Genomic DNA, 288358 nt, shown 5'->3' with positions numbered 1-288358 from the left:
AGAGAAATATACTGAACATACTTAATTCATTTAACAAAGTGAATAATATACTAACTAAATAAACTAAATAATAACCTAAATAAATTCAATAAATAAAATGAACATTTCTAATCTATTTAATATAACATTGATACAAAAATCTTACTATAGGGGTGCCTGGGTGGCTCAGTCAAGTAAGTGTCTGCCTTCAGCTCAGGGCTCAGGTTATGATCCCAAGGTCCTGGGATTAAGCCCAGGTCAGGTTGTCTCTGCTCAGTGGGGGGCCTGCTTCTCCCTCTCCCTCTGCCTGCTGCTCCCCCTGCTTGTGCTCTCTCTGTCAAATAAATAAATAAAATCTTTAAAAAAAATCTTACCTATAACGCATGTAATAAAACTATAAAAATTCTGTTTTCAATTTATGAAAGTGAATATGAAAAATTCAAAATAAAACACTGATAAGTAGATAACAAACCAACTAAACCAAAAATAAAGTTAAACACTATGATTTAAAAAAATCATTTGACATAGAGGACTATATTCCCGAATGTAAGAATCCAAGTTTATTAAAATTCTGTGCCTCTCAGTAAGTCAAAACAAGAAAGGTCATATGATCATATCAATCACATCTGATAAAATTTAGTATCCAGTGTTGAAAAAGAAAATCATAGTGAAGTAGGACAAACAGTATTCTTTCTTAGAATGAGAAAGAGTCTATATCTTAAATCAGTGACCAGTATCAAAAATACTAAAATTGGCAGGAGGTGAGGAGGAAGATGCTTACAGATATAAGAAGTAAAACTATTTGAAAGAAAGAAACTAAATACTTTATTGTCTATTTAAAATCTCTAGACAATGACTGGAAAAATAATAGAATAAGTTAGTGATGAAGCAGATGGAAGGTTACAAAGTATATATATGGTAATCAATTACTTTTCTGCTATATTTAGAAAATGTAATGGGTAAAAAAAAACCCACTTAAAGCATAGCAAGAATATAAATATAAATAAATATAATAAAATATACAAGAAGCCTATATTAAAAAACAGAAAAATATAAATCAATGAAAACATATTAAAAATTAAACACAAACTGACAAAGTACATAAATATGTTATTTTTCAAAGTATAAATCAAATGCTTAATGAATATAAGGAAAAAAGTTTCATTTTATCAGAAGTCAAAGAAAAGAAAATGAAAATATGAAATAACATTTCATACCTATCAGCAAGCATTTTGAAAATAATAATACTTAATTTTGAAAAGAGTGTTGAGAAATGAGTCTTGTGAAATCATTTGTTAAAATGGAACCAGGCACTAACTTTCTAGAAAGTGCTTTGACAATAGTTACCAGGAATCACAGAGAAGTTTCTACCCTTGGTCCTGGTAATTTCACTTGCAAGAAGACATCCTCATAAAATGATGAGGAATGTCTGAACAGATTATAAGGTGATTCATCATCAGTGTAATTATAATAGCGAAATATTAGAAGCAATGAAAATGTCCAATAATAAGGAGGAGTCTGGAATAATTATGGTATGTCCACATGAGTAACATTTTAAGACCATTACAAATCATGTTTGCATAAAGTAGTTAATGACGTGAGAGAGTACTCAGGATCTCTATCATCTATTTATCATCTATCATCCATCTATCTATCTATCTATCATCCATCTACCCCTGTAAGAGAGAGAAAGAGACCAAAACTGGGAGGAAACACACCAAAATATTAACAGTTATAAATCTTTTTGTTATGGGATTATAGATTATTTTGAAATTATTTTTACATCTTTTCAAGAACCCCAGTCAGACAAAAAGCATTTCTGATTATATTTCCTTTTTGCAGGACTGAATGTGACCCTGTCACAGCACCTATGTGATGGCTAGCATAGCCGTACTGCCTTTTATTATTTTCCTCTATGATTTTCATTTCCTATTTTATAATTTAAAATTTATGGTTTTTCTGCTGCCCCATTCCAGGATCTGTTTCAATACTTTGTGGAATGAAAAACAAGGGGCATGGGAAGAAATGTGAATTGTATGTCTCAATGCTTTCCCTACTCAGTTCTCTTTGGTTTGTGTCCAGATGATATCCAGAACCTAGCCCTGGAGCCTTCTCTTCTGAAGTTGGACTTGTTCTTATGTGTCTGATCAAACAGCTCAGCAAAGTGTGCTCAGGAGCTAGTGACTGGTCAAGCTCAGAGCTCCTGGGAGCTGCAGCCCTTTTTATGCATATGTCAGTGCTGGGTAAAGAGCAGTGACATTTGAGAGGAGAGTCATGGGCAAATCCTACTACATCTTCATTTTCCACTTACTATGTCTAAAACTGTGCTTGGAATCTTGAACATGCTCAATGTTTAATGGACTAAATAAGAGGGCCTTTCTTATTCCCTGAAATTCTTTTAGCTATGAAGCCAGATTTAGACAGGTTCTTTCTCTATAAAGATTACTGTTTTTGTTGTAATCTTTTTAACTTTTGACATTGAAACTACATTTCAGTTATGAAAGTTTAAAAGGAAGATCCACAAAACCACCTTAAATTTCCCCTTTCATCATAAGAAAAAAAAAAGGTCATTCTATGAAATATTTGACATAATGCTACTCTGATAATTCTGAAGAAGTGTGAGTCACTACAGAACCACTCTCTCAACTCAGAACAAAAAACTTCATGGAATTACTATGCTTTTAATCCAAAGAGTTGGGTGTTTGACATTCCACAGAGCCTTGTGGTGTCACACTAACCAGGGGAGCCACTCATGAAAACAACATATTGTTGAATTGTGGGTCTAAGCTCTATTGGGTTGATAAATAGCAGACAATTTTTATTAAGATCCTTCTTAATTAGAGAAAGGATTAGTGGATTAAGGTGTGTCTGGGAATGTTTTAAATATTAATTTAAACTGCATTTAGTCCTAGGGATTAATGAGAAGCTGGGTGTTGTAGAAAGTTGGGTGTTTTGTTTTTGTTTTTGTTTGTTTATTAGTTTATTTGTGTGTCAGACAGAAGTTAGCAGTGTAACAATCTTTGGAATTAATGCTGAAGGAGAATTATAACCTGCTGCCTCTAAGTGCTTGTGTGGGACTATGTATCTACGTACGAGTGAGATTCATTTGTTGTTGGAGGAGCAATAGTTGAGCAAGCAGGAAGCAAACAACAGTGCTTTTCGTTAACAGGTGGGGTCACATTCTAGCAGAGTTGACTCGTTAGAGTCACGGATTGAACACTAAGTGTTGCTTTGTTTCCTACTCCAGTCTCAGCACTACATCTGCCCTCTTCCCTCCCTCTCTCTTTTTTCCCTCTATCCTCCCCTCTCTTCATAATATACTGTTTTGTCACATGGTTCTGTGTAGCAATAAAAAGCGCAAAAGCAATGTTAAAGCTGGGTGTGTAACTAGTTGGTTTAATTCTAACAGATTTTGTATTTATTTCACTTTCTGCTTGACAGGGCCACCTGACTTTTCTCCGACCTACTTTCACAAAGAAGGTTTTTCATTATATGGTCCTATATTTTTCATTTTTTTTCTCTTAAAAAAGAAGAATTTTTAATTGCATGAGCAAAGCATAGTAGCAGTATATGGGTTCATGAAGATCTAATCCAAAATTCTCTCTCTTTTTTTCTTTTTTACCTCAAACAAGAAACTTGAATCTCAAAGCAAATGAAGATTCTGTTCTCTTTTTTAGACATTCATTATAGGAGAAAAACATCCTAAAACTGTTAGGAATCTTGAAATACCACCTTCCAGTTCCTTTAGTGGAGCACATGGTATTATATTATTGTTGTTAATACTTGCTGCTGTAACAGACAAACCCAGGATTACATACAGACTCAAACATGGAAGAAGTTAACTTTTCTCTCAGATAAAAGATGAAATGGGTGATCCCAATTGATGCACTCTTCCAAATGATGACTCCAAGACCCAGATTTTTTCCATCATCAACATTTGGCTTCCAAGACTGTCATCATGAATCTGTGTCAAGCTAAGGGAAGAGGAAAGAACATGATGAATGGTATAGGAGAGATTTTTTTCTTTTAGGGCCAGGTCTTAAAGTGAAGCCTATATCTTATATTCAAATTCCACTAGCTAGAACTGACATATGGCCACGCCCAGTGGAAAAAGTAGGTGGGACATATAATCTTGCTCTGTGACAAGGAAAAATAGGATATGGGTTTAGGGAACAGCTAGTCATTTTGTTTTCTTAGCTAAAAAATTCTACTTGCTTAGAGCTCTTCCACCGATGTTTGGCTTTATGAGCAAATGTACTGGAGCATGGTAGAGAGATAAGATTCAGCTACTTACAAACAAAAAATTCAGCTACTGTGCAACTCAAGAGTGTCTCAATAAGTAGAAATTTTTCTTTGCATTTGTTTCAAATAAAAAAAAATCCAGAGTGTGTTCTAATGAATGGACATCGGGAGATACCTGTTTGAAAACCAAGACTCTGAAGCAGAAGCGAGGAAGAGGATGTAAGGAGTAGGCAGGGAAGCATCATCCTGGTCAGAAGTTACAACCTTCAGGAACACTAGAAATCTGGGATATTGTCCCAGCTGTTATTTTAGCTAAGATCTCGGCTGTTGACAACCATTTTAGTAATGATGGCAGCCCTGGGGTTAAAAATTGAAAGCCCGGGCAAAGTTGCATTTGTCTGTTCCAAAACCTGTATTATTTCTGTCTATCATTTTGCTCTAGTCAGGCAAACTGATTTATAAGTTATAGCCTCCGAGCCTCAATTAATTTCACTTAGGGCATTTTCACACTTGTACAATAAATGTTTGAATTAAGACATTTCTTTTCTTCTGAAATTGAATTGCATGTTAACTGGTTATTGGCTGTCGCTGGTGGTCTACACAATTACAGATAAGAGCATTGATCTGGCAAGAAAACAAATTGGTTCCTAAAAGAGGGCAGTTTGGATTTGACAGCTGCAGATGATTACGTGTCTGTCTAATGGATACTGTGTATTACCATCGGAGGTGTGAAAGATCTGCAAACCCCTTCTCTTGGTTGGCCATTTCTACCAAACCTACTTAAATCTACCTGCCCCCTTCAGTGCATGACAGCTGAATTCACTGATAGGGAACAGTGCCCTAAATGATCTGAATGGCTGATGAGTTACTGATACTCAGATCATACCTTGAGACAGGTGTAAGTTTCTAAAAGAAGCCTTCTTGAGTCAAGCATGTAGCATTAGAAGTGAGGTTGGTCTCAACTACAAATGCTTGACAGGCAACAGGCATGAACAACCTCAGCCAAGCATGAAAAAATACTTCCCTGGGATGCTAGACTATTAGGGTATTACCCAGAGATTTCACTATATGGGAAGAGCCCAGATTTTGGTCACTCTCGCTAAAGGATAGTTAGATGGTCTGCTCAGCAGTTGGTGTGCTGGCTTTTAGGGACTTGATCTGAGTTCAAACATTTGGGGGAGAATAGTTTAGGTTCTGATCCCTAGCCAATGACCTCAATATAGAGACAGGACCCCCTGCTTCCTTGTCATGAACATCAGCAACTTGACCTCTGCACTCTTTCTCTATTCTACCCAAGGTAGGAGGACTTTGGTGAATAGCTCAGTGCTGCCAATCAAATATCCCAACTGCCCCCAATAGAAGCCATTTTGGGATAGGTTCCTTTGATTTTTAAGAGTCATCTATACAACTCCTCCAGTGTAAGATGATCTCATTGTAAAAATCTCTCTGTCCCCAGGGGAGTGATAAGCAATATTCTCTTTAAGAGCTTCAGGTCAAAGTCCAGATTCCCAGCTTTATTCCAGCTCTGGGTACATCTAAAGGAGGATATTATGTTCCAGGGGTCAAGCTTTCAGATCTTACCCCATCGAGAAGATAATAAAAAAGCACTTGTAGTTGGATTTTATTCATCATTTATATAATCACTGAAATTACAGATGAAATAGGCCATTATGTCATCCAGCCTCTCTTCCTAGCCAGTGTGTGTATATTTTTCTTTTATAACATCCCATAAAAGCATCCTACACAGGGTTAGATCATAATAATCTCTTGGCCATTTGTGGCAAGGGCAAACTATTCCAAATTAACTGGATTTTTGCCTGATTCTCATCTGGAAGACTCTTGAAATGGCTCAGTCTGAGCAACCATGCATTTTGCTTCATCCCCCACACTTCTGTGATGCCAGCATAGTAAGCTCCGCTTGGACAGTGGTATGGAACCCACATCATTATGGGCTCTGATAAAAGAAACTAGGGTGTTTCCCTGGTTGTATTTTTCAAGCTCAAATGTGTAGATCGTTGGTGGGGGACTGGAGGCATATTCTTAGAAAGTCAAAGTTCTTTATGAGAAATTTTTTCAAGGTTATATTTTTATTTTGATGATCTTAAAAACACATGTGAACATACTGTGGAGCATCTGGATGGCTTTCTTTTTAACTAATACTGCCATATAATTCTGGTGCCCCGATTGTATTTGCATTAGGGCCAAGTAGTCTCATCAGCGAGAAAAGCTGTGAGGTAAAATTCACTTGCACCATAGTGGAGACCAGATAACATCAAAACATGCTAAGGAAATGGCTCAGAATTTGCATAAAGAGCTGTGCTAGTGGATGGAGTCACTGCATAGCACCTGACAGCAGAAGCAGACCAAACTCAAAAGCAGGTGCCCCACAGCATTTGGAACCATACTCACATCATGAGCAACAATTCATTTTTATCAAACTGTTATATATCATATGGAATTAATGGTGATATTTCCATTATTGATTTTTAACTTTCCTTTGTATTTAATTTGCAAATTGATTTTGCACAGCCCCACACAAATAAATAAAACATTAAGTAAAAGACTAAAATAAAAAGAGTTGAAGTCAACATGTATCTCCATGAGAGTTGTTTTTCTCTAAAGGGACGTCTATACATATACATTATTCAAGTTGAAGAAATACTGCTTTATAGGGTTACTTTGTGTCTTTCTAGAGGCCACTATACTCAGTCTATTTACATCTCCATGGGATGTTTAGGGAAAGCAACTTTCCCTATATTCAGTGAATTGTGAAGCCATAGTTGGACTACACTGATTGTATTTAAGGAGGAGGGAACATGATTTTCTTTTATTTTCCTTGTGGGATGTTCTGGCCACATCACTAGAGCAAGACCTCCCATGGACCTTTCTGAGCAATTGCCCACAAACACTGTGGACTAGCAAAAATAGATTAGTTGTATATGCCCTTCCTAGTTACAGCTTGCTGACCTCTGATGAGAGCCAGTTGCACAGCAGCATAGCTTTTGATAATGACTTGTCTCACAGAAAGTGCTCAATAAGCTAAAAGAAAGAATAAACCCAGGTTAATAGCAAGAAGCCATAAAGACATGAAATAGACATTAGCAATTGGTTAGTTGATCAAAGAGTAACCCGGTAAGATGGACAACATCCTCCAAAGCAGTCTTTGGAAAATTCCCTGATGCACAGTCTCTTGAATGGGGTCCCAGGGCCCTGGTGTATTTTAAGCTCCTTCCTTCATGTTATAACAACAGGAGAAATCTAGTCCACTAGTCCCTTGGCAGATGCTTGATTGTTCTCTGGTAGAAATCCTCTACCATTGTCAGAGTCGGTGGATTTGGAGGGCATGAACTATGTGGAAATTTATCTAGGTACACAGGATAAAGTAATGAGCAGAAAGGTGCTCCAGGGAGCTGTCAGGAAGGAAGTATGGCTATCACACAGAGAGTATGAGAGGAAGGAGGAAGATAGGGAGGCAAGAGGCTGTGAAAGGTCACATTAATGTCCCTATTATGTGTTCTTTTTTTCTTAGATCCTTCTTGATGATAAAATATGAAGAATTTGACTGAGGTGGAGATGCCAGGGACAGTCACCCTCACGCTGGTTTCTCCCTGCTTTCAAAAGTGGCACAGTGGATTTTATTTTGTTTAAATTCCAACATACAGTATAACATCCAGTGCTCATCTTATCGTGTGCCCTCCTTAATGTTCATCACCCAGGTACCCTATCCCCCCACCCACCTCCCCTTCTGCACCCCTTTGTCTGTTTCCCAGAGTTAGGAGTCGCTCATGATTTGTCTCCCTCTCTAATTTTTCTCCACTCAGTTTCCCTCCTTTCCCTTAAAAGAGAAAAAAGTGGTATGGTGTAAAGGATGACTTCTCTCTCTCTCTCTCTCTCTCTCTCTCTCTTTTGGATGACTTCTCTTGAAGAAATCTCTTCTCTTCTCTTCCACTGGGCACCCAGCTCTGGTTGGGAGAGGACATCACCAAGTGAGTCACAACAGGTGAGAGGGACCAAGTGGCCCTGAATGATGAGGCCACACAGGAGCTGGACCCCTGTCTGCCAGGGAGCAGATGGAGATTTATCTCCAGCCTGAGAAATATCTTTGGACCATTCACTTTTTCTTTTTATGCCTCAATTTTCTCACCTATAAAATAAGGACGGTGGTGCTCTTTTACTTTTGGGGTTACTATTGGGATATATCTGTCCTTAAATTACTTTGAGCTTTATGGAAGAAAAAGTCCCTATGCTATTCTTTCTTCACGATCCCGTTTATGGATTATTTTCATCCTATGTTCTTTGGTTGCCCCCTCCTCATCATCTACCATCGTGAATATTACTAACTTGGGTTTTCCTATGATTTCTTATACTCAGGAATTTTGTCATTAAAAAACAAACAACCAGACTCGGTATCTGAAGAAGTGGGGAGTTAATTTCTCTTTTTTTTCTACTTACCAAAGGACTTCTTATGTGTGACTTCATCTCATTGAGCTTCTTTTTTCTCATCTATAAGTTGGGGCAATGTAAAGATGATTTGGGGTTTTTGAGAGAGATAAATGTGAATGAAGCTTGTAAAGGGCCACTCAAATGCCGGGTACCAACAACTGGCAGTTAACTAACCACAATTATCATTCAGACCAAGAAGTCCTTTTTTAATTGACTTTATGAAATCATTTCTGCTGTCCTTTTGATTTTGTGCTTTCTGACTCTCCCTAATTCAGACATGGATTGAGGTGCAAGCTTGAGTGCCCTGGTAATCCTCGATAATGTCATCCGTTCTGATGGAATCTCTACACCTGTATAGTGTCAACTTCCCTGTACATTCAGTAGTAAGGCTTAACATGAAGGCAAAACTGAGACTCTATGGGCAGAGTTAATAATTTTTCTCCTTTGCCTTGATAACTAACATCTTAAGCCTGCCTCTGTTATGACATTTATGACACTGACTTATAATTGTTTACCTGTTCATTTCTTCCATTGAACAGTGAACTCTTCTAGGGGCATATAGACGATTCCCTTGTAACATCCAGAACTTAGCAGTGTCCAGTGCAGAGTAGATGTCCATTGCTAAATGAAACATTACTACTAGAATTTTCTCTCTTCCTCTCTTACTCATTACCTACAAACAACTGGTCCAGACAGGCAATTTGGCCATGTCTTTTATTCTGAGTTCAAACCCCAGCTGCTCCAATAAATCTAATTATATTCCAAACCTTGATCAACCTCTTACCTAGAACTGCTCCAGATCCCACATGGAGTACAAACTCTTTTTTTTCTTCTATTTAAATCCAATTAAGTTAATATATAGTGTATTATTAGCTTCAGGGGTAGAATTTAGTGTTTCATCAATTGCATATAACATTCAGTGCTCATTATGTTAAGTGCCCTCTTTAATACCCATCACCCAGTTATCCCCATCTCCCCACCCACATCCCCTCCATAAACCCTCAGTTTGTTTCCTATAGTTAAGAGTCTCTTATGATATGCCTCCCTCTTTGTTTTTATCTTAGTTTATTTTTCCTTTCCTTCCATATGTTCATCTGTTTTGTTTCTTAAGTTCCACATATGAGTGAAATCATATGGTGTTTGTCTTTCTTTAATTTTGCTTAGCATCATACCTTCTAGTTTCATCCATGTCATTGCAAATAGCAAGATTTCATTCTTTTGCTGGCTGAGTAATATTCCATTGTGTGTGTGTGTATGTGTGTGTATGTATATATATATATCATATCTTTCTTATCAATTCATCTATAGATGGACATCTGACTCTTTCCATATTTTGGCTAATGTGAACCTTGCTGCTATAAACTTTGGCTGCATATGCCCCTTTGAATCACTACTTTCTTATCCTTTGTATAAATGCCTAGTAGTGCAATTGCTGGGTCATAGGGTAGCTCTATTTTTAACTTTTTGAGGAACGTCTACACTGTTCCAGAGTGGCTGCACCAGTTTGCATTCCCACCAACAGTGTACAAAGGTTCTCCTTTCTTTGCATCCTCACCAACATCTAGTGGACTATATACTCTCTCTTTTTTTTTTTTTTTAAAGATTTTATTTATTTGACAGAGAGAGAGAGGGGGCCGGAGAGTGAACATGAGCAAGGGGAACTACAGAGGGAGAGGCAGAAGCAGGTTCCTTGCTAAGTGGGGATCGATCCCAGGACCCTGAGATCATGACCTGACCCAAAGGCAGATGCTTAACCAAGTCACCCAGGTGCCCTTGAAGTATATACTCTTGATGGTGAGTTCCATTTGCCTGCATGTTCTGCTATTTGGGCATTTTTGAGGAAACTGGTAGAAGCATTACATGTGTGAAAAAAGGAGGGAAGGAAACAAATAAAATTAAAAAAAAAAAAAGAAATTAGAAAAGTTAGGCCCAGACAACAGTGGGAGAGTTTTAGAGAGAAAGTTTGTGCATTTGCTTAGCAATAAGTAGGTTAAATGAAAAGTACAAAAACAAAAACTCTATTGGTAGACTTTAGCTCAGCATATAGACTAGTGCTTCCCAAAGTACACTGCACATTAACTAGCTCTATTGATACTAATAGGTATCAACTTTAAAAAAGTGTTCCAAATTGGGATGCCTGGGATGGCTCAATCAGTTAAACATCTGCTTTTGGCTCAGGTCATTATCCCAGGGTCCTGTATTGGCCTCCTTGCTCAGCAGAGAGCCTGTTTCTCCCTCTGCTTGTGCTCTTTCTCTCACAAATAAATAAATAAAATCTTTTTTTTTAAGTGTCCCAAGTTTAAATAAGTTGTGAGGTGGTGTGTTAAACAAAGTTAAGTGTCTATACCCTAAAACAACTAGTAGCCTTTTATATGACAATGTAGGTTAGATATCTTAAGGAGGAATAATCATACTACTTTGAAACGCTTTTCAATCACCGTCGATTAGAGAATTCCATACAAACAAGTGTTCCTTGGGACACATTTTGGGGAATTCTGCCTTAGAGATATGTATTTGAATTTTATCAAGGCATTTGACAACTGGTTTCATCATAATATGGAGTAACATGGACGTAATGACAATGTAATTAGGTGGGTTCTTGCCTAACTAAACCGCTGTCTTCAAAGGGGTTGATTCATAGAAGACTGGCAAGATGGGCATATTGTTTCTATTCATTGGCCTCCAGGCTGTTCATGTCCCTATCCTGGTCAACCCATTCATAAACACATTTTACACTTTGCTTCAAAAATCAAATGCTAAAAATAGAGGCTCATATGTCAAATAATAGTCTGTAATGTTCAAGGATTTTATTTGTCCCCCAAATCATTATGAATTAATGCGCAAAATGGTGGCCAGAATACATACCTAACCAAAAACTACCTTGATAGTTATTTAGTGTTATCAGATCAAAGGAGGTAACAATCCAATTGCCATTTCCCTTACCAGACCCCACATTGTAGTGGAGACATTAATAAACTTAAATGATTAGCAAATATGGTGACGGGTCTGGATGCCACATAATAGAATAAAATGCCAAAGATATTGAGAATGTGTGCCTTGGAGAAGAAAGTGTTAGGATGTAAAATATATTTTCAAATATTTGAAGAGTTGCATGAGGAAAAGACAGTGTTATGGGCTGAACTGTGTCCTCCCTGCCCAACTTATGTGTGGAAGTCCTAACTCCCAGTACTTAACAATGTGACTGTATTTGGAAATAGGGTCTTTTTTTAAAAAAAAAAAAAGATTTATTTATTTATGATAGACGGAGAGATTGAGAGAGGCAGAGACACAGGAAGAGGGAGAAGCAGGCTCCCTGCCAGGAGCCCGACGCAGGACTCGATCCCGGGACTCCAGGATTGCGCCCTGGGTCAAAGGCAAGCGCTAAACTGCTGAGCCACCCAGGGATCCCCTGGAAAAAGGGTCTTGAAAGGAGTAATTCTGTTAAAATAATGTCATTATGGTGGACCCTAATCCAAGATGACCGATGTCCTTCTAGGAAGAGGAGACTAAGACAGGTGTACACAGAGGGAAGAAAGACACATAGAGAAGAGAGTATCTACACGGAAGCCAACAAGAGACGCCTCAGATGAAACAACCCTGATGACACCACAAACTTGGGCTCCTGATTTCCAGAATCGCAAGGAAAGATGTATTTGTTGTTTAAACCCCCAAACCTGTGAAGAGTGTACCAAATCCACAGGCACAAAATGAGCCCAACTGAAGATTTGTTGAATAAATGAATGGATGTGGATGGTCTTTACCTCAACCCTATGATATGATAGGTATGAAGGTTTTTATTTTACCAATAAGTTTGTTAAAAGTAAGTGGCTTGCCCCATATTCACAGGTTGGGTATTCAAAATGTCTTCTGATTTCAAATGTTTGGCTCTTTCCCCTCTGGGGCACGGCCATTTCTACTGGTAAGACATGCCTGTGCTCTCCGGGACATTAATAATCTTGATGTGGGCCCTCTGGCTATGATTGTCCCCTTTGTAACTGGGGATGGAGATGGATCTAAAGAATAGGGAGGGATATTTCTAGACAGTACAAAGAGAGAGGATATTATCATCTGGCCTGTGCACACCGCCAAATTCATCATCCAGGACATGCTATAAGGCAGGGTGGGATGTTTTTCTGAGAGTCCTCAACACAAGCCTACTTGCAGTCAAGACTGCTGCCAAGTTTGTTCAGTGAGACCAGAGGTATGTGTGGTGTGGGCACTGCCATCCTAGGGGATTTAGATCTGCTGTCTGCCCAGATGCTACTTTCTACCTATCATACCAATTAGAAATTAGACCTTGGAAGTTAAGGATATATGTGCAGGTGTGGGGATTCAGGAATGAGGAAGAGAGTGGGGGAAGAGAAGAGATAAGGTGGCACAAATCATGGGCAAAGGAGTATGACAATCTGCCTAGGCCATGTGGCTGACAACCCGCCTGACGCTTGTTTTGACTTTTCTCTAACTGCACAACCGGTGCATGCAGATGACTTTACATCTCATCGCAAAATGTGCGACAGCAACGTGCTAAGCAAATGCAAACAAAAATATGCTTCCCCCACTCCAAACAAATCTCTCACACATCGCGATGATGCCATGGCATGGCGAGAGACGGGAGACAGAGACCACCAGGAACCAAATTTGCTCATTGTTTAAACTACTCCCCAGGATCAATATATATGCTCTGGGACACCAGCTTCAGCTGCACTGGATTACTTGCTGTTTGTGGACATAGCATGCAGTCTGATTTTGCCCATTCGTGGAAACATGGAAGCATCACCCATCCAATTCTTTCCACATTCATTGTGCACCAAAGGTGACCCAGGAGTGGTCAGGCAATAAAGAAGGGGCCATGAAAGATGCGGAGAAAAGCCACATGCATACCCTGCCTTTTAGGAGCTCCTAGTTTCTCTGCTTTTACTCATGCATGTCCCTCAGCCTGGGCTGGAAATCCTTCCCGTTCCTTAAGGGCCAGCCTAGGAGCATTTCCTTTCTCATCTTTAGCTTTCCTCCCCACAGGGAGAATTAATCATTCTTTTTCCAGTGCTCCAACAGCACGATGCTTCTCCTCTGAAGTTGCATGGTACGCATGTGATAAAAGCGCCTGCTGAGGCCCTATTTCTCCTGCCTTTATTTTTCCCATCTCCCCACAGCATGTAGGATGCCATCTTCCCTAGTTCTGGGAAAATTCTAACAGGAGGAAGCATATTAGTGGCCTAAACCTCATAAAAGGGAGTCTTATAATTAAGTTTGTATTTTTTTGCATTGAAAATCTCTTTTGGTTCAAATATAGCTGCAGGGCTCCCATGTGCCTTTTTCAAAACTTTTTACTGAATTAGAATTATGAGAAGGAATCATGCTACATTCTCCTCCAGAGTGACAGAGTATGGTGACTAAGAATAGGGAATTTGAAGTCCAGGTTTGGCTGGTTTCAAATCCTGCCTCTGCCATTTATTCAATGTCTTACTCAGTGGGAAGATATTTAATATATTTGTGCCTGGGTTTTTTCATCTTTCAAATGGATGTAATAGCAGAATATATTTTACAAGGTTGGTGTGAGGATGAAATGTGTTAATACATGTAGTTACTTGGAATATTGTATGGCACTCAATACATGCTCAAGAGATGCTGCTTAATAGTTGTTATTCTCCACATAAAATAATTCCTACCTGGAGCTTACTGGTATTGTACTCTGCTGGTACTTTCATATCAGGTTTATCTGAATTCTTTGAGGCTCAATTTTACAAATACCTGCTGCTGGAAACAGATACTTTGAATCCTCCTAGTATTTAAGTCATTTGAAGTTAGAACTCAGAATTTGAGTTTCAATATTATTGCCACTGTGGGGTATCTTACCTAGAAGAAGTCACTCAACTTCCCTAATTTTCTATCACCTCAACTTAAAGAGGAGAGGTGATCATACACCCTCAGGGGTTGCTGTGATGCTTACATGAGTGTGGTGAGATTTGAGTTAAGTAAATAACATAGAATTGTCTAACATCCTGTGTGATAGTCTAAACCGTAAAATCGGTTTACTCTTTTCTTCTTTCTTTTCTTTTCTTTTCTTTTCTTTTCTTTTTTTCTTTTCTTTTCTTTTCTTTTCTTTTCTTTTTTCTTTTCTTTTCTTCTTTTCTTTTCTTTTCTTTTTTTCTTTTCTTTTCTTTTCTTTCTTTTTTCTTTTCTTTTCTTTTCTTTTCTTTTCTTTTCTTTTCTTTCTTTTCTTTTCTTTTTTCTTTTCTTTTTAAAAAAGGGCTTCATGGCCACTGAATCTGATCCACCTTTGATGAGCTCTAAGCACTTTGATAGTTGCCAAGATGGTGACAGTAACTTTGATGGTGGCTTTCAGTGTGCCAGGTATGATCTCCCACCACATACACACACACACACACACACACACACACACACACACACACACAGATCTAGACCTAGACATAGAATCATTTAATCCTCACTATACCTCTGGTGTAGTACTATTATGATCTTTTTTTCTAAAAGAAGGAAGCTTCTTAGGGTAGGACCACTGCTTTGGGTCTGCTCCTTAATCTTTGCACATACAGATTCCAGTAGCAACTTCACTTTCCCTGAAGACTGAGTTGTGTCCCCAAAGCCCAGCTGGAGGCAGGCCTCCATCACAACAGCATTTTCTCTTGGGTGGACCCTGCGTGTTGGGCTTTTGTGTTGAATGAGCTGATCTTAGGACCCCATTCTTTGCCCTCCCCTCCTTCCAAACGCCCATAGGGCTGGGGCTCTGGTGCTAAGAATTGCTTAAACCATGCTCTTTGACTATAATGTCTTTGGTGGTCTGACGATCTTCTGTAGAGTCTGCCTCTACTATCAAATTAATCTCCCTCCTGTGTTTTCTGGCCTAAAAAACATGTCTTTTTCCAGACCTGGTTCCTCCTAGCCTTTGAGGCTCATGTTGCTTGCTGAGTTCACAGCACGTTACAGGCCATGGGGGTTGGCTGACTAAATGTCTGCATTATCTCGTCCAGGTGCTGGGGTTCTATTTTGTGCATTAGTGAACCAGAAGTGACCAAAGTCATTTTCAGGTCCTTAATTCATGAATAAAATTATTCAGAAGATATACATGTAAAAAAGGGTGCATTATGTTTAGGAAACAAGTGACCATGGAAATAGTGAGTGTAGGAAATAACTGAGTTTTGCATCTGGGTCCTCCAGGAGGCTTTGGAATTGGATCACCCTGAAGGTGGGAAATATGGAAGCATCGTGCTATGACACCACCTCTTAACTAATGAACATGGATTGTCAGGCCTCAGAGGGAACCCTGATCAACCAACACTGACTCTTGGCACAGAACCACTATGGAAACCATCCAGAAGGGACAGCTAGTGTGCCTTCTGGCAAAGATTTTTCCCATTGCCTTTGGAGAATGAAATCCACACCTCATTCTTAGAGTGGTCAATCTGAGTAAAGATCAACTCGAGGGAGAGATGGGGTTACTTTCTAAATGGGATGAGAGGTGAGCCAAGGGTAAGGAACTTGGACAAAATGGCGGTGGGTATAAAGTAACAAGTGGTTGCTCTCTCCAGCATCCAGCTAAGCAGTCATTTGCCAAGATCCTCACCTCTGACCTATATAGAGGCCTTCTCACTGGGTCAGAGCATAGAGCGGCCTCCTGACCATTCATTCCATGTCTCTTGGCTGACCAAGGGAGGCCAATTAGGTGCGATTGTGATGGAAGTGGGAGGGAAAGTTTCCTCTATTCTGCTGACCCTTGGGGTGACTCCATCTGTCTTAGAGGCCATAGGGGTGGCAGGTAGGGGGCCAGCCTCCACCCCCTCTGTCCACAGGCAGCCCTGTGTGCCGTGATTGGTTCTGTCCCTTCGCCTCACATCCTCAGGTCTTTAGATCTAAGGGGCTGACAATGCCCTCATGTCTCTCCCAAATAGAGAAAATTACTGTTTGTCATTTCAGAAGCTGAAAGTTTGGGGGTGGGAGGAAGAAAGATAACATATAAACACTGGTTACTGGTTCAATGTCTGTTTTGTTTTGGAAGTAGCACTTACATTGGTAAAGGGTGGCAAATGCCAGTCCTACTGCCCACTACCCACTTCCCACTGTCGGCCTTTTTCTCACTGTGACACACAATGAATTAATTCATCAGAGGCATTTCAGATAAATGCTGAAAACTAATTTATCAGAGTTCTCCAGGACTTCCAACTAGTTTACAATATAACAAGCTTGCTAAATATTAGGGCTCCCAAAGTACCCTAAAACATAGTCATCAACTAACAGAGATTAAAATCAATGTGCTTTACACACACACACAAACACACACACACACAATGCCAGCTGCCTTTGCAAACAGGGCATTGGGAAACGAATATAATCGCATCCTTTCCCTCTATGTCCAGGAACTTCAACTGCTACTGTGCTACATCAGGTATGTAATGAAAGACAAATGACAAGGAATCTAAACAGAAGAAGGGAGCTTGAGTAACTGTAGTTTTTATGTTAGGGAGAGCCTGAGAGAGAAAAGAAGCATTGTACCTCGGATTAACAGAACTGCAGGATTTCATTAATGACAACCCAGCTTTTTAGCAAAAGGAAGATAGTTAGGGCAGTAAAAGAGAACATGACTAGAATGTGCTCTGCTAATTGGAAATGTATATTATCTTGGGGCGATGTGTGTGTGGGGGGGAGGGGGTTGGGAGGAGGAGGAGAAACACAGAGGGAGAGGCTGGCAGGGGAGAACTGGGCCTAGGGCACCCCAGGTTGGGCTGAACCAATGGGGCAGTTAAAGGGCCCTTTCTTGTAGACAGGAACGCTGGTACCCAGAGCCCTCCCTCCCCCATTCCCTTTTAATTCAGTGGCTACGTAGGGGCTTCTTTGATGGCGGCTTTGAAGTTGGTGGCTTTGAGATTACTCTTCCTCTGTGACCTTGACCACCAGCCATGAGGTTAGGGGGGAAGGGGAGGGGAGGAGGAAGGCGCTGGAGTTGGAATAAGGAAAGGAAGGAGAGGGGAGGGGAAGGCAAGGCCGCCCTGAGACATTTCTGCAGCATTCCATGACTTTTCTGATCACTCTGCAAAGTTGAAATATGATTGCAGCCTTTGCACCGGGAAGGAAAGAAACCATTTAAATGAAAAATTAGCTGCCTTAGCAGGTCAAGCACATAGTTACATTAATGTCGTGTAGAACAATAAATCAACTTCGATCTCCAATTGAAAAAATGCTAATTTAGCTCAGCGATTCACTGATTGTACTTTCCTCTGATAGAAATCTTTTCTTTTATTTAATGCGAAGCCGTGATTTGACAGCCTCCTCTAATGGTGCTTGCAGACTCTCAGCATTTCAGTGGAATTCTGATCATGGTTTTAATATTCCGTGCAGCTCTGCCCCCTCTGATTTCACGCTCACACATTAACGAGAGCTGACACTGGAGATTAGACGCAGACAGCTGGAATGCCAGGTCTTTGTTGCAGCATGGACAGGAGCCAACGTCGTTCAACCACAGCCAAGAGGGACCTGGGAAAGTCTTCTTAAGAAGGAGGGGAAGGCGGGGTAGGGGGCTTGAGGGAGGGAGGGAGCGGGGGATGGGGGCAGAAAGAAAGCCAAGGTAGTTTCTGAAGGGCACAGCGAAAAGAGATATTTGCAGAGAGCCCTTTTGTCTCTGAAACCCACATTCGAATCAATTCTGATTTATTTAGAGGAAGTGGATCATTACAGGGAAATCCCAAATCGGTTGCAGTATTTTGCTGTAAACTCTGAAAATACAAGTGTGATGCCCGGAAATAGAAATGACTCCCTGAGTCGGCTGTTCCCTAGCTTGTCTGAGAAACAATGGTGATTAGGAGCTAGAGGAAGAGTGCTTACAGAAGGAAATGTGTTCTCCTCTCTGCCTTAAAAAAAAAAAAAAAAATCACTTAGTTCCAGGTGAATAGATGGGGAAATAAAACTAGATTTATGAGCTAGGGCTGCCTGTTCAACTAGTGACTACCCAGGCAAGAAAGGAAGTCTTGTAGCCTAACTGCCTTGATCCTAATAAATTGTTTCCTGATACCAGAAATCAAATAAAGATCCATAGTCTCATCTAAACCACGAAGCAACTTGTGCTCAGATCGTGCCCGACTGGCAAGGGGAAAGGCAGGGTGCCGCCTGAAACACAGTGGTACAACTTTCTCAAAAAGCAAATGACAGATGATCAAGGTTGCAAAGCCGGCACATTAATACGATGTCAAGGAAAAAAAAAACGAGACTGTTCCTGCTCCCGGGGGAAACCAATTGAGTAGAAATAACAAATGTCCTTCTTGCTAACTGTATCATTAATAATAATCGTACTTTGCATTTTTATGGGATACCAGGATTCTAGAGCCCTTTACAAATATTCATAGGGGAAGGCTGGAGAAGAGAGGTGAACGTACCCATTCCCAGATGCGTAGATGGAGTGACTGAGGCCCAAGGCCCTGCAGCAGCCTCCTTGAGCAAAATAGCAAGCAAATGGCAAAACCTGCCCGCTTCAGCTTGTGGGAAGGCTCTTTGGGCATTTTCTGTGACAACAGCTCTGTCCTGCGAGCATGGCTTTAGTTTGGGGATTAGATGAGCTGAACCGTCTTGTATCACTTTGGCCTATTGTTTTATTTGTCCTTGTTTGTGTTCTTGGTTGGACCACTGTCACTGACATGGGTTTAGAAACTCAACAAGTATTTATTGAGCCTGAACCAAGCGATGTTTTGATTAAAAAGAAGTATGAGTTAGGATGGGTATATATCTATACACTCACACAGACACTGATGTATGATATTTATTACATATATCACTAATATTTTCATAAAAATGCAGAGATCATATCTTAGTGTGTAAGAGCACAGCTTATAGCATCTAGCAGAGTGATTGAGAACAAGTCAGACAGGGGCACCTGGGTGGCTCAGTAGGCTAAGCATCTGCCTTTGGCTCAGGTCATGATCCTAGGACCCCTGGATCAAGCCCCACATGGAGCCTGCTCCTCCTTGTCCCTCTGCCTGCTGTTCCCTCTGCTTATGCTTTCTGTCTCTGTGTCAAATAAATAAATAAAATCTTAAAAAAAAAAAAAGAACAAGTCAGATGAATTTGCACATGAATCTGTTCTTTGACTGGCTCTGTGACCTTTAACAAGGGACCTTACTTCTCTCTATCTCTCAGTTTCCTTATCTGTAGAATGGGAATTAAAATGAAATAACCCTTAGCTCTGTGCCTGACCCACAGTAAGCACTGAATAAAAGCTAATCGTTTTTGTTATTCTCAGATAGCTGTGGGGAGAATTCAATGAGAATAACATACGTACACACATATGAGCACACACACACACACACAAACTGCTTGGTCACAGTAAACAGTAAGTCCTGGTTACTGTTCTGTAGCACATGAGAATATATCATCCTAAAACAGTCCTATTGACTTTAAAGTAATTTATTTGATAGATTTATGCTTATTTCCAAGATAACACAAAAGTGCTCAAAGCATTTATGGAACTCTTCTTTAGAATTACTTGTGGACTCTGTTGGCACTGTCTCTTAAATATCTTCAAACATGGCACGTCTTCATCTTCAGAGGGTGGATTTGTTGTTGGAAGCTACTAAAAGTTGCCCCGAAGTTATGTCCAATGACGATGGTAGGCAATCAAGCCGAGGAAACATTGTTTTGGAAATAATGTGCCCATAAAGAAATTAGACTGGTTTTCTTGTATGGCATATAAACTGAATCTGACCACAATTCCAAAAGAGGCCCGTTGAACAAATGCAGCTGTTTCCGACCATACACATAGCCTCCCAAGGACAGCACTTAGAAGGAATCACGGCTTCTGATTCATTTGTGGGAAGAAAATGAAACTCCTCATTTCATGGTCACATCGCAAACTGGCCTTCTCTGCAATGGTTTCTAGGGCCATCTAGAAGAGAAGGAGGGCATGCTCCTAAGAACTTCAGCTGATGCAAAAACTGAGGTTCACTTCTCTTTGCCCTCTTGGCCTACGGGAGGCTATAGTACCGTGTGCTCATTTATTTAGAATCGCTTAAGCACCCATTGGGCTTCTGATAGGTGCTAAAGATGAAAGTTTACCAAGTTATGATCCTTGCCTTCAGGGGTCTTACAGTCTAACAGGGAAGGCCAACAAAGAGACACAATGCAGAGAAGTGAGTGCTATGGCAGAGGGGCATGTTAGATGTCAGCAGATTCTGGAAGGTCTTAGAGATATAGCATGCTCTAGTGTGAGCACATTACCTTAGAGGTGACAGGGAGCCACTGATTGTTAAAGCTAAGAAGTAATATGCTCCGATCTGCTTTTCCCTTTTGTTCTTTCTACCCCTATGATTGACCTCCATGTCTTAAGAACTAACCAAACCTTAGGCTCCCTGCCTCAGCCCTGAACATGGCTGAGACCCAGTTGTCCTTTTTATTGATCTCTCTTCCTTATTAGGAAGCAATTTGGCAGAGAGAGAGAGAGAGAGAGAGAGAGCAAACCTTTGCAGTGTCCTCCCTCCAGGAAGATATAGGAGGTGTGATTTATTATAATTTCAATTATAAAAGGGTTGGGTTTGGCTTAAAATGTTGTTTTTTGGTTGTGTGTGGTGTGTGTGTTTTTAAACTTATAATGTCTGAGTCTGTTCCAAGGGCTATAAACCATGGCAGATTTCCAGTGGCCCCAGGTAGCATCCCCCATAGTCACATTACTTATAATTGGTAATAAATGGCTTTGACCAAAGGGGAGAGTAGATTAGCTGAATAGAATACTTAAGTGCCTAAAGATGTGGGAGACTGCTTCTAGTGGTTAGAGAGCATTGATCATATCAATAGCAGTATTGCACATATAGAATATGCTAGAAAACAAGAAGCCTGGGGTAGTCTGATTTATACCTCATTGCTTTGCCTCTATGACATGGAGGCAGGAGTACCATTTGTGCCAACACACTGTCATTGAAATAGATCCATTTGTTCAGTGTGCACAGAAAATTATCCAGACTGTACATTTACTCAGGGTCACAGCACCTAGAAGCATATAAATAAGATGTAGGAGGCTGCAATTGTCTACTTGGATCTGAATTGCTTGGTGGCTTTGGAGTATTTTAACCATTCCAAATGGTCACGATAATAACATCTTAGAAGACCGATTGTCAACCTCAGTATCATACTGCCCAAAAGTTTCAGGTGGTTTGCAAGAGCAGTATTTGTTGATAAGTTGCTAAAGTTTGCAGAAAATTTAATTGGAAAAAAAATTAGGGAGGTTATCCCTATAGCGTCACTCTCATCATCTCCTTTCCAAAATGTTTTCTTGAATGGGAATGAAAGGAGTGGTTACAGGGAATTAAAGAATCTCTGAAGAGCCCAGAAAGAGAGAGCGGGTCATATATGCTAATTTATGTTAATATCATCTGTGTCCCAACGAAAAAGAGGTTGAGAACTAGTGTGCTGGAAAATGACATTCAGTGTAAACACAGCCGTATCATGTATGCAATTCAGATGGAGTTTCGTTATTGTGAGATGAGAAAAGATTACATAATGATGTAGTCTCTCAGTAACTGAGTTTCAAGATATGGTCCTTGAGGCTGGTTCCAAAAGAACAGGGTAGATGCAAAGCAGTCTATTTATTTGTCCCATTATTAATTTTTAAAAATATTTATTTATTTATTTATTTATTTATTTATTTATTTATTTATTTATTTATTTTAGAGACAGAGTGTGCACAGGAGGGGAGATGCAGAGAGAGTCTCAAGCAGACTCCACACTGGGCACAGAGCTCAGCAGAGGGCTCAATCTCGTGACCCTGAGATTAGAACCTGAGCCAAAACCAAGAGTTGGATGCTCAACCAACTGAACCTCCCAGGTGCCCCTGTCCCATTATTGTTTAATCTTCATTACCTGCATCAGGCCTACAGATTTTCCAATTGCCTCAGTTTGTCTCTGAATGATTCCTGGGATTGTTAAGGACTATAGTAGAACTCATGGAAGTCATGAGTATAGGGAATCAAAATTTGTTGAACCTACTCCATGTTGGTTATATATATATATACACATACAAAAAAAATACATGTATTATATATTATGCTTATATATAATACACATGCTTATATAGAATAAATATTATGCTACATATTTTATATATTTAATCCTCACAATAATTCTACAAAGTTTTATCCCGATTTTGCAAACAAAAAAAATTTAAAACACAGAAAACCTAAATAATTGGCCCCAGAAAATCAAACCTTAGAAATAAAGAAGTAATTTGAATTCAGATCCTTCTGAATCCCCAAACCCTTGCTTCTTTCCTGACTGTGTGCCTTTCATAGGGTTGTTGGACATGATAAAGTAGGGTGCATAAATTCTCAGTGGTACCCTAGTAGGCTATAAGGGCAGGATTGGGCTCAGTCTAACTTTTAAATTGGGGACCAATTTAAATAACCAGGACCACGTGGCACTCATCCATGACAGCATCTAAAGGTATGCAGAGGTCAAACTAAGTAAAATCACCAATATTTGATAATTTTTCATCTATAAAAATGGAAACTTTATGTGGTTCAACCTAATAAAAGTAGGATAATCAGTGCTTAGCACACTTCATGTTTTTCTCATACACGAGTTTAAAATAAAAAATCGGGGGGTCCCTTGTGGCTTAGTTGGTTAAACTTTAGACTCTTGATTTTAGCTCAGGTCATGATATCTGTGTTGTGAGATGAAGTCCCATGGCAGGCTCTGAGCCCAGCAGGGAATCCGTTTCTGCCCCTCTCCCTCTTCTCCCTCTTCATCCCCCTGCATGTACATGCTCTCTCTCTCAAAAAAAAAAAAAAAAAAAAAAAAGCCTTAAAAAATCTGACTATTGAAATAGAAAGAGTCACCAAGCTTGATCCCCAAAAGCTGTACACTATGGCTTTAGGACATTCTGAATGGGACAGCCCAGCTTGAGACTTTTGGCATCTACAGAGACAAGCCTTGTATGATGACAAAGAAGAGAAGTGACCTCTAGCCCTCTAATGCCCCACAGGCTTTGGGATACGAAGCACAGTCCTTCTGCAACAACTAAAACCTAAAATCACCTGCCTGGCTCTCTGGCCCTGCATCACTCTAAGCCCCAAGGAAGGTACAGTGGGTACACTGTTATGGGTTGAATTGTGTTCCCCCAAAATACATATGTTGCCATCCTAACTCTGGATACTTCAGAATGTGACTTTATTTGGAAGGAAAGTTGCTGCAGATGTAATTAGTTGAGTTCACACTGGAGTAGAGTGGGCCCTTATTTAACATGACTATGTTGTTCTTCCAAAGAGAAGAGATACATGGGGAAGAGAATGACATGTGACCAGGGAGGCAGAGGCTGGAGTGAGGCACCTGCAAGCCAAAGAATGGCTATAATTGCAGACAAACACAGGGAGCTAGGAGAAGCAAGGAAGGAGTCTCTGACAAGTTTCAGAGGGAGTATTGTCCTGCTGACACCTTGATTTCAGATTTCTAGCATCCAGAATTAGGAGACAATAAACCTCTGTTGTTCTAAGCTTCCAGTGTATGGGACTTTGTTAGGAGAACTCTAGGCAACCTTGACACTCGTCTTTTAGGCTCTTCATCTATGCTCTCAGTGTCACTATGATTAAAAAAATAAAATTGTTGTATAAAAAGGTAAATTCTAGATTTCAGAGAACATGGCTCATGAGACTGACTCATTTCTGGAGTGTTTTGAAGCGTTTCATTTATTTTTTTCTGAACCTTAAGTTTAGAGGCTATGTGTATGCAGACCAGTTTCTTCTTAGAAGTTTTTATTCAATTTATCACAGTCAACCTACATGTTAGATTTACACTGAGCCTAAGTCACAGTGTAATGAATTTTGGACAAATGGGCTGCCTTCCTGGTGAACAGCAAGGTAAGGGATGTTGATGATGGCAGCTGTGATGGCCCCTCGCACCATCAGCAATTAATTTGAGTTATGTTAAATTGTCAGTGGTATTGGGGAGGCACAATATTTTATGCTATTATCATCATTGGTAACTAATCCAGGATTCGTTTATCAGGTTAGTCAATCATTAGCAGGACCCAGACACAAGCTGGCCACAAATAGATTCACCCAGTATTTATTGAATATCTGCCATATATATCAGACACTGATCCAAAGACTTTGATTGGATGATTTCATTGACTCTGCACCACAATTCCAACACATAGTTATGTCTGTCAAAAAAATGACAAAAGTGAGACCGGGAAAAGTGAAATGAACTGCTAAGGGTCAGTCACTAAGATCAGAGATGAGGATGGAAGAGGGAACAGGTCCCATGAAGTGCCACACTTGGAGGGTTTGGGAAAATTAAGGACCACTGAGAATACTAGGGAGCGTGAATTTGTACTCAAAAACTGTGGGGACTAGAGATAACAAGTGTTGGCGAGGATGTGAAAAAAAAAAGGAACTGTTGGTGGGAATGGATATTGATGCAGCCGTTATGGAAAACAGTATGGAGTTTTCTCAAAAAAGATAAAAATAGCGCTACTTTATTGCCCGGTCATTGCAGTACTGGGTATTTACCCAAAGAAAACAAGAGCACTAACTGAAAAGATACATGCACCTCTACGTTTATTGAAGCATTATTTTTCAACAGCCAGATTATAGAAGCAGCCCAAGTGTCCATCCAATAGATGAGTGATACACACACATTGGAATATTATTCACCCATAAAAAAGAATGGGATTTTACCCTTTGTGACAACATGGATGGACCTAGAGGATGTTACGCTAAGTAAAATAAGTCAGACAGAGAGAGACAAATATCATATGATTTCACTTACATGTGGAATCTAACAAACAAAGCAAATGAACAAACTAACAAACCAGAAACAGACCCATAAATATAGAGAACAAACTGATGGCGGCCAGAGGGGAGGGGATGGAGGTTGGGCAAAATGGGTGAAGGGGAGAGGAGTTACAAGCTTCCAGTTATGGAATGAATAAGTCACAGGGATGTAAGGCTTCACACAGAGAATACAGTCAATGGTATTGTAATAGGGTTGCTTGGTGACAGATGGGAGCTCCTCTTGTGGTGAGTACAGGGTAAGTATAGACTTGTGGAATCACTGTGTTGCACATCTGAAACTAATGTAACACTGTGTGTCAACTAGACTTCAATTAAAAGAAAAAGAAAGCTGTTGCCATGAAGGAAGAGATAAAGAGTAGATCTCCCCATGCTGTGGTTGTCAGAGTTCTGAACTTGGACTCAGAGATCTGTTGCTCAGTGTTACCATCTACTGGTTTGTGTCCATGGACTAGACAATGACTCTCCCAGAGCCCCAATGTCCTGGGGCGACATCATTGGAATAACTACACCTTCCTCCTTGAGCTATTCTGACTTGCTCAAGATGATGCAGGTACACAGCTATAGTTGACATTAGGTCATCCGGAAAATTTAGCTCCGTGTGCCCAATTAATCAAATCTTGGGCTGGCCCAGAGCTGACGTTGCATCTTTCTGGCAAACTCCACCATGCCATGTGCTATCACAAATGTAATTTTTCAAAAATAGCCACCTTCTTTTATTTTTTTAAATGATAGTTTCAAAAGAATCGCAGTGATTTATTCATTCATTCATCAGATATTGTTTAGATCCTACACATACGGAGCATGGTCAGACTAGACTTGAATTGCGAGACACTGCTTGCCCTTGAGAAACACTCATCTCTATCCCCTTATTGAAACATTATAAGAGTTTATATTTTTCATTTGTCTTTTCTGATATATAGCTCTGTATACATAATCATAGGGAATATATAATTTTGTGTTTCAACTGCTTCATTGTCGTTACTTTCTGCATGTTTTTCCTTCATCTGTGTAGTAAAAATCATGTTTTAGCCTCAGGGCCTTTGCCTTATCATTTCGCTCATCATGTATTTCTAGGGCTTTCTCCTTAACTTTCCTCAAGTCTCTACTCATATGCCACTTCATCAGAGAGGCTTTCCTGATCTCTTATCTAAAATAACCTCTACCCTCATACTACTGCTTGTCTTTGTCTTCCCTTCAGGTAAATTGACTCTTAGATGGTTCATTACATAACATTATCTCGTAGGTTTGCTTTCTTATTTGTGTATCATCTGTTTTCTCTGTGTTCACCCACTTGCCCTGGTTGCTAGAATATAATCAACATGAGGATCAAGACTTTATTTTGTTCTCTGATGCATCCCTAAGACCTGGAACTGTGCCTGCCCAATTGGATGTACTCAACAAAGGTTCTGTATTTAACATTTCTGGTGACTATGTAATACATTACATAATTTTTCTTGTGTTTCCAGCGCCACAAGACATTTGCTGATGAACCTCGCCCAGCTTTGTTCACTCTACACTTCCCTCGTCATACAGCCAAATGCTATTCTTACATATTTTGGTAAGGATTGCCCTGTCTTCCCTCTCCTTCCTCATAGGTCCCCTCCCTCTGTGCCCTCTATCCCTGAGAGCAGGAGCATCCATTCCATGGCATCTCCTTGAGGATAGACATTGTTTCTCTCCACCTAAATCTCCATTTCCAAGCTACCTACACAAAGTATCTAGTTTTGCCAACTAGCTTGTGCTTGCGATGCTCCCAGAATCCTCGCTAATAGCTATAAATGTGCAAAGGAAGGAAAAGTGAAAAGTTCAACGTGCAATGAATCAAAATTGACCTGGTCTCCACTGGTGTCCTTTCCCGACCCCCCACTGGAGACCTACCCACCTTGCTATCATCATTATCCCTCATTAGAAATGACTCAGGAAGCACAAGGTAAGCAGTTCTAGGATGCCAATCAGATCTGTGGGGCTGTTTTAATAACAAGCCCCATTTCTCTCCCCCACAACCCCTCGACTGGCTGTGTAGCAGGACCTTTCTGGGGAAATGTTTAGAGGTTAGCAAGAAAGTAATTAGGGCCAGGATTGCACATCAGCAATATTCCTCTCTTTTCTGATGGCAAGCACTGTGGACTCTGAAATGCATACCTTGGTACTAAATTAAGTCAGAATTTTTAGGTTTTTTAGAGTTTGTTTTTATTTATTTTTGTTTGTTTGCTTACATAATTCGAGCTTCTCCTACTACCGTATGGGAGTGACAGGCAGCAGTCATGTTTATTGGTTCCATACTTCTCCCTTAGGAATTTTCTGTGTATAAGGAAGCAAAAATGTACACTATTCTTTCCCTTTGTAAACGGTAGCATATACACCATTCTACACCATCCCCTCTTTGCTCTACAATTCATCTTGAGGCTCTTTTTTTCCCTCCGCATATACACATAGAGGCAACCCCACTTTAAAACCACTACCTAGAATTCAACTCAATGCATGCATTTTATTTATTTATTTATTTATTTATTTATAAATTTATTTTTATTGGTGTTCAATTAGCCAACATACAAAATAACACCCAGTGCTCATCCTGTCAAGTGCCCCCCTCAGTGCCCGTCACCCATTCACCCCCACCCCTCGCCCTCCTCCCCTTTCACCACCCCTAGTTCGTTTCCCAGAGTTAGGAGTCTTCATGTTCTGTGTCCCTTTCTGATATTTCCTACCCATTTCTTCTCCTTTCCCTTCTATTCCCTTTCACTATTATTTTACCCATTTTATTTTACAAAGCCCCTGTCAAGGGATATTTAATTCGCTCTCTCCACCCCCCCGCTTTTTTTTTTTTGCAATTACAAACAATATAATAAATCATTTCCCATATGTGCAGGTATATCACCAGGAAAAATTCATGGAGGTGGAATTTCTAGGTCAAAGGATGTGGGCTCTTTACAATTTGATAGATCATCACAGATGCCCCTCTGTAAACAATCTGACAACACACACTCCCATACGATTCTAGCAACAACACGAGAGGGACTCTTTCAGATCCTCACCAACCTTTTCATCTTTGACAACCTAATTGGCAAACATAGTAATTCATGATTTCCACTTGCATTTCTCACATATTTAAACACTATTTATAATTCTGCAGATTGTCAGTTGATGACTTTAGTCTATTACTGTTCTAGGTTATTGGTCATATGACTTTTAACAAGGAACTGTCCCTATATTAAAGACATTAGCCTTTGGGAATATAAGACTCTTTTCCTCAGCTTTATTCTCCTTTATGTTTCATTTATATTTCATTTACCATGCCAAAAGATGTAGTTAAATGTATCACTTCTTCATTCTGAGATTATTTTAAATTCTTAGTTATTTCAGCTTCTTCCCTTGTATTTTATTTTTTAAGATTTATTTATTTATTTTAGGAGGGGGAGGAACAAGGGGCGAGGGTGACAAACAGACTCCCCACTAAACCGAAATCAAGAGTCAGATGCTTAACCGACTGAGCCACCCGGGCGCCCCATCTTCCCTTGTATTTTAAATGGGATGTTTCCTTCTATTACATTTTCTTTGAACTTTTTTAAATTATGAAACCATATTTTAAAAGTCATAAATAATATTGACCATGTGTCCACCACTTAGTTTAATAAATGAAACATTGCTAAACAAGTTGCAGCCCTATACATGTCTCCTTACCACATTCTTCTCATTCCCCTCCAGAAGTAACCATTAACTGCATTTGGTGTGCATCATTCCTATGCATTCTTGACTTTTCTACATAGGTATGTATTCTTAAACAACACATGGAATTGTTTTGTATGTTTTTAAACTTTACATAAATGTATTCTTCTGCAGCTTGCTTTTGTCGCTCAATATATTTGTGAGAATTCATCCATATTGATATGTATAATTCTAGTTCATTCATTATGTTGAGTGAGTGGTTCACAATTTATTTACCCATCCTTCTGGAAGTGTACATTTAGGGTGTCCTTTTTCTTTTTTTTTTTTTTTTCTTTTTTTCCTACTTGAAACAGTGAGCTAAGGGACATTCTTACTCAGATCTCTTTGTACACAAGGGAATTTCTCTGGGAGTGGAAATAAAGGGTTTTTAGATAATTTACCATCAAACTTACCCGATAGTGTCAAGTGGTTTTGAAGGTGATATACTTCCACTAGCTATGTGTAAGAGTTTCCGATGTCCCATATCCTAGCTTTCACTTGATATTGTGGAACTTCAACATTTTTCCAATCTGAAAGCGTATAAAAGAGTATCACATTTAATTTGAATTTCCCTAATTATTAGAAAATTTAAGCATTTAAGCATATGTTTATTAACTATCAAGATTTTCTTTTATTAATGAATTGAGGACGCTTTGGGTGGCTCACTGGTTAAGCGCCTGCCTTCAGCTCAGAGCGTGATCCTGGAGTCCTGGGATCAAGTCCCACATCAGGCTTCCTGTATGGCGCCTGCTTCTCCCTCTGCTTATGTCTCTGCTTCTCTCTGTGTGTGTCTCTCATGAATAAACAAATAAAATATTTTTAAAAAATGAATTGATTGCTCATATTTTTGATATATCTTCCAATTCCTTTTTCTTTTAAAACGCATTATATTTTTTAAGTATTTTGTTAGGAAAGTTGTGTTGATTTATGTATATGAATTATGAATCACACACCATGGTGGCATGGTGGTATTATATTCTTCAATATTTTTTCTTCCAGGAGGTGGAGCTTTGTTTCCCTACCCTTGAGTGTCTAGACTTGGTGTCTCATCTTTAATGTAGAGGTGGTGGTGTGCCACTTTATAAACTAGGTCATAAAGACACTGCGGTTTCCTGCTTGCTGTACTTCATCTAGCAACCAGCTGCTGTGATGGCATTCAGGCAACTTCATAGAGAGGCCCATGTAGCCAACAGTGAGAAACTGAGGCCTTTTGCCAACAGCTATGTGAATCTTCTTAGATGTGACTCCTCCAGCTTCTGTCAAGCCTTCAGATGCTTGTGGCCCTTTGACTCTTCAATTAATTACAATCTTTACTTCTATCTTATCCATAGCCTTATTGATCTCTCCCCAAAGAGAAAAAATTGGAGACCAGCAAAGCATTAATGTCCCTCTCCAAAATAGCAAAAATTCCAGCAATGATAGTAATCATGGCTAGCATTCACTGAGCACTTAGTATGTGTGGTTTCTACATACTTTACATAAGTTGCCTCAGTTAATCGTCACTGCAATCTTATCAGGCTTTATAATGGATTCTGGATCATAATCAGTATGGAAGCAAAATGTATTGGTGTTTTTCCCAGAGTGCATTCCAAGAATCAGACTAACACTAACAATTTGTCAGTCATAGGGCCCAGCAGATGTTTTAAATAACGCTTTCACAAGTTTGTTCTTGAATTTCTTTAAATTCCCTTCGATGAATATAATCATATTGATTCATGTTCAGTAAATCTTGTAGACTTAACCTTATTTCATCTACTAACTTTGAACCACTTAAAAGACAGTAAATTAGAATAAATTAGGCTAGATGCTATAACAAACAGCCTTCTAAGCTTTCCCAGTGGATTTTAAAAAATAAAATAAAAGCTTATCTTTGCTCACGTTGATTCAAATGTCCAAGTGCTCTTTTGAGGTCCTTTCTGTTATGGCTCCGGCCTGAGTCATTTCCAGTTAGTATCTCCACTCAATAGAGAAAAAAGAGGATGTGCAGGAATTTTTATGGAGCAGGTCTAGAAAGGGTAGGCCCATCTTTCACTGGCCAGAATTCAGTCTCACAGTCCCAGATACCTTTAAGGAGATTGAGAAATGTAGCTTCTAGCTCTGTGCCCAGAGAGAAAAGAAAATGTGTTTTGTGTGTTCTAGGCTCATCTAGACAGTTTGAGATCTCGCCAATTTCTTATTCGGAATAGATAAGAGTCCCTTCTGATTTTATTGTCTCCTGTCCATTCAAGATCTTTCATAGCATGATCACCAAGAAGCTCACTGGTTTTTTAAATTGAATTCTTCCAGGAAGCACGGGTGGCTCAGTGGTTTAGTGCTGCCTTCAGCCCAGGGTGTGATCCTGGAGACCCGGGATCGAGTCCCACCTCAGGCTCCCTGCATGGAGCCTGCTTCTCCCTCTGCCTGTGTCTCTGCCTCTCTCTCTCTCTCTGTGTGTGTCTCTCATGAATAAATAAATAAAATCTTTAAAAAATAATAAATTGAATTCTTCCTTTCAATGCATGTGATGGTTTTAAAGATATGTCTATACCTTCTTTGGTAAACCTTCTTCTTTCTATACTTTCCCTCAAGATGTAGAGCTTAATTCCCCTCCCCGCTGAGTGTAGACTAAACTTAATGACTCACTTCTGGTGAGTAGAATAGGGTAGAAAACATGAAATGTCACTTCCAATATTAGTTTATAAAAAGACTATGGTTCCTGTCTCAAAAGCATTTCCCATCTTCACCCCTAACCCCTTTGGATTCACTCGCTCTGAAACGAGATAGTTGCCATGTCCTGAGCAGCCCTAAGGAGATGGAAGGGAGTTGCTAAGGTCTCAGGACACTCAGGCAGCCTACAGAAAACTGTGAGCCCTGGCAGCATGTTTGTGATCTTAGAAGTAGACCCTTCCCCAGTCTAGCTTAGAGCTAACTGCAGCCCAGCCAACACCTTGACTTCAACTCATGAGGGACTTCAAAGCAGTTGTACCCAGCTAACCTACTCCTGGATTTCTGAACCACATAAGCTGTGAAATACTGTTTATTGTTGTTTTGAGCCTCAGAGTTTGGCATCATTTGTTACACAGCAATAGATTTCTGATATAGTTCATTTAAAAAACTTGTTCTATTTTAGCTCCTTCTCTGCCATCATGTGGGTCTCTCTGGGCATTCTTCCAGAGACAGTATAATGGTTTTTAAGCTTTAACATCATTTCTCTGCGAATCTCTCAGAGCTGATGCTCACTATTGGCTGTTGGCTCCAGGATTATGTAATCTGTCCCTGGAACCATGTGTTAGTGCAGCTGCCAGCTATATGTGGAGAATGTTTTACTCCTTTCTGTGAGTAAGGCCTGCTTTCCCTCTTAGAGAGGTGTGCCACATGGGAATAGAGTGGTGATGATTTTTCCCTTTGAGTAGATAATGCTCTGGGATTAGAGAACACTATTCTCTTCTTCTTGGTTATACTTGAGTCTCTCATGACTCCATAGATCCCAGTTCATTCATCCTTTTAGATTAAGGAGAATCATAAAGATGACAAAAACCATTCTGATTCTGGTCTTTGGGTAATGGAGGGAATTGCCATGTTTTCTATCACATTCTATTAACAAGTGTTTTGTATCAACACACACATTTCAGCTTCATATTAGTCATGCAAGGTCCATATTTATTGCACCTGTGAGGTGGGGTAGGCATAATTTTACCACAAGCCCATGACTCCAAATTTCAGGCACTACCATGAAATGTAGAGATTGATGGGCATACATCTCCCTTTTCTTCTAGAGATAGAAACTGTTATATGCTGTATACCAAAAAAGAGTCATTTCAGTCAAGATTCAAATAGTCACATCTATAGGTCAGAGCATAAACTTCTCTAAACCCATTGCTGGAAGCCAGGGGGGGGCGGCGGGCGGGGGCTGAACAATTTGAACTTTGTATTTTTTTTTAACTCCTGGTAATTACCTTCTAAATTTTTACTTAAGAGTCTCTTAGAACTTTTGCCTTGAAAGAGATCTCAAAGTTTATGAGATATATCCTCTTTAGTTTTTAGATACATTTATTTCTTAGCCTAACTTCTGTAATTAAAAAGTCATGTCTTTCCTCTTCAGATCAAATGGATGTGAGCTGTTCTCCTGAAAGGTGAGCTGAGGGCCAGACATGGACTGTAAGGAGAGCCAAATGCAGCTGCTTGTAGAAGTGCATGCTATATTTCATCAAAAGCCCTCCTGCTTTCAAAATGACAGAGTCTAAATACTTCTCTTGTTTCTAGAGTACCATAGTTTGTGCTCACTGCACATCCTCAATTTCCACTGACATTTGGAGGGCATGTGACTACCTGGTCAGCAGGAGAGTATTCCAACAGGAGGTGTGCCGAGAGCCATATGAAGTCATCTTAGTACACCTCATTTACTCTTGAAGCTGAGCTTGGGTACATACCATGTGCTTGGAGACAGAGCCTTGATGCAGTCTGACTCTAAACTTGCTCATCAGCTCTAAATACTCGTTTGCATGGAGAATACATTTAGAATGATTTTAAGCTGAGAATAAAAAGAACCAATACATATTTAATAAAGTTCGATAGCACTAAATATATTATTAGTATTGATCTTCAAAGAAAACACCTATTGACTCAGAGTTCCAATCCCTTGAATTGTATTATCTGCCAACTCCAGCAAGTTTTCTTGCCCTACATCAAGACCAGTTCCAAAATATTCAGCTTAAATTCTTAAATGAGCATCCCAGTGAAGTCAGAGTACAGTAGAAGAGGCTGAAGGAGGGACAGGGATAAAGACAGTCTTCCTGAGTGGAGCCACCACACCTGGGAAGCGACAGATTTTAGCCTCTGTACTAGACCATGGACCATACTTGCATGGTGTCTCCTGTGTCCAGGGCATTGTGTTGGAATTCCACAAGCAGCATTTGTAAGAACTGAAAGGAGAAGGTGTGGTGTGAAAGCCCTGGAGGACCACAGGGAACTGGAACAATAATTTCTTCTCTTTCTTGGGTATGGTGGGGTGAACTGGAGACAATCCCTAAGGCATCAGAAACTCTGCCCTGCTCCTAAGCTAGCTGGGCCCATGCACAAACCCACTAGTCAGAGGGGTGAGTTGTGAATATATATCCCCTGAGGTCTTCAGAAATTGTCTTTATCACTTTAGTATTTTTTTAAGTGGGCTCCACACTAACCTTGAACTCACTACCCCAAGATCAAGACCTGAGCCAAGATCAAGAGTTGGATGCTTAGCTGACCTGAGCCACCCAGGTGCCCCATAATTTTAGTATTATTATAACAATATTCCCAATTCACTTCACTTGTTTCTAACTTCCTCTGATTTTGATGCATTTCGGCTCAACTCAGAATGCCTTCTCTGACAGAAGTTGGCTTTTGTGGACACCATAGAGATAAATCACTCAGACCTACCTTCAAGAGAACTGCCGTGAAGAGCACATCTGCTGACCTCCAGCAGCTGCACCTTTGGGTCCTCCATAGCATTGGTGTCAAGGTCACAGTCCCTAACTAGAACTGGGCTATTCCTGCCCAGGGTAGTTCTTTCCTAACAAACTTGTGCTCAGGGCTCCCCATCAACTTGGCTGACATCTTCTCCCTAACCCTGTCTGTTCTTTTTCCTTTAAAAGCACCAGACAAACATAGCACTCTGAAGACTGCCCCCATTTCCTTGTGCTCCCCAACTCTTACTCTATATGGATGTTTACTCCAATAAATCTCTTACACATTTACTTTTGTCTTCGTGTCTGCCTCTTGGAGAACCTGCATTGTACAAGGCCTTTTTCTGACCCCTGTGCTCAGAGTCCTTGCTTTCTCAGACATTTGAGCCTCACCTCTCTCCAACCCACCTCAGTTTAACCATCCCTGTGGCTAGCTTTTTGCAAGGTTTTCACTTCAGGTCCAGGCCTTTGAAACTCCACATTGACTGGCAGGCTAATAAACCCCCAGAAGGTACAAAAAACAAATACTTGAGAAGTCAGGCATAACAGAAATACTAGTAGCCTTCACTAATGCTAGTACCATCAGTGTGGTAGCGTGGACCCACAGTCATTTGCCAATACCCTCATGGACGGTTGTGTTTCAGAATACAGAATATTTTGAACTTTAGAAAGATACTATGATATATAAACTGAATATTATAAGACACCCGGGGATTCTGTGGCTGCAAAGCAATAATATTTCTGTAGCAAAATACATGAATATTCACATTAAGTTGGGTAAATCAGAGTCAAAGACACTTTTTTAAAGATAAGAGCTGCAAAAGTAATTTCAGATCCATTTAGGTTGGGTTTTACAATGAAATAAGTTATTTAAAAATTTTTGATTTTCAGAGATTTTTATATTTCTAAATCGAAGTTCAATGGTGACTTTCTTGTGATACAATCCCATTTATTAAGCACCTACTTTATATCAAGCACTGTACTGAGCCTGAGTACAGCATGATTTTTTAAAATTTTACTTAAGTATCATGAACAGACATTTAAGCTCTATTATTTTATTTTATTTTAAAGATTTATTTCTTTTTAGGGAGAGTGCACACAAGCAGGAGGGACAGAGGAAGAAAGAGAGAGAATCTCAAGCAGACTCCACACTGAGTGTGGAGCCTGACACAGAACTCGATCTCATGACCCTGGATCACAGCCTGAGCTGAAACCAAGAATCAGACACTTAACTGACTGAGCCACTCACATGCCCCTTCATTCCATTTTATAGGTGAGAAAATGGAGTCTCAATTGACTTGTCCAAGGCCAAACAAATAGCAAGAACCAAAGCTAAAATTTGGACCCCAAGGTTCAAATTTTGCTGTCTGCAAAATTTTTCATTTGAAACACTGCGCCACACTGCCTGTCCATGTAATTGTCATCAAGTCCTGACCACACAGCCTGAAGTGATGTAACAAGCCTTGCCTAAAAGTCAGGAGGCCTAGAGCTAGCACCAGCTCCATTCTCTGTAGCTTTTCCTCTTTGAGGCTCTCTTTCTTTTTTTAAATACGTATTTATTTATTCATGAGAGACACAGAGAGGCAGAGACATAGGCAGAGGGAGAAGTAGGCTTCCTGTGGGAAGCCTTGTGTGGGACTCAATCCCAGGATCCTGGGATCATGACCTGACCTGAAGGCAGATGCTCAACCACTGAGCCACCCAGGCATCCCTGAGCCTCTATTTCTTTATGTAAAATTGAGGTCAGCAATACCAAATTCATGGGATGGTTCTAATAAGGATCAGTGTATAAATTAGGTGTGGAAACATTTTGTGATCACATGGTGAAGTGCTAAATAAGACGATACCATGACTGTGGTGATGATGATTTAAGTCATTATTATTGCTTATGCTTCAGAAAACTCTTAAGGCTATAAATAATTATTCCCTTGGCAAAGAGGTGGGCCAATACTTCATCTTCCTTGCGCAGCTTTGCACTTGAGCACCAAGAAAAAGTTGGGACATGGAGATGATGTAGGAAATAGGGCCAATTTGCAATAGCTGCACCACACCATTTGAATTTAGGAAAGAAGAGCTGTCTGTTCTGCATGGTAATTGCTTCTCTAAAGATTCCATTTCCATGTTCAAGTAAATAATTACACACATACACACAGCAGGGAAGGCAGACTTTGGAGCCTTCCAATTTGAGTGGCTATGATCCCTGCAAGTGAAGTCATTGCCTCTGGTACAAAATTGTTGACAGTTCTTTATCACTGTGGCTTTTCTTCAGAATGTCTGATTTCTGATTAACATTGCCACATTGCCCATTTCATTAGTCTCTTTGTCTGGGCCTTAGGAAAGTGGAGTCTGTTGAATAAGGCAGGGAGATAGGAAGCGGTTCCATGGTGGGGTACAGTGGGTCGCACAGAATACAAGACAGAGTCATTGCTAGAGAGTGTAGAAAGCCCTTGCTGAGCTTTGTGTAGAAAGAGAGGCTATGTATTTCCATAAATTCAGAGTGTGAGGCTGCAGTCAACATATTTAATTTCAGGTCAAACTGGAAAGATACACAGCAGGCAGAGAATATTGATGAAGAAGTTAATAGATTGAAGCCAGTGCTGAGAGGAACCAACTCATATACAAAGATAGAGGTAGAGTCTTAATCTACAGGCAGTGGGTGAACAGGTGTCCTGGGTGGGGACTTAACATACAAAAAAAGAAGAAGAAGACGGAATACAGGTGTCTTGATGGGAAACAGTAGCCTTGAGCCTTGAATAGCAAGGAAGGTTCATGTAACCCTGTATACTGACTCACTGATTCTAAGCAAAGCATGGAAGCTAGTCAGTCCCACCTAGGTTCAAAATTCAGCTCTGTGACATGAAGAAGTTACCCAATTATCACAATTTCAGTGTATTCTTCTCAAAAATGGGGATGATAATTCCTATGCTGGAGGGTTATTGTGAAATATACAAAACAGTTGAAGATGTGCCCAGAACATGCCACATGCTTCATAAACATTGATGATGATAATGAATTGTTATCATAATTTTCAATTTTGAGGAAAGGGATGGTCTGCCTCTGGACCTAGTTGGCAAGTCCCCTGAGAGTAGGCTCTGAAGATAGGCACGTGGCCTCTGGAAATCTCTTGCATTGGCAGGGTTACACCAAATCCAGAACTGATTGATTATTTTGTTTTACATCTGAATATGATTCGTGTGGTTCAATTATTGGAAATAAGCAAAGCAAAAGCCTAAATGATGCATGAGGAATCCTCTTAAAACTACACGAGAAAAGGATGCTGTTGTCTTTTTACTACTTTCCTCTCCCCCTAAAGCCCTTAATCCAAAGGAATGACAAGAAGTAAAACACATCTGAATCTCATCTTTTATTTTTGCTGTGGGCCACATACAAGTGACTACATGTCAGCTCAACACCTCTCCCACTTCATCCTTCACCAGAGAATGCTCTGTTTGAGAGAATTACAAGAATCTTAGCTCTCAGGAAATGCTTTGAGGTGAGAAGGGTTATTCTCTCATCCCAGTAAAGTGCTTTGTTGGGCAAAGGAGCTAGAAAGAAGAGGAGACAGTTGGCAGCCTGGGTGTGTCCAGCAAGTATTTAGTGTGAGCTACAATGAGCTAGGCACCTTTGTATGAATGGTTCTGGTTACCAAGCATGACTGAAAAACACCTTGAACCTGCTTAATACTAGCTGATAGGGACTGTTTGCTCTTTCACTCACTTGCTGTATCATCTTGGAGGAGCTCCTTTACTTCCATTTGAGTTTTAGTCTCCTTATCTATAAAATGCAACATTGATAAATATTTCATTGATTTTATTTACTTATTGGGACGAAATGAAACATTATCAATAAAGCAACCAGCATGGTGCCTGGCACAAGGTATGTATTTAATATACAATAGCTGCCAAACGGCTGCTGGGGGTGGGGGCAGTAGGAGTGGTAATGGTAGAAGAAATAGTATCAGTGGTCAGAGTGGTTTAAACAGTGGAAACAAATTTGGAAATCAAGTAAATCTCAGCTCTTTCTTACAGAATGGTAGACTCATACATCTTAGGAAACTAGACTATTGTTTTACAGATGACATTTCCCCAACGATTTCCCTTTAGCATTTAGTAAAGCTCTATTTAAAAAGTGGAAATGCTTCCAGCTTTTGAGTTGGGAGGAGGAGAGGTAAGGAAAGGAGGCTGTGTTCTCACATGGGTCAGAGATGAAAGCCAGTAAATACTAGAACTGGGCAGGGTGGTGGTAGCAGGAGCCCAAGGAGAAGATAAAACTGTACCTCCTCAATTGGCAACTGGCCATTCCAAGCTGTTCAGTGACTCCCTAAGGACTTCAGGCTAAAATCAAACTCTTACTCACGGTAAGTATAAGCATCTCCACCATTTGGCCTTACTTACTTTTTTGGTTCCAAATGTTAGTATCTTCCACCTTCTGCTTCTTCAGGACACAGGCTATTTCAGACCTCAGTGTTTGTTCATGCAGCATCTTGGACCTATGCACGTGAGGAGCACCAACTCATCTTTTAAGATGTGTCTTGTGCCACTTGTTTTTTGAAGATTTCTTGAACTTCTTTCTCCTCAGGGATACTGACCATACCTTGCTTGGTGTTCCAAATTTTGAGTATTTCTGTTATTATCTGAAACATTTAATGCAATTCTTGTCTTTTCCTACAAAATTCCCAAAGTCAGAGACTATGAGTCTTACTCATATTTGTATTCTTTTTTTTAAAGATTTAATTTATTTATTCATGATCTTTAAAGATTTTATTTATTTATTCATGAGAGACACACAGAGAGAGGCAAAGACATAGTCAGAGGAAGAAGCAGGCTCCCTCTGGGGAGCCTGATGCGAGACTTGATCCCAGGACCCCAGGATCACAACCTGAGCCAGAGGCAGATATTCAACCACTGAACCACCCTGGTGCCCCTCATATTTGTATTCTTGACAAAATAAGGTCATAGTGAATGCTTTTTGACTGAATGAGGAAAGAAAGGGAGGGATAGATGGATGGATGGATGAATAAAGGAATTAGTGAATGAATAGTGAGTGAAGATACAAATAAAAAGATGTTCCTAAAAATGCCCTATAAAGGGACTGGCACAGATTCATCAATATTGTTCCCCTCCCCCACTCCAGCTCTTCACTGCTCAGAACTTGGAAGTTTCTGAATTTTATCTCTGTGTGTGTGTCTTATTCCTCTTTATTGGGAAGTTAGAAAATGAGATGCAGGTGGGAAGAAATAGGTGATGACTGATGCTGAACTGCTAAGAAGAAATCCATGTGGAAGTATTGAGAAGGCAAATAAGAATGTGGGGCAAGTGCTCAGATGAGAGGCCAAATAGAGAGTATAGATTTGGAAGTCATGTGAAGCAATAATAATTAAAGCCAGAAGAAAGGAGGGTGAGTGCAAAGGGAAGGAGGCAGAAGAGTAAGATAAAGGCCAGTTGGGGAGAATTCTGGAAAACATAGAGAAGAAAAGTGAGTCAATGAAAGAATAGAAGGAGCCCTTTACCTAGAAGCCAGAGATGAGATACTCAAGAAGAAGGCAATGAATAATGATGCCCTATGCCAGGAGATGGCAGGTAGAACAAGGGCTGCTAGAAGCCAGAAGATTTGGCAAGTTAACCTGAATGATTGTAGAGGAAGGTAAGTTACGTGGTGTCAACAAATAAGTACATGGGTGATGGAAGAGTGAAGAAGCAAATATAGACTCCTTTTTAAACAATCTTTTTTATGAAAGAAAGGAAGGGAAATAAGACTTTTCCATGGACCGGAAAGGGAGATTCCTGAGTCAAGAAAGAGTGAAGGGGATCATCACTGTTGGAGATATTAACAGAACAGGGCTCTGTAGGTTATGGATGGGAACCAGTGGCGCAAACGAGAGGGACAAGGACATGGTCTCTGCAGAGAAACAAGGAGAAGGAATAAAGACACGGAGAAGCTCCCCCATGGATCATCAGTCCCATTGTCCCTCAAGTATTTTAAATTCACTAATTCCTAGTAGGGTTCAGATACAGTCTTTAGAAGTGGGGAGTTTCCTTGCACAGTCTCAAATTCCAGTCAATTCTCACGGAAGGGAAAGAGTTACAAAACTATTGAAACTATTGTTCAAAAATATCAAACCAGCATTTTTGTTCATCAATTCAGATTTAAAATTTAATTTCATGGTACAATGAACCCATACACAGTTATAATCTATTAAGGTCACCAACTCCCAGTTCATCAGCTTACTCTGAGCATTGATGACTGTAAAACTCTTCAGGAGATAAGAATCACTGCTTCATCCTTCTCAGTGCTCCCAGTTTTAATGTGAGTCAAGATTTTCAGACTCTGAAATACCCAATGAAGTTTATCCCCCTTAGTTCTCCCCCACTGCTCCTCAGTTCATAGTTTTAAGAAAACAAGCAAAAAAAAAAAAAAAAAGTGAGATTCTCAAAGGTGTGAGTTAAAGAGAGGTAGGAAGGGAGTTTCTGACTGATTGTTTCATTGCTTCAAAAGAAGACAGATATATTTTGTTTCAATTATTTGTTTAGTTTTTCATTAAAAAAATTATCCGTTTCTTCTCTCTGCTACTCAAAACACTAAGGCCCAGGATCCAACCAGTTTTGATTGTGCTTCTTACTATTGTAGTAGTGGATGCTTCATTCATCAATTTTTTGGTCCTCCACACAAAATTAATCTAGAATTTTCCTTTAAGGCAACATGGTAATTAGGCAATTTGTTTTTTTTTTTTTTTTTTTTTTCCTTTTTCAAGGACAGCTTTATTTCTTTCTTTTTTTTTTTTTTTAACGTTTCAACTTTTTTTTTTTTTTTTTTACATATTGGTGTTCAATTTACTAACATACAGAATAACACCCAGTGCCCGTCACCCATTCACTCCCACCCCCCGCCCTCCTCCCCTTCTACCACCCCTAGTTCGTTTCCCAGAGTTAGCAGTCTTTACGTTCTGTCTCCCTTTCTGATATTTCCCACCCATTTCTTCTCCCTTCCCTTATTTTCCCTTTCACTATTTGGATTTAAATTGGGCTGAAAATATATTCACATCTGAGGTTAAATGAACATGGACACAAACACACAAATACACATACAATATTACTTCTCTCTATATAAGTAGATATATACACACATAATATATATACATTTTTATGAATAGCCACATATATGCAATATATAGCATATTTGTGTATGCATGGATGGATATACATGTGAGACATATTTTATATATGTATATATATACATCTTCCCCAGAAACTGTGCCTCCAGTTTAATTGTTGAAAATTCAGCACTTTCAGACATTTAAACTGGGTTAGCAACAAGGCTTAGGGAAGGAGTGGGGGAACAACCTCAGAAAAGTTCTAAAGCATAATTATGTGGAACATTGCAGACCTAGAGGCAGTTGAGAACTGACTCCCCACCCTATCCAGATTATGTGACACTGTCTGAATTCCCTGGATAATTGGCTTGCTCTTTTCCTCTCTTTCTCCCTTTCAAATCTCTAGGAGTATTCTCTCTCTCCCTCTCTCTCTCTCTTTCTCCCTCTCTCTCTCTCCTTTTTCTATATTAACTTGAAAAAATGCTAAATTCTAATTTGTTTTATTGTAGGTGAAACTTTGAACCTCACTTCCCCAATCTAGAATATATCTATGTTTTTCTCACTACAATGAAGACCTAGTAATGACTATTAAGTGTCATTTAGCCAAACAAGAATTTAACCATTTATTCAACCAGTGAATGGGGGTTGAGGCATCTTATTCTGGCAATGAGATGGTGACAAGGACAAGTAAGTCCTGTTTCCTGCCCTCAAATAGGACAAAATCTATTGGAGGAGATGATTCTGTGTATAAATAATTATAACACCATGAGATAAATGTTAATGGAAGTATGCGTATGGGCATGTGGGAGCACTAGAGATGAAGCACGTAATTGCATGGAGATCACAGGGGAAGAAACCTTTTAGCAGAATCTGGAAGGAAGAGTATGAAGGCACCTGGTGGTCTAGGGGGATAACGGCATCCCAGCTAGGAAGAACAGCATTTGCAAAGGAGAAAAAACAGGTCATGTTTGGGGGAATTACAAGTGGTTTGGTATTGAGTAAGAGAGATCCAAATAATAATTCACTGTAAAGGATAAAGGGCTAGTTATGCTATGCAAAATATGTTTTTATATTTTCCTAAATACTAAAAAAGCAAGATTCTCAAATTGCTCTTCTTATCAGTTAGAAATAAGATATAAAATATTGAAGTCGACCCGGTTGCAAGGAAAAGAATGAAGTGTCAGTGCAAAGAGTAGGTGCCTGGGGAAATGTTGGACACTTGGGTTTTGAATCTTTCATTTTCTTGAAAGAAATATGTCTCATTCCAACAGCTGGACATTGTGGTTTAATTTGGCAGACTGCAATGCAGTGATGATAAGATGCCACATTTGGAGGACTTTTCATTGTGGCCCAGGGGGAGGGTCAGTCTCAGCTGGGGACCTCACCACACCCCAAAAGGATGAACATATTTTCTTCTTTTGAGGTACAGACCACAGGAAAGGCAGCTTCCCAGTTTGGGAAGGAAAATATGATTTCAAGAGCTGAAACCATCAAGCGATTCTTTCAAACTGTATTTTGATGAGGTAAGTGTAAATGAATGAGAAACACATGGATTCTATTTTCCTGAAGATCCGTACAGATTTAAAATTAAGGAACAAGGAGCTTGCGGCAAAACATGCTTTAGACTTAATCCAAACATAAATGTTTGAGAAATCATTTGGAATTTTCATGAATCTGCATAGAAATTCAGTTATGCATCCTTCCATTATGTGCTCTGTGAATTTCAGTCAGCATCCAGGCCTTCTGTGAATACAGTGTCATTTGTAGGGGAATGGCCTAACCAGGCTTGGGAAAACCTAGTGATCATATCGGGTACACAGCGACCTCAGACCAGTCAATAAAAACGTCGGCTCCGATGACAAGCTCTCACAGACCGTCTCAAAAACCTCCTTCTATCCCTCACCCCAACACAGAAACATACCCTTTGTACAAATCAGATTTCACTACGTTGTGCTGCAATCACAAGCAGTGCCCAAATCCTAGTGGCTTCTCCTAAAAATGCACAAGGGATTTTTTTCTCATTCTTGTCTTACTCACATTGGCTGTGGGAATGCTGAGGTTCCCCTCTATGTGCTGTCTTCATTTAGGGAAGGAAAGACAATTCCTATCTGGGACACTCAATTTTTTTAGAGATTTTATTTATTTATTTGAGAGAGAGAGAAAAAAATCACAAGGAGTGGGGAGGGGCCGAAGGAGAGGGAGAAGCAGACTTCCTGCTGAGCAGGAAGCTCGATGCAGACTCAATCCCAGGACTCTGAGATCATGACCTGAGCCCAGGGCCAACACTTAACGGACTGAGCCACTCAGGTACGTCTGGGACATTCAATTCTTGAGACAGAGAGGAGGAAAAATCAATGGCAAAACCACACAATGGTTCTTTAAAATTTTGCTTAGATGCTGCATAGATCACTTCCACTCATGGTTCATTGGTCAGAGCACATCATACACCCAAGCTTGATCTCAGTGAAGTGAGAATGCACTTAGTACAGGGTCAGGGGGTGGGGTGCTCAGGGAGATGTCCCATAAGGAATGGCACAAGAGAGGCAGCCAACGATTTGAACAAATAATACAGTCTACAATATTCAATGTCCTTTAGTATTATTAGAATTTGAAAGTATGTTTACTCACTTACTTGCTTATTATCTGCCCCCCTCAGATTTGCAGGGTGCACAAACACAAAGATCATATCTTATGTTCATCGTGTAGTAGGTATTGGTAGTTAATAGGTGCTCCATAGATACTTGCTGGATAAATAAATAAACTTTCTGCTTTTCCTTTTAAAAACTGGGTGTATTGATTATCTCTTTTTTATAGGAATGCTAAGGAAATCAAATGAGATAATGACTCTTCTTTCCATGTTCTCAGGGCATGAGATTGCAGAGATGTTTTAGGACAAATAATGTGAAAGCTTTCCAGACTGGTGAGGAAAAAAATCACACTCCAGTATTCTTGCCTACAATTCTCAGACTTCCTCCCAGTTTCCAGCCTTCTCCCCCCCACACCCCATCTACAGCATCAGTGAGTTCATTGTCAGCAGAGTTTGGTCCGTTCCTGTATTTTGTCTGTAGGTGAACTCCAGGATATCTAGTCACATAGATACAGGGTGCCTTATCAAGGCTCTGGGCTTCTCTATTAACGGGATAAGGGTAGTCTTTGCTTGCAGGCTTTAGATATCTGGGTGCCAGACAATAACTCATCTGTGCTACTTAAAAATACCTCTATGAGAGCCTCCTCCAGGTCAGATGGACAGAAGTGGCTTGAGAGCCCAGTGAGAACATCTGATCTGTTGCTGGGGACTTAAGAGTTTTTAAAGAAATGTTTTCAGATAGGACATCCAAGAGCAACCCATATTGTGTTCTCAAATTTCCCAGGGAAACAGCTAATGTTCACATATATATTGTAGGCTAGCCTTGAAAATGGGAAGCTGACAAGATCCATCGTGCCATAATCATACTACTTTTTCCATATTCGAGAGCTTTAAAACCATGCTCATTATTAATCATAATTCAGCTCCTTCAACACAAGAAATAATTTGGAAGCTTCAATGTGTCATACTTCTGGGTGCTACTATTATAGCTACACATTTCTTTCACTCTGTCTCTTTTTGTGTGGATGCTCACACATACTCGTTTTTCTAGTTTCCAAGTACAGACTGGAGTTTATCCTTTACTAACCAGGCTATTTGGGGGTCCTCATTGTCTTGGAAGCTCTTTGGGGACCTGAGTATTTACCAGTTCCAACCCACTCCTACCAGTTCCAATTACTCTTCAGTGATTCCTGGGGAGCCTCTGTATTAGGAGCACAGATTGTTTTTCTCAGAATGCCACTTAATGACCCATGTTTTATCCCCACATTAAGGATAGTTAAATCTATTCAGGGACTGTGGATGTGCCTAGATGCCCCTCAGTTTCCTCCTTCAACCGATATCCTGAACAACTTGGAGGAGAATGTGTCCTCTCAGGCCTTAGTAGCAGAGGCCATGACTCTGAGCTTTCTTGATCCTTTTTTTGTCAACAGTAGCATGGAGGGATACCCAACTGCTCCCTGCCTGGGCAGATTACACTACAGGAAGCCAGCTAACATTCAGGGGAGAGAGGATATGCATAGGTACTACTTCCCCATGCCTTGTACTCTCCAAGTTGGAAGGATGCTTTTCAAAATTACTCAGTTTTGTTCCCGTCCCTTAAGTGTTGATTTTTTTGAGCCCCTTCTCATCTCTGTGATCTCTGGGTAGCCTCAGGATTTGATTTGCCTCCATATCTGATAATCCCAAAAGTTTAATCCATGTTTCTCTTCTCTCCCCAAGCTTTTATATCTGACACATAATGGACATCTTCATGTGGAGGTGCTGTAATTACTTCAAATATAACATGTCCAAAATGACATTGCTTCTTGTTCTTTTCAAATCTGCTTTTCTTCCTATGTGTCCCCTGCCAGAGAATTGAATCCTACCTATTCACTTATCCTGGACTAGCTTCCTCATGGGAATGGCTCTGCTGTTGTACTCTGTTCTTGTCTGTTTCTCTTTTTTAAGATTTATTTATTTATTTGTTTGAGAGAGAGTGAGCATGAGTGGGGAGGAGGGGCAGAGGGAGAGGTAGAGAGAAAGAATCTCAGGCAGACTCCCTGCTACGGGCAGAAACTGATGTTTCTCTACTCCAGGACCCTGAGATCACAACCTGAGCCAAAATCAAGAGCCAGACGCTTAACTGACTGAGCCACCCAGGTGCCCCATGTTCTTGCCTGTTTCTTCTGCTAGATCATCAGCTCTTTGAAAGTAAGGTTTTATTATTCATCTCCATAAACCTCAATGATGGAGCCCAAAAAGGTAATGGCCAGTGTTTGTATAAAAATGACTGAATAAAGTGAGTATCATCATAACTCATGATGTAATCAAACATGGCCTTGTTGGTTTCAGCAGCTCAGAAAAGCCCTGCAGGGGTCTGAGTGAGGGCCTAGACTAATTCATTCTTTGAGAGATCAAGATAAAGTTTAGTCCAGCAGCCACAGCACAAAATCTGGAAAGTTTGGTCTTGTTTCAAAAAGGAGAGACCCAGGCCCACAGATGGCATCAGGAATACATACAGGCAAGTGGCAGAGCTCGGCAGAGCCCTTGGGAGCCAGAGAAAGGGCAGACAAAAATCAAGGTCAAGAGAATAAGTTGTTCCTACGCTGAAAAGTAACCATATAGTTCTTGACTCGGTTATGCTGATGGGCACATCCTCCTGGGAAATGAGGTAGATGCCTAATGTGATTTGTTCAGATCTGGAACCAAAGGGTTGGCTGAGCTGTCCATAAAGGAAACATAAGGCTGAAGGCCAGAACGTGTGGCTGGATCTGCTTTAATTCCTCTTATGCTGGTCAGGCTTCACTTAGAACCTGAGGTAGGGATTGAGGGAAGCACTGGGTGGACTGCTAGCACTGAGGAGCAGAGACGCTGCTAATTAGGCAGATCTAAAGAATCCTAAAAGTTTGTTTTGGTCGTATTTAAAGTGTTAGTCTAAACCCAGCTAGGTATTAAAATTGATCTTCTAGAAACGGAATGAAGGGCATATGGGAACTGTGTATTTGCAACTTTTCAATAAAACTAAAATTATTCCAAAAAAAAAAAAAAAAAAAAAAACTAAAATTATTCCAAAATGAAGTGTTTATTGAAAAAAAATTATTGAAAGTAATCAATTTCCTATTTGTAACCTAACTAGGTTTGGAATCCTGAATTAAAATTAAGCATCTGAGCATCCACCATAGAACCAAGTCAGATTGAGGTAGATTTTTTTTTCTTACTGGTATCAAAGACTCCCAATCTAGCTAGGTTTGTGGTAGAGGATAGAAAGACATTTACTGAGAAGACAGCTTTCTGAAATGAGAGTGCTTCTTATTATATTTCTTACAATCTGACCCTACTACCAAGATTGGGATGAGAGACGGGCATGAGCTCCGGAGGGAAGAGAAGTGCAGAAGGAGAGGGGGCTGGGGTCATGGTGCTTCAGTGCTACAGAATCCAAGTCAACCCTCTTTGCTTCTTCTTCCACTTTCAAACTCATCAACCCCTGCCTGTCCTCAGATGACCCAGGGAGCCTTGTTTCTCAGAGCTGCCAGTTAACAAGCAAGGTTGCCAACGGAAGCCAGTTGCTCTCTTCTGATGCTGGAACTTACAACCTGTCATCTTTTGTTGTCTGCAGAACAGAGAACACAGCCAAGCCAGCAGGCAGGGAGAGTCTGTTGTATGAGTCCAGATCTCATTGGAATGATGCAATTTATTCACACATATCAAGGAAGAGCAATAAATCCTTGCCACTGTTACCCTTTCTCTGTCTCCAAGTGGTCAGGAAAAATTATGATGAGTGTGGGCTGGAAAGAAGCTAAGATGGTGATAATTTTTCCCTTGATGTAAACATAGTACAAAGAACGGGCACAATGGTCATAATGCAGGCATATTTACTAGCCTGAATATTTAACAGCATCCTCCATGTGACACCCTGACCTGTCTGAGAGCCAAAGCTCCCAAATATATTGGCAAGGAGAAATGGGGGGTTCATTGATTGAGGAGATTTCAAACAACTGAGGGAAAGAGAGAGAGCAGAGAGCACAAAAACTAGGGAGGGAAGGCATGAAAGAGGAGACCCAGCAAAACCAGGTACAAAGAAAAAAATCCCTCTTGAGAGTTATTTTATCAGTGCAGATGTGAATGATGGACAAATAATCAGTGAGCTCAGCAAGAAAATCTGAATTATTTCTACCCAGGGATGGCTTGCTGTTGGAAAGCAAAAACGTGCATTTTTCCAGGAATTTTCACATGCATTTGTTTAAGCAGCTCCCAAATTACTTCCTTCTCACCCTGCTTCTATTGGCTTACCTTGGATTGGGCACTGACCAGATATTCCAGGCGGGGAGGCCCTTCAGGTAGAATCAGCTGAAGAGAGGGTTTGGAGACCCGCCAGGGCCAAACGATAGGATACATCGTTGTCATGGTAGCCCTGGGGAGTTTACAGACTCAAGAGGAAGGTCTTATTTATAGAGAACTGGTATTAGATGGGCCTAGGTGACCAAGTCACTGAAGAGGGACCAACGAGAAGATTCTGGGCAGGGAGGATCAAATATTAGGGCAGAATTGAAGCCTCAAAGAAACTATCTAATTCCCAAAGCAAGTATAGAATAGTAGGAAGTACCCTAACTCAAAAAAAATGACCTGGGATTAAATTTAAAAATTCCTGTGTGTATAGCCTATGATCCTGGGTAAACCACAGTCAGCTTCCTCATATTAAAAGGGAATCCACCCTGGCTATCTTATATGAGTGTTATGAGAAGCAATTGCAAGGACAGGTAAAAGTCTTTTAAGCAAATGCAAATTGCGATTGTAATTGTAGATCTAGATCGGATAAGACACCTCTGACCTTGACCAAGACCAATTTTATCTCTTTCCCTCCATACTTGCCTCATCATTTGTGAGGCTAATTGCGGGTTTTATTTTATTTTTATTACTTATATGCAAAGATCTTCCTTTCCCCTTTTTAATTCACACACATTACAGAGAGGCAGTATTTTTGATGACTAGTTAGGCTGTTAGGATATTGTATTTACAGTGAAATCCCTACTGATATTTCTCTATTGATTTCTTTTCCCACATCCATCACAATTGCTTTAAAGTACCTCCAAATTGACCCAAACTCCCTGCTCAACAGTTTTCCTTACCCATAATTCATTTCTTTCAGTATCTTGAAATAATCAATGAAGGATTATCTATGTATCTACATATCCTTGTGTGTTCACATATACACAAACAGCACCTGCCTCCATGTAACACTGAGCCTGCTAGAGGGACTGCATAACTCTCTTGGCTTCGTTTCAGACAAGGAATAGGTATTTCCCCCATTTTGTGGATGGCAAAGAGAGGCCCAGCCACTCATGGGATGAATATTATAACTGATAAGATCCTACAACTCTGGAAGCCCAGTCCTTTTATAGCCTATGCCATTGTCTTCCTCAGTCATCCACAGATGAAGGAATTAATCGTGACTTTTTAAAATCTTTATTTCACATTCTGTGGAAAGCCTCAATCTCTCTTTGCGCCTGGACAGTTTACACTGGGGTCAGGGAGATGGAAGGAGACAAGACAAGGATCTTAATCCACTACAGGTTGACCCAAAACATCCCTGGTAACACCTTCCAAGTTTGTCTGTGTGTCTGGAAAACGGATGCTGTGCTGGCTGGGTCAGGTCTTGAGTGGTCCCTCCCCACCACCCAATTTGAGCCTGCAATAACTCCACCAGTTGCTTAGAAAGTATGAAGTACTTGGCTATTCTCTCATATACCTTCAAGGCACAGCATATGAATCTTAAGGTGCAAGGCCAGAAGAATAGATTTGAAGAGCTCAGGGGAAGAGAAGCATGCCTGCAACCTGCTTTCAGCCCAAGAGTCAGAGGTAGATGATTGGATGTCATTACAAGAGAATTCCTAAGCCTGGGGACATAATTAACAGAACTGTGGCCACCTGCTGTCAGGTGCCAGCATTGGGGGTAATTAGTAAACCGAGTACCTGAAGATGGCAAGGTCTAAGACAGAAAAGAAGCAGAAAAAGAACATTTAAAGAAGCAGAATGAAATCCCAGAAAAGACCTTGCGAATTCAAAATAGCAGTCTGAAGAAAAAAAAAAAAATCAATTGCCTCCTTTATGAGTGCCTGATGCAACAAGCCTGGTCTAGCATCACTGGACCTATGTGCCCCGGGTCAGAGGCTGACCTAACCATGTCCAAAGCCAGCGTCATTGTGCTGCAGGGTTCATCCTTAGCATCCCACAAATAAAGAAAAGGGTAGCAATCGATACGGGACATGACGAAAGCCCAGGAGAGCCAAAAGGAGTTGGCAGGTCATGGCAGAGAGAGGCAAGAGAAACAAAAAAGCCCCAGAGATGTCAGCCTCAGATTTCTCAAACAACACAAAGGATGTTGGATTTCAATGCACACTGCTTAGCTCTGTTCAGAGTATAAAAGGGAACAAGGTGGTCAGTGTTAAAGGAAAGAGGGAAAAATGGCTGACGACAGCCTTGGAGCTGAATTAAAAAACACCAAATTAAAGGCATGTGTATTGAACAGAGGAGCTGAGTGGGAGTGCTCTTGCAAAAACTCTGCAATTACCAGATTTGGTACCTAGGCTCCCAGGCAGCACTTCCACCACTTAGGGAGCCCAGGAATGCCCCCAGTCACCCTCTGCCCAGAGCATTTCCCTCATTCAAAAGTTAAGTCCTTTGGTTTATCATTTTGAGTTCCATTAACATGCATACTGTTCTGGAGAGACCTAACCTTAGTGTGAATTTCAGTATTTTTCCCCAAAGCATGTTTCGTAGGAGACATCACAAGGAAAGATTTGCTTCCCATCCTTCATTTTAACCTTTTAAAGACACTGACCTCTTCTCTAGTGTTTCTGACCTGCTCTTCACAGTAGATAATAAGAATGATGCTCTCTGGAGTTGTGTAAAAAGGTGACCCTGTACCCACAGGCCCAAAGCTGGTTTCTCCTTGACACTGGTATCTACTTCAAGGTCAAGCACTCCTAGAGTTTTGGATTTGCTGTGCTATCTGCTTGATTCCTGGTTTTTCCAGCCTAGGACCAAATACAGACTCAGTGGGTGTCTCATTCCTGGATCCCTAGTTTTCTCCTAACTTCCAACTCCTAGGACTCCTCCGGGTCTTCCCTGTCTTGTCCTTAATTTGATGTCTCCAGGCTTGTTTTATCTCCTTCAATATTGGCTTACAACCGCCCTATAGCATCATCCCCTGCTCATGGTTGTGATGTAAAGCTGAATACCTGAGAAAGATCGCAAAGGGGATCAGGAAAGAAGAAAAGACAGATGAAGGGAGGTGGAACACCAATGCATAAACTACTCTCAACAGGATCTTCACCATTAGAAAGCATTCTTTTAGCAGCTACCAATGAGATAGTTTGTCAGGTAATTTTTAAAGCATTGTATACTCTGATCCTTGCTTTCTAGGATTTCAAAACCAAAGCAATTGGAGCTATTCTTAAACAGCCCTCTCAAAGAAGAAAATGTACACGTTGGGAGGAGATAGGCATTCCCGTTGATTATCCTAATATTTGAATTCTCAATAATTGAGACACTCTACCTTGAATGGACCTATGTTCTAGTCCTAGTTGTTTTATTAATAAAATTGCACAGATTTATCCAATTCAAATCTATTTCCTCGTATCTACATAAAAGAAAGCTATCTTTGATAATTTATAGAGATAAAATTTTAAAGCATGAAATTTATCAGAGATAAATAGAAAAGAGGTCTATAGGTACCAGTGTAAGATCCAAAGACTAGAAGGTGGGCTCGACAAGTGCCATGGTTCTGCAACTCAACAGTGGAATCTAGATCAAATCACTTGAACTTCAATTTAATACAAAATTAACTCTAGTATCTCTTCCAGCACTAAAATTCTAAAATTCTGTGAATCTAAGAGACTGGAAATAAAAGAATATTACTTGAAGTTTTGCTTTAGCTCAGATTAATTTAGTTTTAATTTTTCAAAATAATATAGGCCTTTCTAGCTAAAGACAATATATTTTGGAAATGGATATTTCTCAGTTAGGTGATGGGAATCTAAAATGCCTGCCTTCTACATTGAGAATATTATAATAGAAGTCCTAACTTTATTACATGGAGAATTTACTTTATAAGTTTGTTTAGGAAGTCTACTGTATTCTGTTTTAATTGTGACTTTTAAAAATTCAAGTTTGAGCCTGTTGTATTAACATGGCTACACAACTCAGCATCTTTCCCCTTCCTGTCCTAGAATTCATACAAAACAATAAGGAAAAATTCTGAGAACTTCATTCTAAATGAAAGTATACTAAAGATATAATACACATATAGGAAAAAAACATGTAAGTGTTGTCAGCAGTGGCTAATGGTGGGGTGAAGTCATGAAGACAAGTATAGAAAGAGAAACCCAGGAGTGGCAAACCTCAGAGAATGATAGCAAAAGTGTATTTATTTATGGGGACAGACCCAACCCACTCCATTCTGTACTAAAATGAGGGTTAGAAATGAGGGTGGATAGCATTAGTGATTGAAGCCAATATAACTAAAAAAACAGAAAAGTCCAAATTATGTAAAGAATAAAACAATGGAGCACCTAGGTGGCTCAGTCAGTTGAGCATCCAACTGTTAATTTTGGCTCAAGTCACGATCTCAGAGTCAGGAGATTGAGTCCCAAATCAGGCTCTGAGCTCAATGCAGAGTGTGCTTATCCCTCTCTCTCTCACCCTCTCCCTGCATGTATGTACTATCTCTCTCTCTCTAATATAAATAAGTAAATAAAATTTTTAAAAAGAATGAAAGAAGTGACCATATTTGCAGGAAGCAATCTGTCTCTGTATCAGTTATAAAGCTACTCTATTATTTCTCCCTCTATAGGAATCCCCTGCAAACAACATGTTTAGGAAAAGTCCAACTTATTAAATAATGAATAATAATAGAAAAATTAGAAAGCTATTTTTAGAATGTAGCTATAATAAAAATCTGTGGGGAATATATCAAAACTTAAGAACAAAAACCATAAACCAATTATAAAAAACACAAATCTACATAAATGGAGAGATAGTCCATGTTTATAGATTGGAAAACTCAAATTTGTTGGTCTCCTCACATGGATCTATTAGTGGAACACAATTTTAATAAAAACTCCAGCAGTATTTTTTGGAAAAATCAACAAGCTGATTCTAAAATTAGTATGCAATTCAGAAGATAAAGAATAACCAAACCAACATCAAAAAAGAAGAAAATGGCTGAAGAATTATATTATTTGATTTAAGGCTTACTGTCAAGCTAGAGTAATCAAGACAGTGTGGTATTCATAAGAATGAACATAGAAGACAATGTAACAGAATAAACACATCACACGCACATATATATTTGATTATTTTTGGCAACGGTGCTAAGGCAATTCAATGGGGTATGGAAAGTCTTTTCAACAAATGATATTGTTACAATTGGATAAATATACGCAAAAAATAAAAATGAACATGACACTAGGACTTTACCTTACACTATACACAAAAACAAATTTGAGATGGATTTTGCACAAAATCCAAATCCAGTTCAATTACTGACAACATTGAAATAAAACATCTCAGCACATGCATGTGACTTGACAGGAGAGACATGACTAGTTTTGGACATACATGCTACTTACCCCTGTATTTACTGTTCTTCTACACATAATGTCTGGCTTTCAGTAAAATATTAAGACAAACAAAAATCAAGGAGAAAAAAAGTGACCCATTGTCAAGAGATAGAGCAGTATACATAAAAAATTTGGTCTGGATGTTGGGACTAATGACACCCACTCACACCCATGCACCCACCCATTCACACATACACTAAAAGGGTAAGAGAAAGTTTATTACTCACATAATAAAGCTGTCTTGGGAGAACAGACAGAGCTTCCAAGCTGAATCTGAATTGGTTTGAGAGAATAGGAAAAGGAGCCTTGTCCAGTGATTATGGTATTTAGAGGAAGGGGCTAGAGCTGGGGTGGGAGTTCCTGTGTGTGGCCAAGGCTTGCATATTTAAAGTTCCTACTTAGTGCTGGAGAAGAGAGCAAGTGGGCTTTCTCATGAACATTCCCAGATATGGGGCAGAAAGAGAAGGGGTAAAATGGATTAATTAATTAATTCCTTGAAAGGTATAAACTATAAAAATCAAGTAAAATTAGACAAAATTATGTTCCTGTATAAATATATATTTAATGTATATATTAGACTGTATATATTGTATGTATAAGTAATGTATATATAATTTGATATACTAGAATAATGATATGTATATATATATATATATATTTCATATCTTTCAAATTTCCATCAAAGAAAACTTCAGGACAAGATAAGTTCAGTGGTGAATTTGACCAATCATTTATGGGCAAAATAAAGCTAACTCTACAGTAACACTTTCAGAAAATAGAAGAAAAAGGAAACATTTTCAAATCATTTTATGAAGAATTATCCTGATACCTAGCTAGATAGACATGACAAGACAAGCAAACTACAGAATAATCTTTCATAAGCATAAATACAAAATCCTTTACCAAAAATGTGACAGAAACGTATCAAAAGGATAATACATTATAACTATATGGAATTGATCCCAGGAATGTAAGTTTGGTCCAGCAATAGACAATCAATAAAGAAAGCAAAATCAACAAATTAAAACAAGAAAAAACATGCAGTCATCTAAAATAGATTCAGGAAAAAAATGACAAAATTTAGTATTCATTTACAGTAGATAATAAAATATCTCTCAGAAAACTACCTGACAAAGAGAATCTATAAAAAACCTTTAGCTAAATCATCTTTAATTAATTATTTTTTTTCCAAAAATTCAAGGACAAGACAAAGATGTTCATTCTACTATTGCTATTCCACACTATATTAAAGGTTCTAACCAGAATAAATAAACAAATAAATAAGTAACATCCAGACTGGAAAACAAGTAAAATTGTCTTTATTCTTAGGTGACATTATTATATATGTAGAAAATCCTATGGAATCTGCAAAAGAGATATAAGAACTAATGAAAATTTAGCAATGTTACAGGTCAAAATCAAAATGTACAAAATCAATGTACAAGAATCGATTGTATTTCTAAATATTAACAATGAATAATCAGAAATTCAAAGAAAACAAAACCAAAGTATGTAGAATAGCATCAAAAATATGAAATACTGAGTGAGAAATATTACAAAATATGCAAAAAGCCTTGTAAACTAAAAGCTACAAAACATTGCTGAGAGATTTAAAAAATACCTGAAAAAGTGGAGAAATAGATGTCTTCATAGATTAGGACAATCAATATTGTTAACAATTATCCCTAAATTGAACTATATGTATACCATGTGACCCAAATCAAAGGGCAGGTTGTTTTGTAGAAGCTGTCAAACTGATCCTGAAATTAGGATGATAATGTATATATGACTTAGAATAGTCACAACTTTGAAAAAGCATTACAAACTTGGAAGACTTAAACACTACCTGACTTCAAGATTTAATTAAATCTATAAGAATAGGGGCATCTGGCTGGCTCAGTTGGCAAAGCATGGGACTCTTGATCTTGGGATCATCCGTTGGAGCCCCATGTTGGGAATAGAGTTAATTCTTTAAAAAAGTTACAAGAAGAAAGACAATGTGGTATTGCCATAAACAGCCTAAAAATAGATAAGTGGAACAAAAGAGAGAGTCCTGAAATGTCTAAATATTTATGGTCAATTGATTTTTGACAAAAGTGCAAAGGCACTTCAGTGGAGAAATCAGTCTTTTCAATGAATGATTTGGAAAGAATCTGGTATCTTCAGGCAAATAAGTATGCCAGCAAAGAAACAACCTTTGGTCTATATCTATACAAAAATTACCTCAAATGGGATTATAACCTAAAATGAAAATCTAAAGTTATAAAAAATCTAGAAGAGTCTTAAACTATAAAAATTCTAGAAAACGAAATTTTACAACACTGGATTAAGCACAGATTTCTTACATATGAACCAAATGCATCATCTATATGATAAAAAATGGATGAAGTGGGCTTCATCAAAATTAAGACCTTATGCTTTTTATAGGACACTGTTAAGAGAATCAAAAGACAAGTTACATATTGGAAAATAATATTTACAAACCACATTTCTGATTAAGAACTTGTTCCCAGAGTATATGCAGAACTGCAAAGCTCAATAATAAAAACAAACAAACAAACAAACAAACAAACATGCAGGGCACCCGCATGGTTCAGTTGTTTAAGTGTCTGCCTTTGAGTCAGGTTATGATCCTGGAGTCCCAAGATCAAGCCCTGCACTGGACTCCCTGTTCAGTGGGTAGTCTGCTTCTCCCTCTTACTCCTCCGCTTGTTCTCATGCTCTCTCTCCATAAAAATAAATAAAATACTTTTTAAAATGTAAAACAATAAGCATGTAATGAAAGAGGATAAGGTATTGGAAAAGTCACTTCACCAAAGAATATATCCATATGGCAAATAAATATATGAAAAGACATTTAATAAATCATTCATTAGGAAAATATAAGAATAAAACCTCAAAGAGATAGCACTACACACCTATTAGAATATCTAAAACATAAAAGACTGACCACACCGAGTATTGGGGAAGATACAGAAACATTTCAACTCTCATCCACTGAGAGGATATAGAGATATATCTCATTCGCTGATGAGGATATAAAATGGTACTTGGCTACTGGAAAAAACAGTTTGGTGAGGTATATCAACAAAAATGGTAGAGTAAGTACCTAAAAAATGTTTCTTTTCCATAAAAACAACGAGAAAACTGGTAAATTTTGTCAAATTCAATTTTTCAAAACTCTAGAAGTTACCCAAAGGATTGCAACTATCCAAGGACCATTTTTGCAAAGAAAGGGGGATGCTGAACCCTGGTAAGAACAGTGAGTTTTACGGGACTTTATCTTGGCTTATTCCCATCTTTTGTTGTTCAAGCCTGTAGTAACTCTGCAAAATAACAGCCTGCATTCTCAAAGCAGCATGGAAGCCGCTGGAAGGAGTAGAATAAAGTCAAAGCTCTTGTAAACCTCATATACAAAGAATTGCATTGTTTGACTTTTCTGTTGGTTCCCTGGAAGAAAGCATGCATTTGATCTGACTCAGAACTTGCTCAGTATGAAAATCCTTTTTCCCAGGGTGCCTTTATCAAAAATAGTTACTGACAAGTGTTTTAACTTTGTGGCTGCATGAGATATGGGATAATGACTGGAGTAAATAGTAAATGAATAAAAGGAAAAATGGGGTCAGAAGTTTCACTTAAGCAGAAAGTGAAGGTTAAGACAGAGTTGTCAATTGTTTGGCTGAGTATTGAAGGTGTTCCCCAACACAGACATACACAAATGCACACACATATACAGCTACTTGGCAGAGACTAGATTTATTGATTCTTGGCTATGGTAGGCTGAATGAAGGTCACCAAAGATGTCCAAGTCCTAATCTCTAGGACCTGTGAATGTTACCTTACATGGCATAAGAGACATAAATATTTTCAGGATACTAGGATGGAGGCATTATTTTGGCTTACGTGGGCGAACCCTAATTTTATAGTCAAAGATGTCCTTATGTGAGAAAGGATGAGGGATATTTGACACAAAATAAAAATGCAAAGACTTTGCATCTTGCAAAGCAAGATGCTACACTATGGGCTTTGAAAATTGAAGAAAGGCCTATAAGCCAGGGAATTCAACTCTGGGAGTTGGAAATGGACAGAGAAACAAATTCTCCCCTTGATCTTCTGGAGGAATTGCAATCCTGCTAACACCTTTATTTTAGCCCAATAAAAATTATTTCAGACTTCTCACATGCAGACCTATAATAGAATAAATGTGTGTTGTTTTAAGCCACCAACTTTGTGGTATGTTTTTATAGAGCCACAGAATTTACAGAAATCTCTATCCAATCATTAGGTGACCACTAAGCTAGCCAAGTAGAGACTTCAGTGGCCACACATGAAAAATAATAAATACTTTATAGAATTAGTTCAGAAAAGTCAGTAAGCAAACAACCACTATAAGTAGAAACAACAACAAACCCTGGAGAAGAAGGAGAATCTGATTTCCAGAGTTTTCATATTTAATTATTTCAAATATTCAGTTTTCAGTAAAAATTTATGGAAAGAAACAAATAAGTACGGCTTATATCCATGGTAAAGAGCAGTCAATAGAAAGTGTCCCTAAGGCAGCCTAGACATTGGACTTTGCAGACACAAATTTTAAATCAACCATTTTTTAAATGTTCAAAGAACTAAAAGAAATCATTTCTAAAGAATTAAAGGTAAATATGAGAACTCATTTTCTCAATCAGAGAATATCAATAAAGAGATACGAATTGTGAAAAAGAAATAGAAATTCTAGAATTGAAAAACACAATAGCTGAAATAAAAAATTCAATAGAAGCACTCAGCAGAAGACTAGAGGAAGCAGAATTAGTAAATTTGAATATAAATCAATTGATATTATCCAATCTGAAGTAACAGGAGGGAAGAAAAGGAAAAACACAGAGAGCTTTAGAGATCTTTGGGACAACATAAGGATGCCATAAAAGGTACTATAAAGGCACTAGGAAACATAACTAATAACTAATAGGTAAATGTAAGATGATGGAAATGCATTTTTGCTTATAATTCCCTTTTCCCTCTCTTCTGATTGAAAAGACAACTGTATAAAGCAATAATTACAAATCTGTGTTTATAGGCACACAATATATAGACATCTAAATTGTGAAAACAACAGTATAAAGAGGAGGTGGCTACAGAACTGTATGGAAACAAAGTTTTTGTATATTAGTCTGCTTGGGTTGCAATAGCAGACCTCCACAGACTGGGTGCTTTAAATAACAGAAAATTACTTTCTCAGAGTTCTAGAGGCTAGAAGTCCAAGATCAAGATCAAGGTGCTATTAGAATTGGTTTCTGGTGAAGCCTCTTCCTGGCTTGTAGACAGCTACCATCTTACTGTGTCTTCACATGTCCTCTATTCTGTGTGTATGCAGAGGAAGAGGGGAGAAAGAGAGAGAGAGAGAGAGGGAGAGAGAGAAAGAGAGAGATTATCCTCCAGTATTTATTCCTCTGTTTATAAGGACACCAGTCCTATCAGAGTAGGGCCCCAGTTTTATGACCTCATTTAACCTTAATTACCTCCTTTAAAGTTCTTTCTCCAAATATAGTCAGATTGGGAGTTAGGGCTTCAATATATGGATTTTGGAGGGACACAATTCATTCAGTCCATAACGTATGCTATTAAAATTAAGTTGTTGGGATGCCTGGGTGGCTCAGCAGTTGAGCGACTGCCTTTGGCTCAGGGTGTGATCCTAGGATCCAGGATCCAGTCCTACTTCTCCCTCTGCCTGTGTCTCTGGCTCTGTCTGTGTCTCTCATGAATAAATAAATTAAAATCTTTAAAAAATTAATTAAAAAATTAAATTGTTATAAATATGAACAACACATAAATGAATATGTTAATCCTTAGAGCAACCACTAACAAAATAACTCAAAATAAATAGTAAAAAAAAAAAAAAGGACTTATTAGTACACTGTGAAATATGTTTTTGACATAAAAGATGACAATATGAAGGAATGGAGAAACAATAAAATTCATTAGACATATAGAAAACAAATAGCAAAATGCAAACATAAATTCTATCGTATCAGTACAGTAATACCATTAAATATAACTGGATTAAACTTCTCAATTAAAAAACATAGATTGGCTGAATGGATTAAAAAATATCAAATTATATGTTATACATAGGAGACATACTTTAGGTTCAGAAGTACAATCAGGTTGGAAATAAGAGTAGGAAAATATATACCATACTTATAGTAACCATGTGGCTATACTCATATCGGGGGGGGAAGACTGTAAGACAAGAGATGTTATAGAGACAAAGAAGGACATTTTATAATGATAAAAGTGTCAATCCATCGAAAATATAATGTTTATAAGTACATTTACATCTAACAGAGTCCCAAAATATAATAAGCAAAAACTGACATCATTTAGGGAGAAACAATTAATTAATAAAAATAGTTGACAAAAAAAAATAGTTGACAACTTTAATACCCTACTTTCAATTATAAATAAAACAATTAGGTAGAAGATCAGAAAAGTAATAGAAACTTGAACAAAAAACTAGACCTAACAAGCATGTATAGAACACTCCACCCAGCAGCAGAACATATATTCTTCTCAAAGCACATGAAACATTCTCCAGGATACCCAGATGTTAGACCATAAAACAAGTCTCAAAAAATTAAAAAGATTGATATAAGATATAGTATATTCACTGACCAAAATAGAAATTGACATCAATAACAAATGAATTTGGTCAATTTACATATGGAAATTAAACAAGATACACATAAGTAACCAATGCATCAAAGAAGAAACTACAAATAAAATTAGAAAAATTTTGAAGTAAATGAAAGTGAGAATGCAATCAGACCAAAACTTCTGGGATGCAGCTAAAGCAGTTATTACAGGAAAATTTATAGTTGCAAAAACCTATATTATAAAAGAAAAAAAGATTTCAGATAAATCAACTAAACATCTACCGTTAAAAAAAAACTAGTAAGAGTAGAAAAAATTAAATCCAAAGAAAGCAGAAAGAAGGAAATAAAAAATTATAGCAGAAGTTAATAAAATAGAGAATTGAAACACAGTAGAAAAAACAAATGAAAACCAAAGAGGTTCTTTGAAAATTAGATAGACTAACCAAGAAAAAAAGAGATTTAAATTCCTAAAACTGGAGAAGACATTACTACTAATCTTTTATATTTGTAATATATATTATAAATTATATTCTATAAATTATATATATTATTTATATGTAATATAAATTATATATTATAAAATTATATTATTTACACATTAGTATATATATATACAAGAAAATGAGAATAATATCTCATATCAACACAGATGAACCTAGATAGCCTATGTGATATGGAAAAATTCCTAGAAAGACACAAACTACTAATACGGGCTTAAGAAAAATTTTAAAAACCTGAATAGACCTATAACAATTAAAGAGATTGAATTAGTAATAAAAAATATTCCTCCAAAGAAAAGCCAAGGTCTAGATGTTCTCATCAGTGAGTCTACCAGACATTTAAAAAAGAACTAACATCAAATTTCCTTAAACTCTTCCAAAAATAATAGAGGGAAACACTTTTCATTTGAAGAATCCAATATTACTGTGATAGCAAAAGCAGAAAAAGACGTTATGAGAGGAAAAATACACTATATCTCTTGTAAATATAGAAACAAAAATTCCCCAGTAACATACTAGCAACCTGAATCTAGCAGCCTATAGAAAGAATTATGCACTTTAACCAAGTAGAAATTATCTCTGGTATGCAGGTTGATTCAACCTACAAAAGTCAATCAATGTCATCATATCAATAGGACAATGAGGGGAGCACATAATAATCTCAATAGATGCAGAAAAGATATTTGAAAAAATTGAACATCTTATCATGACAAAAACATTACATATGAGAATATTATGTTCTGAAAATATGAGAATATGCGAACTTTCTCAAACCGATAAAAGGCATCAATGAAAAACATATAGCTAACACATACTTGATGGTCAAAGACTGAAAGATTTTACCCTAAGATCAGAAGAAGGAAGGTAAGAATCTTGACTCTTGTCAGTTCTATTCAACATTTCTTGAAGATTCTAGCCAGGAAAATTAGATAATAAAATGAAATTAAAAATATTCGGATTGTAAAGGAAGAAGAAAATTATTTTTATTTGCAGATGTCATCTTGTATATAGAAAATCCTACAGAATCCACAAAAGACCTATTAGCCTTATTAAACAAATTCAGGATACAAGATCAAAATACAAAATTTAGTTGTATTCTTATACATTTGTAGTGAACAATCTGCAAATGAAATCAAGAAAATCATTTAATTTGCACTAGCATAAAAAGAATAAAATATGTAGGAATAAATTTAGCAAGAAGTTTAAGAATCATAAATTGATTCTGTAAAACATTGTTAAAAGAAAGCTCATATTTGTGGTTTGGAATATATAATATTGTTTACATTGCAATACTCTCCAAATTGATCTGCAGATTCAAGGTAATCACCACCAAAATTCAAAATGCCTGCTTGTCTCTTTCTTGCTTTTTTCTTTCTTTCTTTCTTTCTTTCTTTCTTTCTTTCTTTCTTTCTTTCTTTCTTTCGTTCTTTCTTTCTTCTTTCTTTCTTTCTTTCTTTCTTTTTTTCCTTCTTTCTTCTTTCTTTCTTTCTTTCTTTTCTTTTCTTCTTTCTCTTTCTTCTTTCTTTTCTTTTCTTTTTTTTTTTTTTCAAAAACTGACAAGCTGATACTAAGATTCATATTAAAATGCAAGGGAACCAGAATATCCAAAACAATTTGAAAAAGAAAAATAACATTGAAGGACTCACACTTCCTGATTTCAACAATTTACTACTCAGCTACAAGAATCAAGATGGTGTGGAACTAGCATGAAAATAGACATAGAGATCAACAGAATACAAATGAGAAGTAAACACATACACTCATGGTCAATTGATTTCCAACCAGGTGTCAAACGAATGAATGGGATAAAAAATATATTTTTCAACAAACAGTTCTGGAACAATTTGATATCCATATCCAAAGACCAGAATTAGATTCTTACCTCACACCATATAAAAAAAAAATAATCTAAATACATCACACCTACACATTGAGTTGAAACTATATAGCTATATAACATATGTATAAATTTTCTTGACTTTGGATTAAGCATTAGTTCATTAGATCGGTCACTGCAAGTACAACCAACCAAAAAAGATAGATGAAGTAGAATTCACAAAATTTAAAAATGTTTGTGCATCAAAGGATACTAGTCAGAAAGAGAGACGATAATTTAAAGAATGGGTAAAAATATTTGCAAATTTCATATCTGACAATGGTTAATAACCAGAATATATTAAGTTCTCTTAAAATTCAACAGTAAATAGACACATAGCCCGATTAAAAAAAGTAAGCAAAGTCTTTGCATATATATTTCTCCAAAGAAGATAGAGCAATGGCCAGTAAGCACATGAAAAGATGCTCAGTGTCATTAGTCATTAGGTAAATGCAAATCAAAACCACAGTGAGATACCACTTCATACTCAATAAAGTGGCTATGATAAGGAAGGAAGGAAGGAAGGAAGGAAGGAAATAACAAGTATTGGCAAGGATATGAAGAAATTGGAATCTCATGCATTGCTGGTGGGTCTGTCATATGGTGCATATGGCACAGTTTGACAGTTTTTCAAAAAGTTAAACATATGTTTACTATGACTCAGCAGTTTTGCATCTGGGTATACAAATGAAAATATATTCACACAAACATTTGTATATGAATTACAATGTGGAATCAGCTTAATGTCTATTGTATAAGAGACAAACAAATCTCGTATATCCAAAAAATGGAATATTATTTAGCCATAAAAAAGGAATGGAATACTGACACATGCTGCATTATGGATGAGCCTGCAAACATTATGCTAAGGGAAAGAAGCCAGACACAAAAGACTGTAAATATATGTATATATATATATATATATATATATATATATATATAACTGCATTTATATGAACAGACCAAAAAAAGCAAATCCATAGGGATAGAAAGTAGAATAGTAGTTGACAGGAGCTGAGTGGATGGAAGAATTGGGGTAACTGCTAGTGAATACAGGAGAGATAGAAATGTTCTAAAACTAGATATTGGTGATAGGTGCAACCTTGTGAGTTTATTAAAAACCATTGAATTGTACATTTTTTAAATGGTGAGTTTTATGGTATGTGAATTATATCTAATTAAAAAAAGAAGGATGGGCAGCCCTGGTGGCACAGCAGTTTAGTGCCGCTTGCAGCCCAGATCCTGGAGATACTGGATCGAGTCCCACGTCAGGCTCCCTGCATGGAGCCTGCTTCTCCCTCTACCTGTGCCTCTGCCTCTCTCCCTCTGTGTCTCTCATGAATGAATAAATAAAATTAAAAAAAAAAGAAAAAAGAATAAAGAAAAGCTTGGTGTTTCTTAAAATGTTCAATATACCCCTAGGACATGACCCACCAATGATACTTCCAGATAGTTTCCCAAGACAAATGGAAATACATGCCCACACAAAGACCTGTACACTTGTACACAAATATTCTCAGCTTCATTTATAATAGCCAAAAACTGGAAACAAACCAAATGTCCACCAATAGATGAACAGATAAACAAATTACACTGCATCCATACATGAAATACTACTCAGCAACAACAACAACAAAAAATGAACTCTTGATACTCAGAACAATACAGACTTATTTCAGAATAATTATGCCAGGGAAAAAAGCCACACTAAAACCAAAAAGTATATACTGTATGATGCCACCTACATAGTATTCTAGAAAAAATAACCTAATAGCTGTCAACAGAGATCATGTTATTTGTTACCTGGGGATGAGGGCAAGAGTCAGAAGGTATAGAAATGAGAGATGACGATGGGTCAAGAAGAAACTTTCAGGGATGATAAATTTATTCATTATCTTGATTTTGGTGATGCTTATACATCTGTCATAACTTATCAAGTTATATACTTTTAATATGTGCAGTTTACTGTTTGTTAATTACACTTCATTAAGTTGTTAAAAATAATTAGAAGAAGACAAAAGTCCCAATTAAGCGATGGGCAAAATATTTGAACAGATATTTTACCAAAGAATAGATACAGATGGCAAATAAGCACATGAAAAGATGCTCAACATCATTAATCATTAAGGAAATGCAAATTAAAGTCACAATGAGATATTACCATGCACCTACAAAATTATCAAAAAGGGAAAAAAAAGACAAGGCAAAGGGCTGGCAGGAATACAGAGCAACTTAAATTTTCATTCAATGTTGGTATAAATGCCAAATGGTATAGGCACTTGGGAAAACAGTTTGGCAATTTCTTATAAAGTTAAACATATATTTACCATACAACTCACATTTTTTTACTACTAAATATTTACCTCAAAGAAATGGAAGCATAAGAGCACACAGAGGTCAGTTGGTTGTTTATAGCAAACTGATTTCTGGAAACATCCCAAATGTCTGTCAACTGGTGAATGGATGAACACACTGTGCGTCCATACAATGCACTCCTCAACAATAAAAACAAAGTACTGATAAATACAACAATATGGGTGCATCTCAAAAGCATTATGTTAAAAGAAAGAAGCAAATACAAAAAAATCTATACACCACGTAATTCCATTTATGCTGGAAAATACAAAACCATGGGTAAAAAAATAATAATAATAATAGAATCAGTAGTTGCCATGGGTAGGGATGTTAAGGAAATTGACTATACAGTGGCACCAGGGGACTGTTTGTGGAGATGAAAATATCTTATATCTTGAATGTGTTGGTAATTAGAGATCTATAAACATTTCTCAAAATTCTCTGAGCATGACACCAAAAAAAAAAAAAATTTGAATTTTACTCTAGAAAATTATGTTTCAATAAACTTCGCTTTTTATTTACTTTATTTTAGAATCATTATTTTTAAGATTTTATTTATTTATTCATGAGAGACACACAGAGAGAGAAGCAGAGACAGAGGCAGAGGCAGAGAGAGAAGCAGGCTCCATGCAGGGATCCTGGGGTGGGACTCGAGCTCAGGACCGCCAGATCTCGCCCTAAGCTGAAGACAGATGCTCAACCACTGAGCCACCCAGGCATCCCTAAACCTGGCTTTTTAAAAATCCATCAGTTATTCTTGATTTTTAAAGCTTAATAAAATAGGGCTAGATTCTTGATATTGTTAAATATTTCTAACCCCCAAAATGAGCACCATTTTTTAAAATAGAAAAACCACAGTGGAATTCCAACTAGAAGCATAAAGAAGATGCTCCCAATCATTACTGTTCTTTAACGTTGTACTGAAGTAACTAGTGAACACAATCAGATTAGAACAAAAAGATACAGATACAAAATTGGAAACAAGGAATAAAACATAATACATTAAAACTTTTGATAGTAATCTGGAAAAGCCAAGAAAATATACTGAATGAAAGTAGAAATTCAAAAAACTAAGTCAATGGGTATATACAATTAATACAAATAAATCAATTATTTTCATGTATATAAAAATAACAATCTGGAAGACATGATAGAAGAAAGAAATCCCATTTATAATAGCAATACAGAAAGATAAAATACCTAAGAAGAAAATTCACATGAGAAGTCCAAACCACACTAAGAAAACTTTGTAAATTAACTAAAGATAGCAAAGTTTAGCAAATGGAAAGATATGCAGATTTTAGATTGGGAGACCCGACATCATTTTTATCTAACCTAATTTTAAAAATTGATGTAATCCCCATAAAATTACCAACATTTAAAAAAATATATATCATACCTCGAACAAGGATAAATTCCAAATGGATCAAGATTTAAATATAAAACATGAAACCATAAAAATACTGGAGGAAAACCATTATAGGCTTGGATAGGGAAAAGCTTCTCTAAATATAAATCAAAACTCCAAATTAAAAAAAATGGTTATATTTGACTACATAAAATTAAATGAAAATTTCGGCATGAAAACACACCATTGAAGAAAGGAAAATGAAAATGTTCAACTGCATTAAAATACTTGTACCAAGTATCAAGAAAAGGAGCTTCTCTCCCTAATATATAAAGAGCTCCTAAATTTTGATAAAATCCAGTGGGGAAATGGGCAAAGAATATAAAAGGAAATACAAAGTATTTTTAAAATATATATGAGACGACTCATAAGTAAAATGCAATTTAAAAGCCACACCGAGATACTATTTTTTCACCTATCAGATTGTCAAAAATCTAAAAGGGTGATACAATCTGTTGGTGAGGCTATAAGAAAAGATTTACTTTCATCCATTGCAGATGGGAATGTAAATTGTTACAACCCCTAGGGAGGGCAATTTAGTAATATCTATTAAAATTACAAATGCAGACACTCTTTGACCTAGCTATTCCACTTCTGGGAATGTATCCTAGAGTTATACTAGGTCACATGCAAAATGATATACATGAATATCTATTGCAGCATTGTTAGTAATAGCAAAAGGTTGGAAGAGACCCAAATCTTCCATCAATCTGAGACTGATTTTTCTTTTAGCTTGCTTTTACAGCTTCAAAGTGAAAGAAGAAGAAGAAGAAGAAAAAACCCTCCTTTTCCTAAGCCTGGAGCAGAGCTGGCCTTAGGTATTCCCATCCCTCTCTGGCCTGGACTGCCCCTCTGTTCTACTAGTCCTTCAGAGGTAATGGAGACTCCCAAGGGGAGATGGCCTTGGGCCCCTGGAGCAATCAGTGTCCCAAGAGGGACAGTGGGAAGAGGAAGCAATGCAGAACTCTATCCTCTATGAATGAGCATTAGAACTTTTCTTTGCTGGGGTAAATCAAAAGGAAGAAGAAAAGGTAGTGTGGGTGCACTTTCCCTAGATGTTGGATGTGCCACTAATACCTTTTTTTTTTTTTTAAGTCTTGCTTAACTTTTAATTAGGGCAAGATAGGATTAATACTGCTTAAGATTTACACTTGCCATTTTGATAAAGTGCTCCATTTTTCTAAAGATTGTACAACTGGGAGGAAATGCATGATGGCATTTTTTTTCTTTTGCCCAAATACTGTTTGTAGATGCTTCATGGAACCATGATCAGGGCAAAAATATTCACCTCTGACAGCTTTCCAACCTCAGACAAATATTGAGGACACTATAAATAGTGTCCTGAGTGACGTTGCAGTGAGACTGTAAAACGATGGAAAACACCAAAGTTAGATGTTCTTTGCATTTGCATTTACTTCCATGCCTTTTTGAGAAACCACATGATTTTGGTAAAATGTGTTGCTGCTGTTTGCTTTTTTTCCTGTTTGTTTGTCTCCTTTGGTTGTGTCTTTTGGTAAACACAAATTTCTCAACAGCCATTCAGAGAAAAGTTGTGGAACCTCATGGGAGGGTAGCCAGCAGGAACTCCGCTGGATGGTCCTGGTTTCAATAGAAACCACTTTGTGTCAAAAGGCTTACTTTTAAATGGGTCAATCTGTATTAGTTGCACCACTTGAAACACTGAAGACACACTTTTGTGTATCTAGTGTTTGGGGACTTTTTTGGGAACACACTATATTTATACTCTATTAAACTAGGTCAGCTCCTTTGTTGGGACAATCCCAGAGGGAGGTATACATTTCACCTAAAGATAGCAAGAAGAGTTCTGGTATTTTCCTGGTTTGTCTCTCCCAACTCATTCAGCTGAAGTCTAATCTAGTAAAGTCCTATGTCTCCGTAAATAAACAATGACTCATTCATTTAAAAATATTTCTTTAGTGTCTAGAGTGAATTCTTCATCGTGCTAGGTGTTATGGGAAACATGAATTGCAGCTGTCAACAAAACTGCTCTCTAAAAGGGTAAATAAGGCACATATATTCATACTTATATATATTTATATGTAAAACTGTGTGTGTATTTATATTTATATGTAAAACTATGTGTGCCCTCACTACAAGAAGGGCAGAAAGATGAGTTACATAAAGCTGTTGAGTCTAAGCTACAGATAAGTTTCTCAAGACACAGTGTCCTACAAATAAATCTTTTTTTAGAAAATGGGGGGGCACCTAGGTGTCTCAGTCGGTTAAGTGTTTGACTCTTGGTTTTGGCTCAGGTCATGATATCATAGGTTGTGGGATCAAGCCCCGAGTTCAGCTCCATGCTCAGTAGGGAATCTGCTTGAAGATTCTCTCCCTATCCCCTCCCCCAAAACGAGCTTTCTCTCTCTCAAATAAATAAATAAGTCTTAAAAAAAAAAAAAGATGAAATGTCCTACAGATAGCTAGAAACAAGACTTATACTGGAGACAGCTCAGGACATGATAGATAGGTAGATAGATAGATAGATAGATACTAATATATATTTATATATTATATATAAATATATATTTATATATATATATTTATATATTATATATAAATAAATATATATATTTATATAAAGTTTTTGGTGGTAGCAGACGAAAACTTGAAAGAGAAAAGAGAGATCTTGACTCACGTATAGTTTTCCCACTGAAAACAAAAAAGTGAACAAACAAGATGTGGTTTCTACTTGTCAGCACACTTCAAAAAATTTTTAGAATACTCATATAAGTAAAAACATGAGTTAATTACAAGAACAACATCAAAACTATAGAGATTAGCTGAACTTTGCATGCAATAGGTTGCAGATTTAGGGAGTCACAGTCCACTGTTTCTTGTAGCATCTAGTCCCACACATTTAGAGATTAATATTGAATTGTGATTTTGTATTGTTGTTAGGGTACTAATAACCAAATGTGTATTAAAAGTAGATGAAGTGTCTACAAGTCAAGTTATGTGAAGAATGCCAATTCAAATGAGTTGTTCACCCTTGAAAAGAGAAAGCTAAAGAATCAATGATACCTATCTTTGAATAATTGTGGTGGGTGGTGGGTCAGGAGTTTTTATTGTTATTCCAGAGACCAGAAATAGTAATTTTTACAGTTATTTCAGAGACAAGTGAAAGGTCCAAGGAGGCAATTTTTCACATAAGATGTGGAATGATTTGCTAACAATTACAACAGCTGTCCAAGAACAGTTCAGGGTTTTTTTGTGTATTTGTGAGCAACCCAAATAGCAGTTGAATGGCACTTGATTGGAGATGCTGCAGATGAAATGCTTCTCAAACTTGAAGGTGTATTTGAATCACCTGGAGTCTTGTGAAATGCTGCAGATCCGCAAATACACTTTGAGTATCAAGGACACAGAGAATTTTCTTTCAATGTATAGAGAGTTTGGGATTAGAGAAATTTTAAACTCATCCCATCTTGAAAAATCTTTTATTCTATCATTTATTTTAGTCCCAATGCAAGGTCTTCACTAGAAGCTATGGGACTAAATAAGATTCAGGGTTCCTGAGGTAATATGGTAAATTTTAGGAACAGGAAAATGCATAGTCCATGTGGAGTGTATTAACTTGATCACAAAAAAAGTGTTTCTGGAGAAGTGTTGTAGAATCAGGCTTAGAGGCAGGCCAGGTTTCTACTGTGAATATCAAGTTAAGAATTTGCTGCACCTTGGGGATAATGGTATATCAACTCAGATTTGTATTCACCTGAAAACAACATACCCTCAGGATAGTGGGTTAAACAGACATATGTTTATTTTTCCACATAAATAAGAAAGTACAGAATTAGGCAGCCCAGGGTCAGTTGATTTAATAGCTCTCTGAAGTCATTAGAGACTCAGTGTTATATCTTCGTGTTCAGCCATCTTCACAGCGATGTCTGCCCTCAAGAGTATCTTAAGATTCTAGACATTTGCTGGAGTTCCAGCAATATGGTCATATTCCAGCACTGAAAAGAAGGAAAAGGGTTGAAGAAATTACTCCTTTTGAAGCAAACACCTCAAAAAACCCCATGCAACTGCTACTTATATTCACTGGGCAGAATTTGATCACGTGACTGAATGTACCTGTAAGGTTTCCTGGGAAAGCTGGGTTTCTGAGCTGAGCACATTGTCTAGGACTTTATTTCTAAAGAATAACGAACAGACTAATGGACACTGGGAGTTATCTAGCAGTACCCCAACAAATGGTGTATCAAGAAATAGTTCTGAGTTGAAAAGGGACACCTGCAAAAGACTGCTTTTGAAAGATAAATATGGAAGTAATAAAAAGAATGAAATTGAATGTTGGGAGAGTCTGTAGTCAAGATGATTCATTTCTAGATGGAATATTGGAGATGTTGGACTAGACCAGAGTGGTAACAGATGAAGTAGAAAGGCAAGGGATTTTAGGATGGCCATAACAAACATGATTGATGGGGCTTGGTGAATTGACCTGCACAGAGAGAAAGAGAGAGGAGCCTAGACTACCCATGGGATTTAGAACCTAGGTGATTTGGAAGAATGAGGAAATCCACAGGAAAAGCAGAAATGGCAAAAATAAAGCCAACTTGTTGAAGGAAAGGATGTGTTTTGTTTCAGACATACTAGATTTACTGTGATGATGGAAAATCCAAGGGGAGATGTGGAAATATCTAAACCTTCTATGGGTAAGATTGTAGGACTGTAGCTCAGAAGATAATCTAATGTTGAAGGGATGGCTTTTGAGGTTTTTCATACACTTCCCAATTCCACTTGGATGTCTATTAGCCATCTCACATTTTATATTTCCAAAACAGAACTCTCAACCACCTGCACCCCCATCTAGGAGTTGAGGACCTCGAGAATGTTGGGCTGTTTTAATATTCATCTCAAAATACCAATGCACAGGTAAATATGCTGCAAATGAGTTAGATAAAACTCTAAAGCCAAATATAAGTTATTTGTATTATCTACTCTTTGAGAATAGTCCCCTCTGAATTTTGAGTTATTTCCTATATATAATCCACTCTTCAGATGCCTTCAAATTTAATTTAGCCATCTGCTTAAGGGGAAGGATAACCCATAAAAGCAAGGTGTCCCAATTTAGCCAACTTCCAGAATACTCTCCTCATAGACAAACTCAATTTTCCAAATACTAGCTCTGTATGCATCTGTTAATTGAGGTGTGGACAAGGTTTCTGCCTTTTCACTGGCTATGAATCTGATTTTCCCTTGACAGTATATTCCTAATGCCAGAGGTCAGGCTTGTGTTAACCCATTCTGAACCTGCCTTCAAGTGGTTAATGTAAGATCCCTAGAGCACAGCCTTGACCTTCACCTGAGCTGCATTTTCTCTAATTGGATTGGATTTTCCCCTTCATTCTTTTGTTCCTTTAGGCTCCAACCAGAGAAAAGAAGCCAATTGACTTCCTGGGATGTATTAATTACAACATGTTTTGGCAGACAACGTTTTGGTTTCCCATTATATTCATGTCATCTTCTTATTGTCTTATACCACAAACCATCACATAGACTAATTCTCTGGGAGTTTCCTCATTGCATTCAGTCAGGAGAGGACACCCTACCCCATGTGTGTGGAGAAACTCCTATGATGTCAAGTCAAGAAGCGGAGGACTCCCTTTCTACATTCCTAAAGGCCAGGAATACAGGTCATCCTACAGAAACTGAGTAAATGTTAGACCATTCTGTATGGGAGGTCTAGACTTTTTGGAAGAGATTGAAATTTCTTACTAAACCAGAAAGCTGGACACGTCAGAAAATGAATGAATTTTGCATGAAAATTTTCCAAAATCCAAGAGAGCCATCCTAGTAATAATGTCATACCGATGGACAGAGCTTTGTGGTTAACAACATGCTCTCACTTTATACTTCTCACCATCCTTTAGAATAGGCTTAGTGTATACTATATTCATTTTATGGGTAAGAATAGTATAGTAGGAGAGCTTAGTTACTTGCTCAAAGCTACCTGGCTAACTCTGTACCAGAGCTATGTCTTATACTCTTTCCACTCTGTCTTCTCCTATCCCTCTAGTGAAAACATGTGCCAATGTTTGCTTACCTGCCAAGTAGTACAGTACAGACTGCTCTAAGTCACAGATACGAAATATGCTGGATCCACTGAATTGAACTGCTGACCTGAATTAACTCTGCTCCTTTCCCCAATGCACAAAACAGCATTCCCTCCTCAGCTGCAAAACACCCCCAGTTGATGCTAAGATGTCACCAAACTACTCTCCATACCCCAAATCGTGCCATATATCTATATATACAACTCTGCACATAGTATTCTTGTGCTGGGTTCTTCCTCCCCCACCTTGTCTGCCTGCTCTGGAGCCTATTTTGCTTCTATTTCTCTGCTACAAAGTTTGTTATTCTTTCTTTATGACTCTCATAACAGAGGGTTTAATCATGTACTCATATTAATGAGATAACGGATCTAAAGAGCTAGCGCAGAGTGCAGGGCATCGTGTGTATTCGCTCAATGTGAACTATGATGATGACGATGATGGTATCTCTTCTATTAGCTTCTTAACTCAAACATAAAGGATATTTTCTCTGGATTTAGCACAATATATGCCACATGGTAAGAAATCCTTAGTAATTTTTAATTAATTTATAGGCTATCTATACAAGCATTATATAGCTAGTAATAAAGGTAACACTTATATTTATAATGGAGTGTGAGGAAGTGGGTATAACTAACTGTTGCCATGATAATTTTAAAGGAATCGAGCTGGATCACAGGCACAGAGTATTCATGAGCTTGAAAAGAGCTTAGCAAGTGTCTAGTTGGGTGGTTCTCAAAGTGTGGGGTCCCAACCAGCAGCAGCACCTAGGAAGTTTTTAGAAATGCAGATTTCCAGTTTCACCAAAGATTTCCTGAGATAGAAACTCTGTTTTCACAAGCCTTCTAGATGATCAGGAAACACAATAAAGTTCGAGAACTACTGTTCTAGTCCAATCATCTAACTTCACAGAGAGAACAAAGCCACAGAGAGGTTAGATGGCAGACCCGCAGTCACACAACTAGTTAATGTCAAAAATGTGGCTAGAACTGTAATCTCATGACCACTTGATTTTAATATTTCTCCCCAATGCTTTTTAATTCTTTTTTTTTAAATGTTCTTCTATCTCCAATTCATCATAAGATACTGTATTACAGTTTGGTGGCAGCTTGCAGTGCTTATCAGAGTAGCAGAAAGCCTTAATGCCAGGACACTGGAGTATGTTTTGGGGCTCACCCTATTACTCTCCACTTAGCTATTAGTGGCAATCCTGCAAGAGAAAACCTGCTATGACCCCCAATCAATCTCTTCTGCTCTCACTCCACCATGGCATCTGATTATGGCATGACCTGAAGTGACACGCTACTCTCCTTGAGCCTCAGTTTCCAGGTGAGTAAATGATGTTGCAAGAGTCCATTCCCTAATGCAGAATGGGGCAACAATGAATGGTTGCTATATTGTTACTAATAACAAGATTATCAACACCTCCAGGTTATTATGCTTATATGAAGACAATGACAGAGACATCTGTTGCTTGTGGAATATTCAGGTGATCATCCATATTTCCAGCCCAGGTGGGGTGATATATGACAAGTTCTGGCCAATGTGTTATGAGCAAAAGTGATGCTTTTCCTAGTTAGGCCAAAATACAAAAGAATACATGTTTTCTAAGGCTGGCTCAGCAAACTCCAAGGACATATGTTTGGTTAGGATAATGGAATCTTCATCAGCCTGTGATCTGTGAGCTAATGTGGAACCCAGCCCGAAGCAAACTTAAGTTAGATATGACATGACAAAAAATAAAGCTCTAGAGTGTTACACACTGAGATTTGGGGATTGATTTGTGACTACAACTTAAGCTATCTTATCCTGACTAAAACAACATGTTTTGCAAAATATATAGTGCTGTGAAAATGTAAGGCATTTTCATTTTAACTGCTAGCTTTCTAGCATTGTTCTTGGTTGTCCTGGGGAGAAAAATGTATTACCATAAACTAAAGATGAAAATTTAATTGCAAGGCAGAAGAAAAAGAAAAACTTGACTTAGGAATAAAATTCTCAAGCTCAAGATAGATAGGAAAAATCAGGTCATTTTCAGGGAAATCTTACTTGAATATTCTTACTTGAAAAAAAATCCTAGCCTTTTACTTGAAAAAAAAATGGAGTTGAGTATAAATTAGTCCTAGCCTTCCATGAGCTTTATAATCTAATTAGGCATTGGCAGGTAGTTTTTCCCAAGTGAGTTTTGTAGTGTGAGATCATCAGTTTTATTCAAATTCTTTATTATTTTTTTAATGCACTAAAATTGGAACAGGACATTTCTAAAGTGGTGCCAGTTTCTATGTAAGTTGACTTGCATACATTGGGGGTGGTTCAACTGAAGCTAGAGATCAGCTGGTTTTGACCTTTTCAATAGTTGGTATGTTGATTAGCTGGCAGTTCTGCTCTTCCAACCCTTAGAACATAACCAGCCTGCAGGAGGGGGTGGCAATGGCTGGTCAGTCAGAAAAGAGAATAATGAAAAGGTCAAAATGGGATAAGGACCAGATTTCACAGCCCCGATAACATTTAAAATTTCATCTCCTTCTTGCCATAGGACAAATGACAAGAAAAATTGGTACATGTGCTGCCTTCCCAGGGATAAGATTTCAACCAAAAATGTCTTGGAAAGAGCCAACGTCTTGGATTTGGAAACAGAGAAGTGAATACTTCTATATCTCTTTGAAGACAGAATCAAAACTTATAAAACCTGGAGCTTCTAAATGGCATGACCTAGAAAAGGCATTTATATGGAGAATACTGTTGAACTACTCTTGGGTGCTCCTAACTTAACACGAAAAAGTAATACAGAGTCCCTCACTCTGTGGTTATCCAAAAATGTAGGAATGGATTGCAGTTATTTGCATGGCCAAAGTGGAGAAGGAGTGAGTTTGAGGGCTCTAAAAGCAGAATCCACTCAATAAATGAACAGAGGTATGGGGACAGCTTTTATCCAGTGAAGTGGTAGTGGAATGAGGAATTACTTCATTTTACAATGAATAAAATTGTTGTTTTGAAGTTACAAAGTGTACTCAATCTAGTTTCCTTTTGAAGTAGTTCCACTGAAAATGTGTAGCATCTTTTCTGGGTACAGATTCCACAGAATCTTGTATCTTAGGAAACAGTTGCTGTCCCATCTTTCTTCCTTTGCCCCCCCTTCTCTCCCTTCCTTCCTCTTAACCCTTCCCTCCCTCCCTCCCTCCCTGCCTCCTTCCCTCCCTCCCTCCTTCCTTCCATCTCTCCTTCCTTCTTTCCTTCCTTCCTTCCTTCCTTCCTTCCTTCCTTCCTTCCTTCCTTCCTTCTTTCCTTCCTTCCTTCCTTCCTTCCTGTGGGATATATTAGTCTGTACAGCTGTCTGTGGATGTGTTTCTATCTTAAAGTCACTGGACAGTTTGGTCAATCTATAACATAAGAGAAGAAATGGCAGGAAGTTTTTCTGTGTTAGATACAGAACAAAAACAAAAATTAAAATGAACAAAAAGAAAACCTGCTGATTAGTCGTCGTTTTGTGGTTTTGTTTGTTTTACTTGATACTATTGACTCTTAGCCATAGAAGTTAGAGAATGTGTGCCTGACTCAGAATCCTTCCACTAATTTCCTGGGCCACTTGACCGCAAGTTCAGAGTGAACCGAAGTTTATTTGCACTTTCAATGTATGTGCCAGGCATTAATCTGGGAGCTTTTACATATCCCATCTCATTTCATTATTATAAAAGTTCGAAGAGGTTAGAATAACTATACTGTTGACTCTTGAACAACATGGGGGTGATGAGTGCCGACTCCTAAGTATTAAAAAATCCATGTACAAGTGTTGACTCTGCAAAAACTTTACTAATAGCCTATTTTTGAATAGAAGGCTTACTAATAAAGAGTCAACAACCCGTATTTTGTATGTTATTTGTATTCTATACTGTATTCTTTAATAAGAATAAGCTAGAAGATAATGTTATTAAGAAAATCATAAAGAAGAGAAAATACACTTACCATATTGTTCTTTATTCATTGAAAAATATCTGCATATAAGTTGACCCTGAAGTTCAAACCTGTGTTGTTCAGTCAATTGGAAATTCTGGTCTGTCTGGTATAATACAAGTGCTCATTTCCCAGTATCCCACCCAGTTAGAACTTCTTTCACTTTCAAAAGTGTCATAAATTGGAAAAGGAATGACACAGTCAGCCATCCTACCTAGGGTAGGTATTATGATAACATTCTATTTATAGACTTTTCTGGGTCATAATTCTTTACTGATAAAAATGGGATGCTTGAGCAAATTACATTAAGAGTCCCTCCTTGTTCTAATGGCTATGGTTGCTTATGTATTTATAGATAACTTAGCATCAAAATTTTCTGCTTTAAAAGGGCTCTACCGGGATCCCTGGGTGGCGCAGCAGTTTGGTGCCTGCCTTTGGCCCAGGGCATGATCCTGGAGACCCGGAATCGAATCCCACGTCGGGTTCCTCCCTCTGCCTATGTCTCTGCCTCTCTCTCTCTCTCTCTCTCTCTCTGTGACTATCATAAATAAATAAAAATTAAAAAATAAATAAATAAAAGGGCTCTACCTCAGCAATTTGTCAACACCGAAGAGGGGAAAGAAAATCCTCTACCCTAGTACAAGAAATGAGAAGTTTTAGGGCAATAAAAATGCCTATTGAATTTATATGCATTATGCCACAATATTGCCTGTGAACTCACCACAGTTTGTGTGAGATTATGCACTATATGCACAGCAGAGAGTACACCAGAGGGCATGGGTTGGAATGATATATACCTAAAATAAAAAAAATTTATATATCTAAAATGATTTTTACCTAACATGACTGAGTAATAATGTGGCAAGTTCTAATACATTTCAACCTAGGATCATTATAACAATTAAGAATTATAAACCACTTCAGTTTTAAGTTACTTTTCTTATATCCTGTTTTTTTTTAATATGTTTCTAATGCTATATCTGGAACATAATCCTCATTTTACCCATAAGCAACCCCCTGGGGGAGATAAGATGCTGGGAAGCATGATGTAGTGCAAAGAGCTTGGGCCTTGGAGTAAAATATTTGAGTTATAATTTTGGCTGCCAGTTATTAAAAATCATGCTACTTAATTTTTCTTTGAGACTCAGTTTCCCCATCCATAAAACAGAAAGAATAATCCAAGTTTAAAAGAATGTTCTGAAAATTCAGTGAGGTTGTGCTGGTACATGGCAGACACTGAGCAAATGCTCCTACTTCCCAACCTGCCCCCAAAAGATGTCTATATGTAATGCATCAAATATATGCTGTTGTGTGAGTTATGTTTTTCTGAGCCTAAATCCCTCAGGATTTGATGGCTGCTCAAACACCAGTAGGTGGGATCTTACCTGGTAATGGTTTTATGACTAGCAGCAAAGGTGGCTTGGTTTTCAGCTCCGCCTTACACTGCCTTAGTTTTTAAGGAAAGATTCTCTGCCTTCTACAAGGCCGTCTGTAAGTTTATTGATCTTTCAAGGCTGAACATAATGTTCTCTTTACATGGGATACTTAATAAAGGCAATCTGTCACCAGCTCATGTCCAATGTATCCCCTCAAATGGAATTTATGTGTCTTTCAAGCTAGGAGAAAGCTAGGATCAGATCTCACCTGTGGTATTGGGTTCTGTCCTAGAAGCCGCACTTTGAAAGCATCACACGCGTAGTCCTAGGATTAATGGGCCTGGAAAGATCAGAGAGTAAAATCTTGAACAGCTGTAGCCACGGAGAATGTTTAAAAGGGTTTGGTATAAATGTTACTCTAATGGGAGCACATTGTTTGGCCTGAAAATGACCAATTCTGGACTAAAATGAGCAGGATATGCTTTCCTTCTGGAAACACAATACAGATAGAACAGAGAAGCATCTGAGTGAGAGACAGACAAAGAAACAGAAGATAATTCAAAGAAAATGCAGAAGAACCTAGGGAGAACAAATCATCGTCAGAATAAAAAGTAACAAGTAGCGGACATTTCACAGTGCACATCAGTATTTCTCTACAACTACTAAGTCTTGCTATTTCAAGTAAGTGTTAAGCACTGGCATCACAGAGACTGATAGTTTTTTGCATATTTCTTCTTCTTCTTCTTCTTCTTCTTCTTCTTCTCTTCTTCTTCTTCTTCTTCTTCTTCTTCTTCTTCTTTGTTTTTGTTTGTGATCAGCGACAGTGTTACCCAATACAGAATCACTTAAGATGAAAATAGTAACATATGAGGAATCTGAGTAATGGAGTCTCCAATTGCTGTCTTGGTGGGAGAATGGCTTTTACCTTCCCAGAATCTCCGTCACCTTCCAAAGCTACCCTAAACAAAAATAATAATCTTTACTATGGACAATAGATTATTGCTTAATCTTAGGTGAAAGGTGAGTAAAATCATCTTTAGAGAAACTTATTACATTACCTGATTTGTCATACACAATGGAGGTAAAAATGTTATTTGTTAAGCAGTTAGAATTTTAAGACAAATCTTCTAGCTCCTCTTTCTAACATGATTGCCCCCTCCTCATTCAATCTCCACTAAAGACATTGTAAAACCATCATAGAATCTCCTAGACAATCTCCAAGCCTTCCATAGCATTCCCATGCCTTTGTACCAGTATTTAGTGGAAAGAAATTCAAAATAAATATCAAAATGTCTACTATTTATTTAATAAATATTTACTGAATACTGACTAAGTTCCAGGCACTGAGCTTGATACTGATTATCACTGCTTTATGACATCTAAAAATGTTCATTATCAACTTTATAGAAAATTGTATGAAGTTTTATCCTATTGTATGAATTAGTGGATTTAATTGAACCTCTTTCGTTTTTTTTTTTTTTTTTTTTTTTTTTTTTTTTTTTTTTTTTTATGATAGTCACAGAGAGAGAGAGACAGGCAGAGACACAGACAGAGGGAGAAGCAGGCTCCATGCACCAGGAGCCCGACGTGGGATTCGATCCCAGGTCTCCAGGATCGCACCCTGGGCCAAAGGCAGGCGCGAAACCGCTGCGCCACCCAGGGATCCCTCGTTTTTATTTCTTTTTAAGATTTTATTTATTTGTTCACGAGAGACAGAGAGAGAGAGAAGCAGAGACATAGGCAGAGAGAAAATCAGGCTCCTCATAGGGAGCCCGATGTGGGACTTGATCCCAGGACCAGGATCACACCCTGAGCCAAAGGCAGATGCTCAACCGTTGAGCCACCCAGGGGTCCCTTATTTCTCTCTTTTCTTTTCTTTTCTTTTCTTTTCTTTTCTTTTCTTTTCTTTTCTTTTCTTTTCTTTTCTTTTCTTTCTTTTCTTTTCTTTTCTTTCTTTTCTTTTCTTTTCTTTCTTTTCTTTTCTTTTTTTTCTTCTTTCTTTTCTTTTCCTTTCTTTTCTTTTCTTTTCTTTTCTTTTCTTTTCTTTTCTTTTCTTTTCTTTTCTTTTCTTTTTTTTACTTTCCTAAAGCCCCATTTAAATTTTAACAATGTTAAAAATAGTCATATCTTAATCATTGAAATTCTGATGCCAAAGTGGGAAAATTGCCTAACATTCCTTCTAAAATGTTGCTAGATATGTAACTCAAATACATAATGAGTCACCAACTAGATGGTAAGGAAATTCCCAATTATATTCTATGATGAATGATAGAAGGAACTAGGGATATTTAGAGAGAGAAGTAAATGCTCTCGATAACTATTTTAAATGTCCGAAGGGTCATGGAGTAAAAGAAAGATTTGGATTGTTCTAAATGACACTAAAACATAGAACTAGAGTAAGAGATAAAAACTACATTGAAAAAAATCTGTTCATCTGATCTATGTAATAGTAATAGCAAAGATAGAATGGACTATTGGAAGGCAATGAACTTAAGGATAGAGGAGGAATTTGGCAGAGAAGGTGTAGAACAGTTTCAAACATCAGATTGATGTGTGGGCCATAAATCCATTTCAATTCTGAAAGGCAATAATTCCAAGGAAACACAGTGAAGTTAAGGAACAAGGCATATAACAAGTTCATCTGAGTTACAGAAGATAGAAAAGTATAAAATTTAAAGAAGAAAATCCATACAGTTGTTAAAAGCTTTCTACTGGAGAAGTCCAAAATCAGACAGAGATGAGAAGACTGATGTCCCTCGAATAATACCTAATGCATTGGGATTGGGCAGCCAGGCTCTGGTACTATGCATAAGGCAAAGGTAATTGAATACTAAGAAAGAGACATACTGTGGTCCGAATAATATAAAATCTGAGCACATTAATATTTCTGTCAATTTAACCATGAATGTTATGGCATATGTGTCACTGGGAATGACAGAAGCTATTACTGAAATGAGATTAGAATCTTTTTGAAATATCAACAGAAGCATTATAGTTGGTAACATTCCCATCTAAAATAGATGACACTGATGCTACACAGTCAACATACGAGGGGGAATAGCATACAGAATTACAGACTACATTATTTTGTTCTATATTGATTTTTCCCTTAGGAGTTTTTGATTAGCTGTCAAATCAATTAGTTTTCCTCAATCCCCAGTACAATGTCAAATTTCTCTTGTTTTTTGGAGAGAAATGGGGGTATATCTGGTATCCTTTTTTTTATTTTGACCACCAGGGTATAAATCTATTGACCAAATAAATGGGTAAATGAGCTGTGTGTAATGTCTAGTGTTGGAGTGGAGGGCAGTTTCTGTCTCATCTTTGCGGTATTGGGTCAGGGCTATCTTAATTTTCAGTTGGGTCAGGGTAGTGTGAGATCTGTGTTCCAGGTTTTAGAAACACTTAAACGCAAAATGTAGTAGGAGGTTACTTTGAATCTCAAATCTGCTTACCTCATCTTCCCCATCCGCTAATGGCTGAAACAGCATCAAGAACTTGCATTATTATAATGCTGCCCTGATGATAGGGCTGATACCAAACAAGTTAAATTTTTTGCTCTGGACCTTTTATGTAAATTTGGGGAGAATTAAAGCAGGAAAGCAGTCTTGAAAGCCATTCCTTTTATTGTAAGAACCGAATATATGAAATAGAAAATTAATTGTTTGACGTTTTTGGCCTTAAATGTGGAAGAGACAAAGCCTACAAGATTCAAAGTATAATATAGCAAGAACAGGTAGGGAATGTAAGCAGAGTTGGAAACTCAAAGAAATAATCAAAGGGAAATGCTAGAAATTAAAAATACTGTAGCAGAAATGAAGAATACTTTTGACAGGTTCATCAGCATGGCCAAGGAAAGAATCAGTGAATTCGAAGATATGTCAGTACTGCAAAAACTAAAACATGAAGAGAAAAAAGAATGAAAAAAAATGGAACAGAAAATTCAGGAATTGTGGAACAATTGCAAAGGGTGTAATATTAAGTGTAATAAGAATACCAAAAGGAGAAGAAAGAAAGGAACAGAAGCAATACTGGCTAAAATTTTCTAAAATAAACAACAAATACCAAATCACAGATCTTGGCAAGTACAAAAGAAAATCTACAATCAAGCATATCATATTCAAACTGCAAAAAATCAAAGACAAAGAGAAAACTCTTAAAAGAAGTCAAAAGTGGAAGAAACACCTCCACTTAGAGGAACAAGAGTAAGAATTAAATCAGACTTCTCTCCAAAAATCATGCAAGCAAGAAGTGAAGAAATATTTAAAAGCAAAGCACCCACAAACTAGAATTCTGTATCCAATGAAACCATCCTTCAAAAGTAAAGGAGAAATACTTTTTCAGACAAACAAAAATTGAGGGAATTCATTGCAGGTGGATCTGCCTTGTCAGATAGGCTAAAATAAATTCTTCAGAGAGAAGGAAAATGATAGAGGTTAGAAATTTGGACCTATACACAGAAGAGAAGAGCATTAGGAAAAGAATAAATGAAGGTAAAATAAAATATTCTTCTTATTATTCTTAATTGACCTAACAGGTAATAGTTTGTCCAAAATAATAATAGAGACAAGGTGTTTGGAGATTATGGAGTATCTATAAGTGAAATAAATGGTAGTAATGCTATAAGGGACAGGATGGAAGAACTGGGAATACTCCTGTTATGAGGTACTTGAACTACCCCTGAAGGGGTATGGTATTATTTGAAAGTGAACTTCGATTAGTTATAAACACGTGTTGCAAACTCAAGGGCAACCACTAACAAATAAACAAACAAAGAAAACCCCACGATATAGATATCATACCACAGAGTAAGGAAGATTATGACAGCACTAAAATTCATGAAATGAGAACAGAGCTTGGCCAAAGACGGGAGAAAGGGTAGATTAACAGGGATGCTCTTCAGTCCCTGATAAATGGCCCAGGCCTCAGCTGTGGTTGGAGATAAAAGAGATTAAAGAACCCCTGATAGAAATACCAGAGAGGCTGCAAGGATTCCAAAATAGAATGTATCATTTTCTAATCTGCCCTATGAAGGCTGGAAGAGCGTAAGCCTCCTAGAGAAAAATTCCAGGTCTAATATGGCATTTGAGTGATCAAGTAGCAACTGTGGAAGGAAATCAACAGATGGTTCTAAGGGCAGCTTAGAGCCCTTCTAACCACGACATGGCATGAGGAAAGCGGCTGGGCATTCAGAGTCCCCCAAGAGGAGCCTCATATTTGAGATTTGGAAGACACAGGTGTGTGGAATTTTTAACTGAGGGCCTTTGAAAGATTTCAGTCACAAACAGCAAGTGTAGCCTCATGGCTTCCACTAAATTTTAGCTTGTTTCCTCACAACTCCTCACTCTAATTCACGATGTCTCTGTCTCTCCTTTCAGAATTCAGGTCTTACTGTTAATAGCCTAATCTTCTTCACAGTTCCCAAGACTAATTGCAGAGTTGAGAGGATCTTATTAGCTTAGCTTCTTCCTGAGTAGAGATTTAGAGATTTCACAGCCACTGGTTAACCTAAGGATTGATTACTCTCAGGTCAGTTCTTCACCCTGGCCTGACTTGGTGGAGCTGGATGCAGGACCTTTAGTTGAGACTATGGCTGCCCAAGGGATGTTCCTTTAATCCCTCAGGAATTGCTGTATGCAAAGTGGTTTCCCTAAAAAAAAAAAAAAAAAAAAAAAAAAAAAAAAAAAAAAAAAAATAGGTGGGTATGGTGAGTATAATAGTTAACCTTGACTTGGCTGGTGATAGATAGATAGATAATAGATAGATCAAAACTATTCTGTAATCAATAGCCTATGGTAAAACTATTCTGTAACGCTACTCTGTAATCAGTAATCTATGATAAAAGGAAGTCAAAGTTACAAGAATACAGTATACTAAGGGTCAGAAGTTATGACGTTAGTATATTTTTTTTATCCTTTTCATGCCATTCCTTATAAAAGTCATGTCAGTATTAGTAACAATAAGAGCTAACATTTGCTAAATGCTTACCATGTGTCCAGCATCCTGTTAGGTACTTTATATAGAATAATTAATTCAATTCCCACAATAGTCCTGAGAGGTGGGTACTGATATCTCATACCACTAATAAAACTGAGTCTGAGAAGTTTCGTAATTCATACACATAAATTTTCTGTTTATAGGAGGCAACATTTACACATTTTTCTCTTACAAAATACCTCTGCTTGTACTTGGAAACAAATTCATTTGTGAGAGCAAAAATAAAAGTAATTTAGAGATAAGAAGAGAGAAAGAAACTAAAATAAGCAGAAGAAAAAGCTTATTTTAGACATAGTACTTTTATAAAAACAATTAAACCTTAATTGGTTTCTGCAAAAAAGCTTAAGGAATCCTACAAAGCTTTAAATGAAACCTAGGACCCTATGAGATGTGAATTTTATAATCTTAGTCTGTAAGAGGAAGTTTTTTGGGAAATGGAAACGTTGGATTTTTGCTTGGTTCTGTAATTTACTGCAGACCCTTGACCAAACTCCATAACCTTTTCGGCATTATAGTTACCCCACCAATAAGCCCTCATCAAATTCTTTTATTAACATGGAATACTAGATAGAAAAGGACTCGATATTTTTGATGAGCAAACCTGAATCCTTATCCTGAAGACCAGAGAATAAGCATTATGCATATTATGTGACAAGGATGAGAAAGTGAGAAAGAGACAATCTTAGTGAGTCCTCAAGAAACCCTCTAATTAACATAATGAACACATAAGTACAATGTATGGCCTGCTATAGTAAGTCTTTGGTAAAAGTATACGAGAGCAGAGCATTATTTCTCTCCTCCCACCACCTTGGCCCATTGGTAAGGACGGATTGCATCTCCCATGCCAGCTCCCATCAGGTGTTAGCAGCCTGCAGTCCTATGTGGGAAGATCAGTGACTTTGGGCAGAGCAGGAGCAGATGTTGCAAATTACCAAGGATGTAGGAGAGAAAGGGCAGGGGTATGTGTGTTGAGGAAGAGCCCTTCAAACTCCAAGATGGCTTTGGAGTTACACTGAACTGGGTTGGAAGTCTTGCTGTGTCATTTAACCATGTGACCTTGGATAGCCTGAGTCTCTACATCTTTGTATATATAACAAAGTATCTAATTCCTACATTTTGTGTTGTGAGAGCTATGTTGTTCCATAAAGCACCTGCCCAGTTTCTGACAAATAGTAGTTGGTCAGTATGCGTTGGCTTCTTTGACCAGCAATCCAACCTTTTCAACTGATGACAAGGTAGCTGGGAGGTTCTCGGTGTGGTAATCATTATAAATGAGGATCCAATAATCATGCATCTGTAAGGACTCTAGACTCCTCTTCTGTGTGAAAACAACCCTCAATACTTACCCTAAATTTTTGCCTTTTCCCTTGCAACTTCGCACCTTACATTTATGTATTTTTTAAAGATATTTATTTATTTATTTATTTATTATTTATTACTTATTTATTTATGTATTTAGAGAGAAAGCACATGCACATGTGAGCAGGGGGTGGGGCCGAGGGAGAGACAGAGAGAGAGAAAGAGAGAGGAGGCAAATTTCGAGCAGACTCTGCCCTGAATACTGAACCCAAGTCAGGGCTCAATCTCAGATCATGACCTGAGCCAAAACCAAGAGTTGGACACTCAACCAACTGAGACACCCGGGCATCCCACATGTGTGTATTTTCTTATCATCTTCCTCCGTTTCTCCTTTCCACATTTGTCCTCTGCTTTGTGGATTTGCTAAACCAGTCAGTGGCACTAAAGTTTATTTAGGGACTCAATACAGAAAACCTGGGAAACAAGAGTGCCTTGGAAGGCTACCATTTTGATCACAGGAATCTGAAGTCTGAAGTTATGAAGGAAAGACTGTCACAAAGTTGCCTTTCCAGAGAGCTGATGGTTTCTCTGAAGAACCTTGATCTTCCTGAAGTTAGGCCCATCACAAGCTCCCAAATCACCATGGAAGTCTTGAGTAGCTATGTTGAAGGCCTTCAAATACCCACGTTACAGTTTAGATCCATTGTATGACTGAATAAATGGAACCAGCCAAATGTTTTTTTTTCCCCCTTTCCTTTGTATGTGGGTTCCCTTAGACCTCCTGGCCTCTCCATGCCCTTTGCTGCATGCATGAACAGAAACTGCCTCCCAGAACAGATCTGCAAAGGATTTTTCTGACGAAGGCAACCTGAGGTCAAGAAACCACACAGCTGTCAGCTCATAGTTACAGTCTGAGAGGAAAAGAAGCCTGAGGCTTGGGTTTTAGGCTCCCACACTGTTAGCCTCCTCCCCACCATTTCAGTTGAACAATAACCACGATTGATAGAAGAAAGAACAAAGCGACTTCCCAAATATTTCTTTCTTTTCTTTTCTTTTCCTTCCTTTTTTTTTTTTTTTTTTTTTTTTTTTTTTTTTTGCCCAGTATGCAATGCTTCCTGTTTCTCTAGTAATGAAAATGTGTTCATCTGTCAAACGGAAAGCTGCCCCACTGCTTAGGTGCAGAGAACTTCAATCACAGCAGCTGCTGCGAGCAGACCAAGAGCCAAGCTCCTCATTTGTTTTGGCTAACGCTGAAGAATCAGTTTAGGCATCCCCTAGAACAAAATGGTGCACGGGAACAGAGCCAAGCTATGGAAGAGAAGCAGCAAAGTTGCAACAGATTATTTGTCTGCTAAAACAGAAGGAGAAAGATATCAAAACCTGGATTCATTTGAGTCCAGCCTCCCTAACATATTCTCTATTTGCAACACAGATGATTTCCTCTAATATCATTCAACAGGTGCTAAACTGTAGCTTTTCTGGAGATTAATCGTTGCAGCCTTGGCAACAGAGAATCAGGAAGTGTCAAGGCGGCTCCCAGAATTCTTTGGCTATTTCTGCTGGGGACTCAGCATGGAACACAACGGTGTATTTTGTAGGTGCTTGTTAATGGTGGTCATGATGAGGAAGATATCCTCGCCCTCTGCATTCCCAAAGCACCACATTGATAGGAAATTATGTTTGCTTTTGTGACTCTTACTAAAGCTGTAAGCTTCTTTAGACAAGTCTATCTTTTACTTAACTCTTATTTTCAGGCACTAGCACATAGTAGGCACTCAGTAAATACAGGTTGAATGGTTTATTTGTTGAAGTAAATTTGCATGAATATATAGCGTGCCCATCTTTCAATTTTGTTAGGGAGGGTTTGAGTAAGTACGGTCATTTTGGGCAATTTGTCAGCACTGTTTATCTTAAAAGTTTCATGTACATTTCTATTTTCATCCATTTGAGACAATGACCAAGGCCACACAAATGTAAATTATTTAATTGGGTCATTAAGCCAAAGCCATTTTGGGACTCAGTTGGCTAGCTAGCTGAGAAAAAAGTAGAGCTGAGGAACATGACATGACTTTGCTTTTTTCCCCCAGATTTATCAGAAAATGGCTAACTCCAAAGTCCCATTTGAATATTGTAGATCTGATTAGAGAAGGGGAAAAATGAAGCCAAACTCCAAGCAGGACAAAAATGAAATTAAATGGAAATTTCAAAACACTTAAATAGCTCAAAAACTTTAATGGTGTATCTCCAATCTGGACAGCTTTCAAAGGACTGTTCTCAAATTGGTCAGCCTGTTCTGTATAGGCTCGTGGCCCAGGAAAGTTCTAAATTAGGTAACTCTTCAGGTCAAGATAGACCAACACCTAGCAGTAATAGCAGTGGGTGTTGTAGTGTCTGCCTGCATTTCCAAGTCTCAGGTTATGTGGTGATGTGGAGTGAAAGAGTGGATCATGCCTAAAACCTGGAGTGTGTCCAATGTGTGCTGAGGGACTGGCTAGAAAACTGAGGGAGGGTGGACCCTTAGCTCTGATATAAGCTGGTAGTTAGATCTTCCATCTTGCATGACTACCAAGACCGCATTGCTGGCTGGGATGAAGACCTAGCAGGAGTAGCCTCCTCCATAGAGTCAAAGATAAGAGGACTAGTGTTCTTGCTCTACCGCTGGACTCAGCCAGGGCTGTCTGGACCCTCCACGGAGGAGGAGGAGAGAATCTAATTTTCTTTGCCTTGTCCCATATATCTCGTGCTTGTTTCTCTGAGCCCCGGCCTCCTTCCACATTATTTCAATAGTTAAGATAGTCCATTTATTTTGTTTGGCACATTGTATTCCATACACAAACTTATCTGATAACATTTGGGTGAACTTATTAAATTTAGCAAAATATTGGAGTAAGGTTGTTTAGTTCTCTGATACTATATGGTTTGATCAAAATGATTCTCATTTCATGTTGCTTATTTCTGTTTTCCTACAATGGTATGGCATCTTGCAACAAATGAAAATAGTTAGACATCCAGGTAATTTAAGTCCGTCTTATCAAATATTAGATTTGGGAAGAAGAGGATAATAAAATAAAAGTTTATTATTTCCAGATGGGTATTTGGCATTGGGGAGTAACAGCCTATGTAGGGTAACATTTTAAGAATTAACATTATTGGAGCAGAAATAGAAGAATGATATGATTCTTCGGCATAAATGTGATATATATGTCAATAAGCATTAGATTGAAATAAACCAATTTAATTTCCAAAAGCCCATTGAACTTAACAGAAAATCCTGCATAATGCATGCAAGCCTGTGACATTGCCCTGTAAACCACTCTTTGAATTACTACTGAAATTTTCAATCCAGCCCAACCAAATGCATTATATATGCGTGTGTATATGTGTGTGAAAATACGAAGCCTCTGAGACCAAAGGTCTTAAACAATGTAGCAGGTGTCAACTTTGCACCAAGACAATGGTGGGAAACCTAAATCAGAATATTACATACTTAAACCAATTTGTTCCAGTGAAATACACTCAAGTATCAAATGTTTATTCAAAGAGACACCCCATATGCCTTTCCTATGGAAAACTGTCCTTTATTTTCCCTCTTTTAGGTATGTTCCAGTATCCCAAAGTATGTCCTTAAGACTGAAGCTTAGCTATCTATGGTATGGGGACAGGATTGGGAAGAACTTGACCTAGTTCCTTCAGGGATTAGTTCTTGAACTCCTGAAAAGCGTATTTGAAGTGCCTTACAAATGGGTGAGAATTCTTGCCTGATATTTGAGATTGAAAACCTGTGATGGGAATCCGTTTGGACTCTGGAACCACAACTTGAGACTATTAACACTGGATGCCTCTTCATAATCACCAGGAAAATCTGCTTGTGAATTTGATTCTGACATGATTGGCCACTTGGAATACAATTTAAGATATTGGACAACATCTATTTGCCTTGATTATCATGTGAAGGCTAGAGTCGAGCTAAGTGAAGCAGACAGTCCTCAACTGTTAATGTATTGCGACACCATGGGCCCCTCTCCCCATGTGGGGACTACATGACTCTTTGGGTATAATGCATTATAATGACCAGTATGCTTCATTATCAGAAAACTTTATTTAAGGGATCCCTGGGTGGCTCAGCAGTTGAGCATCTGCCTTCTACTCAGGGCATGATCCTGGAGTCCCAGGATTGAGTCCCACATTGGGCTCCCTGCATGGAGCCTGCTTCTCCCTCTGCCTGTGTTTCTGCCTCTCTCTGTCCGTGTCTCTCATGAATAAATAAATAAAATCTTAAAAAGGAAATAAAGAAAACTTTGGTTGAGACTTGACTTTACTTATACTTAAATCTTAAGCCAGGGACCTTTAGGAGGTCAACCACTCTGACGTTTTCTACACTACAACAGCAGTTCTCAAACCTTTCTGCCTCAGGATCCCTTTACATTCTCAAAATTATTGAGAGGCCCAAAGAATTTCTGTGTTTGTGGATTATATGTCTTGATATTTACTGTATTAGAAATGAAAATTAAACTTTAAAAAATATTGATTAATTTAAGAGTAACAGCAATAAACTAACTCATGATAGGCTAACATAAAAACATACTTTTAGGAAAAATAACTGTATTTTGCAAAAATAAAAAGAACTCTGTTTTACCTTTTTTCCCCAGATCTCTTTATTGTTTAGTAGAAGAGAGCTAGTGTCCTGAATGTACATCTGCAGTTGATCTGCAGTGATATTACAGTTTGTGTTGCCTCTGGTAAACTCCACAGTACTTTCAAGAGAGTGGGAGTGAAAAAAGCACAACATTTTAATATTGCTATGAAAGTAGTTTGGACCTCATGGACTGCCTGGAAAGGGGGCCACCCGGGGGCCCCCAAACAATGCTTTGAGAACTATCATCTTTACAAGTAAAATGGAGGGTAACAGCAATGATAGTAATTACAGCCAGTATTACTTAAATCCTTATTCAGTGCTTGTCTCTAGTTTCGGTGTTTTTCATACGTTATTCCATTTAACCCTTGCAACAACCCCAGGAGGGAGATATTACATAGCCTTTCTTCATTTTCTAGATGAGAAAAGCAAGGCAGAATGAAGTTAAGTGACTTCTCCAGGGTCATATAGCTCATAAATGGTGGAGCCAGGGTAGGCACACAGAGAAGGGATGGTGCTGTTACAAGACCAACAGTGATGGTGGCGGTGGTGGTAGTAGTGGCAGTAGTAGTTATGGTAATAATTTCACACTTATGAAGCACTGAGTATGTAAAATGCTAAGTGCCAGACACGGATTATCTTTTTGCACTCACAACAGATCTATGGTATGTGCAGTGCTATGATCACCATTTTATAGATAAGGAAATGGAGTCTTGATTAAGGTCATTTTTGGTACATAGGAAAATTATATAATTTCTCTAACTCTACAGTTTTGCTATTATGGTAATTAAATTGGAAATTAAGCTGAAATTAGGAGAGATGGGCTGAAGACCCATTTAACTGGCATCAGGGCAGAGTAAGACACAGTTATATCTGCAGAAGTGAATTTTCCCAAAGAGTTCATCTTCACTACTTTGTAGGCCCAAACTAAACTGGTGGAAGAGATTACTATGAACATTAACTTTGATTCTGTGCTTTCCTTTGGAGATACTTCGTAGGCTATGGAGGTGGGCAGGCCTCTTTTTCCTTATTAAAGAATCCCAGGGTGCTTTATATGCTGTATGTGGGCTTCCTTTTCGAAGTTTGTAAGTCTTTCATATTTTTTTCTGTCTTCTCCTTATCAAACCAACAGCATTTTTTTTTTCTCAGAAGAATCCTTGTACTTGTTTCTAGCCCTCTCTCGATGCCCTTGTAACTTACTGGTCATGTTCTGGCTCTTAGGAAACTAGGCAACCTAATTTGCTGGCATTGTGGGTAAAAGAAGAGCAAAACTTGTCTGAGTTTATGGACTCTGCACATGTTTTGATTGTTCTAAATGCTTCCTCTGCTCACTTTCATCTGATTGGCCCTGCCCAGATAAATGAGGTCGCTAAATAAGCATGCCCATAGAAATGATATGCTACTGAGGGATCACAACTTTTGGTAGTTTGAAATTTTAATGCCATTTATTATGAAGACCATTTGCTTATGGGTTTTCTTTTTATGTATTTTTACATTTGAGAGTTCTGCTCTTAACTACACTTTTAAAAATCCTTTAGAGGAAACCAAATATGCCTTGTTCCAGTTCCAATAAGGTTGCTTTGAATGTTTTGAACTTGTAGTCATGGTTGAGATGACCTAATTTAAAACACATTTGGAAGTTCAACTAAGCCTAACCTAGGTAGCTTCAATGTTTTCTTGTATGAGTTCACTTTTTTGTGGTTGTTGTTGTGTCTAAATTCATGCCCCAGTGTTGTTTATGTTCTTCTGTCGCTGAGATATATCTCCAGGAAAAAAAAAAATAAGAAAGCTACCAAAGAGGGAAAAGAAAAGAAAACAAAGAGAAAGAAGGAAAAAAGAAGAGAAAGAGGCAAAATGTGAGCAGGGAAAGAAAGACAGAACATGATTTTACTAGATGAAAATCAATTGAATAAACAATGATAGGTGCTAAGAACTGGTCTAAGGGGTGGACATGCAAAGCCTTTGAATCACATGCATAATGAAGTTCACTCCTGCCCACCCACCTAAGCTCCTCACCCACTCCTCCTGGCCTTGTAATATGTGTTCCATGATTGTCCAATGGCATATTGTGGCCTTCCTCCAACTCTATGCACATATGGCTCCTCTGCTTTGAATGTCTGTATGACTGCCACCTTTTTGTTTGTGGGCGAACTCTTAATCATCTTTCAAAACTCAGCAGAACTGTCATTACTCTGAGAAGGTTTTCTTTTCTCTTTCATTTGATTTCACCCCTTTCTTCTTTGTATCCCTACTTTACCTTCCAGAGTATTCTTCACACACACAAAAAAACATTTGTATGTTTGCTTCTCCACTGATTTGCAACTCTTGGATAAAAATTTCTGCATCTTTAGACCTATATGATGCTGGACACGTATAAGATGAACAATACATATAGAGTAAGTTTAAATTTGAATTATAAAAGAGTTCCTTTTTCTAGGAGCCCACCAAACCTGTGGCAATACAGATTTATGCATGTTCTAAAAGCATGAATGCATTGACTCTAATTAGATCATCTAAGAAGCATTTATACAACTTAGGTCTAGAATTGAGAGGCATGTCTACTAATATCAAAACTCTAGCTGACCCACAAATAAACCTTCACATATATGAGCAAAGATTTTTTTAAAGATTATTTATTTATTTATTCATGAGAGGTACAGAGAGAGAGAGGGAGAGGGCAGAGACACAGGCAGAGGGAGAAGCAGGCTCCCTGCAGGGGAGCCCGACATGAGAGTCCATCCTGGGTCTCCAGGATCACACCCTGGGATGAAGGTGGTGCTAAACCGCTGAGCCACCTGGGCTGCCCTGATTAAAGATTTTTGATAAGGGTACCGAGACCAGTCAATGGGGGGAAAAGATAGTCTTTTCAACAAACGGTGCTGGGAAAAGTGGATATTCACTTGTAAAAGAGTGAAGTTGGACGCTCACCATGCACTATACAGAAAATTTAACCCAAAATAGAACAAAAACCTAAACATAAGAGCTAAAACTGTAAAACTCTCAGAAGGAAACATGGAAGAAAAGCTTCAATAACAATGGATTTGGCAATGATTTCTTATATATAACACCAAAAGCATGGGCAGAAACAAAATAGATGTCAGACTACATCAAAATTAAAATTTTTGTGCATCAAGGTACACTATCAACAGAGTGAAGAGGCAACACATGGAATAGGAAAAAATATTTGCAAATCCTGTATCTGATAAGGGATTAATATCTAGGATACATAAAGAACTATGACTCAGCAGCAGCAACAAAAATCAATCTGATTAAAAAATGGGCAAAGGACTTAAACAGACATTTCTCCAAGGAAGAGAGACAACTAGCCAATGAAAGACTCATTATAGAAATGTAAATCAATACCATAAAAAGAGATACCATTTTGCAACCATTAAGATGGCTACTATTACAAAGTGTAGGGGTGGGGTGGGGAGGTGAAAGTAGGTGTTGGTAAGAATGTAGGGAAATTGGAACTATTATGCACTGAAGGTGGGAATGCAAAATAGTTCAGTCATTATGAAACACGGTATGGCTGCTCCTCCAAAAATTAAAAATAGAGGGACGCCTGGTGACTCAGCACTTGAGCGTCTGCCTTCGACTCAGGGCGTATCCTGGAGACCCAGGATCAAGTCCCACATCAGGCTCCCTGCATGGAGCCTGCTTCTCCCTCTGCTTATGTCTCTGCCTCTCTCTCTCTCTCTCTCTCTCTCTCTGAGTCTCTCGTGACTAATTAAATAAATAAATCTTTAAAAAAAATTAAAAATAGAGTTACCATATGACCCAATAATTCCATTTTGTGTGTGAGTGTGTGTGTGTGTGTATCTCAAAGAAGTGAAAGCAGGGACTTGGACAGTTTATTTGTACACCCATGTTTGTAGCAGCATCATTCACAATAGCCAAAGGTAGAAACAACTCAAATTTCTGTCAACAGATGAACAGATAAACAAAATGACATATAATTAAATATTATTCAGCCTTAAAAAGGAAGGAAATTCTGAAACATGCTACAACAGGGATGGATGTTAAATTCTAAGTGAAATAAGCCAGGCACAAAAGAACAAATATTGCAGGGTAACACTTAAATATGAAATATCTAGAGAATTCAAATTTATAGAGGCAGGAAGAGGTGGTTGTCAGGCCCTATGGGGAGGCGATGATAGGGAATATTATTTGGTGGGTGCAGAGTATCAGCTGGGAAGACAAAAAAGTTCTGGAGATGGATGCACAATGTGAATGTACTTAATGTCACAGAATTGTACACTTAAAAATTGTTGAAACAGTAAGCTTTATATCATATGCATTTTATCACAATTTTAGAAAATTTTAAAAAAACAAGCACACATAGCTCTGCTGTTACCACCTATTGTTTATTTGTTCTCTTATAGGCTGGATGCATGAACATACTGAAGAATCTGGTAAAGATCTGACTTCAGTTTAATTATGTTAAGTAAGGCAGGCAGGAAGGAATCAACCTGCTGCCGGCCCATTGGAGGTCCACTGACAAAGCTCAGCAAATAACCCAAGTGAACTGACTCCTGGCTCCTGGCTGGTGGCTCCTGGCTCCTGGCTGGTGGCTCCTGGTTCCTGGCTTTTAGCTCCTGGAACTGAGCAAAAGCCCAAAGGCTCTGCCATTCCCCAGTGAAAAACAGGTAGACACTAGGAAAGGGTCTGAGCAGATCACTCTGCTGATTCCAGACAGACATCTGTGATGTGATTTGGCCATTGTTTCTCCTCCCGGGACTGCTGAGCTCCTGCACTTCCTAGGCTCATTAAAAGTTATAGTTCTATAGATGAAAAAGAGAGAAACTCATCTGGCTGTAATTCAGGACTGAGAAGAGAACCTCCCCTTCACCCTACCCGGCAAGCTTTCCGCCTTCTTTCTCCACCCAAGAAATTCAATGAACTGCTCGGTCGGAGATTTCTTTCCTCCCCACCACCATTCCCTAATGAAGTGCAGGTGCATATGCAGCCCACCGAGAATGAGAGCAGGGGGGCTTTGGGAGGGGTGAAGGGCAAAAACATTCCTGAGAAATTCAAGTCCTCACATCCACTTCTTGGGCATAGCAGGGAGTTGCAAACTTCGTGTCAGGTGCCAAATAGTAAATAATTTAGGTTTCATGGGATATAAGGTCTCTCTCTCAGCTATTTAATTTTGCTCTTACAGTACAAAGTGGCATAGACAATATGTAAATGGACATGTTTGTGTTCCAACAGAACTTTATTTGTGGAAATTAAATTTGAATTTTATATAATTTAATGTGTTTCAAAATGTTATTTAAATTTTTTTTCAACCATTTAAAAATATAAAAACCATCCTTAACTTGCAGGCTATACAAAACAGGATTTGGACCATATTTGGCCTGTGGTATATTGTTCGCTCAGCCCTAGTTTAAATACTTCTAATCTACTTACTTAAAAAAATTTTTTATAGCAGGAATTTCATGTCTCTTTGGACTCCTCATACATACACCTATGAAATTTGATTCTCTCCTGGGATGCCTGGGTGGCTCAGAGTTGAATGTCTGCCTTCAGCTCAGGGAGTGGTTCTGGAGTCCCAGATCAAGTCCCACATTGTGTTCCCTGCATGGAGCCTGCTTCCCACCCCCCCACCCCCACCCTATGTCTCTGCCTCTCTCTCTATCTCTCATGAATAAATAAATAAAATATTTAAAAATAAATAAATAAATTTGATTCTATCCTGTTAAAAAATATATAGCTCACTTGTTCTTGAAAAGAAAACAACTAATATTTATGCATAATTTGTTCAACAAAATTTCACATAGCATGGTGGCTCTGGGAACAGAATAGTTGGGTTTAAATCCCAGCTATTGCAACGCATGAGCTGTGTGACCTTGAGGAATGTACTTACACTCTCTGAGCCTATGTCTCCTCATCCATAAACTGAAGCTAAAACAGAACCTAGGTAACAAGGTTCTTGCATGGATTAAATGATCAATGCACGTTGCCTGCTAAGACCAGTACTTGGTGCCTCATAAATGTTACCTGTCACTTAATATATGCGAGGCCTGGCAGTAAGTCCCCTCATTCCACTGTCTCACTTACTCCTGCTTATGGATATTATGACCACTTGGAAAACAAACACATTTCCCATAGTTCAGGCAACTTGTTCTGGGTTGAAGCAGAAGTACAGTCCTAAGTCGGGTGATCAGCTACACTCAACACTCCTTCCTTTCAGTCAAACCTTGCTGCCCCATTGCCTCCTTCCAAGATATGTCTGCAGTCTTTGATGTTGTTGACCATGTGTTCACTGACAAAGCTTTCTGTCTCAGTTCTACAATTCTTCTTCTGTTAGTTCTTTTATTATTTTCTCTGCAGTTCTCAAGAGTTTCTCTTCCTCTACTTACCTCCAAGATGGTGACATCCCTCCTTGCTCAGGTCAAGAACCTCTACTTTTTTGTCCTCTACATTCCTCTGGTGTGTCATTCATGCCTATAGCTTCCATTATGAACAGCCACCTTTTGCAAATGTGTCCCACCACTACTTCTCTGGTGGTGATCTCTCTCCTCAGTTCCAATTCTCTATGCGCTGGACTCTTAGATGTTTCCGGAGAAGAATGTGATTGATGGACTGTAACATCAGACTGACCTGGCTTCACACTCCAATACCACTTATTCACTATGGGATCTTGAGAGAATTAAACAACCTCTCTGGACTTTGGCTGAGACATCAGTAACATGGGGGTGATAATAGGATCACCAGATAGAACTGCTATAAAGGTAAAATAAAATGATGCTCATAACGAGATGAAGAGGCCTATTCATTTATTCTTTTATTCATTTGTTCAACAAACATGTATTGAATGTCTCCTGTGTCCTATGAAGTGCATGCCAAATGGTGGATGATGTTACCAAAGCCCTAAATCTCTTTACTTTATCACCCCTCCTTGCAAATGTGCTTTTCTCTATCGTTGTTGTTTGTCATCTTCCAGTCTTTAAGATTTAAGCCCACAATTCTTAGTAATGTCATCTTATCTTATCCCCTATATTCCAAACTTCAAGTCTTATTTCTCCTTTCCTTTCTTTCTTCTCCCTTTCCACTATTTACATCCTAGGTAATGAGTCCAGATTCTCTCAAAACCCAGATTGTCCTTTCAGGCCAGTCCTCAAGTTTTGACTCTATTTCAGTTGGAAATTAGCATCTGGGAAACTTTTTGAGTAGAGTAGGAAAAAGATCAAAGTGGTGCTTTTTTTTTTTTCATTTTTATTTTCAGTTATGATTTTTTTAAAGATTGTATTTATTTATTTAAGGGAGAGAGTGCACCAAGCAAGAGGAAAGGCAGAAGGAGAGGGAGAAGAAGACTCCCAGCTGAGCAGGGAGCCTGATACTGGGGCTCCATCTCAGGACCCTGAGATCATGACCTGAACTGAAAGCAGATGCTTGACTGCCTGAGCCACCCAGGGGCTTTGGTGCTATTTTTTTTTAAGTTTTTATTTAAATTCCAGTTAGTTAACTTACAGTATAATACTCATTTGGGATATACAATATAGTGATTCAACACTTCATATATGACCCAATGCTCCCCATGACAAGTGCACCCCTTAATCCTCATCAGCTGTTTCCCCCACCCTCCCACCCATTCCCTGGGAAACATCAGTTTGTCCTAAAGTAGTGCTTTTTGAAGTTTAATTTGTGCCTCACCCCCACCCATGAATCAGAGTGGGGAGAGGCCAGTAAGGAGATGGTGAGGAGTTTAAGTATTTAAATATAAGTTGATAAAGATTTAAGGTGCTGACATGAGGAATGGAAAGAAAGAAGAGCTGCAGGAGGGGTTTTAAAGCAGGCTGTTTGGGGGGTAAAGGAGATGTGAGGTTGGGGAATATCTGCATAAAGCAGAGACCTGGTAACTAACTAGATGACTAATGATCCTTCTTCACAACTTCTGTAGCACCTATGAATTGTCTATGCTGCTCATGTGTGTCTTCTCACCTACTGACTGGTAGAGATTGTTTTCCATATATTACTGTCCTTCTCTTCAGCTTGGCTCCAAGCTCCATAAGGCATGGTCTATACCCATCATCGCTTTCTGTTTATTTCAAAATTGCTTACATTGAGTCCTGGCTGCACTAACAAGTATTAGAAAATACTCATCACTACTTGGTCCATTTGTATTGTGAGTATATGGATAATTGTTGTAGGACTGGAGAGTGGGTGGAAATTTTCTTCCCCAGAGAATTATAGGTATGTCAGCTATATTAGTTTATTGCTACATTAAGCCTATTAAAAAACAGATATATTATGGGTCAAACATTTAGGTTATTCAAAAAAACTTATTTTCATGTGTGAAATATAACCCCTGTGAAAGCTCCCATGAGAAATTAGGTAATCTAGTGGACTAGTGCCTCAGAGAAAGGAATTAGCAGTGATGTTCAAGAGCCTAAGACCCCAGCAAACCCTCTTAATGGAAAAGTCTCGATAGAAAGGATTGCTCATTTTCTGTCCCCTGTCTTCACATGTACACTCCATCTGCCTGATGCTTTTTCCTCTCAATTGAAAAACAAACAGGCACTACACACAAAAAAAGAGGCCCATTTCTTGACCCATTCCCTATACGACAAGGTCAACTTATGCTATAGTTAGGCTGTGTAGTAGGTCCAAGCAAATGTTTTCATAACTCTTTAAAGCACTGCTTCAAACAAGTTAGCAGGGGTACAGAGTCCTAGAAAAATGACAGTTGCAAGCAGAGAAGGCTGGTATGCAGCAGGAGAGTGGATGGGTGGGTCTTTCTGCCCCGTTTCTGAGCAGATGGCGAGTCTAAGCAACCGGGTACAAATCACTCCAGTCACATCTGAAAACCAAACAAGATTCTTTAGAACTGTGAAGTCTGCCGAGTGTTGTTGGTTCTGTGGTGATATCAGAGAAATTGCTTCACATCCTTCCTTCTGAGTAGGGGGAAGAAACAACACGATAAAAGCATGGCAATAGCCAGGGGGTTAGCAAATCAAGGATAAATACTAGAAATGACATTGGCTGAAGCTTGGAGTCCTACAAAAGAGAAGGCAAAAGTCTAGATTAGATTGAAACAGTTAAAAATGTCCTAATAGGGTAGAAGTAGAGGAGCCCATCTAGGGCTAGAACTAGGTGAAATCATGAGGCAGATAACAGAGTGGTAGGAGAAAGGATTTTAGACTTGCTAGCATTTCTCATGTTATCTTGGGTTGGTCACCCGTGCAGCATGCAGAGAAGGCGAACTTTCCAGAATGATATAACAGAAAAGTCGGAGGCTCTCTCAGCAGACAGGCCTAGATTTCAATCCCATGCCTACATGTCACCGGTGTGAGACCTCAGAGAGTTGCTTCACTTCATGGAGCCTAGGATTCCTCATCTGTCCAATAGATAGGATAATGTTTATTCTGACCGTTATCGTGCAGATTCAGTGAGTTAATGTATGAAAGGCTCAGCTCAGCCTAATCCAGTTTGGCAAACAGAGGACATTCAATAACTAGGTACTCTTTTCCTCTCTCTTGTTTTCCCAAAAGAGATAGGGCCTTTAGGTAAAGGGTACAAAGCATTGTCAAGAACTGTGAAAGGTCTGAAACTTTATGCTACTGTTAGGCTAACTGGTTAACCCGACAGTTTCATGGGTGAATACACAAAAACTCCTGGATCAGAGACAAAGTCCTTGTTTACTCATAGCCCAGCAAGCAACATGAATATCAGCCTAATGGCACTGTTTTTCTGAGCCCTGATTCCACAGGGCAGTGGGAAGAGAGCCAGTGGAGGTTACAGCTGGTCACTCTGTGAGGTGCATTATGGGAGAAAAGCCTTGAGCTTAGAGAACTCAAAATTTGTATAAGGGGCAATAAGCATACCTGCTCTGTGATCTAGACTATCTGTTTCTTCCAAGACTGTTCACTATAGAAACTCTTTGAAAAGATAGTCCAGAACAAAGGCAGTCAGTGCTCCTGCTTGCCAGACGTAAATATGTGAGACACATGGAAGACTGTCTCCCAAAAGGCACAATGGAAATAATGCATTTCCTTCCGATCCTCTTACCAGGCTCATTAGCAGTGGTAGGCTTTCTGTACAACATCACTTTGCTCTGTGAACATAGGAATCTCCCATATTACCGATGCCCTGTGTCCCATCCCACTCCTCTTCTCTTCTCTTCTCCCCATCGTATCATGATTCAAGCACCCCATTAGGAAATTTCTGTCCCATTTTGAGCTGTTTAGGGCAGGGTCACAGCCCACAGCTGTGTGGGCTGCTGGCCTGATGAGGACAGGGCTTTTCTCAGAGGACCTAGTTTAGATTTCATGAAAAATGTGACAAGAGAGGATTTAGGTGAGGAGAGGAAGTCAAGGGAGATAGCAAGACACATCTCCTCCTCTCTTCACATTTGCAGAACATTTGATCCCAGCTTGGAGGTGAGGACTGAGCCAAACTGGTGTCACTGGAAAGAAGCAGGAAGTGTAAAGAGTCTCCGACATCTCCCCTTCAGGTGCATGGGCCCAGGGCCAGCTGGACGTCTGGGGAGAGCAAGAGGCCACCTACATGGAGTTATTTGAGGGACACCATGAACTCCACCTGTTTCAAAACATCTTCCTGCACCTGACATTTCAATTATGGTCTCTCCTCCAGGAAAGAAGTGGTCTAAAAAAGACACTGTTCCAATATAAATATGCTCTCTGGGAGAAACAATCTCTACTATTTATAAATGCTCTCAAAGGCCCATTCATTCAAAACACATATTTTGAGTACCAGCTACATACTAGACATTGTGTTAGCCATTGGGCTTCAAGCGTGATCAGTCCTTGCCCCCAGGAGCCTCGGCTATTAAGCATCAGAAAAGGAACAGGGAATCTGGGTGCAAAGTTACGCGTTTCAAGGTAGTGAATCACAGGGTGACATGGGAGCACAGAGGAGGGGCACCTAATCTTATTTTGGAAGATCAAGAGATGTTCTGATGGAAGTTAACTTTAATCCCTATGAATTAGATACTTCTAATCTCTGTTTCAGTAGTAAAGAAACTACTGAAGAGGCCCAAAGAGTCTAAACTACTGCGGCTCAAAGAGTCTAAATGTATTACCTGATGTTAGCTGGTATGTGGATAACAAAGTCATGACTCAAATATATCCTGACACAGATTGGGTGGGTTTTCCCGTAACTACCTATGTTATAACATATTGGTCTATCTAAGCAGCTAGGGCCTTAGGAAATAGGATCCATGAAAGCTAAGTCTTAATGGTAGGAGGAAGCGGAGGGGTGTGGGCAGAGATCTGGGGAAGACAAGTATGTGGGGTGGGGGTAGGGAGAAAAGCCCAGAGCACGTGACACTACTTGGGAAAGGCCAGCCTGCTGGTTGGATGCTGGGGAGGTGCAGGATTCTGGAGGATCTGGAGCCGAGGCCTGAAGACAGTGGAAGTTGTGGTAGAGGTTATTTTTGAGGGGAAAAAAATATATATATAGAATAAGAAAAAGAAGTATTCAAGGAAAAGTTGTGATAGAAAATCTGATGTGAGCAGCAAAACCTAACTTTCTCAAATTTGCAACTTTATCCAAACCAGTGCTTCAACTGCTAGCCCTTACCACTACTCCTGGAAGCAGGAGGCCAGCACTCTCTGAACGCCCAGAAAAAAGACAAGAGAATTCAATTAGGGCAGCAACATACAAAACCAACTGCCTGTTGGAGTCTTCCCAGGAGGTGAACCAGAGTCTCCCCTAGTCTTCTTTCCATCCTTTGTCAGGGTCTGCTCTGCTCCACAGGGAATTAAATCAACAGGTGAGGAGACTCTGCTTCCCTACTTTGACCTCATAGGAGCCTCACATTCCCTGGAACAGGCCTTGGCATTGGGAATGAGCACAGTGACCGAGGTGAATTAGCTGGGTCAGATGCAGATCTGAAACCACAACCAAAAAAAGTGGAAACTGTTTTGAGTTGGACCAGGGCTTATATCACACACAATAGCTCAAAACTTTCCTGCCTGTCTTCAAACTGAGCCAAACTCATTTGAGTTTCAAATGTCACCATTTAGCAGTTGGTCGGCCCGCGCCTTCTCTTCCGTCTGAACTCTCAGCCAACCTAGGCAACATTTGGATCCAATTTGATAGAAAAATTGGGTGAGCTCCTTGCCAAATTCCTGTGAATCCGTGTCAAACTCAGTGATTTAGGCTCAGATTTGGGGTGTGGCTGAGTCCCCAGAGGAATTCTGTGGTTGCATAATCCACAGGAAATGAAGCAAAGGGTATTTTCAAAACTACCTCCAAGGAAGTGGGCTCTGTAGAATCTCAGTCTTATGAGGCTCTAGATTTCAGAGCTTTCACCACAAAGTTTAAGTGTTCCCACAGCATATAGTGGTCTTCTAGAGTTTGCTTAGCCCTCTGCTCACTTTTTTCCTCATCATTCCATCATATAGGCTATTATCTATTTTGAACCAGAGGAAACCAGTACTGTATGATAAATCTTTTCTCAAGGTCAAGAAGTGAGATGGCTGGACAGGGCTAAAGGCCTGACTCCATGAATACTATTGTACATATTCTACCAAAAACATGGTCTCTGACCCTTTCAAAGTTAGCAAGTTTTCCTTTCATTATAGGGCATGTGACTACAGCAACAGCATAGAAGTCACAATAAGTATGGGCAATGGGAATGTCCTACACCAGGTTCTCTGGAAAACTGACAGTAAAGCTGAGACATGCATGCAAGGAGTTCTTTAGGATACTTCATAAACAATACTTCAGAAAGAGTAAGGGAAGCAGAACTGGGCAAAGGGAAAGGCTGAACATTCACAAGAGAAAGCATAACTGATCTCCTGGGGAATTCTAGAGCTCTGATGGCCCTTCACATTTGTCTGGAAGTTGGCAGTCATTAAATATGAACCACCTCCAGAAAGGGGACATGTCCTTAGGTACAGAAGTTTCCTTTGATTGAGAGCAAGTTCCAGGGAAGGCTCAGCTCTGGGAGATTAGCAGTCGACACTGCTGAAAGTTCCTTGGTCCTGAAAGCAATGGGGAAACTGCAATATCTGTTACAAGAAGCTGTACAGTGGGAACCCAGATTTCTGAGGCCAGTTTCATAGAGGTCATGTCCAAAGTGATGTGAAATTTTTTATAGGTCAAGCGATGGGGTCCACAGACATCTAAAGCCCCAGAGACAAAAGAGATGGAGATTCAGGAGATGAAAATGGTACATAAAGGTAAACCACTCTATGACTCCCGCATTTTTGTAGAGAGGATGGAATCAAGTATGACAGAGTAAATAGTGCAAAGAAGACAAGGAAGGGATCAAGTACGGACAAAATGGTCTGTCTGGGAAAAAGAACATGGGTTAGCTAAGATGACTATGGAAATTTCCAAAACTGATTGAAAATCTCTAAGCCTTGACTTATAATTTGTAAGTCTCTTTCTTCCCAAAAGCTATTCTGAGGCTTCCTGGAGGCTTGGCCTAGATGCTAACCTGCTACCCCAAACCAGCCTGGCTAGTGGAGGATCACTAGGGTAGGAGTCAGGAGACATGAGTCTCACGATCCACTTGGTCGATTTATTGGGTGTTCTTGACTCTTGACTTAACCAACTCTTTATCCTTACCTATTTTCCTCATCTGCTCCTAGTAGCAGAAGTCTTGAAAGATGTACTCATTGTCCTGCACTAGATAACAAAGTGAGCATTTACACTTTCTAAAACATAAGAAAATATGAGGGGTTTCAAAAACATGTTTCCTCCTTCCCTCTTTTCTCTCCCCTTTCTGTTTCCCATAGTAATTTTTTTATGGCAATACTATTATGCTATTCAGACACTTCTTCCTGTTATCACTTTCATCTTTATTTCTTTGCCTTAAGCAGATCTTTTTCTCAGATCAACTCATAGTTCTCTGAACATGTCTGACATTTCCTAATCTCTGTGATCCTACCACAGGTATTCTCATGACTGGAAATCCCATCCTGTCCATTTCAGAGCTCTTAATAAAATCTGATTAAGAGCTATCTGGTTGTTATGGTCCATCTCATTGGCACTTGGCACTGTGGTAATTACATTGTAATTACCCACATTTACATTCCTTCATTCACTAAAACTTCTTTTTAAAATCTTTTCTGGGTTTTTCCCCCATCCTATCCTAAACCAGACCAGTTAGTCTTGGGCTGGAACTTAGCCTCTTCCAGTGACTAGGTCTGTGAACTTAAATTAGTAAGGAACCTGTCTGGGCCTTAATTTTCTCGTCTGTAAAACAGGATCAATAATGATAACTACCTTAGTAGATGACACAATACTTAGTACATAGTCTGGCATTTTATAAACCTACGTGTTCAACTGAAGAAGGTTGTAGGATGGAGTTGGAGGACATTAGTGGAGAACTGGTTCCTCATCACTTTAGCAATAGGGTCCTGACCCCTTCACACAGTGCCAATGTCAATGAACTGTGAGCAAGGAAGAACATTGAGGTCATTTGTTTTTACTACCAGTGTAACTTCTCTAAAGAGGATAACCTGATGTTTTTTAAAAATGTGGGCTGGAAAATTGTCACACTAGTTTACAAGACTGAATTATATTTAGGTCAGCACTTGATTATTCATATGGGCATTTTCCTTCTAGATTTATCAGTAGAATTCTTGCCTCTGAGATTTCAGGCTGCCTTCTCCCTGCCACCCAGCATGTGGCTGGGCCACATCCCCCCTCAGCTATTTAGTGTGGGCTTAGGGAATGCAAACTCATTTCAACTTTTTCCCCAGCAGAACATCACTGGGAAGGAAAACCTGAATCCCCGAAAGCCATACAAAGCATTCCAAAGTAAAATATAAGAAACATTTTGATTGTTTTTCTGTTTCGGATTATCTGTGCCACTATTCATTTCCTTTTTTGTGGATAATCAAGAACTGGCTGTATTATGGTTAACAGGACTTTAAAATTGCTGAGAAAACTCTGCAGGGCACTGAAATGTTTTAAGGGTAAATTCATAATCCCCAATATTTGTGCTCGATAGCCCATACAGCCTTGCACAAGGGGAGTCTGTACATCGTTCCAATAGTTCCAATCTAAGATATCTTTTTTTTTTTTAATGGGCATTTCAATCAGTCAGCCTCAGCTGTTTCAAATCATATTAGGCCCGTGCTGATTAAAATCAGATAAGGCCCCCGAGACAGAAAAGGAAAAAGAAACTCTCCATCTTGAACTGCAAAGATTTTTTTTTAGATCAACTTATACAAATTCTTTAAAAGAAAGAAAGAAGAAAGATTTTTTAATTTTTTTTTTTAGCCAAGGAATTTTTAAACAACATTTAGCCAAATGTGGGCTCCACACCCTTGAATCATTTTAACTTTAGCCATCTGAATGTCCTGGACATGTGCAATAGGCTCTGATAAGCACACAACAAAAATAAGCTGAATGGAACATTCTCGTGGCCTCATGATCTCCAGAGTCCATGTCATCGAGGCACTAGTCCAAACATTGTGCATGGGTTATCTCTAATTCCAGCTTCAAGGGACCTAGGGCCACCTAGTCAGCAGTGGAGGGCCTCTGAGATCCAGAGGCAGCTTGTGGTAGAGGTGGGGATTCAAGTTGGAATTCAGGCCCCAAGTCAACTTGAGCAAAACCTTAAAATGCTTAGGAAAGCCAACCCATTGCTTCTTCCTTTGCAAGACCAAATTCAGCTCAATTCAATATAAACCACTCAATTTGGTTTGCCTAGTTCTATGCTGTACTAAGCACAAGTAATTAAGATAGAAGGTGCAAAGGTAAATCCAAGGTAACTTCTGCCTTCCAACCGCTCAAGTCTAATACAAGATAAGGATGTACAAGCAAATCTTGTACAAGAGATATGCACATAATCATGTCTTATTGGCTGCTAACAGTGAGGTGGGATCACAGAGAAGGCAGCTAGAATGACATCTTTGAGCCGCCCGGGAAGAGTCCATGAAGGAGAAAATATTTGTACCAGGTCATGGACGATGAATAGGGTTTTGACAGATACAGGAAGATGAGTGAGATGTTTAAGCCACCAGCTAATTGTTCCCAGAGAAAGTCCATGGGGACCATACACAGAGAGAACAAGGCAAGACAAGCTCCAGAAAGAACTGAGAAAAGATGCTGAAGAGGGAGAGAAAGAAGTGGATGATTGGCAAGTGAGAAGACTTCTAAGCCTGTATACTCCTGGCTCTCTGTGCAGGCATAGTCAGTCCTTTCCTCTTGTGAACTTTCATCAGAGGAATGGATACCCCCAGGAAAAATCCTTTCTCCTCCAGTCCCCACTGAACTTCACTTCTTTGGGGATTACTATTGTTATTTTAAACAACAAAAATAATAATGATTCAAGTTACTCTGCCTTCCCTAACAATAATAGTAGTTAACATTATTTAGCATGTCTTAGATGCCAGACATTTGTGCTCAGCATTTCTTATATATAATCTCACTCAGTGAATCTTCATAAGAGCTCTTTGAGTTGTGTGTTTTCTTAACAACTTGTATTTTACAGGTGAGGAGACTTGAGGAGACTTGAGAGCTTTAATGTGTCCATGGTCACACAGCTAGTAGGGTCAAAACTCTTATTCTTTTAATTCCAAAGCCCTAGCTCTCAACCTCTCCACTATCCAGTCTTAGTAGGAGTGTCATCCCCTTGGAACAATAATATCATAGCTTTCTAAAGGTTTACGAATGCACACAGACTTTACACCTTTGCATTTAGTTATTTAATTACAATGGCCTTGTGCAGCCATTTCAAGATTTCATTTGGTTTTTAAGGTTTTCTCCTTGAGAATGGAGATATTCAGTAAATATGAAGTAAGGGAAAGAAGAGAGAGAGAGAAAGGAAGGAAGGAAAGAAAAAAGAAAAGGACAATTTTCTGATAGACAAATTGAATGTCAGGAGAGATTAAGCAACTGGTCTTGAGTTGTAAGAAGTTAGTTACAGCACCAGGAGCAGAATCCGGCTCACAGATTCCTTGACTTGACCATCTTTTCACTGGATTATTGACTTTTGTGATAAAGGTCCAGGATCCTTTTGGGGGGTGGGGTGGGGTGGGGTGTATATAAACACAGCATGAAGAGATTTTAAAAGGTTTGTTTTTATTGTTTTTATCTTTGTTATCAGAAATCATACATTGAGGTAAGAGAATTAGCTTTAGGGCAGCAACTAATTCTCTCCAGGAAAAATAGTGTCTGACATGATAAATGTCACATGATTTGGTCAGGGCCTTTTGTTCATGGCAACAGGCACATACCAAGCATTACACAAATAGATGGAAGGGCCGAGAGATGAGGCTCAGTGAGAAATGCATGAGAGGAATGTAAGAAGTGCATGAAGAAGGGGCGTTAAAAATCTGGGAGAATGACAATGCAGAACTCCTGTGAGTCATGATGAAAAAGAATAGGCTAGTAAAGGAGCCTGAGGTGAAGAATTTATTCTTTTTATTCTTTTTTTTTTTTTAAGAGTTATTTATTTGAGAGAAAGAGATGAGAGAGAGAGAGAGAGAGAGAGAAAGCATGAGCGTGCATGAGGGGGAGGGGGGACAGGGGAAGAGAGCAAAAAAACTCAAGAAGACTCCACTCTGAGCGTGGAGCTCTAGAGTGGCTGGATCTCATGACCCTAAGATCATGACCTGAGTGGAAACCAAGAGCCAGACACTCAACCAAATGAGCCCCCCAGCTGCCGCAGTGATGAAGAATTCATTCTGAAAGCCAAAGGGAAGAAAATTAGTGGTTGTCACTATTAGTCTAAGACCTTCTCGAAGAATATTCCTTGTCCCACTGCAACACTTAACCCCTAGAATTCCTTGATTCTGAAGTTCTTTTATAAACAGATTTATAATGCTCAAATTTTGTGGCATCAAATTTAAAGGGGAAAAAATCCACCCATGCATAATGGGAGAAAAAGTGGAAGCTGTACCAGTCATAGGTTTGGAAAAAGTAAAGAAGAATGGGCAAAAACAGATACAATTATACAAGGAAGAATCATAGAATCAACTGGGAAGATACGATGGTGTCTGGAAGGTGTATCATTTTTACTCACCCCATCAAATGACCCTTTGCACCCTGCTCCGCCCCCACAGTTTATGCAGCCTAATGATCGTTATCTTGAACATGAAAGTGCTTCACTATCCTCTACTGAGCTTTTCACCCTGAAAATTCACTTATTGCTGCAATATTAATAAGGTAAATGTTACCAGTGGAAAAAATTCCTTGGGCTCATTCTATTCTACATACATCCTTCTCATTAGGTCCACTTCCCTGTTGTCTGTTTCAGATTAGAAAACTGTTCAGTGAAACAACTATGTAATATATTCTTCTAGAACAATTCCCAGCTGAGAAACATAAGCCTTTACGCTGGTTCCTAATGAGACTGAAGAGGAGGATGACAATGACAATAAGCATGAGGGTAGACAATGGGATTACATGAGCCATGGGAAGGATGGCTAGAATCTAGCCACTTTATATAGCTTGAGGCAGCATGATGTAGAGAAAAACAGCTAGGCTTTGGAATATAAAACTGAGATGGATTCTAATCTCGCTCTGTGACCACAGGGTAGGGTTTGTTCCATGGGTTTACAAGACAAAGATCCACTCCTAGCACATAAGCATATCCATATCTAAATATTTAAACTTTATAAACATCACCTAGGAAAGTCTTAGAAGTATCCTCCATGGTATTTAAAACAAAACAAAACCCAAAGAGCAGAAGGGAATGGCAACCAGTTTCAGGGGAAAACAACAAAAATCAAACCAGAGACAAATCTGGGAGAGTATTCCTTCCCCCGACCTGATGTGAGGAGGGGATGACAAGTGCTCACTGCCATGCATCACTTTAAGCATGGCACAAAAACAGGCGCCTGTTATAAAATGTGCGTTTTCCTAACAAAAGTATTGCCGGCAGCCTCCCTCTACGTGGCATGGCGCGTTTTCTGAAAATCAATCAAGTCCTCTCATTCAGTGGAAGCCCAACCGCATTGTCTGTCCCTTCCTCCAGAAGCCGGTTTCTGCCAGGTAGAAAATTAAGTTTCCTTTACTCCTCTTTCAGACACAATGCTTCGGTATTGCAGAACTGTTGTTCTGTGTGGGAAACCAACTTCCTGTCTCAATAAACAAGCACACACAGGCTTTTCTGGACACATAATGGAGCCTTTTTTATTTTATACAAAAATCATTCCACACTTAACACATCAATGAAGCCACTTAAGCTCTACTGCATCTGAATTAAAGAGGAATTGTGTGATCAAAGGGTGTGAAAAGAACCACACAGGGCGTTCTTCAGATCCTCTACTTTTGTTACATTTGATACATAACAAACCCAATAAATATGCTTATCCCAAGAGCTAGTTTCATTATCTGGTACCCTAAAGCCCAGTGAAAGTATTCCTGTATTACCCTTCATTCCACAGTGTCCATTTTATAACTGACAATTTTGGTGAGGAAATGAAAAATGTTGGCATGTTTCAAGGGGCCGTGGGTAAAATTGGGGTGAGGGAATTGTTTCCGTTTTATGGAATACAAGTATATTATTTTCATGTATATACATGTGTAAAGATGTATATGTGTGTATCTCTATGTATACTCACTGTAGATGAAATATATATATATATATAAATGTATAATACATATGTTACTACACACAGGTACGCACACCCACATGCACACACAGATACCCAGTCCAAACAATAACATGAGAAATTGTTTTCTTACCAAATAATGAAATATAAAGCAAAAAAGACATGCTGAAAATTCTTTAAAGTCCAGAATTGAATAGGTGAAAAGGATATTCTATAATCCTTTTATAGCTTTTCATGCTATGAGCATAGTTTCTGTGAAGGTTACTAGGTATTTAACATTCACTGTATTTTTTTGGTATTGTGTATTCTAGAGAGATTGAAAAATTCCTAGAGAGTTCAGACATGTTCATAAGCCATGTATCACAGCTACACACATACTGAGGTGTGTTTTGTGAATAATAATTCAAGTACTATAAAATGTGTCTTCCGTGCAGTTGCATAAAAAAAAAATGAAATGCGAAATTTACAGTCAATGAATTAAAGTTGATTGAGCTCATTATTATTTAAATTTATGTAATCAAATCAAATCAATATTGGATTGAAATAGATACCGTTAGCTATCATCTGTATAGCTGGAGTGAGTTTTTGAAGTAGGACCCAAAATTATTCAGACACAAATTCTCTCATTGAGGAAAAAGAGCTTAAATTGGAATTAATTCATTCAAACCTCATCTGCGGATACGTCGGTCACTATTGTAGGCACAAGGGAGTTGAAGAAGAAAAAGACATGCCTCCTCCTCTGTTCATTGTCCAACAAGAGAGATGGGTGGATAAATAGTGGCAATGGTGAGTGCCCTAGCAACTCTTGTGGGATGCCGTGTAGGACCATAGTGGAGGAAATACCTAGCTTAGTACAGGGAAGTCAGCCAAGGCTTATCCCAAGGAGTCGAATATGTGAGTATGATCCTTAAGATGGATGGGAGTATCGAGTTTATCAGACAGAGGAACTGGAGGAAAAACATATCAGAGAGAATGTACTTGAACAAAGACAGGCTGAAATCATGAAAAAAGCACTTTTATTTATTTATTTACTTAAGCAGAAGTGCTTTTAAATTGGTGCATCATTTGTGTAGTTGGATTGTAGAATCCATCAAGTGAAAAGAAACAGCAGATGAATATGGGAGGATAAACTGTGATCAAATAACAAAGCTCATCCCCTCGCAAGCAATGAGGAACCAAGTAGGGTCTTAACAGACACAGCGCCTGAGTTTTGTATTTATAATTTGTCCCAGTGGGATGTCTATACTGACCAACCATTGAGTAACTACTCAGATCTAGCGATCTATCTACCTCTAAATTAGTTGGTTGCAACTTTCCTTCCTAGCATGTGGTTGCTTGGCACTGCTGCGTGTACCAGCTATGCAGAGAATGGACTAAACGGTTCAGTTTATATCCAGATGTTTCCAGCGTTGTGTGGACAATTGCAAGCGTTGAAAGAAAAAAATATTCTGTGAGGGTGAAAGTCCCTCTACTTTGTTTCCCAAATAAATCATCATTGATGGTATCACTAATAGTAGTTCAGCTCTGTTTAAACACAGTTATTAAGATCAGATGACCATCTGTTTTCTGCTACGGTTTATGTCATGCAAACCTTTCCCATGGAACCTATGGACTGTTCTCTGTTGCACAGACAAATAAAGCTCAATAAATAACCATAAAAATAACAACATCTTGATATAGTTGCGCATTCTCTTCTTGATTAATTCTGTCTGTGTGTGTGTGTATCCAAGGTCTGCATACCCTGTTTCTACCCAATCTGACTTTCTCTGTGGAAAAATAAACCAATAAGGCTCTTTTTCTTTTTACTATTCCTACCCTGAAATTCCTGTCCTCTTCCACTACACTCATGTGAAACAATGGTGTTTCATATTGTTTTTGAATGATATACAGTTTCTTCCTCCTTATTTTCATTTGGGGTTTATTTGTCTTTGAATTGTATGGCCTGCATTTGATGTTAGGATTTAAACATCAGGTCTCAGGCAGCATCTTTCACTCAACAGTCAGTAAGAATGTGACAATATTGAGAAGGTAATTTCCAGTAAATAAATGCCTACAAACATGCCTCTTAGGTGTCATAAGCATGGAAATATGCATGTGTGGACTACAAAAGGAGAAAGCTCATGAAATAAGATGTATCTACTGTTCACTTTAAAGATTCTGTGACTTCGTCATGGATTTCTCAAGGTCTGAGCACAAAGAGGTCCATACACTTATTCTCATTGACACACTTAAGGGATCAAGTGACAAAGAGGACTTTCAGAGAAAAGCATCCAAGAAAGTGAAAAGATTTGAAACCACATCACATATGGAAAAGTTGAAGGATCTGAGAAGCTTCTATCTGGAGAAAAGAAGAATCAAGAAGATCTCAACAACTAGGCTCTAACACTCACCAAATTATGTGGGGTAAAAGGATTCAATATATTGTGTATACCTCAAAAAGGAACCATGGGTGGAAGAAACACTGAGGTGAACATTGATTCAATGTAAGGAATAATCTTCTAATATCAAGAATCATCTGTGCTATGGGCCAGCTAAAGAAAAGGGCTTTTTGAGTCCAGAGGGTTCAAGTACAGGCCGGATCATCATGAAGCAGGCGTGGGTGGATTCTTAGATTTCCAGAGTTCCTATAATTCTAACCAATCCAAATCTACTGATTTTCCTTTGGTTCAGCCCAAGATTGTGAACTGCAGGGCTTCCTTTGCTCAGCATGAGTCTCACTGACCTCTTCTGCTCCTGACTTAGTCAGCCCTATGATTCAGACCTCAGTTCTGGACATCACGTTTATTTAGAGGTATCAGCTTTATCCTAGAGTCTGGGATCTTGGGGGTTTTTTTTGTTTTGTTTGTGTCAGTTATAGCTAGTAATCTGACACCAACTTCTGACTGGTACTTTCATGTGAAGATTTGATTTTCATATTCTTGATGTTGAACTCCATAGCACAAAGAAACAAAAAGCAAGACCTTAAACTCTATTGTACAGAGGGATTTTAAGGCATTAAAAGTGGAGTATGAGCTTTTCCCATAGGTGATAATGCAGTTCGTGATTTGAATGGATCCATTCTTACCACTTTAAAAATGATCATGATTTTAGTTGAATGTTTTTCTTTTCCAAGGCCTTTGACCGTTTTTACACATTTTAGCCTCGTGCCATAAATCTGAAACCAATTAAGAGTGAACAGCAAATTGGGAAAAGCTTAGAAGTTCTGATGTTGATCACTAATCTCTTGGGAAATTCAATTAGCCAGTGACCTATTTCATCTACAGAACTATTACTCCCCTGACTACCCACCCCCCACCCCGCCCCACCAGGTTATTAACCTGTACTGGTAGAAAGTTTCAGGGCCAACTGACAAGACTCTTGGGTTTTTTTTTTTTTTTTGACTCTTGGATTTAATAGGCTTGGAATTTCCCTATAAGTACCCAAATTTTAAGATGTGAGTTATCTCCCAAAAAACAAACTTTCTTGTCAAGAAAAAGAAGCTTACACAGGCGTCAAGCACACTCCTGCCGCTAAACATTTGATGAATGAAAAGTAAGTGAATCATAGGCATATGAATTACATTACTTTCTATGCACTTACATGTTTCGACATGAAGGAGTAACAAGTTGGAAGCTTTGTTCTTGATTCTTGAAAGCCTAACTTATCTGAACATGCCATTTGAGCCCACTTGAAACTCAACGTGCCCTTATTTCTAATGCAGATGATTGTCTTTTGTGGCTTTTGATTACTGAAATGTTTTTAAATTTCTAGAAAATTCACATTGGTGCTGATGGGGGTGTATACAATGACCTCTGAACATACTTTTGAGTCTGGCAATCTACCATTCTTTTTAAATTTAGGTGAGTCACACTGAGTCCATTTAACAAGTTTGCTAGGCCGTTTCCTTACTAGATGAGGGTGGCAGGTGTGGAATTGTTAGCCATTAGTAAAGAAAAAGAAATCAAGCAAGAAGTTCTTACATTTCAGAGAGCTAGAAACAATATTGATTCCTTTAACAGGCATTTATTGACATCCCAGGATGTGCCAGGTACTTAAGATACAAAGCAATGGTGCCCAGAGAACTCTTTGTCTGGTAAGGAAGACAGACAAGGAAGCAGGTTATTTTAATACAGTATGAGATACTATGAAGAAGTATATGAAAAGTACCCTGGGAACACAGAGGAGGAGAATAGTCCAAGAGGGGCAGAAAAGGGCTAGAAGGTATTCCTGGATGCATGGATGCCCAGGTCAGATGGAAGGAGAAGGAGTAGGACAGAAAGTGCAAAGTAGTGTAAGGTCAGGATGTGCATCCCGGCAGCTATGAGATACTAGGAATTTGGGGAGTTCGGTATAGATGTTCCAAAGGGTTTCAGATTCCAGTTGGGTAGTCAGGAATGCTGAGGCTGTCAAAGTAGGCCAGGGCTGGATCACCAAGGGCCTTGTCTGCCAGGTTAGGAAGCACAAATCGAGTCCTGGCTTTAGCTCACCCTTGGCTTCTCCTGCTATCACTCTAGTTGAGCTTGCATCCTGTTAGCATTTGGGTTAGCCATGTGTCCTCATCTGGCTATGTTTTGCTTTCACCAATGTGTTTCTCCTAAAAAATAATACAATTGTCCTACAGGAAATCAGAGTAGGAGAGGGAGTGGGTTGGGACTTACTATTTAGGCCTGAGCCTAAAAAAAGCATCTTCACATTGGAATCTACCTTGATTATTCAACTTGGGTCCTTTTGCATCCCTGGGCCTTGGTTCCCCACCTGGTGAAGTGAGATCACTGCGATCTGTTTCAGATGTGCTTCGTGTCAGTTGAGGGAAAGTTGTTGGTTGACTACAAATGCTCTCACATTCCTCATTAGACTGCATGAATAATTCACTACCAACATCATCTGGGGCTGTATTAGATTTGGAATTTATACATCGACCAGTTCTCAAGCCAGACCGCTGTGATTCATCCCAACCTTTGATGATGTTTTTTAAGAGGTAAAGAAAAGGAAATAGAAGGAGTTCTCTCAGAGATGAAAAAAGCATTATGGAATAAAACAGTGTTAGGTCCCTGTGGAGACAGACCAACCCCACAGTGGGTGCTTGCAAAGGTGCTTAAGGAGCATCAGTGAAAGGATTTGGATCACAGATAGAGAGGACAACATTAAGTGGAGTCTGGTACCATGGCTAAAAATCTCAGCCCACATTTTCTTTTTCTGGAGGTAATCTCAATGAATAAATGTTAACACATATTGAACAAACTAAGTACTCTAGGCATTTGTGACAGCATCCTTATAACTTCTCCAAAAGGCAGGTTGCTCTCATCTCCATTTTACTGCTAGAATATGAAGGTTTTTGAGGTTTCGCAATTTAGCCAAGGACCCACAGCTAGTGAGTGACAGAACAGGAATTCAAAACCAGGTCTTCCCAGCTCCAGAGCTCTTTTTCTACTCTGCTCTGGTGCCTCCACTAGTTGCCTTGGTGACTGGTTTTCAAATAAGGAGATAGTTTGGCATGAGGATACAAGGACACTGGCATATGGGAGATTTAGTAAAAGGATCTGAGAAGTGAAGTCGGGAGTCCTTAGAGGAATCACAACTTTCCCAGGCCTCTTCGTGGGTCTTAGAAACTGTTCAGTAAGATGTCCTTGATCATTGGCAGACTTTTGTACCATGAACCCTAGTGCTGTTTTCTATTCCCATCCAGTCACACTGGGCATTTCTTGTCTCCTTACCAAGGTCCCTAAGCACTGCAGGGAAAGGATGCATTGTAGCAGAACTACACCATGTTCTGGCTTCATGATCAATTTTCCTTTCTTGTTTTTTTGGGAGGGGGTTAGCAGAAAAAGAGAAAATGAGTTTTATTTAGTTGGCCTTTAAGAAGAGGTCCAGTTATACTTCAAAAGAAGCACTTGCAAAATAAAAAAAAGATTTTCCCCTTATTTTATGGGTAAAGAACCCAAAGAACAGTCAAGTCAGGGTCTTGTTTAACCATCTAGTAAGAGCTGTTATCAGAACAAAGACAAAAATATAGGAACTCTTTAAATAGTGCTAGAAATTGTGCATACTGAAAAGCCTAGGGATTTTCTTCTTCTTTAAAAAAATTTTTTTGGTAAAATACACATGAAATTTACATAAAAGTATATAGTTCAGTGGTACTGATTATATCCTCACCATTGTGCAATGAACACCACTACCCAAGTCCAGAATTCTTTTCATTTTACAAAACCGAAATTCTGTTACCACTAAACCATAGCTCTCCATGCCTCCCTCCCTTAGCTCTAGGAAACCACCTTTCTACTTTTAATCTTTATGAAACTCATTTTTCTAGCTACCTCATGGGAGTGGAATCACAGTGTCTGCCCGATTGTGAATGGATTATTCCACTTTTCATGATGTCTTCTAGGGTTATCCACATGATGGCATGGGTCAGAATTTCTTTCCTTTTTAAGGCTGTGTAATATTTCACTGCATATGCAGACCACATTTTGTTTACCTCTTCATTCCTTTCTTCTTTCTTGTAATCCATCTGAAAAATACAATTGACCCTTGAACGATGCAGGGGGTAGTGGTGCCAACACCTTTGTGCAGTTGAAAATCTGCATGTAAGTTTTGACTTCCCCAAACTTAACTACTAATAGCCTAATGTTTTTTGGGTTTTTTTTAATAGCCTAATGTTGACTGGAAGCCTTACTGATAACAAAAACAATCGATTAAGACATAGTTTGTATGTCATATGTATTCTATGCTGATTATGTTAATATTTTCTTTTCTCTAGCTTACTTACTTTCTTTTACAAAATCATGAGGAAGAGAAAATACAAATTGACAGTATTATATATACTGAAAAAAAATCTGCATATAAGCAGACCCGCAGTTCAAAAGTGTGTTGTTCAAGGATCAACTGTATTGGCAACCTGAATCTGAGTATTTGTGTTTCAGTTTGCCTTGAAGGGATGGAAAAGACAGATAAAGTGTTTTCTCAAGTTCATTTCTTTGCTCTTGTACTTGTCTAACAGCCAGGGCAGAGAGAAGAGCCCCATCTGCAAAGGTTTGGGTCAGGATCCCTCTCAGGTTTTAGGGTGAAAAACCCTATATCTTGTGATGGATTTTGTGATGGATTTCAACACTTCCTTTGTCAATCCTTCTACCCATCCAAGCATTTAAGTGGTTGATATGTAACCACATAATACCAACCACAGTACCTTTAGACTTCAAGTTCATGTATCAGACTCTGCTAGGGCTTCAGGGGAAATGGGGAAAAGGAGCCAGACCACAGCATTCAGACTGTTGGCTCTAGCAGAGAGTAGAGGGGCATTTGTGGCTTCATCATCCTCATTCTGGACCTTCCAGCCTTTCAGCTGCTCCTGCCATTCTCCCCTCCTGTCTTCCATTCTTCTCTCACGCAAGACTACAAATGCTTCTTTCCCCTACATACCTCACCAAAATCAAGTCCTCTCTCTTTTATCCCTCAAAAAAAGGTAGGAGGAAGTACAGTATACACAGCAAAAAACATAGTGAATGTAAGCTTCAGTTCTGACTCTTCTAAACCAACAAGAATTGGCCTCAGGTTCTTAGAAACAGCTGGTTGACTTCACCTCCATTCATCTTTATACTACAGACGCAGAGTTCAGCACTGTGAGGTGGTTCTGGTTCCAGGCAGTGGGGTGGGGTGAGAGAAGGCAAAGGTTTTGGGGGCAGTGCCCTGGGCTCTGCCTGGTCCCCCACCCCGACTGAGGCCTTCCACCACCCCCACTGTAACGGGTGGTGCTTGCCGCTGGGAAGCCCATCAATGACAGGTGGCTCTGGACAAGAGGAGGTAGCTGGTTGCACAGCAGCAGCAAAAATAGGTGCAGGCAAGGGGCCAGATTCATCAGAGTTCTTCCAGGAGCAGGAAGCCAATAGGGAGGGAAGACAGACCCTGGTGCAACTCAGCTTTGCTGTTAAACTAGGCTGAGGATTAGTGGGGGATTGTAGGGTGGTCAGGCCTGGGAGGTTTTAAAGCAGTGCTGTCCAATAGGGTGGCCACCAACCTGTGTACTACTGAGCCCTTGAAATGTAGCTAGTGAGACCAAGAAACTGAATTTTAAACTGATTATATATTTGATTTATTTAAATATAAATTTTAAAACAAATACTCCATTTATGTAATATTTAGAATGGAGTATTCTAAATATGTTTGGAACTACTTGGATATGTGAATCTACTCTTTCAACTGTAAATTTTATCAAATCTAAATGTAAATTAATGGGTGCCTGGATGGCTCAGTTGGCTAAGTGTCCAAATCTTGATTTTGGCTCAGGTCATGATCACAGGGTTGTGAGATCGAGACCCATGTTGGGCTCAGCACGGGGCATGGAGCCCGCTGAAGATTCTCTCCCTCTCCTTGCCCCTCCTCGATCTTCCTCCCCCCAAAATAATAAAATACATATAAATTAACTATTTTTGGTGAAAATATACTGTCCAAATTAAGATATGCCATTAAGCATGAAATTCACTCTGGTTTTGAAGATTTAATACAAAAACAAAGGATACAAACTATTTTATTAATATTTTCATATTGATTACATCCTTTGAATATATTGGGTTAACTAAAATATACTATTAAAATTTTTTGTAGAAAAAGAACAGATTCCAATTCCACTGGAGTTAAGGTACATTGATCCAATGGATGGTCCACCTATACTAAGCTGAAACAATTCTCTTTTAATGCTACCTTTTTATTCACTGACCCATTAAGCTTTCTATAAAACAAAATTCCATAAATAATATTATAATAAAAGCTTGTGACATAAGAAGACATGTTTTCAAATTCTGGTCTATTCAGTAAGGACATGTTACTTAAAGTCACACTTTATGTCATCTAAGTTGTTCCCTCAACTATAAAATGAAGGTAATATCAGTCTCAAAGAGTTTTCATGAGGATTAGATGAGGGAGACAAAGTTAATTGCTTGGCATGAAGCCTGGTATTTAAGTTCTCCATAAATATCAGCTGCATGTGGATTAGCCCCTTTTGTCGGGGTCCCTCATTTTTGGTGACCAGCTGTCCTGATTTGTCCAGACCCTCCCAGTTTCAGCACTATAAGTCCCAGACTCCAGGTAATCTCTCAATCTCAGGCTGATCAGGAGAGCTGGTCATCCTATGTCATACATGAAGGATCAATGAATTCTGACAATAGTCATTACCTTCTATATCACTACTGGGAAGCTTCTAAAAAATAAAAACATGAAATTAGTGGAAAACTACTATCTAAAGACACTGTATGATAGTGACTAAATAAAAAACTATGAGTCAGCTAGACCATATCCATTATAGGTTGAGGATTTAAGTAGAAGGACCCTTAAAAACCCACTTTGCCTGTTGATAGTTTGTAAGGAAATTGAAGATGCTAAATAAAATATCATTTATGGTATGTAATATTTATTTTAAAATTAAAATTGAAATATGTTGATTTTTTCAATGCTTAAATATAGAACAAAAGAAAGGAAATAAGGACTAAACAAATGAAATGTATCATTTTCTGGGCTTGTGGGTAAATTTAGTGCAAACCTCTTATGCACAATGCTTATTCTTACAAGGGTTTTATTTTATTTTATTTCTTTTAAAGATTTTATTTATTTATTTAACAGAGAGAGAGAGAGAGAGAGAGAGAGAGAGAGAGATTGAAAGCCAGAGAGTACAAGCAAGGGGAACAGCAGAGGGAGAAGGAAAAGCAGGCTCCCAGCTGAGCAGGGAGACCAACTCGGGACTGGATCTCAGGACCTGGAGATCATAACCTGAGTTGAAGGCAGACACAACCAACTGAGACACCAAGAGCCCCCACTCAAGGATTTTAAACAACATCCAATTTATAATCCCATGTTAGTATGCTTTTTGGTCTGTTTCTTCCTTTGGTTTCCTAGGAGCCAGTTTTATTTTCTCCATTATTTTAAAGACGATATCCTCTAAAGAAAATATCCTTTCTATTATTTTTCTTTCTTAATTTCCCTGTGGAACTTACCTAGTGAGAGTCTCTTTAGAGCCCTCTGGCTCCCTGAGAAGCTTTCTTCCTTACACTAACCTGAAATAATTCTGCTCTTTGCAATCCTCTTATTTATTTTATTTTATTATTTTTTAAAGACTTATTTGTTTATTTTAGAGAGAGAATGAGTAAGCAGGGGGGGGAAGGTCAACGGGAGAGAGAGAATCCTGAAGCAGATTCCCCACTGAGCATGGAGCCCGATGTGTGGCTCAATCCCAGGACCCTGAGATCATGACCTGAGCCAAAATCAAGAGTTGGCAGCTTAACCTACTGAGCCACCCAGGAGCCCCACCTCATTATCCTTTTAACACTAAAGATGGCCTCCTTTACCCTTTTACAATTAAAGGTGGTATCATTCTGCCTTAACTGATTTTGAATAAAGTCCTTATGTTGGAGCTAAATGATTAGCTTAACAAGTTGTCTTTTAAGCATCTAGGCTTTTAAAAAAATATAAAAATAGCATGTTACAAAAAAGTTAATTATTTAATAATTACAAGCAGACATGTCTCTTCAAAATGTCTGTAATATCACAATTGGCTGGATTCCACTATTGGATATTTACCCCAAAATACAAAAACATTAAGTCAAAGAGATACATGCATCCTATGTTTATTGCAACATTATTCACAATAGCCAAGATATGGACACAGCTCAAATGTCTTTCAATGGCTGAGTGAATAAAGAATATTTGGTCTATATATGCAGTGGAATATTACTCAGCCATAAAAAAGAATGAAATTTTGAATTTGTAGCAACATGGATGGATCTGAGGGTATAGTGTTAAATGAAAAAAGTCAATCAGAAAAACAAATGCCATATGATCTCACTCATATGTGAAATTTAAGAAACAAAACAAATAAATAGAGAAAAAAGAGACAATCCCAAAAACAGGACTCTTAACTATAGAGAACAAACTGATTGTTCCCAGAGGGGAGATGCAGATGGGTAAAATAGTGATGGGGATTGAAGAGTACACTTATCTTGATGAGCACTGAGTAATATATAGAATTGTTGAGTCACTATATTGTACACTTGAAACTAATATAACACTGTATGTTAACTATCCTAGAATTAAATTTTTTAAATAATAAATTTTAAAAATTGGCTAATTCTATGAAAAAGGTCAGCCAAATGAAATTGCATAAATGAAACTGACTACTGAAGACTTTTACTTTGAAATTAATTGTATTTCCTTCACGTTGATTTGACATAGCCTAGGTATTTGGAACATCAAGGGCCAACTGATATTTAACAGAATTCTAAAATACATACATTTATATTTGTGTGTGTATGTATTATGTATCCATCAGTAATTATATATAGGCATGCCCAGATATCCATGAATTATTTCAGAAGAAAAGAAAGGATATGTAACACATTACATCTATAGTTGTTATATTTAAAATGTTTATATGTAAGTTCCCATAAAGAAAATATTAAATACGAAATACATGTCTGTATTTTTTTCTATATGGCATCTGTTCCAAGTGTCATCTAGGACAGATATATAAACGGCCTGACCAGTTCTGAATTCTTACTAATATCAGGTGAGGGAGAACATTTGCTATTGATAAGGCCAGTTAATCTCCAGAGTACAACTTGGGCTTTATGTATTTTTAGATGAGAATCGCAGAATTGATTGGCATTAATTTGCCTCAAGTTATACAAGCCTCAAGTGCCAGCCGCAGTGAGATCTGTGACGATGATTCAATGTTCCATCTCCATGAAGAGACTCCAAAGCTGATAAAAATGAATGATCTCTTTTCTTTAATTTTGAAAATGCCTTACAATATTAACTAATTAACAGATGCATCTGATGAGAACTCCACACCATCCTGTAGTCTATCACCCAGAGGGATCTTCAATTGCATGCGGTGTGATACATTGCCAAGTACACTGGAAAATTAACTTAGCTCTTAAAAATAATTCTGGAAGCTATGTGGAAACTAAGATTGACTCGACGTAGCACTTAGAAAAAAGATTTCTGAGTAACAAACTCTTTCATCCATTATTTAGGCCAAGGACATTATGGCTTCAAAAAAATATTTTTAAAAAAAGGAAACAAAATCAACCCACAGTCTCTACTCCAAGCTGAGATGGATTTTAAGTTTAGCAGGTCTGAAATGTAGAGATGGCTACTAACAATGCAATTCCACTTTCAGGGAAAGGAAGTTCTCATTGGCCAGGGGACTTCTTCCCATATTTCATGAGTAATAGCTTTCATGTTCCTGGACTGGCAGATAGGGAAGATAGGTTCTAAAATTCTTGGTTTGTCCAATGTGTCGATAATGAAAATAGTCATTTATATTCATATCTTGACACATACATAGGTTTTTCTCTAAAAGAGATACTATCATGCACCTAGAGCAGTTCACCGTAGTTTTTCTAGCACCTACCATGGTACTGGTACTCAAAATGTGTGTGTTGAATGGCTAATTCAATTAATGACACCCAAAATATATTCATGTTTACATCATCAAAGAAATCTACATATTTGCAAATTTAGTTTTGATCATGCTTACTAGTGTATTACTAGGAACTCAAAATTTACAAGGCCTAAGAGCTATTTTCACAAAAGGAACCTGCAGAAAAATTGCTAAACATGTCTATATCATAGAAATCAGATTCAAAAAAGTACCAGATAATATATGGCTCAATATAATGGATACATTTTGGCTCCAGTTGCTTACAAGCTAATTCACACCGATTTTTATTATCTAAACAATAGGAATCCATTTTTGTTCCATTAACCTGGACACTCCTTCTGGTGTCTCACAAATACCATGAATGATGTTCTTCCTGAATCAACCCTATGAATACAAAGGACAAATCCACTTTACATTGCAGTTCATGTAAAGTCTGTCAGGTCTATTAGGGTATAATTGACTCTAATTAGCTCTTCCACCAATAGAATTATTCTCTACCTTAGGTGAATAACACTCTGAAAAGAGATGTAGTTTAGTATTAAAGAAAATGGCAAAAATCGCTTTCATTCTGAATCTCAGCTGTAATTCTCCAGGGTCTCCGAAAGGTCCAAGCTAACCAAAATTGATATGAAAAGGAAAATTGATAAGGAGATTGCATACATAAAAATAAATGATTATAGCCTCATGATTACTGAAATCCCATTACATACACACACACAGACATTTGTACAAATGTATATACACACATATACATATATGTACAAAACAAATTTACTAGAGAATAATTACTAGGATAGTATTTCTCATTATGGAAGAATATTGCATTGCATGGCTTTTCTTCCAAGAACCTGGCAATCAGAATGATTTGGCATTAAAATATCTGCTTACCAGTGATAACTAAGTAATTGGTAAAGAATTATAAAAACAGGATAGTATATATGAAATAATCATTTTCTGTTATTGAACAACAGGCAACACAGAACTGTGATTGCTGTGGGAAAGAAACTAAATTAGGTGAGCTGCATAATCTCCCTGGCTTTCTACTCAAGGGCTCTTTCTGAACCTTAGTACAGGAAAAGGGAACCCAGAAAACAACAGCTTTGTTTGGCTACGGTGAAAGGAAACAGAGTCAGGAGTTTCTTTGTTGGTGGGAATTTGTGGGTCAGGATACCAGATAAAGGGGAGCTGTACAGAGGAACTTCAGAAACCTATATAGGAAAAAAGAAAAGAAATCCATATAGGGAGTACTTGAATATTTGAACACAAAGCTTCACATATGCAAGAGCAGGAAACGGTAAGGTCCTATGAACAACAACTACTGAGCAAAGACAACTGTGGGAGAAAGAAAAAATATCGAGTTGTGAGTAGAACAAGTACTAGAACTTGCACAAGGCAGAGAGACATTCAAGCTCCAACCAACCACAGTGTAGAGACCTCTTAAAGAAGCTGCAGTGCTTGGTAGAGAACCCAGAAAAACTGTGCTTTAGAAGAAGGGCAAACTTATCCCTTGAGTAAAGGCTACTCTAGATCAGCCTTTACAAATTTAAAAACAAGACCCAGAAGAATCACTACCTTGATTTAACTGCTTTCCAGAACAAAATTCAATGCTCTATTAAGGAGACCACTAAAACCAGACACTCAAAGACATAAAATCTATAATATTCAGCATCAAACCAGGAACTACTACATATGAAGAAACTGTAAAATGTAACCCATAACTAGCAGAAAAATCATCTAATAAAAACTGATTCAGGGCATCCCAGGTGGCTCAGCGGTTTAACGCCGCCTTCAGCCCAGGGCCTGATCCTGGAGACCCAGGATCCAGTCCCCCATCGGGCTCCTGCATGGAGCCTGCTTCTCCCGCTGCTTGTGTCTCTGCCTTTCTGTGTGAGTGTGTGTGTGTGTGTGTGTGTGTGTGTGTGTGTCTCATGAATAAATAAATAAAATCTTTAAAGAAAACTGATCCAGAAATGACAAAGATAATGGAATTAACAGATAAGAATGCCAAAACAATTATTGTAAACATGTTGAAGAGTTTAAAGAAAAATATGGACAAAGTGGGGTAATAGGTAGAGGAACGCGATAGAGAATGGAAATTTTATAAACGAAGGTAAAAGAACCAAGGAGAAATCCTGGAACTTAGAAAAACAAAGATCTGAAGTAAAAATTTCACTGGATGAGCTTAACAGCAAAAGAAAAGCATTACTAAATTTAAATACAGAAAAATAGAAATTATCTAAACTGAAATACAGGCAGAAAAAAAGCTGAAAAATGTAAAAGGACTTAATGTAGAGGTTAAATGTATGACAGCAATAGAAAAAGAAAAATGCTAGAAAAATCTTTTAAGTTTTGGGATCCCTGGGTGGCGCAGCAGTTTAGCGCCTGCCTTTGGCCCGGGGCGCGATCCTGGAGACCTAGGATCGAATCCCACGTCGGGCTCCCAGTGCATGGAGCCTGCTTCTCCCTCTGCCTGTGTCTCTGCCTCTCTCTCTCTCTGTGTAACTATCATAAATAAATAAATAAATAATTAAAAAAAAAAAGTTTCTATGTTTTACGTGAGATGGTCTGATATTAATTCAAGACAGACTACAATAAGTGAAGGATTCTAATAATTGGGGCATAAATTATAACAGAAGACATAAAATGGAATAATAAAATACACTTATTCCAAAATTAGGCTGAAAAGTGGGGGGAAAATAACAAAATACAGGTGAGACAAATAGAAAATAAATAGCAAGGTAACAATCCTAAATCCAACCATGTCAGTTAATACATTACATGTAAATGAACTAAACATTTCATTAAAAGGTGAAACTGCTATGTTAAGCATGACCTAACTTGAGCTGTCTATAACAGACTCACACATAATATAAAGACACAGATAACTTAAAAGTAAAAATGTTGAAAAAAAAAGATGTATGATAAAAACACTAATCATAAGAATGATGGACTGGTTATACTAATATTAGACAAAGCTGACTTTAGGGAAAGCAGCTTTACCAGAAATGAAGAGAAAAATGATAGAATAATGAAATCATGAAGAAAGCATAGTAATCATAAAAGGGTATGTATCCAATAAAAGAACATCAAAATTCATGAAGCAAACATGGACAGTAAAGGAAGATGTGACAAAAAAATTCACAATTATAGCCAGTGATTTCAATCTTTTATCTCAAAAATTCATAGAATAGCTAGACAGAAGCCCAATAAGCATATAGAAGATTTGAACCGTTAACCAACATAACCTTACATATGTACAAAACACCCTCCCCAACAAATTGCAAAATCCACATGCTTCTCAAGTGACCATAAAACACAATCAAGATAAACTGTATGCTGAGCCATAAGACAAGTTTTAATACATTTACTATAATTTAAATCATTTATAGTATGGCCCCTGACTACAATGGGATTAAATTAGAAATCAATAACAAAAAGCATTTGGAAAATCCTCTAATATTTGGAAATCAATCAAAATGTTCCTTATTAAGCCATAGATATAAGACAAAAGTAAAAGGAAATTAGAGGATATTGTAAACAAAATAAAAATAAAAACATAACATGAAATTCATAGGATGAAGTTAAAGCAGTGCTCAGAAAGAAACTTATATCTTTAAATGTTTATATTAGAAAATAAGAATGCTTTAAAAGCAGTGATTCTGGCTCAAGAAGCAGAAAAATCAGAAAAAAAAAATGAACCCAAAGTAAGAACATAGAAGGAAATAATTAAGGATAAGAGCTGAAATCCATTGAATAGAAAACTGGCACATAATACAGAAAAATAATAAGAAAACAAATTGGCTCTGTAAGAAGATTAATAAAATCGATAAACTTTTAGTTATACTAACCAAGAAAAAAGAAAATATAAATCACCAATAGGACAAATGAAAGAAGAGATATTAAATATTTAGGTTATTCAAACTTAAAAACTTCATAAGTGAATAATATAAACAATTTTATGAAGATGTTTGACAACTTATGTAAAAAGGAAAAACCCTTGAAAAATACAAATTATTAAAGCTAACATAAGAATAAATAAAAAATCATAATAGCTCTGTATCCACTAAGAAATTGACTCATAATTTATAAATATCCCCACAAAGAAAACTCCTCACTCTGATTAATTCACTGGTTAATTCTATCAAACAATTAAGGAAGAAATCATATAAATTGTACACAAGCTCTTTCAAGAATATAAGAAGAGGGCAAACTTATCAATTCCTCTTATGAGGCCACTATTACCCTGATACCAAAACCATTTAAGTGCATTATGAGAAAAGAAAATTACCACTCATTACCTCTCATTAGCAAAGATACAAAATTCCTTAAGAAAATACTAACCACCCAATCCAGCAGTATATAAACAGGTGAATACATAATGAACTAATGAAGCTATCCCAGAAACACAAAAGCATTTTAGCATTCAAAATAAAATCAGTGTAATTCAACATATTGATAGGAAAAATAAAAATCCTTTGTTTATTTCATTAGTCGAAGAAAAAGCATTTGACTAAATTTGACACCAAAAATAATAATAACTACTCAGAAAATTAAGAACAAAAAAAAATTTCCTCAACCTCATAAAGGCCATTTTTTAAAGCACAGTTAACATCCTCAGTATGTAATTGTAAAATACTGAAGGTTTTTAGATAGGGAACAAAACAAGGTTGTTCCTTCTCACTATTATTCATCACTGTACTAGATGTTCTAGCTAGTACAGTAAAACAATATAAAAAATAAAAGACTTTTAGACTGAAAATAAAAAAGCAAACCTGTCTTGATATATAGATGACATGATATATGTAGAAAATCCTAAGGAAAATACGAAAACAAAATACCCCAACTAGAACTAATAAGTGAATTTAGTATCACAAAATTTAATGTCTGTGTATGAAAGCCATTTGTATTTCTACATATTAGCAATAAAAAATAGAAAAATAAACTTAACACAACATTTACAATACCATAAAAAACATACAATATTTTTGAACATTTAACAAATAATCTAACAAAAAATTTCAAGAGTTTAACAAAATGTTGAGATAAATCGAAAATGATCAAGTAAGTGGGGAGATATACTATGTTCATAGATTAAATGGCTCAATGTTATTAAGCCGTCTATTCTTAAATTGATCTATAGATCACACAATCTCAATTCTAAAAATTGAACAGGTTTTTTTTTTAAGATTTTATTTATTTATTCATGAGAGACATAGAGAGAAAGAGAGGCAGAGACACAAGCAGAGGGAGAAGCAGGCTCCATGCAGGGAGCTCGACATGGGACTCAATCCCAGGTCTCCAGGATCACACCTCAGGCTGCAGGCAGCGCTAAGCCCCTGCGCCACCAGGGCCGCCCTGAACAGGTTTTTAAAAAATAGAAATTGTCAAGCTGATTGTGAAAGTATTTGGAAATGCAAGAATTTAGAAGAGCCATAATAATTTTGAGAAGTATAACATAGTTGGAGGGTGCACAGTACCTGACTTTAATGCCTATAATGAAGTTGTATAAATTAGGACAGTGCAGTATTGATATAAATATTTTAAAATAGATAAGAGTAGAATAGAACTGAGAGTAGAACATATATCCACCTTTATAAAATCTACTAATTTTTGACCAAGGTGCCAAACTAATAGAATGAGTAAGAAAATTATTTTCAACAAATAGTGCTAGAATACTGTCTATTTACATGGAGAAAGATGAAAAAAATCAAAACCCTCATTTCCTACATGTACAAAAATTAATTTGGGATTAATTATATACCTAAATCTAAAAAAAACATGACTCTACAACTCTGAATCTTCTGCAAAAAAACAGAAGAATATATCAATGATTTCGGGATAAACAAAAATTTTTTAGATTCAACCCAGAAAGTACTAGACACAAAAAATACATTGTTAGGTTGGACATCAATTTAAGTATCTCTATCTATCTATCATTTATCTATGGGCTATCTATCACCTATCTATGGGGGTGTGTCATAATTATGAATCACATATATTACAATAGACTTGTTTTCAGAATATATAAACAATTCTTTCAACTCAATAGTAATAAAACAACTAAGAAAATGAATATAATGCACCACACACACGAAAACTGTATGAATAGCTGATTGGCACTTGAAAAAGTGTTCAACAACATCAGTTGTCAGGGAAATGCAAATTTAAGTCACAATGAGATACCTCTATGCACCTAGTAGATCACTAAAAGATGAACCACATCATATGTTGCTGAGAATGTGGAGCAACCAACACTTTCATAAATTATTGATGGAAGTGTAAATGGTATGGCTACTTAAGAATTTTGAGCACTAAAAAAAAAAAAAAAAAGAATTTTGAGCACTATTCACAAAATTAAACTACCTATGACTTAGCAATTTTACTTCTAGGTATTTACCCAAGAAAAGTGAAAACATATGTACACAAACAAATATGTACAAAATGTTCACAAGAGCTTTATAATTGATAGCTCAAACCTGGTAACAACCACAATAAGAACCAGCAAGAAAATGAAAAAACAAATTATTGTATATCCATACAATAGAATACTTCTGGCCCAAAAAAGGAATGAACTGCCAATGAAAACAATACAAATGAACCTCAAAAATATCTGAGTAAAAGAAGTCAGGCCCCCAAAGAGTACAGATTGCATGATTCCCTGTGTATGAAATTCTAGAAGGGGCAAAACTAATCTCCAGTGATAGAAATCAGAACAGTGTTTGCCTCCAGGGCGGGAATTGACAATTGATTGGGCAGAAGAATGAGGGATCTTTGGGGGTGATGGAAATGGTCTATATAGTTAGTTCTGTTACAACACTTGTTTTGAAAATGTAATTTGTTGCACTACAACATATCAGGGAACATTTTTTAGCACTATGTGGATTTTTCATTTGCTGGGTGTGATTCTGGCTGCGAGAAACCTATATGAAGGCAGAAAACTGCATGTAGCTTAATTGAGCTGCATAGGAAAACACAAAATCTCACACAAAGGAACCTACCTCAGACATCTAAGAGCCACCTGGGGCACCGGGGAGGCACAGTCGGGTAAGCTCTTGATTTCAGCTCAGGTCATGATCTCAGGGTCCTGAGACTGAACCTGGCATCAGGGGCCCTGCTCAGCACAGAGTCTGCTTGAGATTCTTTGCCCCTCCTGTACCCTCCTCTTCTGCTCTTACCCCCCACCCCCATCATACTTGCTTGCTCTCTCTCAGAGATAAATTTTAAAATCTTTTAAAAATAACTTGAAAATCTAATAGTGACCTAAGTTCATGTATCATGAGCCACAACCATCCACATAAAGTGTAACATATTTCTGTCTCATTTCAAGGACTCCTCCTTCCTCCACTTTACGATTAACTGCAGCCCTTCGGGTGCCCACTTCCACAAGCAAACTTCAAGTCTTTTTCAAGATAGAGTGTCATGTTTATTATAGCATTTAATAATTTCTTAATCACCTAATATGTATAAAACTACACTACTGTTCTTGTTGGGCTCTTACTTGTTTTTATGTGTCACTGACAAAGATTTGATTTTGCCCCAGTCCCACTTTTTGCATAAGACTTATAACGGAATTTTTTTTTAACGGAATGTTTATTGTACAGTTTGCATGGAAGTGGTGATTTTTAGGAATGCACATTTTGCAATGCAACAGAATTGACTGGATCTTTTTAGGGTATGGGTTATGCAAGTGAATTCAGTGTTCAAATCTAATCAAAATGCGTGCCTAAAATTGTGCATTTCCTGATAGATAAATGATACCTCAATAAAAGAATAACATTATATGAATATTACCACATCTATTTGCTTATTTAAGGTCTATGCCTTATGAATATGTTGGTCCTTAGTTTCTCATGCATTTCATTTTACTTCCCAGTAAGTAGCAAACTACTCACAGTCCCCTGGATGTGACATGTTCTCTTATGGCATTCTGAATTCAACATTACTTATATTTGTAATGTTTTTTCCCATCATCTTTGTCAGATTAATTTCTACTAATCACTTAAATTTATTTCAAATGTCGCTTCTTCCAGGAAGACTTCCTGGCTATAATTTCCTCCTCAGTCTGATTAAATGTCCCTCACATGTGTTCTCACAGCACTGTGTGCTTAGTGTTATCACAGCTTTTACCACATTTATAGGAATTATTTATCATTTCTTTGAAATAATAGCTTCCAAAGTAAGAATTAAGTATTTTAACCCTAAATCTCCACTCCTCATTCAGTGCCTGACATGTGTTAGATGCCAGTAAGTAATATTATCTGAAAGTTATCTAAATAAATGAATGAATGTTCTTGAACTATTTTGTTGGTTTCCCATTCTTTATTAACAAACACAGGAATTATTGGCTTAAAACACAAATTTGTTGTAGTTCTAGAGGGCAGAAGTCCAAAATGGTCTCAATGGGCTAAAATCAAGGTGCTGACGTGGCTGCATTTTTTCCATGGACTTTAGTAGAGAGTCCCTTTTCCCTCTCCATTTTCCAGCTTCTAGATGCTTCTTCCAATCCTTGGCTCATGGCATTTTTCCATCTTCAAGCCAGCAGTCACATCACTTCAACCTCTGCTTTCTATCACACATCTTCTCCAAATGATTCTCCTACCTCACTCTTTCAGTTATAAGGGTGCTTGTGATTCCACTGGACCCACCAGGATGATCTCCCCATCTCAAGATCCTTAACTTAGTCATATCTGCAAAGTCCCTTTTGCCCTGCAAGGGAACATATTCACAGATTCCACGTATTACTGTATGGACCTCCTAATGCTTCTGGGGGCATTACTCTGCCTGCCACCACTGGCAAATTCCTAGCTCTCCTTTGTACATTTGCAAAGGCTGCATCACCCATCTGGGATATTCTTATTCCATGCATTCGCACAAGTAACTTCCTCTTGTGACTAGCGTCTTTGCTCAAACACTATAGCTGTGAGACCCCTCCCTTTAACCATCCTATTTAGAATTGCAACCAGTACCCCTGCTTCTACTAACACTCCTGTTATAAGGAGTTAGAACACTCCTTTTCTGTTATTTTTTCTTTTCCCTACAACCTATTTATTACAGTTATTGTGGTTTTTAAAAATTGTGTATTTTACCCAATAAAATATAAACACGAAAGCCAATTACTTTTGTCCATTTTTTATGCTCATATAGCTCAAGAATCTAGAGGATTACCTGGAATACCGGTAAGGACTCAAGAAACACTTGTCGAATGAATTGGATGGATGACTGAATATAAGATTCCCGTCTGCTGCAGAGCATTGCAGAGGCATGCAAAGGGACAGGCGTCAGGACTGCACACACACACAGAGAAGCCATTCTTTGGCAAAAATAAAATGGCATAAATTTTGCAAAGGCCATTGAAAGAAAGCAAATTCCTTAGAAAATAATCATGACTTCCTATCTACAAAATCTGAGAAATTGCAGACCTTGGTACTGAAATTTACTCTGACAAGTGAGCCATTTCAGCCAGACTGTCACAGGGCAGGGATAGCAAGGGACAGTGAGCAAGAGGATGACTGGCAAAAGCAGAATGGGTTTCAGACTGTATCAAGTAGTAATGAAAGGGCTTGATTAGTGTTTGTCTCATCAAAACCTGGTGAGAGGGGGTTGGATTTTAATGACCACATTCATAGATTGAATTATTTATCATTTGTTGGATATATAAGGACAACTAACTTAATTGGGTTTTAACTCAATATGGTCTTTATACCAAAATGTATGTTCCACCACTTTCAAGCAATCTTTTTGCTATATTCATAAATATATGAATATATGTTAAAGCAAATTTTGAAATCTCCCTGTAGATAGCTATGTGAATAACATATCTTATTAGCAAATGCAGCTAATATTCTTGTGCTCAAAGTAATCATTTAAAGCAGTGTTTCTTACAGGATAGGGCCTTTAAAAAAGCATACTCAGGGTGCCTGGCTGGCTCAGTCAGTTAAGCATCTGACTCCTGATTTCGGCTCAGGTCATGATCTCAGAGTCATGAGATCTAGCTCCACATCAGGCTCCATTGTCAGTGGGGAGTCTGCTTGATATTCTTTCCCTCTGCCTCTCCCCCTGTTCTTCTGCCTCGTAAAATAAATAAATAAATAAATAAATAAATAAATAAATAAATAAATAAATAAATCTTTAAAAAAGAAAGCAATCCTTTTCTGTGAATGCTACATGTTACAAGTTGTGTGTCTTTGCAAATGTACATTTGTGCATACATATGCAACAGTATGGATGGGTCTCACTGGTTATGATTATGGTATCCTCAAAAACTGGAGTAGATCTTTTGGTTCAGAGCAAACTGAAGATGTAGTTGATCTTAGAAAACTTTAAAACAAAGACATGGACATTAAGTTACTATAAGCTTACAAATTGAGCTGAACTATAGTCACTAGACATATGAGTAGTTATCTTATTCGGTCCAACCTTGGCCCAAAGAAGAAAAAACCTTTCTCCTGATTTCCTCATTGCAATACTGTGAAGCAAGTGGCCCTTTTCAAAATGTTTTTGTTATGTAATAAGGGATGGCAAAAGAAAAATAAACACAGGGTAGAGGGATATAAACAAAAACGGCTTAAAAATTAGAGGGTTCTGATCCCACCATGGCTTATTTCTCTCCTTTCTGAAAGCTGTCTCAGAATAACAACATTCTGGAATTTTAAGACAGGCAAAATCTTGCAAATACCTAGCTAGGTCCCTCACATCTTTACTCCCAATCCACTTCTCTGCACCTTCTTTTTTGACATCTTTAGCCCTATGTTGCAATCTAATCTAAAGCATAATATCAGTGTCTATTCTAAGAGAGGTGCTTTTTACTTAGCTGAATGACACCCTTCAAATGAGACCTTATTTTATATCCACAGGAATGGGGACAGATCCTATAAAACAACAAAGGAGCACTAACCTGGTAGTTGAGTAACCTACATTCTTGCCCCGGTTTTCTTACCAACTTAACTTCTGAAGTCTCATCTACAAAAATGAAGTGATCAACCTTGTCTGACTTTAAGGTCCATTCAAGTTCCATCCTTGTATTATCATCCTTAACCAACATGATTGAGATCCTTCCATATTTACAGTGACTCTATCCTTATTTTTCAAAAGAAGATAAAGAAGCTCAGAAAGGTCAAGTGACTTGCTCACATCACACCTCTAGTAAATGACAGAGCCTGGACTCACCTCCAGATCTTATCTACAGAACAAATGTCTCTGCAAATGCCTTTGTAGCTATAGTATCACATAGAAGAAAATATCCTGTGTGTTGGGCACCTGGTACTAGCACCTCCACCTCTTTATATGGTTTCCTCAGGAACTGCCATGTATGATGAGATCTTGGCAGCTTAGTTTTGGTTGATTAATTCAGAGATAGGCATGAACCAAATTAGGAAAGTAGACTCTTTCCACAGAATTTGGAATTATGAAAGGGAATTGGTCTGTCTGAGATGATTAAAGCCATAAAATGGAAAGCTCAGGAGATTAAAGCATCTGTGTTTCCTGTCAAGGGAAGGAAGTCACTTGTCAGGTGAGATAATGAAGCAGAGGGGAGAGATGGGGATCCTGGTAGAATTTGGATCATGAGTTTTGGTTGTTCATGAGGTGCAGCTGCAAATTTGGGCTTCTAACAGCTTGGTCACTCTGTCCTCCCTTGTATTCTGTGTGCTAATATGTCCCCTTCTTCCTTTAACTGTTGCATGTCCTAGTGTTAGTTTCCCAGAACTATTGTAACAAATTATCACAAATCTAAACATACTTTGTCACCGTTCTAAAGACCAGCAGTCCGGAATCAAGGTGTTGACCAGATTAGCTCCTTCTGGAGGCTGACAAAAGTTGTTCATTTCTATCTCCTAGCTTCTACTGGCTGTTTCCAGTCCTTGGTATTCCTTGCCTTGTAGATGCATCACTCCTCTGTCTTCCCTGCCTCATCCACATGTGATCTCCTTTCTGTGTGTCTCTGTGTGTTTTCTTCCCTTCTTTTCTCTTACAAGGAATCTTGTCATCGCGCTTAGAGCCCAATTATATGCAGGATGATCTCTTCAGTTTGATTATGTCTGCAAAGTCCCTTTTTTGCAAATAAGGCCACACTCACAGATTCTGGGTGGCGTGTCTTTGGGGGAGGCTGATATGAACCTCCATAAAAAGAGAATCTCAAGTGATAGTGATTAGTTTTGAGATGTAGTGATATCCATCTCAATAAATTCTTTCATATGTTTAATTATATTTTCCCTACCTGGCACCACCACCCATATTTTTCTTCCTGTAAGGTCATTTGGACATTTAACAAATATAACACTATAATCTAAACAGTAATATTGTGTTGCAAAACATTTTAGATTTCCTTTTTCTTGTGTTATAAAGACAAGAAAGATGACTGGATGATCTCAATTTGCTTAGCTCAAATGCTGCCAGTGACACAGAGCTGTAGATAAGATTAAGAAAATGTCCTCTCCCACTTGTGGCTTCCATGGACAGCTAAAAATTCATTTGTGCTTTTAGAGTAGTGCTCTAGGACTAGTATCATGACACCTGGAAGAAGAATGATTTACTGGAAGACTTTTCATGTCTAGACATCTCACATAGGTAGGGGTTTTGTTGTTGTTGCTGTTGTTGCTGTTGTTGCTGCTGCTGCTGCTGTTTTTAGGAGTAACAAAGAAGTGGAAGTGTGTCAGTGTTTGGTATTTTAACCAATATAACTTGCCTTCTTTTCCAGGGAAATGTTCTCTAATATATGGAGTCAGTTTCCACATAACCAGCTGTTTGTTAGGGTAAAAAATTTATCCCATCTTAGAATCTCAAATATCCATGTCAATGCCTTTATATAGCTGGTTTTATGTTTACTAGTAGTTGTCTTCAAATTCTCACTACTGCAGAGTGAAACTATTTATACTGTTGTTAAAAAAGAAAAACCTATAACAACAACAAAAACACAAAGTACCTGGTTTACGAGAGGTGTTTCATTGGGAAAATACTAAGGGATGAATTCAATAAAAAACAAAACCATACTTTTCACTCAGTATAACATTATGGATGCCATCCATTATACAAATTCATCACTGGGGTATTGTTTTACCCAACAAAGGACACCCACAAAGTTTAAACTTTGAGTGCATTTTTGGTGTTCTGATCCTCTCACAAGGCAATTTCCCACCGCATGCCATCTTAGAAATAATATCTGAATTTAAATGGGAACCACTTTGAAGCTGTCATACAGATCTTTTGTCAGATGAGAATACAGTCTTCCAAAATGTGCGCAACTATACCTCATTCTCAGCTCCCTCACCTTGCTGTTATAACCAAGTCTCTTATGTTTCACAGCAGATGACTTACTTCTGTTTTAATAAAGTAAATCCAAAAATAGGAATGCCAAGTTCCTGCCATGTAAAATTTCTCAGTTTGGTGCTAAAAAAGAAGATATAACTTTCATAGAGTGACAAAAATGCTATAAACATGTGATGGCAGATTTGTTTGGGGTAGAGTTAATTACTTCCTTGTTAATTCCTGATAGAACTAAGGCTCTCTAACAGCTCACTTTTGGCTATTGATTTATCTCTTTACATGAAGAGTCACAGATTATTAAGGTTTTTTTTTTAATGCACACTTTTTCTTGGAGGTTACGATTCTATCTGATTTTATAATTTTCCATCTTGAAACTGATTTGATCCTTTTTAATGATGTTCATGCCCTTAATCAAGAGTGTATAAACAATCCATATTACAAGTTTCATAAAGACATATGTGAACATTTAACAGGCTTTGGGAGACATTTGCAGTTTAAAATATCTAGATGAATTCTTTTTTTCTTGGAGATTATCCTGTACGAGTAACAGGCAGGGAAAATATTTCCCATGCCTGTGAGTATTTAGGAGTTCCTTTGCGTGCCTAGGTCTTTTTTTTTTTTCCCCTCCTCATAAAGGGGGAAGTGCTGTGCATTGGGGGTGGGCAAAGAGAAATGACAAGAAGCAAGAGCTTTGCTCCTGTAGGATCAAATTCCAAGCGGCATTCCTTCATACACTTCCATTTCTGCTGTGAAAGTGCGGTGTGGTGTTCGTTTTCACTGTATCTGCTCGCTTAATTGTTTCTGTCTGTTCATTTCATTCTTCAGTGAAAACATTAGCCTAAGGGACATTTGAAAATCAAAAGGTAGGCTTGAAGTTTAACAGGAAATGAACAGTGGTGTTGCTGCAATATTAAAATAAAAGTTTAGAACCTACAGAAAATAGCCAGTTTTAAACTTAATATATCTTTTCTCTTTTTGGTAGTTTCCTTTCGCTCTCCCAAACATCAAGATTAAAGAAAAACATTCCATGGCTTCTACGTTTTTACATGGCCAAGGTATATAAAGGATGCTGGGAGGTCTGCGTTAATGGAACTCATCTTAGATGTGCTGAAAATCAAGAGGTTTTGAATGATTAGGTAGCAGTGTCTAAAGCCCAGGACAAATTTCCTGACAGCCATAATTATTTAATTCTGTTAGAAGTATCCCTCTCCACCCCCAAACCTCCTCCTGCCAGAATTATCTAGATAATTAAGGAAGTGGTGGGAAGGTTAGAATCTGAACCATCTCCAAACCAAAACTGACTGGATAATTGTCCAACTCAATGCTTCACTTACAGTGTAGAAATATGATTTCAGCGTCTCGGTGTGTGGTGGTGCAGCATGGCCTCTGGTAGGGAAGTTGTCTTCCAACAGAATACAACTTGAACTTCAGAAGTTCTTTATTCCTCAACCGAGTTGCCCATTTACACTCAAGGTGAGGTGGCTTAACTGCAGCAAATGTCAGAGATGCTAAATGCTGCTCTTGAACCAACTCAGGATGAAGTGTCACCATTGTCCAGCTGCTCTCTGATCCCCAAGACAAAAGATCGAGCAGATATTCAAACACCAAGCTTAGAAGATATCAGCTTAAAATACCACCTCTTTCACAACTACTGTGTCCACCGAGGAAATCAAACAATTCAAGAGGGGCAAAGCAACCAGCAGAGCAAAGTTGTTTGCAATGGCCCACTGGCTACAGATTTACTCAAGAGGTGAAGGGCGAGGTGGAAAATACCAGACTTAAAACAAAACAAAACAAAACAAATAAAAGCCTAAATACTCAAATATATAGAATTTATTAGGCCATTTATTTGGGGGAAATAATTTGGGTTAATTCAAATGGCCGTGCCTAGAAATAGTCAAATTACTTTTCCTTGCCTTGAAGAACAATGGATTTGGGATAGATCCAAATTCACAAAGAGCAGTCATGATTTTATATTCGGTTATCTCATAGAAAAATCGCTGTACTTTTGTATCGTTTTTCACTAATGCTCTATTTCATTGGCACCGCACACTTGGAGGAGTCATTTAATCAAAAGTAATATTCATTTATGGATTGGTTATGTATCACATTAATTCGTTTTAAGAATAGCAGTGCAAGAGAACTGTTGATTATAAAACACAGTTTTGGGAAGAACTGATTTGTTTAGCTACCTTTACAATGATCATTCTCCACAGAGAATATAATCTTTTGGCTGTTTCTCTTAGTGGAGTGGAAGCTGTGTCGGTGGGGGTGGGGGGTGGGGGTGCAACACTAGGTGTAGCTTTAAAATGGGAAAGCAAGGCAAATGAACAAATTGCAAGTTAAATACTTTAGGGGGAGGGGACGTATTTTTACAGGTATCAATTATTGTCGTTACAAGTAATAAATAATGCTAAATAAAACATGTAACTAAACGGGCATTAAAGACCCTTTACATACATAGAAGAAAAAAGAACCTTTTTTTCCTCCTATGCTGCAGACTGCAGGCATTTTCCTCTCCCTCTGTCAAGTGCAATTCTTTCTTGATGAATGACAAGGCAGGATAATAGGCTGTGGTCGCCATGGCAACCAGACAGCAGCACTGTGTGCCTAGCATTTTTTCATCTGAAAATGAAACCAGAAGCAAAGGAAGGCTGAAAATGTAACCAACAGATTAACTGATACAAAAAAAAAGAAAAGAAAGAAAGAAAGAAAAAAAAAGGAACAAAAAGGCAAGTTAGATTACAAGCAATTAAAATTACAGTACCTAGCCTGCCTCTCTCCCTCTCTCTCCCTCTCTCTCCCTCTCCCTCTCCCTCTCTCCCTTTCCCTCTCCCTCTCCCTCCCTCTCTCTCTCTCTCTCTCTCTCACACACACACACACACACACACACACACACGCACTCACACATCTACTAGATATTTTAAAATTCTATTTGATAAACATGCAATGATCATGTTTTATCTTTATTTTTCAAAATACTGCTTTTGTTTGAAATCTAGGAATAACTGATCTTTTTTTAAAAAGGCATTTAATTTTACTAGACACCGCAATTTATTGAGGTTTAGGTACTGCGTTTGTCCTGGAATTTCTAAATTCTTTTCCTCCCTAGTGCCTAACCTGAAACTATGCAGAGACCAAGGGCTTGGTTGGTGTGCAACAGTTTTATCTGGGGGTAGGTTTGGTGAGAGGATCAAGGGAAGAAAGGTGACCTGGAGCTGAGAAATAAGAGGGCAACTCTGTAGTAACCCCTGGGGACTCTATATCCTCCAACTACAGTATTTACTAGAGTCATAGTTGTTCTTCTGTTGAGCTAAAATAAAGCTACAGTGCTTTGCTATATTCTCATTCCTAACATTAGAAGGTCCCTGAATTCCCATCCAGAACACTGTATATTCTGGCCATATAATTTTCCTTTTATTTACTGATAGCGAAACTTGGACGGCAGCTTTCCTTTTAGATGTTCCTTATCTCCACTGTATGTATATATAATGGAAAACAGATATAAAGGGGGATTTTCTGAGAGCCATACCCCCTTTGCAATGATATTGGTAGAAGCAAAGAGCACTGAGCTGGAAGTCAGAGGACAAGAGTCCTGTAAAGTTCTCAGCTTTGCAACTGGGGTTGGCCCGCACAGTGGGGAGAACGAACAAACAGGCCTTGGAATCAGCATGCTTGATTGGAATCTTAGCTCATATCCCTTCAGTGTTATAATTGGTATCAATATCTATTATGAATGAACCCTGGGTTTTTAACTTCTCTGAACTTCAGGAATTTTCATCTCTAAAATGGACACATCTTACCTACTTCACGAGACTGTTGAGATTAATGAGATGGTGTATAGTAGGAGTCAATTAAAAGATTCTTCTTCCCTGCAATCAAAATTCTCAGTTTTCTAATCTGTGTAGTAGAAATATCTGTATAGTGTGTGTGTATTGTGTGTATGTGTGTGTGTGTGTGTGTGAGAGAGAGAGAGAGAGAGAGAAGGGAGGGAAGGGAGGAGCATGTGTATACTTAACCACTTGTTTCAGAAGAGTGTAGATCAAATAAGTGAATTTATGTGAAATACTTTTAAAGTACGAGATGTTCTCGAAAAAGGAAGATAGGGTCACCCAGATGTTGAGAAACTTTTTTTTAGGAGCATCTAAAGAAAGGTGTCTTTACTCCAACCTGCCCAGAGGCAGAGGGATGGGCTGACTAGCTAAACTCCAAGAGTTCGTATCTCAAGAGCTCCCCTCTTGTGGACAAAAAGATTGCAATGTTTGAGACTCACAGAGCAAGTCCAGAGACTTTAGCCGGAGCATCAGGGTATGTGAGTGTTGACGAGTACCCAGTATGTGTCAGCTCAGAGCACTCCCGGTTTTCCTCTGACATGCCCAGTGGCTGTGTGGCCACCCACAGTAAGGCCTAATAAATCTTTCCTTTGTCCCCATTTCCCCCAACACACACAAATGCAAAGTAAACAGTTGGATCAAAGCTTTTAATGTGCTTTGTACTGTTTTATTTGAAAAGATCAGGTCTGATATTTGAGAGGAAGAGTCCATCTGGCTGGGCTGAGCTCAAGAAGCCTCAGACAAATTGTAAACAGGACCAGGGCACAAACCCCTCTCACGGCCCCACAGCCCAACGCTGCCATCTCCAAGTCACTGTCCCATGCTAGCTGGCTCTCCCTGAGAGTTCATGCAATGGGAACTTAGTGTATGGAGACTGATCTCCTTTGCAAGTTTTGCCTAAAGTTTTCTAGCATCTACTTTACCCACTACCACTGACATTCTGTTGAAGCTTCTATTGTTCCAGGATCATTAAAATTTCCAACAGTTAATATCATGGTGCTTTTATAAACCATTAGGCCCCTCAGTTGTTCACATAAACTCCTTAATAATTTAGAGTAAAAAGGTGAGGAATAGACATTTGAGGGTAGAAAATAATTGCTTTATTAAATGTGACATACATTTTTTTAAAGGTAAGCCTTGCACTTTTGCCACCTATGGAATACGAAGAAGGGGCACGCTGATTGCATTTCCTCCAATGCAGTATTTATCGTTTATCACACATCATGCTGTTATTTATTGAGGTACCTGTTCTTCTTGCTGGATTGAGAGCTCCTTATAGATAGGGGTCATGCCTATCTTGCTGACTTAATATATCTCCCTGCCCTAACCGAGTATTCAGCTCATAGTAGGCACTTAATACATATTTGTTAATCAAATGGATGAGCTTTGCAGTCTGACACACCTATGCTTTTACGGTAACTCTACTGTTCGCTCATTGTGACCGTGGGCATCTTTACTTTTCTGAACTTTATCTCTTGTCTGTGAAATGAGATGATAACTCTTCAAATAATTGTGAGTACTAAATAAAGCACATGTGTAAAAATGCAAAGTTCCTGGCATAATATAGTAGATATGCAAAAGCTACTAGTTTTCTCCTTTTTATTTCGATGCCTTCCATTGAATTTTTTAAGCAAATCTCTGGGCATTCTTTACTGCTAATTCTTGGAAGCCATATAATGCTGATAAAAAGAGGTATGGGCTTCTAAAAGTTTTATTTCCCAGAAACTGGTTATGTGGACCTATTTCAAGATCATGTCTATTGCAAGAGTAGAAGAGCAGATGCCATCTACAATCCACCACAACAACGAAGGTAGAATTCGATTGGGAAGACTGGGTTGGGAAGTGAAGATAGACTCCTGGGGTTGGCAGCAGATAAGGGACCAACATAAAAGCACAGCAGCACAGCCATTAATCTCAGGTTGACCACCAGTGTGTGAGCATCTGGAGAACAAATCACAGGCCACAGAATTGGCACAAGTGGGACACACACAGCATTAGCTGAGTTCAAAGAGTGAACTGACATTCAGCAGCATTTATTGAGTACTTACTGTATATGGGAGGAATGATGATCAGGTACTTTCCGTTGAGTATATCTCTCTTAACTTTGGAGCCAGTCGAACAACAGTAAAGCACAAGCTCAAGAGTCAGAATGTCAGGGCATCTTTCCAGGCTCTTCCATTTAATAGCTTCCTAACTGGGCATGTTACTTAAATTCTCTTATTAAAGAACAATGGTATCTACCTACAAAATTTTTGTGGTCATTAAATGATTCGATATATATAAAAGCACTTAGAACAGGGCCGATGCACAGAAGGTAAAATAAAATTTCAGTATATTTTAACTGTTGTGGTTTTATTTATACTTACTCATTCTTTTTATTAAGGTTAAGAGAGATTATGAATTTATGACAGGAAAGAGCTACAGAGCAGGGATTGGAAAACCTAGGTTGGAAATCAGTTCTGCGACTCATAAGCCTCAAGTTCCCCATTTGAAAATGGAAGTAAGAAGACTTGGCTCAAAAGATGTGTCATGAGAAGTCTGCCCATTAAGAGACCAAAGCTAAATGTGTCAGTTGAACCCCTGCAGGTGATAAGCAGAGTTTCAGACTACCAGAGAAGCTTAGCAGCTGACCCCAGGCCAGGGCAGCAGGAGTTCAAGCCCAGGCCCCCAGAAATTGGGACACAGAGACAGGGACCCAAGCATTGAAAATGAAGTCACCCAGATCAGCACAACAGCCTACTTAACCATGAGACACAGTGATGCCAAATTAATCTTCCAGGCACACCATTCAGATGAGATCATCATGCTCATAGGCCTCCAATCACTCCCACTGCCCTAAGAATAAAAATCTAAGCTCCTGTGATAAGCATACAAGTTCTTCCAGGACTTCCTTTCAAAATCCACTTTCTACTTTATCTCCCTTTCAAGATCACTAAGATACTGTCTGTTACCTATACATGCACATGGCATTTAAGGGATAAAGACACAAATTTTGGTCTCACTATTCTCTTCATCTAGAACACTATTCCTTTCCATTTCTACCTATCCAAGTTTTCCATGACTTTTGAGTCTCAGCTAAAGCCAATGTCTTCTATGAAGCTGTTTCTTATGCCTCCACATTGTGACTGTTCTTTAGCTCGTGGGCATTTAGCAGTCTCTTGTCTGTATTAGAACCATTTCTTTTTTTTTTTTTTTAAGATTTTATGTATTCATTTGAGATAGAGTGAGCAAGAGAGAGAGCACCAGCAGTGTCATAGAGAGAGGGAGAAGAAGACTCCCCCCTGAGCAGGGAGCCCAACACCGGCTCCATCCCAGGACCCAGAGATCATGACCTGAGACAAAGGCAGATGCTTAACCATCTCAGCCACCCAAGTGCCCCTAGAATCATTTCTGTATCTTCCTTTCCCTCCTGAACAATTACAAGTTCATTCGGTGGGCAGTTTTTGTTGTTTTAGCCTTATTTGCTTGAAAAGGAGCTTAAACATAGTGGTCAAGCAGTATATATTTATGTTATTTGTTTAATAGCTGTACTGAATGAATGGATGGATGGATGGGAAAGGTTTTTTTATTTATAAATCCCTCACCTATAACCAGGTTTTGTTTTCCAAGGCTGATCATAGACTTTAGTATTCATTATAATAATAATAATAACTATGAATTAACATTTATCAATACCTATTATGGACTAGAGGTTGAACAAAGAGGTAGGGGCACGGTGGTGAGTGAAACATACACATGTCTCCTCTTTGAGGCTCACAGTCTTATGGAAGGGACATGCATTATCAAATCACTGCCCAAAGATATAATTGCAAACCATGAATGCTATAAAGAAAAACATTACAGCCAGTTATGAGAACACAAACAAAGGGACAGGATCTAATTGGGGAGAGGTCAGGAAAGCCTTCCTTGAGGAATCGATGTTTCTATTCAGATTTGAATGATGATAGCAGTTGATCATGGACAAAGTAGTGACTTGACAGCAGGGGACTGAATAGAATGGCCATTTAAAGGCATTTCTACCCTGCAATCAGATGTTTCCAGCCTGTGTGAGGATGGCAAGTGGTCTAGCATCAGTGCTAATAATTTTGAGTGTATGTTGCAAACCAAGTAGGCAGACAGTAAGAAAGATGGTCCAGAGAAGTATGTGAGAGGAAAACAAGTAGCTCAATGAATAAATAATAAACCTGAATAAGTACAGAAGTAAACATAAGGCAAAAAGGGAGGAAATGATGAGTGTACCACGAATCTGCAGCCTGAATTCTCCAATAGATTCTATAAATCTTTAACCTACAAGTATTTTTGGTTTACCATTAAATATTTTGCATTTAGAATTTTTTTTTTGCATTTAGAATTTAAGGAAAGAGTTTGACTAAAGGCTATCCTAACTTGCTCTTTCATGAAAATATACTTGCTTGTGTCTAGGTCCTGGACCAATATGATGATGTCACCCTTCTGGACATGTGAAGTGACAGAAACAAAGAATAAGGACTAGATGGACTTAAATGTGAGGGGCTCAGGGTAGTTTGTCTGTGCCTCTGGATATGGCTGGATATTTATTTATAAACCTATATCCAGCTGAACTTAGGAAAATAAATGGAATAGCCAAAGGTTATGCTTGGAAAAGTGGGAAAAGGCAGGTAGAGTTGTATAGATGACATCTGGGATCCATGTCCATGGTTAAAGTTCTTACGAATTGAAAAATCAAAGGGAGAAGGTGCATCGAGAACTCAGACACTGCATTAACTATTCAGTATCCACAAGGAAACTTTTAGGATCAGAACAGTGTCCTTGGGTTCTGAGAGATGTCCTGTACATTTCAAACAACATATTTTCTCTACCTCCCTGCATGGGCTTAATGAATGTGTCTAGCTCCTCTGATCCAATGGTGGACATGCCTCATGGGAGAGAAGAACCCCTTTTCTGGGGACAGCACTATTTAAACTTCAGTGGCATTGAATTTGAAGGCAGATGGAAGAAGCTGAGTGTTGAGATTACTGAGAACAAAGAGTGTAGAAAGTAGAAGGCCTGGGTACAAAAATATAAGCTTTGTCTGCTCAGTTGCTATTCCGAGGCAAGTGGTGGTGAGAGACACAAATACAAGTGATTTAGCCTGCCTCATTCCCTCCTTCACCCACCAGATTGCCTTGGTGTCATAAAACCTATCATGGGAACACTTCTCCAAGATATTAAGTCATTTCAGCGTTCAAGGCTCCTTTCTTAAAGCACTAATTCCCAGGGGAGGAACCCATCTTATTAAATAATATCTTAAAGAAGCATTAATAGACCAGTTCTTTTTTAAATAGGTACAAAGAGTGAACCTGATACCCTGACAAGAGGAGATGCGTGAAAAAGCTAAGGGTTGGGCCCAGGCACCTACTAAAGCAGGATGATGCTGGAGAAAATCCCATCCAACTTCACATGTGAGGCTGCTCAACCAGGCTTTCTGTTGTCCTAGAGATCCCATTGGCTCCCGATAAACAGCTCTTGGTCTCACACGAAGTCATCGTATAACCAAATACTTCATTCATAAAGGGGTCACTTGCATCAGTTAGATGATAAAAATAAACACATGCACATATTTGGAGCATTTTCTCCTTAGCATGGGTAGAACTGCACGCAGTCGGATATTTAGCCAGATGCACCAAAAGGTGATTATAAGCTACACAAGAAATAAAAGGCATGCAAGACTTCCTCACTGCAAGCATGATTAACTCATCCCACGCTTTTGTGAATGGGCATCACTGACTAGCAATCAGGCCATAACCAAATTGACCAATCAGAACTCAGCAATACCTTGATCCCAAACTAGTCCCCCACACAAAAATGCCAATTTTCAGAGCCTGATAACAAACCTTTAAAAGTTCTTGATACCAGAGCTTTATAAGCAACATCAACAACAAATCAGTTGGAAAGGTGAATTACTTACTAGTAATTAGCTAACAAAAAGACTATAATCATTGTAAAAAGTCTTGGAGAATGTAGTATGATGAGCAGGGCTGGAAATGGAAACAAGTTGTGTTTAAAAAGGCAAAAATGAGTGACTTTGGGACAAGGTGACCAGTTTTATTTTATGGCTTCCTTTTGGGTTCAAAAGCCACCTCTGAAGTTTTTTCTCAGCACTGGCTATAAAAGGGTTATCATTACGTTTCCAGGGCGTCCTGGCTGCACATGGAGTAGCCTTGACACCCGCAGGCTGTAGAACATCTCTCTTAAAGATATGAAGAAGAGGGCAGCCCGGATGGCTCAGCGGTTTAGCACCGCCTTCAGCCCAGGGCATGATCCTGGAGACCTGAGATCAAGTCACATGTTGGGCTCCCTGCATGGAGCCTGCTTCTCCCCCTGTCTGTGTCTCTGCCTCTCTCTGTGTCTCTCATGAATAAATAAATAAAATCTTTAAAAAAAAAGATATGAAGGAGATCTCTGTGATCCACCTTGGTGGTCTCAAAATCAGCATTTCATCTGAATTAATGTGCTGTGCTGGAGTTGTACCTTTTTAAAGGAGGTATTGAAAAGTCAGCACTGAGAAGGTAAGCTTCTCATTCATACATATATCTACAATCAGGTGGATTTGGACAGGTATTCATAAAGTTGGAAGCTCAATCTCTAAATAAACCAGTTAGTTTTATTCCACAAACTTCTCGGTCCTCACCAGAACCATGATCTCAGATGGTCCAGACTAGGTCCAGCTGGCAAATGTGATTGTTTAAAGATGAGAGCATTGTTTAAAGAAAGTGTGGGTGGACCCGTGTACATCTTTGACATATGTGTTCAGCTATGTGTGAATCAGTCAAACCATCTTTATATAGAGAGGAAAGAACATATTATTACCTAAGTAAATGGCCTGTCTTGAAATAGAAGCATAATTCAATAAATAAATATGTTTCCCCATTGCTAGTGATTCTCCTGCAGATGTTTTTAATGTACTTAACTTAATTATCCATAAGAACAGAGAGAATGGGATCTCAACATTTTAGATAATCTAAGAAGCATTTCTATTTGACTTTAGAATACAATGTTCACAATCCCTGCACAAACCAATCTTCCCGCATTATATTTTGCTTAACCCAAAACCCACATTTACTACAGAAAGTTATTGGAAGGCATTAGACATGAACCTTTATGCAAATTTTCATCTTTCACTTTCCTCTGGATATTTTCACCAGTCTCTTCATCTTTCTTTTCTCCTGCATAAATCAAGCAGGAACTCACACCATTAATTTTCCTGGAATTGAATGCAGTTTAGAGCCAGAGAAGGGCAATCATTTCTTTACAAATCTATATCCCCTTACGAGGTGAAAACTTTGAGGACCAAAATCATGATTATTCATCTCTGTGTTCCCAAAATGTAGTAGGTTCTCAATTAATGTATACTGAGTGAATTAAGCACAAAATATGTAACAACCCATTAAAATATTTTGCCAGTCAATTCTATAATTTTTTAAATGTTGGTTTAGCATAAAGCATTACATTGCTCTGGGCAAGCAGGTAAGTGGCTATTTACAAGGCAGATTTATATATAATTGGATATAATGTATTCTAATGATTTGAATTGATTTGGTTAGTCTAATTTGGATGAAAGACACTCAGTCCATTGGTGTTATTTATTTCCTTGATGGTAATAAATGAAATTCCTTCTAATACCTTGCTGATGGCAATTTGTGTGTCAGATAAACAGTTGGAGCCTTTCACTTTTGCAACAATGGTCTAGGGGCAAACAATAGAACCCTTAAAACCCCATCTAATCCAGCTTTATTGTTTCATAAACTGTCAGGCTCTTCATTTTCTTTGTCACGATGGGAAGACAGAAAAGGATATAAGAAAAGCAGAGAGAGGACCATGGGGCTTAAGGATCGAAAGGACTTTAAGATAATGTAAATAATGAAATTGGTATGTTGAGAGAAATTGTTTTCCCTCTAATCTCTTTCTCACTTTTGTTTTTGGAAACATGTAGTACATAGAACCAGATAAATGACAAATGCAGAAATTCCTAATTATCTTGTGACTAGCAAGATTTTAACGATGACATAATGTCATAATCAATTTGTAGAACCAGGTAGAAGGCTATTTTACTACAGCAGGACACACTGGGTGAAAAACTACACCAAATTATTAAGTTTAGTGAACTGAAAACCAAAGGTGGGTTCACAGTTAAAAACTATTATTTGTAGGCATAGAAATAAAGTTCCAGGTCAAAGAGTTTTAACTGTTTGTGTTGAGTGGAACACTTTAAATTAGGCTTAGTTTTATATGAACAGTCAATAAAAGCTTTTACTCAAAATTAGCAGTGCTCTAAGTTTTTAACAGTGTATTAATAGACAAAATAGTTCATGTTGATTCCAATGAGATGAAGTGAACTTTGGATTTTAGAAATTAAACAAATTATTCAAGAATTCAAATAGAACCGTGACCTTAGGAGTCAGGAAAGCTAAGTTCAAGTCTTGTCCTGAATATCTTCACAGTAATTGCCCAATATCTGTTCCTTCAAATGTCCCCTTTACAAAGATGAGATAATATCACATGGATATCATGCAGACAAACAAGATAATAGATAAGAAAGGACAGCTTTAACCCTTTGGGAGAAATCCACCATAGAAATATAAAGGACTGTTATTTTTATTATGCCAGAATTAGCTAGAGTCTACATTCAGTTCTAGCCATCCAACAAAATACGAATTCGGAAATAGTTTAAAGAAGAGCCACCCAATAATTGAAAGTTCTAGAAATAGATATAACTAAAGAAGATTAGAGGAACTGATATTACTTATCCTATTAGAGGAATGGCTGAAGGAGCGTAAAATAATGGTTTAGGATTAGAGCAACAGTTCTTAAAGTGTGGTCCCAGGACCAAAAGCAGCAGCATCACCTGAGAACCTGATAGAAATGCAAATCCTAGGTTTCTACCTCAGACCTACAGAATCAGAAACTCTGGGGAAAGGACCCAGAAACCTATGGTTCAACAGTTCTCCAAGATGATCCTGATGCACATTCCAGGATAAGAACCCTTTAGAGAATAGGAGTGGTGGTCTCAAGGAGAATAAGAATGAACAGTGTTAACTATTGGAACAGAAAAGAAGGGAGCTGTAGATCCTTGACTGTTGAATCTTCTCCCCCTGGTCAAAGCTACCAAATAATGCCACATGAGCATGAGGAATACTTGGGCGAAAGATAGTATAGAAGCCATCCGGAGAGGTCTCTTTTCTCTTCTTTCTTTCTTTTTTTTTTTTTTCTTTCAAGGAAAGTTCTGAGCCCTGGTAACTACATGTGGTGGTATCCTCAGATGGAATTTTAACACAGGGTTTATTCAAAGATGAAGTCCCAAGAGAACAGTCACATGAGAAACAAACCACATGTACACACCAAAATCAAGTACCTTTGGCTCTGAAATAGTTCCTAATTAGTGGAAAGAGCCATAACTTTCTAGAAAATCAGTTTGAGTTGGGGGGGGGGGGGGAATGCCAACAAAAAAACAGGAAAGAAGAAGAGCAAGAGAAGAAGACATGGAAGAGAAAGGAAGGAAGGTGGAAAGAAAAAAGTAAAGAGCAAGAGAAAGTGGGGTACAGAGAAAGAATTGCCAGTCTCAGCACAGAAGTAATGAGAAAAAGAATGAAAAGAGGACTTTCAGTGCTTCTGGATAGCATTACCATCCAATAATACAGTACAGTGGAGTCTTGCTAAGAATTCTGTCCTCTGGGGCCAGACTGTGGAACTGCTTTATCATGAATTTCAATTCATTTTAACAATTTGAATTGAGTTGAAATGCCCTGCTATGTATCTTTAGGCACTTTGGTAACCAAACTCCTGAATAAGTGCCAGACCATACTCACCTTATATAACTCCCTCTCCTCTTACAGAGAACTGTGACTACAGTGAGGAATCAAGTCTTTTTTTTTTTTTTTTGACACATTTACTTTTATTTTCTTTTATTTTTTATTTTTTTAAATGAGAAATTTTCCATTTTTTTAATTATTTATGATAGTCACACACACAGAGAGAGAGAGAGGCAGAGACATAGGCAGAGGGAGAAGCAGGCTCCATGCACCGGAAGCCCGACGTAGGATTCGATCCCGGGTCTCCAGGATCGCGCCCTGGGCCAAAGGCAGGCGCTAAACCGCTGAGCCACCCAGGGATCCCTACTTTTATTTTATTATGTGGAATAGATAAGTGCAAAGATGAGTGGACATATTCATATCTTTATGTATTATGGACAAAAGATTTCCAGCTCTCTTTATTGGGAAGCTCTTCTTTCAAGGAAGGTCATTTATCAACCCAAACAGAGCAAGAAAGGAGAAAATCCAGTTATTTAAAACATCAACACATACATTAGTGATCTCAATTCCTTACATATGAAATGACCTTCTTTTGATTACCTGACCCAAAATATTGATCCCAAACCCTTTGCTACTCATCATTCATTTAGATGGCTGCTTCCCAGCATCATTAGTTGTTAAAAGAAACATGTAAATGTAACAATATAAATATGAGACCAAATTTTTAAAATGCTTAAAATGTGCCAAATTAACTCTACTTCTTTCTTTGACAGTTATTAGACTGATAGTTTCGGGAGATGACATTTGGGATCCTAACTTCCACAAGTCACTCTACAAGGCTTCCTGAGATCTCCTTTGGGAAAGTTTGAGTCAAATATGTGAGTAAGATGACTTTGAGAGAAATATCTGATATATCAGATATCTTAATTGAGATTAAAAAAAAGATACTAGGAGACAGAATAATGGGCTGCATCTAAGGATGAGAAAAATGATGTTTGACAGCGGCATGTATAAAATAGACATGAGTGTTTTAATAGAGAGTAAGATGATATGGGTCAACACTGCTAAATGGTTGCCAGGAAGATTAATATGAGGCTTTATTCACAGAAATCTAGTACTCAGAAAAAAAAAATCCCTTTGTAAAAGGTGATCATCACATTTTACTCTCTAATGGTCATTCTACATCTAGACAATCACATTTAATTCTGAGTGGCACATTTTAAAAGGCAGATAAGCAAATGGGAGTGTGGAGACTAACAAAAATATTTCAGGTATTTGAAACAGTGCTCTGGGAGGAGTGATGGAAGGTGCTAAGGCCATGTAGCCTAGAAAGTAAGAGATTCTGGAAAGCATAGCATTTCTTCCTTTAGATATCTGTAGAAGAAGATAGTAAAAGAAAATCAGATTTACATTCTGTCACCCACGGGTGAAACAGAATGATGGAAGAACCTCCTGTGATTAAATATAAGAAAAAAGTACTTAAACGGAGTTGTTTACAGGTGGAACTGCTAATCCACAAAGTACTCTGCTATAGGCTAGTAGACATAATTTAAGCAAAAGATGGCCTATATGGTCCTTATGGCTTCTTTACAATTGAAAGTCTATAGATCTAGAATCCAAAAGGAAATTTGGCCAAAGCAAAATCAAAAGTGCATCCTATAAACCATATTAATGTTTTGTAACATTTGCATCCCTGCTCTTCTTTATTAACCTGGGTAGTTAAAATCCAATGGGATGTAATCTTGATTGCCTGCTCTGGTTGCCAAGAGGATTTGCATTCCTAGGTCTCATGGGACTGTGGCAGTCAGAGAGATGGTTCTTGGCAGAATGCCATCCCTAAGCACTGTGCAGACAGCAGACTGGGGCACACAGCCTGTCTTGCCCCAGTCTTTCTGTAAAGGAGGCCTCTGGAGCTATTAAAAATATAATAGGCTACTGGACAAGCACAACGTTTTTAGAGACAATAAAGAGCTTGGGCAAGTTTGAACAGCAAGTTTCATCTCCTACATGAGGCCTTCCTTCAAGTGGGAGATGGTTGTTTCATCTACTGCAGAGAAAACAGCACAGAGAGTCAAGCAAAATAAAGAAACAGAAATGTGTTTCGAATGAAAGAACAAGATAAAACCTCAGGAAAAAAAACTTAATGAAATGGAGATAAGTAATTTACCCAGTAAAGAGTTCAAAGTATTGGTCATAAAGATGTCCACCGAAGTGAGGAAAAGAATGGACAAACACAATGAAAACTTCAACAGAGATGAAAAATATAAGGAAGTACAAAACAGAAGTTACAGAGCTGAAAATACAATAACCAAACTGACTACAGGGGCTTTAATAACAGACTAGAGAAAGCAGAAGAAAGAATCAGTCAACTCAAAGACAAGGCAGTGGAACTCACCCAATCAAAGCAGCAAAAAGAAAAAAGAAAGAAAAAAAAGTGAAGATAGCTTAAGGGGTAAATGGGACGACATAAAATGGATTAATATTAGTAGAGGAGTTCCAGAAGGAGAAAGGGGAAGAAATCATGTCTGAAGAAATAATAGCTGAAAATGTCCCTAACCTGGAGAAGGAAATCAACATCCAGATCCAGGAAGCCCATAGAGCTCCAAGTAAGATGAAGCCAAAGAGACTTCACCAAGACACATTATAATTAAAATGTCAAAAGAGAAAATATTAAAAGTAGGAAGTAGGAAGAACTTCTTCAAACATTCTTCAAACATTTTGCCACATTTACTTTCAAGAGCTTTGTAAAGCAAGGATAAGTCAATGACTATATTTCTTATTTTACAGAAGAGCCAACTCATCCACAGAAATTTTAAAGGAAATAATTATTGATAGAATTAGATCTAGAACATGGAAACTTTATTCATGACAATAAACCTGCCAGTTGTGCTTTTGACCTTCACTAACTGGCATGCCTTCTAAAATTCTCCCTAATATTGATTGAGATCACTAGTTGATAAATTCAAGTTCATTGAGTGTTAGCCAAAGCCATAACCCATTATTCTATAAACACGGTAGTACTTTATAAGACATAGCAAGTGTTTGGTCATATTCTAGGTAAATTAGGAAGTTGTAAAGGATTCTTCTCTAGAGGTCTTCAAGATATTGTGACAATCTATTGGGTAGGTCATATTTCTCCACTAAACTATCAGTTATCATACCTTGGACAGAGTAAGAGAAAACTCTGGGACTCAGGAAATGCTAATGACTTCACTTGTGTATTACAATGCCAGCACATTTTCATTTTCTTCATTGTACTGCTCTGAGTTATGATATCATTCTCCTCAATGCCACACTTGACCCCATGTAGTAATAGTGGTATACTGCTCACAATCTTTATGCATCAGCAAAACCCAAAAGAATCTTTTTAATCCTTGGGTTTATTACAAGTTTAACACTAATTAGATTTACCTGATGTCAGCAAATAACCCTAGTCTTTTGGCAACTAATATCCCAATAATAATCATAATGATAATGATCAGAAGTTTGAGAGAAGAAACCTCAGGTGAGAGTTCTGTGATGTGTTCACTCAAGTGACTTAGTAACTAGATTCAGAGGGTACAACCAGAGCTAAATTTTAGCCTCATGTCCCATGTGATTCTTTTAAAAGGTTTTATTTATTTATTTAGAGGGCACAAGCAGGGGGAGGGGCAGAGGGAAAGGGATAAAGAACCTCAAGTAGACTCCATGTTGAGCATGGAGCCCAACACAGGGTCCATGCGATTTCTTTTTTTACCAGTAAAGACTAATATGAAAAGTCTTATCCTTAGAGAACTCTCCTTTCTAGGCACACACCTATCTAGGGATCCCTAGTACTCTGAGACTCACTCCACTACCCTTACAGCTCTTTCACATTGTGAAATTCAGGGGGTTCAGTCAAACCAGGATAGCAAATCTCGCAAAGTGTTGGATCAGTTGGTGGTCAATATATGCATGGGGTAAGTTATGCATAGTAGGTAACAATAATCACACACACATACACACACACACACACACACACAAACAATCTCTTTCAGGACTGGTTTGCCTGAATCTTGGCATTGTGCAATGTCAAGTGACTTTAAAATGTGATTATCTTAGCCTCCTGAATGGAGAGACAGTGAACTGGAGAAAAAATGGGCATAAGATGATCATTTAAGATCATTTAAGAACATTCCACATTTTTCAAGCTATACAGTGTCATCCTTGCAGCTTACAGATGCCAGCAGTCTTAGATCAATTAAGTACAGCATCCCCTCCCCACAGCTTCCTTTATGAAAACCGAATATACTAACAGAATGTTGATAATAGCAAGGATTTTGCTAAATATCCATTTTTTATTTTTAAGAGTATCCCTATTTAAAATGTTGGAGCCTAAAAATATACACAAAACAAATGTTGATGCATTTCAGGGCTTGCATGTTATGATTTCCTCATTGCATCTGGTAACTGCATGTTATTAGCTACACTTGGTACAACTCGATACAGCTTGACATATTCTGGGATTTATTAAAATGTAAATGACAAAGCAGAAAAGAATGTTCAGACAATTGGATTACTCCATTGACTGAATGTTCCAATACTGTATCTATTTTTGTCAAAGCAATGGTGGCTCCTGCTGTGGAATGCTGAATGGAATATTCCATTGCAGGGCATGGGGAGAACTTGCATAAAAGAAATTGAAACCTAATCGTCGAATTTTTAATTCACTTCTCCAAAAGCAACAGATTGCCAATACTTTCTAAAAGAAATTATGATAATTTTGGCACATAATTATTGGAAGATTATCATTCACAGCTATGTATTCAGCATCTATTATTGGATCTGTAACTTCATTCATGAAAACAATGATGCATTTGCTTGTTTTTGCTCTTGGCCTTGGCTTGTTTTGGTTATGAACATTATGTGATAAGCATGCATATATGTGATATGGCAGCTAATATGCACACTCCAAGAGAGACATTTTCTTGATGGGAACTGTTATTATTTATTCCAGAGAAGAGAAGGCTGGGAGGTAGGTGTCTTTAAGGACTTGAAGGGATTGGGTTTAGAGAGAATGGAGACCAGCTGTTCTTTCTCTCCACAGGGAACAACAGAAAATGGGATTAAACTATAGCGTGAGGGATTTGGGATCGAAATAAAACAGAATTTCCCAACTGTGTAGTCTCTCAAACACTGAAATATGTTTCGAAGGAACTATGTGAGCATGAGTTTTATTTTGATGCCTTAAAAAATGGAAAGGCACATTTTCACTACGTGGTCTTGTACGGATGGAGAAGAGTGGACTCTGGTTCCTGGATTCTCTCGATCTCTGAGCAGAACCTACAAATGGGGAGTGGTGGTTGCGAAAAGAAGGGTAACGTTTTCTTAATGGTAGTTATTTTTCAGAGTCAGCTTTTCTCATGGGGCCAGACTGGAAATTTTTACCTGTGCTCTGAAATGTTAAACTCAATGGAATGTCCTGTAACAAGGTGGGTGGGACGGAGAACGTGAGAGCACAATGCTCTCTTATTTTCTCCTCCTACTATCCTATCATTTCTGCTGTTAAGGAGTTCAAGTTTAAAGGCAAAATGTCCTTTCTAGTGATGTGTGGAGTTCAACATATGCATATTGATTTTTTTTTTTGCATATTGATTTTTTGAATGTGGTTAGGGCCCCTGGGAACCTGAGTTCTCTCTTTACAGTGAAATTATCTATCTGTTCATCAAGAGAGGTGTATATATTCCCCCCAAAAAGTTATACCCTCTCTTTACAGATATATATATATATATATAGAGAGAGAGAGAGAGAGAGAAAGAGTTGTGTATATCCCCCCAAAAGAAGTTGTGCTTTAACAAAATAAATCTATAGTGCTCACATTTGATTAGCAAGAAAATTTGAGTACATGGGATTAAAACTGGTCCAAATTCAAGCTTACGTTAAAAAACCTTGACCACAGTGGATCTTGGTTGTCTCTTGACTTGGGGAAAATTATTTTCTATTTCCCTGAGATAGCTTAGTGGGACAAAAAGAGAGTGGTGTTAGAGTCAAAAGCCTGGGATCAGGTCTTAGTCATAAACTGGCTGTTTGACCTGGACACCTTAAGTAACTCTTAAGTACCAGTATTCTGAGGAATAAAAAGTAAAATGTGGATATATTAGATGATTTTAAAGTTTCTTTTTTTTATTTAAATAGGCTATCAATCACCAATACCAAAAGCTCTTAATCTCTAAACTCACCCCAAGATTATGTCCTCATAAATGAATGGTTCTCAACTTTAGCTACACATTTTTAATCACATGGGGAGCCTTAAGAGAATCCCAATTCCCAGGCCATGCCTCACACCAGTTAAATTAGAGCCTTTTGAAGAAAGACCCAGGTATCCCATATTTTTTAAACTCCCTGGGTGGTTACATCATGTAACCAATGTTGAAAACTCTTGCTTTGGGTACAAGGCAGGGAAAGGAACTGAAATAATATTAATGGTTCATTATGAGCATAGGAATTGTGTCCATCTTGTTACTTCCTATATCCTCAGGACCTAACAAAATGTCTGGGACATAGTAGGTGCTCAGGAAATGATCAAAAGTTTTAGTGCACTTTGGCCAATTCCTTAAAGAAGTAGGGCTTATCGAATCTGGTATCTACTTTGATCATTTTCACTTTGATCTTATTCACTGAATAGGAACTCAATTTTCTTTTTTTAAAAAAATATTTTATTGATTTATTCATGAGAGATAGAGAGAGAGAGGCAGAAACACAGGCAGAGGGAGAAGCAGACTCCATGCAGGAAGCCTGATGTGGGTGGGACTCAATCCTGGGTCTCCAGGATCAGGCTCTGGGCCGAAGTACAGCGCTAAATCCCTGACCCACCCGGGCTGCCCAAGAACTCAATTTTCTACTATTGGTTAGCTGTGTAAACAATGAAGGAAAGTGAAATAATGGGTAATCCCATTGCACTGATACAATGCAATGTATCCTTGAGATGAAAGTGAGGAAATCGTCTATCACCACATCCTCCAGAGAAGAGGCCCTTTGGAATCTAAAGACATGTCTCCTACATGACTCCACACATCTGGGTGAAAATGAATAAAATGAAATGTCTAAGAATCCAGATGTGTCATTCATTCATCTGGCAGATAATGATGAAGTACTTACAGTGTACCACGCACTATGACAGCCCATCGTTGACTTTGTCAATGGGGGTTTTATACTAGAATTAAACCTCTCTATCTGGCATCTTACCATGTAATGAGTTAATTTCCTCCGTATGTATATAGTACATTTTTTGTTGTATATCATCCTTGGGAAAACTGTAGAAATAGTCACTCAATTTTTTTTGCTCTGAGGTTTAGATGGCAAATTCCAGTTTAAAAAGCTAGCAAGTCTAGGGGATGAAATGACAAGCAAACATAATACTTGTCTTTCAGGACAATATTATCCAATAGAACTTCATTGATGATAGACTTGTTCTGCATTTGTGCTGTTCAACAGGGTGGCCACTAGTCACATCTGACTACTGAGCACTTGAGATATGGCCAGTGCCATTGAGAAACCGAATTTTTAATTTCCTTCAATATTAGCAAACTTCTATTGCAGTAGCCACCTGTGGCAAGTGGCTCCCCTACTCAACAAGGTAGGTCTAGAATTTCACATTCAAATGGAGGAGGCTAGCATATAAATTATGATAATCTGGGTGACAAGGGATAATATGAAGTAAGCACAGAATGCTATAAAAAATCCTACATGAGGAAGCCTGCCCTAGGCAGGCATAGTGGTAATGAACTAGGGTGGAAATTTCCAAGAGGAAGTGACTTCCAGAATAAGACCTTAAGGACAAGAGAATGAGTCTGGAAGGGTAGTGGAAATAGTACTAAGCAGAAGGTTTAAGTGTGTGAGAAAGCCCAGAAGGTAAAGAGAACAATAAGAAATGGCAAAAAGACATGGCAAGAACCTAGAAAAAGCAGTGGAAAACAGGTACCTGATAAGTCCAGACAGGGATGCTGGGGCCAGGATTCAGGATATGAAGGGCTTTAGGTGTCATAATATTCCAAGGGCAATGGGAAGCCAGGGAAAAGTTTGAAACTGTGGAATGATATGATCATGTCTGTGGTTTAGAGAGATTTCCCTGGCTGCTGCTTGGCAACATGAAGGGAAAAACTAGAGGCATGACTCAGTAGTCCAGGTGAGAAATGCGGGCTGTCTTAACTACAGCTGCACAGAAGAGGAAAAGAAGCAGATGTATTTGAAAAAAGAAGAAGGGAAAATCTAAATAATTGTCCTAAGTGATTGGCCAGGACAGGTGGAAGGAGCAAAGACAAGGACCACCCCTTGCTTTCTGACCTGGGTAGATGATGGTGCCATTTATTGAAAGTCCAATATGAGATTATGAGATATGGTCTCTAAATTTAAGTTTTTCCCATCACATCAGATCAACTGCTCCTCGTGGATCCTGAAACCAGCTTTAAAAACAAACCAGTTATGAGAGCATGCTCTTCCAAGAAATCAACACAAGTTCACAGTTGATACAACATTGCTTTTATTGGGGATTCAAGGGACATATGACAAAGTCTCATAAAATGTCAACAAAGTCACATTTTGTGCTTGGCTACTCTTTAAAAAACTCTGTTTATTTATGAACTCACTTAATGAGAACTGTGTGAGATGCGGCCAATAATCATCATTTTGAAAACAGGACAACCTGAGCTAAAAGGAGGTCTAAGTCTGACAATGCCAGATTTTTACATGGAAATTTACAACAGTCAAATATTCAGGTACTTTCAAACGTCTAAATGTTTATCCTTAAGTAGATTTAGCTTAACTGACTCCTTCAAGACAGAATTGTATATTGAACCCCTGTGTTATCCAGCTGACCACTTTATTAATCATTACTAAATGCCAACTAAATGCAAAGGAGCTGGTAAAGAAGAGTGAGATTTCCTCAATTCTAGCTTTTTAGGGCTGAAGTATTCTTGAGTTCGTTACATGGATAAGTGAGGATTAAAATAGCAAATAACCATTGATATTTTCAAAAACATAAGGACTATTGAAACAGTCATGTATAAATATTCATGCAGAAGCACTTACAAATACATACTGTGCATAAAATTGGGTAAGAAAAGGCTCATTAGAAGATCCGATTTGTTTAGGTGAGCTAAGAATTTCAAATAACTTAAGAATGTCATTGAAGACATTATACACATAACCTGAGCCATTATGTGTTCTCTGGGGATGGATTATTGACAGTTTATGCATCAAAAGATGTTAGTTCATAACGGGCTATTTTTCACATTGAGGTGGGAAGCCAAAGAGGTGAAAAACTGAAACAATCTACTAGGTGCAATGATCATCCAGAAACAATGCTTTCTTTGATCAAATTCAAATTTGTCCTTCATTTAGGCAGGGTGGAGTAGTTCAAGAGCCTCTGAAAGGAGACTGGACAGCCTGGTTTCTGAACCTAGCTCAGCCACACTCAAATGTGTGATCTTCCGTAAGTCGCTCTAACTTTGATTTGTCATCTGTAGAAAAGCACATTGCAACAGATGACCTTTAAGTGCCCCCCTCTTTTTTTAATTCTCAAGAATTTGAGATTTCATGCAGAACACAGTGAACAATTTCCTCAACATCTGGCAAAAAAACAAAAGCAGCAACAACAACAAAAAAAAACTAAAATGCTGATAAACTCTATTACCCAATTCTTTCAATTTTCTATCATGAAAATTCTTTCCATGATTTTAGCAGAAAACAGAAAAGATTGAAGGGATAACTGAATGACCTATTTGTTTATCGTAAAAAACTATTGAGGAATATTGAAGTGGTAATACTGCAACATTGATCGCAATATTGTGATTTACTGCTTTTAGATCAGGAGCTTTGTGATCACAGTTCTGAATGTGAACCATGTATATGGTAGTTTGGCAAGTTACTTGACCTCATTAAACCTTATCTTTAAAACAGGGATAATAATACCGATTTTGCAGGGTTGTTCTGAATTGCAGGCTTAGGTGGGTTCCTATATAAAATGCTTAACATAGAGTAAGAACTCAGTGAATACCAATTACTATTAAGTTAACAGAAAAATCATAAGTTCTCACATTACCACCAATCATTCTCACTTGCTTTAATGGCAAAGAGATACGATGATAGTTCTAGATGACACCCAGGGTGGGAGAGGGGAAGCGTGTGTGTGGAGTCCTTAATATATATATATATATATATGCACTGAATGTCAACTAGACATGTATATTCATAATTCCTTAAATTCATCACATAGATTCGTTCCTCCATGGCTGTGCTCACAATATTCCATTCATTTAAAGGACTCTATTTAAAAAATAAATAAATAAAAATAAAGGACTCTATTTTCTCTTTCCTTCCCATTTATCTGAATCTTTAATATCCCTTTTTTAAAAATAGGCTCCACACCCAACATTGGGCTTAAACTCACAACCCTGAGATTAAGAGTCACATGCTCCAACTAAGCCAGCCAGGTGCCCCTAAATCTTTAACACTCTGTAAGATTCATTTTGTATTTTCCTCTTTTGCGAACTTCCTTCCCTAAATTGACTAGTTTTGCCCAGATGATGGTGAACTCCTCTGAGTTCTTTGTTTATATCTTTTGTTGTGATCTTGACATCTACAGACCTGATTTGTTACTATCCTTTCAAAAGTTTATGTATTTCTGTTGAACTAGATTTACACTCTTTAGAGGCAGTGACCATGTCTTACAGAACCTATCTTGTTTGATTAAAAGAATGGTTCGTTGGTTGGTGTCAGGTAGGATAATGTGGTATCTCTTGGCTGCCTTATGAGTTTCCACCATTCTTTTAGCCTTTGGATTGTCTCTCATTGCCCTGTTATTTCAAAAGTACTTTATATTCCCTTGGGTCACTCTTCAGATTAAACCGCATGTGGTTAAAAAACTGATCTACTTACAGCATTAATTTCACTCCTTGAAACATGAACACATTTGTGCGATTTTCTAGTTTAAAAATCGGTGCATTAAGAAGCATATTCATACTGGGGATATATTTGAGAAATGAATGTCACACTGAATTAAAATACAAACAGAGGAATACACACGAGGAAGGGAAAGTCCTTGGCTCCTGAGAAATCTAGATGTCACCATGAAGTTTTTTTCTGTTTCTTGAAAAGATTGCCTGGTGTTCTGGGAGTTCTATTGCCTGAAATCGCACCATTTAGGGGGGCTGCTTAGCAGGAGAAGTGTCTTCAGGTGATAGCTTCCTTTGTTTCAACTTCATAGTTGGCTTGAGCGTCCACCAGTGCAGCTGTGGCCAGTGCCATTTTTGTTCTTTCACTGGGGAGACCTTCCTGAGGAGGGGGGCTATGGGACCAGCTGAAAGGAACATCGACACAACTACAAAAATAACAGAACATGTCACAGAAAGTTATCACATTGACTATTTGATAGAAATAAGCAAACGTAAGGGTACTTTGGGGGCCATGCTATTTCTAAGCACATGTGAAATGCTGCATCACCACGAAGATGTAGTGCTCTCTCACTGTTCACGTCGCTCGAGGATCAGCCAAGCAACAGCACTGCTTGAGTGTGTGAGCACCCCGTGCTAATCAGTCTGGGGAGAAAACGCTCCGTAAGAAAAGCTTCAGGTTTATCCAACAGGCAACTTACTGAAATAGGACACGTAGGAAAACCACAAAAGAACACAGGACATTAAGGACAAATTCAAAGAAATCTAAAGACTAAAGGCAAAATAAAAGGACTATGGATACAGAAGTGCTTAGCAACGCAGAAGCGAATGAAGTCACTGGAATTGTAAGGAGTTAATGTCAGTTCCTCGCATTTGTCTTTGTATTTCTAGTGCCTGGTTCAGAGCATGACACATTTTGCCCAGTGGAAGACAGAAGGAAAGGAAGAACAAAAGGGAGGGAGAAATGGAGGAAGGAAGGAAGGAAGGAAGGAAGGAAGGAAGGAAGGAAGGAAGGAAGGAAGGAGGAAGGAAGGTGGGAAGGTGGGAAGGTAGGGAGGGAGGGAAGACAGAATGGAGGTGGAGGGAGGGAGAGAAAGGAAGAGAGAAGAGAAAGGTTTCTGAAATGTGCAAGTGGTGGAGGGACACAGTGTGCAAAGAGAAAAAGCAGGGTGCCAGCTCATTCAAAGACTTGGAAGCCAGGAAGAACAGGCTTGCCTAATTCAAGGAGAGATCATACATTCGGAATGGCTTTAGAAAATAGGGCAGGGCAATTTTCAGGAGGTTTTGAACATGCTAAGATTTAATTTCGGAAGCATGGTGTGTGAATGTGACTATTGTGGGTTTTGAAGGGAATATTAATATGATTCAGACGAATCAAATGGAAAGGGAAATGTAAAACTCAAAGGCATCAACCCAATGGGGTAAAACAAAACCACGCTGCAAGAAATTGAATGAAGGCAGAAGGACTAAAGAATATGGTCTTAAAATAGAAAGGCAGGTGCTTGTCTGGGTTTCTTCTGCGTTAATGCTGAAGGACATGGGCTTAGAAGTCAGATCAAGAATTTTCTTCTCCCACTGTGTAGCTTTTTTCATTCTTCAGCTGTTCCTCCTTTCTGTCACTGCCCTTCCTGAAAATGAACTTCAGCCTTTACTGTTTTAGCAGCAAGGCAAAATATGTTAGTAAATAAAGCACCTGGAGGTGGAATCAAATATAACTTTAAAAGACAACTGTTGGTACAAATGGACTCCGGATTGAAGGATCTTGGAGTTGTTCTTCTATTTCTATACTTTAGAGTAGCTTCGAAAATTCTTAAAGCTGTAAAAACATTTAGAGACCCACTAATCCAACCCACTCATTTTGCAGATAAGGGTATTTGGGAAGAGCTGTATTAATGTTTCTTTTATTCTACAAAAGTTGTTATGAATGAAATATACTTTGCAGGTGGATTTTAATTTAACTAAAGCCTTTATTGTCAGCCTCTTCATTATGCCAGCACAATGAAGTTGCATAATGAGTTAGGCACAGCGAGAGGGATGTGCTACCCCATATCACTGATATACTGCCACAGATCTGCCCTAAACACTTTGGATACACTGAAGATGCGTCTCTAAACAGCAGGTATAATGTTTGTCTTCTAAAACCTAATAAATAACTCAGTGTTACATATTGTTAACAGGTATTTTTCTGTTCTGACCAAGCCTGAGACAATGGATCCTGGATGAGAAACTAAAAATGTATCTTACAGATTTTACAACTCGGTATTTTGTGAACGTGGTTTGGGACAGTGGGGTGCTAAGCTCTTGATGCACATGTGTAAGACTCATTTGTGAATAAATTAAAATGTTACTGGAGTAAGGAAGGACGGTTCGCACAATTTTTTGGTGACTCCTTTGGGTAGTGTACTAATGGAAAGTCCTTGCATACATGAGCAAATGAAAAGTAAAGCAATGCATTGCTTTGGTGTTGCATAGATACAGCCCATGTAAAATTCCCCCTTTATAACATGGGCCCCATCATTAAAATGAATTTTGAGGAATAAATAGTATAAAAATATGAGCCACCGTATTTTGGCGTCTATTATGAGTCAAACGTTTAACAAATCAGCCTTCTTTGGGGCCTCTGCCTACTTAATTGGAATGAGTAATATCTTGCATCATCTCAACATGAGCATGAGCTCCCTTGGAATCTTTTTTGTCTCTCAAACATATAAGCATAAATTGGGACCCTTGCGTAGCCTTGCTCAGGGTTCCTCTGTGATCTGACGGTAATGATTCTCCAAATTTGCATCAAGAGCATCTCCACCTACTGAGCATATAGCAAGTGCCACGCACCAGGCTGACCAATCAACTCACTGTTGCACTGCCTGGGTTTTTCCTTAATAGCTAGATCTTCGGGGGCCAGCTCCTTGGTGGGGAGGGGGTCTTCAGTCCAACGGAACACCATGTCAAGACACCAAAAGGGAAGTTGATGTTAGTGTACAAATGACTTAAGGCAGAGCTTCAGTTATTCATCATGCGCCATGCAAAATGGAGGAAAAATGGGAAAGAAGTTGTTTATTACTGTTATGATTTTGGTTACTTTGATTAAATTAAAATTATCTCTGCCTAAAGTCATTTCCCTGGCATTTTACCTCATCCCAGTAAAGGAAATGGATTTCTTGTGAATAAGATTTACTATTCTAATATTCTCCATTACTTCACAAATTGTCCAAAGTCTGGATAAAGACTAAATCAGTAACGAGTAGGCAATATTTTACAACTAAATCAAGTGTCCACAAATGATAACCCTCTTAGAGATCATTACTTTCCAACATCTAGGTCACACACATTCATTCATTCTTACATGAAAACACAGACCGTAGAGCCCTTGTATTCTAATATTAATTGGAGAGGAATTTTTTTAAAAGCCGATTTTAAGAACATTCTACTCAGGAGCCATTTCAAATGATGAGAAATGCCCATGAAAAAAAAAAATCTCAAGTAGGCAACATGTAAAGCAACACACAACTATATGCACATTAGTATAATTACACATTGCAAATTATATCGGATGCATCTAATATCTAATTTTTTGAAAGCTGATTCCACTTGAGATTTCAATAACAGCATCAACATTTTGCAGGTGGCTCCTTCTGTATAGTATCCAGAGGGAATTATTCCTCTAATGTGCTTACAACCCTCAAGTAAAAGCCGAAGCTCTTTCTGAAAGGACCAATGAACAATGAAACTGGGAGTATTACCTTGATACATTAAGCAAGGGAGGGGGACGATTCCACCAAATATAATATTCAGCATGGTTATTTATCCTATGCCTTCTGTGCCTTGCATCCTTATTTGCTTCAAGCAAGACTGAAGTAAACTTAAACAGAAGCCTCATTAGAAAATGTGGAGGAGGCTTTATATACATATATATATATATATATATATTCAGAATATATATATATTCTGCAGCAATGATATGAAAAGCAAAGGGGTTGGCGATGTTTTTAGAACACCTGATAAAAGAGAAATGTGCAACTGAATGGAGGATTACACCTTTGACTGGAAACAGAGAGCCCTACATTAAATTCTGCTCTTACAGAACCCATGATTAATTTGTCCTAAAGAGGATGCCATATCAAAGCTCCATTTTGAGGAACAGGCTTTTGTCCTCATCTTTCTGTATGAATCAATCAATTATCAAATAGCCAAATATGTATTTGCGATCTTAGAGAATGGAGCATATTATTCAAGTTGATTGGATCCATTTTCTTGATTCCTCCTTAAAGATCTTTCTGCTAATTAGTCAGGGTTACTATCGAATTATTTAATTATCTGCACTTTTGTGCAATGAAATATGTTGTCATATCACATACTTTATCATGCTGCTGTGTTCACACTTAATGATGCTTCTATAGTTAGCAGTTTCCTTTGTTCTGCTCAGTAAGTGGTTTTAGAAAGGGGGTGGGCCAGGAAGGAGGAGCCTTGGGGTTTGTAAAATAAAATCATACATTCCTGGTGCACATGCAAAACTTTATGCATTTACATGAATCTCTTTTTAGAAATTAAGTTGCAATTCCATTTGGAATAAGCTAAGAGGCACATGTCGATGACTTCGAAGGCAGCCAGAACCGTATTACTATACCCTGGACAAGTCTCCAATGCATTTCCACTGCAGTGCAATGAGAAAGCGATTTAATTTTTTTTTTTAATCAGCAAGGAATGTCTTTAACAAGGAAGAAGTAAATTATGATAATTACTCTGAATGGTCGGATCCTTGAGCATTACTAATTAGCATTTATTGCCTGGATTATAGAACAATACATGTGAAACCGAACTGCGATTGCTCTTTTACGTTGAAGAACTGAAAAAGGCAATGGAGCAAAAACAAGCCGTATCATCAGGACTATAAGTCTGGTAGTTTCCATCTCCTTGAGGCCGGACAGAATTCCTCACTTTTGAAATACACAAATGTGGCCCCTCGATATTTCTGGCCCATTCATTTTTTGTGTCGGGCACATATTTACATATGATATCATAGTCATGAGAGACAAAATGAGAGGAGAAGCATTTTGGTTATGATGTCATTAGGGGACAGTTTTACCCATTGTGAGAGTTTAACAATAAAGAGCACAAAACTCGCCATTTCAGAAAACATACATTTTTCCGTAGAAATTTTGGCTAAAATAATGAAACAAAGAACTCATTAGTGAATAAAATTTTACATTCACCTCCCCCACTTTATCTTAAGGGGACGAGAGTTGCAAATAATTGAGAAGAAGCGATCGGTGTGTGGCATGAGCATGAGAGCTTTTTTTTTTTTTTTTTTTGCATCAGGAATTTGTAATAAAATAGATTCTGAAATTAGAAATAAATGAGATATTAATCAACGGAGTAACATCAGTCATGTAAATAAATGCCACTCAAATAGTTTGGCAACTGAAATTGCCAAATAACCCGGTAGGTAGGAGAGAAAGAGGAAAATTAACCATCCATCACCCCCCCACACCCGAGTCTCACGGGTGCCTCCACACCCCACTACAGCGAAGGAAGAGAAAAGGACATGGTAAATATAAAGCCAGTGCTAAATACAGTCTCTAGTCTTCCCAATACCTTCCATGGATCCCCTCCCCTGATCCTTTTTAGTTTGAAAGAATAAGTTTGACTAAATCTGTGAGGAGATTAAACAGGCTGGTGATAAAAATTAATTCTGCTGAATGAGCAAATGCATTTGGATGGCAGAGATGCAAATAAGATAATACTTTTCTTTTCCTTTGACATACCGAGCGGATTAGTTTAGAATGTTAAATTTGATTTTATTAGAATATATTAGCAGTGTTTTAATTAATACCAATCAAACATTTTCTTTCCCTGGGGCTTGATGTGTTCCTAACGCTTTCTAAATCATCTGTTATTTCTCCATCAAAAACCACCCCCACCACTACCAAATTACCAAAGCCTTTTGTTACATTCTTCATCATTTCACTGTATTCGACAGAAAACTGTTTACCTAAAGGTGTCTTGCCCATAAAATTAGCTCCCAGGTGCTGGATTTAAAATGAGTACTGTTCATTAGTACAGTCGATTTTTTTTTTAAAGGTAGAATTAGAGACTCAAAAATAAACATCTTCTGTGTTTTTCTTTTGGGGAAAAATGTTGCAAAAGGAGTTTTGGCTGGTTCGTATTACTTGGCTTTCTTCTCAGTAGAGCTTCCTAGAGCTGTTAAATTTCCAACTGCATTGGTTTTGAGCTGGCACTTCTTTGGAAACAGAGGCAAAAAAAAAAAAAAAAAAAAGGAATTAAAAAAAAAAGGAGGAGGGGGAAATCTAGTTAAAAATATGGTGAACCAGTATGCCCTGTGAACTGAATTGTAACTGTGTGTTCCAAGGAGGTGCTGCATTGCATTGCACTCATTATCCATTCCTTTTCTCTCAAGCTTCCTGTCCTTCTGTGTCCGAAAGCTCCAGTTCACGTCTTTTTCTTTTCTTCCCGCAACGCAAACCGCCCCCCCCCAATTCTCCGCCTTATTTTTTTTTTTTATCTGCCAAGCTGGATTTGCACTTTTAAAGATCAGTATCAATAATGCCCTGCTTGTTTCGGTTGCGCTCCCCCTTTAAAAGACAGCTCTCTCTAATTGATGCGTCTGGGCTAGTCTAGACTGGTAGTGATTGAACCAACCACCAATTATGTTATTCATTTCACTGAACTTCGCTGATGGGCTCGGTGAGGAAGAAGGGGTGTTGAGAAACCTGCCCTTACACTGGAGCAGTCCCCTGCTGAAATACAAAATCCTGCGTATCGTTGTGTACTCCTAAATGCCTGTGTGATCAGTTGTGATAGCAACCTCAGGGCATGAGCAATCCACTTGAAAACATGTAAAAAAAAAAAAAAAAAAAGAGTGCCTTGGAATACAAACTGTATCACTTGTATTAAATTACTATCCTGTTACCCTTTAAAATCACAGAAGAATTATATCCAGCATATTTTTATTGGCCCATGCATACATTTTCATAGAATTAATTGCAGATATATTTTGACTTAGGAAAGCACCAAATGTTTTGCAAATATTTGCTATGAATCATGTGGTAATATATATCCATAAGTTAAATGGATCCCTTTCCATAAATTCCGAATACCTATGCATACACGTCCGCTAAGATGGGGAAAAATCATTAATCCATTGTACAGAAACCAAAGGATGACTTGAAAATCAAGTAACTCTTTTCTCTGAAGCCTATTCAGGCCACCAAAGACTGGAAAGTAATATTTAAATAGTACAACTACACAAGAGGTCTCAACAAAAGACATGGTGCAATTGTTGCACGGTTCATTTTCTCGATTCAGTTTTCTGATACAAAATGGTTTCTTGACTACGATTTGGAGTCAATGATTGAAATTGCAATAAACACTTAAAAAAACACACACAGGAAAAGAACAGTTTCCTTAACCTTCCACTACACGTATAAAATGAGGTTACAACCAATATAGAGTCTTTAAAAGAAGAAAGCATTTGAAGTCAGGGCTGATTTAGGTATTTTCCAAAAATAGAAGATAAATGTTGGCCCAAGAATACTGAAACTGTTTAAATAAAATTGTATATTGGAATCTCTCACAACAAAGGAAAGGTAAGTTACTGTTTCTCTTCTTCAACTAGGAGATAGATCTGAATCACTAAAATCATTCTGCCACGAAAAGTTACATTTTCAGAAAACTGCAAACTACGTAAACAATTATCCTAAGAGAAGATCATTTTAAATGCACATTTTGGTGTTATCAATAACTTTGTTGGATTGAATTTAAATCCTGATAAATTTTTTCCGATCTTTAAATGAAGAATAATGGGCAATGATTACTCCCCAAAGATACAACAATTGCATGTGTGTGTGCTGTGGTTATTTCTCTCCATTTACATATCTAGAAAATATATTTCCAATCCCTATTACTTTTAAATTCACGGTGCATAATGTTTTAAAATAGATGCCCAGCCAGGAGGCTCTATCACTCCTCTTATTTTTTAAAATCTTGCAAAGTAATACAAATGTGGTCTTTATGAATACTGTAAATTTCATCCTCCGTGTAGAACAGCAAGGGTAGTATTTTTAGCCTGTTAATATTTTAGCCCAAACTCTTGGTCTGCCCCATCTGTGTCTGCGTGTTCACCATCTAGCCATATATGATACATACATGTGAGTCCCGAATGTGTAACATGTCCACATGCCCATTTTAATTGGGCACAATTTTAAGATTAACTCTTGAGTTTAAAAGTTGGAGGCACGGGGCATGCTGGGACTTCAGCTGATATGTTCTGAGGTCAAGCACCAGGTACTGAGCTGTTCTTGTTACGCTCGGATAGTACTGCGTGTTGCTCTCAAGAAATAGACCATGGTAGAGGAGTTCCACAAGCCTCAGGCTCCAATTATACACACACACACACACACACACACACACCAGCCAACACGCTCTTATAACAGAATATATACCTACTTTAACAGAAATCCAGGAGCTGCCACTTTCTGGTCACCTGACCCCTTCCTAACAATGAAAACCTCAGAGGTGCACTCAATCACTTCAGACAAACTTTCTTTTCTTTTGTTTTTGCTTTAAAGGAAAAAGTCCCACCAAATTTCCAGGATGCAAAGGCACGACTCGCAGCTCCCAAGAGCCTAACCCGTGGATTTAAACGGTAAACATCACAAGTTAGGGTCTCAGGGATTGAGAGGAGCGCAACAAATTGTTCTTTCTTGAGACAAAGCAAAGCAAAACAAGAATGACAGGCAATTTCTGTTCCAGGTTCATGACTAAAAGGTAACAAACAGGTGGCAGGGTATCCCCTCACTCTGGAAGCTTCCTTAGGTCACAACATTTAGGTTCCATGTATATATCATATATTCAGACACACACACACACGCAGGATCCGTGGACATATATACATACCTGAACACACAATCGTGAGTCTATCAGAGAAAACTCTTTGAAGCTTTGGGCAACACAGTTTTACTAAAATGAAAAACAATATGCATAGACCCAGAAATGCCCACGGTTGTTTGTTTGTTTGTTTCTTTTTATATAAACCATGGTCTAACTAACATAAGGATTAAATGCCCTTTCAAAGCTTTAACTTACAACTAGCACAGCTGACCGTATGGAAAATAGGAGGCATCTCTTTCCCCCTGGGCAAGGCATGCCGCATGCAAAATCAGAGAAATCAGGCTTTCAGAAGGAGAAGACCAAGAAGTAGGGGCTGGAGGCCATGAAAGTATAAATGCGAATAGCGTTTTAGACTCACCCATTGGAAGCGGAGCTGGGCTGCAGGCTCCCGTAACACCATTCCGAGCAAGGGGGGGAATGTGAGCTCGCAGTGCGCTAGCCTGGGCGAGGTGTTTCAATAGAGGACCGACAACGGGGCGGGGAGGGGAGGCGGGGGCAGGAAGCGTTACACCAAATCTAGAGACTGTAACTCTGTAGTTTATGCTTTGACGAGGGAGGGAAAAAAAAAAGGCAATTTGGGGGAGGCGCAGGGAGGGGCTGGGGCTGATCGAATTTGGAAAATATTCAGTTAAAAATTTTTTTAATTCTTTTTTTTTCTTTTCTTTTCTTTTCTTTCTTTCTTTCTTTCTTTCTTTCTTTCTTTCTTTCTTTCTTTCTTTCTTTTTTTTTTTTTTTAAGGAACGAGAAACCTCCCCAGAGCTGCTTTAAAAAATTTCTTCCTTCTTTCTTCAGCGTGCACTTTGCCAGTCAGTCCTGCAAACGGGGCCTCCTCTGCATCAGCTGCTTGGCTGAAGCCAAGGCCAAATCACGCAGAGCCAGCACCAGGCTGTCATTTGGGAGGCGAGGTGGGAAGGGGTGGGTGCAGGCTGGGGAGAGCCGTCTCCCCCGCCCCACTCCCGCCGCCGAACCTTGGGGAGCCTTTTGCCAATATTTCAGAGGAACCAGAAGCCTAATTCCCCTCCATCTTCGCAGAAGCTACCGGTTCTGTACCTGAGAGAGAGAGTCGCTGCCCGCCCCCCCCCACCCCAGTCTGCCTGGGAGCCGAGCTGTTCTGCGCCAGGGGCTCCTGTGCCGCCTCCAAAATGGGAAGAGAAGGGAGGGGAAGTGGGTGGGTAGATGACTCCTTTAAAATTTTTCTTTCCCCTTTTCCTCTCTCCTCTTTCCTTCTTCTTTTTTTCTTCTTTTTCTTTCTTTCCTCTTTCTTTTTCTATCCTTCCTTCCTTCCTTTTTTTTTTTTTTCTTCTTTTATTCCAGCCTCAGCAAGGTAGATGGCTGGCAAGTCAAAGAGAATGACAAAGCAGCCCCCGCGAGGAAGGCACTGGAGGGGCCTCCAGCACTTAGTAAAAATGCTAAATATTTGGTATATATTTCCACAGGCAACTAAAACCCGTTAAAGCTCCAGGCTCTTCCCCCCCACCCCCCCGGCTTCCCCCCCCCTTTCCAAAATAGAATCACACCAGCAAGACAGCTAAATTATGCCTCCTTTACCTCCGCACAGGATCTATTCAGCATCCCCAACCCCCTCCCCATCTTCAAGACAACTTTTTTTTTTTTTTTCTCACCTCTGTAAGGCTCTCCTCGGGCTCGATCGTCCGGTTCAGTTCAGGGTTTCTCCTTTCTCTCTCACTTTCCTTTTCCTCCCAGAAAAGCTAGTCCGTCATCAACCTACCTTGCTTCTCTCCCTGTCTCAACCTCCCTCTCTCTCCCTTTTCCTTTTCCTATTAAAAATAATAATAATAATGGCCCTTTCGACATAGCAGCATGAAGTGGCTGCCTTTGAGAAAGCACATTTAATCTTTGCTGGCTCCCCTAGGCTTCGGTGAAGAAGGAGAAGGCAAGAAAAAAAAAAGGGAGAGAGAGAGGAAAAAAAAAAAGATTGTAAGGGAGGCTGCTGACGGGCAGCAAGCATCAGGCACAAATCAGCGACAAGTTGAATTTTCCTAGACCACACTGCCCCCTTTCTTCTCGGCTCTCTCCCTGGGCTCCTGGAAAGCCCGAGTGTCTGGTTACAGGAGGCAACGGGTCTCCTTTTGCCAACCATGGTGCAGATTCCTCGCATGCCTGCTTAAATCTCTGGCAGAGTAAGGAATCAATATCCCCCTCTAATCACCTTTAGCTCCTCTACGGCTTCCCTGCTTTTCTGAGAATCCACTTGGCTCTCCCCGCCGCTCCCCCGCCCCGCCAGGCTCCTCCATACAAAGCTTGCGGTCCTGTCATTTCTCACTTCCTTCCATATCTTGGAGACAAGCCTCCCTTCTAATATCCTCGCGCGCTCGCTCCCTCTCTCTCCGTTGTAGTGTCTCATCCCTGACTCGCAGCCCCGGATGCACTAAGGCATCTCCCTGACTACTAATGAGGCCAAAAATACACCAGCAGGTCAGGGGGAAGGCCAGACATTGTATTATACAAATACAGAAAAATCCTCAGCCTGCTAGACCCAGAGATCAGGTGTCACGTTTTCTAGAAGGGGGGAAAGAAAGAGAAAAAAAAAAAAAAAGGAGGAGGAAGGAGTGAAGAAGAGAGACCACAGTGCAGTTCTCTGCCTAATTGTTCTGCATCCCTCCGGCATTTAAAACACCTAGGCGTGTTGTAGGACTACAGGTGCTGGTGCATTTTGTGAATCTTCGGTGGGTTTTCTTTATGGCCAGAAAGTCAGCAGCGCCCAAAGACTTCTTTGAAATCGGCATTTAGGGGGATAAAAGAGCAGTGATTCAAATCTATATTTAAAATACGCACTCTATTCAGGCGTGAGATGACTACAATGCGAAAAATCGCTTTCCTTTCAATGGCAGGTTTTGCTCGTTGACTATGTTTGCCATATGTACTAATTTACCACTTACGTTCCCGTGGATTTTGAAATGAACTCATCAGTCACTGTAGCTCATCCTAACCCTTTGCTTCCAACTGCAGACATTTTCCTTCTTTCTGAAGGGTTTCTCCTCAAACGTCCATCAGATACACACACACTCCATTGATCAGCCTAAAGCCCCTTAATAATGATAAGCAATAATTCAGATGACAAAAAAAAGTGGCACAAGATAAAAATGAAAGACATCCTGGGTTGAGCAGGGGAGCATCTCCCATCATGTCTGTTGGCGTGCGTTTTCAAAGCTTGATCCCGGAAAACAGGTAGCTCCTGAAAATCGGGGTCTCTACCTATCTACACACACAGTGGGTGTATTGCCATCTTCACCCGATTTTCCTGGCTGGAATCACGCAGACAACAGGCAGTGCTGTGTTAAGTGTAATGCCGGGTTCTGTAAATAGCAAGGAAGGGAGGGAGGTATCTGAGGATGCAGGTTTGCTCCAAGTCGATGTTTTTTAAAAGTAGCTTTTTTGTGCTCAGCTCAGACACTGAGCTTTGTCTCTCACTGTGAGACCTGCAGAAGCACAGCTGGATGCCCAAGGAAAGGAGAAGGAAAAGCACAAATGAGGAGACACAGAGGGAGGAAGAAGGGAAAGGAGAAGAGAGGAGAGGAGGGGAAGGGAGGGGAAGGGGGAGAAGAAATTGAGGCAAAAAGAGAAAGACGTACAATCATAGTGTTGGATTCCCTTTAATTTTTTTTTTTTTTTTTTTTTTTTTTTGGTCGTTATTGGGAAGGAGAAAGAGACGGTTGGCAGGCTTGGTGACTGGGTTAGAATCTTTTTCAGATTTGGCTAATAGTGTGTTTGCACTAGACTGATGAGAAAAAAGAAACATGCTAGAATAATCATAAAGGGTGGAGCTGTCAAAAAAAAAAAAATCTTTGACTCACTGGGTGCCTCCCTGTAACGCCAAAATGAATCATTCCTAACCAGAATCACCAATTGTCTTAGTGTGCTTGCATATGAAGGCCAGATTATAGGAATCATGTCCTTTCACTCATCTTCAGAAAGGCAAGGTAAACAGAGGATGAAATTTCCCCGAGACTCTCCTAAACCTCTCTATCTTTGCAACAACAGTTCAGCACGATTTTCACATGCTAAGCTAATTTGCCCCTGTCTGTATTCACTCCGCTTACAAAGATATACAAATATATGAGTTATGAAAGTTTTGCTATGAACACATCATTTTCTCTACACAACTCAGCGATGTCTTTGGAGGATACTTATTTCAAGCAGTTAACACCTGACCCCAATTTCTGTGGGTAATTAGTGAGCTAGATAACCACACAAAGTGGGTAATTATTTAGTACCCAAGGGTACGCTAGAAGTGGGTAGTGGTTTTGTTAACAAAAGCACATCTCTAATTATTGTATCTATGATGGGTGTTTTAAAAATACCAGTTACTAGATCAAGTGAACCATGATAAATAAGTGAACTATTTTGCTGTCCTTAGCATATACATATGTATATTCCATCATGGTTAATAATATTTACCTCTCTTGTACGGAGTGTTGTGAAGATTAATTAGTTAACATCTGGAAGATTCTCAGAAACGAAATGTGCTAGAGAGTTTCTAAATACAGTATTATTGTGGTTATCACTATCTTGGCTAATAATCCCAGGATGAGAGAAGCTTAAGGAGTAGATGCAATAGTCTGGTCTCTGTCTTGTCCGAAAATATGCTGAGATCACACATGGAATGAGTTTGATCGTGGGGAGTGGTCTCCTACATGCCCGAGTCTAACACAAGCAGTACGAGAAACGAAAGGTAAATGCCATTTCCTTGACAGCTGGCTCAGGATGGATCTGAGGAGCCAGGGTAGGAGATGGGGAGAGGGAGGAGCACAGGGAAAGAGTCAGGGATGGGCCGGGAAGGAAGCTGAATCAGCCGACCACACCCTCCTTCCAAAGTCCTTCTATCCTTCCCTTTGATGAGCAGCAAATATGCACAAAAATCCTCAAAGAAGACATCCATGCAAGTGCCGGGACAAATTCATCATAATTACAATCAATCAGCCAGATATATAGTATTTATTCTGGAGAAGAATAATCAGTACAAATTACTTTAACAAATGCAGATACATTTTAAAATATTACAGTGTTGAGAATAGGCATGCACAAATCAACTTCAGATATTTTTAACCCAAGATATGAACACCAATGAAGAGACCTCTCCTAATCCAATTGCTTTTCTGAGTCAGCCTCCCCCGACCCCCCCCCAACACGGGAAGGGGATATCACTTATTTCTGCTGAGAAAGAAAGAAAAGAAAAAGAAATGAAAGGAAAGGGGAAAAATAAAGAAAAGAAAGCCTCAGGCTGTTAGGGGCCTTAATTCTGGAGAGCAACCAAGCCTTGAAAACAAACAACAACAAAAACTTACTGCTTCTTTCCCTGTCAACGTCCATCCCCTTGAGCCGGCTGTCTGGCGTCTGGCTGAAGCAGGACGGACAGAGGCTTCTGAGATCCAAATCTTCTAGGAGGCTCACCACATTTTTTCTTTCAAAGCAAGGTTGTCCTGGGGATTAACCCTAGGAGTCTGGGAGATAGGAAGCATGTGGGAAGGGTGAAGGGAAATATGCAAAGATATTGTGTTCAGTCTCGTTTAGGCTATCTAGGGAATAGGAGAGGAGAGGAGGGGAGGGACCCCATCAATCGGCCAACAGGTACCAGGGCCACAACCTCTGCTGGAAGACAGCCTCCAGGACACGTGTTTCTGCTGTGATTGGAGGCCAGTGGTGTGATGAGCGCATTTTAAGAGTTTGGGAGCAGAGGGAAAATTTCTCCAAGAGCCACCCAAGCCAGGCTTCTGACCTGAAGCCCAGTATTCGTCACCCCCTCTCTGAGCTCAGAACTACAAAGGCTGACTGGCATTCCCCAACCCGCCCAGCTCCTTTCAAACCCACAGACTGTGCCAGACTGGCCCCACCTCCCACTGCAGCAAATTCTGTAGCCCCGCTTCATGCTGCGCTGTAAGGAGCCAGATTTCCGTTTTAATTGTCCTACCTGGCCTTCCCCTCTGCCACTGCCCCTGGCTCTTGGTTCCTGGCACAATTTCAAAGGCCCAACCGATTGCTTTCCCTCCCCCATCATCATTTGAAACATCTCTCATTCTCCCCTCCCCAAATTTTTCTGTCTACAATGTTTTTATGTCCAGCAGCTTCTTTCATCTTTGGCCACCACTATTCCCTTTCCTTGGTGTTTCACACAATCTTGTTTGACTTTTTTTTTTTTTTTTTGCCATGTCAAAATATAGTTGTAGCTCATGTGATGGACTGAAAACCCAAACCAAAAGTGGGCGGCTAGCATCTTCTTCTCCCCAGCCTCTCATATTAATATAGCTGACAATCTAGTTCATCTTAGGGCATTTCCCAAAAGCTCACCTAATAAAAAGGTGAAGCCAGTAGACAACAGGTGTGTGTGTGTGTGTGCGTGTGTGTGTGTACACGTGCAAGAACTTATCTAATCATTTGAATGCAGCGGGAAAGTGCCTAATGGCCATGTGGGGAAGGAAGAACAGAAGAAAGGGGGTTATATTTGTGGATATTTAAGATAAAAGCAACAGAAGCTAATTACTGCAAGCACTTATAGGGGAAAAGGCTATATTTTGATATGTGTGTGTACATGCATATATGCATGTCTATGTATGTGTATATATATGTACATATATATATGTATATGCATATATATGGCCTGGAACCTCCACCCATCACAATATCCTCAGATTATCTGAATATCTGAAAGGTATACAACATCCTGTGAACAGTGACAGGCAGGGCCCGCATGGTGACTATGAAAGCCTTCTGGGAGGGATTGGAAGAGGAAGACAAATCCCACAAGTCACCTGCCCTGTCCCCTCCTTGTCTGGCCTTAGAAGCTAAGTTCCATAGCACCTCCCCCAGTCGCCACCATGTTTGTGAGGCTCATCTTTGCCATCCATCCCCCAAAGCATTTGTGCTCTTAACCTTACTTCTTAGGGATTCATTGCTTTAACGTTGCAGTTCTGCTCTCTGTGCCTCCTCCGGTGGCTGTCATCTAGGTTCTTCTTTGTCACAGATGCTTACAGATAAATAATAGCTCCTTTAGTCTTCCAAAGTCTTCATCAGTGTTTTATAGAGGCAGAGGAGAAGGTTGGAAAAGTTAGAATTGCCGAGCTCTGAGTGGCACAGCTCAGACTCAAACCAGGTCTAACTCTATAAGCCTGGTCTTTCTTTTGCATCATTAGGTTCTTCGACTCTTGTCTCAGTGTAAATGACACTTTCCACAGTTCATCCCCTCCACCTAGTCTAGTTTCTCCTTCGATGTATTTTCCATAGCACTCTGTACTTATACCTTAACATTTATTCATTATTGTCATTTAGCTCATTTCCATCAATAATTACTCATTGAGTACTTGACTGTATGTCAGGCACTGTGCTAGGCAGGGTAATCCCCTTAGCTGGAGGAGAGAAAATGATGCTCTGGTGTTGGCACTGTCCATAGACGATGCTGTCTCTATCCTCAAACTCCAAAGTGAATGGAGAGAGGTTTGTTACGTGGTCGCTTTTGTGTTCCTGGTATCTAGCACAGCACCTAGTGCACAGCAAAAGTTTTTAGTAAACTTTTATGCAGATGTGGCTTTGATTGTAACTTTTCGAGAGAGCCGAGTTCATGTCTAAATAACCCTCGGAATAATGCTTCATAAAATGCCACATAAAAGTAACATTTAACAAAGAGTGAATTGCAGCCTTATTTGCTAAGACTATACTCTGGCTGAAGTCCCACTTATAGCCATGTTTATTTATATTTTGGAAAAATAGCAAATTAGTCTGTTTAATTCATTCTAAATATTCTGAAGTCATGCTGTTTCTGTTTGAAGCCAGACAAATTCTGTCTAAAATCTCACTGATCTGTGGATTAGGAGGTAATATCAAGTGATAAAGTGTCCAGGATGACGTGGCTGTGAAGGACTATTCTGGGCTACATGCAGGGAGGGAGATCTCTTGCACTTTAAAGTGTGTGGGTAAGTCCAGATCTGAGATAAGCAACCTAGCTCAGATGCCCTCATTTCAGAAAAAGAGGCTGAGAGGCTAGAAATGGTTTTTGACCATATAACCTCACGGTTCCAGAGTTTCATAATATGTATTCTGGGGAAAATAAAAAAAAAGGTCAGACAAGTCCTTATTTGGCCTAAGGGAAGAATATTTAAGTATGTTTAAGTGGTATCCTTGGCAGACCAGTCTTCATCTGGGCAGTTCCTGTCTCTGAATAGGGGATGGCAGGGAGAACGTGATGGCGCTGTCTACCCTTGACAAGCATTGATGCACATTCAGAATTTCGACGCCACTCAAGTTTCTAAGGATGCATCCCTGAGAGTTGATGGTGGCACCTCTCAAGAGAGAACTGGATGGATAACCACAGCCCTCCTACTCCAGCCCCTAAACTCGAAACATACTTTAGATGTGAAGTATCTAAATTCCCTCAGCAAGAGCCCCTCGTTCATTGACAAAAATATTCCCAGGAAGAGGAGAATGAGGCAGCTGCCTTATGCAAGGAACAGCAGAACCATTTTCCTGAAGCAATGAGACTTTGAACCAGTAGGGAGCAGTGTTTGGTACCAGCAGTCTGTAGCTCAAGTGGTCTCAAAAGAAGTCATCTAGCAGATTTTATACCCCAAATCCCTAGAGTTCCAAGTGTCAGGCTAAGAAATACCAGGCTAAACACTTGAATTTTTGCCTAGATTTTTTTTCTTTCCTTAGCCTTTTAGGATATTAGGGGAAATCAATAGTGAGAGAAGTCTTCAGCATATATATTTAATATTTTTATACGAATATATAAAATAATCCTGTTGCCTCCTTAGGCCTTATTGGGGGAGCTTCAGAGGACTTTTCTTGGCTTTCAGATTAACTCCATACAAGGACTGGAGTTTATCTAATGGGCTCCTGTTGTTTGTGAAGCCCTCTGGAAGGTATGGTCCATTGCCTTGGGGCCTGACTTTACCAATTGGTGAGTAGTACATTTCAATGGCCTCTTGTATCTAGATAGGTAAAAGAGGGAAGCTTTTACTTGTACATAATAATGGGTAAACTGAGAGAGGAAAACAGAAAAAGTCAAGGCCCTTCTAAAGGGTGAGATCCCTATTACCTGTGCGCTAATAGAATTGAGCCTGATGTTATAAAAAGCATTATTCTTGGCTGACGCATGTCATCCAAGAGCCAAGTTCTATTTTGGTCTAGGTTCTCTGCCATTCAGTCATTAGGTTTAGGCTGGCAAGCAAAGAGGCATATTTCCGCCCCTGGAACTTTTGAAGATTGAGATTGCCAGGCCAAGAGTCTAGAGATGATATGAGACCAAAGATACAGGGCAGTGACTTGGACTGGAATTATTTGTATATATTTTTGAAATTGCTACAAAGCCTTGAGGTTGTGAGGGGAAGGAGAGAGGTGGTGGAAGGGGAAGGTTTTGGAAGCCAAGAGTGTTCTCATCTTAAATCCAGTCTTGTTGATGTCATGGTTCCTAGAGACATCTTGGCCGACCAAATTAATGCTCTTTAGAAGATTGGGCCCCTTTAATAGTATTCACCAGCCCTGGATCTCTAAGTACTTTCCAATATAGAGGAGAGAAGTATCCCAGGGAATGGTCCTTCAGTAAGCAGAGATCGGATCACAGTTCAGATTTCAAGGTTTCCAGTCAAACTCCAAAGACTGTATCTCACCTTTTCACTAATGGAAACGAAGTCAAGACACACTCCTTCTTCTCTTTTAGACTTGTCTCTTCAAATTTGTTGATTTTGGTTTTGGTTTGTTATTTAGCCATTTAGGCTCTAAAGGTTTAAAATAAGGAGAGGGAGAAGCAAATATCCTTATATCATTATTCCCTTCTCATAGTTGGGAACTGAGGCAATTAGTGGCTAAATACTTTTCCCAAGAAGGTTGTTATAGCACCAAGAATAGAATCTAGGTCTCCCAGCCCAGCTGTTGTGGGGAAAAATGAGCTAATGTGTATGAACTGCCTAGAGTTCATTGAGAGGGAGTATGTGCAAATCCAAGGTATCGTTAATAATCATCTTACCCCGTGCCTCTTGGTTTCCCCCATTATTAACTAATGACAGCACAGTGAAGAAGAACTTCAAAAAGATACGATTAAATTTACTTGAGCTTTTGTGAAATGGATGAGTTTCAAAAGCACTGAGTGTGCAGAATTAACAGAATGAAAAGAACACAGAAACATAGTTTGAGACACATTTTGGAGACAGACGGGCCTCGGCGGCATCAGATTTCCTGCTAAGATTCAAACAGAGATAGATGAATGGGGATGACCAGGGAGCACTCTGGGGAGACACTGAGGAATATTTTAAACGTGGAAACTGCCACCTCAGAGATTTTAAGTGTGGCACGTTCGACGCTCGTCAAAGAGTCTCTCCATGCTGCAAATAGCAAAGACATGAAGACCACAGGGAACTGTGTCAGAGGGAGCCAGGCCAGCCCTCTGGGATCTGATGCTTTGCCCTGCAGGGATGTTGGACTTCATGCTCCAATACAGGCAGATACAGAGCAAACCAACTGTAGTTTGCGACCAGCGTTCACTCCCAAATGAAGGCAGCTTAAGTACATTTTCTGACATTTGTAAGTCTTCCAAGATTCACTTTGCTATTCTGACTACCTACCCCAAGTCTGGAAAATTGTTCAGTCTGTGGGCCTGTGGGTCTCTTAGCTCCACACAATACTTAACGTGCACCACATACAGACACACTGATTTTGATCCTACTATGGTTAGCACCGTGCCTGCCACACACTAGGTGCTTCACAAACTGTTGTGCAGTCTGTACTTTTCTGGGAATGTAATATAATCTAGGGTCACAGTGTTATGTAACACAGACCAATTGACTGATTATCTACAGGCAAGCAATCTTTAAAGGATGAGTTTCCTCTTCTGCCATGAGTTTAATTACTCAAAATCTGTGTCTTACATTTGATGGAAAAGTGAGAAGAATTCTAAGGTGAGGAAGGAGAAGAACTTTTAACATAAAACAAACATCTGGCTAGTGTTCTGTTGTAAAATGTTAACAGAGCTTTGGGTGTTTTTTGGAAATATCTAGGGGTCAACTTGTCAATGTCTTTTTAAAAACAAAGGAAACAAAGAAAATGGATTGAAAAATTAAAGTTGGGGAGGAAATGATGGGGGAACATCTTCCCCCCAACTAGTCTACATACGCATATATCTCTGGGCCCCCAGGGCTAGCTTCCAGCAGCCCAGTAAGAATTGACTGAAGTATCAGAAAACCCAGTTTGTTCAGAGAACTCATGATGAGAATCTCTAAGTCTGGGGGGACACAGAAGAAGGAAAAATGCTACATATTACTTCTCTTTTGTGGAAAACAAGGCAGAGAGAACTCTGGAAAATACCATCATCTAAAATTAACTTCTCTTCCCTGGTTAAGGAAGAAGACCAGAGAGTAAAGGCAATTATCACTGGATCTGCTATCTTTTTGGACTTCTTTGGATGATCCCAGAGTCTCCTTCCTCAGCAACCCCCCGGCATTTCTGATGTGAGCATATCTCACACAGGACATGTGACACTGTGAATGTAATTAAAAGACTGTGAGATCCGGCTCTGAATCTCCAGCTCACTGCACGTGACTGGCACACAGTAAACTCTCAGTAAAGTTGAATAAAAAATGTGTAAAGTCAATTTAAAATGTAAGAGCTATAAGATACAGTGCAAATGCAACCATGTCCAAAATAAGAACAGAAAAATAGGAATTCTATTAGATCCAGATTCTAGGTTGGATCTTATGGGACAGGAAGGGACAAAAAGAAGGCTCTGGCAACCACGAAGCCACCATCCTCCATGAGGATGCTAAAGCCATCCTGGTCAGGTTACATACAAAGACTTAGAATCTGGCCCTGGGGAAACCAAAGGTTGATATATCTTTATCTGGTCTGCTCACCTGAACTTCACCTACTACTTCTTTCTTCTTCTTCTTCTTCTTCTTCTTCTTCTTCTTCTTCTTCTTCTTCTTGATTTATTTATTTATTTATTTTGAGAGAGATAGAGAGAGAGAAGGGGAGGGGCAGAGGGAGAAGGAGAGAGAGAATCTCAAGCAGACTCCTTGCTGAGTTTGGAGCCTGACACCAGGCTCGACTCCACAGCCCTGAGATCATGACCAGAGTGTAAATAAAAAATCAAATGCTCAACCAACTGAGCCACCCAGGCACCCCTCTGGCATTATTTGTAATTATAGTGGTCTCAAGACACATGAACCAATAGAAAGAATACAAAACTGAAAGTTAAAGAGGCATGGGTTTTCCACTTAATTCTGTCACAGTAACCTTGGATGATACATTTTACCTCTCAGATTATTAGCTCCTCAACTATAAAATGAGAGGATTAGACTAGATGAACTCTGAAATTTCCTTCATGGAAATTCCAAAACTGCATAGTCCCTCTATCTGTCTAAATTCCATTTCATTTTATTTTTCTTTTCTTTTTTTTTTTTTTTTTTTTAGGATTTTGTTTATTTATTCATGAGAGGCACATAGAGAGAGAGAGAGAGAGAGGCAGAGACACAGGCAGAGGGAGAAGCAGACTCACTGTGGGGAGCCCAATATGAGGCTTGATCCCGGACCCCAGGATCATGACCTGAGCCCAAGGTAGATGCTCAACCACTAAGCTACCCAGGCATCCCCCATTCCATTTTCTGAATAGTTATGATACATATGGAGTTTAGATTAAGAAAATAATAGAGAGGCACTTGTGTGGCTTAGTTGGTTAAGCATCTGACTCTTGATTTTGGCTCAGGTTTTGATCTCTGGGTGGTGAGATTATCTCTGGGTGGTGAGATTGCACCCCAAATTGGGCTTTGTGCTCAGGGGGAGTCTGCTTCAGATTCTATTTATCTCCCTCTGTCTCTCCTCCTGCTCTGTCTCACTCACTCTCTCTCAAATAAATAGATAAGTAAATAAATAAAATCTTTTTTTAAAAAAGAAAGAAAATAAACAGAGCATCTTAGTTAATGTTAAAAACAATTTAGAATTTGAACATTCAAAATGAAAGAAGAAAAACGTGAAGGGTCTCAGAATGGTGAAATTAACCACAGTGGATTGGGTCATGGGAAGGAGATCCCCAAGTGGTCTCCAAAATCTTTTCAGCATTGAGTGGAACAAAGAAATTTCAACAAGATTCTTAGGCAATAAGGAAGTTAGTTGTTTGGAAGGAGCAAGAGCTATTCATCCCATCTCAAACAAAAGGAAACTGATATCCAGAAAGGTTGGTTGCGAAGATGAAGTCAGGCCTGACAGTCAGGTATCCTGCCTCCTTCCCAATGATGTTGTCAAATCTGTCCAGGAAGAAACCACTACTGCTTCTAAGGAACATGAGAATGTGGTGCTATGATCCAGTGGAATTGTTAGTGCCCTGGCCAACTTCACTTTTGAAAGCTCTGCTGAAATCACACCTGCTAGAAATTTCTGTAGTTGCCAGAGAATGTGACTAACTACACTAATAACCCAGAGAGACACTTTAGAAGCTTCCCCATGGTCAAAGACACTTCCACTGGCCTTGGGTCAGGGAATCTGGTTTCCACCCCTTCATCTGTCATATTAGGCTTTTTGTACATCAAGTTCCTTCTTTGGGAGTCAAAGGACTTATTAGAGAAACTTCTAAAGTGTAAAATGATCCTAGCTCAATATACAGAAACTACTGTGAGAGAGATTTTTGTCCAATATCACTAATAAATTATTAGTGATAATTTAAAGCAATTATTCTTTTTAAGATTTTATTTATTTATTTGAGAGAGACAGAGAGAGAGAGAGAGCAAGAGTGAGAAAGCACAAGTGAGGGGAGACCAGAGGAAGAGGGAGAAGTAGACTCCCTGCTGAGCAGAGAGCCTGATGCTAGGCTCAAACCCAGAACCCCAAGATCATGACCTAGGCCGAAGGCAGATGTCCAACCGACTGAGCCACCAGGTGTCCCTGAAGCAATTATTCTTATCTCCTTTTTAAATATGTGTGTATATAATATACACTTTTCATATATATTAAAATGTATATAATAGTATATATGCAGACACACACCATTCTTGAAAACTTATATACATATGTACATATATGTATATTTATATATATCTCCTTCAGTCTAACTGGGAAATCTGTTTCAAAATCAACTTCTGCTCTCTTCTTGGACTTGATATATAGCCAAGCAGGCCATTCTCGATTAACACAACTCCCTCCTGGGAAAAGTCACAGAATAACTTTATTGATTTTTCTTTACCCTTCTCCACATTTCTCTGCTGAAATGTTGTCTTAACTCTTAAATGTAAAAGCAAAAGGAAAACAAAATTAAAACAAAGAGATCTGCTTCTTGAGGATCATATTGATTCTCTATTTTTCTATATTCTAAAAAAACTTTTTTTTGAGGAACAGGGTATTTGTGTGGGGGTAGTAAAGAAAAGAGAAGATGATGTGTTTTCCAAGGGTTTTGTGCAACAGATTTCTTTACATTGAAACCGGTGTTTTACACACAATGCTGGACTCAGTGCTACATAAACCTCTTCTCCTCGTTCTCTCATGACTTGGCCAGCCATCTTTGAAAACTGCCAAGACTTTTTGGCAAACGATCCGTCCAATGTTTCCAGGAGCATACCCAATGCATAGGAATATAGGGAATGTTTATTTCTCATCAGATTTTCCTACCCCAAAAGGTCCCAACAAGATTAAGTATTTTATTATTATTTCTTTAAGATTAAGTATTTTAGAAGCAGAAAATTCTTTACTGATCAAATTTCAGGATGACTGATATAATTTAGGAGTTTTTCTGATGCACTATGAGAGAGGTCAGAACGAGGGTCTCTGGGTAGCCTTTCTGCATGGACTTCTCATGATGATCGGGGAATGCTGACCCAGAGCCTCACTCTTGCTCTCCTTCCAGCTTCTTGAAGTGCCCTGAACCCTGGATTCTGACTATGCCCTGGTGGGGTCAGGACAGTGGGAGGAAGACAAGGGGGATACTTGAGTGGCTTAAAGTAAAAGCTCTAAAAGACAGTTTGCATTTTCTTTTCTTCCCCTACCCCCACCCCGCACTCCACGGATTTACTGTACTTGCTCTACTGACTGAATTCACAAAAGCCTAGTAGAATTCCTATTTCCTTCAGTTCTCTTTTCTATTACCCACTGCTTTTCCTGTAAAGGGAAGAAAAGGCTTGGCTGATTTACACTACAATCACAATCTGATTCTTCCCCCCTTTAAGCAAATAAAGATGCCTTGTGAAATGAACGGATTGTGTTATTTAAAAATTGAAAGCGTATGTGAAGGAACCACCCCTTAGAAACAAGCTTAAGAAAAGTACAGGAGGAAAATGAAACCCTGTGAGTAAACAAGGTTACAGTGATGCACACTGTTGAGTACAATCTAGTAGAGCAATTATTAACAATATGACAAATATCTACTTCCAGTGCACAAATAAAATACACTCAAAACCACAAAAAGATAGTGATGTGCTATGCTTCCCTGCATTTTAATCACAGTGATGTGTGGTTTTTTGTTTTGTTTTGCTTTGTTTTTGAACAAAATACCCTTGCAAACTTAGTTTTAATTAAATGTCATCTTACTTTTTACTGGCTAGTTTATTTATTTTTTATTTTTTTCATTTTGTTTCTCTGCACATCTTGAATCAGAGAGTGATTTGGAAGCATTATGGGTGCAAGTGGGTAGACAAGCATGCTAAGAATTGGGTCATCTTGTTGAAATCAAGTTCACTTCTGTGTAGTACAGCAGGAAGAATGGGGAAAATGTGTCCTAATATCTTGCTGTATCTGTCCCAACTCATTCCTTTCATAGGGCCTCAGCAGGGGGAATTATGTAGCAATGCAATTTGTATCCTGGTTAAATAGGAAAGTCTCTGGAGTTCATTTCCAAGAACAGCCCCCCTCATGGCAGAGGAGCCAAGATTGTACCTTGTAAGAGGAAACACTGTTTCCTTAAGCAATATAGGCTCTTTGTTGAAACTGGCAACAGTGTTCCAGCTGCAGGCAAGAGGGTCGGCTCTGCCTCTGGATAAATGGAACTGCCTGAAGCTCATCCCATCCAGGCAATACAAAGCATGCTCTCAGTTTCCAAGATCTAATAGGAAGGTCTTTCCTGGCTTCCTACAGCACCCAGATGGAACACAACAGATTCACCACAATTTGAAGCTACTGTGTAAGAAAATGTTCAGAATCAAACGTCCATTCATTCATTCGTGAAGCAACTTTTTATAGGGCGGCTCTCACATAGACTGGGCTTTGCCTAATCACAGTGTTAGGTGGAAGAAAAAAAAAGAGATTATATCCTGCCCTTCTGTTCTTCTCAACTCCTACTATCCTTGGTTCTTCCTTTGATTTCAAGCAACTACTCAAAAATCCTCAGCCGAAAACAGCTTCCAAGGCTTCATGTATTCATTCCATTCTCTTCTCTCCAGACTCCCTGTAGAGTATCATTTGATCCAGGTTTGTGTGAATAAACACTATTAATTAATATTAAGTCTCGACAATGTCCTTCTCTCAACACGTTTGATGCTCAGAGCACAAAGAAGCTGTATCTACTCCCTCAAAGTGAGAAACATCCCTATCTTGATCTCTGACGCCTAAAAGGCAGGGGTACTTCTTTAGATTTTATTCCCAAATGTGATCAGCCCTGGGAGTACTTGCTTATTTCTCAGTCAGAAAGAACCTGGAGCTGTGGATGCCCAAGGGAGTCATTCCAACAGAAACTAGAATTTCCAGAGAGAGAAAATTTATCCAGTTGCCTTGTCTGGTGCTTATGATACATTTAAGTATCACCCTCCCCATGGTAGACTAGAGGGAATGATCAGCATGAATTAAATCATGTCTTTAATGATATATTGCAAATAATTTCCCTGGTGAAATAGCAAGTTCCTGACCATAGTATTGTACACACCAATAAATAAACAACTGCTACTATTTTAATGTTGTTTTTCACATCGGGAAGACCTCAGAAACCTCTTGTTTCAACTGATAGACTGGAATCGCTGAAAAATTTGCCTTGCCTTCCCACCCGGTTCTGTGGCTAAAATGTATTGGGAAAATGGTGCGTTAGTCACAACTCTAATTGGGAAAAGCGTGATTATCATAGGGAACTGATTTGGTGATCTGTAGAGTACTATTATGTGGATACAAAAGAGACTTAAAATAGAAACGTCTAAGTTAGCAGTAGCAAAGAGACTGTGTGATTGGATCTGGTGTTCCAAATATTTTTTTATCAAAGCAAAAGGAGAAAGGATGTGCCTTGCACAAATTAGCCCACAGATCTTTCAAATAGAATCAGTAAGGAGCATATACAAAGGTAAGATTATCTGTAAGGAAACATCTTCTCCTTTCACAACAAGCCATGGAGATTGCTTTAGTTATCACGGCCTTGGCCTCTTAACTGCCCTTATGCCATTTGGGTAGGAACTCAGGAACCAATGATTCCCCCAATTAGCCATATCCAGAGGGCAGCCCGGGTGGCTCAGCGGTTTAGTGCCACCTTCAGCCCGGGGCATGATCCTGGGGCCGCGGGATCGAGTCCCATGTCGGGCTCCCTGCATGGAGCCTGCTTCTCCCTCTGCCTCTCTCTGTGTCTCTCATGAGTAAATAAATAAAATCTTAAAAAAAAAAAAAAAAAAAAAAAAAGAACTGTAGCATCTGCTGTCATCAAAATAATGGCAGGCTTACAGACAAAGGCTGATGAGTAGTAGGGAGACAACAGGGAGTTATACAGCATACTTTGAGATAAGGCTGTTTGGAATGTGCTTTACCACTTCTGTATATTTCATTCTGTAGGCAGGACAAATATTCAGGGAATACTTTGGAGTCTTTCTAAACTTAGAGTGATTCCAACACTCAATTGGGGAGCCACAGAGTATTCTATTCTGGCAAAGGTAGAATTTAAAGGTAACTTGGGAAAATCCCTCAAGTGCCTTGTAGAAAACCAAAATGGGCAAAGTATAATTAAAACCATTAACCAAGAAGATGGATAATGGAATCATTCAGGCTTGCATCTGAAAGCCAGATCTGCCACTTAATAACTTTGTGGACTTGGGCAGAGTACTTAACTTTTTGAAACCTTACCTCAGATTCCTGATTTATAAAATGGGGATAATAATATTTTCTTTTTAAAAAATATGTTATTTATTTATTTATTTATTTATTTATTTATTTATTTATTTATAAGACAGAGTGTGCACCAGCAGGGGGAGGGGCAAATGGAGAGGGAGAGAATCTCAAGCAGACTCCATGCTGAGTGTGGAAACTGATGCAGGGCTTGATCTCATAACCCCGAAATCATAACCTGGGCTCAAACCAAGAGCTGGATGCTCACCTGAATAATAATATTTTCTATGCCTACTTATTTTAAGGTTACATGATACAAGGAATATAAATTGTGATAATGTCTGGCATATAGTAAACACTCACAATGTTAGTTCTTATTTCTTCTCTCCCTTTATTGATGCATACTTTCCCAATTTCCATTTATCCTCTCTCTCCTGAGCTTATAGAATGCTGACTTTTCTATAATGCTCAGCAAGTCTATTTCATTAATTAATTTTGTTTTAAGATTTTATTTATTTATTCATGATAGACACAGAGAGAGAGGCAGATACATAGGCAGAGGGAGAAGCAGGCTCACTACCAGGAGCCTGATGCAGGACTCAATCCCAGCACCCTGAGTTCACAACCTGAGCCAAAGGCAGACGCTCAATTGCTGAGCCACTCAGGCATCCCAAGTCTATATAATTTAATAGTTTTAAAAAGTACTCTAAATATAAGACCTAGAAATAATATGAACATTGAATATAACTTGCCTTTTTTTTTTTTTGCAAAAGATGCTCATAATCTACTAAGGAGGTTAGAAACATGGGTGCATAACTATAAATTAGATAATGGTAAGTGGAATTGATTGATTAAACATTGGGGGTGGATGGTACCTAATATGTACCAAGCACCATATAGGGTGGCAGAGACTCAGATATATAGGATGCAATCAATAAACTTCAAGGCCCTTAACTTACTATACAAAGAGATATATGGGCAAACAATCACAAAGGAAGGTGGAGAGTACAAATGATACCAGATAAAGTAGTGGCACAAAGAATGTGAAATCACTTTTGTTGGAAGTATCTGGGAAAGTTTCAGGAGGAGAAGGTATCTAAGACTAACATATAAAAATGACTAGGATAGAACATAGATAAAATGAGCAAGTTCCTTGAAAAATACAACTTGCTAAAACTGACACAGGTGAAACAGAAAATCTAAATGGCTTTACATCTCTCAGAGTAATTGAATCCATTATCTAAACCTTCCCACAGAGAAAACCAGGTCCAAATAATATGATTGGTGATTCCTATCAAATATCCACGTAAGAACGAACACTAATCTCACAAAACTTTTCTAAAAAGCAGAAGAGGGAATGCTTCCTAACTCATTCTTTACCAATATTGGAAAATAAATTACAAGGCAATCGCAGGACCAATATCCTTCATAAACATAAACGCAAAAATCCTTAACAAATTTTTAATAAATCAAATCTTGCAAAATATTAAAAAAAATGGTCATCCATTAGGATTTATTCCAGCAATGTAAGATTGTTTTGTATTTTAAAATCAAGGTAACTCATCATATTAATAGGATAAATGGGGAAAAGCACATCATTATTTCAATAGATGCAGAAAAATTATTTGATAAAATTCATATTCATTTTTTAATTAAAAAATTAAAATTAATCTCCAAGTATTATTAATAAAAAGGGAATTTTCTCAATCTGATAACAGGCATTATATTTAAAAAGTGTATTGTAAACACCATCCTTAATGCTTAATTATAAAATTATTTCCTCCTAATGTTGGGAAAAGGCCTGCTTTTATCACTTCTAGTCACCATTTCATCGGACATCCTAGTAATTGTAATAAAGCAAGAAAAAGAAAAGGCATGACTAGAAAGAGAAGTAAAATTGCCTCTATTTATAACTAGTGTGCTTGTTTATGCAGAAAATCCTAAAATAATCTACATAACAATGACAGAACTAATAATTGCATTTAGCAAAATCATAAGATATAAGATTAATACATGCAAGTCAATTATATTTTTAGATACTAGCAGCAAATCATTTGAAATGAAGGATTTTAAACCATTTATAATAACATCATAAGATGTAAAATGCTTAGGAATAAATTTTCAAAAATATGCATGTGGTGAGGTGTCTGGGTGGCTCAGTCAGTTAAGCAACTGCCTTTGGCTCAGGTCATGGTCCCGGAGTCCTGGGATGGAGTCTTGCATCGGACTTTCTGCTCAGAGAGGAGCCTGCTTTTCCCTCTGCCTCTGCCTCCCGCTCCCCACTTATTCTCTCTCAAAATAAATAAATAAAATCTTTAAAAAAATATCCATATAGTGAGTTCAATTGTGGCTCCCAAAACATATGTGTACCTGGAACCTCAGAATGTGACCTTTTTTGGCAAAAGGGTCTTTGCAGATGCAATTAAGTTTAACATCTTGAGATGAAATCATCCTGCATTTGGCTGTTCCCTAAGTCCAATGACAGTGTCCTTATAAGAAACCAAAAGGAGACAACACTGTGACCTAGAGGGGACACAAGAAGAGAGGTTAGCTGAGGAATAATAAGGATTGCTAGGAGCCTCCAGAAGCTAGGCATGGAACAGATTCTCCCGTAAAGAGTCTGGAAAGAACTGACCACCTGCCAATACCTGACTGGACTTTTGGCCCTGAACTGCAAGATTCAAGCTCTGTTTTATTTATTTGTTTATTTATTTGTTTATTTATTTATTTATTTTAAAGATTTTATTTATTTATGAGAGGCACACACAGAGAGAGGTAGAGACACAAGCAGAGGGAGAAGCAGGCTCCCTGTAGGGAGCCCGATGTGGGACTCCATCCCAGACCCCAGGATCATGCCCTGAGCCAAAGGCAGGTGCTCAACCACTAAGCCACCCAGAGTCTCCAATTTTTGTTGTTTTAAACAAACCTATTTGTGGTAATCTGTTAAAGAAGCCAAAAGAAACTAATACAAGGTGTACAATCTTCTGGTAGGGCAAAATATTGCTGGTAGAAGTTAAAGACCAAAATATTGCTGGTAGAAGTTAAAGACCTAAAGAAACGCAGAGATATACCAGGTTCATAGATTGGAAATTATCATTAAGATATCAATTCTACCCAAAGGGTGCTATAGATTCAAAGAAATCTGACAGTCAAAATTTTAGCAAGCTTTTTTTCCTCTTTTTATTTGCAGAAATTGACAAGCTAATTTTAAAATTTATATGGACATAAAAAGTTTCTAGAATTTTCAGAGTAGTTTTAAAAGAACGGAGGTTTCATTACTACTTTATTTCAAGATTTACTATAGAGTTACAATATTAAAGCAAGTGTGATACTGGAGGATAAGATAGACATACAGATTAATGGAAAAGAATAGAATCCAAAAATAGACTCCCACTGATACGGTCAATTGAATTTTTTTGACAAAAGTGCCAAAGCAATTTAGTGGGGGAGAAAGTCATTTCAACAAATGGTGCTAGAACAAGATAACTGTATAGAAAAGAGTAAACATTAATCCTTATCTCACCATATACAAAAATTACCTCAAAGTAAATGACAGACTTTAATGTAAAAGCTAAAACTATAGAGGCACCTGGGTGGCTCAGTGGTTGAGCATCTGCCTTTGGCTCAGGGCATGATCCTGGGTTCCTGGGATCGGGGAGCCTGCTTCTCCCCCTGCCTATGTCTCTGCCTCACTCTGTGTATCTCTCATGAATAAATAAATAAATAATTAATTAAGAATATATTAAAAAAATAAAAGCTAAAACTATAAATCTTCTAGAAGAAAACATAGGGAAAAATCTTTGAAATTTTGGAGGTAAGCAAAGATAAAGATAAGATACAAAAAGACAAAGAACTATAAGAGTAAAAACTGCTAAAGTAGACTTGATCAAAACATAAAACTTTTGCTCTTAAAAGACACCATTAAAAAAATGAACATACAACCACAAAATGAGAGAGAACAACTGCAAAACATGTGATGTAACAGAAAGTATCTAACATCCATAAAGACATCTTATAACTCAATAATAATAACTAATAAAAAAACATAAAATTTGGAGACAATACTTGCAAAACACATGATATAACTGAACAGTGTCTAGCATCCATAGAGACATCTTATAACCCAATAATAACTAATAAAAAAGATAAAATTTGGCTCAGTCAGTTAAGCATCTGCCTTTGTCTCCAGTCATGATCCAGGGGTCCTGGGATTGAGTCCTGCACTGGGCTCCCAGGTCAGTGGGGAGTCTGCTTCTCCCTCTGCCCTCCTCCCCTCATGCTTGCTCTCTTCTTTCTTGCAAAAATAAATAAAAATCTTTAAAAAAGATAAAATTTAAACACTTCACAAAAGAAGATACACAAAAGGCAAATAAGCACATGAAAAGATGCTGAAAGTCATTAGTCATTAGGGAAATGTAAATGAAAATCACAAGATGTTACCACACATCCATAACAATGGCTAAATTTAAAAGATCAACCGTAACAAGTTTTGATGAGACCATGGAAAAACTGGAACTCACATATGTTCTTGGTGGGAATATAAAGTGATCAACCACTGAGGACAACTTTTAGTTTCTGACAAAGTTCAATCTACATCTACCATATGATCTGATGATTCTACTCCTAGGGTTTACTAAAGAGAAATAATAGTGCATGTCCTCACCAAGACTTGTAAGCTAGTGTTCATAGCAGGTTTATTTATCATAGGCAAAAACTGGAAGCAAGCCAAATGTCCATCAACTGGTAAATGGATAAACAAATTGTTATATATCCACAACACAATGAAATATCACTCCCTGATAAGAAGAAAAAAACTACTTACACATGAAATAGTACAGATGAGTCTCAAAGTCTTTTTACTGAAAGAAACCAGACATAAAAGAGTATATGCCATATTGATTCTATGCCTATAAAATTGTAGAAAATCCATACCAAGCTGTAGAGACAAAAAGCAGATGAGAGTTTGACTAGGGTTGGGGTGAGAGGAAGACAGACTACAAAGGGGACTAGGGAAACTTCTGGAAGGGATGGAGACACTTTTTTTTTTGTAGATTTTTAGTTATTTACTCGTGAGAGACACACACAGAGAGAGAGAGAGAGAGAGAGAGGCAGAGACACAGGCAGAGGGAGAAGCAGGCTCCATGCAGGGAACCAACATGGGACTAGATCCTGGGTCTCCAGGATCATTTCCTGGACTGAAGGTGGCGCTAAACCGCTGAGCCACCTGGGCGGCCCAACACTTTGTATTTTGATTGTCATGGCTGTGTTATGGATGTGAGCCCTCCAAAATGCATCAGTTGCATATTTTAAATGGATACGGTTTGTTGCATGTAAACTACATCTCAATAAATTTGCTAAACATATTGAGGAGAAAGATAGCAGATGGATGGGGGAAGATGGGGCATCCAGAGAGGAGTACAGGAACAAAGGCTCAGAAGCATAAATGCATACATGTCTTATCTCAAAAAAATAGTTTGTAAATTCCCTGCAGGTGGCAACCCTGTCTTGTGTTATATCTATGGTCCTCTCAGTGACCAGCAATGAAGAGGGCAATGATGTTTCTGAGTTGCATGGAATTATTCAGTATTTATCCACAGGTACTTATTTAGAGAGTGTTAGATCTATTATCAGAAGACTAAATACAAAGCCCAATCATTTATCCTTCTGAGACCCCTAGAAGTCATTCTACCTCTCTACGCCTAAACTGCAAAATAAATAACAATATCTCTATAATACAGTTGTTGTAAAGGTTAAAATAATACCCATGATAGTACCTAATAATATTTCAGTACATGTTATGCATCTCCGACAAAGAGTGGGGCTTCCAAACATATTTGTTGATTGACGTGCCAACTGTTATTTGGTTGTTCATATACTCAAATCTCTTATTATCTGCATAAGTATCATCCATATCTAACGATTTTCCTAATCAGAGACACACTTCCATGTCACTTTGGTCAATGAAGCACTCCAGAAATTAGAGTTGATTTTAATATTAGGTTGAGCAGGATACAATTACCCAAGTAAATGCATTCTTTTAAAAAAATCACATAAAGCATTCCAAAATAGAAGTGACTTGGGGATTTTGCATTGTTTCTAGATTTTCTATGCCACTGCTTTTGAGTAGTGCAGTCAATGGAGAGCACACTATTGTTTAAACAAAAACCAAACGCACAAAAGTTAAGCAAGTGGTGGGTAAATGTGGTCCCAATCTGAAGGTTTCAGGGAGAAACTAGAAGAAACTAGAACAATGGGACAGCAAGAGCCCATGTCTACAGAAAATCAAGGGAGAAGGAGGCTCCCTAATCCAGTGTCTCAGAACAAGAAAATTGCTAGAAGATGGACTTGAAGAAATAAGTAGCCAGACACATTTAGTAAAGGAACACAGGCAGGTATCACTCTTCCCAGAAATAAAATGGATAATATAACTATACTTTCAAAGGCCGATTGATTCATATGAATGCTTGCTCCAGATGGCAAGTGATAGAGGAGAACAGCTATATTTGTTGAGAAGTTCTGGGATAGAAGATGAGCCTTGCTACTTCTCTGTGTCCTGTGGTACTCTGATGAAGAACTCTTGATGACATAGAGGAAGATGTGGGTTGCTTTTTTATTTTTTATTTTTTTATTTTGATAAATTATTTATTGGTGTTCAATTTGCCAACATATAGAATAACACCCAGTGCTCATCCCGTCAAGTGCCCACCTCAGTGCCCGTCACCCAGTCACCCCCACCCCCCGCCCACCTCCCCTTCCACCACCCCTAGTTCGTTTCTGTGGGTTGCTTTTTAACACATTTTTGTTGGTAAACAAATTTTCTTCTTTTAATTTAGGGGTCAGCAAACTACAGCCCTTGAGCTAAGTCCACCCCGCAGTCTGTTGTACCAGAACCCGCTTGCTCCCACTCGTTGCTCTTGTCTGTGGCCGCTTTCTCACCACAATGGGAGAGTTGAGTGGTTTCAACAGAGACCACTTGGCCCACAAAGCCTAAAATATTTATGCTCTGACCCTTTACAGATAAAATGTGATGGCCTCCTGTTGTGGAAAATGCAAAGTTAGATCCAGATACCAGAATATCTGCATCGATGTTATATCCAGTACGGGGCAGCTATTCTAAAAAGCTCTCTAGAAATTGGTTTCCTCTCATGGTGTTAGTGGGATCCTATTTAAAACTGAATTCTCTCAATCTTTCCTGAAACTACTTTGCTAAGATCAGTGAAAGGCTTCTCAAATATTGCAACTCATTTCACAAGTTTATGGAAGAAATTGTGCAATGAACTTAGAGAAGTTCAGTTTCGGGGTGCCACTTAAGTAGAACCAACTATGAGGCAATTTGTGTTTCTCTGTTCTTGTCTCATCGAGGGGCAGGATTCATCTTTGGACTTCTGTCTGGCTGTGGCTAAACTCTGAGGCCCCAGAGCTCAGAAGACTGTGCTAGCGAGCCCCAGAAGACTGAGCAGACAGGAAACCTTCCATTCCTAAGACTGATTTTCAGTTTTGCTTGTTAACGTATCCCCATTTATCACCTGCCCCTTAGAATCTGGGATTCTATTTGCTTCGACTTATTCCTCTTTTGTAAATTACTGCTCTGCACTTTAACCTTAGCTCTGCTGTCACCAAACCCTTCCTGCTTATTTGAACTTCTGGTCCTGTTCCTTCCAGATAGCTCCAGGCTCATGCTATCAATAACCTAGCATGACTCTGGGTTTTTAGTCCTCCCTTGGGTTCCAGTTTAACCATGTATAAAATGGGACTGCTGTGTTTTCAGGTACTCTGCACAGATCTACTGAAGACAAATAACAAGGCCACTGCTGGAGATACAAACATTATCCTAATTTGCAAGCATAACAGATTCTCTTAATATTGATATGACTAAAGGTAATTTAAATGATGGTTGTCATCAAACTATTTCTGTATCAGTTTAAAATAGCCAATCTAGGGGCACCTGGGTGACTCAGCGGTTGAGCATCTGCCTTCGGCTCAGGTCATGATCTGTGGTCCTGGGATCGGGTCCCACATCAGGCTCCCTGAGGGGAGCCTGCTTCTCCCTCTGCTTATCTCTCTGTGTCTCTCATGAATAAATAGACCAAATCTTTAAAAAAATAAAATAGCCTATCTAGAAATTATCATAAACTTTGCAACTTAAAAATATCTTTCCTCTAAAGAGTATGGCCTCATGCTCATTCATAGAATAACCTAAAAATAGCGAAGAAATAAAAGAAAGCTACATATTCACCTGACACATGAAAAGCCCATCTGAGTATTTACAGGGACTCACAAATAACCTTCAAGAGCTTCACACAAACCCTGAAGCTCTGAGCTAATCATGGTACTTCTTAATCTTTCTTTCTTCTCTTTTTTTTCTTAAGATTTTATTTATTTATTCATAAGAGACACACAGAGAGAGGCAGAGACACAGGCAGAGGGAGAAGCAGGCTCCCTGCAGGGAGCCCAATATGGGACTCGATCCCAGGACACTGGGATCAGGGCCTGAGCCAAAGGCAGATGCTCATCCACTGAGCCGCCCAGGTGCTGTGATCTTTCGATAATAAAATACAGTTGTGGGGCAGCCCGGGTGGCTCAGCGGTTTAGCGCCGCCTTCAGTCCAGGGCGTGATCCTGGAGACCCGGGATCGAGTCCCACGTCGGGCTCCCTGCATGGAGCCTGCTTCTCCCTTTGCCTGTGTCTCTGCCTCTCTGTCTCTCGGTGTCTCTTGTGGATAAATAAATAAAATCTTTTTAAAAAATACAGTTGTAATCTTCAAAGTGACTGTTTCTTTTTTCCATCTCTACCTAAAGGTTGTGTGTCTAGCTTAGCCTTCAGTGCTTGGCTCTCAGAGCATTGTCCCCTGGTCACTAGGGAAACAACTCTCTTCAGAAGCACTGGAAATGACAGTATTTCTAGTAATGAATGAACACCACTTTCCTTTGGTTGAACAAAATGCCTATCAGTGAAATTAACAAAAATTGTGTATGCACAGGCATGTATTTGGGAGAAGGCACCCAAGATGGGAGTCTAATATTTATATTTATTTTTATAATTTCATAGTAAGCTAAATTTTTATTGCATCTGATTGACTACAGGAAAGCGTATAATTTCTCCACTTTCCAGACATGAGACTTTGCTTTCCATCCCTAAAACATGTACTAACATGTGACCTAATATTCTCTACTGTAAAGAGAGCAACTCATCCTACTCCCTGATCCCAAGATCAGTATTTCTTCTGCCTCAACTTCCTAGCACCCAGCCTACAGCAGTGAGCAGATCACATACTTTTGGACCCTCAAAGCAGCAATTTGGGTGTCTCCACAATACTCTATGCCTTTATTTTAGAGTCTCACTTAGACCTGTATATTGACTCAGTTCATTTACAGTTTACCTCACCCTTGATTGACTCTTTCCCCAAGCCTGATTATGTTTCAGAGAAACAGGGTCCAAGTGACACAGGGGAGCAGCTGAGGAGCAAGGACAAGACCAGGAGAAGGAACTGCCAGCCATGAAGACTAAGACTAAGAAGCAAAAAAAACAAAAGAAGACTGTATGAGAGTGTAGAATTCAACAATGGTCATTTCCTAAGGTGACCCTTAGCCACCAAATGGGTTAAGTACAAAATACTGTTTTAAAAGGCTAAGAAGTCTTAAGTGCTGTGATGCTTGCACTGATAGCTTTTATTCTTATAAAAATGTGCTTATATGGAGGACTTTGTTTCTTGATAAAATAGGATAGCTGAGGAATTGCTAACATAATTGAAGAGGGGCTCATTTAACACTTTTAGGTGGCTGTTATACACTTTTTTTCTCTCTTGTTCTTTCATGTAGGGTCTATACGCCCAGACAGGGCCAGACTGTGTGACTTCTGCCCCATGCATAAGCACAGTCAGGAGCTTAATGAATGTCTGGTGACAATGATGAACAAGAGCTTAATAACAGGGTCTTCTCTAAAGGCTGATTAATGGGGCCTCAAGTTAATATGTTTTTCATTCTCTCTTTGCACTCATTTTTTAGTGGGTGTAGAGAGACGACAAATTGAACATTCATTGAAAGAAAAAAGCAGAATGTTCTCTCTAGAAGTAGGTAGATAGCTTTGTTACAAGATTTGCTGACGGTTAAGGAACAGGATTTCCAAGATTTTATTCCTCTGACTCATTCTATGATGTGGACATAATCTGTCTTAGCCAACCTCCATTTCCAAGATTTTCATAACCACATTTCCCATTTGCAACACATTATGAGGATCTGCAAAGTTAAGAGATCCTTGATTCAATCAGAAACAATACTTACTACTTTTGCAATACTCCATCTATGAGCCAGAAGACCAAGAAACCTTGTCTTTCTGCTAATGGATGACAACTGTGTAGTCTTAGGCTCCCCTCTGGGATATACTGGTCTCTCATCACCCGAGTCACAAAAAAAGAAAAAGAAAAAAGCAAAGAAAACCCACCTCACCTAAACAGGATTCCCCTTATTGATTTTTTTTTTTTTTACCATCTACTGAGCCATCATTCTTCCAGATTTAGAAGGTATAAGTGATCTTTGATTTGCCCCTTCCCTACCTTCCCCAGTCCATGTTTACAAGAGTTACAAAGCCTATTGCTTTTCTGTGGACTTGTGTCTTTTATCTGTTCCTTCCCGTCCACTTTTCACTGTTGTCTTTGATGAAGTTCTTCGCCTCCTCACCTCCTGGATAACTCCAGCAGTTTCCCTTCTAGCATCCCTCTCTCCACTTTGTTCCCCCTCCAGTCCATCTGGAGTTCCATTAACAGAATACATACTCTGCTTTAAATTCTGCTTTTATTTTATCATTCCCTAACCCAAAGTCTTCATTTGCAACTTACGCCATTTCACATCTATAAGATCATGCACGTGAGAAAACCCCACAAACAGTGTAACACTAGCGAATTATTGTCATCGGCAATAATGACTCTTCCTGGCTTTGGGGATATGACATACTGTAACCCATCTTCCTTGAAGTATATAACCTGATTTGAAACTTCTGGCAAACATGCTACTTTGGGCTCTAGTTGGGTCAAGCTCAACACTGCCAACAAGCATGCCCTGCTCTTCCTTACCATGTATGTGTTCCCTCCAGAGGGAGACATGGAAGCTGCATGACAGCACAGGTGGGAGCTTTGTATATTGTGAAATAACCAGACATACATGGAATTCCCAAGAGCTCTGTTCTTGACCCTGTCTTGTTTATTTTATTAAATTCTTGGATGAAAATAGATTATATTCTTATCAAATCTTCAGGCATTACAAGTGAAGGGAAATAAAAGCTATGCCAGATGACAAGATCAAAGTTCAAAGAGAACTCCACCAAGAGGTCAAAATGAAGTTCACCAAATATGACAGAAATAAATAAGTTTTGAATGCTAGGTTCAAAACTCCAACTGAACAGGGTGGGGGAGACCTCACAGAACAATTATTTTAAAATATTTCTAGAAGAGATCAGGATGAGGGTGAGGACTAGGATGCAGGGGAATGGACTGTTTAGAAGGGAAATACAAACCAAGCCAACATGCTGACTTGTGAAGGATCTAGAGATCGCATATAGTATGTAGATTTATTCATGTTTCTCTTGAGAAGAGGACATTAAGAAAAGATGTACTATCTCTTCTTTTAGGACTATCCTAAAAAACAGACAAACAAACAAACAAAAAACAAAAATAGAGGGTAGAATGATTCCCTTCAGCAATAAAAGGAAGAAAGAACTAGACCCACTGATGAAATAAGATGTATTGAGAAGTTAACTTCTTGTGACTAAGACTGTTCAAGTATAGACTGAGTGACATCAACAGAGGAAATTTTTTTGGGGGGGAGGCATTCTTAAGAGTGCGGAGAGTGTAAAGATTGTCGATTTTTAACCTCTAAGGTATGGTATTACTCCCCCTGCACCCGTCGCTGTACAAGACCAATCATATATGCTCTCTCCAGTCAGACAGCTTGTCCTTCTCACTAGCCTGGAAACTCCTTGGAGGTAGGAATTCTGTTTTTTATCTCTGTATTCCTGGCTTCCAGCACAGTTCCCAAGGAACTAAGGTACTCAATATATTGCAGTGAATTAACTAAATTATAAATTTCTATTTAGAAAAGTCCTATCACCCTTTAAAACCCAGCATGAGTTCCCACTTTTCACAATTATTTCTCTACTCCTATAGTTTTCATATTCTGTGCCATATCGTTTGCTACAAGGTACTTCTCCACATATTTCCTTGTATACTGTTGTTTAATGAGTGCCATACCTGTCTCCCCAGCTAGACTGTCAGTTCTGAGTGAACAAAAGGATACCATTTAAAAATTAAGCCAACTACTTATCACTGTGCTCGGCACTGAACTGATTAGTGATAATGTGCTTCCTAATTGACTGCAAAGTACTCCAGAAAATTTTAATATTAAAATAATCATCTTATTATTACAAAGAGAAATATAGTGACAAAGAGAAAAATAGGAATTTTATAGTGGAGAAGCATGGTGGACACTACCTTGATCAGGTGACCAAAATGAACATTGATAGTAAGACTACATATTGACCTCACTGACCCCAATGGGATGTCATCATCTCTTCTGTGGAATTCTTGCCAAAAATAAGTAACTACAATCTAATCATCAGAAAACATTACATTTATCCAAACTGAGGGACAGTCTAAAAATATCTGACCAGTCAAAATCATTAGAAGTGTTTGGGTCATGGAAGACAAAGATTGAACAACTGTCACAAACTGAAAGAGATTGAGGAAACATGCCACTGAATGCAAGGTGGGATTCTGAGTCGGACCCTGCCGCAGAGAAAGGGCATTGGAGGTAAAAGTTGAGAAATTCTAATCGATTCTGTGGGTTAGTTAGTAGTATCACAATAATGTTGGATTTCCCAGTTTTGATCATTACACGATGGTTACAAAAATGTTAACATTAGGGAAATTTAGATGAACACTGTACTATTTTGTAAGTTTAAAATTAAATTCCTTCAAAATAGAAATCTAACTAAATCATCTTTTGGTTTTCCTCCACCATATTAACAAGAGAATAGCATCTATGCAAAGTTTATAAATTTTGAAGAGAAAATGGTCATTAGTGATAAAGAATTTGAAAATAAAGTGGTATCTAAACAACTAAAACAGCTACCTTTAATCCAAACAAACAAGGTACGCTTGATTCTCTTTATTTGCAGTAGTTACGTCTATAGAGAACCCAGAATTAGTGAATACTGAAGAACTGCTCCCAGAGGAAATACAGGGAGAGTTTCCTGCAAGCCTCTGGTCATGTTTTCATCAACTGATCAATACATAACCTTGATTTATGTGTGTTTCCGTTTAAAGATACCTTACTTAATATATATTGTTGATTCATTAACATTGAACTCACAGTCAACAGCTATAACTCATGCCTGAATGAAGCTTATCTTAACATATGTATTTTCTCCATAAGGCACATGACAGCTTCTTGTGCTCAGGAACTAGACCGCACTTTGGCATTACATGTGGGGGCCAATTTTAATGGTGAAATCATCAACAAATGTGCAAAACTACAAAAAAATGTCACACTAAGTAGATCTCGAAAAGGACACAGTAAAGCTGAGACAAGAAGGCAGGATGTCACCTTGTTTGACCTCAGCTAGGAACGTGTGAATTGGGTGACATCAATTTTTGATGCTCTGTGCATGTCTGCAAATGACCACAAAAGCACTGCCAGTATTCATTTGGGTTTACAAATCTAAATACAATTTTAGTGAGTTGGCAAATTTGAAAATATGTAATTCATAACTGGGTATTGATTGTGCCCTCAAACATATCCAGTGATTGTGAATTTTGGTACCTTTGCCTTAAGTGAATAGGAGAATAAGTACATTATTTGCATTTGAAATGACAAATTGAATTCTCAAAAAATTAGAACGTGATTGAGGATTTGCTATTTATCAGAGCCCTGTGGAAAGAATGGGGCTTCTTCACCAAGGCTTGCCCAGTTTTAGTATCATAGTTTTCTTACAGATGGAGACAGTCCATGAAAATTTGTCTCTGTACTTTCATTCTGTGTGGGGGTGTTATGATTCTATAATCTAGTTCTGTCTTGATTACAGTCTTTTCCTCCATGCTGTCTTAGAGCCTTTCCAGTACCCTGACTTCAAGTCCAATGATATTAATTTCCTTTCATTTCCACTGTAGTCAACACTACACATGGCCACAGCCTGAACTTCATCATCATTGGGAACCACTCCACCCTCAGAAAATGTCTTCGTTTATTGCCTACCCACTCCTCACTTGTGTTGGACACATTTGACTTTTGTTTGTGACACAGAAACTCCAAAATTCCTCTGGATCTTCCCAGCTCATCACTCTCTTCTAGCTGTACTTCAACTTTATCTCCATTTAGTCAGTAACTTTTGTGATGTCATTTCAATGATGCTTTCACTAGAACCCCAGGATCTATTATCTTCTGATTTTTTTTTACAACTTTCCATTTTCCAAACTGTGATCTTGAGTGATTGCCATTTGTTTTCCCTGCTTCCATCCCTGGTCTGCCAGATATTGCTGTAAAAATGCACAAGAGCATACTGCTTAAGTCCAAAATAAATTCATTTACTTAATCAACCTTCAGCAAGTTGCTTTTTTTTTTTTTTTTTTTTTTTTTTTTGCTGTCCTTATTCTGATTCATCTACTGTCAGATTCCAATTGCACAGGCAGGATATGCCAAATATTCTCTCCTTTCTACACATGTTGCCAACGCTGTAGTTCAGACTGATACAGGGATCACCTGAGTCTATGGTAATAAGTTCTTAACTAGTCTTCCCACATTCCGTCCTGTCCACTTTATACACTAGAGAATCATCTTAAAGTAGACAGTTAATCAACCTACCTGCTCCCCATAGCTACCTGGAAAAACTCCAAACACCTTTACATGACATTCAAATCCCTCTATGAACAGATTTCAGATTACTTGTAAAAGTTTTTTCTTCTTTCTACTTTGTCTAAGCCAAAATGGACTATTTCCATCCCCAAATAGGTCCTAATTCTTGCTAATCAGGCAGGCCCCTTCTTCATGCTTCTCCCTTTATCAGGAATATTTTGTCCCCAATCTCTCTTCCTCAAAATCTGACCCATTCTTCAAGCCCCAGCTCAAAAATGCCTCTTTCTTGAAATCTCCTTTAATTCTGAAATTGGAAATTCCCTCTTCCTCTGATTTGTTGTAGCACTTTGGAATTGTATTTAATGCATTTGTATTTGTGAAGTAATCATTTTGCAATTATTTTATTCCCTTTGCTACATTTCAAGATCTTCAGGGACAGAAATATCAAATCTATCTTGCCTTTACCACAGCACCTATATATATGCTCAGTAAAGTAGTATTTAACAACTGAGTGAAAGGCTATGATATATATATATATATATATATACATGTATACATATATATAACAGATAAAATTGAACAAGCACAACACATTGTTAATGGCTCATATTATTAATGTTAATTATTGATTAATTACTGATATTTATTGATAAATAATTGAAAAATTGAAAGAGACATAGAGGAGAAGAGAACAAAAGAGCAGTAAATTAACAATTATTTGATAAAGTGAAGTGAAATTGATTGGGAAACCAATGAGTGGTTGACTATTGTAACATTAACTCTCTGGGCAGGGCTGTACTGAAATCCTTTCAGAGCGAGAGATGTATTTATTTTGTTCCTGGGATTCAAAACTGAAAGATAACATATGAATAAAATGTATTCAATGAATTTTTAAATTGTACAGACATTGCTAGACACACTTGATACTATAATAGTACATCACTTAATTGGAAGGACTTTTTAATTTTGGTAAATGAATAAAGGAGCTCAGTACTTATTGTTTATTCCATTTGCACATTGAATACTAATGAAATGAATCACCATCGTTACTATCACTATCATCATAAAATATATTCCTCAGTTTAAAACACTTCAAAAACCATAGTAGAAATGTGGCTCAGTAGGAACCTACGACAACTGTGGAAGCTTAGTCACATCAAAGCAAAGCCATTCATCATCTTCATGACTGTGATGGTTTTATTTACACTCAATAAGCAATGCAGAAAAAGGTAGATTTCATGAAGGGAACTACCCAGTAAGTTTCACCCCATTGCAGGGAAATTGCATGTGAGTAATACAACTTAGTCAATTCTGTTCTGATAAGCATTAAAATATTTATCTTTGGGCCTTATTCTATGCATTCACGGTTGGATTTCTGGGAACTCCCAATATCCTAAGAAAACTTTTCAAAAGCCAAGCCTCAACAGCGTCCTATTTTCACTTGGCTGTTAAATCTATTTCGGATCCAATCTTGTGCCCTGAAACAATAGCAGAATGAAAGGGAAAAGGCCCATAGATGCTAGAGAATGCAATACAGAATTTAAACGTGGGGTGCAAATGTTAGCAGAGTTTCACATTTCCTAAATCACAGGCCTGTCAAAATTGTTTACTGAAAGAAAATCTGGTTCAAGTGAGCCAACACTTATTAAGCAACTATTATGTGTCAGCTTGGGAATAAAAGGATGATTGAAATGGTGTCCGTCCCATCAAAGAATTCACTACAGCTCTCAGTAAAACAGACATGTGTAACACTCATATAATGATATGCTAGCTGTTTGAACAAAGTGTTATGTGAGCACAAAAGGAAGAGCTGCCTGAGGGAGGTGAGCGGTAAACAGAAAAGGAGAAGGTGACCTTTGAGCTAGACTTTGGGAGGACACAAACAGTCAAAACAAACGTATCCTCAACCATGAACCTGGCCCTCAGTGGGGATCTAAGTTTTAGGGTAATTTCAAAGCATGAGCTATGAAAGTAATTTGAGATGAAAGATAAATCATGGTGGAATGTGATGAGACACCAAACTGAGATAAGTTAGTAAAATGAGCTATGTTCAGGAGAGTAATATTTTCACTTAAACCTTAAGATAGCAGGATGAGGAATATATGCTATTTCATATTGAATTTATTGTGGAAGGACTTTTTAAGAGATGTTTTCACTTGACACAGTGGGGGCTGGGAGTGACTTACTGGAACTTGTAGCATCTACTATAAGAGAGCCCATAGAAAAATTATCATCTTTTAAGAAATGCTTTAGTTTAAGGATAAGCAACATAATCAATTGTGCACTAAGTTACAGCATGTCAGAAAGTAATGCATTGTATTTATATGGCCTTTCTCCTTAGTGCTGAACTAAAATGGACTTTCAAATGATTAATCAGGACTGGGGAAGCAGAAAGCACAATAGAAGGGACTGATCATCAAGCCCCCAGACAGAACCCCTCATTACTACAATTTTTATCAGAAAGGATCAGCATCCAGACACTTCCTCTGAAAATAAATGGCCTGAAGCTCACCCAATTGGCTTAGGAACACAATTCATGGGTAATACTAGGGTTTCATCATCTGCCTTCTTATTTGGTATCTCTTAACCATATTCTTTTAACCTGAGAAGTTCTAAGTCCTCTGGAAGTAAGATCTCTTGACTGTCCCTATATTTATTTTTAAGGAGACCCAATTTTGTGTATGGACCCATGTTGTGTATGTATGATTAAAAAAAAAATCAGCAACAATAAAACCACTTGATTTTTAGTCCCAGACAGAAAATTCAAAGTATCACCTGATGTAAAAAGCATAAAATATTTATACAACACAGAGGGGGGAGAAAAGGCCTCCTTAAAAATGTCTTTGCCAACATGATCCCGAGGAAACAATTTTTTATTAAAAAATTGAGATTCCTCCCAATGCTTCATTTGTCTCGATAAATGTAGCCCAAGGCACAAAAACACATTCTTAATAAAGTTGAAATGCACAGTGATTATGCTTTATCATGCTTGTATTTTTCTAGCAATTTTTTATTTTTCTATCATTCCCAACATTTTTAATTTCCCATGTGCCTAGGATAGAATGTAAAATTAAAACAACAATTAAACCAAATCTCCATTGAAGAGCTTTCTTGATAAGTACGGCAAAGGTTTACTGATTTAACAGGACAACATGTTTATAATTTGCTGGTGGCAGAAAAATAATTCACTACTGGGGAATTCTGACATCTAAAATCTACATATTGAGTTGCTGGAAGGGAACTAGAGAGAATGTCTATGATTTAATTTACTTATCCTATTTAGAAAAAAAAAAGTCACTTGAGTCATTCTGGCTCACTTTCCTTAGCATTAGTCATACTGCATTTCCTTAAGCCTGTGAATGTGTTTCTATGTAAATAAACTATGTAGTTCACTTGGGGATAAAAGTCATAGTATTTAGAGATTATAAAGACCTATTAGATCATCCGGTCTGGCCCACAAGAGATAGTCCCTAGATAGGGAACGTAACTGTTGATCTTTGCCAAGAGGCCAAGAAGAAACAGTTGGCAAAAGTATTTTCCACGCCTTTTAAAAATTTTAACTTATCTAATAGTGCTTTGGTCACTTCCCAAGTGGACGAGTCAAATTATCATTAAACAGTTTCACTTATCAGGGAGACACAAAGCTTAACTTATCTGAGTTGACAATGTTCCAACTGCCTCCATTTGTTGAAGAAATGATCTTGTTTGCAAAATATGAACAGTAAGGCATCTGCTCTTTGAACTAGCCAGGCAGTTTCCTTTCTGTAAAGAAGAAAGTCGAAAGGCAAGTCCTTCTTAACTTTCTCCTAATCTATTTTCACAAGTTTCAGAGCAAGAAGATATTAAAACACGGATTTGCTCAAAGTAGGAAACAAATACATAAAATACACCACCATATGGTAGCAACTTAATAGTTTACAAATCAAAGTGTTTTCCGTTTCCAGTTTGGCACATTTCATGACACTAGGAGTGATTTTGAAATTTAAAGTTATGAAGAGGTTTGGCATTATGGTAAAAGTTAAAAAGCAAATCAGTAATATGAACCTGAAAGAATTACTGAAGATACCTATTCTGGTAACCATTCTCTTTATCCTGTAGTTCTTAAATCCTTATTTCTGACACTCCCTATATGTTCCCTCCACCCAGATTATATTCAGAAAACTGTCAATGCTACTCTTTAGTATCGACACCATTTCTATGGAGAAAGCCATACAAATAAATACGTTAAAAAATAGCACAAAGGAAAACTAATGAATAGCAGAGGGTGAGTAGGTAATGTAAAAGGAAAATAAGATCTAAACATTTTAAGTAGAATTATTTCTTGTCTCCTAAACACAATTCAACCTAACCCATGATGTAAATCTTCTATTTTTAATGGAGTTAGCATTTCCAGAGTGGGTTTGATATTTGTGTTGTGGAAGATTATATTCTATTATAAATGCTGTTTTAAAAAATAGTGTGGTCCTTGACTTCTTGAAGTCTATATCCTAAGCCTATAAAAAATTTGAGCATTTCAGAGGACCTCAGTAAGTCTCTCCATGTGCGCTGAGCATAAACTGTGAGCTAAGCCCTCTGCAGGTGTTGTAAAGAATTATAAAGGAGGTATTAGATATGGTCCCTGCCCTTCCAGAGCTTACAGTATTATGGAAAAGATACATATCTACTCCCCCATCCCTCGTCTCCCACACAGAATGGAAAGTGAGTGACTAACTTCTGTTATGTAGCTTATATTAACTTTAGCTAGAAAATCAGAATCCAGACAAGAAAGTAGCACATTCAGATGAGGAAACTGAGAGAAGTTCAGTGAAAGGATTATTTGCAAAGATTGGGCAGGTTAAGATAGGCATTAAAATGCATAAATATGCAAGTACTACTAATGGCTGGGGAAAGTCATTACCAAGCCTAGGCCTGAGGGAACAAGAAGGGATGGATGAAGCTAGAGAGAGAACAAGAGTCGTCAGAGTGGCCATCGTCTTCAGTAGGGAATGAAGCCAGATCCAACCCATGGTGGGCAGGAAGATGGTCAGGGGGATTAAGTACCAGACCTCTATCTCCACTTTCCCTTGGGTCTCCTGCTGGTGCCCTCCCTTGGCCAAACACATTAAGAAGTCGGAGGATAAAAAGAGACTGTTGAGGCAGCCCTTGAAGATCCATCCCTGAGAGCACAGTACACGATGGAAAAAGGTAGAGGGAAGATCTGACAAGGCAGAGGACAGCCAATGGAGGTGGCTAAGATTAGAACCACACAAGTTAAAAAAAAAAAAAAAAAAAAAAAAAGAACCACACAAGTTCACAGGATAACATATGTGCTATATTCAGAACTAAATATTTTGGTAGATTGGTTAATAAGAGTAGGGTTTAATTTGCAACAGCATATTTTGGCACTTTTCCATTAGATGAGATCACAGTCAATATTAATTTGAGTTTCCAACTTAAGCCATAGGACACAAATGGTAAACTCTGGTTTAACTAGCATTCCACCAAGCTGAGGCCTACAATTGGCACTTCTACATATCACCTACTTATACAGCATAAATTTAGCTGTGTAGTGCTGATCGTGAAGCATAAGGTAATTTCAAAGCATGAGCTACGAGAGTAATCGAGATTAGAGATAAATCATAGGTAGAATGTGTGCTGAGCCACCAAATAACTTCTAAATCTTAAAGAAATATTACATTGTATTCAGAACAATTTTAGCTTTAAGCAAAATATAATCTTTATCTTTTAAACTGGATGTTCATGTCTATTGCATATGATTTAAAAAACCCTATTGATTAACCAGAAAACTCTGCTTCTTGGTTATAAAAGGTAATAAAAAGTTTACTCTCCTCCTCAACCCCAACGAAAGTTTACTTCCCATAAATTCATTTTGTACCTTTCTGTTCAGTCTTTGGGGATCTATTCTCCTTGAATTATGCTTGATTTAATATGTGTTTTGCATATTCGTTCCAGTATTTTAGCAGCACTTCATTACTCAATAATAAAAAGATACAAATAGATTAAAAGACTTTTAAACCTTTAGAGGATTCAGAGCACACATCATGAGTGCCCCATTTATGTTTTGAAGTTGCTTATTAGCAGTTGACTAAAAGCGGCATATTGCTATAACACTGCAGCCTCACCATTAGGCATGATCTGCCCCGATTTGGAATTCAAGCTATGATTTGAATTCTATACATTTTATTCAAGATTAAAAATGGCAACCGCAGAACACTTGGGGCCTTATTCGCTAAACAATGAGTCATTCTGGAATTCCTTTCCCTCCTTCCTGGACTTGGTGAACTTTTATACATGAAATTTGGCTGCCCTTGATGCAACTGAATCAACAATTAGAGTACTAGTATTGCAATGTATCAGCTTGGCTGGGAAACAGGTCTAAAAATTTCCAGTTCGATGTAAAAGCTGAATGCTCATGCCGCTCTTTCCCTCCACACCATCCCCCCACATCAAAGCCAGTGTAGTCATCTGACCAGACTGAGTGGTAATCAATAACATATACCCTCCAAATGTTCCAAAGACCATATATAACACAGAACATTTGATAATTATTTGGTGCATCTAAACTCTGCAGATAGCCCCTCAAATGGATTCCTGAGCCAGAATTTTTTTTTTTACCATCAAGTGAAAAGTCTTTCAATCCTCAAGAAATGAAGCATTCTAATTTTAGCTTCTGATGACAATTCACAAACTATAAAATTTCTTCTTAAAAGTTCTATAGGGTTCTCATTAGAAGGAGATTGCTTTTCCTTCTTTTGCATTCTCTTTTTATTATATCTATAGGAGACAATAAATGCTAACTAAACTTATTACTGTGATCATTTTATAATGTGTGTAAATAAACCATTATGCTATATGCCTTCAACTTATACAGTGCTGTATGTCAATTATATCTCAATAAAACTGGGGAATGAATGATTCTATAGGAATAAGAAGTAACCTTGACTAAGACTGCCCTGAAGGACACTCTCAAGTGAATGGAAAATAAGACCATAAAGAATACGCTTCCATTTGATCTTTATAAGGCCATACAAAATGTACAGTCTACTTTTGGGTAATTTTCAAGTGAAATCTCAGCATAATTATAATATGCTGACTTTTTTTTTGCCTTGGTTCCTTTTCATAAGTGTATCAGTGCACAATCTATCTGAAGCACACAACAGATAAAGGCAAGATGCACAAAGGTAGGATAAGAAAGAAAGAGGCAGCTATGTCTTCATATAGCTCTTTGGCCACATCTTCGAGAAGACGCCATCAAGTCTCTTATCCTGATTTTGTATCTTGAAAGGCTAAACCTCACACTCCCCTGCCAGAACTGGAACTATTTACTAAAGCAACAGAAAGAAAATGGAGGAAACAGAATTTCCCACCTAGAGGAGTTTCAAGCCCTATCACACATGATGCCGCATGAACCTCCCCCCACCAACCCTTCCTTAATGCACCATATAGAGAGGGCTCTTTTGTTGTAAAGGTGTCATATATATTTTCTCTTCACTCAAAGCTTCCTGAATAAAGAGAGATCTATTTGTCTCCATGGTGTTTTCGCCATTAACAGTATCAGAGCTGCAGGAACACAATGGGAGATGTGTTTTCCGTTAACCTCTTGACTCAGAGATGTCCTGATGCTAAACGTTATTGCATTTTGCATTAGCACAGAACAGTGGGAGTTCTGTGACTGATGTAAAAGGGTTGAGAAGGGCCACAGAAGCTCTCGTGTGCCCCATACTGCATTTGGTGGTGGAGTATGAAGCACATAATTTGTATTTAGAAAGAGCACAAACAGGAACCAGGGGAGGAGGTAGTGAATTTCACGTATCTGCCATACCCCCTTCTGTCCACCACTGAGACAACCTTTACTGGAAAATGATATCCAGTGCTTTAACATACCCTGTTCTTAGACACTAACTAAGCAGAAAGTAATTTACTTTTCTTTATTACCCCAGTGATCTACAAACCATGGAAGGACCAAGAGGATTAATAGTCATGGTTTTCTTAAGCTACTTTTTCCATTGTTTTAATGTGGCCTTCAGTGTTGGCAGCTCATTGTAGTAACCATAACTGCAAACCATTGCCATTGTGCTCGTGTCCCTTTGACAGCATCGAGGAAGGACTGGGAATATCTTCCACCATGTTATAAAACAAAAGGATATGGAGGCTAAGAAGATTCTAGTCACTGCCATCCAAGATTTCTGAATGACAGTCCCAGAATTGTAGAATATTCTACAGTAGAGGTACCTCAAACATGATCTGGTCTAGTCCATGGGTTTATATATTTGGACACCAACAATCAGAAAGTTTAAATGAGCTGAGTATGGCAGAGCCAGGTTTGATATCTGCACTCATGCCCCTGGATGAATTCTCTTTAGATGTGCTATTCAAGGATGCTTCTGTGGAACGAATGGTCACTGTAAACAGAAAAATCTTCAGGACTGCATTCAATGTCGGTGTCCCTATTTCTAAGGTGCAACTTTCATAGGGCTGCATCTTGGGTTCTATGTTGGTGAAAAGAACTAAGATATTTTTAAAAGATAAGCTTTGTGACTACAATTAGAGGGGAAATTGCTGTACTTATCTAAAGATGGAAAGCTGTCTCCAAATTTCTTACCCTCAGCTTAAAAGTCTGGACATCCTGGGATTCAGAAGCATTTGATCATGTAGAACTTTGCTACCCAAGAGTGTGTCCTACATACCAACAGTATCAGCTTCACTTAAGAGTTGGTTAGAAGTGTAGAATTTCAAGCCTAAATCCAGCCTACTAAATTAGAATCTGTATTTTAACAAGATCTCAGGGGATTCATATTAACTAAAGTTTGCTAACCACTATTGAAAGGAAGCTTTCAATGGAACTTGGAAGTATAACTGTTAGAGAAATAGACTGTAAAGACCACCAGAGGTTGGTCCTACTCAGAAAAGAAAAACAAATATTTCAGCGTGTTAGAATTTAGAAGGCAAGAAATGAAGGGAAAATAGTACAATGGGATAAGAAAGGTAATGAGGTAGATGTATTGCAGTTCAAACTTGTACTAAGTATTTAGTATTTATATATACTTAGTTGAATAAGAAAATCTTGATTTATTCATTTCTTCCTGGGTCTTCAGAAAGCTCAGAGAAGACACTGAACCAAAGCCAACTTTGAGAAGGCTAGGGTTTGTCCTTCGGGGAATATCTTTGGAAGTACATACTTACCCAGGACAAGAAGAGGATCAATGGTGTTAATCACATACCAGTTAAACGTCTCCACTGATACACAAAGTCAAAGTCAGAAAGATTTTGATGCATGCAAATAAAGAAGTACAAATGACCTGTCATCAGGAAAGTTTATAAACTCACTAGTCTAACTGGACAGAGTCTCCTTAAATTGTGTCAGTGAAATATCCCTTGATTTATGAAGAAGGCCAAGATGTCAGCAACACATTTCTGTTCTGAAGTTGATCAGTGTGCTAGAAAATAGCTGGATTAAATTACCAGATTCCAAAAAATTAAAGTAACATTTGCACTATCCAGTTAGATATTCTAATTTCTTGATGATATTTTAAAATATAGCATGTTGCACCTCTTTACTTTTTCCTTTTAGATTTTAAAATTAACTTTCAGAAGATACTAGGGTTGTTTGTATGGTACTATAGTGTAGTAGTGTAGTTAGGGTTTCTGGGACTGAGAATGATTATCAGATGTAAAATTCAGTGAAGAGTTCCCTTGAGAAAAGAGAACACATACTCACCAAAAATGAAGATAAGAAATGGCTCATCTTGAAGAATACTTTACCCATCCTGTACTGCCCTAACTGACATTAAGATGTGTCTAAAGTGGCTTCCAACATAATTCATTTTCCTTGCAATTTCCAAACTTTGCCCTACCATGGGTTACTGGCTGAAAAAACACAACACTATGATCTCCTTGACACCACAGCCATTCTGAAAGCAAAGAGGGCATTATGTAAAATCTAGTGGATACAACCTTATTACCTGGTCAGTATAAATCCAATCATATGAAAGTCAGCTTGTTTTCAAGGCATGACCCCCAAAACTACTTGGCCCTTGGGAACCATAGCTGTATGAAACCACTCTAGTTTATGCCACTGCGAGGAAAGGATCTTATTGTCTTGTACAGTAAGATAACTTGATTTTAAAAAAAAAAGCTTTATAAGATGTATAAACAGTACTAAGTAGGTCCTTATATGTCAAGTGGCTACAGATGTTTAATACACAAACTCTAAGCCAACACAGATATAGGTAATAACTGTGTTTCATGTCAAACTCATAATAAATGTGACAAAGTAATGGCAATATTTTCTAGAGCAAGGCCAAAGGCCTTTCAAAGGATGAATGAGTGAACTAAAAAATGAAGACTGTACAGGAGTCTTAGAATTGCTCCTACTTCTACTGTAGACTTTCAGGGTAGCCTAAAACTAACACTGAGCCTCTAGCTGTGCTTTATCATCAAGCTGGGGCTACTTATTCTTGAACCTCTTAGTAACAAAACAATCACCAAAATTCACTATTAAAATGTTTGAGCATGAAGTCAAAATGGTGACATTGGTATCTCATCTTTTTTAATGTAGTTGTTCGAGAGAGAAAGATAGCATGTGAGCGAGCTACAGCTAAAATGTGCAAAACCATTCTCTTTTATATATGTTGTATATTAAAATGCCAGTAAGTGATCACATGGATTAAATAACCTCATTAAGTACCTCTGACTACCTTTTTGCATTTTCTAGTGAAAGCATCTAGGCTTGGAGCAACCCCATCCTAACCAACAGACTTGGATTCTAGTGCTGCTTTGCCACTTACATACTCTGGGTAGATTGTGAAAGTTCACTCTGAGGCAGGCAAAATGTTCATCATTCATGACACTGATTATCACCATGAAATGACTGAGGCTTGTGTCTTATTTATTCAATCCCCACATTATTAACATTCTGGACTCTTGGCATCTTCCCACAGAAATCGGTTGGAACACACCTTATTTTCAGGGATATGCATAACATTCACACAAAGACCAGCTTAGCCCCAAATACAAAACGTGAATTCTCTTGATCTTGGGCGCTTCCAGGATGGAAGGTGCACAATTGCTTTCAATTTGATGAACTCCAAGAAAGTGCAACGTGATTGCAAAAATGGTCACAATGTGTTGTGTGTTCCTGAGTTTCTGCCCTTCGCCAAGAAACCTGTACTGCCTCCTAGTCTGGCTCCAGGCTGGGTCATGTGACTTCCTTTGACCAATGAGGTATTAGCAAACATAAAACAATCAGAAGCTTGCAATATACTCAAGCCGTTTGGCTCCTTCTTGTTCTTGCTCCTCTACCTTTACTGTGAGAACATGCTAGGAACAGCCTGTTGGAAGATGGGCCATGTGGAAGAGAACTGAATTACCTCAGTCATCTTAGTGACCCTGCCCTACAGCTGACAGAATGAATGAAACCAGGCAATACCAGAAAAACTGCCCAGTCTAAATCACTGACCCACAGACTCACAATCTAAACATGTTTATTGTATGTCACTAGGGTTTTGTGTTATTTATTATGCAGCATTATTGTGACAATAAATAACTGATAAGCTGAATCCCTCAAAGTCTTATGTTTTTGGTAAAACAAAATCCAACCCAAAGAAACAGAACATGAAAATACAGCATGGGTACAAGAATTAAACAAAACCTGAATACTAAAATGCCAGTAAAATAACTGTACCCAATCTTACCTTTCATAGGCTTCCCTAGAAAAAAAGGCCAGGAGGAATCATGATCGTTCTCGGCATGTTGCTTTGTGCAAGACCCAAGGAAAGCTAGGAGGCTGTACAGTTATCTCCCTTGATGTAATTCTAAACTATACAACCTACTACCTCAACCTGGGAACATGCAGTCACAATGGCTGGAAAGCTACCATTTCTTAAGCAATGAAATTACAAGTTAGTCTTATAATTGTGCTTGGTGCTGTCACCAATTTGGGCCATTCATAAGAGACAACACATCAAAGGGTCTGACAGTAGAGAAAGTAACACAAAAATCTTGGCTTGAGATTACTGTGCATACAAGAAAGGAGGAAGTACTAAGAGTTGGTCTTCTTGATATCATTTATGCATCAAAATTATGGTAATGTTATATAATGGCATTTATTCTGATCAGACTAATGCCCTCTGGTATCTGTTAACAGAATACAAAAGTAGACCAATATTTAAACTTGAAGAACTGAAAAAAAAATTAGGAAAACAAATGTTTCTATTGTGAAAGTGAAAAACCAGAATATCTAGAGGATCAATACATAACGGAAAAGAGCTTCAGCTACAACACGGTGAAAAGTTACAGGAAACAGGATTATGAGCAAAGAAGAGGTAGACAGTTAATATAGAAGCTATGTTGAACATTCACTCAACAGTATTTACCATAATATTACATAATTTACATATGTATAAAGTGGCCCTCCTTCCAGAGTTGACTGTTTCAGCCCCCTCTTTTTTTTTTAATAAATTCTGTCCCCAGTAGTTTATTTAGCAATGTATAAAATTGTGAGTCTGTATTTTTTTTCTTTATAAAGGAATCCAGTAGATTTCTCGATTTGCTTTTAATTTTTAAACTGAGTCTTTATATTCAGTCCCAGTTTGGTGCTGGAGCAGCAGACAGATACAAGCTTGATGACTTCCTATCTCCATGTGAACTCGTGTTTCATCAGGTTTTTATTTCTCCATGAGGACTCCTCTCTGGTCTATAGATGGCCACCTCGCCTCATCACTTAGCTAGTCCCTGGTTTTGCCTGGTAAAGCCTGTTCCATAAAGGGGCTGGGCCCAGACATATAGAGATGGAAGAGTGTCTAAGCACATGGGGAATAAAAGAGTGATAGCTCTACGGTGCTGATTATGCTAAAAAAAAAAAATCCAAATACTGTAGAGTTGGTGTTTCAAGATGTTGCTCCACTAACCTGGAAAGGGATCATTTTCCCAATTTTTCCAACCCTATTCCCTGACGCAGATATCATGGAGTAGGGCTGCTTTTTTTGAGAAGGCTGCCTCTCTTGGATCAGTGCTACCTGGGAAAGACTGAGAAGTTAGATTTATCAAGCAAACTCCCATTCATCCTTCAAGACTCAATTCAAAGAACTCTTCCTCTGATCATTTATAATTTCATATACACATTTATAATTTAACCCTAACACTATTGCATTATAATTTATCTGTCTCTTTTATTATACCTTGAACTATCTGAAGATGGGACTGTACTATTCACCATTGCAAATTTAATCCTACCTGCATGTCTACTACCTGGCACAAAGGAGAGACTTAAAAATATGTTCGTTGTATGAAAGGAAAAGCGTGTGAATGGATGGGTAAAGTGGGAGTATAAATGAATCTAAAGGTAAAGGCCAGGTGATTTTTATTTTTATGTCATGTCTCTTGTCCTTCTTATATTGTAACTTCATAATATGGTAAAAAAAAAAATCACAGAATGGCTGAATTCAATTTGTCAAGTTTGCTTTAAGCCCTGGATCTTATATGGAAATTCAAGAAGTAACTGTGAGTCCCCTGCCTCTAGGTATTCAATTATGTATACGATTTAATATTCACTAGGACACTAGAAGAAAATGTAAGTCATTGTCTTTCCTTTGCATTTGGACTTCTTTTGTTTTACTTGCACTGACCACTTACTTGATTCTGTAAACACCTTCAAGACATAGCTTTATGAATGGAAAACAAGGCAATGGAAGGGCTGGTAAGAGTCAGCCAAACAAGACAGAACAAAGACCGTATAAGTTTTAATGTCCTAGAATGCTAGTCTATTAGTCTAAACGTATAGCTTGTAGAGCTTTTAAATATTCAGAAGTAGAAAAATTCATCTTCTTCTAGGGGGTCAAAGACAGAAAGATGTTGTTGTTAGAATACTAATGGTTTTCAATACCCTACTCTTTTGGTTGTGTGAATTTCCTTGTTTATTTACACTGATTTTAGCCCATTATCATGTATTAGTGCAATTATGGCTCATTACATAATTAGTGTAAATATTTGTAGGCATGCAATAACAACATGCAATTATGATATGGAGTGATGTCATAAAAAGTCTTATTAAAAGAAGGAAGTAAAAAATAAAATAAGTAGCATTTAGAGAAGAACAGTAGTTATACATCTTGAGGTACAGAGTATCTATGGCACTCTTTAAATTTAAAAAATAGATTCCAAAGGTATTCTGGATCCATGTATACAGACTCTCGGTGTGTTAACCTTGAGGTCTGAAGAGCTAACAGCACCAGTCCCTCCAAATGAAATGAGGATGAACCTCAAACAATACCATAAGTGTCTGAGATGATGGAAGAGGAGGGACTCTTCATGAGTAAACAATTCTGTATTAATTAGATATTTGGAAGCTGGGCAACTGTTAGGAGTAAAGCATGTGATTCATTAAAATAGGGATCAATATAACTGGCACACAATATTACAAAGGTGTTCCTAACTAGATAACCTTTTTTTTTTTTAAGTCAGAGTCACATCTTCACTGTTTCATGAAGTACTGAATACAGTTAGCCCCATAAAAGTTTGTTGGATGAATGAGGAAAGGAATCTCATCATTTTTCTAGTCATATGGCTATCCCAAAAGAAATAAGGAGCTTTGTTTTAACTTTATTGAGCACTGTGTTAGGTGTTGATAAATCTTTGAAATTTCTAAAGAGTCATTCCTATTGACTTCTCTGTAAAATTTCAGTACTATTTCAGGCATAAGAAGCTTTAAAAAATCTTAATTAGAGAGGCTAGGGAACATTAGATGAGGTTAAATATGATAGCAGACAAAGATGCATAGGACCTAACAGATACCAGTGAATTATTGGTAAACACATTGAAAAATAAGGAATCATATTAAATTAAAATTTAAGGTTAATTATTCCTTGTACATACCATTTTCTTCCCATGTAGAAAAATCCACTTATTAACTTTGGAATAAAAACAAGAAACTCGTTTAAAACTAAATATCGGCTCCTCCCGCTGCTCCCCCCCCCCGCCCTCGCCATCTCTGGCGAGGGTTGAATTGTTTTATCAAATGCAATTCTTGGAATAAGAATTATAACTTTATGTTTAAAAAAAACTAAACTACATCCTGGTGTTACAGCTTAATAAATGTATTTTGATAGTAATGATTTGAAGATTTTAATAAAACTATTTAATACTCATTCTCTCTACACTTCTATGCAATAATGACTAGTGAAATATAGTTTTAGAGTCTTTCTGGGGAAGACCTGAAATTATTTTACTTTCTGCAGCCTCCCAAAGAATATTTGGTCCACTCTGAGGGAGACCCAAAGGAATAATTAATATCTACAGAACCATTCATTCATGGACATGGAAGGAGGAAAAAACACTGAATTGCATCATCATGTAAAATGTTTAATATCCTGTTTCTTGTGGCCAGGGTCCAGGGGCTTTGGGTTTTCCACTAGAATATTTTCTAGTCAGAGGAATCAAATAATAATATCTCAAGTCTTAGAAATTTTGAAAAGATTGACTGCTCTACATAATCTTTTTTCTTGGGGTAATGCGTTTTAAAAACCTCCTTTAAAGGAACAACCTGGCAGTCACCTCATGGCCATCCTGTAGTCCTTCTGGTATCTCTGTACAGGGACTATAGGCAGGCAGCCCAACGTCCCCTTGTATTCATGAACAACATTGGTCCCACTAGTAACACACTTTAATGGCAGTTGAAAGGGAGGATGAGCAGAGACATGATTTTGCCTTTATCAAATATAAGTATTTATCCAGGGAAGGTGCAAGTTTAATTTGCCAGCAGCTTATCCATTCTAAGTCAACCACTTCAAAGAGGTAGGTAAAACCAACCAAGTAGATTATTTGCTTAATGGGTAGATCAAGGCCTTGGGAAAACAATTATACATGATATACACCAGTGAGGACAATCTTTCTCTTCTGGATGTCGTGTTCTATCATTCCGTAATAAAGTAATAATTTCTTGGCAAGCTGGCAGTTGAAGTCACAACCCTTCTCAATGCCATGCCAAGCAAACACAAAGGATATACACCATATCCTCCAGATAGGGTATTTGCAGAACTTTTTATTCTCCCCCTTAAACGTATCTTATTTATATCTAGACTTTCCCAATTCCAACATACAACTCATTTTTATCTACTTAACAGAAGAAAGAGTTTTACTATCCCAGAACAGTGTGGTTCTTAAGAGAAAAGTGCATTTATTGAAATAAAATGTAATCATTTGAATTTCAAACATTTTGCTAATGGTAACTCAGTAACTGCTTCATATTGACTCTTCTGGTTAGAAGAGTGCACACACACAAAAAAAATTAAAAATTAAAAAAAAATCTTAAGGGAATTCCTGGCACTGTGTTTGACCAGAAGGGGATGCAAAAGTTTAAGAGTCATCCAAATCTGATCAACTTTTCACCCTGGGTTCTGTTTACAGACTCCTCAGCTCACATTGTTGGAATGAGACAAATATAGCCATCTACTTTTGCTTTGATCTGAAGTCAGTTTGGCTTTCCAATCCTGGCACAATGGTGACATTTAAGAGGCAAGGGGATAAAATTATTTTCATTCCAGCCTCTTAAACATGTGAAGACTTACAATACAACTCTGGCCAAATATGAAGTTAGACCTCAAGGGGCAATTTCGTTTTTTTTTTATAACAAGTTCTTTTTCTTACAGTGCTGGCTCTTTACAGAAGTATGAAGACTTCTATGCATCCATTCCCCCAGTTAATTTTATTTTTTTTTTTTTTTTTTTTTTTTTATTGGTGTTCAATTTACTAACATACAGAATAACACCCAGTGCCCGTCACCCATTCACTCCCACCCCCCGCCCTCCTCCCCTTCTACCACCCCTAGTTCGTTTCCCAGAGTTAGCAGTCTTTACGTTCTGTCTCCCTTTCTGATATTTCCCACACATTTCTTCTCCCTTCCCTTGTTTTCCCTTTCACTATTATTTATATTACTCAGCTATTAGAAATGACAAATACCCACCATTTACTTCAACATGGATGGAACTGGAGGGTATTATGCTGAGTGAAGTAAGTCAGTCGGAGAAGGACAAACATTATATGTTCTCATTCATTTGGGGAATATAAATAATAATTTTATTTTTAAAGGTAAGAACTGATTTGAGAACAATGGGTGAGGAAGAACTGCCATAAGGTACAACAAACCAGGGTGAGATGGGTCTCCTACGTGACCTTTTGTCAATTTCAAAAAAAAAAAAAAAAATCACAGTTAACTTTCAAAACAATTAGTCAGGCCTACAGAAAATAAAACAGACCCTTGTTCAGGTATCTATTTACTCATCACTCCACAGTAAGCTGTCTGAGTCACCCAAATTCTTGCTGCCTCACCTGTGAGCCCTGTCTTAATTTGAGAGGTGAGAATAGTTAGTTACAAGAGCTAAGGGAATTGAGGGTGAGCTTATAAATTAGTCATTGAAGAGTCCCATCCATCTCGGAACAAAAGGTCTCCTTCCTCCGTACCAGCCCTTCTTCCCATTTCTACCACTCTCAAAGGAAACTAAGGGAGGAGAGGGGGAACAAAAAGGATGGGAAGGGGGATTGAGTGGCATACAGGCAAAGCCCGCAGTCTGTGAGATTGCCTAACAGACACATACCTATAGACACAAGCTTGTGTGGACTATCACCACAAGATCGGATCTACGGGTTTGTGGCAACAGGCCTCAGTATCTTCTCTCGTTTGGGGGTATGAGATGTCTGAAAATAAAACGTTAAAGCCATTAGTCCAACCAAAGATTCTGTCCTTCTAATGTTTTATGCCCCAAATTGAAAGACTTCATCCTGCACTTAGAAGGGCAAAGGTTAACAGCATCATCTATGTTCTCCCCCGCATAGGTCCCTCTGTTTTCACTTATTCCATAGATACACTAGGCTCTAGGCAAATCTTAGCACGTTACTGTTTAACATTACGGAAGGCTCATTTATTTCAGACCTTGACACATGATCTGGCCAAAGTGATGTCAGATTGTAAGAGAGAGAGAGATTGAGAAACACGTGAAATCCCAAATGTAAGTTCTTTCCTTTAAATGACTGTAATTACAGCAACAGGACGGCGAACTCTTCCTTTTCTATTTGCATTCTGGAAAACAGGTAAAATAAACTGGCGAGCACCACCAAAGGGCTTAGAAGTAATTTCTGAAAAAGTCTTCTAGAGGAGACTTCTAGCTATATTAAATTAGAAGACTCATCTTCAGGAAAAGTTCACGGTTTTATTTCCACCCCACCCCCACGATTGGTTTAAACACCAATACCAAGCAAGTTTGGGCATGTTTTATAAAATCTGAACTAGAAAATAAACTGTATAATGGTTACCCCCAAAACTATTCAAGGATGTGAAAATGGATCTGTTTCCAAGGTCTCCTTATAAAATGATTTCATTTGTCAGTATAGCATTCTTTCTTCCAAACCAATGTTTTACATGTAAAAATGGGACATCCAAGACAATCAAGCTTCATTAATGGCTCCCTTTGTGAATTTTATTGAAGACATGGTCTTATGCATAATCACTTCTAAGACACAACGATGAAAAGCAAAATAATCACCCTCCCTAGATATTGGGAAAAACATATGCTTCCATCTTTCACACGACCTAAAAAGAAAGTTTTTAATTTTTATTAGCAATGTCCATAGATCCTGGCTCTCAAACAAAATTCTCTCCTTTGCCTTGACATAAGAACATGAGCCTTTCTCAAGATTCTGGGAGGCTCTACTAATAACAAAAAAGACAGATCTGAATTGAGGGGTTATTTAGAGAAAAGAGCAGACCCTTACATATGAAAGGTGAAAGCAAGAGAACACAAAACTAACCAACGGCAAGGACCAATAGGGACCATAGGGAGATGCGACCATTCACAGATACTTCATCGTCTGCCTATTTCATTAGGACTGAGCCATGGGCATGATGCTGGCACCCTACTCCTGCCATGAAGCTTCCCCACTGAGAATTTAGGTGCAGCTCTATGGCTTGGCTTTTAGATCCAAAGAAACAACAGTAGCAAGTGGAAATAAGTAGGATCCAGACCAATCTCCTCCCAATGGTCTTTGCTTTATTTTAAAATGCTCATTTCCTTTCTAAAATGAAAGATTTTAAATAAACTCCCAAGCCTCTTATTCTCCTTTGATCTTTCTGACAAAGGCATAGGTCCAGAGGCATTTGAGGATGGGCACTCTGAACAGTGCTTAGGGTTGTTGGAGCACGTGTAACAGGAGAGCTCTCGTTCAAATGGAAAGGAATCGGCCCAGGCTTCCAAAGTGACGAGGGTTAACTATGATCATTGTGTTTATTAAAAAGATGTAATGCAGTATTTGTTCACAATGAACGAAAGGAGATTTGTCAAAGTTATACTTAGTCACTCAATTAGAGCCATCTTCATACATTTGCACACTCGAGCCCCACAGAAAGGAACACAATGCTATGTTTTAATTGGGGGCATCTCTCTCTCTCTCTCTCTCTCTCTCTCTCTCTCTCCCTCTCTTTATTTATTTTGGTAAATATAGGACAGAGAGAAGCTATTCATTCCAAATGGTCTGTAGCATTAGCTTCCAAACAATCCATGGTTTTAATTTCAGAAAATAAAAGGAAAATCCAAAGATGTCTAGATTGCAGGGGGAAAAAATAAGTCAAACCCTGACCTCATAGGAGAATGGTTTGTTTGGAGAAGATATTTTCTCCAAAATATTAGTTGACTACCTCCTTCAAGAAACTTCTCTGTGTTAAGGAGGAAAAGAAAGGTTCTTTTCAGAGGAAATTTTGGCTTGCTTTATGAAGCAAGATTCTGTGGGGCTCTGTTAGATAGTAATACTCATAATTAAGTTGGAAAATGTGGCTGAATGCTTATGAACAATGGCAAAGCAGGGTAAGGTAATTTATCAAGCAAATGTATCATTTATATTATTAAATATCTTTAAGTGGCACAAAGTTCTTTAATACCACTAAAGGAAACTACCTTTATCATGATAGCTGAGCTCAAATCTTAGTCACTGGACACAGATGGGGATAGCCGTATTTACTGCCAGACTGTATTACCAATCTAGGACTAAACTTGAAACATCGATATTATGCAATTTATATAAGCACTATATTCCAGGAATTCAGAGCACATGGCAGGCTTTTTAGAGACAATCCTCTAATATTTACATTTTTAAATGCAATTACCCAAGATAGCCACAGAGCTTAAGGACAGGGCCTGATGGTTTCAGATGAGTCCTGGCTAAATCATTGTCAAAAGACATAACCACTGTTAGGTAATAACTTTAATTTATTTTTTCTGAAGTCCAATAAATTGAATGCCATGACCGCTCTACTCATTAGCTAAGAATATTATGAAGCTATTTGCTAGTTTAAAAAAAATCAAGTTTAAAATGCAGTTATTCTTCATAACTAAAGCAGTCAGGCATGCCCTAAAAATTTGCAGTACTGGAGGATATGAAAGGGTTGGGAAAGTTATAGGAAAACACTATTACCTGAAAAAAGTAACTTCTTAGGAATCCTATTTTTTAAACTCGTTGCCATCTTGCTAGGCCAACATCTTCAAACCATTAGCCTGCGTCTGGAAAATAAAATTATTTTAAGTGGATCAAGACTCTTTGTTGTTTGGTTTCTTTTTGTCACCCAATTCTTAATTAAAGCTAAATTAGAATTAACACCAGAATGAGAGTAAAAGGGAACACCAGGCACTGAAATAAAAATAATTCTAGAAAATCACTGGGCCACATTATGTTTACTTCATTTCCAAAACGACACATGATATAAAGGTCCTACAAAAAAGTCGCTGTCACATTTTTCCAGGAATTTCCCTGGCTATCGACAAACCCTGGGAACGATTCTACCGGAGAAATAATCAAATAGGAGTGTGAGGTCTCAAAATATTCACAAGTTCCAATGTTTTATACCAAACTGCTCATTTGCTAAACATGATTAAGAGACAGGCTATCAATAATTAAGAATGGTTAAGGCACAATCAAGTTGGGCAATCATTACCTGGCACGATGTAGCATCATTGAAACATCATTTTAACTTTTTGATTCTGAAATGTTTCGGGAGTCATTATTTCTCTCTGCTGATGGGGCTGTTAAAAAGAAGTAAAATATCTTATTGTGGAGAATTCATGAGTCTATCCCCCTTCTACCACAGCAGGATTCTTGGCTTCCATTCCTACGTTCTTTCATTGCCCATGTTTTAGACGCAGGGTTTCCTTTTTCTTCATTGTTCCTTTACTAATGGAAGGCAAACTCACTGTGCAGCTGCTTGCAAAAGGGAAAATGTATTTGAGTTTTGCCTGGCTGTGGACTTGAACACCAAATCCATGGTGATGTCAGCAGAACGACACCAACAGAAAGATTTCCTGCCCTCCACCCTCCTTCTTTTTTAAAGATGTGTATGTCTTGTACAGAATCTCAGCAGACCTCCTTTGTCCTGAGGGGATAAGGCAATTCCACTGAACTTTTTAAAAAGGAAGGAACAAGAGAAGTGAAAGAAAGAAAAGAAAAGAAAAGAAAAGAAAAGAAAAGAAAAGAGAAAAGAAGAAAGAAAGAAAGAAAGAAAAGAAAGACAAAGGAAGAGGGAAAGAAAGAGAGACAAAGGAAGAAGGGAAAGAAAGAGGAAAGAAGAAAGAAAGAAAGAAGAAAGAAAGAAAGAGAAAGGAGACAAAGGAAGAAGGGAAAGGAAAGAAAGAGAGAAAGAAAGGAAGGAAGGAAGGAAGGAAGGAAGGAAGGAAGGAAGGAAGGAAGGAAGGAAGGAAGGAAGGAAAAGAAAAGGAGGACGCAGACAGAAAGAGAAAGAAAAAGAAAAACAATAAAGGGGAAGGACGGAAAGAAGAAAAGAAAAACAAAAAAGAACAACAACAACAAAAAAGACTAAAATCTACCCTTTGCCATTCATCATGAAGCAGGGGGGACAGCTAGTCTTTGGTCTCCCTATGGCTTTTCCGTTTTCCTGATGTCTTTTTTCTCACCCTCTGCAGCCCTTGTTTTTTGAAGGAAGATCCAATCACCTCAACAAAAGAGGCACATCCAGCGATCGCTGCTCCAAGAGTCACTGGCTGGTGCCATGCGCCCCACACGCGTCCTCCACCTGCGGGACTGCCACCAGGACACCCGACCCCAGAGAGGGAGCGCCTCGCAGGCGGGCGGGCTTAGGTAGAAGTAAGTCTTCTCTGCCCAGGAAAAACTGACCAGAAGGGAGCGGGAGGGAGGAGACTGGCCAGGCAATGCCATCGTTTTCATGCTCCTTTTGGCCAAAGGGAAAATTTAGAAATGATATTGATCATTTTCCTATCACACCTATTCTCTCTTTCTCCCCCCACATTAAAAAATAATAATATTTTATGTAAAATGAAAAATGAAGTGGTGGCTAGGTCAACTTAAGCACAAAGCCATGAAAATGGTATGAGAGAGTAAGCTGGAGTGGACGAAAAAAAAAAAAAAGATGCCCTCAGATTGCTTTTAAATGACAGAAAAGCAGCCCACTCCTCAAACAGCCTGGAACCCACTCAATGTTCACCCTCAACACAAATGTAACAGAGATCAACAATTTAGGAGTGAGGCACTGGAGGCAAATTTGCTTTTGACACACCCGAAGAAACAAAAGATAAAGAAGCTGCCAGTAACAAGTTGTCTCGTGTGCAGCTGGCTAAGGAGGCTACTTTCACTTTTGAAAGCACTAAGTTTGCTTAGGATGACAATTTTTCTTCCGTTTTAAAATGCAAACAATGACGCCGAGCTACAACTTTCCTTTCTAGCTAGATGGCTGAATAAAGCCAGGAGGGTTTCCGCAAAAGAATCACCATTTTACGAAATAGAGAAGACTCCGATTCTGACATGGAAACGTGAGATACAGCTTTTTTTTTTTTTTTAAAGAAAGGATCAAGCATCTGTCATTTCTTTAATATAAATGAACTATATGCTGCTTTAATATAAATGAACTATATGCTGCGCAGGGCTTCCTGTGTGCCGGCCAACTTTAACACTTTTCTTTTCAAAGCTCTGTTTTGCTCTTGAGATAGCAGCCCGCAATTAGATTAGGAAGCCACGAATTAAGTGGGGGTACAGAGAGGCTTGGGAAAGAAGTGACAATTAAATCACTTGGACCCTGCGAGAAAAGAGAGGGGCAATATGCAAAGAGTCAGGGTGTCCTCGGAACCTTGACCGAGGGACAATGGGATGCTTGTTCCGGGGGGAAAGTGGAAGAGAGCCCGGAGCCCCCGCAAGGTTGTCGACAACCATCAAACACAAGAAACTAAGTTCAGCTGCAACAGAAAGATCTCCCCTTACTGCAGGGAAGAGAATTACTCAGAGGGAACCGCTGAACAGCCTACCCCGTCTCAGCCTAGGAAAGGCCAGCTTCCCCCCCACCCCCACCCCAGCTCAGGCTCTGCACATCCACCGATTTCCACGTTTCCCTCTTCCTTTGGAACAACAAACCACCAAGTAGAACACGATTTTATATCATCTTTGCCAGGTGGAGTTTGGAAAGAAAAAGTATTAATCTACATTATCTACTTCTTGCTCTCAACTTTTCCTAGGATCAGTGTCTTTCTTCTCTCTTCCTCTTTCTTCTCTCTTTCTCTCTGACACGCACACACATACACACACACACACAGTGCTGCTTGGTCCAATCTGGTGCCTGCTTAACAACAACAGAATGACAAGCAACATCTGTTTGTAAAAGAGCCAAAATCAAACCTTAACGTTTTTTTGGCCAGGTTTCTTTTTTCTATGCCCCCCGCCCCCCCCCCCCCACTGACTCTCAAAGGGGAGGAGGTGAAAAGGAGAGATATTAAGATTTACATTCGACATCGGCTCCAGTGAAGCAGCAACTCTACTCCCCCAGAGTTATTTCAAAGGAAAGCAGTGTGAGGTAAAACCACTGCAGTATTTCTGGTTGTCTCCCCTGAAGCCAGCCCGATCCCATAAAATGCAACAGACCAGATTCCTAAAAGTCAGGGCCCTTTTTTTCTAATAGCTTTATATTCAAATTAGAATTACAGGACCTGTGTGTGTGTGTGAGTGTGTGTGTGTGTGTGTATGGGGGAAGAGGTGAGAGAGGCAAAAGGAGCAAGACAAAAAAAGAAATACATGGGCAGGAAGGGAGCTCTGTGGTTTCTCCCTATTTTACAACACACGGGCGTATAACCAGGCACGTTCACACATATGCCACACGCAGGAACACACTGGAAGCAGTGAGGCTGTAGCAGAAACCTGCACAGCTGTGGCCATCAGAACCAGGCTCTATCATTCCCCCGTGGAGATGAGAATTTCTGGAAAGCTACCAACAGTCCACAAAGTCACAATGCCAAGGAGCAGAGCCACCTCAGTGAGGGAGGGGCCCTGGGGTGAGGGTGGGGGTGGGAGTGGGGGTGGGGAAGGAGCCAGTAAGGGAGAGAGGGGTTTGCTACCAACTGAAGCAATTTCGCCCTCCTAAGGGGAGGAATCGAGCACTGTTAGGAGCCCAACTCCTGTTTCACTCCGGGTTTGGAAGAAACCCACACACATTAAGGGAAAAATAAATTCAGACAAGTTGCTAAGGAGACTTGTGTAAACTCCAAGCACAGACATATTTCTTGGCCTTTCCCCCTCTGCTCCATCTTGTATTCTGATCACGCTGCTCTGCGGCAACATTGCACCAACCTCCTGCATTAATCTTGGCCTTCACCGTGCAGACTGGCAAAGCATGCTGGTTGTATATATCATCATCTTTCAAACTTAACAAGTTAAAAGGGTGTGTGTGTGTGTGTGTGTGTGTGCATGTGTGGGCACATGCATATGTGTGTGTGTGTATGTGTGTACCTAGTTGCAGGGAAAGAGTTGGGGGAACTTAATTTGGAATTTTTAAAACATAGGTGTTGAACAAAGAATACTTAGACTGCGTGTTTGGGGGGCAGTGAGCAAAGCAGCACGTAAAACACCTAGCACTGGCAATTTCTCTTTGCCTGTGCATGACATCCTTTCTCTGTGCCCTTCGCCTGCCCCTGCCCCCACCTCCTGTATTCCCACCAGAGGTAAGCAGTGCCTGAATCATGACAGAGGCCAGTGTGGGGGCCCAGGCTTATGCAGAAAACAGTGCATTCCACGAAGTGGAATCCTGTTCCCCCGAACCCCTGCTCAGGAGGGTGTCCCAGAGAGACCAGCTTCAGAAAACAAACTGAAACGATTCATGAAACCTCTAAACCAAACCTGTTTAGATTCTAAACCAGTTAGCATTTTGGAGGAAAGATTCCAGCCCAATATCCAAGCTCCGGAGCAGAGACCTTCTCCCATAGTGACACATCTTTAGCAGCAGCTGATATATGTCAACATTTGATTTAGGGGAAAATTAACATTTCCTTTCAGGACAGAGATGTTTGTACTGTAGAAGCCAATATTTTCCTTTCTCAGCCTCCTGTATTAGAATTTCTCAAATCTTCCCTAGGACATAGAGAGGGCAGACAATATACAGCCTAAAACCATTACTTAGGGTGCTGGGACAAGCCAAAGTCAGGTCTGTGTGTATGTGTGTGTGTGTGTCCCTGCGTCACTGTCGTGAGCAGATTAGTGAGACACACACCAAGATAGCTGGAGGACGAGCATCTGTTTGGTCCCTTCCCAAATTAGAGAGGTTTACAATGTCTGCCCACCAGCCACAACAGAAAAGCTCCAATGAAGGGCAACCAACCAAGCCGGCTGCTGTTTTAGCCACAATTCTCAGGGGTGGACATGGGACAAGGGATTAGCCAGGGGATGGGAAAAGCATCTGCATCCAGGGCATAGGGCTGGGTGTGTCCCTCCAGGCTCCAAGGAGGCAATGCGGCTCCCATCTCTTCTCCTTGCCAACCTTTATTTGGTCTTCACACTTCAAAGCTAAAGCAAGCTGTGCTGCCTCAGTTGAAATCAGGCAGCCAGGCGACTCTTAAACTAGCAAGATGGAGATTTTGCTCCTGCCGTTCGCAGAGAGAGACATAACCCAGCAACCAGCCTGCTTGCCCATCCCTTCCAAATGACTCCATGAAACTGAAACCTGGATTTTAGGGAAGAGGGGATCATTGGAGTTCTTTATGACCTTTTCCCTACCAGGCATATCCTCTGATGTTTGGGCACTAAGCCATCATGACTCAATCAAAATGAAAAATGAACCTGGAGGGAGAAGAGCCTGGTGAGCCTATCCCAGCAGGCAACTGGGCAATTACCCTGTGACCCGGTTGGCCTGGGGGCAGGGGAGTGACACCTGCACTTTTTTCATTTGTTCAAGAAGCCCAGGAAATCCTGCCTTGTTGCCTGCTGGCCTATTTGTCCTGCCTGCTGGGAATGGGAAGGTTATCTCACCCTTATATGAAGACATGTTTGCTGGGACGCTACATGATCCTACATCATCAAAGAGAGGAAGAACTAATTTACGCGATCAATGCGACCACTAGTCCTGCAGTGGAGGAACCTTCTCCATCTAGATTGCCAAAAACATGCTTTCCTGTATAAGGTGGCTTGCTGCTTTCTCCAAGTCCCCAAAGAACAGAAAACATATCAGATACTTTTCATTACAGCACCACCTGCCCTCCCTCCAACCCTGCCAATCCTTTGTGGAAAAAGAAAGATACTAGTAAACAAATGACCAACATGGCTGGGCTGGCCTGGAAGAAGGCCTGCATCAGATGCATAATGAGTTCATTCGGATAACTTTCAGATAAAAAATATGGTTTTTCACATCATATTGGAAAATCTCTAATGTGTCTGTTCTCTGACATGTGGGAAGAAAAATAGCCCTATTAACAGTGGCTGGCAAACTGTAATGCCACCCAGACACATCTCAAAGTAAAAAGTGATACAACTGCTATTTTTAACATGAGTATAGGTACGTGTGTGTGTGCGTGTGTGTGTGTGTCCCATCCAAATCTCTCATCTCCAGCCTTGAGCTCAAAAGCCACATCTTTTTTGCATTTGTAAAGTGACCTTCGCTTACTCCACCCTGAAATTCAGTCTGATGCCCCACACACAGGGTAAGGAACAGAATGTTTTGCCTCTCCATTTTTTATGACCTAATGCCTCAGATTGCAAAATGCTTTACACATCATCCAGTCATTGTCTCCGAAGCCCAGCTGGTATTACTACTCCACGTTGGGGCAGAGAGCAGACATAGAGAAAAGTTAAGGATCTTGCTAAAGCTCATGTGTTACTGTAATGGCAGCATCACAATGATGCCCCTCCCCAAACTCAGAAGAGGGTCCTAGGTCAGGCTGAAGGGATTTCACGGTCCCCCTCTTCTAATTCCGCCTCACTTGTCTCTCAGCCATTGTGTGTCCCCCATAGTCCTGAGAATGTAGGAAACCCTTGCCACAAGTACACTAGCAGCTGCCATCTTGGGTACCCCCCAAAGAATAAGCCACCAAATGCTCGTATTGTAGATTGACATCAGAGGTCAATTAAGATTGAGAAGGGTCTCCGGCAGTGTGTTCTAGTCAAACCCATCTGACTATGCCTTGCCATAATTCTGATCGTGAGTGACAGAGGGGTCGCAGACTCCTGATTCTGCAAAATATTATTAGCCTATCTAGACCTGGACTAAAGTCCATCTGTCCATTACCTAGGGCAGTTGTTACTGCTCACTTTGTTTTTATTTGTTTTCACACATGGGGCAGGATTGAGGAGAGGATAAATTCAAGATCTGAAGAAGACATCAAATTCTAAGTGTCCCATATAAAATGTTTACACATTTTCTATATATTCCCAAGGAAAGTGGTTACTAAAGTATAATTGAGAAGTATCAGTGTCCCTCGGGGAGCATTCAAGATGGTGAAGATGCTATTCTTGGGTAGGATTAATATCCATAATATAATCACATCTCTGTATTTTCATCTCACATCAATAATTTATTTCTGACATTTAATATGGACCAGACATCACCTCATGGATGGCTCAGAAAAGCAGGATCATATTTCCCATTTTTTTGGTGTGATGCTTTTGGGGTGGTGGATAAGAATGGGCGGGGTAAGCAGAAAGCTAAATCTTGAGTCCCATCTAAATGATCTGTAAACAGAAAAGGCTGGCAAGAGCCACAGAACAAGTCCAAAATCTCTTCTTGAAACATTTTAATTATGCCATGAAGAACACAAGATGCCACTTTTTTCCATATTTTTATTTTTAAAGATTGAGCCCTTTATGCCAACTCTGACTGACTGTAGGGGCTGTCTGGAGTACAAACTTAAAAGAATTTTGAAATCCTGTCTGATCTCAGTAGAAAAGAGTTTTACGAGCATTTAGTAAGTTATCACTGCCAAGGGGGAAGGAGTTTGTTAGAACATATACTAAGTAATATCTGCCATTCCTGACTGACCCTTAACTCCTCTTGTAGGAACACTTCCTTGACTTCTTTATGACAGTGGGGAGGTGCTGTTCAGGAGCCTCTGGGTGATGGATTTTGGGATTCCTGGAAAGTACTACTACTACTACTACTACTACTACTATTATTATATTTCTAGACATTCTCTAATAAAGGAGTTTGGGTTGATTTTTTTCTTACACATCCTATCCACACAGTCTTTAGATTATACTCTAAATTAGTGGAGCAAGGTTGAAAAAAATTGGCAAAAACACCTCCCATCCTCTTCACCCAGTCACTGAGAGATGCCAGTCTGACAGCTACGTCTCTGTTGAAGGCAAGAAAAATTATCAAAAAGAGCAGTGTCTATGTAGCCCTGGATGCCAAATCCATTCATCCTAATCTGATTCTCAGAATCTCTATGTGAGACAACACATTTTATAACAAAGACTTATCCTCAGATGATACACCTTGGTCCAGATGGGCATTACCATTTCTCCCGGGAAGTCTGGAAGGTTCTTGGTCCTGGGTGAGGGCAAGTAGGGGCAAGGAGAAGACACTGTGATGAGATTTGGGTGCTTGCCATCCCACCTCATTGACTTAGCCTGGCTCTCTCCTTTGAGGAGGTTAGACAGCTATGGCTGAACAGGACCTAAAATTAGTGGACTTACCCTTCATTCAAGACATTCAGCAACAGACAGAGCTCATCAGAAATACCTGGGGCCTGAGGAAGCCATATCATTGTAAATAAGATCTCACTGTAATTCGTAGGTTCACTAGTGGACTTTTGCCCCACAAGAAGGTAAAGCTTTAGTCTATGGTCTAAGTAATTAAAGTAAAAGTCCCTTTTCAGAGACAGAAGCCTAAGGGGACCAACATCAGAGGCTTTCTCACTCTTATTGATCTAGTTTTCTCTGCTGAACTCCACTTTATGGGCTGTGAAATCCACCTTCTTCAGAGATAGGGTGGGAATCTCCCCACAGGCAATTAGGTATTGATTCCAACCTATGGAGAAGCCAACATTATTTTCACATTTCTGAGATGAGGTGAAGGACACTTTCCTAGCCCTAGCCCAAAGACACTCAGCATGATAGCTTGTAAAAATGGAGATCTTCCAACCATTGAAGGGGGGCGGGGGTAGAGTCCATCAATCCTTTCTTGACTGAACAAAGTAGATAGGGCTTACAGATCTTCCTCCTTCCAAGTCAGACCACTACTTAGCCCATCCCTCCATCACCACAGAGGCCTACAGATGGGTCCTCCAGTAACCCCCACTTGAATCCATTTGGCAAACGGACATGAAAGGTCGAGCCTACCAGATGTTCTTCAGTGACCTGTGCCCACACAGTGAGGGATTAAGATCAAGTCGCTGATGAGTTTTCCTTGTGGACCTAAGAGCCCCCCGGCAGAAATGGGGACCACAGGAGTCAGAAGCCTCTACCTTCGAGGTAGGAATTTTCAAGGAGACTAGGAGCCTTGACCTCCAAAGGGAAGGCCTGGTTGGAGTTCAGAAATAAAGTACAATAAAAAAAATCTGTCTGGAATGAGTTTACACAGGATCCCCTGGGTAACAGAGAATTACAAGAAATTCCGTCCGGGAGTTCAGCAGAGCATCATAACCTTGGTTTTTCTGCACATCTGTAAGTCCTATTAGTGCTTACAAGACCGACTTGCCTGTGAATTGATTTGGAAGTGCAGTTACACTGAAGAGGCCGAGAAGATGTGAGAGCTAACATATGGCTTCCTCCACCCCCTGCCCAGAGCTTTCTTTGGAGGTCTAGGAGCAAGGGAACATGGGCTGTAGGGTACCCCTTGTCCTAAGTGATCACCACCACCTTGTTGTGGGAGGGTAACTGTGCATCTCCCTAGCCACCACATACTTAGTGGCTATGAGTTCATGGGTACGGATGTTGGTATGTCACCACTGAAACCCAAAGCTGGATTTTCTTCTTAGCATCTTCATAGCCTCCAGACCCATGGCAGACAAAGGCACCACCAAATCCACACTAAGCTAACATAAAAGCCCAAGAAAGAGAAACATTTGCTCCCTAACTGCCTTTCTTACAGCATATGGCCTCCTGGCTTCACTAATGCTAATACAATGAAATTCCTATTTAAACATCTTAGCGGAGAGCTCCAAAATGGCACTGGCTCCACTGTGCATTTTTTTTTTCTCTTTTTCCCATTAGATCACAGCCTCTCCTAGAGTCCCACTTCCCTGCATACACACCTCGCAAATGGGCTGTGCCAGATGGGCTCTTAATCATAGTAATCAGCTGGGAAATTAAACGTTGGAAAATCCAGCCAGTCTTCTGAATTTTCCCGCTTGAGATCAGGGCCTGAGCTGTCGTGATGTCCTATATGAGATTCAGGGTGCCTTTTAAAGAAGGGTCAATGTGATGGACCCCGTGTGGGCTTCATGCTTTATGGGCATTTGTATTTCTTTCACAGAAAATGGCTGTAGCTCAATTCACTTTTGTTTCAGCTCTGATGGCTGCTATTAATACCTCCTATTTACAGAACACACATCGGAGGAGCTCAAAACATTTACAGAAATTAACCAAGCCTTGTAACATCCCTGTCAAGTAGGCAGGGACTAGATGGTACTTTCTTCATTTCAGGAGGAGAAACTGAGCTATTAACAGGGCAAATTTCTGTGCCATGCCATGTAGACAGGACCCCACGGCCTACTCATTTCCAGCTATCTGCCAAAGCTGCCAAGTGAAGTAGGTACTTATTTATACTGTTCTCATCAGCTCATTACTCTAGTATTTTTCACACATGCATAGGCACACCCACACCCACAAATCACACCGTTAGATCCTGGTGTGCAAATATCATGTCTTTTTTTTTTCTCTGAACCTCTCCTCAAGTGTGTATTACAGGTTTCCCCAAGTAGGTGACCAAAGGTATAGCTGATTGGTGTATAAAATGCCTAATCCTCTTCCTAAAATGGCTTTCTTCCTCTCTGCCCAGAAGACTTCTAGGTTTTATTCTAATGTCACTTCCTCAGATGACTGTGCCTGAGGTTCCATCAGCAGCTGGGTTGGTGGTGATCTTTTAGTACCCACCTCACCCAGCACTGATGCCCTTCTACTGCAATTATCGAAAGGCATAATAGTGAAAGGAAGGTAACTTGGTAGTCTTTGAAATAGGCCTCCATTCAAATCTGAATTCTTGCCACTGAGAGATCCTGGACAAGGTAAAATGAGGATAACAATATTTACTCTGTAATCCATCATGGGACTTTGTAGTAGGAAAAAATATAAGCAATTGTGCACTCATCTATATGGGAATGGTTAAAGGCATGATGGCCCACCAGTATTGAGAAATGCTCTCTAGTTGTGATAAAGACCAGACGTATACAAGGAAAGAACAAAGAAATACTTCCAGGACATACTAAGTGTGAAGAAGTGATTCTATAAATATGAAAAACTCCCAAACCATATTGTTATTATGTACAGCCTTACCTAAAGGTAGGCTGAGAGATGGCTGCATGAGATAAGCTGTGTGAAGTGAGTATAAAGCAAGAGCTCAAGACAGTAGCTACTCCTCTTGCTAAGTCTGGGCTTTTTGGAGCTGGAGTTGGGTTCAAATATGTGTATCTCTACCTCCAGGCACAGTGTCTGGTACCTGATGGGGGTTTAGGGAGTAAAGGAATACTTCTCAGTGAATGATGCAATTGGGAATTAGCTGTTGAGTCAGGAAAAAAGAGCATTAACGTGAATCACAAAGAGTCTTCTGTGCTGTTTGGAATGTTCTCTAATGTAGGGAGGCAACACAGTCCTTTGGGAAGAAATTGTCACAAGGCCGAGATTCCAGATTAGTGTTCCTGAAAGTGTGGCCTCAGGACCACCAGCCGCCAAATCACCCTGGAGGCTCATTAATCGTGCAGATTCCTGGGCCCTACCCCTGATCTGAATCAGAGTATCTGGGACTGTGATTCAGAAAATGTGTGTTGTAACAATCTGTTTTTTTTTTTTTTGTTTTTTTTTTGTTTTTTTTTTTTAATCTATAGATAAAAGTTTGAGAATCACTGCTTTCAATCCCATGCTGCCTTCCTGTTTGACTTTGGGCAAATCACTAACCTTTCCAGGGTTTAGTTCCTTCTCTACAGTGTCGGGGTTGGATCTCAAATGCTCCTTATGTTGCAAAATTCTATGCCCATGACTAATCCAATTCCCTGTGTTTAGGTAGGCCTATACGTAAGCCATATAAGATGGATGATTCAAACCTGGTTTGAGCTGTTGGATCTCTGCGCTATTTATTGGATATTTTTCAAATTCAGAAGCTGCTTGTTATTTCCCTGCTCTTTAAATTCTTTAATTACTAAAATCAACAGTTGAGGACATTCTCTGAGCTTTGGGTCTTAATGATTAAAATATACGGCTTTAATATTTTAATACATTTGTGTTATAATTACATTAACATAATGTAATGATTATGAGAAATAATATAGAAAATACACACCCACATACACAAAAGGGATAAAAGGAAGATGGAATGAAGACCTTGGAACAGATACTGAAACCAGTGTTAGGAAAGATTACCAGAGAAAGCCAACAGAATGTCTCCCTCTGGCCTTGGGTATGGATGGAATAAGAAGAATGTGTCCAGTCATTTTCATGGAATTTAAAAGCCAAAAGCACAGATGGCTGAGTTGAAGAGGGACTCTCTAGCATGTTCAATGTGTAGCAGGCGAAAAATGGCAAGTGATAGCATCCTCCAATAAATCCCAGAGGTTTTTAGGACAAAATCCAAAACCAAATTAACCCCTCCTTTAGTCTTCAGAGAGAGAAGGCTTTCTTAGAGTCACCAAGAACTGGTTCTAAGTCTTAAAAAGAATACTCTTGAGATTTCTACCTAGGGCAAGGTCTTTGAAGTCAATGGATCTGTACTGAAGTGTTCTCTACCCTACTTATTAGGTATATGGTTTGGGGTGACTTCCCTCAGAGCCCCCTTTTCCTAATCTATCAAATGGGAATAATGGGATCTATTTCCCATGGTTATTGGGAGAAGGGAATGAAATCATGCATGTGAAGTGCCCAGTCTGTGCCCCAGGCACAGGAAGCATTAGGTCAATATTTAAAAGAAAACACTCTTCTTCCTGCAATTGTATTGTAGATAATCGTCCTTTCTGCTTGTCTTGTCTTGCTCCCAGGAGCCTGACAAAGTGGTGGCTTAGGACTATTCTAAAGGGTCATGGTTCTTGAAATTTTCAAATTGTTTTAATTTTAGTTTCTATGTTATTCCAGCTCTGCTTCATATTCCTTTTAGCAATTAAAACAAAATCACATGCATGCATGAGGAGTCCTTTTGTCCAAAAAAAAAAAAAAAAAAAAAAAAAGGCGGGGGGGGGGGAATCTAAAGACCTTTTCAGAGGCACTTTGAAATGTATCTTATAAAAGGAAAACCAATATTACCAATGGCAGCCAGGTCAATGATTTGGGTGATAAATTCTAGGGCCTGGAATGCTGGCTGGCACCTAGTAAGTACCAAGCAAATATGCACAAATGAACCCAAGATCTAATGCTTCTAGCCATCGTAAAGGTGAGGAGAGACTTAAAAAAAAAAATCTTTTTAAATGTTGATAATGAAAAAAAAATGTTGATAATGTATGGTTAGTAGAGATGGAGGGGCTAAATCTGAAAATCCCTTGCAAGTCTTAACTCACAATAAAACAAGACACCTGAAAACAGGCTAACTCTCTCCAATAACCTAGATTACTTGGCGTTATTTAGACATTTCTTTTATTTCTACTAAACTCACATTTTGTCACTTAAACAATATCAAGCTCTGTCTTGGAAAAAAACATCTCAGGGAGAAAGTTAAAATTCCTGATTTTAAAGCCATCATCATTGGAATTCTTTGGACCTAGACACAGGGGACTGAAGAAGAAAGTTTCTTTCTTACCATCCCTTCCCTTCCCTTCCTTTCTCTCTTCTTCTCTCTCCTACTCACTTATAGTCACTCTCATTTTCAGGTATGAGTCACACACTTATTTCTTGGCCTGCACCTTCCTAGAAGCAAGTCTCACACTTTCCTTCTTCATTGCCCTGGCTTAGTGTTGAGCATACAGTAGTACAGAAGGAATATTTATAATATAAATTACATACTATATGGAAGTATCAGAGAGATTTCATAGTGGGGGGAAAAAGTCACTATTTTACCTCTACAAGGGTAATTACCTTTACACTTCTAATGTACCTCACTACTTAGAAGATAGGCATCTATTATATATTTCATGTATATATTTGTTCACTACCCCATGAGCTATGAGGGTCTTGAGATCAGGGTAATGTCTTCCTCTTCTACATCCTTTCACAAACAGCCGTTTCTAGGCTCTACCCACAGTTGTTGGTAATTCACCAACAATGGCTGCCTGACTCAGAACCAACATGATCATGAGTAGAGAGTAGGGATCATGTCTCACTCATGTTGGCATATATTCGAGTGCCTGACACATCGAACATGCTCAATAAATATTGACTGAGGAGAGCAGAGAGGCATTATGAATGAAAGATGCTCAGAAGAAAAAAATCTAAATGTTTCTGTGAAGCCAAACATGTGGCAAAATAAACTAATATGCTTTTCTATTCATTCTATCTTGCATCCATTCAACAAATATTTATTGAGTGCCTAGTTTTTGCCAGCCGGTATATGGCACCAGTGACCTGCAGATGAATTATTCAGAAGAGGGAAAAACAGGTGTGCATGGAATGTCTCCTCTAGCAGGGAAGAGAGACAGTACAGAAATAATTGTATGTGTGCTGGTATTGGCAGTCGGCTAGGAGAGAGTCTGCTTACCTCTTGTAGGGGTTCAGAAGAGACATGAAGGAAACAGTGGATAGACAGGGAGTGGCAAGGAAAAGAAAGCGAAGACTGAAAAAATATTCAACAAAATTTATCTGCCCTTGCAAGTTAGGAATTTCTTGTAAAGACAAGTGCACTCAGGACATTAGACATTCTTTAAACTGATGGTTTAGTGTGATAGCAAAAGCTGGTATAACAAATGGACATCTTTTATGCACAGTAATATTGACATACATCCAGCCAAGAAACCCCAACATTCCCATTTGACTGACTCATTTGGCAAACTCAAATGCCTGAGCTCAAGTGTGGGCTGACCTCCTTGACCTTGGCACCAACACATGAACTCTTTCAGTATGTTCTAATAAATATTGGGAAGTGGTAAGCTTTTGTTTCTCTTGGTTTTCACAGAGATACCTATTGACTTGCATCTGACCTTCAGTATACTATTTTGTATCAGGGATTCAACTTCAGTAGGGAAGAGCGGCAGTGATAGAGGATGAGGAAGAAAAGCATTTGAGAAATTATCAAGATAGAAGCACAGACGCTGAAACACTAAACAAAGCTATTTGAAAAAGAGACCTAGAAGTGAGTTATAATGTTGACTTAGAAAAAATTCAAGCTGAAGTGCAATTACTTCTAATGTCAAGATGGGTAGGAGGAAAACCAACATGCCCTGGCCACATACAATTCTTTGATCTGGCACTTAGGCATTCCTCCACGACCTTCCTGTTCTGACTAATATCAGATGTGTAGTCATAGACTCTGATATCCTCATCTGTGAAATGGAACCTTTGCTGTTGTTGAGTAGGGAAAATGGAAGAGGCCCCAGGCTTATGTGTGTGGATATATGAATGATTGTCTCTCTGTGTTGGTCTGTACTGAAAAGGACTGCAAGGAAGTAAGAAAACATGTCTTCAAACAAAGTACTTCTTATCATCAAGCATGTTCAGTTTCTCAGGATTTTCTATCTATCTTGAGGCATTCCATGTAGAGATAAACACAGGGCCTGACAGCCAAGGGTTCCAAACCTGGTCTCATCACTTAGGGGGCCACTCTGGGTAAGTTACTTAACTTGTGCAGCCTCAGTTTTTCCTACCTGAAACATGTTGAGTTGGAGAGTAAGTAAAATTCCTTGGCACCTGTAGATACTCAATAAATGTTGATTGTTTTTTCTCATTCCCAAATAGAAATACAAGGTAAGAACCAATCCCATGTGTTTGCTTATATGTTCTTGTAAGACAGGAATGATGGGAGGGCCGCATATGTGGTAATGTGGGAAACACACCTCAGATGCAGCTCTGAGTAATCAAATAAATACAGGGCTTTGAGTTTCAATAAAGGAAAGAAGAAAGACTGTCCTCCTGGGGGATAATTTCTTTGTTCCATTCTCTCTTGCTCCTGCTATCTCCTCATTTCTGTGGTTCCCCTCATGATCACTTGTTTCTGGATGCCAACACTCCAGGTTCAATTATCCTCATGAAGAAGCTTGCTGCTGCAGGCAGCTCTCCTGGCCACACAGCTACCTTTCCCCTAACTTCTCAGATGAGTCTTCCTACTGGAAGGAAAGACTTTAGTCTTCATGCAGAACATACTGGCTCTTACTTGGTCTCAGCCCTAAGTCAGGCAAGCCAAAGCCACTGTGATTTTTGTTTAGTATTTCTTTTATGAACAATACAGTCAAGAGAAGGAGGGTAGAGTGCACATCCACAAGATTCTTGTAGGCTCCTAAAGAATTGTTCTATCTGAATGGGTGTAACTGCAAAACTCAACAGCTTATGAACTAAATGGCAACTCACACATACATATGAAGGCTCATCCATGGGCACCTGGGTGGCTCAGTTGGTTAAGCATCTGCCTTCATCTTGGGTCATGATCCTAGGGTCCTGAGATTGAGCCCTGCATTGGGCTCCCTACTCAGCGGGGAGCCTGCTTCTCTCCCTCTTCTCCTGCCCACCCCCTCGCTTGTGCTCGCTTGCTCTCTCACTATCTCTCTCTCAAATAAGTAATCTTCAAAAGATAAAAAAGTAAAGGCTCACTCAAAAGCCTTATACTTTTATTTTAGGGAGTATACCCATACTCCCTAAAATTCCTTTGTCATAGGAAACAGATGTAGAAGGCACTTTCTTTTAGTGTCCTATCAGTCAGCTGAGCCTCAGAAACATGTTCATAAGAGCATTACACGGGGGATGATTGCATTTTCCTTATTGGCACAATATAAGCAGGACATAAATAATATGGTATTGTGTTATAATGAAAATATGATGTACATCCATCCATCCAACAAATATTTATTAAGTACCTTCTATGGATTAGGCAATGAGCTAGACCAACAGAAATGCACATATAGAAGGAATTTTTACATTCCCTTGAATAGTATCTATCAATATAGTCAGGATATAGATCTCATGGGTGTACAGTGAAATCTGCTGGCATGTTTTCCTAGTACATCACATTTAGCCTTCATGATATTTTCATAAACATAGCTTTTTCACTCTTAGTGTGTTCTCTCTTCAGAATTTTTTGGACAATCTCAAATCCATTTAGGATGATTTTACACTCACTACAGAAATATTGATTCCAAAACAAGAGACTAGATTGGATACTGTTGGCCTCAAATCCCAAGTAGAAAAGCAGCACACAATACCACGATGATAAATGTCCCCACATAAAGCCATCTTCTTTCATAGTTTTCAAAGTAAGTCATGTTTGTGGCGGTCTTTAAAAGAAAAGAATGGAGAATAGGAATGGACAAGAGAATGCCTAGTAAAATAATTAATGTTTCCCACATGCTTCAGAGTTATGAGTTCCATATGACTCCTACCACTACTAGCCGCTGTTTATTGAACAGTGGACAAATGCCAGGTACATCACAAGATAGATGATAGATAGATAGATAGATAATTGATAGATACAGATACTCCCATTTAATCCCCACAACAGCATAATGAGGTAGGCGATATTTTATCCATTTTCCAAATAAAGATGTGAAGCACAGAAGTGACATATCTAAGGTGACACAGTCAAGAAATAGAGCTAGAGCCTAAGCCAGAATCACGAGTCTGACTCCAAAGCTTACCCTATGTTGCCAACCTATGATCAAATTCAATCTAAAATTCAAAGTGGGAAATCCAGTTGAAAGAGAACAAACAATGCTTCCAAATATTTCCTTCATCTACAGTAGTGACTCTTACAACTTGTTGGATCGCATACTTCTCATAATAATGTTATGAAAGCTGTGGATGCTTTCCCTAGAACATATATATACACACAGAGAGTTTTTGGGTGTAGATGCAGTTTGAGGGGATTTACAGACTCCTCAAAACTAAGGCTAAAAACCTGTGCCCTGAAAGTTGCAGGACCTGCCAGGAATGAGGTGGGTAGATATGTCTCCTTGGCCAAAGCAACCAGATTGTGCAAATGCTATAGTGTAAGCAATTTCTGACAAGCACAAAATTCACCCCCCAACAGAGGCTAATTAGGATAGAGACTCCAAATTATAAAGATGTTCACAAAGAACACAGGTTGCAACCTGATTCTTTCTGGACCTGTGAGTGGGAATGAGTCAGCAGCAGTGTCTAGGGAAGTAGGGAAAAATGTTGCTAGAATGAATGTCAGCCCTGCAGCTGGGCTGTATCCCTTGGTCATGACCTTGAGCCTCAAGGAATTGGCTCAGACAGTTCTGAACTGAGTAGCCATCTCACAGACAGCCCACAGCCCGGCAGGATGCCTCTCTCCAACTCTGCCATCATGACACTGCCATCTGCAGCAACTGAACTGAGATTTCTCAAGACCAAATTTATCACGCCCGAGATTCCATTCTTACATAAGAATCACCTGTCGCTCGTGCATAAGTTTCAGCACCAACCGAGCCAAGGGTAATCAAGATTTAAAAGGAAGGGGCCTGAATAAATATCAGCCAGATTTCCTCTCTGTGGGGCCGAGTTTTGAAAAATCTTTGCGCCCTCACGTGCCCCTCATAAGAGACTGTCATTTTTCTACTTTTGGTCCTCATCACTACTGTCAGGGGAAGGAGGCTCTAAGAGCCACAGGCAATCTGTCTTCTTGGAGGTTCTGTTCAAGCTATGACCTCAGTTTGCTCCAGCTCTGTCTATCCTCACGAGTTTCAGCTTGCTCTCATCATCAGCTAAATTAACCATAAAGCAAAAGCCTTGACTCACATTACCGAAGCCTGAAAGAAATAAGTAAAAGCCTGGAGCTATGCATCGCTATATCAAAGGCTGTGTGGGCCTAAGAAGAAGGCCCTTATATTCATATAGCACTAGGGTAAACTAGAAGATTCCTGTAGCCAAGACCTTGGAGTAGAGGTTCAAGCATGTTGTTGGAGGGCAAAGAACATGCCATTTGAAGGTGATAGAAGGAAGCAGAGTTCTTAAAGGAGTGGCGGGGTTGGGATGGCAGGACGTAATAATGGATGGGAGGGCAGGACATAGGGCAGAGGGCATCTCCTAAACTTAAAAAAAGAAAAAAAGCGCCATGAAAATTATCTATAGCTCTATTTGGTGAGATGTGGAGAAATTAAATTTGGATTAAGAAATATCTGGGAAGGGATCCCTGGTTGGCGCAGCGGTTTGGCACCTGCTTTTGGCCCAGGGCGCGATCCTGGAGACCCGGAATCGATTCCCACGTCGGGCTCCCGGTGCATGGAGCCTGCTTCTCCCTCTGCCTGTGTCTCTGCCTCTCTTTCTCTCTCCGTGACTATCATAAATAAATACAAATTAAAAAAAAATCTTATAAAAAAAAAAAAGAAATATCTGGGAAGGTTTGAATCTGTGGCCTTGGGCAAATTGGTCCCTCCTCTAGGTTTCCATTTGTGAAACACAGGAGCAGAATGAAGGCTTCTTCCCGCACTCGCATGCCATGATGGGAGGTAGAAGAAAAGGCCTTTGAAGCCAACATAATTACTCCTCTGTCCCAGGCAATGTAAACAACAATAACTCCAACAGCCTTCAGCCCTGCTTTTGAATGACTTCTTTGCTTCTGTCTGAGAGGTAAAGTAGTTCATTCCTTGGGGAAAAGTTGAATGTGGACTGGTGGACCATGCCCTTTTCACTCCAGTTTCATCATGTTATTTTGAATTATTACTAATACGTAGAACATTCACTATAAGTTAACAAGGTTTTACTGAGTGCCCGCCATGCACCCTAGGCCGCAATAGGTCCTCTGGGATAAAGAAAAAGCATTCGAGTCTTTGAGTATCTGAAGATCTTTCTCAAAGGCTTACATGTCCCATTTTAAGGCAACTAGAAAACAAGCTGCTATATTTTAAAAGTCTAATTTTTAAAATAAATACTACTTCTCTTTTTTAATATAAGCAACTGAGTTGGACCAGACTTACTCATTTTTATGCTTTTACTAGTATGTACTATTTATGTATTATTTATCTTGTTATGCATGTCTACAAGACGCTTCACTTTGGCATTTCTAGATATTACATTGGCTTGGATTCTGGTTGGATGCCTCTAGGTAAAAACACAAGAGTCAATGAAAAAATTTGAATTTTCAAGCAATTGCATGCTTGTACATTTTGAAGTTCCTCTCAAGTGCAATCTATATAATATGAAAGAAAACTAAATGAATCTTTTTTTTTTTTTTTGAAACTGCTCTAATTCTCCTATGTGCACATCGGGTAATATTTTTTCACATCTATTGAACACAGATGCTGCCTCAGGTTAATTCCTAGCAATGGAGCGTTAGCCTTTGGTGTGTAGTTATTTTGCAGATACCAGATAGATGGCCAGTTATGTCATTTTCCCCAGACTAGTCTGTTTTCCTTTGAAGTTTCCTAAGACAAATCACTAATCAATTTATTTCAAAAATACGCCTTGGGTGCAAAACAGAACTTTTTGGGAAATACAAATGTTTCAAATGAGGTCTTTCCAATACAAATAATCTGTCATGACCAGAAAATAGTTGTCTTAACTGTTCTGTGTATGCTTGTATGTGCCTTCAATTACATGTGTTTAAACACACAAGAATGATGTAAAGCATGGTGTACCCATTAATGGAATTTGCCAGTCACATTACATATATCTAAGCAGTTTATAAAATGAGGCACCAAGAATTAAAATGTGATATTCTTACTTGAGGAATGATATACTGTATTATTGCCATCTTTTTCTTTCAGTAACCCAAAGTGCTATTTCAGGACCCCAGGTGTTCAGAATTGAGTTGATTGTTGCTGTTCATGAAATGTCAAAGCACCTTTATATCCACTGTTCTTATGGCGAACATGATCAGCTGAGAGGCAAAAATTTAGGGCATGAACAATCCCAGTGTTCGTGGGACTGAAGGGCTTCCCAGGACATGGCAACCACCATGCAAAAGCCCCATCAATTAGGGTACAAAGTGATATTCTGTGGATGTTAATAATTATCATTTGTAATTGGGGAAACTGAGGCACAGAACAGCAAAGCGCTTTGCTCAGTACCCAGCAGACTGACAGAGATGTAGGACTCAGGCTTCTGTATTCCGGCAAGAGCACATTCACAGCTAGGCACATCCCTGCTCTTTCCTCTACATCCTATTCTCACCTGGAATGGTAAGAAAACCAAGGTCATCTTTTGTCTTTGCTGTGTGCTACCATCCAAAACGTCCTAGACTGATATACTGTGGGTATGAGTGTCCTGGGCCCTTTGTGGGTTTTCCACATTATTCAAGAGGAGCAACACTGCCATTTGTATTTTGAAGAGAATGACAGAAGTTATAAATACCACAGCTCTTAAAAGCAGTGCAAACACTAGTGTAAGTTCTCTCTGCCCCATAAACCTCCCCTTAAGTCCACCAATATGTCCAGTCCTGACTGGGCCATAGGCGTCATTTCATGAAACAAATCAACTGCAATGAACCTTAGGAAAGAATGACCAGGTGGCCACCTTTGGAACCACAACATGGTTCTAGCTAATGTTTGCTGAGAGCTTACTGCGTGTGCCAGGCACTGTGCTTAGACCCTTACATGGATGAGGTCAGTCGGCCTCACACTAATCTCATGAGGTAGTAATGAATGCCCCCATTTGACAGATAAGAAAAATGAGTCTGAGAAAGGTTAAGTGACTCATCCAATGTCCCACAGCTGAGAAAAGTTGGAAGTTGGATTTAAACCTAGGCAGTCTGACCTCAAAACTGGTGCTTTGAACCATCCACTCTATCACTGTTAATAACAGAGCTAAACAGCCCTGTTGCCCATGTCCAGTCACTCAGACAGCTCTTGGCTAGGGCAGACCTAACACTAGCCAGGTTACACATTCTGCAGATGTGTAGCAGGTGTGTCCATCTACATGTTTATTTCAAAGGGCATGAGGATTTTTTTTTAAGATTTTAAAAATTTATTTGAGAGAGAGAAAGAGAGAGAGTTCTCAAGTTGGGGGAGGGGCAGAGGGAGAGAGACAAGCAGACTCTGCACTGAGCATGGAACCCAACACAGGGTTCAATCCCAGGACCCTGAGATCTTGACCTGAGCTGAAATCAAGAGTCAGTCAACAGAATGAGCCACTCAGGTGCCCTGGCTTCCTTTTTCTTTTTAAGATTTTATTTATTTGTTGAGAGAAAGAGAGAGTGAGCAGGGGGAGGAGCAGAGGGAGAGGGAGAAACAGACTCCTCGCTTAGTACAGAGCCTGATGCGGGGCTCAATCTCACAACCCTGAGATCATGATCTGAGCCAAAATCACAAGTTGGACGCTTAACTGACTGAGCCACCCTGGTACCCCAAGGCAGGAGGCTTTCTGGTCATAGGTAACAAGGGATCTGAAAGAAGAGATTTTAATCTGTTGATTAATTCCAGAGTGAGATAAATTGCCCTGCCGAGCTTCTGTTACTTCTTCAGTACCTCTATTTCTCTCTCTCTGAAAAATGTAAACAGCATGTCCTGGGCTTCTTTGAGAAATGAACTGTGTAAAATAATGGGAAAGCACTAGGCAAACTGTAAAGTGCTTTATACAATTATCCCATATGTTAAGCTTCCAAAATAGCAATTTCTTCCAATGCCCTTGCAAAGCAAATGAGACACAGCTGCTAGAATGCTCCACAAAGAGACAGAAATCCAGCTCTCTTAAACATTCAAGGGGGAAAAAACACCGTAAAATTACCCCTAAGATGAATTTTTTAAGAACCACGGAAGTGTCATCAAGTTTTTCCATGGTTAATTCTAAAAGAGTGCCAGCATCGCAAAGATCAAACAAGACAGTTCCTCCACAGAAACCTGGAGAAATACAGAGCTTTAATAACACTTGCATAATAGTTAGAAATATAAATGATACTCACATGAGCAGAAGCAAGGAAGCCAAGTTGACTGGCTCATCTCCATCTTTTCCAAGACAAGTCTGTTGGGGAAAAAAAAAAGGAGGACTTGTTCTAAACTAAACAAAAGGAGGACTTATAAAAAAAGAAGCAAGGAAAGTAATGCAGGATGAGGTGTTCGTGGAATGTCATGGAGCACAGAGGGTGACATGGCACATGCCAAGGGGCAACAATAATTAAATGAGTTTGTTGAAAGAACTCTAATAAAATCAGCATTCCCTGTAATCTCAGAACAAGATTATACCACTAAGGAAATTGTTCAACAATGAATCTGGGGGGCTGTGATTTGGTGGAAGTTGCTTGAGGGTGGAGAACTCAGGGATGAGTCACAGCGTCCTCAGAATAAATGGATGAAAGTTGGAGGAAGCTGGGTTGGGTCTTTGCCTTCTTCCTCTTTCTCTTCCTCTCTCTCAAGGGATTTCAGGCCTTCTGCAATCAGCCGAAAGGGGCAAGTGAGCTGGCCCTTGGGCATGAGGAAGAGCCAAGCAAGCTTCACTTGTAGCATAATGTATACAAGGTATACACGATATAAGCAAGTGCTGAGAGGGATAAGGAGGAGGGAAGACTTCCATGGGACCCTGGTGCGCTCACGAGAATCATCAGTGCCAAAGTCGGTCTCCCAGTGGAAGAGCCCCTAGGTTATCAGAGAAGCAGGCTAAGCAGATTTTTAAAATTCTTTGGAGAAAAAGAAACTCACAGTTCCTCTTAGTAACTATTTCTATCTTTATCAACCCTTTTAGCCATTAAGCTCTGTACTTCAATTAACAGCAGCTTCTCCTGTTCTAAACTGGTCTTTGTAGACATGAATGAACATTTTTTTTCTCTATTGAAAGTGTAAATCCATCATATGGTTGTACATAGTTATTCTCATACTAAACTCACGATGGAAACCCCGGCAGTGCTCCTGCCCCTTCCCAAATGAGAACTTCCCATCTCCCATCTAGGTTATAAAAAGAAAAAAACCCATTTGATGCTCTGGCATCCTTTTTCCTATTTTAGGTGGCCAACTATAGATGGAACAGAGAGTTTATAGTTTCACATCTTAAGAAGTTTAAGAGAGTTGAAAACTGGAGAGTTGATATTTCTACATTAACTTTTTTTCAAAATGCTTGTATTGACTTCTTTTTTGTTCTGGAATAAACTCAGGTATAAAATATTATGTTGTATGTATTCTTTTTAAAAAAAAAAAGATGCATCCATTTATTCATGAGACACAGAGAAAGAGAGAGAGGCAGAGATACAGGCAGAGGGAGAAGCAGGCTCCCTGCAGGGAGCCCAACGTGGGACTTGATCCCAGGTCTCCAGGATCACGTCCTGGGCTGAAGGTGGCGCTAAACCGCCGAGTCACCTGGGCTGCCTATGTATTCATTATTTAATGAATTTCTTGCATTTACATAACATTCATGAACTAAATATTGTATTTGTAAGTTGTTCTGCCAAACTGTTCTCCTTCATTCATAAATGGAGCTTCTTAGTGTTAAACAACTGATTACCATGAACAAAGGAAGGGAGTGTTGGTTAGTTTGGAGAATTCCAAAGAATTAAACACTGTTAAAACCAAGTTACCACCATTTGGTTTTCCTCTTAAAAAAAAAAAAAATTATTGTTCTTGATTTTCCTTTGTTCTCAGTAGGAAAATCTTAAAAATTAGGTTGGGTTTTCTTTTTTTGTTGTTGTTGGTTTTTTTTTGTTTTGTTTTATTTTGTTTTCATTGTTTTGTTTTTTGTTTTTTGTTTTTTGTTTTTTGTTTTTTTTTTTCACTTTGGCATTCTTGTAGGAAGAAAATTTTTTGGTTCATCCACCAGTACAATACGAGTTTGAAACACAGCCAGGTTCTAAAGAAACTATACTATAGCTTTCAGGAATGGGAAGAGCTTTTTCTCTCATGGGATAGAAGGTGAGAGTTTCCTATGGTCTTCCATCTCTATTAATACCATTTCTATATCCATGTTCAGAAGCATAAACTGAGTCCCATGATGGATAGCAAAGTACATGGACTCCTTGATTCTGACCAAGCCAGCAATACGCACTTGAATCTGCATTGGATGTAGATGAGGGATTCAATAGTAGAATAGTAGTAGAAGGGTGAGTGTGGACTTAGGAGTCAAATCACATAGTGATCTTGGTGCGGATTTTGCTCTCTCATGGGCAGCTCAGTATTTTAATTTACTTAGCAATTTGCAGAGAGCTTGCCCATTGTAACCCTTCATCATGTCTCCCCAGTTCAATTTCCTCATCTACACAATTAATACAACTTACTGTGTAGGTCTATTATAAGGACCAAATAAAAGGTATATTTCAGGTACTTACTCTAGTGTCTTGCACATAACACTAAATAATTGTTTCTTGTGATTTGGTCCTTATATGGTTCTACTGCTAAACACCGCTCCTCAGTGAGGTAATGTGGGGCTATGGTAGCCTTCTGCCACCCTCCCCCCCACCAAAAAATACACAGCTAACTAAGAATAGCTCCCTAATTTTGACAATTTTATTGTACCTTTCTTAAGGAACCACATCACCTTATACCTAGTGCATAATTTATTGGACACTTACCATGAGCAATGTGCTATAATAAACACTTTACATGGGAAATCCCATTTCATTTCCCCTACAATCCTCTGACTTGTTTTTTATTTTATTTCTTTATTCATGAGAGACACACAGAGAGAGGCAGAGACATAGGTTGAGGGAGAAGCGGGCTCCCTGTGGGAAGCCCGATGTGAGACTCCAGCCCAGAACCCTGGGATCACGCCCTGAGACAGAAGCAGATGCTCAACCACTGAGGCACCCAGGTGCCCCTCTGAGTTCAATGTTATGGTTATTCTTTTGCTTCAAACATACTTGATTCACCAATATGAAAACCGCCCACTAAGTATTTTTTAAACATGTTTTATTATCTTTGCAAAACATTTATGCAATGCCTTCTGAATTGTGTTTTATAAATTTTGTTTAAAGAAAAGCACTAAGATATAATTTCAATCCTCCAGAAGGTTTTATATATATATATATATATATATATATATATATATATATATATATATGAATGACCTCGGGGAGGAAACATAATTTAGATTAAATTAAAGGGTCTACTAGCTCTCTTGTTTTTTTTTAATCATATGTGTGCTTCCTCTCTCTGATTAAGTTTAGGACCTTATCTTAAATAAGAATGGCTAAAACTCCTATTAATATCTGTTAAAGAACTGCAGCCAATATCTTGAAAAGTGCCAAATGACAACACTGACAAGATGGTAGAGGTCAGCCATCTTGTTGAAATGGAGAGCAAGAGATCACTTTAGAAGAATTCCCATGGAACCTACTCCACCCATTCACCATCTAAAAAATATTATAGACATTCATACACATTGAATTGGCAAATAAAACCATTCTATACAAATACCCCTAATTTGAACAGTTTTGAAGGTTAGTGGAGCAATGAAGAATGCCTGCTCAATACCGAGACATTAACCAGGAAAAGAAGGGGTCCTAGTTGAAAAGACATTACATCTCTATTTTAAAACCTCAGTCAATTCAGTTCATTTAGGAAAACTCCTAAAATGAAACATTTATTGCGTACTTTTTATATTGTGTTTGGCTTTGTTTTATTTTTTGAATACATATTTGTAGAGACATATATTTGAGCTTTATTTTCTTTTGAATAATTTTTGATATTTTATGTGATAATGTTGCTTCTTACTTCTTGGAGAAAACTGAGGCAGTCAAAGGGGGATTTTGCACAGGGTCCCAATACTCCATCTATCTGTCCCACCAGCATTTGTACCCTCAACATGTCTGTTCCCGTGCATGAAAAATACCTGATGTCTCTGAAGCCAAATCTTCCGCTTGGATACTAGATGTTATGGCCATTTGCCAGCCCAACAAAACTGCTCAAGGAATTCTTCCTATCTTTCCTGAAACATTAATCTAGTCTCTGTCTACTGGATCATTTCCATCAGTGTGCAACCATACTGTTATTTCCCTCAACTCCAAACCAACACAGACACCACCACCACCACCAAACTCTCAGCTTAACCTCACTTTTGCCACCCTGGGCAGGAACTTCAAGAGCTGGCTTTCCTCACTATTTCCAAGTCTTCGTCTAGCATTCTATCTTAAGCTACTTAATCCAGGCTTGAATCATTACCACGCACCAGATATGTTCTCATTAAGGTCACTGATGATCTCTAGTTGTGAAATTCAATGGTAAATTTTCAGTCTTTGTCTTACTTGACCAATTAACAGCATTTGACACTATTTTTCACTTTCCTCTACTCGATACATTTCCTTCTCTTGGTTTTTAGGACATTATATTTGGTGGCCACTTCTTCCCCATCTCTCCCTGTAATTCCATTTTTTCCCTTTTTGCTCTCTTAATTCTGGAGGGCTTGAGTCCTGGCCCTCACTACTTTATCTATACCCATTCACTAGAATCTCATTGAGCCTCACAGCTTCTAATACGAACATGCTGACAACTCCATCTGTAGCCCAGATGTATTCAATGTAGTCTCATAAGCCCTGCATATACATGATCAACAACCATTCTGACACCTCCAATCAGGTGTCAAAGAGTCATGGCAAACTCTATGTCCCAAACCCAAAACCCAGTATTCCCAGCAGGCCTATTCTTCTTGCAGCATTTTACAACTCAATTGACAGGAATTTCATCTTTCTAGTTCCTCAGGCCGAAACCTTGATTTCTTTTTCTCTCACATTCCACATCCAATCTGTCATGAAATCCTATTGAAGTCTACTTTCAAAAATATATGCAGAATTTAACTACTCACCAACCCATGGCCCAAGCCACATCATCTCTGCTTGGTTTACTGGCATTGTGTCATACCTAGTTTCTTAGCATCTATCCTTGCCTTGCTCCATCTATTCTAAATACAGCATGCAGACAGATCCTTCTTTGAAAGACAACACCTTGCAGCAACTCCCATTTCACTCAGATTAAAGCCAACATCTTTTCCAATGACCTACAAAGCCTTGGTTATATGGTCTTGACTGCTTCTGTTACCTCTCAGATCTACTACTACTTTCCCTTCACACATTTTGCTTCAGTCCCACTGGCCTCCTTGCTATTCTGAAGTATGTTAGGCAAGCTCCTGCCTTTTGGCCTTTGCATCAGCTATTCTCTTTGGCTGTGACACTCTTCCCCAGATATATATACAAGCTTGTAGTCTTACATTGGGGAATCTTTGCTCAAATGGCACCCTTTTTTAAAATTGCAAGTGTACACACAGCCCTCTCCTGATAGCCTCTAAAGTCCTAAACCTTATTACCCTGATTTCATTTCCTCTTTTCCATAGGGTCTACTACCAGCGATATAATGTATTGATTTATGTGTTTTACTATCTGTTTGTTTTTGCTAGACTATAGGCTCTGCAAAGGCAGAGTTTGTGTTGGTCTTGGTCATGTCTGTTCCTAAGGCATCTAGAATAGTGCTTGACATATAGTTAGTCAATGAGTGTTAAAATTGTATTGAACTGAATTGAATGAAATAGGCTCTAGGAAAATAACCTAAATTGATGACATTGTGCCTATCTGAAATAAGTATTCAACTTAAAATAACTTGATAGAGGATTATTGTCTATTATCTAGACATTATCTATTACCTATCTATTGTCTATTATCTATCTAATTATATCATAAAGCAAGAGGAGAGGACACTGGTTCATCTGTGGAGAAAGAGTATGGAACCAAAAAAAAATGACAATATGGGGAAGATGCAGACATATCATTTCTCTTTTACTTTTAAAGATTTAGGCAATATACATCCAGATGACTCAAGAAGAAGTTTGGAAAAGACCACAATAATGTGTTCTACAAAGTCATGAAGGAGCTGAAAGTTCAACTTGAAAAAAAGACAACAACAATACAATTCTGGGTTTCTCTTTCCAGTATTTATTGTAGTTCCATACAGACCCTCTGACCCATCAATATCTGCCTGTGGTTTGTGCTACTGACAGTTATCTAAGTCCTATTTTATTAATGCAGTCTCAGAAAACAGCAACGGTCCACAGAATATTTATTTTTACCAGTCTCGGCAATCTTAAGGTAGCACAGTGGTCTCAGCATGTAGTCCCTGGACCTTCAGCATTAGCACCACCTGGGAACGTGTTAGAATTGTAAATTGTGGAAACCCATCCCACCCTAGCTCTACTTAATCAGGAACTTTGAGGGGAGTATCCAGCTATCTGTGATTTAATAAGTCCTCCAGGAGGTTGGAGGTGACTGGGTAGCTCAGTAGGTTAAGCATCCAATTCTTGGTTTCAGCTCAGGTCATGATCTCAGGAGCGTGAGATGAGCCCTGGGCTGGGCTCCACACTCAGCATGGAATCTGCTTGAGATTCTTTCCCCTACTCTCTCCCTTACCCTCTGCTCCTCCTCTGCTCACATGCTTGCTCTCTTGCGCTCTCAAATAAATAAATAAATAAATAAATAGTTTAAAAAAGAAAAAAAATAAGTCCTCCAGGTGATGATAATACCTACTCAAGTTTGACAACCACTGAGAAAACAAAATGAGAGAAATAATCAGAACTGTTCCTTTACAAGTTTACAATGTCTTTCCTAGTAAGAGAACATTAAGAGAATACAGATCTCCTTCATTGATAAATGCAATAAATTACTAGGTCATCCAGCACCCAACAATGAGTCAGTGGACTGTTCTCTTGTACTAACCTTTATGAAATACTCTTTCTGGGCATTCTGCCTCAATTTAATGAGAAAGTAGTAGGCCGCTTACATATTCCAGAAACCTGATTTAATGATTTCACAATGCTCTGAGCCACTGGATTCCTGGCTCTTCCTGTTAAGATTTATGAAACTAAATTGCAGCAAACCACTTCTCAACATATCTCCAAGTTGACAATTCTATTTCAACAATAAAGATGATCCAAATGGAATGTGAATTTAATGGAAAAAACAGATATTGGGGGCTGTAGGAATTTATCCAAAAATGACATACTCATTAAAAATACTGACCCACAAGTAGGTCACCAAGAGTCCCTTAGTTTTGATTATTCACACAAGGGCCATCAGTTTGTAAGTTATTTATTTAAGGATTAAACTCCACCTGGCTGTGAAGTTTAACACAAATATTGTGTAAGGCCCAATTTCCTGGAACTCTCCCACTCCCATTGGTCTTTCAAAAGTAGACAGAAATCCCATTTTACAGAGAATGTAACAAGCTCAGTGACCTATCTAAGGGCACACTGTTATGGACAAAGTCTAGACCGAGTCTCAGATTTCCTGTATTTTCTTATTACTGTCAATTCAAGTTAAGAACTATATACAAAAAAAAAAAAAGAAGAAGAACTATATATGAAGTACCTCCTCTGTGCCAGGACATGGATTAGGAGATGGGGATATAAAAATTTCTGAAACAGACCCTGCCTTTGAAGAGCTCAATGCAAAAAACCCTGTCTTCCTGATCATATAATATCCACCTTTGTAAGTTCTAGAAAAGTCAACAAAATAAATGGTAAAGATGGTTGATTTCAGCACAAAAAAATCTGTAGAAGCAGCAAGTTTTTCATCACGAGGTGTCCCAAGGTCCTTGCACTGATCATGCAACACTCAGTTGAGGTGCCATAAGACATCTCAGTGATGAAGAGCTTAAAAGTGCCCTGTCATGTCTTGTTAATACCTCATATCCAGAACAAAATGCGGAGATATCACATGAAAAAAATGATAAGCTTGCAGAAAGGCAGTGAAAACCAGAGCTTGTGGTCAGAGAACACTAAAAGCTATCTGTGAACAAATCACATTCTGCAATTAAAAAATATCACGATGTTGAGATATTCCAGACAGACATGTTAGAATGGATATGCACTCTTTCTATTATTCTTTTCGTTATCTGAGTATGAGGTTAATTTTGGAGATCTATATTTTTCAAAACACTAGTACCTCTGCTTTGATAAATACATGTTCATATTAAGTCAATAAACTTACATGATTTGGAGACCAAAGCTTAGACCTCCACTCTGCCACTTACTGTGTTTGCAACTAAAGGTAAGATTTGGAAAAAAAAAAAAAAATAAATAAATAAAGGCAATATTTGGGGATGGGAGAAAAAAGAAGATTTGAGGATGGAGGGAGGCAGGGAAAAGAAGAGAACCTCAGACAGGATTTTTTGAGAAAGTTAAAGCTTGTTATAAAGTATAAGAAGTGTTATAAACATGAGGCTATATTTATCCATTCAGTTGACATTTTATTTAAGCACCTATGATAAATTCTGAGTGGCAGTAGGTCCTGGGGATGCCCAAGTGAATGTAACAAAGTGTTGGTGTTTTTTTATTCTATTATTAGAATATCTAGGGATCACCCTCAGAATAGTAACCTCAAATGACCTGATCTATAGAAAAGTTGGACATAAGGGAGCTTTTTAAATGAGTTTGCTTGATTAGAAAAATAAAAAGACTACGGGATAAGCTTTAATAACTTTTTTAAAAGTTTACAATGTCATTTTAAGATGAACTTAGGTAAGCCAATATGAAAGCAAGAAAAGAAGAGTTAGCCTCAAGTTATAGAAGGAAAGAAACATGGTTTGGGGAAAATATTAGGAAGAAAGAACTTGTTTTAAAACAAGTAGGGCTGGTGATGGAATTCCTCTGCCTATCTGCTAAAGGTATTTTGAAAATGATTAGCTAACTCTCTCTCAATGGGTTTAAAGATATGACTACACGTGAGGTGCTGGCACAGCCATTTTTTTTAAAGTCCTACTTCTAGAATTCTGTGAATGGTAACTAGGTGGATTAAAAGTCTGTTTTCTTCTTTATTCCTTATTTGGCTGATATGTCTTGTTCCATATTTGGAAACTCATAGACATTGCTATGAAATGTATCATAGACCATGACTCACTATGAAAAGGACAAGTGTGTAAATTGCCTTACCAGTGAAAAATCCTCCGCCTGTCCTCCCCTTTTTTTCTGGGACAAAAATTCAGTATTTTTCTCTCTGATTCATATCCTGAGGAAATCAAATCACAAGATGGCTATGTTCAATAAAAAATATCTCCAACCCACTACACTTTGAGAATGTAAGCTCTTTTTAATCCAGATGTTCATGATCCTTCCAAGAAAGCCTTTTCTTCAGAAGAATTTGGTGCCATTTCAGATAGCTAAAAGAGTCAGAATGTCATTCACATACAAAAGTTACGCAATAAGTTCCATTATTCTGTAACAGGTCTACAGAGTGTCTCTGCCAATGGCAGCCTACTGGTGTTGTATCCTAAGCACTTTTCTAAAGTAATAGTTGGCATTTATTGACTTCTTACTGGGAATGAGGTCTCATTCTAAGTTTTCCATGCATTATTTTATCAAATCCATTTAATTCAAATGACTCCATGAGATAAATTCTGTAATAGATCCCAATTCACAGATGAGGGAAATGAGCCTTAAGGAGATTAACCAATTTGCTCAAGATGATGGAGCAGGTTAAGACACAATGATTATATTTAAACCCAGAGCTATTGGATACCAGAACTTAAACTGTTGACTATTCTTCTCATGTAGTCCTTTAAGAAATATATCTCCATTATGTAGAAGAAAATGGAATCTCAGGGTGGCTCAGTTGGTTAAGCATCCAACTCTTGGTTTTGGCTCCAGTCATGATCACAAGGTTGTGAGATCAAGTCCTGCATCAGGCTTTGCTTAGCACAGTCTGCTTGAGGTTCCTCCCCTTTCCCCTTCTGCTCCTCCCCTAGCTCACATGCTATTTTTTTCCTCTCTCTCTAAAATAAGTAAATAAATCTTTAAGAAAAAAGAAAGAAAGAAAGAAAATGGAATCTCAGAGAAGATGAAGAACACACAGATTATTCATGTTTCCTTCACCTGAGATTTGAACTCGAGTCATTTGGACTCCAACATTTACATTCTAGACATATAGACCTTAAACCCAAAAGATGAGTAGATAGCTTCACTCACATTCACTCTATGTAAAGTATTCTTGAATGAATTCAAATAAATAAATGTCAACTCTATACAGTGCACTGCATGTGAGATTTTGAAGACAATATGAAAGATTTCAATATATTGTCCCTACCTCCAATAAACTTTAAATTCTAGTTGGCAGAAAAAATACATAGATGAATGGAATGAGGTCAACTGCAAAGCACTGTGTCACCATAGGTAAAATCACATCCTATGAATTGAATAAATCCAAAGAGATGCAGGGGAAATCAGTGATAAGAGAAGAAAGTTGATGTAAAAAAGCTTCTGAGAGGAGGAATAAAATAAAACATACATTGAATGGAGTTGATCCCTTTGTCTAATATCTTCTTGACTATTTTGTGGGTAGGAAAAAAGGATGCTTTGGAGAGCTTATGGAAAGAAAACACAATCTTAGCACTTTTTAGAAACAGTCTTTTAAAGATACGGCTCACAATCACAGAGCAATGGAAAAGCTGAAGAAGACGAAAGGATTTTTCTGTGATTACAGCTAAAACTACTGGCTATTACTCTGTCTCTTGGCGAGTAGGTTTCCATCGGGTCCCATCAAATACAAACTATAATAGTTATAAAATCACACCCAGTCTCATTCTCTACAAAGAAAAGAAAAAGGGCAGAGGGGAGGGAAGAGTGGCCTCAACCTCAACATTTTCAAGGGATTTTCCATAAGATCTATCCAATCTAATGGAAAAGAAGAAAAAATTTTTCTGAATTAATCTTGGAAATGGAGCTTTACTGGATGGATGAACAAGTAGACTGATTGCTTACTTTAGCCCCCCTTCCTGCAAACCTCTAATTTAATAGAGAATGAGATACTTAGAGGCACCATAGGGATTGAAACTTCTCTAAGAACTTTCCAAATCATACTGTGGAGGAACAAGAGTTAACTCAAGACACTAATGAGTATCGCTAAGTAAAGCAATCCTATAGTCAAATAACTCTGGGGAAGTGGAGTTCAATTTTTTTGTAGCCTTCAATATGTTAATGTGCATTTTGTATCTCCAATGGGGACACAGTCAGAATTTCTCAGCTTGTTTGACATAAGACTACCTTGTTATTTGGTGGAACTTGTGTTAACCTCTCATAGACCTAATGTCTCAAGGAAGGAGTCATGTTCTCCTTCCTCAAGTAAGTTTTAGAAAGGCAGCCATCACAAGAGTTGGGTCCAGGTAGATCGAACTGTGAGTGCAGAAAGAGGACTATCAATTGGCCATGTCTTTGACCCCATACTTGGAAGTGATGGGCCTCCACTCCCAGCTTCTGTGTACTCATGATTGAATGATATGAGTGACAAATCTCTAAAGCCTTACTCCATGCTTCTCAGGACCACCCTCACAGAAACATAGTAAAACATTTGAGTCATTCTCTCCTATAAGGATCAGCTCAGAGTTAGCATTGCTGGTAAGCATGGGCTGCAAAGTTTGAGTTTCTTTCCACACATTACCAAGAGCTCTGGAAAACTGAAGGAGCACATGGGATAAAGATTTATTTTCTGACTTGCCTCAACATACTAAGTCAACTAAATTTTAGTATTTCATCCATAATCTTTGAGACACACTCAAAGACTTCAGACCCCTTTAGTGGGTTATTCTGCGTCTGTTGGGTGTAGTTACCAGCCTTTTCCCACACCTAACCACAGATAAGAGGGACTCACACAGAATATAATGGAAATTACATTTCTTCAGGTCCTTGTATGAGTGCAGCTCTTTAAAATGCCACCATTATTTACGACCACTTAAGAAGAGGAAATCAGGGCATTGAAGGGGAAGTTTTACCTCATAGGGTTTTTTTTTTAAGGTTTTATTTATTCATTTGAAAGGAACACAGAGAGAGGCAGAGATAGAATGAGTGTTGAGGAGAGAGGGAAAGGGAGAAGCAGACTCTCCCCACCAAGCAGAGAGCCAATGTGGGGCTCGATCCCAGGACCCTGAGACCATGACCTGAGCCGAAGGCAGACAATTAAGTGACTGAGCCTCCCAGGTGCCCCACCTCATAGGGTTCTATAGCTAGAAGGAAATCCTTAGGCAAACCTGTGTACAAAAGTGCAGTTCACTTAGTAGAGAGAACACCTGATAGTCACAATATCCAAATGACTTAATTCCTAGCATGTCACATGTCCAGCTGAGTCAGATCATGTACCCTGAAGCAGTGTTTCTCTCTCCTATCTTCAGAATCAGCAATGTATAAGCAGCCATCATCAACTCATTAACATGCATTTTGCAATAGCATTAACCAAAATTTTGAGCCAGTAAGTAAAATTAACACAACTCTTAACATGAATATTGCATCTTTTCATGTAGCTATATTTATACATCTTTTCATCTCTTCCAAATACTCCTGTCAATTAAGAGCTGTTTTAAAGATAATCCGATTTAAAGAATAACTTAGATTTATAAAGCACCTTCCAGTACCACGTACTTTCATTTACGTGTCTGATTTTATCCTCAGTATAACTCTGAACGTCTTCTTTCTTTGATAACCTAGGGATTGAGAAATTATCACCAAGCTAATACCTAGAAGAGTGAGACTGAAATTCAGATTCTCTGATTTCAGATTTAGCACTAACTCCCCATGAAGTGAATCAATATCCACATTTTTTGAAAGGATTTCCTTTGTGTGTCCATGGTGATCTCAATCTTTCCATACTCCTAGTGCACTTGTGTTGTAAAATTAGTTCTCTATTCGAAAGTTATTTTCTAATTATTTCATGTATCCCTGTCTCATTTATGCCATTCAAACACAAGCATGTGATTATGTTCTACTTTCAGCATCTCTGAGCCTCTCATAGACTGTTTCTATGGCAAAGAACTCTCCTCCTACCCCTAGACCCTACACAACCAAGCTCAATCTTCCTATTCAACAGGACCCAGTACAGGCCAGGGGTGGACCCTTTCTACCTCTTGGAACTTCCTCTGGCCTTCCCAACTGTTGTTCTTGAGGGCGGAGACTATCCTGTGTGCTCTGGGCTCCTGTAGCACCAGCACTGATGCCTGTGGTGGATTCATCCCACACATTGCACTGCAACTGTCTGTTTACCGTATTTATCATGTTTCCCACTTGACCATCATCTTGAGAACAGGGATCCTGGGCTACGTCTCTTTCAATCCTCAGGACCTAGCACACAGTAGGCTGTCAATAATAAATAAATAAATAATCCAATAAATAAAGTAACACAAAACCATGAAGGCTGTTAGCATCTTTGAGAAGTTTTCAATCTCCCCAGGAGGAGAAAAACCTGTAAACAGACCATGACGAGCTGTATTTCCTGGTGCAGATGGGCTCCAGGTGCTCTGGAAGAAATTGTGCTGCCCAAGCAGGCAGCCCTCAGATACAGTGAAGCTGAGCAGAGCCTTCAATAGTAGAAGGTCACCAGCCAATGTATGTAGAGCGAGAGGGGGAGGGCAGGAGTGGGTGGCAAATGGGGACGGCAGGCTCAGCAAAGCTCTATTTTGTTGGCTATATAGCAACCTCTTATCTGGGTGAGCTGCTCCTCTCTCCAGCCAACCTCCTGATCCTACAAACAGCCAATAATCATGGTATCTTGTATTCCTCTTCCAGGAAACTTTCCAGAGGTCCTACAAATTTCTCCAGCCTCATGGAGGAAGCAGATGAGAGAAAATAAAACCGCCCCAGAGAGAGAAGCTGAAGACAAGGTTGGAGGAAGTATGTCATGGAAACACTTGAGTCCTTAATCTGGGGAATTTCTGGAGCCTGGTGTATCCCTGCCCTTCCAGAATGTGGTTTTGTACCTCAACTAAATCAAGATGGGTTTCTGTCACTGGCAAACATAGAATCCTGATCAACATCAAGACCTTAAAAAAAAAAAAAATCTCCCACAACAAGCACAGAGATGGGCACAAAGTAGCTCCTCTATATTTTATTCCTTGGATGGACCCTTTCCATCATCCAGTGCCATCCCTTTATTAAGATGGAGACACAGGCTTAGGCACCTTTTGAAAACCACCCTCACTACTCAAAATGGACTCTACACTAGAACCGGAACTCTCTTCCCAGAACAGTGTTCTGTTTACCACAGACTACTTCATTGCCATGTGCTGGCTACTTAGCCTTAAGATAAGCGGTGACCTTGGGATCTATCTGTGGTAAAAATAAATAAATAAAAATGGACAAAGAATTCATGATATGAATGTGAGGTGATGACATTATTGTCTTTTCATTCGTTCAACAAATCATCCCTGACATGCACCTGCCTCTGTAGTAGGTATGTAGAAGTAGAAGGCATGCTCCTTGACCTCAAGTAGCTTACCAAGAAGAGCGAGAAACAGTACAGCTTACCAGAGTTAGCCACCTGCGGCAATATATACTTACTACTTTTGCAATTGCTGCTAAACCTGTTTTGAACCAGTTATGAGCCAAACAAAAATGTCACCTCATAATTTCATAGCCGCATTTAAATTCATTTTTAATCAAAAATGGTATCATTCAGCAGGACCAATTAGATATGGCATTTGGTTTTCTGAAGATGCAAAACATCCTACAAGGACAATGATTTTCTCCTACCAAATATATTCAAAAGCATATGCTGTAAGTTCTGAGGTCTCCTGTAAAAGAGGAGGCTCAAAGATGTTGTGCCTGAGGGTAGGCAGCATCACTACCCCGAAGGAAACTATATTCGGGATGGGTAAACTTTTACGTGTTGTTAAAATAATGAGTTCTAGAATTTATATTAAATTTCCAGACAGGCACATATGTGCCCAGAGGCAGGTGCCAGGATCACCTTAAGTCACCTTGAGTCCCTTCCAGCTCTGTGATTCTGAAATTGCTCATACTGGATTTCTCCAAGTCTGTGATGGGCTGAAGAGCTATTCCTGTCCTAGTTCTTTTCCTTATATAGGTCAAATCCCATTCCAACGAGTACCATAACAATAACCACCTCATGGCCTGGTTATTTTAGACAACCTGATAAAATGAGAATCAAGTATGACCTCCAAGCCAGAGTTGGCTGTTACAGAATTTGACCTGAATATTATTTAAGCAAGGAGGAAGCCAGTGGATTAAGTTTTTATCTTCATGGCACTGGGCCACTGCAGAACAGTCAGACGGAAGGTACAGAAAAATCGTCAGTGAGCCCAAGCCACAGCACTCGGTTTCCTGATAGACACTGAAAAAATCAGAATGTCTAGGGACTCAATTCTATGACTCTATTTGAGAACAGTGTCTATCTTCTGCCTGTCAACTCCAGCCAAAGAATGTCAAGGCAACTTGTACATCTTAGTTCAGGTCTATAAATAAGCCCCCTTGTTATATTGAGACCCCCCGAACCTGAAGCTTCTTTCTCCATTCTTTCCCCATGGGGCTAAATCCATGCTTCCTTTTGCCTGTGTTCTTCTTTCTTGGAACGAAGTGCTTTCTAGTTTCTGCTCTCTGAAATGTTCCTCTACAAGAATGTAAACTCCCTGAGGGTAGAGATTTGCTTGTTTGGTTCCCAGGTGTATTTAATAATTGGATCTTCTCTCTAGAATGTAAACTCCACAAAACCATGAAATCTCACATCTAAAACAGTGCCTGGCATATAGGAAGTGCCTGATAATTATTTGTTAAATGAATGAATGAGTAAGCGATAAATAGTCATTGTTTAGGACCCCATGTCAAAGCCATTCCTCCTCTCTCAAAACAATTAGGGGTCTTTCCTCTGACCCTCTGGTACTGTTTGCATTTCTTTACTGCAACATTTGTGGGGTACTCTACCTATTTTTTTAAAGATTTTATTTATTTATTCATGACAGACACAGAGAGAGAGAGAGGCAGAGACACAGGCAGAGGGAGAAACAGGCTCCCTGCAGGGAGCCCAACGTGAGTCTCTATCCTGGGTCTCCAGGATCAGGCCCTGGGCTGAAGGTGGCGCTAAACTGCTGAGCCACCGGGGCTGCCTATCTACCAATTTTCTATACTACATCTGTTTTCCAAGCTAACCTGGGGAATATTTCATGGCAGGAACTAAGTTTTATAACTCTAAATACTCTGTGCCTGAAACAGTAAGAGTTCAATAAATGCTCATGGCTTGAACGATTGAAGGAATGAATAAAAATATTTCTCTTATAACAATGAACATTGAAGAATTATGATTTAACAGCATACCTTAAATTCTGCCTGGACTCCAGAGCTTTCCAAGTTGAAGAAGTCGTGAGTCACTGGGCTTGGAGGGGAGGGGTGTTTGTTTGTGGAGGACTTGTTTCCCGACCTCGATGAATCACATGTATAATCACCCCAACTGCATCCTGTCTGGGGAAGTAACCAAAACCCCTATTTCTGGCCCCAATGACTTTTTGGTTTTATGAGTAAATGCCACTGGCATGCCATTAAATAAATGCCCTCAGAAGGCCCTCAGCCAGTGCTATAACCTACGATCATCAGGTTATAGAGGAGCAGTCTCGTGAAGAGACCATGAGACAAAGGTATAAATTTCTCCATCCTGCCTGGCCCATTGCTCTAGCTGCTAACTGGTGACCTGGCCTCCAAGACCTTTCCAAACATCTGTTACATCTTTTTCCAAATCACAGGTATGATCATGCAACTGTCCTGTAACATGTAATGATTCTCATCATCCACATGGTAAAGACCAAACTTCTTAACCTACATGTCCAGGCCCTCTCGAATCTGACTCTGACCTTCTTCTACTTCTCTGTTCTGTGTAACCAGTTGCTTCGAATAGAGTAAATGGCTTTCTGATCACATACAAGTCCTACACTTTACTCTATGACTTTGTCTTCTCTACTTGCTCCCAGAAGGCCCACCTACTTCCATTTCCAAACGTCTAAAATCCATATATTCTTACGTCTCACAAAATGCCACTTGTTCCACAATATCTTCAGTGACTGTCTAATAAGGAAAAAGAACTTCTCCTTTGAGCGTGTCCAGATTTTATCTGTACTTCCGTTCTGTTGCTTATTTCTAATTTGTATTATAGACACAAATGTACATGTTCATTTGTTTAATAATCATTCATTAAAATATTTGAATGTTAGTCAATGTGATACCCCTCCATCTCCTACCCACACCTGCCAGAGGGGACAACTCCAAATAAGGGTCAGTTGAGTGGAAAAACTGAAAAAGTCCATTTGTTTAGAGCCTTATCTTTGGCTTGAAATCTTCATGGAAGGTTTGACATAGGAGTGTCTTATTCTCATCTCTCTTGGTGTATCCCTTACTTCCGTTCCAAGAAAGCATAAGATTAAGAAAATCTGTAGGTCTCCGCAAACATGTTTTATATCTATGGATCTCAAAGGCAAGGTCTTCATTCCAGGTTTCCTTCATCCTAGTATCCAGTACCTCAGGGCCTCCCCCTTGCTAGTCGACGAAATGAACTCAGGGGGGTAAAGTATAATTTTGATAATAAACTGAGTAAAACCGGCACATAATTAGGAGCACTTCAAAAAGCAAACTTAAAAAAAAAAAAAAAGAGCATATTCCTAAAACAAAGACGTTTCTGTTCCTGGTTGTTGCAGAATATCCATGCCATGGTGCCAATTTTGGGGCGGATACATTCCTTCAGTATGGATAAGTGAGAGTTAGCTTTGTTTGACTACAAGGCTTTTTTTTTTTTCCTCCTTTCTGTGATTAGTATTGCTCTTGTTATGTGAAGAAGGATGTAGAAGCAGAACAAGTATAAAATCACCCAGGCCAAAGTCAGATAGAGAGGGAACGGAATGTCAAGAGTATCCCTTCCTTTACTATCCTTTGGCATTGACCACATCTGGGTGGATGAAAGGGATAGGCAACCATGGCACAGCTTGAGAGCCATCTCCCCCACTGCTTCTCTAACGGTGACCCTCAGGGCAGCGTCCTTCTCTCTTCAGAGGTCAAGGTCCTACTGAACATTTGCAATTTCTTCATCAGTGACAGGAGGATAATAATATCCACTACAAAATAACATGGTCAGACTTTCCAAACTGTAAAGTGCCACTTAAATATTCACTGGTGTTGTAAATTCAAAGAAAAGTTTTTTTTTTTTTTCATTACCCTACAACCGGGGTTGGCAAACTTTTTTCTGTAAAGGGCCAAATAATAAATATTTGAGGCTCTGTTGTGGCTACTCGACTGCCTTTGCAGTAGGCAAGCAGCCACCGGTGATACGGAAATGGAGAGCTGGGCTTTGTTCCGATAAAACTTTATTCACAGAAACAGGTAGCAGACTGGATTTGGCCCATGGGCCCTATTTGCAAATCCCTAGCCTACGTCTTTGGACAGAACAAACACCAGAGGCAGACAGGGGCGCATATCTAAAATCTTTCCTGCTGTGAAGAACGATATTATCAGTTTTTATAAGCAATTGCCCTGAGACTTTCAGACATCTCTTTTGGAAACAAGGGTTTCCCATTTTGTATATTCATCTTCATCACCATCAACATCATTTTGTACCTAAGCTAGAAGAATGACTAGATCCCTCATTTACTACATCTACCACTTGACCACACTCTCTTCTGGGAAAGACAGCTCTGATTATTGTTAAAGAAAATATCCATCATACTTGTGGTGAAAGGTCACTACATTTTTTAACAAATTGGTCCTTTGAGCAAGATGAATTTTAATGGATTGGTTTATTAACCTAAAGGTTGAACCAGGCTGAGAGTAACTGAATGATTTGTTCATAATTAGTATTATTTATAATTATTTTACTTGGGAAAAAATATCACCTTAAATGTCAGGATGTTTTTTTTTTAATTGCTTCAGATGAGATTCAAAATAATTGACTTTGCAAATGTATTTTTAAAAACTCATTTAAAAATATCTGTAGCTGCCGAGCGTCTGTCTGGAAGAGGCAGATATTGGTATTCATTACTGGGAACAGGGCAGAAATTGATCCACGATTTTTTTTAACCACATGAATTGTGTATTGTGGTCACTCCTGGACTCTAGAATAGCTGAAGTGCTGATACGGTGCCGTGTTCACTCCTCTTCCCCGTTAACTGTGCCGAGTGAGTATGCTGCGTGAATGTCAGCCTATGTGTTTTGCTCAAATATACGTTTGCATATATTTTGTTTTAAAAGGGGGAGTAGGCACCTGCTTGAAAGAAGGAACGTATAGACGCGTTTGGTGGCTTTAGAAAAATACAGTCTGTGTACATACTATGCAGCTGTACACATGATTTAGAGAGGACACAAACATTCTGAAGGTGAGTAGGTAAAGGACTTAAACTTAGCATCTCTATAAATATTAATTTACTAGTCAGTTGGTGGAGAAGAAAAGAAATAGGAGAATATGTTAACATCTGGAAAAAAAACAGCTTCTAAAAGAAGTGAGGTTGTGAAATACGGGGAGATCCCTAGTAATCCTTACTAGGTGTAAGTAATCCTTACAATGGTGATGTCTTATAATGATGCAACACTGTAGAGATATAAGCTTTTGGGGTGTTCAGGTATAATCTCATGTGCACCTCACATCTATAGCTGGAGGCGGTAAGAAAGGGGAGAAGCAACTGCATCTGGCAGAGGGAAAAGAGAAGGCTCGAAGAAGTCAAGGGATTTGCCCATGGTCCACACTACCTTCCCCAAACACCACAGTGCTTTTGGAACCAAAGGAAAGGGTGACTGTGTCCACAGGTATCAAAGCCAACTTCGGCCTTCGTAGGTCGACGGAAAGAGCCTGACCCAGAGTGTAGACCCCAGTTTCCCATCTGAGACATTTTAATGAATAAGTAACAAGTAGGCTGGAAAGAACATTCCAGGTGGATGGAAGATGGTGTTGGGATTATAAACACAGCATCTTATTTGCTTCTTCCACCTGATCATGTGCCTGAGACACATTGTGACATGTACTTGAGCAGTATAGTGCAGAGGACACAGACAAATCACTCTTCCAGATAGCCAAGCAGACCCCATCCATCATTATCTGCACATCTGAGAAGTAGAGATGTGTAGCCGAGGCGGGGAAAGAGAACATTTGAAGGTGGCTAAGAGGGAAAGAACGCAAAGTTTCCCACTTATCTGCCAAGGAGGTTACTCTAAAAAGTGATGTGGCAATTAGAGGTCACGTATTTAAATTTTCCCACCGATAGGATACACACATTCCTCCAAAGAGGCTCAGTAGGAAAATACCCCACTGCGAGGCGTAAGGGTCTATTAACTGATTAATTATTATTAATGCCATCTTTTATTTAGCTAGCAATTATAATCTATTAGGAGCATTTATTCACATTATCTTACTTATTCAAATCTCAGAAAAATCCTATAAGGCTCATCAGTAATATATTATTATCTCCCTTTTATAGACAAAGAAAAAGGGGATCCCGACGTCTCCTTGCCGAAGCTAATCTCACTAATGGCAGAGTGAGCACTCCTGGCTCCTGGTCCATTACCCGGAGCAACTGGAGGGGAGACTGGAGGGGAGAAGGGGACCGTCTGAGACTTGAGTTGAGAGCAGAGAGAACCTGAAAAGGCCATCGGACCAGAATTCCTTCCAGTTTAGGAAGCCCAGAGTCCGGAGTGGGTGTGGCCACACGACACACAAGCCCAAGGCTAGATGGACTCCCAGGCAGAGACCTTCTCACTTTGAATCTTCTTGTGTCGCCGAGCACTGGCTCTCCGACTCGGCCTCTCGTGTCCTGTGAAGTTCCTGGGCCCGACTTCAAACTAGTTTAAGTCTCTGAGTCAGTTTGCAAACCCTCCCTCTCCGGCTCCAGCTCCGGGGTCACTTTTGCATCACATCCTACATGCATTTTTGTCCCTTTGCACTCCTTTGGGGGCTCCTCCCTCTGCCCTCCCTCAGGCTGTCTGCACTGCCTCCCCCCTCCCTAATCCCCCCTGCCCACCCCTGTCTATCCACCCCAGCCTCCCACCATCAGGGCCTCCGTGCCCCTGGCCCCCCTCCCCACACCGTGAGCCCCTGCACCGGCCTCTCCCGGGCACCTACCTGGGCTCTGCAGCCACAGGCATCTCCCTGGTTCTGTCCGTCTGAGGCCGCCTGCCTCCATCCAGGGCCTGGGAGCCATGAAAGTCTTCAAGCTCTTTGTTGCTTTTCCTCCTTCGTGTATAACGCTAGGTAATTAAGCACAGACAAGAAAAGATGGCATCAGCTGTGCTTCTCGGCCGCAGCCTCCAGAAGTGTTATCTCAGACCCCAACATTGCAACAAAGAAATCTCACAGTTGGGTCAAGCGCGAAAATCAGAGGACAGGAGGAGAAAACTTCAACTGCCAAAATCCCACTGCCCTCCGGGGGCTCCCCCTTGTGGGAGATGTGGGACATGGCAAGGCCGGGCCCAGCCGCTGGTGCCTCCGCAGGAGGAGGGCCCGAGAGCAGAGTGCACGCACCTCAGGGGTGTGGAGTCCGCCTGCAGCCACCTAGGAGGGCCTCTGCGGGGGGTGCACGGTTGAGACCCCCTGTAATCAATCAGGGGAATCTGCTGGGGAGACAGAGCTCTCCGTGCCTGGAGGCCTCTGAGTCCAGGGGAGTGTGGCATGAGTCACGGGCTTGCACAGCGTACCCTCTGTATGGGAAGTGGTGACTGGCAACCGGTTGCCTCCTCTTCGCGTCCAAGGCCCTCAGTGGCACAAATGCATCATAAAGTCGGACATTCACTCAGGGCTGTTCTGCAGAGACAGGCGTGGTCTCCGCCGTCTGAGCAAAGAGTGAAGGTCCAGTCTCCTGGACTCTCGCCAGTGTGGGCACAGGGCCTTTTGGTGCCCTGGCAATTTTCTGCTCCCCACCTTGATGGGAACAGATTGTACGTCCAAAAAGTATCTTTCTCCAGAGAGATAGATACAGTCTCATTCATTCTCCCCTACCCTGGCAGGCAGGTAGGAAGTCAAATATATTAATTACTCTTTCTGCAAACAGCATTAGAGGCTCATGCAACCAAGTAAGGTGTGTCCAAGGCACTAGAAAAACCTTCAGGGGAGCTCAGGGCTTAGCTGTCCTGCCTTCCTCCTGCCCAGTGTGTCTAGACTATATGCTCTGTCTCTGGAGAGAAGGGGAAATGATGCTCGCTGACCTTCCACAGTGCAGGGCAATGAGCGGCACCATTAAGGAGTATTGATTGACTCCTCAGCTGTGAGGACAGTGTGCTGGGTATGACACAGATAGAGAATCCCAGACAGAGCCTGCAGGAGAGAATTTGTCATCATGTCGAATGTGGGGGAAACAACCAGTGACCTGTTGGGATGCTCCTTATTTTCCAGAACTGGGGACTGGTAGTGGGGACTGAATAAAGAAACTCTGGAGAGTGACAACAGGGCTCTGGCCAGAGTTCGCCACATGTGTTTTGACCCATTATCTCATTCCGCCATCATACCAGTTCGGAGACCTTGGTTGTGAAGGTAGGTTAACTCCATTTTATGGACAACGAAACTGAGGTCACAGTGGTTAATGGACCGTGAAATAAGTGGCAGAGATAGGGATCAAACCTAAATCTATTTAAGCCTAGAGCTCTTCTCACCATATCACATTGCTTCAGCAACTCTTCTAGCTGTCCTGGCAAGGGAACTCTGGCTGGGGGGTCAACATAAAGCATCTCATATTAGTTTCAGCAAACCAAATCTCAAGCTGGTTCCCACTGATCCCTATTAAATACCTCCCTGATGTTGATGGCACTCTGTACTGAGTCACATGGGAAAACTGAGCTTGGAATAAAATCATAAAACTCCCTGTATTAAAAACCTTCCTCACAGTCTCTTTCTCCATAAGCAATGCAGACACGACAGGCATAAGACAAAACAAACACCCAAGACAAAAGGAGCTATGTGCCACCAAAAGGATGATGATAAGTTGATTCATGATATAGTTACCGACCATAGACTTGAGATATATTTCTCAGACCTCTATTGGGTTCTGGGCTCAATATGAAAAAAAGCAACTAGCCCTGAATACACTTATACTTCATTATAGGGGCACCTGGGTGGCTCAGCAGTTGAGCGTCTGCCTTTGGCTTGGGTCGTGATCCCAGGGTCCAGGGATAGAGGCTCACATCAGACTCCCCACAAGGAGTCTGCTTCTCCCTCTGCCTATGTCTCTGCCTCTCTGTCTCTCATGAATAAGCAAAGAGGATCTTAAAAAAAAAAAAACTGTTATAAACTCAGTTCAAGTATAAAACAGCAATAAGAATTTGGAGAATTCAAGGAAATCTGCAAAAACAAGCAAACAAAAATCTCTTTCATGCAAACGGATCTAAAACTGAGGACTTCTGGTGATAGGAATGTTGTGAGGGATGGAACAGAATAAAAGCCCAGACATTCTGCCCAAGGAGAACGTATCAGGGGGTCGAGCATGTGAAGGCACTGAAGAACAAACAGGATGATGGATGGGTTGAAAGAGAATCTTGCTTCTCTCTGGGCTGGCCAGAGCATCTCAATCTGACCCCACGCTAGACAAAATTGGAGTACCCTGAAATGAGAGCAACCAAAGTATAGAAGAGACTGGAAATCATGTCATGAGGATTTCGGAACACCAGAAATGTTCAGACAGATGAAGACAAAACTCCATCTCAAAAATAATGGCTGTCCTCAACTCCCCAAAGGGCACTCAGATAGAAAAGGGATGGGATTTTGCTCTGCCAAGCATCAGGGAATAGTTTGGAACCAATGGGGAGAAGCTTCATAGAGGATGTTGTTTTACTCACTAGAAGAAAAACATTCTGCTAGCTCAAGCCCAAAGTGGAAAGACCACCTCCTGTCTGGAGAAGGCTACGAGGACTCTGTCTTCAGAAGTTCTTTGGTCTAGTTCTGACTGTGTGTCTATGGACAACCAAAGGCCCAAAAGGAGGAGCTGGACAAAAGAAACACATGAAACCTCACACAGAGCATTCAGCTCCTACTGAGGGATCTCATGGCCTAATACGCTCCAAGATCACCAAAATCCAGAGTGTGCTTGCTGCCTTTCCCTCTCTTCCCCTTGAACGGAATTATTATTTATTTTATTCTCTCAGCTAATTCCAGTGTTTACGCACCTCCTAGGTGAGGCAAATGCCCTCCGGTAGAGGGGACAACACAAGGGAAAGGGTAAAACTCCAAAACTCCCTTCAGTTTAAGGAGAATCTTAAGTTTTAAGAGAAATATTTAGAAGTTGTCTTGTTGAACACCCCTGTCTGAATCCATTCCACATCTTCCCCAATTAAATAACCCCTGATCTCTGAATGCCACCTCCAAAGCTAATGGGGAGTAAGCAAAGGGCATTCTAATGGGGAGTAAGCAAACTGTTCACATACAAAATGCACCAGCAAGACATGGAAACAGGAAATGAAAAATGGTACCTTTTGTACAAAAGCAGAACCTAAAATGAATCAGGATTTGTAAAAGTCAGAATTAGTGTAAATTTAAAAAAATATCACCTCTAGTTTGAGTGGCCACTAATTCTGACACATTGCTGGGAGATTGTTGTGTGATATGCTGTCTTTTGCATGCGTGAGCAAGCTTTCTGGTGCATGATGGGGAGATGTAAGACTAGGGGCCGGAGAAATAAACCAAGGTGAAAACTGTGGATGAGGAAAAATTACTATGGAGCCCTGAGCAGCTGCCAGGTGGCCTGTGTCCAGAATGGTTTGCATGCTGGGATGTAAAAGCCAGTGGAAAGCTGGTGAGGGTGGCAGATGAGAAGATGCACCTGCGATTGAGTAGAGGGGACAGAGGGCATTAAGGAGGCTGAGGGAAAAGACACAGAGGTTAGGGATGCGGGGGGAGGGAGAAACAGGAGATTGGTAAGTTCCATTAGAAGTTGGAAGAAGTAAAGAGAGAGCCTCCAGGGAGGTCTAAGATACCTGGGCTATTTCCAAGACCATCTCAGGGTCTCAAGAGATGGTAAGAGGTGGGGGTGTGGGTACATGATGGACCCTAGGCAAAGGAGGACCCTAGGCACTGAAAGATATGAGTGGAAAGAAGCAGCAAGGAAGCTGGGCCCATCACAGGACTCAGTCTCTCCATTTCTCTGACTAGCCCATTTTTCCTTTTCTTTTTAAAAAATATTTATATTATTAATTTATTTATTTGAGGGAGAGAAAGAGATAGAGAAAGAGAGAGTGCAGGGTGGGGAGCAGAGGGAGAGAGAGAATCCTAAGCTCCATGCTGAGCGTGGAGCCCAACTCAGGGATGGAACTCCGGATCCTGAGAACACGACCTTGAGTAAAAATCAAGTCAATTAACCAATGAGCCACCCAGCCACCCCTGACTAGCTCATTTTTCAGAGGAGGGCAGCCAAGAGTACCCTCCTGGCTATGGTGGACTGTTAATACATCAGAAAAATCTGAATCTGTCCAGTGCTGACTGAACACCTCCCATATGCTCAGCTATATCATAGAAATAGAAATTGAAAACATTACTAAAAAATCATGCTGTCAAATACCCCATAGTAATCTGAATTACTATTAGTCACTTAACAGTCATTTGTCCAATAACTACTATGGGCCAAGGGCCATGGTAGGCACTAGGAATGTAGTCGGGACTACGGGGGCCCACCCTCATGGAAGTCACAAATAAAGAGGAGGGAGGAGAGGGCAGACAAGCATAAAAGAAACTGCAGAGAATTCTAGGACGCCGTGGAGAAAAATAACAGACATACAAAATTGAGCTCCTAGTTTTTACCTTCTTTTACAGAAAAGAGATGTGAGAAGCCATAGAGAATCAGGAGTAGTCAGTCAGTAGGAAGTAACCCCAGTCAACTTCCCAGGGTCCAGAGGATGGTGGTGGATGCTGGGCCCAGCAGGGGACCACTGGTGGGGAGCAGACTGGGCAAGAAGACCAACTCTAACCCCTCAAGGGAAACAGTGAGGCTCATAATAGAAGGAAGAAGCCTCCTACTCAAGATCTTCCCCTCTTGACCCCACTCTCCCTGCCTGGTCTGACCAGTTCAGTTAGTGTGGCCACCGCCCATGGCTAAGTGAAAAAAAAATGGTCCCTAAGAGGCCTCTCTGATTTCCTGAATTTTCTGTCGGTCTTGCTTTCCTACTTGGGTTCACAGATGAGCCCGCTCCTCTCATCCACCCTAAACGCCTGTTTCAGGGAAGCATTTGCATTTTCCTTGGCACACATGCAGTTTGCTGAGTTCTTTTAGGCCAGGCCAATTACAACAAGCCCTAAAATTGCTGAGCCGAGTGGTTTCTTCAGGGATCTGCTTACATTCCCTCCCTGGAAAGAGCCGGGGGCCCACTTCGTGGAGTCTCTGCACACAAAAAGGGCACGTTCTACTTTTAAGGTGGAATAAGCATGGGACACTTTCACCAAAGAGGGGATGAGGCACAACCAATTTTCACATTGGCTTTATGTTGCTTGATAGGGTTTCATACTATTTAAGATGGACACGATGGCTCAGAGTCAACTCCCTTGAAGAGTGTCTTGAGAAAGGGCTAGGGAAGCTTTTAGTGCAAACCCCACGGGATCTCAAGTTGGCAGAAGAATTTATATGTGTCAATACCCTCTCCAACATTGCAATTACATTTCTGTAAGTTCTGGTTTGGGGAGGAAGACAGAGTCAGTATATAAATGACAAGCTGTGTGTAATCATGGAGAGATGTCTTTGGGCAGAAATAATCCAACTCCACAAGGGGATTCCTCCAAAGTCACTTTTTTTTTTCTTCCTGATTTGGAAATTTTCATAGGATGACTTTTCAATAAGTTTAGTTCCCGATTTATTTTGTATTATGCTAATATCAGAATGCATAACATTCCCTAGGTATTCCTGGCTGAGAGGAGGACATTGAGGGATGTCTTAACAGGAGCATGTCAAGCACTGCCACAGCCAGTTTGGAATTTAAAATTGTCCATGAATAATTCACAAAGCATGTAATCCATGTGCAGATCATTGAGAACTGACTGCTTCTGAGAGGTGCCTGCGAGATCAGCCAAACAGCCTTCCAACAACAACAACAACAAAATGATTATAGAAGTGTGTCCTCGATTCTTGGCATCAATTCATGGCTAACCAAGGAAAGAGCACTGTGGATCCATGCTCTGGGTCTGAGGGTATTCTTCAGAATGGAGAAACAGAGCCTCCTGGAATGGAAAATCTGAACTATTCTCACAGGCCTAGACAACCCACATGTGCCCAGAGATACCTAGAGCGGGCATTCGGTACTGAATTTTCTTACCTAGAAAGAAACAAAAGGGTTCTGAAGTCAAACCCATTTTTTAAAGCTAGAAGAGAAAGGAACCAGGGCAAATCTCATTTGCAGTTGGATAAATACATTCTAGGAACCCAAGCTGGCTTCAATGCCCTTATCAAAAAGCCTGGCATTATGGGCAAAAGGGTTAATACTGGCACCCCCTCCTAGGACTGAGCTTCCCTGGGAGCCCTGGCCCTGTTTCACCCAGAAGCTCTCCAATAATTTCCAGTCTCTCTGGGGACTGGCAATCGAAAGTAACCACATCCCTGTGCTTTGGAGGAAATTTTACAGTCTCAGAGTTTGCCTGACTTAACTACAGAGGTGCTTAGTTTTCCTATATCAATGAATGAATGGTAGATATGAGCATTTTCAACCAACAAAAGAAAGGCCATCTTAGGCTAAAAGCAGCTTTCAATGTGGAAAACCAAATGGGGTGTGAGAAGAGTCAGCTTTCTTGTCTTTAATTAAGAAGACAGCTAGACCTCCAAGAGCTGTTCATCTTCAGGGGATTTCACAGGTCCCTGGCCGGAGACCAACCAGGATCATAGAAAGAGGAACCCCCTGGGCTTTTCCTTTAAAGAAAGAGCTTTAGTCTTCTGGGTTTTGCTTATCCAAAGAATATTCTTTCTTGTCCTGAACTCAGCATAAAAGAATGTGCCGCCAGGTTATCTGAGAGGCCCCAGAGAGATGCCAGTGAGACAAGCCCACTGTTCCCATGCTGCAATCTAATCATGGAGGCCAGGAAGATGCCATGTTCACTACACCTCCCAAGGCCTACTGTCTTCCAATGGCATGACACCAATGAACACAGAACTTATTTGCAAGTCATTGCCCATTTCGCTGTCAAAGCCAAGGAACTCTGGTATCAGGGCCCCGGATTTATGAGTCAGGAAATGGTGACAAGAAACGTGAGGGCAGGAAGAATTTAAAACATGACAAGTCACTCAATACTGTTGCTCGTGCGGGACGTTGCCATGGCACTTTCTGTTAAATTTTTCTTTCTCAATTTAATGTGGAATTCTTCCCACTTCAGGATGCGGAAAGCCCCACTAATGAAAAGCAAGCCATCTTTTAGATATCATCACCATTAAGAGTGGGGGCAGAGCAGTGGCAATGGGACCCATACAATGGCTTCGCCTTTTGTGGAAATGCAAACCTATGTCCAACACCCTGTTTCTGATCTTGACTCACCCTTTGTCAAGGCCATATTCCACCCATAATAGTAGGGTATGGAGGTAAGTTTGCACAGCTAACAGGCCACTGCTGATCCTTCCTTTTTTTTTTTTTTTTCCAGAAAGAAAAGTGCAGAAAGTCCAATTACCCCCTGGGCACTGGACAAGTGCCCAGTGGCTCCCTGGGGACATCTGCTAGTGACTGTGTCATAGCTCATTCTTCCCTTGGCAGAGCCCTCCTTTGTAGCTGCTGAGCTGCTGAGCTCTGAACACCCTTTCTCGACGTCTTCTTGCATTAATCCCTTTCTTTCATTCCTGCTGCAATCGTGCTTGGTGCAGTTCTCATGTTTTCCTCTGTTGGGCTCTTGCTGTCTCTTCCCATTGGTTTCCCAGTAATCGTATCTACCCACTGAAATCCATTTTACATGCGACTTTCAGTTTAGTCTTCCTGATGCGTGCCCCTGCTCATGTCACTCTTCCATTCAAACACTCCTGGTGAAAGTCTGTTGTCTACTGGTCACAATCCAAACGTAGTGACTCTGCACTGCCTACTGTTCGAAGTCTGACAAATAAATGACCAGCTTTGTCCACAAAGATTAAGTTGTCCAGTGACTTGCACGTTACCCAATGAATAAAGGACCAAGACCCGGAAAATTGCTTCTGCTTCACGGAGCCAGAGGTGCACCAGAGGTAGATTGTACTTGTGCTACCCAAACAGGTTTCTCTCCTATATATGCTCCTTGGCACGATCAAGTGCCAAGTGTCCTTTCTGACATCTTCCCTGAATGATCCCTCAGGCTCTTGAATCTGCTCTCTTTAGCTGTTGTTTTAATAGTGAGTTCCACTCTTAGAAATGAGACCAGCGAAGTCAAGAAGAAACAACTCACAAGGAAAACACACAAATGGTGACATATTAAGTGGGGGAGGGTCAGAAGTGAAAGATAAGCGAAAGTGATGTTTGTGACTAGTGTGTGTGACACCCTTCATCTTAGGCACTTAATCATCTACAGACTATGAACTTGATTGTGATGGGTATCCCTCTGCCGACTTATGCTTCAGTTACTCAAAAACATCAATATTTATCATATGTCACCACCATTGGATTCTAATAATAATCCATGATGATAGCAATGGTCTAATGGAGGAACATCCTCAAGGAAATATATCAGAGCAATGCATAAAGCATCTCTGTAATGTATAGAAAAATGAGTTGGTCATATTACCCACCATTACAACGTTGCCATTTCTGAGGCTGGTGCAACAGTGGCTGGCAGTGGACCTTAGCTCTTCACAGTGAGGGGCGGGCCGCACCATATCACATGCAATTCTGAGGATCCCAATTCTAGAGTTCCTTATCACGTGTGGAAGGCCAACATAAAAGGGCCTCCCTTTACATTAGGCCTATGATAACCATTCCCCCATCCCCAGAAGTTGTATGGGCTACAATCATTATAGCCTAGAAAGGTGAAGAACTAACCTATCTTTAAAAAGAAAGAGAAAACACAAAAAAACAAACACAAATTCTGGAGGACAACTTAAAACTTGGCCTGATTATCTCAAGACATTGCGTAGTTAGGAAGTTCTTTAGACCTAACCGGCATTTCTCCTGCTGTTTTTGTTGGTCTGTTATATCACTGATTGCTCAGAGCCTCTTTGCAAACAGAGAAATACAGTCTTTCCTTTCCCACTTGGCCATTTGGCTTAGGTAACAGAGCTGTTCTAAAAGCCATGGTTCACATTTCTGTCCCTCCAAAGAGTTGCTGAGCTTGGCTCCATAAAAAGGTGGAGCCCTCCCAAGTTAGACAGCCCTGCCATCCGTGTAAAAGAGGCCAAGTAGGTGAATGTAGATGCTATCACTGCCACCACTTCTATCTCCTGAGAAAAAAAGAAAAACAATATGTGTGTCTATGCTTCAACCTGACCAGACAGCTGCAGAGTCAGATACCTGGAGTTACTTCGTGTCCCCTCACGTACAGCAGGACACTAGGCCAGAGCAGTGTAGTCCGTAGGTGAGCTGGGGTCACCAGCACCTGACATGAATCCTGTGCTCTGGCTCTCATGCACTGTTTGGCTCACAAAACCATGTTATCTCTTGGAGGATGAGGATAGTGTCCTTTAGCAAAATTTTCTGTATGTGTCTGTACCCCTAAACTTTTCCTTACATACATAGTTTCTCCTATCTTATAAAACAAAATGTTAATCTTGATTGGAAAAAAAAAAAAAAAAGCACAAAGGGATGGCAGTGTAAACACAATGGGACTTCGGAAAGGCCAAGAGGTGGTCTGCATTTTGCCAGAATCAGACTTTGCCTTCCCATGGGTCCCCCGAATCTGCCAGCACCCCAGAGCCTGATGATTTCCCAGGTAGCCAAGCATGAAGTGGCCTTAGGGACTCCCATGTCTGGAAGAGACACCTTAAGGGCCAGAAGGAGGGAGCCAGGGCAGGGGCCCACCTAATCTGTCCAGAATTTCCAGTGCAGGGGGGCCTGGGTGTCTCAGATGGTTAAGCATCTGCCCTTGGCTCAGATCATGACCTCAGGGTCCTGGGATGGATCAAGTCCCACATCAGGCCCCCTGCTCAATGGGGAGCCTGTTTCTCCCTCTCCATCTGCCTCTTTCCCCTGCTCATTCTCCCTCACTATCTCTCTCAAATGAATAAAGAAAATCTTTTAAGAAAAAAAGAAGGAGGGAAGGAAGGAAGGAAGGAAGGAAGGAAGGAAGGAAGGAAGGAAGAAGGAGGGAAGGAGGGAAGGAAGGAAGGAAGGAAGGAAGGAAGGAAGGAAGGAAGGAAGGAAAGAAGGAAGGAGGAAGGAGGGAAGGGGGAGGGGGGAAGGGCAAGGGGGAAGCGGGAAAGGGAAGGGGAAGGGAAGGGAAAGGGAAAGGGAAAGGGAAAGGGAAAGGGAAAGGGGAAGGGGAAGGGGAAGGAAGAGAAAGAAGGAAGGAAGGAAGGAAGGAAGGAAGGAAGGAAGGAAGGAAGGAAGGAAGGAAGGAAGGAAGGAAGGAATTCCAGTGCAAGTTGTTTAACGTCTCCAAGCTTGGTTTCCTCACCTATAAAATGGGGGCAGTAAGATGATCATGTCTGTCACAGGTTCGCCAGGAAGGTTCGATTCACTGGGGCTAAAACCCTTAGCACAATGCCTGGCACACAGGCAGGGACCACTTAACAGCGCCCCTTGGTACTACCACTACCTCAGTCATCTCCAGGCACCATGTAGCAAAGAGAGGGCACAGGAGAGACCGCTCAGAGGAGGTGGCCAAGGCCCCGGCATCCCCGTGGCCCCCCATGACCCCCCTGTGCAGGGGTGCAGGTCCCGGGCGCTCCCAGGGCTGGAGCAGCGCGGCCTGAGAGGGGCCTGCCTCCCGAGGATGGGCCCGGCGCCGAGGGGCGCCTGATGCAGGGGAGACATCTCTGTCCAGCATTTCCATCAGGGCTCCGCGGAGCCAGCTCCCGGGGCGCACACAAAGCCCCATTCAGGGAGGCCGCAGCCCTGAAAGCCAGCAGATGAGCCGGCGGGTGGGGGCGGCCCAGCGCCTGGCACCAGCCCCGGGGCGCGCGGGCAAGCGGGCGTGGAGGGCTCGGGACTGCAGCCGCGCGGCCCTTTCTTTTCCCTCGGATTCCTTTCTCTGATGGTGGTCCAGGGCCTGGAGGACACCAGCTGCCAGGGCTGCGATTGAATGACCTCCCTGGAGGAGGCTGGGAACCCCCGCCCCATGATGCCAGCCCAATAAGCAGGGTCTCCAGTGGAAACAGGCCATTACTAACTGGGCTGCCGTTTCAAAAGCACTTCTTTCTGGGAAAAGTGCCTCCCGCAGGTTCCCACCCTGAGGTACTCCCCACGGCACCCGAAGTAAGAAACAAGAAGCTAGATTAATACGTAGTAGCCGCCCCTTGCTCCCCAGGACCTGGGAGGCGGCTCCATGGTCCTCGGCCTCAGTTTTCCCATCTGTACAATGGGCTCTGGTAAATAATCATTCAGCATTTGAAAAGCAGCTGCTGAGAGCGTTTCTAGGGAGCCAGCTGTCTCTTTTCTCTGATCCAGCAGGCAGGCCCCAGCCCTAGCCTTCCTTCATGTGGGCCTGCTGGATCCCATGGCTTTGCAGGCAGCCCCCAAATCCTTTGGATTTGCTGTCTCACGGACACACCAGCTCTGCATGTGCCCTGAATGTTGGAGCAAAGAGGCTGCTCGCATCATGACCCTTGATGCAGAGGAAAACGAGATCCCCTCCTTACCTTTTCCCTCCTAAATCCATGAAAGGCTATCCCAATAAGGTCACAAGTCAAACACGAAACAGAAAACTGAGCCTCCCTTTGCCACAAGAATTGTAAGGTATTTCCTATGGGACAATAGCATTTCCCAGGGGACTCAACTCAGAGCTACTGAAAGGATTTTCTATGATCTAAAGATGTTTCTAGGGGCATCTGGGTGGCTCAGTGGTTGAGCCTTTGTCTCAGGATGTGATCCCGGGGTCCTGGGATCGAGTCCCACGTCGGGCTCCCCACACAAAGCCTGCTTCTCTGTCTGCCTGTGTCTCTGCCTCTCTCTCTGTGTGTCTCTCATGAATCAATAAATAAAATCTTTAAAAAAAGAGAGAAAGAGATCTAGATGAATAAATGCAGCCAGAGCATTCCAGGAAAGTGGGCAGCTAGATTAATTGATATAGAAACATCTTCATTTTTATTTATTTTTTAAAAAAGATTTTATTTATTGATTCATGAGAGACACGGAGAGAGAGGCAGAGACACAGGCAGAGGGAGAAGCAGGCTCCCTGCGGGGAGCCTGATGTGAGACTCAATCCCAGGACCCCGGGATCACGGCCTGAGACAAAGGCAGACACCCAACCACTGAGCCACCCAGGCGTCCCTAGATGTCTCTCACCCAATGGTAAAACTCATATAAATATTACCTCTTCTAGGAAGCCTTCTCTGACTATGGAGCTTGAATTAGTGCCCCTTCATGATGTGCCCACAACACCCCAGGCACATATCTTTCCTAGCATTGAAGATATGACACCGAAAATATCTATTTGTCTCAGTCTTCTCTGTGGTTAGGCATCGGACTTCATTCATCTTTTTAACTCCAGCTTCCAGTATGGTGTTGGCATAACTAGCAGTTCAGTAAATGTTTACTAAACTAAATGACTGTGTATCCACCTCTAGACTAGTAGCCGGGATAAACCCTCCTTTGTATTTTTATAAGAGTATGTTATAGCGCAGCCCGGGTGGCTCAGCAGTTTAGCGCTGCCTTCAGCCCAGGGTGTGATCCTGGAGACCCGGGATCGAGTCCCACATCAGGCTCCCTGCATGGAGCCTGCTTCTCCCTCTGCTTGTGTCTCTGCCTCTCTCTCTCTCTCTCTCTCTCTCTGTGTCTCTTATGAATAAATAAATAAAATCTTAAAAAAAATAAGAATATACTATAACCTTTGCTTTCTGGAAGTTCTATCTCAGATCCAACCCAACTGTCTCCTGCATACATACCTTGCTACATTTTCTAACCTCAGGAGACAACAGCTGCTTACATCCTCGTCTTATCAGTGTAATAATAGGAATCACTACTATCACTCATCATTTCTTTCTACCAAGTCAGGTTTATTTTTTCAGGTTTAATCAGAAATGAACCATCAGAGTCTCAGGCCTGACAGGTTTTACTTTCAATAGATAAATAGAAAAGCACTTTTGTGAAGCATATGCTGTGGTGCCACACTCTGTACGGTGGACAGTAAACAAATGCATAAGTCCTGCATCAAGAGATTTTCAACCTAGGATAGGAAATGGGGGGTATCCCTGAGTGGCTCAGCGGTTTAGCACCTGCCTTCTGCCCAGGTTGCGATCCTGGAGACCCGGGATCGAGTCCCGCATCGGGCTCCCTGCAGGGATCCTGCTTCTCCCTCTGCCTGTATCTCTATTTCTCTCTCTCTCTCTCTGTCTCTGTCTCTCTCTCTGTGTCTCTCATGAATAAATGAATAAATATTTTTTTAAAAAGGAAATGGGGGTACTTAATTTTGCTAATAAAAAGCATTACCCTACTCCCTTTGTGGTCGCTTGGTTAGAATCACCAAGTTTTGAGAACATAGAAAAGTCTAGAGTGCTTAAAACACAAAACAAAGTTTCTAATTCCTGAGCACCTTGTGAAAAACCTAGTGGCCCAATCAGGGATCACATTGGGGACGTGTTGGAGAGCCCATTAAAGGATAATGGGCCATGTGTATGCTGACATTGTGAAAAAAATTCATTTGCATTTTCACTGCTGGGCAGAGGCTGGCCTCCCCTGACCACATATTCAGGAACCTGGCAGAGGCTTCTGGTCACCAGCCCCCAAACTGACAGGCTCCCTCCTTCTGGCCAAGGAGTTCCGGGTCTGTGTGACTTGTGGCAAGTCATCTGGGGACATTTGGGATTCTGATCTAGTGAGCCAGTGGAGGCAGCACAGATACGACCGGGACAGAAAGCTGGCAGTCTCAGTAACATCTGCTTGGTCTGAGATTCTGGCTCCAGCTCCTGCTGGGGGCCTGGGGCTGGAGACCGAGAAGGCTGCGTTTGGAGCTGGTTACAGCAGGTGGCGCAGGAGAGCAGAAAGCAGCCCTCAGTGGGGCGGAAAGAAAGCCTGGCATTCCTTCTGCCCTGAGGAGAGGTCCTAGGGCCAAGAAATGCAAAGGAGACCGGGCTCTCTGCAAGGTGCCAAAAAAGGCCAATTTCCCACAGGGCACATACAGCCAGATATGGGCGATTTCTCAGGTAGAGAAAAGCCAAGGTAGGTCCTCAGAAGCCTGAGTCCAATCCTTGAATGGCCAGAACTTTGAGGACATGCCCAAAGAGAAGGAAAGAGAAAAAACAGTGAACAGCATGAACTTCAGAGGCAAGATAAACACCCCTAGACTTGAAAGGCTCCCACCACTCAGAACCTAACCTCCCCCACCACCAACAAAACAAAAAGAACAAAAACATTCTAGCTGCTAAAGCTTTGGAAGATAGCATTTTTTTAAAAAGATTTTTTTTTTTATTTGAGAGACAGAATGTGTGTGTGTGTGTGTGTGTGTGTGTGTGTGTGGTGGGGAGTGGGGAGCAGAGGCAGAAATAGAATCTCAAGCAGACTCCATGTTGAGCATGGAGCCAAACTCGGGGCTCACTCCCACAACCCTGAGGTCATGACCTGAGCCCAAATCAAGAGTCAGGGGCTTAACCAACTGAGCCACACAGGTGCCCCTGGAAAGCAGCATTTTTATTTTTTATTTTTTTAATTTTTATTTATTTATTTTTTTTTTAGGTGAAGGCAGCATTTTTAAACAAAAAGGAAATTCATTTATATTTCAAAGCTACTCGGAGAAGCCACCTTTTTGATGTTCTTATCTCCAGGTAAGCTTGCCTCTGAGTCACACCTCCTTGTGGGAAGACAGCAGCCAGAAAGTTTCCTTTCCACACATACCTGAGCCTCCTCAGCTTCTGTGCCCCAAAGGGCAGAAAGCATGGTCCTACTCATCTGTGTACGCAGCACCCTAAGTTGAAGAACTTTAAGCAGGGAGGATTCTAAGCCCAGGGATAAAGGCATTACACACAAGATACAGGACAACCTCTCCTCTGAAAGCTGACATTCAAAGGCAATCGACTGCTGAGTCGTGCAACAGAGAAATTACTTCATACACGTAAGCAGCATGGGTTGGCTTGCGGATAATCTTAGAGAATGAACAAATTTGACTTATATTTCCATTTGGTTTACTTTTATGTTGTTACTTCTCTCGTGGGGAAACAATCCTAGATAGTTAAGGTCTGGTGTTGTATAAATCCATTCTCTACCTTTACTTAAGTATATATACATATATGCAAATTTTGCATCACTCGAAAAGTTGTTGAAACATCTCCTCCATTCCCAATCTTTGGCAAAAAAGCAGGGTCTGCTCAGTTCAATTCACTGTTGGATACACAGCTCAACTAGGACACTGGATGATCAGTCTGGGGTCTGTCCCATAACCTACCACCAGCAACTCGATGGGGCCCACATCACAGATGTCTCAACAGCAGAAAGCAGAAGAGCTAGGGGATTTGGTCTCCAATAAAGGGTAAGAAGAGCACAGAGCAAGGAAGGATGAATTGCCCCCACCCCACTGCCCTGGGTGGGACCAGAAGGACTTCCTGGAGGTGGATATTGGTATTGCTTTACCCCTCTATGTCTTTGGACGTGTTTTGTTTTGCCTGGAAAACCCTTCCTCAACACCCAGCATCCTCTTTCTGTGAGTAATCTTTGGTCTTTAAGAATCACTTCTGATCTCATCCAATGGCCTCCATAACCAGCACTTTGCCCCTGTGAGTCCTTAGAAATTCTATACAAATCTCATCCTAGGTACACAACCTAGAAATAATGTTATCTCTACCCCCCTACCCTACCATGCACACCCATCACTCTGTAGACTCCTTCTTTTTTCTTCATGTCTTCCCAACTCTGTGAAACTCCCTCTCAGATAGGGTTGCCAGTTAAAAACCCACTTAAGTTACAATTTTAGATCAATGACAAATCATTTCCTTAGGGGAAGTACATCCCCAACATTGCATGGGTTGTATTCTTATTTGTTCAATATAGGCAACCTGACTCCTGAGACCACAGACTTCATGCCTTATCCCTGACCCCACCCCCCACCCCTGCCCCAAGTGGGTTATTCAAAGCTGCAGGTGCACTTTCTCAGCCCTAACTTCTCTCCCCAGCCCTCCAAGAAGAAAAGGGGGCACCCCCTTGCCCACACTTCTAGCATGCTGGAAGAGTAATCTAAGGTCAGTTTCAGATCCTATGTGGTGCTTTTACTCCCATATTGGGTGTATTATTCAATAAAAATGAAGTGTTTCTGTTCAACATAAAAACACTTGCTCAATTATTTTTAAATTAAGGGTTATCACTTACTTTTCACTTAAATGTGGCTTAATGAATTGTATGATGTATGACTATGACACGTTAAAATCTGTTAAATCCATGTTTAATTTCAAAATATGGCAGGCTGGAAGCAGTGACATTTACCTTCTCAGCTCCTGTTGGTTCTTTCAACGCCCTCTCTCCTGGAAGAAGCAGGGAGATCCAGCTGGCAAGGCATGAATCTGCAAAAACACATCCAATCTCATCAGACTGTGTCCATCATTGTGAAACATCCTGAAATTTAACTTGCCCTCATTTCACTATCTTAGCAAATGGAACTTTAAAAACAGAAATACAGCATCTTGGATTCTTCTAGAAATCCTTTCCTCCAAGATTAACTTTCTTCCCACTTATATCCAGTCCAACAAAAACCTGGATAAAAAATTGCAACAGGGATCATTTATGGCTGTGTTGCCCTACCTTTTTCACACCATGGCACACACAGTAAATTATGACAATTGTGTAACTGGGGTAAGTTGCACAGAATTTGGGAGATTCTGTTTAAGACTTAGTGATACAAATTAATTAAATTTTATTAATTATTTTCAGTGATAAAATGTTATGGAAGGTTTTAAATATGGACTTCTTAAAACATCTTTCAGTAAGATACATCATTTTCTGTTTAGGAACAACTAATACCTGACTTTTAAGATGTAAAGATTAAAATCACATAGAATTCCTATGTTGTTAGAGAAAAGATAAAATATAAGAGCAAATGAAAACAGAGAAAAAAACTAACCTTTTACACTGCAGGCAAAGCAAAGAACATCACTGATGACAAAGCATAACTAAAACATACTGAACTAATATCAGGACTGGTTGGGGCTTTTTGTTTTGTTTTATTTTGCTTTGTTTTAAGATACCGGTACATTTTAACAGGCAAATCAGGGGTAAGTGTTGTTTGTAGCTGCCCCAGAACACTGGTGATGTAAACAGTTTAAAGACTTTCAGCGCCGGGACACCTGCACCCCGATGTTTCTAGCAGCAATGTCCACAATAGCCAAACTGTGGAAGGAGCCTCGGTGTCCATCGAAAGATGAATGGATAAAGAAGATGTGGTCTATGTATACAATGGGATATTCCTCAGCCATTAGAAACAACAAGTACCCACCATTTGCTTCGATGTGGATGGAACTGGATGCTGAGTGAAATAAGTCAATTGGAGAAGGACAAACATTATATGGTCTCATTCATTTGGGGAATATAAAAAATAGTGAAAGGGAATAAAGGGGAAAGGAGGAAAAATGAGTGGGAAATATCAGGGAGGGAGACAGAACATGAGAGACTCCTAACTCTGGGAAACGAACTAGGGGTGGTAGAAGGGGAGGTGGGTGGGGGGTGGGGGTGGCTGGGTGATGGGCACTGAGGGGAGCACTTGATGGGATGAGCACTGGGTGTTATTCTATATGTTGGCAAATTGAACACCAATAAAAAATAAATTTATTTAAAAAGACTTTCAGGCACTCAAAAAGTCATTATAGAAGTCAAGATTATAGGCGAAGTCATACAATGAATGTCCAAATAGAAATGAAAATGCCTAAATGATAGCAAAATCGCTTTTTCATATTTTACCACTATCAGAAACTCACAACCATCTGTACCTCAGGAAACACCTGTAAATTACTCCAGCTACCCCAGGCCTGTCATAGAGCCCCTGGGACGCTCTGCCCTCTGATCCATTTCTAGCCCACTGTTGGTGCAACAAGCACACTCAAAATGAATGGGTATAGAAGAAGAGAAATATTTTTATCTCCTAATTAAACAAATATCCTCCCCAATTATCAAGGTCTATGGAACACTGAGGTAGATTTGTCCACAGAAAACTCAGGGACTGCCCTCCTTCCCTTGCCAGCATTGGTGTGAGGAGAGGGCCAGTGCCACCATTCCACCTAAGACCATATCTAGAGCAACTGTGGAGATCAAGCCCTTGGGTGAGCGTCAGAGACAGAGAAAAATGCAAAAACCATGCTCCTCCTGAGGAGCAGCTTGCAGCTTGCAGTTGGAGAGTGGGACCAGAGACATAAGGGAATCTATGGTTTACCCTCATCCATGACGAGGGTTCAATAATTCTTCAGATTCAGTGATTCTTTCCTGCCCACCTTCAACTTATGCTACAATCAGACACATGATCCTACAGAGCATCTGGCTGCCTTTCTCCTGAATCATTCTCTTTTCTCTAAGAACTTGCCTTAAGTTTGACTCTTGAAAGTGTTTTTCTCCTACTGAAAAGTATGTCACTTTTCCCTTCTCACTCTCAGCCACCGCAGATGGTTTGGGAGCTTGGAAAGAAGGGCCCAACACCACCAGTCACCACAGAGTATCAACATTCCTACATGCCCAGAATGTAAAACCCTGAGGACTGAAAAGCTGGGTTGAAAACAAACCTAACAGTTTTTAGGGGAAAAAAGAAAAAATGTTTTTCTCTATTCATCCAACTTCGTAGGAGGCCTCCGTAGGGTGTCCTCAAGCAGATGACTTTGAAACTGTCAGCCACGTCTGTGCCCTTTAAGAGCCTGTCTCCTTTGGTCTCATCCCTGGAAGGATCACAGTATTGAGCTATGTGGTTTCCTTGATTCTGTCATGGATGGTGCACACCCACCAGGGAGTCCTGTTGGAGCCCTCAACGGCACAAAATTAACTAATGTGCATAAATTAGCACCAAATGTCTACTCTGTGGAAAAATGCCAAAACCATTCTTTCCCACAACAGGTAACTGACCATTCGCCACTTCCCATCAGCCTCTTTCTTTAGCAGAGACATGTACCTTGTCTCATCTTGTAGTTTTATAGTTTATCAGTTGATTTCAAATCCATTTCCTCATTTGACCTATGACGTTTGGGTGGCAGGTGACGCAGAGGTTTTATTTCCATTACATAAATGAAAAAAAAAAAGCTCAAAGGAGTTAAATGACAAGCCCAAGACACACAGCGAAAAAGTAAAGAGACAGCTGTTGAGGCAACACCTTCTGATTCTGAATCCAGTATTCTTTTCATGACTCCATTCCCAGGCAGCCAGAGACAATGACAGACAAGTCCAAGAGGACTAACAGTTGAAGGAACCACCATGTGCCTTAATGGTTCTCTTGACCTCCAACCCATAATTCACCAGATGTCTCTGATGAAAGTTCCATAAACATCTGAGTCACCTTTGGTGCACAGTTGATTTTAAGATAAACAACACGCATACGTGCAAACACAGACACTATTTACATATATATAAAATGTATGGCCATCCCAGTATTTAAAATTCCTTAACACATTCCACATGGTGGTTCTGCATGCAATAAGTGCCTATAATGCAGTAGAAGCTCAATATCCATCGGCTGAGTGAATAAATTAAGGCTTATTCCTCTCATCCCTTTTTATGTCTTCAAACAGGCCTTCTACCCCAGCCAGTTCCACCCCCTTGCTACTCCACCAACCAACATCGAAGTTCTAGAACAGGCTCAGAGCAGGAGCATAGCCCTATACAACTAAATGGATCAGAACCAGACAAAATGGTAGTTGCTGCTTTGCTGAAGCACACTCTACAAATTCAGAGATGACTTCGGTAAATGTTTTAATACTGTGGGACAGATAATCCTTTGAAATAGATATCCAAATCTCATTTTATAAATGGAGAGGTATAAGCTCAGAGAAATTAAATAATTCACCAAAGATCACAGAGGTGGTAAGAGGCAGAGCCAGAATTTGATCTCGGTTCTGATTGTTCCATTTACCTTTGTGCGGCTGGTGTCTGCATGGTAACTGGCCTTCCTGCTACTTCTTGAAGGTGGCAGGTACATCCCCCCTGGAGACCTTTTTACTGGCTGTTTACCCGGCCTGTGAGGCTCTTCCCCAGTTATCTGCTGCACAATGCTAGCTCCTCACATCTCCTCTGATGCTCTGCTCATTTTTTTCCTACTCAGTGGGCTTTTCCTTCACCACCTTAAATTGCAACCCATCCTCTCCCCCACCTCCATCACTCTAGATCCCCCTTACCCTACTTTGTTTTTCCCCCCATAGGACATACTTCTTTGTTGCCTATCATAAAATCTAGTTATTAACTATGTGTATAGATATTTTTTCTTTTTTTAAGATTTTATTTATTTATTCATGAGAGACACAGAGAGAGAGAGAGAGAGGCAGAGACACAGACAGAGGGAGAAGCAGGCTCCCTGCAGGGAGCCTGATGTGGAACTCAATCCCAGAACCCCAGGATCACCACCTGAGCCAAAGGAAGATGCTCAACCACTGACCCACCCAGGCGCCCCAGATATTTCCTAAGTTGGCCTTGCTATGGTATGGATATTTGTCTTTTTAAGTTCAGTGATGTATCCTGCACACTAAAAATATAACTGGGAATACAGTAAGTTGAATATAGTATTTGCTTGAATTGAAGAAGTAAATGAATGGTTGACACTCAGTATTTGTCAAATAAATGAAGATTCAAGACTTGTCGGTTTATCCAAGCTACCCTATGAATAGATTCCATTTATTATATGCCTCCTGTAGACTAGGCCAAGAGACATAAGTGATGTTATTGCATTATTACTCAAATCCTCTGAGATAGATAATCAAATCTCCTCTTACAGATGAAGATATACAGGCTCAGAGAAATTAGATAATTAGTCAAAGATCACACCACTGCCCAGTGTCAGAGGCAGGATTTGAATTCTGTTCCGTATAACTCCAAAACCTGGAGGGGGAGGTGAGGAGAGAGTCCTTCCAACCCACTATACTTTTCAATGTGCTTACACAGGTAAGCCACCTAGAAACATGCAGTTTCTATCAATGAAGTACTGTCCCATATGAAATAGGTAAGTCCTAGTCATTCCTTGTTTATATTATTTCCCCATTAGACTCAGGTTAGACTCAAAAGCATTCCATTACCTGAGATGAGGTGGGCTACTCCCTCTCCCATTCTGGAATCAGGAAGCAATGCCTGTTGCTGAACCAAGTCTGGTAATTTGCATTTCTAATCATTCAGGAATTTAATTAGTATCATGGCCTTAATCAGGTGCACTGCAAATACAGCTGATGTCACCAGAGCTTAATTAGTTTGAAGGAGAAAAAAGGTTTTACAATCTGAATATGTCTCCACCGGTATAAAGGTGAAGGGTCTCAGGGGTTCGCAGAAGAGGAAAGAAGCCAACTTAAATCTAGATTCTGTGATTAAACACTTTTATTTTAAAACATTACCTGGGAAATATTTTTAAAACTGTAATATCACTAAAAATTTTTTTTGAAGTTAACAGAATGCCAATTTCAACCATTTGTGTAGGTCTGTTGAGGTATAATTTACACATCACAGCATTCATCCATTATAACTGTACAATTCAATGATTTGTAAATGTACAGAACTGGGCAACTCCAACCCCAATCCAGTCTTAAAACATTCAACTCACTTCCCAAATTTCCTCAAACTTGTCTGTATTCAGTGTCTGCTCCTACCTCCCTCCTCAACCCCAGGCACTGCCAATCTGCCTTTTTCTATCTATAAATTTACCTTTTCTAGATATTTCACATAAATGAAATCATGCAATATGAATACTTTTGTGTCTGTCTTCTTTCACTTAGCATGCTCCTGAGGTTCATCTGTGTTGTAATATGTACCAATATTCCATTTCTCTATATTGTTGATCAGTACTTCATTGTATGGATACACCCCATTTTGTCTATCCATTCACCAATTCATGGGCATTTGAGTGGTTTCCACGTTTTGGCTATTCTACATAATGCTACTGTGAATATTCATGCATAAGCCTATAGATAGCCATTTCGCTTAGGGAAATTCCTAGGAGCAAAATTGAATAAAGTCATATACTAAGTTTTCATATAACATGTTAAGAACCTACCACACTGCTTTCCAAAGTGGCTGTTCCATTTTATATTCCCACCTGCAATCCAAGAAAGAAACCACTGGTTTTGAAATTGCCTTAGATGGTAGAATGGCAACTCTTCAACTTTTTATGTTTGATCTTTGAACCGTCACCTTGGAAAAAAAAAAAAAAAAAACCTGGGAAATACCCAAATCAACTGTAGACAGAGAGAAGGAATGATGGGAAATTAATTGAAATAAATGAGGTTTAGATAAGAGAAGGGATTTGTAGCAAGCAAGTATTCTCAGGGATAGTATTTTCAGATTTCATTTTCTAGGAAATTAAATCAACCAATTAAATCAAATAACTCTCCAGAAAGATCAGTTACATTTGCCACAGAGATTGCTCATTTACCCAAATTTACCCTGAGATTTATATAACAAAGACATTGGTTTAATTTCCCTCATCCTCCCTTTTTCATCTCCCTGTCCTGGAGGGAAGGAGCATTTTGTGGGCTTCATCAAGTTTTAGTATTTATTAGTCAAACTGGATTGAGCCCACTCATATATGGAAAATGCCAAGTTGTTTCATTTGTCTCATGATCTTCAAAACTCTTGGTAAGATTTACAACACTAAAAGAAAGATGACACCGCCAACTCTTGGCTGCAAATTTAGTTTGGGAATACACTGAGGCTCCCTGTGGTACAGTTCATGGGTTCATTCATTTACTCTGGAAAACAT

At 39.4% G+C, this 288358-nt stretch overlaps 1 protein-coding gene and 1 long non-coding RNA gene across 2 annotated transcripts; one reads left to right on the top strand and one right to left on the bottom strand.

Annotated features, from left to right (window-relative positions):
* Window positions 1–16811: 16811 nt before the first annotated feature.
* LOC125755080 (uncharacterized) lies at window positions 16812–31585 on the top strand. The gene is made up of 4 exons (XR_007410618.1): window positions 16812–17065; window positions 26912–27003; window positions 29151–29212; window positions 30150–31585. It is a non-coding gene; the product is annotated as an uncharacterized LOC125755080 (long non-coding RNA).
* A 38806-nt stretch (window positions 31586–70391) lies between these two features.
* Window positions 70392–276343, bottom strand: BLID (BH3-like motif containing, cell death inducer). Its single transcript, XM_049109603.1, is given in 6 exon segments — window positions 70392–70606; window positions 78299–78370; window positions 173836–173991; window positions 175423–184440; window positions 184443–184550; window positions 276113–276343. Coding segments are annotated over 3 exon segments (507 nt in total). The 3' UTR covers window positions 70392–70606; window positions 78299–78370; window positions 173836–173991; window positions 175423–184272.
* Window positions 276344–288358: the final 12015 nt, after the last annotated feature.

Source organism: Canis lupus, chromosome 5 (genome assembly GCF_003254725.2).
Source record: "Canis lupus dingo isolate Sandy chromosome 5, ASM325472v2, whole genome shotgun sequence".
NCBI lineage: Eukaryota > Metazoa > Chordata > Mammalia > Carnivora > Canidae > Canis > Canis lupus.
Note: the sequence above shows the minus strand (reverse complement) of the source record. Positions and strands in the feature narration are given on the sequence as shown.